We start from the raw sequence: 288,358 nt of genomic DNA, 5'->3' as shown, positions 1-288,358 counted from the left end.
AAAGGAAGCAGGGTGCAGAAATGTATATGTTTATATAGAAATTAAATATATATGCAATTGGGATAACAATATATTTGGAAGAACTTTCAACTTGTGGGAAGTTTAGAAAATGAAGTTCAGGGTTACCTGAGAATAAGGGGCTGGCTATTTTTACTCATCACTGCAATGCAGCCGTCAATATCTTTTCAAATAACCTTAAGTTCTCTGAACTCTTCTGGATTTAACTCAGATTTCTAATGCCATTTTAACATTTTACACAGTGGTTTAATAATACAGAGTCTTCAGCTCAAAAAAATTAGGAACAGATGGTGAGAATGGACTCATTCCCATTCCTGATGTGCACTTTATTATACTCCTTTCAAAGAGCGACTTAAAGCACATTCCAAAAACGTACAGTAGGTGTGTGGCTTGCGTCTCTTGAGAAATGAATATTTCCGTGCAGTATTCCTTTAACTATTGCTATTCCAAGCTCTGTTTTGGCATGCAATGGGACAATCTTAGAAAACGAAGCAAATTAATAACTAGTGATGCAGATTCCAACACAACAATTATTCTACAACCTATAAATGAATTTTAGTATTTAAATCTCTCTTTAAAATAAAAACTCTATTCCCTAATATTTAAAAAGGACTTTTTAACAATACTCAGTATCATCCACAATAGGATAGTTTCAATTAATTTTATTTTATTATTTATTTATTTGTTTTTGTGGTATAATTGGCATATAACATTATATTAGTTTCAGGTATACAACATAGTGGTTTGATATTTGTATATATTGCAAAATGAGCCTAACAATAAATAGGATATTTTTTAAATTCCTGATTTCAGAAATTAATTATGAAATGGTGACATAAAAATAATAACAGCAGTAGCTAATATTAAGTGAGTGCTTGTTATTTGCCAGTCATTATTTTAAGTGTTATATATTTTAAAATCTCATTTATTGTTCAAGATTACCCCAGTTTCAGGGAATACATTTTTAGGGATAAGTTTATCCCCAATTCATAGATGAGACAAATGAGATACGAAGAAATTAAGTATTTTGCCTTCCCAAGGTTCATAAATAACATACTCTGTTAGATGGCCATTAATAGTAACATTTAATCACCAGTAGAATAGAAAATATTTAAATGTACACCTACAGAGTAAGATAACAATTGATTTTTTTAATGTACTTACTACTAGATTACAGTACAGTTTGTTGTCTACCAGAAACATAGATAGCAATAAGTAAGTTTTCTCAAAGTATACCTCTGGCTCAATGTACTCCCACTATATCCCAACAAAGTCCCTAAAAGTGTGATTAAAATTTGATCCTCTGCTTCTTATGTCATAGATGTTTTACTAGAATTATAAACAGAGTGGAGAGGTTGGGAGAGGCTGATGCATTTCTACAGTGGTAACAACTTGCTATGAGCACTTGGCTTAGGAGTGAGCGAAGCTAGATATTGTAGAACATTAATAACAGAAATCTCAATTAAATAGGGTCAGGAGACCAGAAGGGGGAGCTCTCACACCCTATGAAGATAGCAGAGCCCAGCAGGAAGACTCCTTTCCTGGCAAGGTCTCAGTCAATGAAAAACCATGGACTTTTTGTTTACTGTAACCCTCCCAACCCTTTGTTTACCCTAAGGCCCCTCTGAAAAGGCATTCTCCTTTCTTTGCCATACTGGGACTTGCACGTGGCTCACCATGGTTGCAGACCCCAAATTGCAATTCTCTGCCAATCCTGAATCAACTCGTCTTTGCTAGAGAAATACCTGGCAGTCTATTTGTTTTAGGTCAACAATATATATGAAACAACAATGATCCAGATCTGATTCTATAAGGAAATTCCCCACAAACACTACTAAAGTGATCTGCTTGGAGTATACTTTGGTGTTCTGGAGTCACACATCCTCTTAGAGAGATTTTCAAAATAACACCTTGTCTTTGATCAGTAAATCTTTTCTTCATATGACTTCCCAAAGATCATGCTTGCTTGCCAATTATGACAGGAATAATGAAGCAAGAGATTCCTATCTTCATTTTATCAAGTGACCAAAGTTTGGCTTGTACTTCCTCTGGATTTACAAGTTAGGAAGACTGCACTGATTTCGGCTCTGAATTAGTTTTTGCCAATTTTGCATGCTGCATGAAGCAGTGGTTCTCAAACATTAGTGTCTATCAGAATCAACTGGAGGTTTGTAAAATTCATTTTATTGGGGACCCTGCCCCCAAGTTTTGGGTTCAATAGGCCTAGGATGGGGCTGAAGAATTTGCATCTCTAACACATTCCCAGGTGATGCTGATGCTGCCAGTTGGGAGATCACACTTTGAGAAGACAAATCTGTGTGTGCTACACGAGTCTTAAAACCAAGCATCGACCATTTTGACTTGCATTAGATTTTTAATGTCTTTGGTTATTTTTTCTGAGAGCTAATTGATATTATGTAATACTTTATAGTTGGTTGTTATGTTTAAATTTTATATCTTCCTTTTTTCAAGATGGTTGTTGCCCTATACATTTTCCTCTTCTGGGTACTTGAATTCTAAATCAAAAAAACAAAATGTGAAATTTTGTGAAGGCATACATTCATATATGTAAATCTTCCTTCTTATATTACCACTAGTTTTAGGTGGTGGTTTTGCTCAAATGAAAGGATTTTTTTTTTAAATTAAGAGAATGGTAATATGCTTCAAGTTGATCTTCTTTCTAAATGGATAATATTACAAATAATCATCGGTAGTTTTCCAAAGTATATACAAACCATATAAAGTAACTGAGGTACTGTGCTAGATTAGTCCCATTATTTTCTCTTTTATAAAATACTCATTTCTTTAATAGGCTTAGAATATTATAAATAAAGTTTTGCATAGCACAATTCCTATCAGGTTTCAAGAAAAACTTTTTGGTGCTACTTAGATATGCCATCCCTTTCCAAGGAAGATTACCCTATAAACCTAATCTTGGAATTGAAGATGTTTATTGGCTAATAGTATAAAAAGAAAACACTAAAAGCTGGTAAGAAATTATCTTGCTTATTAAATTTTAATTTACAGCCACTCACGTCTGTGGCTTAATGTGGAACTCATTTTACAGATTGTTGACATGTTATTTTTAATGTAACCAATGAGAGATTCTCTTTATCTGATAACTCTAAATACAGTTATGTTATTAAGGTACAGTATTTAAAGAAATGCTTACAAACTTAACAAAGTAAAGCCGAACATCTGTTTGCAAAGTAATTTTGCAGTCACTAAGAGTAAAACTATATTACTATTAGGAGACACAAAAGAAGACCAGAGGACTTGTATTTTCTCAGCTTGTTTGTATTGTGAAGCACTGTTAAACAAATAGCATCTCCCTTTCATGGCTCAGAACCCCAGCCAATAATACAGCTGAGGCTGAAACTATTTGAGAGGGAGACTTGGCTTTTGTTGAGATCTGGCTGGAAGGCATTGCTTAGTAGAAAGCCAAAGTGCTGTCGCTCTACCACAAATACTTTACAAGGCAAGGAACTTTAGAGACAACAGCAGAAACTATTAGAAGATTAATGAGGAACCCCCTGGCCTGTTCTTTTATGGATTGCCAGGAACTCTTTCATCAACCATATTTACTGGGCAAGTAAATCAACTGCAAAAATATGTATATATGATATGTATCTGTATCTACCTATCCATCCATCTATTTATATTTAAAAGGATTTCTACAAGTCTGCTTTCAGGTAAGAGATCCTAAACAAAAGGTTTAATAACATTTTATCAAAAATGAAAGACTCAAGGAGAAAAAATAAAAGGAAGGGGAAAAGCTAGGAAAACTTTCACTGTGCATGCCAATTAGACATTTTGCCCTTCAATGCCAACAAGCTTCTTTTGGATTTTCTCACAAACATAAAGAAAGTAATGCAGAATGAAAGTGAAACATACTAACAATGTATTAACGTATGTGTTAAATCATTTTAAAACTGCTTTACCAGTATTTGTTATTTCAACAATCAAATATAGACTTATGAATGAATTCATTACATAAAATTAACAAGAAAAATGGGGATGTTTTTTTAAAAATTGCAACAAATTTGATATTAAGTTTATATGCCACCCACATAAAACTTAAAAAAAATAAACAGACAACAGGTTTTAATCTGCTAATGGTTTAGAGGAGCAGAGTAAGTTTAAAACTTCAGATTCCAAGTAAAAATATCAGAACGATCCATGCAGTTCTGGATTAGTTTTAAAATAAACACCACGCCAGGAGAAAGAGCCCCCTTCTTTTGTAGCGCCTCCCCTTCCCTTCCTTACTGCCTCTTAACAGGGCAGCATGTAGAGCTCTGGCAGAAAATATGCAAGTTAACCTAAACAGAACATATGATAACTTTCTGCTAAAGAAGGGTGCTCTGTTCCATTGACAGGGACAATTATAACAAAAGCCGAACTACTTTTACGTAACTGTTTTTGGGAACCAGATTTTATAAAATTTAAATTTTAAATTTGGTATCATGTTGCCTCCAAACTATTTGGCATCACTTTACAACATTCCTAAACAAAATGGTATCCTAAATGTAGATGTATATAGACCCAGAACATAATTCACTTATGGAAAGAAACCAAATTAGAGTAATGGAGTGAGAGGAAATGAAGCAAGAATTATTAGTAGCACCATCAAATCTCACAATGTAACCTCAGCCACATACCCACAGTAAAGAATATCATAGTAAGAGGAATGTGCTGTATTATCATACATAGAAGACCATCACCAATGTCAACTATATAGACTTTGGAACAAAATTAAATACTTACATTTGAATATGAGTATGTTTGATCTTTTCAAAATTTATTTCATTTCAGAAATACTACTGCTTACAACTGTCACATGATATCCATTAGCCTCTGGTTCAACCAAATCCTAAGACCCTCCCATTAGGTGAATGAATAGTATTATTTACCAGATTAATGAAAAGTATAAACCAGCAAATCTGTCCTCTCCCTTTCTGAACCTATCCTTCTTCAAAACACAGTAATAAATAAAATGTTTAGACTCAAAGACTTTCCTTGTTAGGCAGCAGGCAAAACACAAAAGTAATCACATTTACTAAGAATAATTGAAAGGAAGGTATATCTCTAAAAAATAATAAAGATAAATTTATTTATGGAATTAGAGTCATTTTAAAGATAATTTCTAGTACTGTTTTGGCCTTCTATGTAATAACATACTATACAGTATTTTAGTAAAAATGATTTAACCCCAAAGAGTATATATTCTAATTTTACTGTTAAATTTATGATAAAATATTTTAATGATATGAAAAACTACTAAAATAAGTCCAAGAATTCAACACCTAGATTTAACAGTTTTCAGTTTGGTATATTTGCTTCAGATATCTTTCCTTTCCTCCCTCCCTCCCTTCCTTCCTTCTTTCCCATCTTCCTTCCTTCCTCTAGATTAGTAATAAAAATAGATATTAAATGTATCATTAATAAATTAAAATTGTGATTTGGGCTGTGAAGAAGCTCATTATAATAAATTTTACTAATGATTAAGCAAATAAATTTAAGGATTAAAAAGAGATCTTACAAATATGTAGTCTAACTTCCTCATTTTTACCCAACTCTCAGTTCCCTCTTACTTGTCAAAAATACCATGGAACAAATTTTTTAAACTGAAATGTGTTTGACATATAACATTGTGCAAACATAAGATGTACAACGTGTTAATTTGATACATTAATATACTGTAATATGGTTACCACTGCAGAAATAATTAGCACCTCTGTCACATTACATAATGATCCTTTCTTTTTAGTGGTTGAAATCAGTAAGTTCTAGTTTCTTAGCAATTTGATGATTATAATACAGTATTGTTTCTATATCCTCTATATTGTGCACTAGATCTCTAGGGCATATTTATTACTCATTGCAAGTTTGTACACTTAAACAACATCTATCCTATTCCCCCACCCCCAATCCCCTGGTAACCACTATGTTACTTTATGTTTTTATGAGTTTGGCATTTTTATATTCCACATATAAATGATACTATATAGTACTTTTTCTTCTGTGTCTGACTTATCTCACTTAGCATAATATGCTCAAGGTCTACCCATTGTCACAAATGGCAGGGGGTCCTTGTTTCTCATGGTTGAATAATATCATAGAACAAATTCTTAAACAGGTGGAGGAAAAAAATGCCTTCTAAGGTCACAATCAACATTAAATTCTATAATTCAAACTTAAATGTTCATAAGTTAGCTCTATTTTGGTGAATAGAAGCCATAATAGTTACCATGTTATACAACTGCACTGAAATGCAAAGCTAGGGATCATGTAAGGGAACTTGAAAACATTCATGTATGAACTGGTGGACACTGTTTTGTGTTTTTTTTTCTTACCACAATCTTTCCTGTACAACCAGAGTTCTTGGCATACTGTAGATTCTCAACAAGTATTTGCTGAACTAATAAAGAAAATAATAAAACTGTACATTGATTCTGTCTACCTTCTACTTAGTGGCCCATCCTGCATACATTATCCTTTAAATACTCAATGAACATCTTACGTCTTGTGTAAATGACACTAGTTGGTCCCCCAAAAGATCTGTCCACTTCCTAACCCTGGAAACCTTTGCATATGACCTGATTTGAAAAATGGTCTTTGCAGGCATAATTAAGGATCAAGACAAAATTATACGGATTGTCCAAGTGGGACCTAAATTCCATGACAAGTGTCCTTATCAGAAACACACAGAAGAGCCACATAAAGAGAGAACAGTATGTGGCCATGTAAAGACAGAGGCAGAGCTGAGAGTTATTTGGCCATAAGTCAAAGAATATATGAAGCTACTAGAAGCTGGAAGAGGCAAGGAAGGCTTGATTCTCCCTTAGAGCCTTCTGAAGGAGTGTGGACTCCTGATTTTGGACTGCTGGCCTCCAGACTTGGGAGTGAATGAATTTCTACTGTTTAAGCCACGTAGTTTGTGGTATTTGTTATGGCAGTCTTAGAAAATAATATAATACAGTGATGAAGCAGCAAGTTCAAGGCTGGAAAGATTTACATTCTAATCCTGCCTTCATTTTTTTATTGGTTCTATGACCTTGAACAAGTGACACAGACCAGTGAACATCAGTTTCCTCATCTCTAGGAGAGGATAACAACAATTACTCTATGCTATTCCCAAATGTCAATGAAATAAAGCATAGAAACAGTAAAACACTATACAAATAGAGGAGTGTTTTAATGTCTCTTATAATCTCCTCTCAAAGATAAATCTCTCTGGGACTTTTACCTTTTTATCATATGGCATAATTTCAAATCCTTCATCAAAATGGTTATCTTCTTTAAAGATAAAGAGAGGATTCTAAAGGCAGTAAGAGAAAAACAAATAGTTAATTACAAGGGAACTCCCATAAGGCTATTAGGTGATTTCTCCACAGAAACTATGCAGGCAAGAGGGGAGTGGCAAAATATATTCCAAGTCCTGAAAGGGAAAAATCTGCAAGCTAGGATACTCTACCCAGCAAGATTATCACTTAGAATAGAAAAAGAGAGAAAGAATTTCACAGACAAGCAAAAACTAAAAGAGTACAGCAACACTAAACCTATCCTAAAGGAAATATTGAAAGGTCTTCTCCAAATAGAAAAGTAGCAAGAATCTATAAGAAAGACAAAATCACAACTGGAAAGTAAATCACTTAAATAAGTCAGTACACAGATTAAAAAAAAAATTCTGTGAAAGAAATGATAACCACAATGAACAGCAAAAGGATAAACATGAAGATGTAAAAGAGGAAACCAAAATCATAAAATGTGGGGAGAAGAGTAAGAAAACGTAGATTTTTTTTTTTTTCAGAATGTGTTTGAGCCTACATGACTATCAGTGTAAAGTAAGTAGATATATGAAGGGGTTAACATACTTGAAAAACAGGTAATCACAAATCAAAAGCTTACAATAGAGTCACAAAAACCAAAAAGAAAAGAATACAAGCATACTGCAAAAGAAAATCATCAAACCACAAAAGGGAAAAAAAAAAGGAAAAAGAAACAAAGAAGAATACAAAATCAATGGGAAAACAAGATTTAAAATGGCAATAAAGACATATCTATCAATAATTACCTTAAATGTCAATAGACTAAATGCTCCAATCAAAAGACAAAGTGGCAGATTGGATTAAAAAAAAAAGCCTACACTATGCTGCCTACAAGAGACCCACTTTAGGGCAAAGGACACACTTAGACTGAAAGTGAGAGGATGGAAAAAGATATTTCATGCAAACAGAAATGACAAGAAAGCAGATGGCAATACTTATATCAGAAAAAATAGACTTTAAAACAAAGGCTATAAAGAAAGATAAAGGACACTATGTAATGATAAAAGAATCAATACAAGAAGAAGATATTACACTCATCAACAAATATGTACCCAATATAGGAGCACCTAAATACATAAAACAAATACTGACAGACATAAAGGGAGAAGTTGATGGGAATACAATAATAGTAGGAGACTTTAACACCCCACTCACACCAATGGACAGATCTTGTAGACAGAAAATCAATAAGGCAACAGAGATCCTAAATGATATAATAAAACAGTTAGACTTAATTGATATTTTCAGAACATTACAACCAAAAAACCCCCAGAATACACCTTCTTTTCAAGCACACATGGAACATTCTCTAGGATTGACCACATACTAGGGCACAAAACAAGCTTCAACAAAGTTAAGAGTAAAGAGATTATTTCAAGCATCTTTTCTGACAACAGCATGAAACTAGAAATCAACCACAGAAAAAGAAACAAGAAAACGATTACATGGAGACTAAACGACATGCTACTAAAAAAACCAATGGGTCAACGATGAAATCAAAGAGCAAATTTAAAAAATACCTTGAGACAAATGACAATGAAAATACAACCATACAAAATCTGTGGAATACAGCAAAACAGTTCTTAGAGGGAAGTTCATAGTGATACAGGCCTTTTTGAAGAAGCAAGAAAAATCTCAAGTAAACAACATTACCTATCACCTGAAAGAATTAGAAAAAGAAGGACAAACAAAACCTAAAGTCAGCAGAAGCAAGGAAATGATTAAGATCATACAGGAAATAAATAAACTAGAGACTTTTTAAAAAATGGAAAAAAGTCAGTAAAACCAAGAGCTGGTTCTTTGAAAGGGTAAACAAAATTGACAAACCTCTAGCCAGGCTCACAAAGAAGAAAAGAAAGAGGACCCAAGTGAACAAAACAAAAACTGAAAGAGGAGAAATCGCAACCGATACCACAGAAATACAAAAAACCCTAAGAGGATACTATGAACAATTATATGCCAACAAATTGGACAACCTAGAAGAAATGGACAAGTTTCTAGAAACATACAGCCCACCAAAACTGAATCAAGAAGATATAATTTGAACAGACCAATCACTAGAAGTGAAATAGAATCCGTAATTTAAAGAACTCCCTACAAACAAAAGTCCAGGACCAGATGGCTTCACAGGCGAATTCTACTAAACATACAAAGAAGAACTTTTACCAATCCTTCTCAAACTTCCAAAAGACTGAAGAGGAGGGAACACTCCCAAAGACATTCTATGAAGTCACCATCACACTGATACCAAAAACAGATAAAGACACTACCAAAAAAGAAAATTACAGGCCAATATCTTTGATAAATATAAATCCAAAAATTCTCAACAAAATATTAGCAAACTGAATCCAACAACACATACAAAAGATCACACATCATGACCAAATTGGACTCATCCCAGGTTCACAAGCATGGTTCAACAAACACAAATCAATGTGATACACCATATCAACAAAAGAAAAGACAAAAATGACATGATCATCTCAATAGATGCAGGAAAAGGATTTGATAAAAGTCAATATCCATTCATGATAAAAAACATTTGTGAAAGTGGGTATAGAGGGAACATATCTCAACATAATAAAAGCTATTTATGACAAAACCACTGCCAATATAATACTCAATGATGAAAAGCTGAAAACCTTCCTGCTAAAACCTAGAACAAAACAAGGATGCCCACTCTCACCTCTTCTATTCAACATAGTATTGGAAGTCCTAGCCACAGCAGTCAGACAAGAAAAAGAAATAAAGTGTATCCAAGTTGGTAAGGAGGAGGAAATAGTGTTTATATGCAGATGACATGATACTATACATATAGAAAACCCTAAAGACTCCACACAAAATCTACTAGAACTGATAAACAAATTCAGCAAGGTAGCAGGATACAATATTAACATAAAGAAATCAGTTGCATTTCTTTACACTAACAAATATCAGACAGGAAATGTTAAAAAAAAATCCCTTTTAAAATCACATCAAAAAACAAAATACTTGGGAATAAACCTGACCAAGGAGGTGAAAGACTTATATGCTGAGAACTATAAAACATTAATAAAGGAAACTGAAGATGATTCAAAGAAATGGAAAGATATCCTATGCTCTTGGATTTGAAGATATTGTTAAAATGGCCATACTACCCAAAGCAATATACAGATTTAATGTGATTCCTATCAAATTACCCATGACATTTTTCACAGAACTAGAACAAATAATCCTAAAATTTATATGGAACCATAAAAGACCGAGAGTTGCCAAAGTAATCCTGAGGAAAAAGGACAAAGTAGGAGGCATAGCCCTTCCAGACTTCAGACAATACTACAAAGGTACAGTAATCAAAACAGCAGGGCACAAAAACAGATATATGTATCAATGAAACAGAACAGAGAGCCCAGAAATAAACCCACACACCTACGGTCAATTAATCTTTGACAAAGGAGGCAAAAATATACAATGGGGAAAAGACAGCCTCTTCAGCAAGTGGTGCTGGGAAAGTTGGACAGCGACTTGTAAATCAATGAAGTTAGAACATCCCCTGACACCGACACAAAAATAAACTTAAAATGGCTTAAAGACTTAAATATAAGGCATGACACCATAAAACTCCTAGAAGAGAACATAGGCAAAACACCATCTGACATAAATTGTACCAATGTTTTCTTAGGTCAGTCCACTAAGGCAGTAGAAATAAAAGCAAAAATAAACAAATGGAACCTAATGAAACTTATAAGCTTTTGCACAACAAAGGAAACCATAAAAAAATGAAAAGACAACCTATGGACTGGGAGAAAATATTTGCAAATGATGTGACTGACAAGTGCTTAATTTCCAAAATACACATACAGCACATACAGCTCATACAACTCAATAACAAAAGAACAAACAACCCTATCAAAAAATGGGTGGAAGATCTAAAGAGACATTTCTCCAAAGAAGACATACAGATGGCCAATAGGCACATGAAAAGATGCTCATTATCACTAATTATTAGAGAAATGCAAATCAAAACTACAATGAGGTACCACCTCACACGGGTCAGAATGGCCATCATTAAAAAGTCTACAAATAATAAATGCTGGAGAGAGTGTGGAGAAAAGGGAACCCCCCTACACAGTTGGTGGGAATGTAAATTGGTACAGCCCCTGTGGAAAACAGTATGGAGGCTCCTCAAAAAAACTAAAAACAGAGTTTCCATATGATCCAGCAATCCCACTCCTGGGCATGTAACGAGACAAAACTATAGCTCTAAAAGACACATGCACCCCTATGTTCATAACAGCATTATTTACGATAGCCAAGGCATAGAATCAACCTAAATATCCATCAACAGATGAACAGATAAACAAGATGTGGTGTGTGTCTCTGTGTGTGTGTGTGTATACACACACACACACATATATACACACACACAATGGAATACTACTCAGCCACAGAAAAGAATGAAATAATGCCATTTGCACCAACATGGATGGACCTAGAGATTATCACACTAAATGAAGTCAGAAAGAGAAAGACATTTGCCATATGATATCACTTAAATGTGGAATCTAACACATGACACAAATGAACTTACCTAGGAAACAGAAACAGACTCACAGACATAGAGAACAGATTTGTGGTTACCTACCAAGGGAGGGGGTGTGTGAGGGAGGGATGGATTGGGAGTTTGGGACTAGCAGATGCAAACTACTATATATAGGATGGATAAACAACAAGGTCCTACTCTATAGCACAGGGAACTATATTCAATATCCTGTAATAAACCGTAACAGAAAAGAATATGAAAAAGAATATATACATATGTATAATTGAATCACTTTGCTTAACAGCAGAAATTAACACAACATTGTAAATCAACTATACTTCAATAAAATACATTTTTAAAAGCTTAAAAAATGGTTATATTCTTATAGAAGAATAAATTTGACTATTCTGAATATTAACTCTCTTTCTAATCATTAATTGAACAAACTTGGTCTCTTCCATTAGGATGCATAATCCATATTCTTGAATAATATACCTAAATGGCTACTCAGCATCTCTACTTGCATGACCAATATGCATCTCAAAATCAGTAAGTTCAAAACAGAAATCTTCACTCAACCTTGGCCTCAAACTTACCCTACCCCCAAGCCACTTCTCCTTTTAGATTTCCTCATTCATGGTCAATGGTTCCTAGATGAGCACACCTAGGCAATATAAAGTATAAAAGGCAAAATTAATTCCTCTCTTTGGTCACCTCTCACATCCAACCCACCAGAAAGACCTCGTGCCTGTACTTCTCACGTATATGCCAAATCTGACCATCTTCACTGAACACTAACCACCTTGTTCATGACCGTCTTCTCTCAACAGGAATATTGCAACAGCCTCCTAACTCATTTCCAAGTTTCCATCATGGGTTTACACGTGGCACATTTTCTACATGCTAGTTGGGCAAACTTTCAAAAATGTAAATCAAACCATGTTACTCCTCTGATTAAATCTCTCCAATGTCTTCCCACTGAAATTAGAATACAATTGAAATTTATTGTCTTAGCCCACAACACACGGCTGGATTTGGCCTCTCCCTGCTTGTCTAACCATTCACCACACTCCAACCAAACGGACCTTCCTTGCCAAGCTCATTCTCTCATCAGGGACTTTACATATTCTGCTTAAAATGTCTTTGTTCTAGTTCTTCAAAAACCTGGCCCTTTCTAACAATTAAGGTCCCAGCTCAAAGGTTACCTCCTGAAAGAGATCTTCCGTGGCTATCTCATATAAAGCAGCTCTCCCTCCTGTTTCTATCCTAGCCACCCCTGATCCCAAATTCCAGTTTTCTTATTACAGCACTTATTACCATACAAGAGTGTCTTGTTTAGTTATTTGCGTATGCATTTACATCTGCTCTCTTTTTTGGAAGGTGATACCCACAAGAGAAATTACCTTTTGTGACTTTGTATACCACCTGGTGTCAACTACCAGACATTTCGTGAACACTCAATGAATGTCATTAAATACTTCAAAAAAGCAGAGGGCAGCAATAAAACAACAAAAATATGTGACAACTGTGGGAAAATGTGCAAATAGTCACAAATATATTTAAGTGTTCTGACTGAAATAGAGAAAATAAAGTGAGATAATTACTTTAAAATTCTAAAACTGTGGAAGAAATGTTAGTATTTTGAAGTATTGATTTAATATCCCTATTTTCCTTTCTAAAATCCTCTTTTCTGCACATTGAAAAATAGTACAGAATCTAATTAGTAATAATGAAGATATAACATTAGGCAATGATAATGTAATTATTATGATTTGGTTTACAAAAGAAGAAATATAAGCAAAATAACATCCCCTAATAAAATTTTAACTCACATAAACATTTAAAGATCCAAACAACCATGCAGTAGGCTGATTCATATGAACAGTATGGAGTAATTCCAGCATTAATAAACTAATAATAGTCATTACCTTGAATGAAGGTCATACAATTTCCTTTTTCAAGTCAACATAATTTTGAAACTTTATAACTCAAGGAAAAATTATATGAGGGCTTGAAAACTATTCAAGCAAGTCATGAATAGCAAGGGTACACACTTTACTCCTGGAAACTTTATCAGTGTAAAATGAACATGATTATGATCTGATTTGTGCAGACTTGTATTTGTGATGACTCCAATGTCGCCTATTAATTCTTAGAATTTTATTAAATATACTCAAGGAAGATTGGTTAATATCTCTTGAGATTTCCATGAGAAATAAATGTCTTTTTCATTTGGCTAGTCAGGTGGGAAAATATGAAGACAAAGTCTATGCTAATTTACACCGTTTACTGTGTTGTTTCCAAAGGCTCAAGAATATGCATTTTTCCGGAGAGTAATAATCCCTTCCACTTCATAGTTTGCAAATCACACCACATACATTATTACATTTGAGCCTCATAAAAATAACAGTGTATTATTTCATTTTCGTATCAATAAATGAGAGAAAACATTTACATAACTTTTCCAAATGTCATGGCTAGAACACGGACAAACCAACAAGAGCCCAGGGTTGAAATTTTCATCCTACCATCCTCCCTTGTTAATTTCTTGATAGGTAGGGCATAAAGTAATTAAAGAAAAGTGCTTTCAGCTACTGCTACCCAAGAAAGTGTCATGACATCCACATTTCCCTGCAACAGGAGAACCAGTTCTGACTCCAAGCAGGAAGTAACTCTTAAAAACAAGGGGCTTAGGGCTTCCCTGGTGGCGCAGTGGTTGAGAGTCCGCCTGCCGATGCAGGGGACACGGGTTCGTGCCCCAGTCCGGGAGGATCCCACATGCCGCGGAGCGGCTGGGCCCGTGAGCCATGGCCGCTGAGCCTGCGCGTCCGGAGCCTGTGCTCCGCAACGAGAGAGGCCACAACAGTGAGAGGCCCGAGTACCGCAAAAAAACCAAACAAGGGGCTTAAAAACCCCTCTTGCATCACCAAAGTAAAGAAGAAAACAGTAATTTTACGAAGAGAAAGCAGCTGCCAGCTGACACAAAGGTCTTAGAATAGAAGGGCAGAGAACAGCTGGACACTACTCCTAGACAGCAGTTTCCAAAACATATTAAAGTGAAGCACCGCTTTCTGTAGAAATCAATTGATAAAAATCCAGTACTTAAAGATTATACTTTGAGGAAGAAAAACAGAAAAAGACTGACACTATTACATTAAGGAGGCTGAAGCTAGGTCAGGCAGATTTGGGCAAGAGAAACTTGAGAAAGATCAGAACCCAGATGGGACCGTATCACATTGTTGAATGAATATTACAAGTCTTATGTGAGTGGAATTTGGAAAAGTCAGAACCTCTGTTATGCCTATTATAGATCTTACCTTACCACACTGTAAATTGTATAACACTTTCCTTTGGCTTATGGGCTCAGTTACTCTAGACAAAGTTGCTACTGTCATTAAGTTTCAGTATGAAGAGACTTCTCTGGATATGTTTATATGAAGATACCTAGACAATGCAGTTCCTATTAGTGTTAAAATTCTGGAGCCCAGATTAGATTAGTCGGTGAACCAACTTTATACCTTTTTTAATGAGGTTATTTCTGTCTTAGGCTGTATTCATCCACAAATGGTCACTGCTTCTCTCTAGGACAAGATTATACATGACTGTATCCCTCAGGCTCCCCAAACTTCTTCCTCCCTTATTCCTCCTGGGCCTAAGTATGGTAATAGTTTGTTTGCTAATATACCCAAGATTACTGCAACAGTCTTTGTGATTACCATACACCCACACCTTTATAATTAGTATCTCTGTAAATAAATCATTCTAGAATTAACCTATTTCAGGTGTGCCATCCGTTTCCTGTTAGTACTCCAGAAGATACAGATTCACATAGTACAAGACTCTGTTACCTGGTTCTCATCACAACCATGACAGATAATGAATTCTAGTATTTCCTACTGACACCAGTGCAACTCGGGGTTATAAAGTAATTTACCTAATGTCACACAGATAGTAAGGTAGCACCAAAATCTTGAAATAGAATAATCTGAGCCAAAACCTCTGGTATTTCCACTGTACTGCATTGACTCTTGAGTTTATTATATATCTTTCCACATACGTATACCTGATTTCTAACAGAATTTGCTATAAGGTGACAGGATGTTTGAGTGAAACAGATAGTACAGATAACCTATCTTAAAAGCTTTATAAACAAATGAGGTAAGAAAACTGAGGAAAATGACGTAATTTGCTCAAATTCACAAAGGTACTGACTGCCAGCCAAATTTCCCACACATTCTTTAAATAAACAGATAAGTGCTATTCAATGACATACTGATACAGACAGGTGACATGACTTGCCAAAGGTGATATACTCAAAGGTTGAGACATGTTTCTTATTCTCAAGCATCTCTTATAACAGTTGTAGGGGACTTCCCTGGTGGTGCATGGTTAAGAATCTACCTGCCAATGCAGAGGACGCGGGTTCCAGCCCTGGTCCGGGAAGATCCCACATGCCGCGGAGCAGCTAAGCCCATGCGCCACAACTACTGAGCCTCCACTCTAGAGCCCGTGAGCCACAACTACTGAAGCCCGAGTGCCTGGAGCCCATGCTCCACAACAAAAGAGGCCACTGCAATGAGAAGCCCGCACACCGCAACAAAGAGTGGCCCTGCTGCCACAACTAGAGAAAGGCCCCACGCAGCAATGAAGACCCAACACAGCCAAAAATAATAAATTAAATAAATAAAATTTTAAAAAAAGAGTTGTAGGGCAGAGTAGGTGCTCATACCTATAATAGAGAGGAAATCAATATTTTTTAAACTGAAATTATCCATCAATTGCTTTATCTAACCATCTTACAGTTTTGATTAGAAATAACGAATCAATTTCTGAAGGAAATGGTAATCGGGGGAACATATTTGACATTTTGAAATGCTATTATTATTATTATTATCCTCATATAGTATTTAGAGAATCACTATCTGGTCAAGTGAGGAATAATTCTGATATTTTAGGCAATTTTGAGTAAACCTTATTACTAGCTTTAAAATATAAAATAAATTAGCTAAAGCATAGCAAAACACTAATAAAATCAGGGGTAAAAAAAGAATTTCTAGCAAAAATGTTATAATTTTCATGCTTTTGCAAGTTCTAACCAATACAACTTATCAAAAATAGAAGTTAAATAATAGAAGTGAAAGTATGGGAAAAGAAACAAAATTATCATTTTTATGGATAATACGATAGTATAGATAGGAATTTCAAAAGAATGAAGAGAAACTACTAAATTAACACGAAAATTCAATACGGTGGCTAGAAACAAAATGACATAGTTTTCTTGTATATCAGTATTAAATAATTAGAAGTATAATTTAAAAACGTATACTAGTATTCAAATATAAGGTACTCAGTAAGAAAATGAACGAAAAATATATGAGATCTACATGAAATCAACTACAAAATTCCTGAAAGCCATAAATACGTTAAAAGTCATGCACTATTTCTGGAACAAAATACAAATTATATAGATATCTAATTGTTTCCAAACTTCAGTAAACTTATAATACAATTTTAATAAAAACTCTGAAGAGATCTTGTCCTAATTAAAAAAAAATAATTATAATGTTCATGAACAGACAATCAGAAATCAAACAATTTTGGAGAGGAAATTTACACAAAGGAATTAGTTTACATAAAGGAATATATGATATGGAAAACAATGAGGAAATAATAGATTAATCGACCAATTATCTGGAACAAACGGTCGGCTAATTTAAAAATATCAGCTAAGATTCTATCTTTATAATACATGCAAAAATATAGTATAATTAAAAATTTAAATATAAAATATCAAGCCATAAAAAACAGAAAATATTAAAACTTTCTACTTTTAAAGTCATTGGAAGTAATCATGAAGGATACAGTTAATATACTGGCAAAATAAAAATATAAAACTGAATGTTGAAAGTACTGTAAACATTAAAAGATAAACTGAAAAAATATTTGCAATAGAGAAAGGGTTAGTGAATTTAATACATAGAGTTTAATCAAGCAATTAAGGAAAAATTTGAGACAATACATAAATGAAAAACGGATATGAGAGAATTCATGAAAAAGAAATTTTATGTAATAAAATATTTTAAAAAGGCTGACAGTCAAAAGTATGAAAGATATTTTACTTAAAATAAAAATCAATTTTTCGGGCTTCCCTGGTGGTGCAGTGGTTGAGAGTCTGCCTGCTGATGCAGGGGACACGGGTTCGTGCCCCAGTCTGGGAGGATCCCACATGCAGCAGAGCGGCTAGGCCCGTGGGCCATGGCCACTGAGCCTGCGCGTCCGGAGCCTGTGCTCCGCAACAGGAGAGGCCACAACAGTGAGAGGCCGGCGTACCGCAAAAAAAGAAAAAAAAAAATCAATTTTTCAACAAGTAGATTTGCAAAGATTTTTTTAAAAGTTAGTTTTACAAAGTTAAGTTATGTACATAGTACTATGTTTGAAAGTATAATGATATTGCCAGTAATTTCATCCTTGGTAATCCATAACAAGGATATACCCTGAAACACAAATATTTATGCACTAAATTCTTCTACACTGCATTAGAGTAAAAACAGCATTAATTTGCATATGGGATATGATATTAACTATGTTCTACCAGATAGGAAAATAGTAGGAAGTTTTGTAAATTGTATTTCATGTTGATTCTTTTTTCCCTATTTTATTGAGATATAATTGTCATACAGCACCGTACAAGTTTAAGGTGTAAAGCATAATGATTTGACTTACATACATCATACAATGATTACCACAATAAGTTTAGTGAAGATCAACCATCTTATATAGATATAAAATTAGAGGAAAAAATTTCTTTGTGATGAGAACTCCTAGGATTTCCTCTCTTAACAACTGTCATATATAACATACAGCAGTGTCAATTATATTAATCATTTTGTACATTATATCCCTAGTACTTATTTATTTTTTAACCAAAAATTTGTACCTTTTTTTTTTTTTTGCGGTACGCAGCCCTCTCACTATTGTGGCCTCTCCCGTTGTGGAGCACAGGCTCCGGATGTGCAGGCTCAGCAGCCATGGCTCATGGGCCTAGCCGCTCCGCAGCATTTGAGATCTTCCCGGACTGGGGCACGAATCCGTGTCCCCTGCATCGGCAGGTGGACTCTAAACCACTGCACCACCAGGGAAGTCCAAAAATTTGTACCTTTTGATCCCTGTCATCCAATTGCCTCTCCACCTAACCCCATCTGGTAACCACAAATCTGATCTCCTTTTATATGAGGTTGTCTGTTTGGTTTTTTTTTTTAAAGTATGATTGATCTATAACACCATGTAAGTTCCTGGTACACAACATAGTGATTCAATATTTCTATACATCGCAAAATGATCAACATGATGTCTAGTGTCCATATGTCACCATACAAAGCTATTACATTATTTTTGACTATATTTCCCACTCTGTACATTTCACTCCTGAGACTCATTTGGTAATTTAAAGTTTTCACCTCTTGATTTCCATCATCTATTTCACTCAATGATCTGTGCCCCTTTCCTCTGGCAACCACTTGTTTGTTCTCTGTATCTGTGACTGTTTCTGTTTTATGTTTGTTCATTTGTTTCATTTTTTTAGATTCTACATAAAAGTGAAATCATAGGGTTTTTGTCTTTCTCTGTCTGACTTATTTTACTTAGGATAATACCATCTAGGTTCATCCATGTTGTCTCAAAAAGCAAGATTTCATTCTTTTTTTTTTACAGCTCAGTAATATTCCATTGTGTGTGTGTGTGTGTGTGTGTGTGTCACATCTTCTTTATCTTTTAACCTACTGAAGGACACCTGAGTTGCTCTCATACTAAGGAAATTGTAAATAATGCTGCAACGAACATAAGGGTGCATATATCTTTTTGAATTAGTGTTTTTGTTGATTTCAGGAAAAAAAAAACCCAGTAGTGGAATTTCTGCATCTTATTGTATTCTATTTTTAATTTTTTGAGGAATCTCCACACTGTTTTCCATAGGGACTACACCAATTTACATTCCCACCAACAGTGCACAAGGGTTCCTTTTTCTTCATATCCTTGCCAACACTTGATATTTGTTGTCTATTTGATAATAGCCATTCTAACAGGAGTGAGGTAATATCTCATTGCGGTTTCAATTTGCACTCCCCTGATTATCAGTGATGCTGAGCATCTTTTCATGTGTCTGTTGATCATCTATATGCCTTCTTTCAAAAAGTGTCTACTCGGGTCCTCGGCCCATTTTTCTATTGGGTAGTTTAATTTTTTGATATTGAGTTATATGAGTTCTTTGTATATTTTGGATATTAACCTCTTATAGAACATGTCATTTGCAAATATCTTCTCCCATTTGGTAGGTTGCCTTTTTGTTTTGTGGATAGTTTCCTTTGCTATGTGAAATCTTTTAGTTTGTTGTAGTCCCCTTTATTCATTTTTGCTTTGTTTCTCTTGCCTGAGGAAACATTAGAAAAAAATATTGCTTAGGCCAATTTTAAAGAGCATATGGCCTATGCTTTCTTCTAGAAGTTTTATGGTTTGGGGTGTTACATTTAAGTCTTTAATCCATTTTGAGTTTATTTCTATATATGCTTAGAGAAAGTAGTCTATATTGATTCTTTTGTATATAGTTGTCCACTTTTCCCAACAGCATCAATTGAAGAGGCTTTTTCTGCATTAGTATATTCTTGTTTCCCTTGTCATAGATTAATTGCCCATATAAGTGTCAGTTTATTTCTGGGCTCTCTATTCTGTTCCATTGATCTATGTGTCTGTTTTTGTATCACTACCACACTGTTTTGATTAGAGTAGCTTTGTAGTATAGTTTAAAATCAGGGCATATGATACCTTCAGCTTTTTCTTTCTCAAGACTGCTTCATTTATTTGGGGGTATTTTGTGTTTCCATACTAACTTTAGATTTGTTATAGCTCTGTGGAAAATGCTATGTATACTTTGATAGGCATTTTACTGAATTTGTAGATTGCCTTGGGTAGTATGGTCTTTATAACAATACTAATTCTTTCAATCCATGAGCACAGTATATCTTTCCATTTGTTTGTGTCCTCTTCAATTTCTTTCATCAGTGTCTTATAGTTTCCCTAGTACAGGTCTTTTACACTCTTAGATTTATTGCTAGGTATTTTTTTGATGCAATTATAAATTTCTCTAATAGTTTGTTGTTAATGTACAAAAATGCAACAGATTTCTGCATGTTAATTTTGTATCCTGCCAATTTACTGAATTAATTTATTAGTTCTAATAGTTTTTTGGTGGTGTCTTTAGGATTTTCTATATATAGTATCATGTCATCTGCAAGCAGTGACAGTTTTACTTCTTCTTTTCCAATTTGGATTCCTTTTCTTTCTTTTTCTTGTCTGTTTGCTGTGGCTAGGACTTCCATACTATGTTGAATACAAGTTGTAGGAATGGTCATTATTATCTTATTCTTGGTCTTAGAGGAAATGTTTTAAGCTTTTAACTGTTGAGTATGATGTTGGCTATAGGTTTGTCACATATGGCCTTCATTATTTTGATGTATATTCCCTCTATACTCACTTTATGGACAATATTTTATCACAAATGATGGGTGAATTTTGCTCAAAGATTTTTCTGCATCTATTGAGATGATCATTGGATTTTTATTCTTCAGTCTGTTAGCATGGCGCATCACACTGACTGATTTGCAGACACTGAACCATCCTTGCATACGTGGAATAAATCTCACTTGATCCTGGTATATGGTCCTTTTAATGTATTGTTTAATTCAATTTGCTAATATTTTGTTGAGGATTTTTGTATCTGTGGTCAATAGTGATACTCTCCTGTAATTTTCTTTTCTGTGGTAACAAGAGATGAAGTGGAGTGACGGAGACACTCCAGGCTAGGACTCTGATATATGAATAAAAATATCTATAATAATTTGTATTTCCCTAATGTCTAATGATGCTGAGCATCATTTTGTGCACTTATTTGCCATCAGTATACCTTCTTTAGTGAAGTGTCTTTTCAAAACTTTTCCATGTTCCTATTGAATTATCTGCATTTTTATTACTGAAGTTTGAGTGTTTTATATACACTCTGAATTATAGGCATATAGTGAAGTACCATTCCACATCTATTAAAAGCTATAATTAAAAAAACTGACTGGGCTTCCCTGGTGGCGCAGTGGTTGAGAGTCCGCCTGCCAATGCAGGGGACACGGGTTCGTGCCCTGGTCCGGGAAGATCCCACATGCCGCAGAGCGGCTGGGCTCATGAGCCATGGCCGCTGAGCCTGCGCGTCCGGAGCCTGTGCTCCGCAACGGGAAGGCCACAACAGTGAGAGGCCCACGTACCGCAAAAAAAAAAAAAAAAAAAAAAAGAACTGACTGTACCAAGTATCCGGAAGATGTGAAGGAATTGGAACTCTCATACACTTTTTTTTTTTTTTTTTTTTACTTTCGGCTGCATTGGGTCTTCATTGCTGTGTGCGGGCTTTCTCTAGTTGCGGTGAGCGGGGGATACTCTTCATTGCGGTGCGTGGGCTTCTCATAGCGGTGCCTTCTTTTGTTGTGGAGCACGGGCTCCAGGCATGCAGGCTTCAGTAGTTGTGGCTCACAGGCTTCAGTAGTTGTGGCTCGTGGGTTCTAGAGTGCAGGCTCAGTAGTTGTGGTGCACGGGCTCAGTTGCCCCGTGGCATGTGGGATCTTCCCAGAGCAGGGTTCAAACCCGTGTCCCCTGCACTGGCAGGGGAACACCTAACCACTGTGCCACCAGCAAAGTCCTCTCAAACACTTCTGCTGGTAAGATGGTATAACCACTTTGAAAAGCAGCTTGGCAGTTTCTTAAAGTATCTACTATATAATCCATCCATACTACTCCAAGTATCTACCCGAAAGAAACAGAAGTATATGTCCATACAAAGACCTGAATATGACTGTTCATAGAAACTTTATTTGTAACATCCCCAAACTAGAAACAACCTAAACGTCCATCAACAGACCAATAGATAAACAAATTGTGGTAATTCCATACAATAAAATACTATTCAGCAAAAGATAGGAATGATACTACTTACTGATACATGCAACAATATGGATGAATCTCAAAATAATATGCTGAGGTGAAAGAAACCAGGCAAAAACTATGTATATTCTATAAATCCATTTCTATAAAACTCTAGAAGATTCAAGATAATCTATAGAGAAAGCAGATAAGTGGCATGTGAAAACTGGGAGAAAGAGAGTGAGAGGAGTGTGAAAAGGGTGCAAAACTGGAATTACAAAAAGTTATGAGATTAGTTTAGGGAATGAAACTTACCAAAATGTACATTTTGTATATGTAAAATTTAGTGTATGTCATTGTTACCACAATAAAAGCTGTTAAAAATTTACAGTGACCACGTGTTACTTTTCATATTTAAATTATTTTTATTATTGTGAATGCATTATTCAATATTCAGATTCTGATCACGTAGTAGTAACCTAGTGGGTGAAGAGTTTCCCTCAAGGGAAAGGTTTATGGAGGGAAGTCCTGTGTGGGCCAGTTAGGCAGGGAATGTTATACAGATATCTCTCTATGGTATAGGAGGGAAGACAGAGAAGCAGGAGGGAGGACAGGCCAGAGGATAAAGAAAGATGAACATGGCCTAGTGGGAGGAAATGGGTTTGAAAAGGTCCAGGAGGGCATGAGGCCAAGGTCAGCAGGTGAAGAGCCAAGAAATTTAGGTGACCAGGCTGGTCACCTAAAAGGTACAGTCTAGAGAGTCTACTTAGATTTGGGGGACGAGCCTAGCATATTTCATTAGACTAGGGTAAGACAAGTGACATATCTATTCTAAGCTGGGTAATGAATTCACTGGTTAAACAAAGAAGAGATCTCACAGTGATGCTCTTTCAAAAGAAGAGAAGTCTCCATATTTGACTAGGAAGAACACTTCACATTATGTAAAAAGGACTGTTGATGAAGTTGGATTGTGGCTGGAAAGGAAGATATGTGAACACTTTCATTTCCTACCGTGTATATAAAATAATTGCTCTTTGAAAAAGTAAAATCTCAATTTAGTGATAATGCTTAGGGATTAAGATGTCCTTGTTAATTGACTTTTTTATTTATACAATCATTGATGACAATCATAGAATTTCACAGCTGGAAAGGACCTTGGAGATCCTTTAGTCCAACCTCACTTTATAGATTAGGTAACAGAGGACCAAGAGGTTAAGTAAATGGCCCGAGGTGGCAGTCAATTAGTGACAACTGGGATTATAAGAGAAATTTAACTAGAACATGCTTTTGTTTCAATCCTTGTGATTGAAACGTTTTCTTCAAGAATGTGTTCATCTATTTAAATGTTTTAATATGGAAATACAGGAACTCTGAACCTACAAAGAGGTGTGCCTCCAATTTCTACTTTTATCAATTGGTTTAACTAATATTTATTAAATTCCTACTATGTTCTGGGCACTGATTAAGTTCTGAGACTAAAGAAATAAAATATAAATAAAAAGAGCTCATAGTCTAAGGTGCTGACAGAAAGTAAATGTGATTAATGCTATGACAGATGTAAGCATAGGGGCTCTCAAACCACACCAGAGGGATGTCTGCTGGGATGGAAAAGAGTTGTGACAAGTATTGCATTAATACAAACAATATATTAATTAGACACACAAAAAAACATAAGAAAAACAAGGAAATAATTATCACAAAATTTAGGATTGCAATTACCTCCAGGATGGGGTAAAGGGAGGCCATTACCAGAAGCCCATTCAATTATATTGGTTGTGATCTATTTCTTGAAATGGATGGGCACATGACATGTATGCTCATTCTAAGTGATTTTTCTAAGTAATAATATATAGTTGTTTGTACACAGGCTACGTTACATACAGAAAAAATCTTTTAAGCAACTGAGAGCTAGAGAGAACGAGAATAAGTGAAAACTACAGTCCCTCTAATGGTGAAAGGAAGAAAGGACTTTCTATAGGAGTTCAAGGGGTATGAGGGGGGAAGAAATAAAGTATTTCAGCTTTTCTGCTGGCCAACAAGAAACAGATTGAAAATTACAGAGGACTATATCAATACATATAATTATGAAAATTGGAGAACGTAAGTTTTGCTTGAGAAAAGTGGCAAGCACTTTCTTCTGTCAGAGGAAAGAAAAAGGAAAAATAGTTAACTGTGAGAAACATTAGGAGCAAATAAAGGCATTTCCTGAAGCTCCTCTTGAAGGCTCATGGTTTTCTTAGCAAAAGTTAAGGATCTTATTCCTTATTTGCCCAGAGAGTAAGGGCAAGAGGTGGTAAGGGAGGGATAGGGGAGTGGGAGGGGTAGAGACGGGGAAGAATTGTTCTTAGAAGCTGGAGGGAAATGAAAAAGTATGAAATGGCCTCTAATGAATACAGACATTACCACTCAAGTCTATCTGAGGAGTAAGAGTAAATCTGCAGTTGATTATATTGGCAGTCTTGTGACTTATTTTTTTTTTTTTTGCAATGATAAGCTGGCTGCAGAAGTAGAGAGCTCAGGTGGCTTAGAATAACATAAAGTGTTCTGTGGACTTGATTGAGGCAGCAAGGAAACATAGGGTGTTGGGACATGTCATACATTGGACTGGGTTATGAGATGTAGAGCTCCAAGCAGGCAAACAAAAGAGTGGAAAGGATGAAGCCATTTGGACCTTAATCTAACCCCACCAGGGCAGAACAGGTATGGAGATTATGCTTAAGATTTAATAGTTAAGGTTTATTGTGAGCCTAACTACAAAGTGCAGTTGAAAGGGGAAAGGGGTGTAGGAGGTTCTGAGCCATGTACAAAGAATGTGAAGAACTCAATTTGGATTCAGACAAAAGTCAAAAGGGGGTTTGCAAGAGCAGGTGTTAGGTCCCAGCAGGAAGGCAGAGCACAGCTATATAATCTGGTTGATGACCCAGGAAATTTAGGAAGAAAAAAAAGTCACTATTCAGAACCAGGTCTGTAGGTGGAAAATAAAGGCCCATTTAGTAGGTGGGTATTTAGAAGCAACACTTTTGTACTTCTAGAAGGGAGTAGAAAAGGAGACAGGCTAAAAGGAACTAAGTTACTAATTAGTCATGTTCTGGGAACTGGACCCCTAGAGATAAGGGTAAGTGTGACTCTGAAGTCTATATATCAGAGTCTTTGGCTGGAAGAAATGACCAAGGCTAAATGTCTGCTGGATTGGTGTCTTCAGCTGTTCAGTCGTTCTTTCATAAGTCAGTTGGTCTTGGAACTGGGGGAAAAGAAAGGTGTACTGAATGTATAAAAGTGGACACAGTTCCATTAGTGGAGCTTGGAACAGTAGAGTCAAGAGAACTGAGGTGGAAGGATTAATTAGGAGTTTGGCGTTAAAATATACACACTACTGTATATAAAATAGATAATCAACAAAGATCTACTGTATAGCACAGGGAACTATACTCAATAACTTGTAATAACCTATAATGGAAAAAAATCTAAAAAAGAATAGATTTGGGGGCTTCCCTGGTGGTGCAGTGGTTAAGAATCTGCCTGCCAGTGCAGGGGACACAGGTTCGAGCCTTGATCCGGGAATATCTCACATGCCGCGGAGGAACTAAGCCCGTGTGCCACAACTACTGAGCCTGCGCTCTAGAGCCCGTGAGCCACAACTGCTGAGCCCTCCGTGCTGCAACTACTGAAGCCCACATGCCTAGAACCCATGCTCCACAAGAGAAGCCACCACAATGAGAAGCCCGTGCACCGCAATGAAGAGTAGCCCCCGCTCGCTGCAACTAGAGAAAGCCCACACTCAGCAACGAAGGCCCAAGAGCCAAAAATAAATTTATAAAAAAATAAATAGATTTGTATATATGTATAATTGAATCACTTTGCTGTATACCTGAAACTAACACAACATTGTAAATCAACTATATTTCAATAAACTTTTTTAAAAAAGAGAACTGAGGTGGATACTGTCAAAGAGAGCATGGTAAAAAAAGGATTAACATCAGGTCTAGGAGACTGGCTGAATCTCGGCCCAGATGCTGATGAGATTTCTCTAGGTGTGATTAACACACTATGTTGGTGGACTTCAGGTTTCCTATTAATTCGTATCTGTACCCAGGCCGTACCAAATGATTTAGAGTCACCTGTGTTTCTTCTTATAGATGGACTTCAAGATCACATTCATCAGACTGTCAGAGCATGGGTTAGTGTTTTCAAAGACTCGCGTTATTCTTAGGAAGCTTGAAGTGTTGCCCAAAATACATGAGCACCAGTGCTGTCAAAACTTCCGCAGTATATGGAAGTGCCAAATATACCTATACAACACCCCTGACTTCACAAAAAATTTAATCAATTTCACCCATAAGCCATGCTTAACAGAAAAACGACAAGCCAGAGTTGCCACCCTTGAGATTGTGGAATGTGGTTAATCATTTGGGAAGGTTAAAAAGAGAAGGGTGGGCAGAGGGCAGTAATACTTGTGAAGACGATTCGACGTGAAAAACAAAAGGAATAATGCTAAAGAAACATAGGAACAAATACTCAAACAAAATAGAAAAGTGAAAGGTGTATTTTCACTTAAAAATTTTTTCCTTGTTAAAGGAAAGTTACTTTACTTTAAAGTTACTTTAAATATAAAATATTGAATCTTAAGGAGCTATGTATGGAAACTTCACTGTGTGACTCTTCACTTGGGAACTCTTCATTATAGAAGATTCAAGTCTATTTGGGTATCAACTGGAGAATGAGTATTCAATAAAATACCCAGAGGATCACAAAATTATTTCACTAAAGGCAGTCTCAAAACAGGAAACGAGTATAGTGTTTTAGCAAAGTTCCAGTATATATTTGTATTTTAACCCTTTGGAATAAAAACTAGAATAATTTTCTCAGGAATTAAAACATAGAACTCTTAAGAAAAACAGAAATAGACTCACAGACATAGAGAATAAACTTATGATACCAAAGGAGAAAGTGTGAGGAGGAAACTATATGTACTGTATGTATAGCACAGGGAACTATAGTCAAGATATTGTAACAACCTATAATGGGAAAAAAATCTGAAAAAGTATACATATATATATATATATGAATCACTTTGCAGTAGAAACACTGTAAATCAACTATACTTCAATTTAAAAAAAACCAAAAAACAAAATATAGTACTTTAAGAATCTATGATGAGAATGCTAAGAAGAAAAATCTCTATTTTATTTTCCTAAAAAATAAGGAATACTTTATATCACTATGAGTAATATTTTTAATCTTCATTTTAAAAACATACATACAAATATTTGAAAATTATCCAAACTTTTAATATCTCCCTTACTGTTGATTTTAATTGTTACCCACAGAAAGTTTAAAATTAGGTTTTCTGTGCTTAAAGCACAAAACTTTCATGAAAGCTTTTCTCAACCTTATTTACCCTGAGAAATATGTATCTTAATTTGATTTATGCTCTCGAATAAATAATCCACTTAATAGGGAATTTTTCTTAAAATGTAAATGCTATTCAACTTCAATACACAAACTTTTAAACTATTGTTCTGCAATAAAGATACATTTTGCAAAAACATGCCATGCTTATTTTTCAGTTCATTTTTAAATTAATCTTGCACACACACACACACACACACACTTGCTTAAGGGTGAACAAAACTTATGGTTGTACAATGTAGGGAAAAAACAAAAGGGAAAAAGTCATCCTTATTCACTTTGAATTTTATCTATAGAATAAGCAATCAGAGAAGTAGAAGAGAGTTATATCTGTCATGTTCCCAACAAGAAACAGATGTCACACTCAAATTAGGATAATTCAACAGACTACCTGGATATGGGGCTATTTACAGAGATGGGAGTGTAGGGGAACCACAAAGTAGATACAGCAGTGCGGGCTTAGTAGTAACTGTGGAGCTGAGGCCCCTGACCCAAGGGAGAAGGGAGGGAGCGGTTATTGGACCATTGAAGAGAGAGCCAAGAGAACACATACCTGCTTCATCCTCTACCTTCCCCAGTGACCAGACCCAACCCGAAGCCTCTGGGCACAAGAACTCCATGGCTGTAGGGCAAGTTGTTCCCTTTCCTCAGACAGAGAACAGGGTAGAGAAGGGAAGAGAACAGAAAATCCAAAGGAATGAACCAACAATGTCAAAGCCAAAAATATATAACCATAGCAAAAAACTCTTCTCCTAAACTAATAGATAAGATACGTAAATTATAATAATTATTGAATAGTATTAGTAATTACAACCAAGCAGCACATGGTTGAATTGCTTATAATTTCCATTACCATTAACGACTGAGTTCACAATCTGGCCTAACACAAATCCCATCACTAAATCATAGTTAGAGGAGACACGGAGACGCACGCACACACACGCACACACACAATGTAATATATTCAACAGCTAGGTTCATCATTCATTCTTTCAGTCATTAACATGTACTCTGCTAGGCACTAGGGATTAAAAAAGGAGATCTCTGCTCTCCAGAAATTCTCAGTGCAGTGAAAAAGACAAATTTAGCAAGTAATTAGGAGACAATAGAAGTGAAAGTGGTAAAGACCTCAGAACAGGGAAGCCTTCATAAAATGCTAACTTTTGACCTGAGACTTGAAGGAATAATTACTCTAGACAGGGGATAAAGCTTGTACAAAAGCATGGAGTGAGAGGGTTTGGTATGGTTGGGAAACCAGAAAAAAAAATTCAGAGTGATGGGGAACAGTGTGAGTGGGGATGCAAGATGCATATGAGATAGAAAAGATGAGTTAGGACCAAATTATTAAGGCCCTGTTTGCTATGAAAATAGCATAAATTTCATCCTAAGATAATACTTTTCAAACTTTTCACCATAAAAGTAACACAGAGAGAAGACAGTGAACTTATGCACCCATAGGTCCGTTGGCAACATCTGCAGCAGTTTCTACTTCAAGCAAAAGCATTTTTAAAGTCCTAAACATTACTGTGAAAACTAGTGAGAATTTTGCATTCTACTCTTCTGTTTGTAATAACACGAAAGGGATATTTTGACACACTTAAAAATGAGTAAAGTGGATACTACAGTAAGCTCAGCCATGGTTAGTTTGGGGCTTCTAAAACTCCCAGGAATAACCTAAGAAAACACCCTCTCCAGGAAGTTTGAAAAGCAGATTTGAAAAGTCTCATGAGGCAATAGAGAGGCAATGGAGATTTTATATATTATATATATATATATATATAATATATATAAAAATACAGACAGTGATACTACAGAAAAGAGAATGGATTCAAGAAATGCGGGCTCTAGCGTCTGGCAACACTAGGAGATGAAGAATGAGACAAGGATGATTTCAAGTTTTTCTATCTTGGGTAGCTGGTCTCAATGGTAATGATATCTTTGAAAATCACAAACAAAGAGAGGAAAGTTTGTCAGTGAATGTGGCGATTATAGCTTGGGAACATAGTGAGTTTCAAGAGGATGCCATACGGATAAGTAGAGCTTTCCAGAGGAATGATACAAAATAAGGTCTAGAGTTCTAAAAATGGAGGTTGAGATTAAACGTCAAATATTAGCCACCCTGAAACCAAATCTGGTCTATACAAGTGTTGTGTTTGACGTGCATAGTGTGAAAATATGTTTTTGAACTAACATTCAAATATTTGGAGACTAATTTCAACTATTCTCAAAATACTTCAAATTCAGGGAACCCTGGACCAAATTACCACATGACAAATCTCCCACTTACGAAGTAAAGGCTGCCCCTTTTGAAGAGGTCTGCACCCTCCTCTAATCAAGGAGGCATATACACTTACCTCCATCTGCCTCACTCATGTATAGTGTTACTTGTGAGACCCTGATGATGTTTATACTTGCAGTGTCTGGTCTAAGTGAAAGCTAAGCTTTTATAGTTAATGAAATCACTTGCATGAGAGAAGAGGAGGGAAAGAGAAAGGAGAAAGGAAAAGAGAAGAGAGACAACGAAAGGAAAGGAGAGAGGAGAGAAGGAGAATGTTTTCCCTGAGAAACAGTTGAACACTTGCAAAAAGAAGTGCCAGAAAAGGATTGTAAGGATGGTCAAGCCAATAAGAAAACTGAGACTGTGCTGTCGTGAGAGCCAAGTGAGTAGAGATCTCCAATAAAGAAATGAGAAGTCCCATGCGGTCGAAAGGTTCAATTCAAATGAATTTGGAATTGTGGAGGTCCTTGTTGTTTCAACACGAGTCAGACTGCAGTACATTTAGGGGAGTGGAAAGTGAGAAGAGAGATACAAGTAGCCCAAAACATCCTTTTAGTAAATGATTTTTTGTGTGTTCTTTGAAGTTTAATCCACATGACAAAGTGCATTCTAAAATGATTTCTGAGTTATTTTTTATATTTAACGGTTTGCAAAACAGATGAGAAATTAGTGTCCTAAATTATAAAATCTTTCCTAAACTTTAATTTAAATAAATTTTATTTTCAGATACACATATCACCAGAAAAAAAGGGATTATTGGTAAAGAGAACAATGACTTATACCGTATCTAGAACATTGCTTGAATATGAGGATAGATGAGACTTGAAGTAACCCAACTTCATGGCAAGGCTGTGGTGATTTTTTTTTTACTTGACCTTGATACTGACTCTTCTCTATTTTAGAGGAATGAAAAAATATTAATAAAATAATGTATAATGACCAAGATTTATGCAGATTATCCTCTCACTCAAACACTAACAAGTACATTTGTGGAACAGAAATAAATCCATTTACATCCAATGACCTGTCCTGCAGGTTATGGCAGAAAACCAAAGACACGTTCAAAAGGAGTCTGTGATTGAAGAGGATTTATGGAAGGGACTGTTTTACAAAGGCTTTCACACAGTTAAAGGACAGCAATAAAGAATGGTATCAGATCCAAGGGCTCGTGACAGTGGAAAGAAGGCCAGCCCCAGGCCTGAGTAAGTAAGGAGAGGCAATATTTACAAGAACCCAGGTAAACATGTAACTGTAGGAAAAAAAGGACAGGAGCTTCCAGAGAGCAACAGCTACAGCCAACCTGAATGATGCCTGACAGGAAGGGAGCTGGGGGAATAAATATCTCAAACCCATTGTCCTCCAGATCTCCAATTTCCGGCCATTGTCTCCCATTTTCTAAACCCAGTCAGAACATAAGGGAGACCAGTTGATGTGACCATTAACGCCAGCCTTCCCACTAGCAGAGAGAAGAGGAGAGAAGGGGCAAAAAGATATCTCTAGCATATCCTCCAGAAAGTAAATAGTTTTCCCTCAGGGAGTTGCCTAGACCCTACATTACAGCATTTTCTTCAACCAATGGCGAGTTGGTCCCCTTCTGCAATAATAGTGATGTTTCATTTTCTCATTGTTAGGAAAATTGCCATATAAGGCAGCGTAATGGTTAGCGTAGTGGTTTTTTGTTGTCCGCTTGTTTATTTATAGCATCCAACCCCCTTTCTTATTTCCAGAGAATTTGTCATTGTTGATTGTCTCTGTGGGGAGGTGGGGAAAGGTGCTCCTGCCTTTGACTAGGAAAGCTTGAGGGACAGCCCCTTCCTCTTCCTGCCCTCTGCCCACAAAGGCAAGTCCCTGGACCTAAGAGCACTGAATGAGATGTGTTCTCCCAAGACCCTAAATTCAGAGGAGGTAAGCAACATTAACTAGAGTTAGGATTTCTTCTAGGCAGAGGAAGCTGTGCTCATTTCCTTAGCAACAGCAGTAGCAGCCTGGCCAGGTTATTCCTGTTAAGAACACTTGTAGTACTTTCTGTACTTTGACTACTGGGAAGCACTTAGTTCAATCCATTCTGCTAACCTAGGCTTCCAGCTTCTGTGCAATTACCTAAGTTCCAAAGACCCTCCCAATAAACGCTCTTGTTGGCTTCTGTTATGTGTACTCAGAAACATCTTAACATGTATGATTACTGTTTGCAGCACTGAGTGGCCAGTTGGACGACACCAGGTTTTCCCCAGGAGCAGGTTTCCTTCACACCTCTGATGTGGACCTATCTGCATTTGTCCTATCCTCCTTACCCAGCCACTCAGTCCCCATCTCAGTACCTGACCTAGTCATTCCTTTGTCCTGACCCTGTCCTCAACTGGGGCCTTTCTCTCCCTTTATTTTAAAATTAGTACCATTTTTTAATCTTAATCCTCATCTTCAGAAATATGTTAATTCCAAGTCTTTTGATTCCGATATTTGAATTCATTTAGATGTGTATAACTGATAGAAGCTTGACAGGACAAGCAATAGATTTTCAGGTGTCAGAGGTCAGCTGTTAGTTGAGATATCTGAGGAACAGGTAGACTATCCCGGCAGTCCTAAAAAAATCTCAGCAGTTAGATGACTGACTACCCTGCTTAAAAATCTAAATGCAAGAGAAAAAGGGAAAATAACATTTTTTATTTGTCCACTAAGTCAACCGCACCGAGCTGGCCACTTTTGGACATTTTCTTTCATTCTCACAAGAGAGTTTAGGAAACTTCCCCAAATAACTGCTATTTAGTGACAGAGCTGAGATTTGAACCTGTAACTCCTCCCTCAGCCCCTGCCACAACACCACTCTGCCTAGAAATGACAGCCGCCCTTCAAAGATTCTGACACTCCGAGTGTGAGAAAATAGTGGCAGCAGTCAGTTCAGTGACGAAGGTACAAGAGACTACATGGCATCGTACATTTCAAGATGAATTTTTGACAGCACAGGAGGCGCTTTAGAAGAAGTCATGAATTTGATTGGGTTAAGCTTAGAACATCTACTAGAAAACCATTTCTTAAATTACTATTTTCTATGGTATTGATGGAAAGGAAACTGTATAATTTGCTCATGTGTCAGAGGTAGTCTGCTTGTTTACTGTTAATGATAATCAAATTATCTGACATGTAATAATGTTCGGGTAACACTTAAATCAACCTGATTATACTGGAAACCTAATAAATAATAACTACAGAGGGTTTTTTTGTTTAATATGCCTCTGGCTGCTGAAGTACTGCCAATCTGTAAAATATTTGAATTCCAAACCACAAATGGATGTGTATTCGATTGTATAATCAAAAGAGAGGAAATAAAAAACACAGCTTTGATGGAGTAGCCTTTTAACATGAAATTAAGGGAAAAAAACCTGAAAATCATAAAAGTACACTTCAATTTTGAATGTTAATTTTAGGGAATTAATAATATTTTGTGGCCAAGATGAGTTTCTTTAGCATAATTGAATTCTTTTTGGTAATCGGGTTTCATAGGTGTGACCAGAAGCAGCTGCAAAAGCAAACCAGGTTTTCTCAGAAAGAATATTAATGGCGTTCTGAAATTCCTCATTCCCAAGACGAGAGTAAAACTTTAAGCTAAATACTTGAAAGAATACGCATTTTACATGTTTCTTTTATTAGTGATGAGAGTTGCTTATTAATCAATGTTTAACAATGTAATTACAGCTGTTTTAGTCTCACCAGATAACACAGACTAATAAATGACCTGCAACTAGTGAAGTGTGCAGAAAGGGTAATGAATTCTTTCCATCAGCACACTAATATATTAGTAATAAACAAAGACCATGATGAATTAGGAGTATTGTAGAGTTTCTGAATATTGAAATCAAATTTCCAGATGAAAGCATTTAATCACTCAGTTTTCCTTCATTTACTTCTCTTCATGTCTGATAATGGGCTGGGATTTGCTTTTCTGGACTGCATTAAATAGTGCATCTAAAGCTCATCTCTTATACTATTTTTGCAAGTTTACATTGATCCAACTCTTATTATTTTATATTAGTTTTACCTAACACTGAAAGTAGTGTAACTCTGATATCAACTAATCGAATTATTACGTTTAGAAAGTTCCTTGTTCCAGCTCAACAAGGCACTACTGGATGAGCCCTGTTTTTCCAAAACTGGCTTTACCTATGCAGAATTCTACTTGAAAAATTTAGTTGACTCAAAGGAGAAAGACACAAACACATGTGTTTTATGATAAACATCACCAAAATATGATGGGGAAGGAAAGTTATTAGTCACACACACACCCAAAAGTAACACTGTACAATGTTTAAGAGTCATTTCAAACTATTTCTTTGTTTTAACTCTAGCCTTTCTTTGTTTTAACTTCTAGCCCTTGACGTTCTGGAGCACAGAGTTGTTCGAATATGAACTTTACCTGATGGCATACATTATACTATGTGTTCCTTCAATTACATCCAGTTACTACCAAATGCACCTTCCATATCATTTCTGGGGGGAAGACATTCTAAATCTGAGTTACTAAATTAGAAATGCAGTATTAAAAATATTTAGCAGCATAAGATGCCAAGCATTTTCTTAAACTATTTAAGACAAGAAATTATTATTCCTAAAATATATATATATATTTTTTCTGCTGAACTGTATTTTAAGATGTAGATTCTGAAAGAAAGGTATAAATCCCATTAAGACACAGGACAAAGAGTGAGCTACAAGTGGGAAAAGTCAAAGGATAAGAATTTGAAGCAAAGTAAATGTGTGCACTTTCTGCCCATAATGGAAATGAGTTTAGTAAGAAAATTATTCTCTCCTGCTGATAAAGGCTAAATCATAGGATTTTTCAAAAACCCTGAGGGTTGACACTGCTTCCTGTACCCACATATTGTTGGAGATACCCTCTCTTTTTCTATCTTGACTCTAGCCTGGTGGAACAGAAATCTTTTTCCTTCATGTAAAGGATGCAAGTAAGCAGAGGGAGAACTACTTATACATGAGCAGGAGGTAACAGTGCTTTTTCTCCATGAAAGCCTCTCAAGGAGGGTGTTAAAAGCTTCAACTTTAAGGCTGGAAAGTGTAGTGGACAATGGCTGGAGAAACTGGAACCATCCTACATTGCTAGAGGGGATATGAAATGGTTCAGGTACTGTTGAAAAGAGTTTGACAATTCCTCAAAAAAATTAAATATAATGTATACAACTGAGCAAATCCACTAAGTATATACCGAAGAGAAATGAAAACCGGTACTCAAATGAATACATATTCACGAATATTCATAGCAGCACTGTTCACAATAGCTGAACAGTGAAAACAACCCATCAAAGGATGAATGGATAGACAAATTATTACAATGGAATGTTATTCAGTAAGAAAAATAAATGAAGTACTGATACATGGTACAATTTGGATGAACCCTGAAAACATGCCGAGTGAAAGAAGTTAATAACAAAACACCACACACTGTATGACTGCATTTATGTGAAATATATGGGACAGGTAAAATCCATGGAGACAGAGCTGATTGATGTTTGTCAGCTGTAGGATGGGGAGTAACTGGTTGATGGGTTTCCTTTTGAGTGAGAAAAATGTTTTAGAACTAGATAAAGTTCATAGTTGCACACACTGTGAATGTACTAAATACCACTGAATTGACATTTAAAATCATCAATTTTATGTTATGGGAATTTCACGTCCATAAAATTAAAAACAAACCAAGAAATAGATAAAATAATAAACGATGGCTAAATAGTATTTATTCCAGAAAGAATGACCAAATCAGGATACCTACTTAAGTAAAAAATTCATATGATTATACGAAGACCAATAAAGTTTAATAGCCAATGTTAATTTAAAAAAACCTCTAAATAGAAATAGAAGGAAATGATATAATGTTGATAAACATTAATAACAGATATGTAACAAAAACTTACCATTATAGTGAATGGTGAAATGTTAAAATCGTAACACAAAAGTCAAGTACAAGACAAGAATGCCTATGCCAACTATTGTGATTATGAAAATTATTTTGGACAATTCAGTTAATGCAACTGGACTTTAAAAATGGGAATTTTTTTAAATATTGGAGGAATAAAAACATATTTATTTACAAAACAAATGATACATGCCCAGAAAATCCAAGAGATACCAAACTTCTAGAATTAAAAATAGAATTCAGTAAGTTGGGTGGTATCTGAAAAACATACAAAGTTCCATAAATAATTCCCAATAACAAGTTAGATAATAGGGTTGCAAAATAAATGTCCCTGTTACAACTTTAAAAAAACTACAAAATACAATGCATATTTTTTTAAGTATAGCACCTACATAAAGGAACTGGAACACGGGGCATTCTCACCACTCCAGCCACCAACACCATTTAGATAAGTTTGTGGTACCAGGTTCCTAGAACGTTGGGGCAGAATGGCACAGATCAACCCACTGTCCATTCCACAGAAACATTCAGGGATTGGGCTTCTCAAACCTACCACAGACACATGAGGGTTCCAGCATGGCAAAGATCTGTAACTGGTCCCAAGTGAGAAACCAGGGAGACTGGAGAGGATGAGGCTTTCACTGAGATGTTTGAGATGGAATCAGAACCTGGCAGAGGAAGCTGGGCCATGTAGCAAATTGTTCTCCATGTCAATTAGGCTGGTAAGTAATCCACAATAATAAGGAATATATATATATATATAATTTGTTAAAAGACTACTGACTTAAGTCTTTTCGCTATAAGACAACTTTTGTAAAATTTGACAAGGCACTGTGGTGAGTTATATTTATAATTTCAAATTGTTACAATTATTCTGGGAGATACAAATATTTAATCCTGTTAGATGAGGAAACTGATACTAAACAGCTGGAAGACACCTGCTCTAAATCACAAAATGGAAAAGAATGGGGACTGGGATTTGACCATAGTTGTGTGTGCATATATCATTATGTATCATTCAACAACATAGCCCAGAGTAAGACTGTAGTAATGTCTTTGATGGTGCTTCTTGAACAGTATTTATGTCCAAGATATATGCCTGGCACTAAGAGCTGGACTTACTACAAAGATCACATACAATTAGTGAAAAGGCACCATCAACTCTTCTCCTTTCATACAATTTTTCTAACAGTGCAGTCTTAGAACTTAGGCCTGAGTTATTGAACCTATACTTATGGAAAACTTTTGAGAAAAATGGATGAAAGCAAATGGTGAGATGTAACAGAAACTTCAATTATCAACTTCTATATGATGGAAACACAGGGAATAGAGCAGGTGCTCAGAAAATTTAATAAGCACGATTTAAGGTTATGTGATGATACAACACATCTGAAAAAGGGACAAAAAGAAAGAGTTATATGGAAGCATCCTTTGAATTGAAAGAACCATCAAACAAACATAGTACTAAGAAATTTACACCAAAAAACCATAAACCAGGAAAGACCCTCTGCTGGGGAACATCACCTTAAAACATACTTGCTTCCCCAGACTGTCCAGATAATACACATGGCAGATCATGAGTTGATTTAATAATTCCTTTTATCACAGGTGAAAGTCTCTGTCTTTAATAGACAATGATATATTGACAGCATTTTGAAACTTGCCCAGCTGAGTTCAGACAAGGCTATTACAAATAACTCAGAAGCTGTAGGATCTGCAACGTGTGGAGAGAAGCTGTTTATGGGTGGCTTTTTGGGTATAAAGAAGAGGATAACCTGTTACAGTCATGTAGAGTGTGTTTCTCTGGTCAACTGCAGATAGACTGGGGATGGGGATGGCTTCTGTCAAGGCATAAATCTCTGATAAGCTAAAAGAATCTTGCTCCATCAAGCTGTGACAGGAAACGCTACTGGGAACCTCAGCCTCACATTTGTCCTTTTGAGATACTTTCCTTGCAAGAAACTTCAGCCTTGTCATGGCAGATGCAAAGGGAGTTTATTAGTGGGATTTGACCATCTTACAACTCAAGAAGGGCTTAATTAGGACCTAGGACTTGAGCTTAATGCAATTTAGAATAACAATGTGTTTTTACTTCTGTACCTACTTTTTTTTTTAGTGGGCTGTCTTTTAGCTTCTTTTATTTTTTGATTTATTCTACTACATGTTGAGAAGAGTGATCAATGAATACATGCATAACACAGTCTATTATGAGAGTAATTGAGCATTAAAGAGTAAAGCCAGATTTACATCACAAAGATATGCAGTCTCCTGAAACAGGTCCCAAATTTGGGCCTTGAACATGTTGCTGTGATTGCTTCATATTAAAAAAAACATTGCCCAGTCCTTTTCAGAGGGAATTCAGGCATGTACTACAACAACCCTGCTATCTGTTTTTCAGAAACACTCAGCATTTCAAACAAAAAAAAATTTAAATGAAACTCCTATAAGACATCTAGGGAGACCTTCAAGATGACAGAGGAGTAAGATGTGGAGATCACCTTCCTCCCCACAAATACATCAGAAATTCATCTACATGTGGAACAACTCCTACAGAACACTGGCAGAAGACCTCAGCCTTCCCAAAAGGCAAGAAACTCCCCACGTACCTGGGTAGGGCAAAAGAAAAAAGAAAAATCAGAGACAAAAGAATAGGGATGGGACCTGCACCTCAGTGAGGAAGCTGTGAAGGAGGAAAGGTTTCCACACACTAGGAAGGCCTTTCGCGGGCAGAGATGATGGTGAGGGGGGACAGGCATGGGGGAAGCTTCGGAGCCATGGAGGACAGCGCAGCAACAGGGGCGAGGAGGGCAAAGCGGAGAGATTTCCGCACAGAGGATCGGTGCCAGCCAGCACTCACCAGCCTGAGAGGCTTATCTGCTCACCTGCTGGGGCGGGTGGGGGCTGGGAGCTGAGGCTCAGGCTTCGGAGGTCAGATCCCAGGTAGAGGACTGGGGTTGGGAACGTGAACACAGCCTGAAGGGGGCTAGTGCGCCACATTTAGCCGGGAGGGAGTCCAGGAAAATGTCTGGACCTGCCTAAGAGGCAAAAGACCATTGTTTCGGTGTTCACAAGGAAAGGGGATTCAGAGCACCACCTAAATGAGCTACAGAGATGGGCACAAGCCGTGGCAACCAGTGCGGACTCCAGAAACAGGCATGAGATGCTAAGGCTGCCACTGAAGCCACCAAGAAACCTGTGTGCGATCACAGGTCACTCTCCACACCTCCCCTCCCGGGAGCCTGTGTAGCCTGCCACTGCCAGGGTCCCATGACCCAGGGACAGCTTCCCCTAGAGAACACATGGCACACTTCAGACTGTTGCAACGTCACGCCGGCCTCTGCCACCACAGGCTCGCCCCGCACTCCATATCCCTCCATCCCCCCCACCTGAGTGAGCCAGAGCCCCCGAATCAGCTGCTCCTTTAACCCCGTCCTGTCTGAGCGAAGAACACATGACTTCAGAAGACCTACAAACAGAAACGGTGCCAAATCCAAAGCTGAACCCCAGGATCTGTGCGAACAAGAAAGAAAAAGGGAAATCTCTCCCAGCAGCCTCAGAGAGAGCAGATTAAATCCCCACAATCAACCTGATGTACCCTGCATCTCTGGAATACCTGAATAGACAACAAATCATCCCAAAATTGAGGTGGTGGACTTTGGGAGCAACTGTAGACTTGGGGTTTGCTTTCTGCATCTAATTTGTTTCTGGTTTTATGTTTATCTTAGTTTAATATTTAGAGTTTATTATCACTGGTAGATTTGTTTATTGATTTTGTTGCTCTCTTCCCTTTTTTTATGTATATATACATATATATTTTTTCCTTTTTCTGTGTTTGGGAGTGTGTATGTGTATGCTTCTTTGTGTAATTTTGACTGTATAGCTTCACTTTTACCATTTGTCCTAGGGTCCAGCTTGTCCTTTTTTTCTTTTTTTTGTATACTTTTAAGCGCTTGTTATCATTGCTGGATTTGTTTTTTGGTTTGGTTGCTATCTTCTTTCCTCTTTCTTCTTTTACTTTATTTTTTACTTTTTAATTTTTTTTAATAATTAAAAAAATTTTATTTTGATTATTTTATTTTATTTATTTTTTCTATCTTTTTTTCTCCCTTTTCTTCTGAGCTGTGTGGCTGACATGGTCTTGCTGATGTACCCAGATGTAAGCCCTGTGCATGTGACGTGGCAGAGCGGAGTTCAGGACATTGGTCCACCAGAGACCTCACAGATCCATGTAATATAAAAAGGCAAAAGCTCTCACAGAAATCTCCATCTCAATGTTAAGACCCAGCTCCACTCAGCGACCAGCAAGCTACGGTGCTGGACACCCTATGCCAAACAACTAGCGAGACAGGAGCACAACTCCAACCATTAGCAGAGAGGCTGCATAAAATCATAATAAGGTCACAAACACCTCAAAACACACCACCGGACATAGTCCTGCCCACCAGAAAGACAAGATCCAGCCTCATCCACCAGCACACAGGCACCAGTCCCTTCCACCAGGGAGCCTACACAACCCACTGAACCAACCTTAGCCACTGGGGGCAGACACCAAAAACAACAGGAACTACACACCTGAACCCTGCAAAAAGAAGACCCCAAACACAGTAAGTTAAGCAAAATGAGTAAACAGAGAAACATATAGCAGATGAAGGAATAAGGTAAAAACCCACCAGACCAAACAAATGAAGAGGAAATAGGCAGTCTACCTGAAAAAGAATTCAGAGTAATTTTCGTAAAGATGACCCAAAATCTTGCAAATAGAATGAATACAAGAAATGATTAACAAGGACCTAGAAGAACTAAAGAGGAAACAAACAATGATGAACAAAACACTTAATGAAATTAAAAATTCTCTAGAAGGAATCAAAAGCAGAATAACTGATGCAGAAGAACGGAGAAGTGACCTGGAAGATAAAATAGTGGAAATCACTACCGCAGTGCAGAATAAAGAAAAAAGAACGAAAAGAATTCACGACAGTCTCATAGACCTCTGGGACAACATTAAACACACCAACATTTGAATTATAGGGGTCCCAGAAGAAGAGAGAAAGGAAGGGACTGAGAAAATATTTGAAGAGATTATAGCTGAAAACTTCCCTAATAGGGGAAAGGAAAGAGTCAATCAAGTGCAGGAAGCACAGAGGGTCCCATACACGATAAATCCAAGGAGAAACATGCCAAAACACATATTAATCAAACTATCAAAAATTAAATACAAAGAAAAAATATTAAAAGCAGCAAGGGAAAAACAACAAATAACATACAAGGGAATCCCTGTAATGTTAATAGCTGGTCTTTCAGCAGAAACTCAGCAAGCCAGAAGGGAGTGGCAGGACATATTTAAAGTGATGAAAGGGAAAAACCTACAACCAAGAGTACTCTACCCAGCAAGGATCTCATTCAGATTTGACACAGAAACTAAAACCTTTACAGACAAGCAAAAGCTAAGAGAATTCAGCACCACCAAAGCAGCTCTACAACAAATGCTAAAGGATCTTCTCTAGGCAGGAAACACAAGAGAAGGAAAAGACCTACAATAACAAACCCAAAACAATTAAGAAAATGGTAATAGGAATATACATATCAATACCTACCTTAAATGTAAATGGATTAAATGCTCCAACCAAAAGACATAGACTGGCTGAATGGATACAAAAACAAAACCCGTATATATGCTGTCTACAAGAGACCCACTTCAGACCTAGGGACACATACAAACTGAAAGTGAGGGGATGGAAAAAGATATTCCATGCAAATGGAAATCAAAAAAAAGCTGGAGAAGCAATTCTCATATCAGACAAAAGAGACTTGAAAATAAAGACTATTACAAGAGACAAAGAAGGACACTACATAATGATCAGGGTTCAATCCAAGAAGATATAACAATTGAAAATATTTATGCACCCAACACAGGAGCACCTCAATACATAAGGCAAATGCTAACAGCCATAAAAGGGGAAATCGACAGTAACACAATCATAGTATGGGACTTTAACACCCCACATTCACCAATGGACAGATCATCCAAAATGAAAATAAATAAAGAACACATGCTTTAAATAATACATTAAACAAGATGGACTTAATTGATATTTATAGGACATTCCTTCCAAAAACAACAGAATACACTTTCTTCGCAAGTGCAAATGGAACATTCTCCAGGATAGATCATATCTTGGGTCACAAATCAAGCCTTGGTAAACTTAAGAAAACTGAAATCATATCAAGTACCTTTTCCAACCACAATGCTATGAGACTAGATATAAATTACAGGAAAAAAATTGTAAAAAATACAAACAAATGGAGGTTAAACAGTATGCTACTAAATAACCTAGAGATCACTGAACAAATCAAGGAGGAAATTAAAAAATACCTAGAAACAAATGACAATGAAAAAATGACGACCCAAAACCTATGGAATTCAGCAAAAGCCAATTCTAAGAGGAAAGTTTATAGCAATACAATCCTATCTCAAGCAACAAGAAACATCTCATATAAACAACCTAACCTTACACCTAAAGCAATTAGAAAAAGTAGGACAAAAAAGCGCCAAAGTTAGCAGAAGGAGAGAAATCATAACAATCAGATCAGAAATAAGTGAAAAAGAAATGAAGGAAACAATAGCAAAAAAAAAATCAATAAAACTAAAAGCTGGTTCTTTGAGAAGATAAACAAAATTGAAAACCATTAGCCAGACTCATCAAGTGAAAAAGGGAGAAGGCTCACATCAGTTGAATTAGAAATGAAAAAGGAGAAGTAACAACTGACACTGCAGAAATACAAAGGATCATGAGAGATTACAACAAGCAACTATACGCCAATAAAATGGACAACCTGGAAGAAATGGACAAATTCGTAGAAAAGCACAACCTTCTGAGACTGAAGCAAGAAGAAATAGAAAACTATAAACAGACCAATCACAAGCACTGAAATTGAAACTGTGATTAAAAACCTTCCAACAATCAAAAGCCCAGGACAAGATGGCTTCACAGGAGAATTCTAACAAACATTTAGAGAAGAGCTAACACCTATCCTTCTCAAACTCTTACAAAATATAGCAGAGGGAGGAACACTCCCAAACTCATTCTATGAGGCCAACCATCACCCTGATACAAAAACCAGACAAAAAGTCACAAAGAAAGAAAACCACAGGCCAGTATCACTGATGAACATAGATGGAAAAATCTTCAACAAAATACTAGCAAACAGAATCCAACAGCACAATAAAAGGATCATACACTATGATCAAGTGGGGTTTATCCCAGGAATGCAAGGATTCTTCAATATACACAAATCAATCAATGTGATAAACCACATTTACAAACTGAAGGAAAAAATGCATATGATCATCTCAAAAGATGCAGAAAAAGCTTTCGACAAAATTCAACACCCATTTATGATAAAAACCCTCCAGAAAGTAGGCATAGAGGGAATTTACCTCAACATGATAAAGGCCATACAAGACAAACTCACAGCCAACATTGTTCTCAATGGTGAAAAACTGAAACCATTTCCTCTAAGATCAGGAACAAGACACAGTTGCTCACTCTCACCACTATTATTCAACATAGTTTTGGAAGTTTTAGCCACAGCAATCAGAGAAGAAAAAGAAATAAAAGGAATCCAAATCGTAAAAGAAGAAGTAAAACTGTCACTGTTTGCAGATGACATGATACTATACATAGAGAATCCTAAAGATGCTACCAGAAAACGACTAGAGATAATCAATGAATTTGGTAAAGTTGCAGGATACAAAATTAATGCACAGAAATGTCTTGCATTGCTATACACTAATGATGAAAAGTCTGAAACAGAAATTAAGGAAACACTCCCATTTACCACTACAACAAAAAGAATGAAATACCTAGGAATAAACCTACCTTAGGAGACAAAAAACCTGTATGCAAAAACTATAAGACACTGATTAAAGAAATTAAAGATGATACAAACAGATGGAGAGATATACCATGTTCTTGGATTGGAAGAATCAACATTGTGAAAATGACTATACAACCCAAAGAAATCTACAGATTCAATGCAATCCCTATCAAACTACCAATGGCATTTTTCACAGAACTAGAACAAAAAATTTCAAAATTTGTATGGAAACACAAAAGACCCCAAATAGCCAAAGCAATCTTGAGAAAGAAAAACGGAGCTGGAGGAATAAGGTTTCCAGACTTCAGACTATACTAGAAAGCTACAGTAAACAAGACAGTATGGTACTGGCACAAAAACAGAAATATAGATCAATGGAAGAGGATAGAAAGCCGAGAGATAAAACCATGTACATATGGTCACCTTTTCATAAAGGAGGCAAGAATATACAATGGAGAAAAGACAGCCTCTTCAATAAGTGGTGCTGGGAAAACTGGACAGCTACCTGTAAAAGAATGAAATTAGAACACTCTCTAACACCATACACAAAAATAAACTCAGAATGCATTAAAGACCTAAATGTAAGGCCAGACACTATAAAACTCTTAGAGGAAAACATAGGCAGAACACTCCATGACATAAATCACAGCAAGATCCTTTTTGACCCACCTCCTAGAGAAATGGAAATAAAAACAAAAATCAACAAATGGGACCTAATGAAACTTAAAAGCTTTTGCACAGCAAAGGAAACCATAAACAAGATGAAATGACAACCCTCAGAATGGGAGAAAGTATTTGCAAATGAAGCAACTGACAAAGGATTAATCTTCAAAATTTACAAGCAGCTCATGCAGCTCAATATCAAAAAAACAAAGAACCCAATCCAAAAATGGGCAGAAGACCTAAATAGACATTTCTCCAAAGAAGATATACAGATTGCCAACAAACACATGAAAGGATGCTCAACATCACTAATCATTAGAGAAATGCAAATCAAAACTACAATGAAGTATCACCTCACACCAGTCAGAATGGCCATGATCAAAAAATCTACAAACAGTAAATGCTGGAAAGGGTATGGAGAAAAGGGAACCCTCTTGCACTGTTGGTGGGAATGTAAATTGATACAGCCCACTGTGGAGAACAGTATGGAGTTTCCTTTAAAAACTAAAAGTAGAACTACCATGTGACCCAGCAATCCCACTACTGGGCATATACCATGAGAAAACCATAATTCAAAAAGAGTCATGTACCACAATGTTCATTGCCACACTATTTACAATAGCCAGGACATGGAAGCAACTTAAGTGCCCATCGACAGATGAATGGATAAAGAAGATGTGGCACATATATACAATGGAATATTACTCAGCCATAAAAAGAAACGAAACTAAGTTATTTGCAGTGAGGTGGATGGACTTAGAGTCTGTCATACAGAGTGAAGTAAGTCAGAAAGAGAAAAAACAAATAACATATGCTAACACATATATATATATAATTTAAAAAACAAAAAATGGGTCTGAAGAACCTAGGGGCCGGACAGGAATAAAGATGCAGATGTAGGGGATGGACTTGAGGATTTGGGGAAGGGGAAGCTGGAACGAAGTGAGAGAGTGGCATGGACATATATACACTACCAAATGTAAAGTAGGTAGCTAGTGGGAAGCAGCCACATAGCACAGGGAGATCAGCTCCGTGCTTTGTGACCACCTAGAGGGGTGGGATAGGGAGGGTGGGAGGGAGATGCAAGAGGGAGGAGATATGGGGATATATGTATATGTATCGACGATTGACTTTGTTATAAAGCAGAAACTAACTCACCATTGTAAAGCAATTATACTCTAATAAAGGTGTTAAAAAAAAAGATATCTATTGTGTGTGCATGCACAAACTTTTTCATATGCCATAAACAGTGTTTGAGAGTACATATGAACATTTTTATGTACGTGATGAGGATACAGTCAACTCCCCAGTAATCTTTTCTATGGATGTACAGGGGGAATGACAGTTGACCCTTGAACAACACAGGGATTAGGGGTGCTGACGTTTCTTATGGTCAAAAATCCGAGCATAACTTTACAGTCATCCCTCTTTATTTGTGGTTCTGCATCCCTGGATTCAACCAACTGCAGATCGTGTAGTACTGTAGTACCTATTTATTGAAAAACAATCTGCCTATAAGTGGCAGAACTGCCCATGCAGTTCAAACTTCTGTCCAAGAGTAAACTGTAGTTTATATATGTCAGTCCCAATCTCCCAGTTCATCCCACCCACCCACTTCCCCGCTCAGTAACCGTAAGTTTATTCTCTACATCTGTGTCTCTATTTCTATACACACTACTATGTATAAAATAGATAACTAATGAGAACCTACTGAACAGCACTGGGAACTCTACTCAGTGCTCTTGGTGACCTAAATGGGAAGGAAATCCAAAAAACAGTGGATAAATGTATACGCATGACTGATTCACTTTGCTGTACAGCAAGAAGCTAACACAACATTGTAAAGCAACTATACTCCAATAAAAATTAATGTTAAAAAGAAGAGTGAACTGTAGTTGAAAATATACATTAGTTGAATTAATTGTTAACCCATATTATCCTGGTTATTATCTCCATCTACTCCTACAGAGTCCCCATCTACTCCAAACTTCCTGCAACCCCCTCTTCCCAGCTACATCCTAGAACCTCCAGAGAATGTGCCACTCTCAGAAATAAGTTCCATCCAACAAACAAGAGGGGTAAAGGAAAGACAGAGGCAGAAAGAAAGCCTTAGGAGTGACTGATTCCCTGGTTCCAGTTAGTCCTAAAACCATCCCCACTCTTCAATTCCTTATATGAGCCATATGTTTTTAGCTATTTAAGTTATGCTGCTGTTACTCCCAACCCTACAGATGCTACATTATTGCAAAACTTATCCTGGAGTCAACTTCTCATCTTCTGCTTCTACTCTTCCTTCAGATGCTAGGCTAAGAGACAGGAGAAATTTCTGCCCTCATATTTCTACTGGCATAAAGTGCCTGTGTGTAAAGCCCAGAGCACTTCTCTGTCTTATGCAAAATCTCATTCTGCTTCACCTCTTGTCAGCATTTGGCACAGCTGACCACTGCTTGAAACACATTGCCCTACTGTATTCTAGGACATCACACTCTCCTTTATGCCTTCTTTCTCACTGGTTCTTCTACTCCTTGACAACCCCTATATATTGGGAACACTGTATGTCCTCTCCTGTACCTATATTCTCTCCCGATGGGATTTCATCAAGTTCTAAGGCTTTAATTACTATATGACAAACGTGTGTGTTTATACCTGATCTTTCCCTTGATCTCCAGATTTGTATCTCCATTTGACTACTCAGCATTTCAACTTGGATGTATTGTAAGTATCTCGATATTAACAAGTATAAAACAAACACTGGATACTTAACACCTCCCAAATCTATTTTCCCCTAGTTTTACCCATCTCGTACAATTTCTCCTATCAACAAAGTTATATTTGATTCCTCCTCTCTGAGCTCACTCCATACATCTACTACATTTATAAGTCCTGTTAGCTCTACTCCAAACTGTAGTTGGAATTCGAGCTCTTCTCTTTATCTCCCCTGCTGTCACCCTCACCCTCATCACTATCATCTCTCACTGAGGGTTCTCCAAGAACCCTCTAGTTTGCGTCCTTCTCTTTGATTTCCCCACATGTGACTTTCTCCACATATTAGCCAATGTGGTCATTTAATAATGTGAATCACATTACTGCCCTGTTTAGAACCCACCAATGTGATCCCATGGAATGAAAATAAAAGGCAAACTTCTCATCTGAGCCTAGAAGAACCCACATGATCCGGCCTCTGCTGGCCAACCCCAAAATAGTACCAAACTATCCTGCCCAACATGAGCCACACTGACCTTCTATGTCTGATTCAAAAAGGATGTATCTCAATGACAACAAGGCCTTTGCATCACTGTTCCTTCAACATGGAACACTTTTGCCCCAGATTTTAGCTCAACTGCCTCCTTCTATCTCATTAATTCAGTATTCAAATTAAATAACACTTTCTGAAAAAGAACTTTGCTTACGTCTTGATTTAAATTTGTCTTCTCTCCTAATAAACTTGATCATAATATCAGCATTTACTAGTCTCCAAACACGTATTACTCTCTGAGCCTGTATGATTTTTAGTTGTTCACATTATTTGTCTCCCTCATGCAGAGTGTAAGTTCCGTGAAGGTAAGTATAATTTGCAATTGCTACATCCCCAGGTTCTACAACCAAGTCTTGCTAAAAAGGCGAAAGAACAGGAGAAATATAAGAAGAATGAAAGGAAGATGAGGAGGAAGAAAGAGACGAGGGATAGAGGTGAGGTGGAGAAGAAAGTCAAGAAATGTACTGATAAATCTGAACCTCAACTCAGAATACTCAAATTAGCCAAACTCCAAATGTGTCAGTAAGTCTGGTACCTGAGACTCTTGAAACGAACTTCCTAATGACTTGTAGAATGCACCAGAAGAGAGAGGTAGATGCAAGGGTATTAGTCTGCCAAAGTTTGCAGTGGTTTTTAAACTTGACTGGGAAGGTGTCAGCAATTTTTAAACCTTGCTGCAGAAGTGTTTTGAACAAATGGTGCTGGAGCAAGTGGAGCATAGTCTCCCCCCACCAAAATAAACCTTTACCTAAACCTCATACCTTATAAGAAAGCATTACTCAGAAGAATCACAGACTTAAATATAAAACTGTTAAACTTTTAGTTAAAAACATATGGAAGTGGGAAGCAGCCACACAGCACAGGGAGATCAGCTCGGTGCTTTGTGACCACCTAGAGGGGTGGGATAGGGAGGGTGGGAGGGAGATGCAAGAGGGAGGGGATATGGGGATATATGTATAGCTGACTCACTTTGTTATAAAGCAGAAACTAACACACCATTGTAAAGCAATTATACTCCAATAAAGATGTTAAAAAAAAAAGAAAATGTATCATCAATGTAAAGGGGTCAAATGAGAATATCTTAGGGAAAATAACTAGGTATAGACCCTTCATGAGATCTTTTATTCTCTAATAAGAGCAGAGCATAATCACATAGTTAAAACAACGGTAGGAAAAAATATATATATATGGAAAAGTTTTAAGTCTCCAGAACAAGCAAAGAGATTTTAGACTTGATAACAACAGCACAATTCATAAAAGAAGAAAAATGAAAATTTGAACCTCACCGAAATTAAAAACTTTTTCCTTGTGGAATACCTTGTGAAAAGGATGAAGAAACAAGCTACAGATTGAGAGATAATATTTGTAAACCACATATCTATAAAAGGTCTTACATCTAGAATATATAACACTCAAACTTCAACAGTACAAAAACAAAACAGTATAATTGGAAAATAGACAAAAGATACGAAGAGTCATTTCACCAGAGGAGATTTCCCCAGTTGGCAAATAAGCCTATGGTAAAATATTCAATATCATTAGATATTAGTGAAACGTAAATTAAAACCACAATGAGGTATCACTACATAACTAAATTAGTAGCTAATTTAAAAAAAATTGTGATAACATCAAATGCTGGCAAGGATGCAGAAAAATTAGATCACTCATGCATTACTGTTCAGAATGTAAAACAGTACATCCACTCTGAAAAAGAGTATAGCAGTTTCAGTTTCCCACAAAACTAAACTTGTGCTTACCATATGATCCAATAGTTGTACTCTTGGGCATTTATCACAAAGAAATGGAAACTTATTGTCATATGAAAACCTGTACATGAATGGTCAAAGCTTTATTTGTAATGGTCAAAATCTGGAAATAATCCAAATGTCCTTCAATGGATGAATGGGTAAATAAACTGTGGTATATTCATATAATAAAATGTTATATCAGCAAGCGTGAACTATTGATATACTCAAAAAACTTGGATGAACTTCATGGATATTATGTTGAGTGAAAACAGCCAATCTCAAAAGCTCACATACTGTATGATTCCATTTGTGTAACATTCCTGAAATAACTAGATGATAGAGATGGAGAAGTTATCAGTGGTTGCCAAGGGTTAGGAATGCTGGGGAGAGGGGTCGAGTGTAACTACAAAAGAGGAGCATGTAATATCTTAGTGATAATGTAACAATTCTGTATCTGGATTATGGTGGTAGCTACATGACTCTACACACAGGATAAAATCGCATAGAACCACACACACACAGACACGAGTGAGTATAAAACTGGTGACATCTGAATATGCTGTGGATCATACCATTGTCAATTTTATGGTTTTAATATTGTACAATAGCTTTGCAAAGATGTTAACATTGAAGGAAACTGGGTGAATGGTATGCAGTCCCTCTGTGCACTTTGTATACTTTGATTCCGTGAATCAATAATTCTTTAAAAATGAAAAGTTAAAAAATCAACTGAGAATCTTTTTAAAAACTCAAGCCCAGATTTCACCTCGAACCAGTTAAGTCAGAATCTCTAATTAAGCCAGGTGGTAGTATGTTAAAAGCCTCCCAGGTAATCCCAATTAACAGCCACATTAAAAACCAGTGTGCCAAAGTGTGGTTTTCGTGGTGTGATCCCAAAATGAGAAGCAAAAAAGTCATCTGGAAATCTGTTAGTCATGCACATTATCAGGCCCCACCCTAGACCTACCAGCTCAGAAACTGAGCAAGCTGTGTTTTAACAAAACTTCTAGTTAATTTTGATGTATACTATCCAATATGGTAGCCACTAGTCACATGAGCTACTGAGCAAGTTGAAATGTGACTAATGCTACATGTTGAATAATAATATTTTTGACGTGTTAGCTTAAATAAAATGTATTATTAAAATGAATTTCACTATTTATTTAAAAAATTTTCCAGCTCTATTGAGGTAAAATTGACATATAACATTGTACAAGTTTAAGGTGTACATGGTGATTTGACACACACATATATATTGCAAAATGATTACCACAATCAGGTTAGTTAACACATCCATCATCTCATAAAGCTATAATTTGTGTGTGTGTGGTGAGACCCTTTAAAATATACTCTCTTAACAACTTTCAAGTATATGATGAAGTATTGTTAACTATGGTCACCATCTTGTGCATTAGATCCCCAGAACATATTGATCTTATAACTGGAAATTTCTACTGTTTGACCAACATCTTCCCTCACCTATTTCTTTTAAATATTTTTAGGGTGGCTACTATAAATTTTAAGTTACATATGGCTTACTTTATATGTCTATTGAACAGCGGTGCTCTACAGCAATTATTCTCAACTCCTGTAAGTATTCAGTAGAATCACTCAAAGAGCTCAAAAAAAAAAAAAACCTAGTACCCCATCCCAGATTGATCTATATAAATCAAGTTGCCAATAATGAAAACCTGGGGTCAACCATTTTAGAAAGCTTCTTGGATGATTTTAATGTGTTGCCAGGTATGAGAATCACTGATCTAAAGCTGGGTTCTGAATTTTTGCCGCTTGGATTCCTTCAACAATTGGATTTGGGAAAGTTCACTCAGAAAATACACATTCACAGACAATTTACATATATTTTCAAGATACTTCTAGGCATCATATAAAGTCCCCGCTTTAGGACTTTCACATGGTTTACTTTTTTTTTTTAAGATGTTGGGGGGTAGGAGTTTATTAATTAATTTATTTTTGCTGTGTTGGGTCTTCGTTTCTGTGCGAGGGCTTTCTCTAGTTGTGGCAAGCGGGGGCCACTCTTCATCGCGGTGCGCGGGCCTCTCACTATCGCGGCCTCTCTTGTTGCGGAGCACAGGCTCCAGACGCTCAGGCTCAGTAGTTGTGGCTCACGGGCCCAGCTGCTCCGCGGCATGTGGGATCCTCCCAGACCAGCTCGAACCCATGTCCCCTGCATTAGCAGGCAGATTCTCAACCACTGCGCCACCAGGGAAGCCCCCACACATGGTTTACTTTTAAGAAATGGGTTTTAGAGAGTAACATTTTTTCATGTCCTTAGATCTAGACATTTGTTAGCACATTTTGTTTCTAAGTAGATAAACTGGAGTGAGGGTGAGCTATCCATCTTAATGTCAGAGATGATTTTTTTTTAATTAACTAAGCATGTGTAATGAAAACGTATCCTGCTTAATTCTGGTTTATTTCCCCAATAATTATCTGCTATATTTTATTATGTATAGCTGTCTTTAAAAATGAATAAACATCCTCCGACATATTGTTCCCTCTTTTGAATTTTATATATTAGCTACTCTAATGCTTTTCAAAGATTTGAATTGTTATCATTAATGGCACTGCCAAAAATCTCACCGCCAGAAACTCTAGACTATAAGAAATATCCTTGTAGAACATTTTTCTAGAAATAACTTTACAGAGCTGATTACAAAACACATGGTCAAGCTAACTGAAAACTATTCATTCACGTATTCAACAATCAAGTACCTAGTATGTATGTAAGCACTGTTCAAGGCACCATCGAAAGAAAATATTCCCTACCTTCAGGGGTCTTACATTCGAGTTTGGAATTCCAAAGATAATAAATAAGGTAAGTAAAGACATGATATATTGAGTGATGATAAGATCTGTAGAAAAAGAAAAATGGGCATAGAGAAGTCCAAGGAAAACCTTTGTGAGAAGAGACATGAGTAAACCTAAAGCAGGTGAAGGAATCATAGATATAAATGTCTAGAGGAATCACATTTCAGGCAGAGGGAATTTGAATGCCTTGATGCAGAAGCTTGCCTGGCCTGTTAGAAGAGCAAGAAATCAGTGTGATGGAAAAAAGTAAGAAAGGGGAAAAGAGGCAAGAGAGTGGCAGTCACAGGGGTCATAGTCTGCTGAGATTGCTTGGGTCATTAATGAGCTTGACTCTCATCACAAAGTGCGATGGGAGCCACTAGACAGTTTCCAGTGGAGGAGTGATGTGTTCTGATACACGTCGTAAAAGGATCACTCTAGCGGAGGGTTGAGAATGAACTGAGGGTATGAGCAATTCAAGTAGAGAGCCCAGGTTAACAGAATCATCCAAATGCTAGGGGGCAGGTGATATATTTTAAACTTAAATGCTGTATTTTATACCTGAAGTTCTCAGTTCCTACGATGACTTTATTTATAATCACTCTCAGCCTGTGCATGTCCCAGGGGGGATAAAGCAGGAAGGGGAAGAACAGGAAGCAGGAGGAATGCATGGCTCCGGGTCCTTTTCTCTCTCTCAGAAAAAAATGGACATGCCTTTAAAAGCTTCTTTATTTTGCCATAATTAATAACATCACTTGTGGCACTGCATGCTACTTCCTGTCCAGTGAAACAGGAAGAATTAAGGCAGATGAAACATCTGTGGGCTTGCCTTAAGTAAGCAATCTATTTTCCAAAGATCAGGGTAAACTTCAAATGGGCAATAACTAGATATTGTCTCAAAGGATAGAGAAAGGTTTTTGAAGTCCTATCAACAAAAATGAGATCTTTGTGAAGCCATGTGATGGCATAGAATTTTAAATAGCACATTTCCCCGCTACTCAGAAATAAATATGTAAATATTTATTCAGATTTCTAACATGGTTTCTTTGACAATAGAATTTCACAAAAACTGAGTAGAATCTTCCACACATATAGTCATCCACCAGATTACGATCAAAGCTCTATTGTACTACAATGCACAAAAGTAGGTCTTTCCAAGAAATGATGCTAGGCCTATTGTATACTCCATGGGAAAAAAATGCATCTTGACCTCTACCTGCCACCAAAAACAAAAACCAATTCTAGATGGATTACAGATCCCAATATGAAAGGGAAAACAATACAGACTGTAGAGGAACACATAAGGAAATATCTCTGTGGCCTTGAATTCGGCAAGGAATTCTTGAACAGAATACTAGTATTACTAATCTCAGAAGAAAATCATGATAAAATGCACCATACTAAAATCAAGAACTTCTTTTTATCAAAAGATTTCATTAACAGAGTAAAAAGGCAAGCCACAAAGTGTGACAAGACATGTATACCCGACAAAGGATGCATATCTAGATATATGAACTCCTATAATCTATAACAAAAAGACAACTCAGACAAAAAGGACAATATTCAACAGACGCTTAACAAATGATGATATTCAAATGGCCAGTAAACATACAAAGATGTATTCAAGTTCATTAGTCATCAGATAAATACTAAAACCACAATATGATATCACAGAACGGCAAAAATAAAAAAATAGGAAAAATATTAAGTATATGGAGCAACTGAACCCTCATACCTCAGTGCTCTGATAGGTGTATGAGGAAACATAAACTGGGCACTTTAAACTGAAGAAACTTAATTTGGAAATTAGATGCCCACAAAAATTTGTGAAAGTCCTTGTATTAATTTTGTACAACTGCATAACAAATTAGCCCCAAAGTCAGCGGCTTAACATAACAACCAACATTTATTATCCCAGTTTCTCTGGGTCGGGAATCTCATGTAACCCAGGTGGACCCTTTGGGCCAGCGTCTTCCACAGGCAGCAATCGAGGTGCTCATCTGCCCTACAACCATCTCAAGGCTCTACTCAGAGGCTTTGCTTCCTAACTCACACCTGAGGCTGTTGTTAGGCCTCATTCAGATCTACTTTCAAGATCGTTCAAATGAAATTTCTTCAGTTTAAAATGTCCAGGGAGTTTCTGTTTTTCCAGTAAAATATAACATATATGTACCCTGCTATGCCCTTTACATTTTATCTCTGCTCTCTGAAATCTCCATCCCCCCATCACCTTCATGTGGCCAGCTATTCCTTACAACTCAAGACCAATCTGAAACACCGGTTACCGCTAGGATGTTCTCCTCATTCTGACTTACTGCTCTGAATACATCTATCAAAGCACCTATCTCATTTAAAAATCTCCATCTGTTAATTATGTTAATTATGTGTATTGTGTATTTCTGTCACATACTAAAATTTTTTGGGTGATATTTTACATTATATAGAAATATTGAATCATGTTGTACATCTGAAACTAACATAATTTTTTATGTTAACTCTACCTCAAAATCATAAACTATGATATGCTAGGAAAAATACAATATCAAAACTAGTTGTAGCTTCTGAAAACAGTTAAAACTTCACACCATATTTCAATTCTCTCCTCCGCCGTCCCAATTTTTTTGTTTGTATCATGCCTACATTCTCAGAACATAAAGCTATCATGAGACAGGCTGGGACCTGGGACCCTTTACCTGAGTGCTTGCACCTGGACAAAGGTCTCCTTGAACAACAGAATACAAAGGGACTAAAAATAACTGCACCCGTGGGAAGGCCGGGCAATTACAAACAATAAGATACAAAAAGGCCACAAACCAACTGCCACTTCTGAGGTGCTAGGAGCAAAGGAGGGCACTGTGCATGACCCCTGCAGACAGCACCACCAAGGGGGTGGGCAGACCACCTAAGGCACCCCACTCACACCCTCAAGCCATTTAAGGAAACAGCCTGCTCTCCTTCAAGAGCGAGCAAGGGCACCTGTTACTTGTTTTCACTCCCTCGTGCTACACCAATCCCAATAAAGCCTTGCCTGAAATCCTCATCAGACTCCAAATGATTCAAGAGTCCAAGAACCCTAATTCGTATCAATTACCTACTATACTCTCTTCTGTTTAACCCTCATTTCATCTTCACACTAATCCTTACTGTAATGTCTCTAGTTATTTTGATTTCTGAAGCGGGTTCTTTAGTAGTCCTCAAGGAGGGCTCCTGGAACACTCTCCTGAAAACACTGTAATCAAGACAGGATCAGTACTACCGATTTTTCCTTTTGCCTAGGCTCCAGTATGGCTCAGCATCAGACTGTTAATGAGTCTGCCTTTAAAAGTTTGATATTTTTCTCATCAAGGATTTTTGGCATTAAATTTGCTTTTTGAAAAATTATTACATTAAAATCTCATTTATCTTGATTTCTGAGTTGTTTGATGCCCCTTAAATTCTGTGCCAGAGACCTGTGCCTGTTTTCTTTTTTTTTTGCTTCTCCTGGTTCTAGCCCTCAGTTGGAGCTTCTCTGGCTTTTGTCTTTACTGTTCCCATCCTACTTAATTTTGACTCCACTCCTTAGAGGTGATGTCCATTGTGGGGTCTCGTCCCAAGGGAGCCCTGGCAGCCCAGTGTGAGAATTCAAAGACTTTCATGCCTTACTTTAGACTTCTACCTCACTCGCTGGTGGAGTCAGCCAAGTTCCTCCGCGTCTCAACTGCAGGTGCTTGCCCGGCTCCTCCACCGCTCCGGCTCCTCCACGGCTCCGGCTCCTCCATGGCGCTGGTTCACAGCTCTGCGTCTGGTCCTCATTTGGCACCTCCACCCGCGCATGCGTGGGGCTCTGCCGCTAAAGGGGCGGGACAGGGGCGGGGGTGGGCGGGGGTCGGGGGCGGGGGTGGGCGGGGGGCAGGGGCGGGGGGCAAGGGCGGGGGCAGGGGCGGGGGGCAAGGGCGGGGGCAGGGGCGGGGGGCAAGGGCGGGGGCAGGGGCGGGGGGCAAGGGCGGGTTCACTCTGCTGCTGTACTGAGTGTGCTCAGGGCCCTCGGGCATCCAGTTACACTGTTGCTTCTTTCTGCTCTCCCCATACTTCTGACATTGGGCAGCTCTCATGGCTGTTGTCCACCCTTTGTATCTTGGGGTAACACGGGGATACCTTGTCATCTACTCTTGCTCTAAATATTGTCCGTGGGTTTTGGTTTTAATATCTTAATTGCTCTGTGTTATGTGGGAATTGTGGAAGACACAAATTCTACGACCACTGCCATCTTCCCAGAATTCTTAAACTTAATTTATTTTTAAAAGGATACTTTAAAAGAAAACAATGGAGAACCAAAATTATTTTTTATGTACAGAAAGCGTTAAAAAAAAAAAACCTACATTAAAAAAACCCCAAGACGATTTTTACCTCAAGGCCTAGCTACGTTCTCATTGTTAACAAGGGAGACTACAACTGCTAGGCACGTGACAGCTCCTGGTCCAGGCAGGATGTTGAGTAGACAGTCCAAACACCCTTGTGCTACAAACACCCAGGCATGAGATGGCCTGGCCAAGCTCAGAAGAGAGGAAGGGAAAGGCCTGGGGAGTGAAGAGGGAAGGGAAACCCAGGTGCAGGCTGTGATCCAAGGTTTCAGCTGCCAGGGTCAGGGTCCTGCTATTGGCCCATGGAGCCAGGTGAGTGAATGAGTTTCACTGCCTTTTGATGGGAGAGAAGGCAGGGATCAGGGATGGAGACACACACACACACACACACACACACGCACACGCATGCACACACACACACACACACACACACAGCCAGGTCTGCTGGTGGATTGTGCCCCTAATAGAAGGGAAAACATTCTACTCATTGAGGAGGCTTTGTTGGCTGGGCTCTGGTTGAGGAAGAAACAGACTCCCCTGAGGGGAAAAATTGCTAGGCATCTGCTAGGGACTGAATATTTATGTCCCCCCAAATTCATATCTTGCAATCATAACATCTAAGGTGATGATATTAGGAGGTGTGGCCTTTGGGAGGTGATTAGGTCACAAAGGCAGAACCCTTATGAATGAGATGAGTGCCCCTTGTAAAAGAAGCCTGAGAGAGCCCCCTGCCCCTTCTGACATGTGAGAACACAGAGAAAAGATGGCCATCTATGAACCAGAAAGTGGGCCTTCACCAGACAACGAATCTGCATGCTCCTTGATCTCAGACATCCCAGCGTCTAAAACTGTGAGAAATAAAGTTCTGTTGTTTATATGCCACTCAGTCCACGGTACTTGTTATAGCAGCCCAAACGGAATAAGACAGCCTGGGATTCAGGCAGCCAGTGTCTGATTATAAGTGCTATGGATATAAGTAAAATAGAGGAAGGGGTGGAGGTGGGGAATGGGAGACATTTTGTTTTAACTAGGGTGATAAGTGAAGTTTTGAGTCAGGACGAACATTAAGGAAATGATGTCTAAGGAGAACACTATTTGTCCATCTCTATAGGGCCTGAAAATGCATTTGAGAAATTCAATAGTTACACTGTTGTGTAACTGATTAAAAACCAAAACAACGCTTAAAAAAATGGGACCAAAAAAGCATATATATACATCAAAACCCCAAAGCCAGCAAGTATCCACTATCATCAAAACATGCCCTGATCTCACCATGAACAAGAGTCAGCAGATACTACAAATAGGTGGATTAGAACCTCAAGACCTTCATGAAGTAGAATAATTTGATAAAACTAAAAAAGAAATTCCTGTAAATTGCTTAAAGACCTAAAAGATCATATTGTAACCCTAAGTGAATAAGATACTATGAAAAAATAACAGGAAACTTAGAAAAACAAAACAAGATAAAAACAATTTCTAAAACCAAAAAAAGTTATGGAAATTAGAATTCTATTGAATGGATTAGATAGCAGATTAACCAAAATTGAGGAGAGAATTAGTGAACCAGAATGTTGCAGAGAGGTAAAGAGATGGAAAATAAAAAGAGGGCAAATACAATGAGACATTAAAGGGGTAAATATAGAGCAATTTTTAAAAACATATTTATTGTATTTTGAGATATCTGAATACATAGAACTCTAACATTGATCCTAAGCTTATCACTGCTTTTTTTTTTTTCCTTTTCATTCAGTATCCTTCACCATCCTGTTGTGTAGCCTTAGGAACAAGTATAACTGATTGAATCACAGCCGTTATTCTCTAAAATGTACATAACTACCATTTAAAATTGATGATCTACTGGACAGTTGCCCTAAAGTATCTGAGGACATGCATGTTATTATAGTATACCTTTATTCAAACTTGGAAGGTAGTTGTTCCCTCAAAAGTTTAACTCAAAGGTATATGTAAATATATGATAAATTGTTAAAATAAAGACAGAGATGTGATTGTATAGAAACATTAAATCCAAGTTGAGATCTGAAAGAACTCTAATGAGGAGTCTCGTCCTTCTTTATTGGAATGCAGGATAAATTTCCTTTCCCTGTACTTGTGAGGTAGGTAAAGTAGGTTTTGCCTTTTAGGGTTATCATCTATCCTTAAATGAGGCAAATTTCTGTCACGTTTTTCACTTCTTTAGTTTCACACACTTTACCACCAGAGCTTGCTGGATAAAAGACTGCCAAGAGAGTGACTATCAGACATTAAAATACTTAATTAAACTGAGATAGACCTCAGTCATTTCATCAATCTAAAATCAACTAGAGAATGTGCCAGGTTAACTTTGTAGCTTTAGCTAAATCAATGCATCTGTAAAACCAAACAATGACAATAATAACCTCACAGAATCTGAGATGGAGTATAAATTTTCATGAATTTTTTTTTTATCTGATCTAAGAGCAGAGAGGGGAAAAGAAAACACCCTTGGACAAGCCAGCTGATAAAATGCATATTGTACCTTGAATCATCTTGCAATTTATGGCCAAAAGTGTGACTATGAAGATATCATCATTGTTGAAGTGGCCGAAATCAACACTGAGTAAAACTGGCTAGCTACCTATTTCTCTAAACATATGATTTCTCTGTTTCTAAAAGGAAACATGAGTTACAAAGGAATCCTGATGGTGTTAGGTCTTCTGAATATCGGGCTATACCTTTATTCCTCTGAATATGCCCCCAGTGCCTTTCTAAATATTTAATAATACTCAAAAATACTATTTTTAATCAAGGTTTCTATCAGTATTCTTTTTCTGAAATATTATGCTATTTAGATTGTGAACCTGTAATCTATTTGATCCACATCATCGAGGAGAAGCATAGTCACTTGTCTCTTTCAATTTGACTAGTTTAACGTAAGGGGAAATCTAGTACCTCCTTCTTGAGGCTTTCTTTTCTCCATAATTGTCTAAGAATTCCTAGTGGTACAACCAGTCCAAAGGGATCAGATTTCTTCCCAATGATTCATATGTTTAGTCCACTAGCGACTTCATTTTCCTTACTGTCATACTGTATAACATTTGAAACCTACCTGTACACAGAATTGCTACAGTGAAACCTTGTTCTGTAGTGTCACTCAACATTTGAGCTATAACGGTATAGCTCTTTTAGTTCACACTTAGATAATTAGTACAAACACCATACCTGCGTTGCTGGGTTCAGAGGGCTTCTGAGCCTCAGGCATATGTGTTCACCCAGCAAATTTTAAGCCCAGAATTTTCATTCCCTCACAATAAGTACTTCTCTGAGGTACTTAGGCTTATTTACTTCTCAGAGCCCTTCTAATATTTTAGAGCTTCTAATATTGTTGAAATTCAAATGGGATTGCGTAAGGGACTTAAGATACCTTTCCTCCCAGGAAGGTCCTTGTCTCATATAAATGTGCCAACTTTCCCCACAGAACACACACTGCGGGCCAAGTTAAGGGGTAGTATAAGGCACCGCCTTTGGCAGTGTGCAGAATTCCACCCTTAGTCAGTGGAGAAAGTACCCACAACTTTATATTTTACAGCTAGGACACACTATTCATGAATTCTTTTCCCCATAACATAGAAACACTATTTCTAAATTACTTTGATGCATAAAATTACTATTGTTGAGACTTTTCTTAGACCTCCTTGAGAATAGCCAGGCAAATTTTGACAGAATTTCATTTTTAGTATTAACCATGGCAGAAGACCAGGGGGAGAAGAGGTCTATAAAATGTTCCTCAAGCTAGAGAGTCCTAGGAACATCACAGGATCCTTAAAAACTCAGAACTGTCAAGTTCAAGGGAATACTTAATCCCAGCCTGGCCCTGTTTCCAGGGTAAAAGACTTTGGGAGTAAAGTGGGTGGAAAGGAAGGAAGAGAATATCTGAGGTCTATCTGGAGACGGAGAGTTGCTCAGATGTTTGGTTTAAAAGAATTGAAGAGAGCTTTTCTGCAATATAATTCACCTTCTAAGGTGCCTTCAGAGTCTCTTCAGTTAAATATGGCCTGAATAGATTGAAATAGGTTATAAAACATCTCACAGATTTTTACAAAGGCCTTTAAGTAAGCTGGCATAGGTACAGAGTATAAGAAACTTAAAAGTGTCAAAGGAACAAATAGGTACCAATTATTATATATAAAGTTATATACAAATATATATACATACATATAATTATATATGTAGATAATTTCATAATTACCTCATTTTTATTCAGTGTGGGCTTCGTTGGCTAGGACACCCAGAGGTCCTGATGCCCCCTGGTGGTCACTGAATTATCACAGCTCTCCTTGACACCTGAAAATCCACTGGGTTTGAAGAGCTAAAAAATTGCAAGATGAGAAACCGTGAAAGCATGTAGAAGTAATTTGCATAATTTAAACTAGTTCTTCCTATCAGTGCTGGTGATTTATAGAAAAATGAAGTATAAGTAGTGGAAAAGAAGAGCCTCCCCGGGCAAAATCAAATTTGAAAAAAAAAAAAAAAATTCTTAAGCACAATTGGACATGTGTTAAGTGATTTTGAGTATAATGTGTCACATTTCTCTGCTATGTTTAGTAGTTCTCTTAATAATAGTCAAATAATAAAAGTTATTTGATTTAACACCTTTGAATATTTTAAGCGATCAGAAAATTTCAGAGTTACACCTTAGCAATATTCAATTGGACTCATAATCTTGATATAAATTGTATTTTTATTTGTTAAGCTCTTTTGAATTAATTCAGCAATTGCAGTTAAAGGATTATAATTTTAATTTTCTAAGCCTCACCAATTTATCTGACGATACAAAAGTGAATGAACTCTTACAGAGGCACAAAATATAGTCTTGACTTATGATTTGATTTCTGAACTCTGACTTCCTATACTGCTAGATAAATCTGAAATTTCGAAGAATAAGTAAAATTATTACTATGTTTTTTATGAGCTTAGTTTATGCACATTTTACATTGGACTGCAAGTACATATTTTATATACACTACATAAATCACGCTAATGTAAATATGTAAGTGATTTTCCTGCACAGCGGAAAGACTATTTACATTTTGACTGAAATCACAAATAGAATACCTAATTTTCTGTAATATCTATTAACTGAGACATAATGTTTCTTTTCTGTTTATAATCAGTTTCTTCTGTATGGTACCTTTTCTAATTCAGTTTAAATTACCCCCTTTTCTGTGATGAACTTGAATTTTCACATTTACCACCTGTGAATGTATTTAGATAGTAAGTTCAAAAGTAGTAGGTTCAGAGATAGCCCTTTGAGTTTGTTGTCGTTGTTAACTACTTAGTTTGGCAGCCTTGGATTTGTAACATATTGAAGTCTCAGGTTCTTCCTTTACCCTCTAAAGGCCTGTTTAACACATACACACAAAGGCTTTTATTTGAAAATGTATGGAGGTAATTCCCTGAAGTCATTAGAATTTACTCCTAAGTGACTATTTCTCTCTTAAAATCAGAAAATATCTCCCAGAGATAAACAGTGAGGTAAATATTAGTGTTGAAGCAAGTTAAATGAAGATAACAGCTATACCCTCATTTGGAATGTGTGTCTTGAATTTGTACATTTATTTTCATATATGTACAGTTCTGTGTGATTATTAGTAATTAGATAGATAAAAATAACATGGTTCATAAATATTGGGCATGTCTTCTTTGCATCTGAAAATAGGCATTTTTCATCTTTCTGCTATACAATTATGACAGATGTTTCAAAAGAGGGTCTATAAATGGTAATATTAAAGTTTTGGTCTCTTTTTTCCATTTATTTAAAATTACCTAAATATAAGTTGGGTATTATATCAACTGCATTTCACAATGAATACATAAAACTGAAAAAACAGTTTTTAAAATTTCTGCTTTGGCTTACACATGTTGGTTATATATACACCATTTGGTATTGTTCAGGAAAATGATTTCTAATTCATTTTATATACACACATACATTTACTTTTCTAAAATTTGCCTTAGAGATAATATGCACAAATCATAGATAAGAAGCTAAAATAAACCATTTTAAAAGTGATATAAAGAAATTACCTATTAAAAGTTATTTTAAAATATGAAAGTTTTGTGCACTGATTATTTTTCATTTCAGTGGCTTCATGTACAAAGAGGTTTACATGCTTTGCTGTTAGTCAAATACAGTCTAATGCCAATTTATATATTATATTTATATATTATACTATATAATACAGTATAATAAACATTCTTTTCTTGACTAGGTCATTCACTTTTTATTTAAATTCCATGACTTCTTCATCACTATACCTAGATCCAAAAAGAAAGAAGAAAAGGTTGGTAAACCTAAAAATGAGTATCACTGTGCAACTCTGCAGGAAAAACTGTCAGCAGTCTGGCACATGTGCATTTAATGTGAAGCCTCTTGTCTCTAAAAATAAAAGTGAAGCTGAACATGCCCCTATGTCTGATAGAGAGAGGGGACATAGTAAGGGGACTCCTTATACCACCTACACTCATCAGAGTGAAGGATGTTACTTCTTTAGTCTCCTGGTTTAATGGAAAGGTATTTGTATTCACATCACTGAGTATTAGTCATTCAATAGATGAAAGGAATATTTTAAACTTTAAAGGCTACCTTGGTGTCATTCTAAGAAGTGGGGATGAGACCCTGGGGAAAGTCTTGAAATCCTGGAGAATTATTTTAACTATTAGAAGTGGTTTAATATCTGTGAGTATGTGAGATTAACAATTTTATTGCCTATGAGTGGGGATCTATATTTTTAATTCTAATGTTTCACCTTACAATTTTTACTCCTTAAAGCATCTGTTTGTGTCAATACTGCTTGATCTCTGTAACAAGTGCACTCTACATCTTTTTGTCTATTTTCAAGGTTAATCTATTAAGCAGTTTACATTTTCTATTAATCCTCTAAAGGGCACTTAAGATGCTTTTAGATATAATTTGTAAAATATTTAATAGGGGTAATGGCTAGGAACAAGTAACGTTTAAGAAATAAACTACAGACCCAAAGAGAGGTTAGAGGGGAAGGAAATCTCATTTCTCTCTTCTTCGTAATTGCATTAGGCAAGTAAAAACTACAAGAGACAATTTTCCATAAGATAAAAATTTTTAAATTTGGGGATCTGTCATCTCTTTGCTATAAATACCAGAAACAACTCAATTTACTTTTCCAAATAGAAAAGATAGGAAAAGTTTGGAGTCTTAGGCAAAGTCAAACTTTTTGCCTCTCATAAATAGAGGCAAATCGTGAATGACAGATTTTTTTTTTTTAACGGAAGAAATATAGGACAGGAAGAAAATAAAGCTCGTCTTTGACATGTGATCAAGTTACTCTGCTTGACCTTTGAATTTGATGATTTGGCAATTAAGGTTTTTAAGTTCTTCCTCTTATTGTACTACCCACATCTTGAATTGCAAAGTGTCAGAAACTGCCTAACGATAAAGGTATTCCTCTAGGCAGTCGTCCTCAATATTTTAGTTAGACGAAATCAACTGTCGATATTGGTAACACTTTTTATTCTTAGTTTGCTTTTGAAAGATAATTATTGAATACTTATTGAAAAGTACTCAATATTTGCGAAAGAGGTCTTGATTTTAATTTTAATTAACTTAATGCATGGTAGCATTCTTTAAAATTAAATGTAATTTATGCAGCGAAATGGAAAACGATCAAAGTGTGGCAATTCCAGGAAAATCTCAGAAAATGACAAACATGTAGGAAAAACCATACTGAACCTTCAGAAGTTTCTCTTAATGTGCTACTTCGTCCAACCAACTATCGTTAAATGATAGGGCGGGAGTGAGAGGGCACATAAAACAAAAGACTTCCTTTCTCCACTCCCTTTTCCTCTGGTTCTTTTGCCAAAGCTTGTTTCAAACTCTTGGAAACATTGTTTGAACATAATACATTTGGTTACTTTTATTCTTCCAGGGATTGTGTTGGGTGGTGCCTAGAGCTAACTGCCTTTGGAGTTACAGAAAAAGAGAAGTAGTAACCCTTCAAGAAAGAAAAAGAACAAAGTTACCCGACCCGCGGAGGTTGTGACAACAAAAAAAAAAGTAAAAGGCACTTTACTTAAAGGCACAGCTCATTTCACTGTCCCGGCTCCGTGCTTGGTAGCTGAGAGATGGCTTGCATCCCCTCTGGTTTCTAAAGATCGCGAGGAGCACCGCTATAAACACGACTGTAAATTGGGAGCGTTATTTTAGGATTGATTCTGCTCCACGAAAGCTGCGGTTGCTAAAAGCAAAGCTCCCACAGCAGCACGCACCTCGCTTGCCCTCCACGTCCCCCTTCTCGGAGCATCCAGCGCCAGCCCGGAGCTCAAAACCTGGAGGCAATCCTGGACCTGCAACCTGACTCCGCTGGCCGCCGATTGGCCCACGCCCCGAACCCCGCCCCCAAGGCCGGGGCGGCCGTTTCGCCGGGACCCGCCCCCAAGCCCTGGGAATCGCCGCCTGGGAGGCCGGCTGCGCCTGCCACTCAGCCCGAGTGGCAGAGGCTCTCGGCTCGGAGCCCCGCCCCCCTCCCCCCTAATTGATATTATTGGAGTGTGGAGCAAGCGGCCGGTCTGCAGTCGGAGACTTGCAGGCAGCAAACACTGTGCGGACCAAAGGAGGGAAAAATTTTTTTTAAAAGCTAAACGTGGAGCAGCCGGCCGTAGATCGAGAAAGGGAATCGATGCGTGGAGCGCAATAATTTTTGTTTTTTAAAAAAGCCCCACATACTCCGGAGCAAACAGCATTTAAAAAGCTGCGACTCAACTGAAACCTAAGATAAAACCTGCTCATGCACCATGGTTTTTCAAACTCGGCACCCTTCATGGATTATTTTATGCTACATCTGGCTGCTCCGCTTTGCACACACCGTGGAAGCGCAGGCTGCAAAGGAAGGTAAGGTGATGGGAAAGCAAAGTTTGTTCTGACATTTATTTAGCTGTCTACCTGCAAGAGCCGGCTGGTCCGCGGGGTTGCCGGCCGCGCCTCCGGAGCCGGGCGAACCTCCCCCGCCGGCTCCCCGCCCCCTCAACGTTCGGGCCGCTCCTGGCGGGCGGGTGGCAAGCGGGCTGCTCCGAGACGCTTGCAGCCCCGCTCCCGGGGCCGTTCGCCCGACGGGAGCGGGATTTCTGGCGCAGACTGTACAGAGGGCGTGAGCAGCAACGGAGGGCGGGGGGCGGGGGTGTGGGAACGGCCGGCAAGCTCATTCTCCGGGACCCCGGGCCGGTCAGATCTCTTCCTCTAGCCCTCTCCTCTTCCTCCTCTCGCCGTTCGTCTCCCTGGGGGTAAGCTGCGGCCGGAGTTGGTCGGAGACTGGGGAGTGCAGCCTCTAGTATCCTGACCAGCCCGCCGGCGAGCGGCTGGAGTCCGGAGCCTTTCTAGAGGCGCCGTGACTTGGGTGAGCTCCGAATGCTCGGGTTACTAATGAAGTGCTCACTGTGTCCGAGGAGCCGGCGCGGGCCTGCGGCTGGCGCTCGGCCGCCTGCACGGAACAATAACGCCGCGGAGGTGAAGCAGCGGGCGGCGCGCGCTCCGCGCCCCGCGGTCCAGAGACATCTCCATTCAGCGCGCGCCGCGCGGGTCCCGGCGGCCGCAGGGACAGCGGCAGCCCAGAGGGCTCGGCCGGGCCGGGGAGGCAGGGGACGGGCTGGGTCAATGCAACTGATTACGAGATGCCTCCCGGGCGACCAGAGGCCCCCAAATCTCTGCCCCACAGTTCGGCAGTTAAGGAGTGCTAGTGGTCTAACCTTGAAAAAGACCTGGACCCCGAGGGCTAGCTAGCTCTGGTTGACTAGAGCCAGGATTCATTTGGGCAGCCAGATACGCCTGTATATGGCTATTCCCCCCACCCCCTTCTCCTTTGAACCATTAACAGAAAGTAAAATACCTTTCGGTGCCTGTAGTTGGAGCTGGGGAAAAATAAATCCTGTCAATGGAAAGGTCTTGCTTCTGAGCAGTGTCACAATCTACCCGCCCTCCTCCGTATCTTGCAGGCTGTAAGTCTAAGGTTGATTTCCTGATATTTAAAAGCAGACTACTAATAATTACTTGTTCCTAAAGTGTGGAGGATGGAGAAATCTGTTATCAGATTTAGGTCATGGTGGTCGGGAGTGGATACGTACCGGTACTCGCTCCATCTATCCCTGAAAACTGAGTTATTTTGTGCTGCTTTTTAAAATTCTCTTCGTGGACCCTTCTTCGGTCACTCAAAACACCCTCTCCCACAGCCAAACGCCATAGTCTGCTCCTTGATCCAGCCTGACCTTCTGACCCCAGTTTCCGCATCTGCAACCTGTATTGATGCTGAACCCATTCAGAGAAAACCTTAACTTCCAGCTGTTGGTTTCGCGTTTGCTGATGAACCCACATCTGCTAGAAACACACAGCCATACAAACCAAAGCCCACACTTCTACTCGCATGACATTAGCGATTAGGGACATTGAATCCTGGAAACTTGTATTGATGCCCCTGGAAGAGCGGGACCCGAGGAAAAGTTTGCACCGCCGGGGCGAAACCCCGCGCGCGAGCTCGCACAGACCCGGGCTGGAGTTTGAGCTATAAATAACTGCATCACTAGGGGGAGAGGTTCCTGCAGTCAGAATGGCTTGCTCGCCCGCGTTCCTCTTCTGGGTGCGAAATACGTGGAGAGGATTCTGATTCTAGGAGGCCGAATTCTTTACATGCAGAAGTGAGCTGTTTAAAAGGTGGGCGGGGGTGACGAATGCGCTCCGCTTCTCGGTGGCAACGCACCCGGCGCGCCACGGTGGCCCAGGGCTGCCGTTCTGGGAAGAGCAAGCCCCGAGACGGCGCCGCGGCACCCAGAGGCAAGCGCCGGGAAGCGCCTGGAACAGGTGCCTGGCTCTCCGGAGCGGATGGGGGGTAGTTACAGGAAGAAGGGGCACCCCCCCTTTCCCCTTTTCCCGCACACGTTCTATCGGGGAGGTCAGTTCGGCTACTGGGAGCGCGCGTGTAAGTCAGTCTGACGTTTGGAGGCGAAGTGCAGCCGCTGTTTTTCCTTTCATTAATGCCGTCGCCGCGCTCCCTCTGAGGAGACGCTTCCCGATAGCCCCTCTCCTCCTCCCGGTTCCTTCTGGAGCTCGGGCGCCACCGGCTCCCTGGAGTGCCCAAGTCTGGCGGAGGCGTAATGGATGCTTCGGCCGGCGGGCGCGCCAGTCTGGCATCCCCTCCCCGCCCCGCCCCGCCCCACCGGCGGCCCCGCCCCGGCTCCAGCCGCTGCCCGCCCGGCTCCGGGCTGGCTCCGCCGGGGGCGACCCGCATCTTGCTCCTCACCCTCGCCCCCACCCCCTGCATCCCCCACCCCGGCCCGCGAGGCAGAGCGCAGAGTCCCCGAACCCCGGCCCGCGTGCCCTGGGTCCTGGTTGGCTGCCGGGCTACGCCTCTGCGGGCGCGAAGGGCGGCTGGCGCTCGGTGCTCTGAGCGGGAAGGCAAAAGCGCGCACTTGAGGGCTGGCACAGAGAGCGGACGGCGGAAGGGAGACACGGTGAATCGTTCGAGCTGGTTAAACGCTCGGGGGCCGGTTTCCCTTTTGTTTTATTTGTTCATTTGTTCTCTCTTAACTTGTTTGCCATCATCACCGCCCCGCCGGGGTCCCTGGTTCCCACCCCAGGCTGTGCTGAGGGGTAACGGAAAAGGAGTAAACAATCATCACAGTGTTTTAATTCACCCTCAAAAACGACCCAAGAAAGTTTCCTGGGTTTAAAATTCACTTGTCTCTTGTCACTGCGGAAGACCGAAAAAAATAATAATAAGTAATCTCAAAAGGAAAGTACCTGGAATCCATGTTGTTTGTCCACGTTGAGGACAAAAACAAAATAAACTTTAAAAGTTACTTAATGTAAGTTCAGTAATCTAAACATTTATGGCTGTTCCTAGTTCGAAGTACAACTTGGTATTTTAAAAGTGTGGCTTTGAAATTATAATTATTATTTGAAAGGGAGTCAAGTGTTTGTAACCAAGGTTTGTGCTGTCATGGTCTCCCTGAGAGTCTTAAGTATAAAACATTTTGGGAAAAATGTGTTTCTATATCCATTTTCAGTTATAGGGAATAACCTTGACTAGCTTGAAGGAGTTGAACACATAACTGTTTCTTTTCTTAGCGTAACAAATTTTCGTTACCTTTAAAAACACATTTTTTTCCCTCTGTTGGTCACTGAAAAGTTTATTTAAGCATGTATTTAATTTAAGTTCAAATTTTAACATTTTGCTGAGGATGATGGTAAGCATATTTACATACTTGAAAATGTATTCACCATTATTTCTGGACAAATTGATACATTTGCTAAAATGCTATAGAATCATAGAAATATTTTTAAAGAATACAAACTCATGTAACTCTGCAACCGGTTTGAGCAAAGAGTGAATGCTTTAGGAGGGGAATCGTCCTAAAAACCAATAAAATATATTAAATTGGAAGTATGGTATATATTAATGTATGATATTTGCATGCATTATCTTATATTAATACCATCAGGAGCATTAATTACATTTATATAAATATTAAGTGTATTATGCTTTATGGTAGCATAAAAGCAGAATACAACTGTTTTTTAAAAGTCAAGTCAAAGTTTAAATATTCCATTTTGAGAATTACGTACTGCTTTGAAATATTAAGAAATTAAAAAAATAGAAATATTGAAAACAAATGTTTGACTAACCCAATAATATATCTTGTAAATGATAGGAAATTTATTTTTCTCATGATAACATTGCTTAATATAGTTTTTAATTGTATTCATTTTGGCTTAAGAGAAGACACTGTGTGTGGAAAGTTTAAAAAAAAAAAAGCTCCAATTCTCAAAAGGCACTAGGGAGTACTTTTGGAAGAATAATACAAATTAATGACTGGCTGAGGAGTAATAGGGAAGTATGCTTTATTATGTTAATGTTATTATATTTGACAAAGTTTAGAGCAGTCAGTGGTTTACAAAATTCTTTACAATATATTATTACTATAGAATCAGTATACTTCACATATCAATTTTTTTACCCTTGCTTTCATGGTACTTTTGAGTTTTTTAGTTAATTTTAATATTTTAATTAAAAACTATAATGCTAGTGTTTTAATATCTTTTTTCCCCTAAGAAAGTGGAATATATTTGTAAGAGGTAGGTATACATTTTGTCATTCATTAATGTAAATAACTCTTTATTTTAAATCATAAAATGGTAATTATTTTAAAAATTAGATCGACTTTAATAACTTTTACAAACATGTTTTCATTTTTCATCTGACATTTAGAAGTGCAACTTTCTTTTTCAGTACTACTGCTGGATTCTAAAGCACAACAAACAGAGCTGGAATGGATTTCCTCTCCACCCAATGGGGTAAGGGCTTCTCCTCATAAAATATCAACCTTTATTTTTTTTAAGTAAGAAATAAAACCTTTTCCTCCTCCCCCAGTGGAATTATTCACATTCTTCATATTTAAACTGTTTTGATCTCCAATATCTTGTTCAATATTTTGTTGTGCTTATAATGAGGCATTGAGTTCTTTGAGTAGACAAGGTATATTTAGAACATTGGAAAATGGATAAAAAATGAGTTCTTATTGTGAGTGGGACCATACCTCAGGTTCCAGGCTATAACTGTTAACTAATTACAGAGAACATGCTTTTCACGAACTCACTTAAACCTCTTTAGTTGCTTTATACTTCCTTAGTATCATCACCAAGTAGGTTGTATGTAGTTCTTTAAAACAGTAGTTCTTTAAAACTGTTTTCCTCTTTTGAAAAACGTTTTAGCATCATTCAAAATATACTTGAAAAGATAACTAAAACTGTAATATGCTCAATATTTTAACATAAAATTTGCTCTAAAATATGATTTGGATTTTCTTAAATTTATATGTTGTGCTGCTATCTGTTGTTATTAATCAGAAGTGATGGCACAGTACGCACATATCAGAGTAAAAATCTGTTATCATAAATGAGTGAAAGCTGTCCAATAAAATTCTATGAAAATATAAGTAGATTCTAAAAATATTCTGACCGTTATGTTTCATATATCTGATATATTACTTACTTAAGATATATTACTAATATATATAAGATATATTACTTATATTACTTAAGATATATTACTAATATATATAAGATATATTACTTACTTAAGTTTAGTTCAGTGTCTATGTCTTCAGGTCTTATTTTAATTGTGAGACAGGACACATACTTCATCCCTGACTAAGGAAGGGGGCTCCAAGAAAGGTAAATGTACCCCATTGTTACTTAAGTTAATCTTTGGTACAATAAAAAATCTGGAGTCAAAGAGCATGAAGTATAAGTGAGGATATAAAAAGTGTAAGAAACTTTGCAAAGACAAGAATGAAAGTCTGAAAGGGATTTTTGAGTATAAGAACATCATAAAATCAATGTGTCATAAGCTAGAAGTTAAAGAATGCAAAATGTGAACAATGCAAATCTGTTTAAAGTATTTAGGTTTTTTATTAAATTAATATTTGAGAAACGCTTAAGATCATATTGCAGCTATCTGTATTGGTCAGACAAAGCTATAAAAAATGACAAATATTTACAGATTAAATATAAAAAGTATGCTGTTTGAAGTATGAATGTCATACTTTTCTTGAAAGTGGAGTAGTTTCCATGAGTAAAATAATATACACTATAGGAAGACATTCGCAATAAAAAATGAAGCACCTTTCTTGCCAATGACAGATGTGGCCCATTTTGCACCATCCATCAATTAAAACAAATAGAGATACAACATGGTTTTTAATCTCTAAGGGGAAGTAAACTGATGTATTATTGTAATATTTCATCCATGTAATCCATAAAATGATAAATTATGACTGTCTGTGTTATCTTGGACTGAAATGGACATTTTATCAGTCCAAAGTATCTTGAGTTAACCGTTAACCCTACATATCTTTAGGAATCAGCAGATAATATTAGAAAATGACGACTGACAATATATTCCATATATGAAATGGATTGGCTTACATGTGGTTAAATATCTAACTGGAAATAAAATGTTATTAAGATATAAGTGTCTAGAAATAACTTTATAAGCATACTATAAAAGCAGGCTAGCCGAATTAAGACTTCTTTCCCAATGGTGGTGTTTGTAGAAATCACTGCGGTCTCTTAGAAAGTGAGATAATAAAACAAAAGTTACATTAAATGCATTTATTTCGTTTCACTCTTTGTTATTTATGCAACAGTTATCTTGAAATTTTCCCCGCAGGAGTAAATTTTTAATTAAACATTAAAATTAACTGAGTTTCATTGGTAGTAAAGTTGATTTTTCATACATTGAACAAAATAATATAATTGTTCTTGGAACTAGAAAAAGGAATTCTTGAGATATATTCCTTTCTCATAATTAGCCTTCGTTTCTTGTAACTAGGGAATTGTTCAAAAGAGCTCATTTATCCTTGGAGCTTTTCATTTTTTGGTAGATGCTACTACTAGTTTTACTTATTTTAATAATTTCAACCTAATTAAGAGACTAAAATCTGCTTGTCCAAATGGATGAATTTGGTTATATTTGGCTAAGGGCCATTCAAGCAAATTATAAGCAGCTAACTGAAACAGGAAACTATGTACTCCATCAACTAGTCACAAACTCCAGTTGTGTTGAGTAAAAGCTGAACATGATAATTGGTTGTTTGCTGCATTTGAGGACCTTTGATGATATGTATAATAAAATTGTAGCAAATATATAATATGTCATCATAAGAAATTTCTGAATTACAGTATATTACTAATTTGTCTTGTTAGTTTTCTAAGAACTACTTTTAAAGTTAGAAATTAATATTTCACAGAGCATTTAAGTAAATTGATTTTTCTGATCGAGTTTTACAAATAAAACTCATTACCACATGCTTATTAGTTTATTTTCCCATCTGCTTTTCTTGAAACGATAGTTTAAATATTTCATGCTATGTGACTTTGGATTAGAATACTAATATAATTTTATATTTGGCATTTCCTGTTTGGGAAATGAATATAAGTAGGTGACAATTTCACTATTAAGGTATCATAAATACAAACTTGGAAATTTTGTAATAATGGTAAGGAAGGACATAAATAACTGTTCTCTTAGGCTTTTAGGTGAAATGAATTTATTAACTAATGAGCAATATAGATAGATTATACAAGACTTAATCTTTAAATTGTTGCAAATTTGGCTAAGCTTATTGTTTTCCTTTTTTGTGAAAATATATGAGTTTGCTGTAGTGTACATTATATCAGCATATGAATGGACATTTTTAACCATCTGATATTTTTCCTGTCAGAAAGCTTATTACTGAAATATGATCCAGCATGCTGATTTGCCATGTACATTTGATTGTCTGTTGAAAGCAACTTATTTATAAAGATGTATCACACTTTTATAACTACTTATTTATAGTTATATGGCATTATGGATAGTATTGTATATAACACTGCAATAAATAAATAGCTCTGTAAAATGTTCCTCCCTTATATCTCATTTTGCAAAGATCGTAAAAGATTTCTCATTATGATTATCAACATGTTGTGGAATGCTTTTACATTTCAGAGTACTCTTGGCATTTTCTTCCCTGTGTTTTTAGGTACTCTCTAAGTTTAACATCAACACTTAAAATGTCAACGGAGTTATCAAGAATTCTGCCATGTATCTGTATGTATATGCATTAAATGGTAATTTAAGTAATTTTGTTATGTGCTTTAGTCTATAAAAATCCCAAGCTCAGTGGAGACATTGGCATAAGCAAACATGTAAAAAGCAACACTAATACACTTGCAAACAGATACTAAGCAAAATGAAAGATTTATTGTATGCATAAACAATACAAGCAACAAAAATGATGTTCTGACACCAGGATGAAGCTGAACTGAGACTCTGTTCTAAAGGTTACAGTGTTCGTCAGGGTAGGAATTCACCTAGCTCTTTGAAAGATATGCATTTGTGCTACACTAAAGATTCCTCATGCACTTGCAAAAGCCAAATGTTATTTTTTTTGCTGAATGACTGATGACCTTTTCTAAATTTTACAGTGGGAAGAAATTAGTGGTTTGGATGAGAACTATACCCCGATCCGAACATACCAGGTGTGCCAGGTCATGGAGCCCAACCAAAACAACTGGCTGCGGACTAACTGGATTTCGAAAGGCAATGCACAAAGGATTTTTGTAGAATTGAAATTCACCCTGAGGGATTGTAACAGTCTTCCTGGAGTCCTGGGAACTTGCAAGGAAACCTTTAATTTGTACTATTATGAAACAGACTACGACACTGGCAGGAATATAAGAGAAAACCTCTATGTAAAAATAGACACCATTGCTGCAGATGAAAGTTTTACCCAAGGTGACCTTGGTGAAAGAAAGATGAAGCTTAACACTGAGGTGAGAGAGATTGGACCTTTGTCCAAAAAGGGATTCTATCTTGCCTTTCAGGATGTAGGGGCTTGCATAGCTTTGGTTTCGGTCAAAGTGTACTACAAGAAGTGCTGGTCCATTATTGAGAACTTAGCTGTCTTTCCAGATACAGTGACTGGTTCAGAATTTTCCTCTTTAGTCGAGGTCCGAGGGACATGTGTCAGCAGTGCAGAGGAAGAGGCGGAAAACTCCCCCAGGATGCATTGCAGTGCAGAAGGAGAATGGTTAGTGCCCATTGGAAAATGTATCTGCAAAGCAGGCTACCAGCAAAAAGGGGACACTTGTGAACGTAAGTAATGTGTGCTATTAAAATTTCACTTTGCACTTTCTTCTATATCAGAGATTTTAAGTAATAATGACTATTAAGTAATAATGACTATTTGAACAAGTGAGTCTGCTGTGTACCAGCAGCCCAATTGAGTAGATCTTAAGTAAAGTCACTATTGAACTTATCAATGATTCCCCATAGTGATATCTGCACTAAGGATTCAGTAAATATTGCAATAAATATCGGCGATGATAATATTTGTTACTAAAATTTAATTGGCCCTATGCTTGACATAGAAGACAACAGTTGCACATTGGGCTACGAGATTTAAGAGAGGAGATTGGGAAGAGTGAGGTGAGATTAATCAGGATTTAATGACGTGTGATTCCTCCTGTCTTGAAACCCATATCGTCTGGCCTTGTGGATAACAGGAAAAGGATGTTAAGGGGTCTGCTAACAAGAGTTCTACTAATAGGCAAGACACATGCAAATAGATTTACAAACTTATAGAATTATTTTTTATAAGTACTAAAACTTTGATTAAAAAATCATCAAATTTCCCTTGCTAACTTTCTGAGGTTGCTTCTGCCAAAGCCATATTTCTTTCCTGGACTAAATAATTAAAGGAGTATTTCTCTGATAAGTCATATTATAGGTAGACCACATTTTTGTGGAAGTGGGCCAAAGTAAGTTTTAGTTATCGGAATACATCAGCTGGACGTTTTCTGTTTGTTTTGAAACAATAATAGCATATGAATTAGTGAACCTTTTCCTTTGTATAGTAAAACTGAATTTTCTCTTACATAGCTTTATGTGGTCATAATAATTGGCCAGTATTTTTCTATTTAAAAGTATGTCACAGGGACCTTCAAAATTAATAGATATTTTTCTGTTTGTGGATATCCTGAAAATATAATAAGGTTATATTACTTATGTCTCTTATAACTTAGAAAACATAATACGTTCCCCAAAATAACTTTCATGTATTCTTTGTACCCCTAAGCCAGCTGCATAATTTTAATATTTGTACATCCTAGTTAATTTAGAGGGAATTGTAGCTAACAATGATAATTGTAACTAAATGTTCTTGCTAATTTACTATGTGCAGATACTCTTCTGAGTGCTTTACACATACGAGTTCATTTAATAGATAGATAACATTATCATCTCTATTTTACAGAAAAAATAATGGGGCTGTCAAGGGTAAGTTGCTGATTGCAGCTACTTTAGTAAGTAGTATTTGTCCTAGCTTAGATTCAAGCTCAGGGTGTTCTGATTCCAGAGCCGGGACTTTCGCAAGAGTATCGCCCTGGTTTCCATCAGAAAGCAAGGAGAATCCTGGCAAATATTATTCTGTTTCATTGCTGAACTTAAATGCCTTGGTCCTAGTAGTTTGTTATGTAAATCACATTACTTCCCCATAAAATTCTCATTCTAGTAGAACATTTCAAGAAATAATTTAACAAATATTTAGATCTGTGTTGTCTAATAAGGTAGCCGGTGGCCACATGTGGCTCTGAGGTTCTAAAAAGTGGCGATTCTAAATTGATATGTGCTGCACGTATGAATTACATACTGAATTTCAAAGGCTTAGTACAAAAAAAATGCGACAAACATCATTAGTAATTTTCTATGTTACTTAGGTATTGAAAGAATCATACATTAGATATATTTGGTTAAATAAAATATTAAAATTATTTCAACTGTTTCTTTTTACTCTTTTTTGATGTGGCTACTAGAAATTTAAGAATTACATATGTGGCTCACATTATATTTCTACTGCACACATTATTTAGGTAGAGTAACTGAGCAAATATATTTTTTCTGTCCTGGTTGAAGAGTTAAATACTTCATGTGGATGGTTGCTAGCATATAAAATGCCTATGACCCAGCACTCAATTATCATTCCTGCCATAGCTGACATTGTAAAGTGAACTCTGAGCTAAACAAATAGAGATGCTATAGGTTCTGGTCCCATTGACCAATTTAGCAGCCTCCTTTGACACTCCCTGAAGGAATCAAACCTGTCTACCCACTGTCCTCTTCTCCTTTCCTTCACTAGTAGTATTTCTTAACAAGTAGAACATCCTGCAGGTTCCACATGTTTGGAAATCAAAAACTGATGGAGATTTATCACTACTAATAGGCAGAATGCTATTCCACTTGGTAAGTATAGAAATATTCTCAATGAACTAATTAATTCAATGAAAAGGAATGTTTTTATTGACTGGAAATGTTTTTCTTGACAAGTACTTGAAAATGACAGTGGATTCAACAATAACTATTATAAGAACATTTTAACAACACACTATTACACTTCAGCTGTGAAAGCAGCCGGTTTCAGTAGTATGGAGATTTTGATTGATGTGAAAGTGGAATTTTAAATGTTTGCACAATTAAAAATGGGACACATAAAAATGCATATAAAAGGCCTTATCCACAAGGCCTTTAGACAATTAAAAATGGTCTAAAAAGAAACTAGGAAATAATATTAAAAGTCCTGTTCTTTTAAGGTTTAAAAAATTTTAAAGCACGTTATAGTCTCTTTTGTTTCATTTTGTGGATTTAACTCAATTGATTTCTACATTTGTTAAGAAAAACAAACAGGAACTGTTTGAGTTCTACACTTCCTAAGTATAGAATTTAGTAAGAAAAGCAGTCTTTAACCGCAGTAAAGAGATATATTTACCATGACGACTCCAATTTCTTCCAAATGAACAAAATCATCTCATTAAATGTGGTACTATTAAGATTATTCACATTCATTTATTTTGGTTTCGAGAATTGGAACCACATTTGAGTACCAAAATTATTGTCGCCTGCAAACTGCACCAAGGTACTTAAAAATGAAGTAAAATTAGTTCACTGTCATCTACCTTAATCTGCATTGGAATAGGTAGAATTAGGTATTAATAGTGAGAGTTCATTAAAAATATGTGATTAAAGGACTCAAGATGCCTCCTTATGGTTCAGCCGAAAAAGGATGTGTGCACTAATTCAGGTAAATTGTCTATCGTGTAACGTTCTTAATTTTTAACCTTAGTGATGTTGACAAAGGAATTAAATACCTTATGCTTAACTGTGGCACTATGTTCATTTGCAAAAACACTTCCCTCCTGGGCATAATTCCAACGCATTGCTGTGAGAGTACTTGCCTCTGGAATGAGTTCAGGCCTGCCTTTATAAGTATTTCTCCTGTTTCCTTTCAGTGATCCTGTTAAGAGTTTGAAAATAAATTCCAGTCCCATATAGAGGAAAACTAAAGTGTTTGGGAGAGGATGTTAGTGAGCCCCTAGCCAAATGATGGTGGTTAGCCACTTAATGGCAAGTTTATCTGGGCACTTTCTAGAATGGCAGCCCATTGTGATGTGTTAAAGTATAGTTTGAAATATGAACAACTGTGAAAACTGAACACAGTTTTGATCAGTTGATGGAAAAGCTTTTACTTCTTTGTGACTTTGAAAAAATAACTCAATTTTGAAAACCACATGTTTGTCAAATCTAATATATAGAGAACTTCTGTCTAATTTTTTAATATAATGATTTTAAGAAAACATCTCTTGGGCTTCCCTGGTGGCACAATGGTTGAGAGTCCGCCTGCCGATGCAGGGGACACGGGTTCGTGCCCCAGTCCGGGAAGATCCCACATGCCGCAGAGCAACTAAGCCCGTGAGCCATGGCCACTGGGCCTGCGCATCCGGAGCCTGTGCTCCGCAACGGGAGAGGCCGCAACAGTGAGAGGCCCGCGTACCGCAAAAAAAAAAAAAAAAGAAAACATCTCTTTACAGTCATTTAAAAATATAATTCCAGATAGCATGCTTCGATTGTCAAACAGTCCTTTTGAAAATATTTAGCATATCAGTTACATCACAACTTCTATGCACAGTACCCAATATATTTAGATAAAAAGTGTAGTCATTTTAAAAAAATGAGAGCAGATTTTAGTTTACATATATAAATATTTTTAGACTAATAAATCGTATTCTGAAATATAATTTGAAATTTTTGGAACTTTTGTACAATTTTATTCCATTTTAAAAGTAGAATAGTATTTCTCAAAATGTGGAACTCGGTATTATAACTTGGATTTGTATAAGTGGTTTGTAGTTTACACTGAAAAATTATGTTCATTTTTTTCTCATTTAATCCTTACCACACCGCTATGAGGTAGAAAGTATTATTTTTTCTTTCTTTCAATTTAGGAAGAAACTGAAGCTCAGGGATATTAATAAGTAACAAAATTGGATGAGAATCCAGGATCCTGTTTATCAGTTCAAGTCTTTTTCCCCACTGCACCACACTGCTCCCTAAAATTTGTCCTGAACTTCAACCCGTGGATTTTAGTTACTGAAGAACTGATGAAACTTTATTCTGAGTAGTGTGACCATAAGTCTAGTTTGCTGGGGACAATTGTTTTGCTTATTACACTGTGTCTTCTTGCTTTCAAAAGTGTTCTGATTTGGATGATAGAATATATGGTCAACCTAACTGTAAAAAGTCCAAGGATGTAATGCAGTTTACATGCACATATATCAGAACATAGAGATGTGAGCTGCTTACATTATTTATATCACTTAATTTTAATTTTCTGGGTTAAAGATTTAGTAATTTTTTTGATGATTTCATGTAAAGGGGGACTCATAGATTTCTAGTTTTTATTATAAGGAATTTCCCTAATAGTTTCTTCTTAATATTTTCTATTATCAAGTTAGCAGATATATCATTACTTTAATAGTGTAAAACTTAGACATATAACATGTTATATGTTACTTCAATAATTAAAACATTCAACTTAATAGCATTAATAATATTGAAATCTGTGTGTTGATTAGATTTTTGAAAACCATGTGTTTTTTTCACAGAAAAGAAGCATATAATTTGTACCATTACTTTTCATGATAACAAATGAGTTTTTGTGATATATAGTATTTATAATCAAATATATACAGAAACGTAAGGTACACTATAGGGTTAATACCTCAGATGCTGGAGTCACAGAGTTTTTAAATTCTGGCTCAACAACATACCAGGTGCATAAACTAGGACAATCTCTCTAAGCCTTAGCTTCCTTAAGTATAACATGGGGCTAATAAAAATAGTACCTCCCTCATATAGAGTTCTTGTCAGAAGTGAATGAAATAATGCATGGAGAAACCCTAAGAATAGTATCTGGGACATAGCAAATAATCAATGAATGCTTGCTATTATCTTAGTATTAATAATGCAACAAGGAGTTGGCTAAGTAAAGAAATTTCATGGCAGTGAGTGAATGAACATAGATCTCAAAGGCCACAGATAGTTAAATATCCTTTAAGTCAGTAATTTCATCCCTTGTAATTTACCAGGGAAGATATTTCAGTGAAAGAGAAGAACTTTCTATATAACTTTTTTTCCCCTCCAGCAATGTATATAATTTGAAATATTGAAAATAACCTAAATATCCAAAGTTAAGTGCGTCATCTTGATTGAACTTAGTCCTTAAAGTATCAACAATGTGATATAGGAATTTTAAAACATCTTATTAATAATTTTGAATGAAAAATAAAGAATAAAATGTATACACTGATATTTAGAATTAAGCAAAGTATGCATAGGGAAAAGAATAGATGGGAACATAAATATCGTCACAATGAATGTGTCAGAATGGTGAAATAGTGGGTGATCTTCTTTCTCTGTGTTTTTAAACTTTCTTGAGCATTAACCTTTTTTAGCAATATAATTATAAGTTTTATGTAACCTGGTAGCTCATACAAAGACAACTTGAATTGTATCTCCAAAATATGGGTTTTTAAATTAAGTTAGCATCTGTATAAAATACAGGGCTCAGGCAATAGAACAGTAGTAAACGGCAGGTATAGTTTAAATGATTTAAAAGTGGGGAGAGTCAAGGCATTCAACAAAAACAGGTCATAGATTTTGTTTGTTTTTAAATTATTAATACATGGCGAGAGCTGTTTTAAGTGTTTCACATGTGTTAATTCATTTAGTCTTACAGAGAGGTAAGCACTGTTATTACCCAGTTTAAAGGAGAAAAACATACTTAAAAGTATGTAAAACATAAAAGTGTTACATTTTATATATTAAATCATATTTACATAAATGATATGTATACACATTTTTATGTAAGAAAACTAAAGCACAGAAAGGGATGGCTTAAGTACCCACAATCACCAAGAGCATAGAGTGGCCGACTGCTGTTTTATCAAGGCAGTCTGGCTCCAGAATCCCTGCCCCTAACCAATACAGTGGACCACATCTTTATAGATGAGCATATATCTATCACAAGGAATTTTAAAAAAATAAAGTTTCTTTCAGGATGTCTTCATGGTGATACAAATCTGAGCACTTTCTTTCATTTATAATAATTTCAAAATACTTATATCTCTGTCTTTCCCAACATTCTAAATATTTCATCTGCTTTGCCATTTTCTTTTCTATTCCGGTTCTTCTTTCATGGGGCGGTCAGGATGCACTTTGTAAAACACAACATAGACCCTGTTACTGTATTATTCAGAAAGCTTCAGGGTCCTGATGACCAATAAAAATTCTCTGTTTCTTAGGGTGGGATTTAAATACCTCCTACTTGACCCTAGTATTCTTTTCTAACTTTGAGTTACGTAATTTATCATCCTTGAGAGCCCTGTTCCCTCTGCTTGGTACTGACTGGTCTCTTGTTCTACCTGAAGCACATCCATAGATGTTTTTATGATGCCCTATCACTTAACCTTTGGTCCCAAATAAACAGAAAAACAAATAAACCATCATGACAAGTAAACCATCATAAACCATCACAATTACCTATTGTATTTTAATCTCTCACATCCCCAATTTCTTCAGTGACCTCTCTTCCAAATTCTGATGGTAGATACTGGCTGTACCGTTCTCCTAGTTTTTCCCTTGCCTTACCTTCTTCTACCAGCAATGCCACCTACCCTATCTCAGGCTGTTGAAATTTTGCCTTTCCTTACATTTCAAATTAAATGGCACTTATACCTTGTTAAAAGATCTCTGTGGGTTCTTAAAAATACTTTGCCCTTTCTCTCTGGGGATCTTCATATGTGATCTGATTTTTATCAATGTTTGTAATTTCCTTTTACAGCTTCTAAAGCTTCTTAACAACCAAAACTTACTTATAGTATTCTACCTGCCTACCATGGTACCTAGCACAGTTCCTTGCACCACCCAAGTCTTCCAAATAAATGTTTATCAAATTTCTTAAAGACTTTGAGAAATTTGGTTATACACTACCCACTCCCAAGGCAAATATTTTCTTATTTCAAATTCATATCACTAGTTAATTCCTTGTTGTGTAAGTCCAGTCTCTGTGATTAGTCTTAAACTTTGTAAGAGAACCCTATATTGTATTTCATTTTGCTCATAGCATATAGCAAGTTGATATGCTAAGAATTAGCAAACATGAACAGGAGTCTGCTCCAGATATGAGGAATTTATTTCTATGAGAATAATGTAAATATTTATATTTATTCATTATCATATTCCCATTTTCTATTTGTCCATTGTCTTTATGTGTCTTTCCTTTTAACTACTCCATCTGCCTCTTTTAATGAACAGAAAGCCATTTCCCCCTTTACTAATGTAATATTTATGTCTTGAGAAAGAGAGTTGCAAGAGCCTGATACATTTTCTAAAATAAGAAGGTATTAAAGCTTATTTATCTTATATGGGAAAGTAGCTTTTGTTTTAAGAGTATATTGGTCTTCTTCCAAATTATATATTGTAAATATTATCTTGGTTTGCAAAAAAAAAAAGAAAAATAAGAGAAAGAAACAAAACTGAGAAATCAGTCCCTAAACTAACATTACACTCTATTCTATAAATTGGAAATTATGTAAATTCAGTATCACATTCAACTATATTTCTGCTATTTCAGTTATAACTACATTACATTGCAATTTTTATACTCTTCTTTAAATTATTCACTTCAGAAGCTTATAATACTTGTTTTTTTAAGACTTTGTGAATAGGTAATGTGCATAGATCTGGAACAAATGCCATCGCTGTGTGCTGCAGTCTCAAATACCTTTTTCCAGGAACAGCTACTGTTAATCAGTTTCTTCTGTCCTTTGCGAGATATTTGCTCATAATTCCTTAAAAAATATGGAGGGCTTCCCTGGTGGCGCAGTGATTGAGAGTCCGCCTGCCGATGCAGGGGACATGGGTTCGTGCCCTGGTCCGGGAAGATCCCACATGCCCCGGAGCGGCTGGGCCCGTAAGCCATGGCCGCTGAGCCTGCGCATCCGGAGCCTGTGCTCCGCAGCGGGAGAGGCCACAACAGTGAGAGGCCCGCGTACCGCAAAAAAAAAAAAAATGGAGAAGGATAATTGTGATAATAAGAATCATAGCAAAATTTCCTTCTAGAACATTGTAGACTTCATTTAAAAATATACTGGTTTTTACTCATCTTCAATCAACATTGTATGTACCCATAGTACATTGAACATGATAACTATTCAAAAAATAAAGGACAGAAAGAAGGAAGACCTGATGAAAGTTAGGAAAAATGAGGAAAGAAGGAAGGCAATATGAAATTAATATGTGCAATTTAACTTCCTATGATTTAGAAACTCAGTACATGACTTCAGAACATTTCTAATTATCCTAACTTTGGCAAGTATATGGTTACCCTTTTATATTTCTAGTGGAAGTTTAAATTGGCATCAGTTTCTAGAAGATAATGTTAAAATATAAATCAGTGATACCTTAAAATGTTGCAATTCATTTGATTTTTTTTTTAATTGAGCTTCAAGGCATTTTCTCTAAGGTAATTATCACTAATCTACAAAAGCTTTTATTTATGATAATAGTATGTATAATGTAGTTATTTTGTGCAAATAATGTTATTATTTTAATGGGGGAAATTTAACCCAGCTGTGTATTTGATATTTTTCTCTATGGGCATAAAAATCTGATGCAAGAATCAGAGAGGAAAATTTCTGACAATCCTTTTATTCTAATTTTCCTCACATTTAAGTTAATTCAGGTTATCTCATCCTATGCAAATTATCACAAAAATTTACTTTTATGGAAGCATGTCTTCATTAGGTTATCCACATAGTATTAATATGTGTTAATTCCTATAGTATTAATACATGGGAAGTAGAAGGGCACATACACACATAAAACAAAAACAACTCAACATTGAGTTTAGGTCAAATTAATGAGCTAAAGACATTCTTTTTTGTTTTCTACCTATAATATCAACTTCATTAAAAAGTTATAATCTGTGTATACACATCAAATATTAATCCCTAATAATAGCATTTCACAGGAACCCAGAATAATACATACATCAGTTGAAATAAATGTACATTATTTTTCTCAAATTTTGTGGTCTTATAAAGAAGTATGGACGGTTTATTATTTAGTGTATTTTGTTTAGTCTGGGGTCAATGAATGACATAGAAAAGAGGGGAAAATACATTCGGGGCATAGTAGTTTGAAAAAATTTTAACAGTTTAGGTACTGTGGATTTTGAATTTTTTAGTTTGGTTCTTTCATTTAAATTATTTACTGTTGATAATTATGTTATCTCTTGCTTCCAATATATTAGAAAATTAGGAGGCTTTGAAAGGACACATACTGTGGTTTACTTTTTGTTTCATGTGTCACCCAGTTAACATCTAGTTTAGCCCCTCACCTACGGTGGTATCAGCCTCAGACCTGCACTGAAGCTATTAACACTGAATACAGAAACCTAGATCCGGGGAAGGGAAGGGAGCACTGTGATGCTTTTATTAATAAAATATAATATTGATCACATATAATTATTAGCTAGATATCTTGTATTTGTCATTTAGTAAAGTTGATTAACAATCTGTTATGTTAATATTACCTATTGTACTTTTTAAGAAGATCATTCTTTCTAAAAGAGAGAGATCAAGGGTGGGAGCAGAAAGATGTAGAATATATCTAAAGAATCACTAGATATAATAAAAGTTTATTCTGAGAAAAATAAATTGATTATTAGTAAGTTCACTATACTCATCTATGTTTTCCAATGATACATATGTTCTATGTTTATTTTAATAGTAGTTTATTATTTTAGCTAAACCAGTTCCCATATAGGCAATGACACTTAATGGCATTAACTTACCTATGACATTAATTAATGACATTAATTTAAACTAGTAGATAGGATAAATAAGTAAACTTGATGATTTCAAAAAGTGTTTCTTTATATCTTCTATTTTTAAAAGTTGAAATAATTATACTACATAGTGTTCCTATGTTAGTTGACATTTTCCAGTAAGTAGTTTTATCCTTGAAAAGAGATGTGAGATATGTATCTTACCCACTCAAATGTATAAATTCATTATAACATAAATGTTCTGTGGACATTCTTATACTCCTTGAGGGTATAATCTCTTCCTAGACAATTAGAATCATAAATTCTTGAAGGTTGAGTGTACCTTAAATTTTGTTGAAGATAAATTAGAAGGTCTTGGGGGGCTTGTAATAAATGGGACAACTAAGGACCTCATTTATAGTTCTAACAGTTTATTTAATGACAGATCCCAAAGTAAAATCAGAACTTAACTGTTTCCTGTTTTCTTTCCACTTCAACATCACACACACACAATACATATACGTATACACACATGTATGTGTATACACATATGCACACATACAGATATAGGTACACACACAGACACACTGCCCACCTCTACTCCCACCAAAAAGAAAACATGCAAGTGAACACAATGGAACAAAAAATTAAGTTTATTGTTCTCCTTGATCCATTTTTAGATTGCTAAATTGCTGTGCACTAATCTCTTAATATATAAGTGCAGAATAGTTAAGGTTTTTTTTCTCTGTGGAAATCTCAGGTGGCAATTATAAAGAGGCTGAATACTCATACAGGATATTCTTGGATTATTGCATATTTTAAAAAGAAAAAACAAGACAAAATAAAGCTCAGTAATGTCTTTAAATTTTGCTTCACAAAGCAAACAATTTATAAACAGATTTTTGCTTCCTTATTTTCAAGTAGATTGTTTATATTTCCTCTGCTATAAGGGAAGATGAAGTTCACTTTTTTTTAACTTACTTTCAATTCTTGTAGTATTTTACCAAATCCTAAGAAGGTAAATTTTTGCAATTAGTGTGTTTTGGATATTGTGACTATTGTAGGTAAATGTGTTTTGAAATGAGAACAGCGAACACCTCTTACATTATCAGAAACCTAGGATTTGGGAGGGAGCAGAAACTCCACTGTTTGACTTTGCAGTTTCAGTCTAGATCTCCCTCTGAGAAACATACAGACTTCAGCTTTTCAGTCTTTTCAAGGACAGAGGGACAGTCAGACTTCAGTAAAGTCTGTTTCTCAAACTTTTAATCGGAACTTTTGATCGGAACTTTTAAAAAATTTGCTCTTTGGGCCATGCTTCTTGCTGTGTCTAATGTTTATTCTGCACAAACATTATGTACTTGAGCACTGTGTTTTTCAAGGTTGAACATAATGGTTTGATCATTTTACCCCTTTGTAAATCTTTCCAATATGATGACATTGCTACTCACTTCAAATTCAGACAGCCGCCTCATTGATTTTCAAGATTATTCACGAGGCCATCACTGTACGTGTAGTCATCCTTCTTTCTAATATACTTCATTCATCCTTCAACATGGTAAAGTGGATGTTCTTTCCCATCCCAGCTCCCTCTGGTTTCTTCTTTTCTTTCCCCCCTGCATCATTTCCTGTAGCGGTATAGACTTGGCAATAGCTTTTCATTTACCTTTCAGAAAATTCTACAGTATTCCCAAGTTTAAAACTCTTTAGAACATATTTTCCCATCTATTAAGTGGACTAAAATAGTGAAAGTACATCTTTCTTCCCTACTCTGTGTCTTTATTGATGAAATATAGCTGGCAACGTTTTGCCCTTTTGCCTTTCAGACATGACAGTAATTCTATATAACTCAGTATTATGCATATTAATAGGCAGTTAATAAAAAGTTTGAACCTTATTAATAACTCTTTACTTGTTTTCATTGCAAAGTTTTGGTCTAATGATGGTATATCTTTCTGTTTTGAACTATTATCCATCCTTTCACATTGCCGGTAGAATTCTTCTTTTTTTAATATATTTATTTATTTTATTTTATTTTTTGGCTGTGTCAGGTCTTAGTTGCGGCGCACGGGATCTTCGTTGTGGCATGTAGGATCTTTCGCTGTGGCGTGTGGGCTTCTCTCTAGTTGCGGCGCATGGGCTCTGTAGTTGTGGCGCGAGGGCTTAGTTGCCCTGTGGCATGTGAGATCTTCCCAGACCAGGGATCAGACCCATGTCCCCTGCATTGGAAGGTGGATTCTTAACCACTGGACCACCAGGGAAGTCCCGCTGGTAGAATTCTTAATTAGGTGTAACAGGAAATCTAGTTTTTACCTCTTCTGTCATTGATGATGTTAATTATTTGCAAAAAATATAAAATTAAGCTTTTACTATTGACCAGAGAAGGAGTTTCATAATGGAAAGGTAAAGTGGTAAATTAAAAATTAAAACCACAAATCATAATATATGGCAAAACGTTCACAATTTGTATCCTAACTTGTTGAGTTAAGAACATAAACCACACTTTGATCAATGTTGAAGGTTATAGCCCCTCTTGTAATATTTAGACTGTGAGTATCTAATTCTAGAATTACCACTGACAGTACCAAAAAGGAACTCAGTCAAGATGTGTATATGAATGCCTAATCACTTAAAAGTTCTCAATCCTTATTTTTTTCAAAAAGCTGTAACAGTTTCTGTTATGGTATGTTTAAATCTGAGAGAGAGAGATGGAGACTTAACAGAGTGTGTAGTAATAATTTAAATAGTTTTTCCTGCCAGGAAGGCAGATTAAGGGTGAATAACAAAAGAGGAGCAAGGTTAGGATACTGACACAACTTCTTCTGATCTTTGGTTTTTTAAGGATTTTCTGTCCTATAATACTCTATTGTGGAGACAACAAACTACATGTTAGGTCTGTAAAAGGCAGCATAAATATTCAGGAGCCTGTGAATACAGCTCATTTAAGCTCATATGATACAAGCTGAGACAGGGTTGATTTGTCGAAAAGCAAAACGGTAATGTATACCAGAGATCACATTTAGCACATCTTTTATTGCAGCCACTTCTTTTTTTTTAACCAATTCCTAATATATGAGATGCAAAAACCAAGTCTGCTTTTGCATATAGGCTAATCTACACTGAAAACAGTATACATTTTATTCACATAAATCGAAAGGGCATGGTTATTTATTATTCATTAATGTCAACAGATAACTGACTATCACTTGCTGTCAGAGTGGAGTCTGATAGAATGCTGACACTGATTGATGGACATGGTCCTGAGAATCTGCATAGACAGACTGTTTAAGTCAGTTCAACATAAAACCCAGACTGGGCATGAGGAATCCTGTTAGTATTTTTATTTATTTTTTAAAAAGACGTTGCCTAGTATCCAGAGCTCATTTGATTTTTAAAATTAATTTTAGATTTTTAGCACCATCATTATAAAATAAGAGTAATAACTGATTTGATTTTAAAAATAATTCAGGTTCCTGGTGCTTCTGGCTCACATCTTGGTGGAATAATTTTGATTTTGTTCAGTCTGTCTTATAGAAAGAGAAATCAATAAATAAAAATTGATAGTTGCTTTGCATATGCATACCTGAAATTATTGGAATTTTGGGGAGGAGATACTATTTTCTTAAGACAATAAAAGTTTAGAGTCATCGATGTACCATGTATATGATATTAAAAATAAAAGGGAATGGTGTTCTTGAATTTCCCCTTGAATACCTGTCAGCTTATACATTTTAAAAGCGATTCCTCACCCTAATAGGTATACTTCCTATAGTGATAGCTGTTAATAATATATTTAGAACAAAATGGTTGGCTGCAGAGATTTTAATTGATGGTTATTTTTAAGTATATTTTCTCAACTTGAGTGAAAGCACTGACACTAAAAAATAATGTGCAGAATTAATAGTTTTTATTTTGAAGTATGGGAAAATGATCATATTATATTTTGTCTGCAATTTCACAGAAGGATTAACTTGAGTTTGAATTGGTACATCCTTATCTTCATTGTTGTGAAATTTTCTTTTATTCTAAGTTTTCTCTTTTAGTACTGAGATTGGTATATTTTATATATACATATATTTATTAGCTAACTGTACAATTCCAGATATGCAAATATGTTAAATTATATTTTGCATGGAATAATGTTGACAGTTATGTATAATAGTATTTTAGAGCCTCTGAGTTATAAATCCATACATACTCAAAACAGTTATTTTTCATAAAATGTGTTGCATGTAAATCTGCTTGTAAGAACTTTTCATCATTTATCATATATGTTTTGAACATTTGAATTTGAGGTAAGGTAATTTCTTTCAAATTATTCAAATATCAATAACAAATCTCCAACATATTAAAATAGCTCACAGGCAGGATCTCAAAGAAACATATAATCTATTACATCGTATAGCATCTTTGTTAGGTATCAAATATTTTAATGTGTTTTTTAGTCAGGGAAGGACATATTTCACAGTGTCAACCACTGGTAGAAGGCAAAATAGAGTTCTGAAAATTATGTAGAATATTTTCAGGTACATTTGTTCTAAAATATGGTTGCCAATAACTGCTTATATAAAATGACTGGGAAGGCCTTTTTTCCTACCCACTGAATAGTTCTGCGTAACATATATTACATACTAGTTAGTCATCAAAATGACAGAAGATTTTGATTTTCCATTTAGAAGTATACTATGAGATTATCTAAGGGTTAATTTCTTCAGACAAACGCCATATCACTTACATTAAAATGACTTTGGGAAACAGAGATAAATAGTTCAGCACTTTCTGTGCTGACATGAAGTTTGCCTGTCTGACTGCATCCTTTCCAATAGACAGCAGAGATGCAATTACAAAAAAAGACATCTGTGCCAAGGTTTAGCTAGCCAAAAAGGGCAAGCTCTTGTGCTTAAAAGGTAGAGAATCTAATCAATGAGAATGTCTGGACCTGTTATCACCAATAAAACTGAAGGCTACTGGGAAGCTCAGAGAGGGTCTTTTGTTGTAGAGCTAGAAAGAGACCCAAACTATGACACTTTAGGGGAGCAAGGTCAGCAAGGAAGATCATCCATCTTCTTCAGTGGCAGCTTTCTGTCAGATTCTAACCCTGTTCAGTGCAGGAACTAAGCCTCTACTGTTGACATCAACCAATTCTCAGCCAAGTGTAAATGAAGCTAATATTCACTGACCCTATACATAGCAAATGAAGCCCTGTGTGTCACTTAAGAAATAATGTTATCTGACACTTCAAAAAGTGAATGATGGACAGAGTGTGTGTGTGTGTGTGTGTGTGTGTGTGTGTGTGTGTGTGTGTGTGCTTGTTTGGTCAAGTAAACAAATGTATACCCCATAACCACTCCGTATTTTTAGTTGATTTTCACAGTAGCCACAGATTTGCCATTTTGACACTGATTTACCTTTGTACTATTTTCACTTACATGTCATGAAATTTTACATGCAGATATTCACTGTGCTGCAGAACAAACTCTTATTTGGCTTACTTTAGTTTCTGATACAGTACCTAGTCACAGAAAGAGAAGACTCAGTTTTCACTAATAAAAGATAAAATTTCAAAGAGAATTCTGAGTTACTAGTTCACATTCAAAACATGATGAAGTAGAATATATGTCTTCATGATTGTAAAAAATGGACTGGTCTCATTATAGTACAGCAAGACAAAATGGGTATACTTTGTTTATCATTTCTAAAGCATTGTCTAAAACCTTTTCTTTCGAGTTAGCAATATTTGTTACAACCTGATAGTCTTTCTTAGTCTATAAATCAAGATGTTCTTATATTATGCTTACTGAGGATTATATTTAAATTGCATTTTGTGCACTTCTCATTCTGAAAGATTTTTCATGGTACTTAAAAAAACATTCTCACAAAAGTGAGGGCTAAAATGTACCAGTGCTCATAAATACCCATTACATCAACAATATTATGTAGGCAGTGTGCTTTGTAAATAAAACAATACCACTGAAAAACTGAAAAAATAGTTGTGATAAATATAAAACAATAATTTTAAAGAATGTGCGGAATTCAAGGATTTAAGGGAAAGATGAGTTAAAGCATGGTGTTGAATTTTCAGAGTTCCATGCAAGGTGATTTATCTGACATGGATTTCATGAGAATCACCAGGACAGATCTGCATCTAATTGACTTCAATCATGTTCGAACTGAAAATAAACAGTTGTAAAATATCTGGGACCTGTGTATTGATTTTTGTTCACCTCATCAGTCTTGTTTATTTGTACTTATTAAAGGAGTGAACATGTTTTTTGTTCTACCAAACTTAAAAAATAGCATCTGATCAGTAAGGTATTTTTTTCTTCTTTTGTGACAAGGAACTAAAATCAGATGACATCATACACAAAGTTTTCTCCTGGCAGTGTTCCTGAATCTAATCACACAAAGACACTAAACATGTGTTTAGTCAATGCTTATTTCTTTTTCCCCACATTTATCTGAATCTGAGCACCCTTGTAAGTAAAATGAAAGACCAAAGAGAAAATACCCGTGTTGAGAGTAACTTCACTGAGTTAGAACAACTCTTTCTCTGTAATCAGTTGTTTATCTTCTGCAGGATTCAACAATGATGTACATATAAAACACAGGTATTAGAGTTGTAGCTTGTTTATGAATGATATGTGATAGCTGCACATATAGATGGTAAATTTGGTCAGTGACAATTATTTTCAAAGCAGTGCTCTGACAAAGAGTAGCTTCATAAGGTTTGTTGTTAGCTGTGTTGGGGGGTTGGGGGTGGGTTAGGGGTTAGAGTTAGGGTTAGGGTTAGGGAGTGGGCTAAACTGAGCTGATTTTCATATATTTTGAATTGTATGTGTTTGTACAAAGGGTCTTTAAGATAAATCCAGGGGCTGTAAATACATACACACTTACTCCAGAAAATGACAGGAGCCTCCTATTCTGGGTATGTTTGTCGGAAGCAATCTATAAAAATTTGTGAAAAGCTCTCTGGAGTACAAATATAATTTTGCTTAAACTTTCTACATTAGTTTGTTATAGATTTTCTTGATTTCTTCAGAAATGTCCTTCAAAGAATTTTCATAATAGAAGAAAGCAAGGGCGAACTTGTTAAAAGCCAGTACATTTTGCTTCATGGAATCGCTGTTTAATGGATTTAGCCAGGTGTTTGAATCTACGTTGAAAAGGCCAATTGTACTTTATGATCTGTAGAAGTCAGATTGGATTAGTAACACTGAAGTTTAGAAACCAAAGTGTCATTTCGTGCTGCAAAGTAAGTCTCAGCCCCTTTGCCCTGAGAGTTTACAAAGTTCAATTCAGTTCCATCCTGCTAGCCCAGTAGAGGGTTTTTTATACGCGGATCAGTGTATTATGGTATCATAAAGACTTCTGGTAACTTTCCAAAATGATTCCTTGTTGAATCATTTGAACTCGCAGTGTCATCTCACAGGACTGCTTGGCTGCTTCTTAGAGGCATTGTTTGAATTGGAAGCTGAGACAAAGAAGGTACTAAACATCTTTCCTGTACTAATTTAACAGTCATTGATGGAGCTACGTCACTCAGCATTATACTAGGTAGCATATTAACATACAATACTGATTTGTATTTCAGATTTTTAGGATCCAAACAATGCCTGAAATAATTGGGATCCCTGGTTTCCTGTCAGAAAGCTGTAATAGTTGAGCGCTGTGGTTTGAGAAAAGATGCCATAGAGGGTTATTAAAGATTCCTAAAAATATCACACTACTTCAGTATGATTTATAATTTGCTAGAGCAGGTCTTAAAATGAGTTTCAAAGATCTTTATATTCACTCAAACTGTAGAATCAAGGCAACCTTTTCCAGAGCTGATTATATTTATTGCCATTATTATTATTAAATGAAATGAGATATTTTATCCAACTAGTATTAATTTCATGATTTTCTCTAAAGTAAGGGTTGCTATAATTTATTTAATAAGTATGTTTGCTTAAATGTTAAACAATAATTCCCAATAAAATTTTTGTTTCTATTTATTTTCAAGGAAAAATTGAAATATATTTCAAGTAAATTAGTTCTTAATTTTACATTTTATGCTTTAGGACCTCACCTGGGAAATATATATATATATATATGTATATATATACACATATATATATAAATAAATAGGCATTATGTCTATTGTTTTAAAATAATAAATGGTGCTTTACTGTGTAAAGGACAAGCTTGACATGCTTATGTTTTTCAATAAGAAAGATATTACTCTGGATTCAAAATCCCCCCTCCCCCAAAGTCAGTCTTTTCCATGGTATTAATTTTATATGCTGTGTTAATATATATTAAATGTTTCTTTTTTTATCTTCAAGGAACAATTTATGGAGAAATCAGGTAAATGGATAGTATTCAGTTTTAAATGCTGTTTGTTTATTCTTCCTGTTTAAAAAGTGAAGGAAAAAAATGGGACGGGTTATTTGTAGTATAATCAGTTGGAGACTCATCACGTGAACAGTGACATCTCTGAGAGCTATGGAAGTTGTTTTTTCCTTTGTGTCAAACTGGAGGGAAAAATAAACAGGCAGTTCCAATACCGGGTCTCATATTTCCCATCTTTTCTTATTGAGGCAGCCGGGCAAAAGCACACACAGCAGCGGAAAAGGTAACTATCCCTTTGAGGACATGGTTGATTTTTCTTCTGATTCTTATTGTGCTATAGGGGTCAAGGATTTCTGGAGAAGCTTGACCTATGTTTGCTGTCAGGAAAAGTGGGTGATTTTCACTCTCTATACCTGCAGGTCTCTGAAGTTATGTGTAGATTGGACTTTGCACTGCTTTGTCAGCATAGCTGTGGCTTTTTTTTTTTTTTTTTTTGACAGTTGTAAGAGAATCCTGAGATGGAAGGAATTGAGTGTAAAAATTGCTTTCTTCTGTAGAGTGGGAGACTCCTATATAATTTATAGAAATTTAGATTGTAACATGTACATTTTTTTAAAATTTTAGATTGTGCCATTTTATATTTAAGAAAATTGTGTCTGATGCTGACTGATAATGCTCCAAAGTATAAACATTATAATGAGTGAAATCCAACTACAATTCAGTTCTTAGATTTTTTTGTCTTAGATTTTCTGTCTCCTAAACCATGAAGGGTTTAATTTTTATTCTGTTTTTAAGTAGCTGGAAGTTTAATGAGGAAGTAATAGGTTAGAAAAGTAGATTATTTTATTCCATCGTCCTTATCTTTTAGCTAGTTAACTAACTAACCATCGTCTTCCTTCATTTCTTCCACCCATCCTTCTTCCTTTCCTTCTGTTATTTATTTATAATCATAAATATAATATGGGTAGTTTATAATGACATAAATATATTCATAAATATATAGATAGGTTTCCCAGGTCAACAGGGTTTGCAGTAAATCCCTTCTCATCTACGTCTTTTCCTTTGTGACTGAGAAATTATTCCTTGAGTTTTTCCCTATTCATGCTAATTCCCTTAGGCCCTCCTTTGATTTGTTCAACCAAGACATAAGCGTCGACATGAGGCGGTCAAGGTGCTATATTTTCTTCTTGGTAACACCATATAATTATTTTGCACCATTTGAATATTCTGAAATGTTTTCTAGTTTTTTTTTTTTCTTTATTATCAGTTGTCTGTTTTTGTTTATTTCTTGGACAGTGGTATGTTTGTAGCTTATCAAGTGAAGATGATGCTGAAGTTTCCATTCACATTTTTACACCTATAATGACCTTTCTTGCTCTCAAGGTAGAGGTGCATGTTTTGGCATCTGTTTGAACCTCTGGAGGGCTAGTATGTAGCATAAAATTCCAGAGGGATTGCTTTCATTAGAATATACTCATAGTAAGGCTACAAGTACTAGTAGACTAGATTTAAATATGTGTTGACAATTTAAATTATTGCCAAAATTTAATTTTATTGGGGAGAATGAAACTGACAGGAATATAAGGAGGATTGGAGATTCTTCAGTGCTGCCTGGAGAGTAGAAGATCAAACAAAAGAAAAATATTGGCATTAACAGGAATTCAGTACTAAAAGGACGGCTGGGGAAAGATGTTTGGAATATAAAACCAATTCAGTTTAGTTCAACAAGTATTTCTTTTGTTTTCATTTATTTTTCTTCATTTTTTTTACATCTTTATTGGAGTATAATTGCTTTACAATGTTTTGTTAGTTTCTGCTTTATAACAGAGTGAATCAGCTGTATGTATATATATATATATATATATATATATATATCCCCATATCCCCTCCTTCTTGCTTCTCCCTCCCACCCTCCCTATCCCACCCCTCTAGGTGGTCACAAAGCACCAAGCTGATCTCCCTGTGCTATGCAGCTGCTTCCCACTAGCTATCTATTTTACATTTGGTAGTGTATATATGTCCATGCCACTCTCTCACTTCGTCCCAGCTTACCCTTCCTCTTCCCCGTGTCCTCAAGTCCATTCTCTACACGTGCGTCTTTATTCCTGTCCTGCCCCTAGGTGCTTCAGAACCATTTTTTTTTTAATTCCATATATATATGTGTTAGCATATGTTATTTGTTATTTCTCTTTCTGCCTTACTTCACTCTGTATGACAGGTTCTAGGTCCATCCACCTCACTACAAATAACTCAATTTCTTGAGTGCTTTCTGTTTATAGATAACTGATAACTTTGTTAGGCAGAGATAAACTTACATGAGTTTATAGATTGCCAAAAACACTCAAAATTAATAATGTTAACAATCCAGCAGTGAATATTTATCTCTTTAATTTCTACCTTATAATATTTTTCTTTTGAAAATGCCTAACCAATGGTAAAAGAAAGAATAGTATGATGCACACCTTAATGGTTTTCAATCTCTCCAATTTTTAAAATACTGCCACATTTGTATTTGTTTTCCCCTCCCCACCCCTATCTGAGTGTGTGTGTGTGTGTGTGTGTGTGTGTGTGTGTATGTGTGTGTGTGTGTAAGTTTTTTTGGGGTCTGAACCATTTGAAAATAAGTTGCTGTCATCATTATACTTAACTTCTAAGTATAAGAAGTTAACATACTTTAACATATTTCTCCAAAACAGAGACATTCTGCTACATAATGCTACATTTCAAACCCCCCAAATTTAACATTTATTTAAAAGTTTATCTGGTAAATAGTACATGTGCCAATTTCCCAGTTGCCTCAAACTGTTCTTTATACCTTAATTTTTTTAAATCCATGATTCAATTAAGGGTCCCATATATGTTTGGTTGTCATATTTCTTTTTTTTTCTTTTTAATCTGGAACTTTCCCTCAACACTTTGTTTTTTTCATTTTACTGACAGTTTTTTTTAAGACTCCAGACCCGTTACCTTTAGAATAATGCCACATTCTATATTTGCCTGGCTATCTCCTCATTATTAGATTCAAGTTAAATTTTTTGATAAGGATACAATATAGTTGTTTTGGTTTATTTTCCATTGCATCACATCATGTCACGTTGTCCCCTTATTTGTGATGCTGTTTGATGACTTGGTTCAGGTTATGTATACCATATCCTTCTATTGTAGTAGCCTGTTTTCCTTTCGTAATTAATCAGCCATCTATGCAGTAATACTTGGAGACACTATAATTTTCTAATTCCTTGACAATCTTTCACCCAGTGTTTTATCATCCATTGATAATGGCAAGTGGAACCATATATTACATTGGTAGTTGCAAAATGTCAGTTTTCTAATTTTCTTATTTCTTTTACATTTGGTAGTTTGTTTTATTCCATAAGAAAGAGTTGTTCCTTCTCTGGCCCCAATTTTATTTTTTGAATAGTGCTATGGACTCATAGAATCTAATAAAATAATACTTGTTTAAAGTGAGTTTTTACTTAAAGAAGAATGATTTCTATTTAATGAAGAAAGAAATTGAATATTAATAGTATTCACTTTAATGTCAGTTCATAATTTTTCAGACTGATATTCTAACCCACATCTTCCAGCCTTTGTTCTATTATTTTTTTACATGTTTTCCCTCTGAAGAGGAGTTTAATGCATGTTTATTGTTGTGCATCCTTTGTAACTGAGTGAATAAGTATTTCATTTTCAGAGACTTTTTGAGACATCTTTCAGAATGGGAGCATAACCCTATTAAAGTAATTAAATAATGGCTTAAAAATATCTCTTCTAGACTAAAGATACATAGAGGTGCCAGTCCAGAAACCAACACCAGCTAGCTGTATGAATGGGCAGGCTAGTTAATCTCTTAAGACCTTGGTCTCCTACATTCAGAGAGGGAAATACTAACACTATGTTATTTCAAGAGATTGTGTATGGACCAAATGATCTAATATACATAAAACGCTTACACAAGGAAAGTGGACAATAAATGTGCATAAAAATGAGGTGACGCTTGTAAAGCATTTAGCACACTAACACATGGTAAGCAATCCATACATGTTTAGCCACAATTGTTATTATTCTAAGAATTTCTGTCTGTGTTTCTATTTTGGTAAATTGGGCCTGGGAATGATCCAGAAGTCTTATTGATTCTACCGCCATAAAATCTCTCTGATCTATCCAATCGAGTTTTCCCCATCTTAATGCCACTATCTTAGTTTAAGTCCTTTCCATAGCTACCTTAGAGAATATCAGTAGCCTCTTAATTTATTTGTTCGCATTTGGTCTTACTCCCCGTCAGTATTTTTCTACTTATCCTCCGGAGTCATTTTTTAAAAATACAAATTCAGTCATGCCACAACTTCCTTCAGAAGGTATAATTGCCTCACGTAGTTTCCAAGTTATTCTTTAACATCCTATTCAAAATCCTTTTAACTTGCCTCTGCATATCTTTTTGCCCATTGCTCATCTATACTGAATAATTTGAGGTATCCTAAATATTGAATTTCTCCTTCTGATTTTCATATATTGTAATTTTCTGCCTAGATTGCCATCTCTTTTTGGAAGTCTTTTCTAATCTTATCATTCTCCACTCTCCTCCCTGCCCCCTTCCTCACAAATCCATAGCCATACTGGTCAGGCAGGCTTTCAATGTGCTTCAACTTTATTGTATGCTCCCCATTAGATTATAGGTTACTACAGAATAATGGCATTTCCTTATATTCTTCACAACTAGCACCCTACCTGAAGGCTTAAACATATAAATGAAGTTATTTAGTTAATTTATGTACTGCAGGACACAAAGATTACATATCATATCCAATATTCAGTTGTGCCAACAAGTAATTTTGGTGATAAGAATTATGTTGATAATAGGGATTCTCCTCCAAAGCAAGAAAAAGACCTTTGACTCTTGAAAAGGAAATACCAACCTAAATGTCCAAGAATAGGAGACCCAGGCTATTATGAAATATCCCCAAGTTGAGATATCATATAGAGTCTCAAATCATGTCATTGAATTATAATGTTTATATGGGAAAGTGTTCACAATATTAGGTTAAGTAAAAGAGCAGTGAGCAGTAGTGTGACATCATTGTTAGGAGATACTGGAAAAATATACACGAAGTTGCTAACATGGATCGTCTGCGGCCAGTGGAGATATAGGTTATATTTGGTTTTCTTTGGATTATTCTATGTTCTTTACGTTTCCTGCACTGATCATGTGTTACTATGTATGTATATATGTATGTGTGTGTATATGAATATATGTGTACATATATATGTATGCATTTATCAATCTATCTATGTAATCTGTCTATCTGTAATTTTACAAAGAAAAAAGGAGCAAGGAAGTAAAACATGACAAAATTAACCCATCCTTGCCTTGTTTTTCACTGTCATTAACATGTGCGGTGCAAATACGTTTTTTGATTGTTGTTTAAAAATATGGGACACCATTCTAGTTAATAAATATGGAGTCCCTTATTTTCAGAAATATTTTAGTATTAAAAAATACAATCTAGACCAATTTAGTAAATGCACCGCCATTAAATGTAGAAGGAAAACAGACTTTGGGGGGTTTAAAAAGTTATGAAGTGTTTAACTTTTATGATTCCTTTCTGATTACTGGATGACACAGAGTAGATTATTTAAGCACACTGTATATATAAAATACATAAAACTATCTCTGCCTCCCTATCTCTCTCTCTCACATGTATATATCTGTGTATATACATACACATACACACACACACACACATATATATATATACAATACACACGTATATTTTACTCTTATAGATTACTAGTCCTTGAGCTGTAGCTGTTACTAATAAGCTATTATACATTTACAGTCAATTGCATTGTTTTGTGGCATTAACTATCACTTATAGAATAAGGTGCAAATGGGTAAGATGAGTTCTAGTAGGTTTCATGTATTAATTCCCCAAAAGTAAATGTGTCTTTTTGTGTAAGGAAGAAATTGATGTATAACTGCATATTAATTCCAAAAAGGAAACCAAATTAATCATAAACTTAACTACTAAAAGGAAATAAATACACTGTAACAATCATTTTCAATAGCAAGTTGAATCTTGCCATATTCTGCATATTACACATACATTTGTATTTGTACTGCAACTAATTTTTTTGCCTCTCACTGTTGTGGCCTCTCTCATCGCGGAGCACAGGCTCCGGACGTGCAGGCTCAGTGGCCATGGCTCACGGGCCCAGCCGCTCCGCGGCATGTGGGATCTTCCCGGCGGGGCACGAAACCGTGTCCCCTGCATCGGCAGGCCAACTCTCAACCACTGCACCAGGGAAGCCCGCAACTAATTTTTGGTTGTCTGATATCATATCCAAAATTTCTGGGTTTCTTAGTTCAAACGAAAAATACAGTTTTTAATTTTCATGCCATTCAGTAGGTCTATTTTAAGGACGCTTCACTAATTTTCATATTAGACTACAGAAAATATTTTAGGGAGATAAATTATCTGGGAATCATATGATAGAGTATAATTTATAAGAGTTTTTTTAAAGATATATAAACTTGTGGCCTCTAGCTCTGCATAGTCCTATATATTTTTTGGTAGATCAGCCTTCTCCACTCAGATGTTTAGGAGATAGATATCATGTCAGGATCCCAATCTTAGAAGCTTCTGCAGCACCAGGAAACTTGATTTGTAGAGTAGGTGGAAAAGGCTGCCCACAGCTTGTGTTTTCCCATCACAGCAGCTGTTGCCCAGCCTAAGACTTACATCAGGAAAATTTTCATCCCTGCTGACAGTTTCCTCCCAAATTATCTCCCCATCCATTAGTTGAAAAAACAAGCCAGAAAAACAAACAAACAAAAATCTGTACTGAGTATCTATTCTGTGTACCATAGGTAAACTTTCTATTTTCATCAAAGTATGAAGGTTTAAATAACTAGTTACAATATAAGTCAGAAAATGGTAAATTATATATAAATTCTAATTAAGTGAGAAAATAAATTTCAACTTTATTAAAATAAAAGCTTTTAGGAGATGGTATGTACATTGAGATTTTTTTTTCATCATGAATACGCACAGAAACTTTATTTATTTATTTATTTATTTACATCTTTATTGGAGTATAATTGCTTTACAATGGTGTGTTAGTTTCTGCTTTATAACAAAGTGAATCAGTTATACATATACATATGTTCCCATATCTCTTCCCTCTTGCGTCTCCCTCCCTCCCACCCTCCCTATCCCACCCCTCTAGGTGGTCACAAAGCACCGAGCTGATCTCCCTGTGCCATGCGGCTGCTTCCCACTAGCTATCTATTTTACGTTTGGATTGAGTTTTAATAGACAGATGTGAAATCATATAAAGGCACTTCCAGGCGCCGTGAACATGATGAACAAAGGTGGGGCATGTATGAAATTGCAGGTCATATTTGTTGATCAGATAGCTGGGGTGTGTGTGTAAAGGATTATAGTGATAAAGCTAGGAAAATAGAAGATAAGTTGGATTAAGTCTTGGTGGGGGCTTTCTATGTTGTACTAAGGAATTTGTACTACGTTTGTAGCTATGGAGAAATCATCACAAATTTTTAAGTAGGGTATATAATCAAAGTTGTGCTGTGGTGATAACTTGAAGGGAAGTTGAAGACTGGATTAGAGATGAGAGAAACCAAAAGCAACAGCTTTTGGAGTGACTAGAAAAAAATCTCTGAACGAAGACCCTGTTACTGAGAATGGGAAGGAAGGGGTGTGTTAGGGACACATTAGGAAATAAAACTAATGCTCAGAAAAGGAACAAGATGTTAAGGGTGACACATGACATTAGAGTTTTGAGCTTATCTTTTACTACTGTCTTGTTTAAGCCCACTTCACTTCAGTCAAACTAACTTCGTTTGTCAATAGTTTCTAAATGCAGTCCTTAATTTTTGGTTTCAGTGTTTTCTATTGTGCTTGTTTCACTTTCCTGATACGCCTTTCCTCCACATCCACGTAAAATATGTATATATTGTGTATCCTTCAAAACTCAAGTGTTAACTCCTCCAGGTAGCCCTCTCTGATTTTCATGGTCAAAATGAATCTCTTCTCTCCTGAAGTCCCAGAATATTTTATTTGTATATTCTTTATGAAAAATATATTATTGCCTAAGATGCTATATTTCACTGGTAAAGAGCAAGAGCTTTGGAGTCAAATTCTTACTCTACTACTTACTAGTTGTGAACTTGCACATGTTACTTAATCTCACATAATCTGTTTCCTCATCTTAAATTATGGATTCATGGTAGAATCCATGGAATCTGAATGATAGCTGATATTATTATTAATACTAAATCGTATAATGCATATGTATTACTGAGTAACATCCCAGGGACAAAATAAGTGCTTAGTAAATTTAGTTTAGCTAAAGATAGCATGTGAGTTGATGGGAATTACCTAAAAGCTTTAAGGCAGTAGGGAATGAGGCTCTCCCATCAAATGATGGGCCAGTCAGATTGAGTACTCTTAATGCCATGCTCTTAAAATTGGATAAAGACTTTGGGTACAATGGACAAAGCAGGAAAGAATAGTTTTCCAATACCCAGTTTTGCTAAAGTCTCATCCTTGGTCAGGTCAGAAAACCAGGTAGTCTGGGCTTCTGCCTTAAAATGAATGTGGCTGTGGATGGTGGCTGCATGCAGTGTTAGAAGCCTCTTGCAAATGACTTGGATAAGCTAGGACCTTGTCAGAGATATTTGTGAAAATAGTAGTAGTAGTACCAAAAGCTGGGAAGACAAGCTAGATTAAATCCAAGTGGGAGAGTTCTTCAGGAAGAACCATATGGGGGTAAGTAACGTCTCATTCCATCATCTAGATAGTTGTGAGGGCAGAAACCAAATTCAAGTGAGCCGAGGAATGAATGGTCAAGTGAGAAAATGGCTGTTGTGCAGAAAAGAAAACCAAGACAAAGTAAGCTTGTTAGCAGAATGGATAAAAGTTTATCTGTTTAGTTACTTGGATGGTCCACGTTAAAAGGGTTCTTATTCTCTGCTGGAGAGTTAATGATATGAGACAAAAAGCTTTGAGAGGTTGGCATTAAAGACTTGTTCTATCCAAAGTTTCCTAAACTTATTTGATTGATCGAATGTGCAAAGCTGATTTTAAGATAAATCCTTTTTGTGTAATTCTTAGTAATGTTTGGAACAATGTTTCCAAATGCAGTGGGAAATGATTGTCTAGGGTCCTTGAAGGAGAAGGACATAGAAAGCAGGATTAATGTAGGAAAGGAAGAAGATTCAAGGCTGAGATCAAAGTGGGAAATATCAGAGTTAGGGACTGGGAAATGAAAAAATTCTGATTGATGATGATGGCTTAAGTATGGCTGTGCTTGTTGACAGATGGAGAGATGCTATCAGTTTATCTCTCCAAAAGATGGAGCAGAAGAATTGGGATGAGAGGGTCACAGGGTATAAGGAAAAAGGACAGGGATGGGGAGAGGGGAGGGGGAAGGGGTACAGAGTACCCTGTCTCAGAATTCCAGAATGTAATTATCTTTTCTCCTGACTTATTAGCTCATTGGTTCCAACAACCTTTGATATAAAGTTTCTAAGTTTTTTAATTTGTGATTTAATTTGTGATTAATTCAATTTAATTTGTAATTAATTTGCTAATATTTATTAATTAACCAGTTGTTAGAATTACTAAATACATGTGTTAATAATCACAGTACCAAAAGAAGCAGCTTTATTTGCCCTACAAAATAAATCAGACTGAAAGGTCTTACTTTTAAAGGACATATTTTGAAACGAAAAGGATTTTCTAAAATAAAAATCTTTAGTTTGTTTCAGAGAAGGTAGTAAAACACAATATGATCTTTTAAAGGCATGTTATATTAGGTCTTACCTGTGTTCCCCACCATTTATGTTCAGTTCTCGACTTGTGAAAAATGAGATATGTATCATTTAAGTATCTAATAACTTAAAATAGTAACTTGTTTTATTGCTTATTTTACTTTTAACTTAAAAGTTATCACCTTAGAATTTTCTCAATTTGTAATTATGTTGTCAAGGACAGTCATGCATGAAGCACTGAAAGTAGATGAATTTGTAAGTAATAAATATGATCCTTTGAAATGAATATACCTGTGACTAGAACAGTAAAAATTTTCAGAAAAATCGGCTGTTTTTGCTAAAGAGGATTTCATTATATTTAAGAGGATGCTCTGAAAATGTTCAGGAGGCAATGCTTTAATGTTAACCAAAACACATGAAAAGCAAATGGAAACAAGGCAGTCACCTTCCACAGAGCTTTTAATAGTTACAGTGAAAAATTAAGGACCACCTGCCACGTTGAATTTTATAAGTATGAATGATGTAGCAGTACTTGCCAATACATTCAGGAATAAGTGAAAAAAGAGGGGTTTTATATAGTAACACAAACCTTCAAATGGAGTTAATAAAAGACAAGGCTTTTCTTTACTGGGTGGAAAGTTATCTGCTATATAGAAAGGCCTACTGAATGAAACATTTGTCCTCAAATTCCTTTTAATCTGCTGTGAGGTTCTGCCTGTTACCTCACTTGGAATAATGTGCCAATTTTGTAAGGATAAAGAGAATTTTATCCTTTTTTCATTCCTTTAGCTTCTTGATGTAACATTTCCTTGAATTTCACAGTACCTACCTGTTTTTAGCAGCTCTAATTTCAGACTATCACTTTCCCGGACTAAAGTGTAAAAACTGATATTCTAATCTCCTTGACGGAGAATATTCAAGAAATGCAATCCCAGTGAGAATGCTGCTTACTAATGGATATTTCTTTCTCCAGCCATCTTTAAAAATTCAGTTTCTGTTTCAACTCTTTAATACCTCCTGTTCTTTGCAGAGATGGATTAAAATGTCTAGTATCTGTGGAGGAATGCTTTTGTGGTAGCATATTCCTTTTGTATTATATATTGTAAGTGGTTATTGTTCATAGCTCACACCTTAATAGTTCGAGTTAAAGTATTTTTCTTTGCTCCTACCAAAGTATTTGCTTTGTCCTGTGACAGTTTGGAACTGAAGTGCAAGAATTATGAGAAGGTATAATAGGGTTTGATTAGTTTGGCAACCAAGCTTCGCCTTTCAAAGTTAATTGGGTACTGTTCTTATAGATTGAAAAGACTTAAGTGGAAATGATAATAGATTTTAAAAATGTTATTGAAGATTGAAATCTGTTTGGTGACTGTGGCAGGATATTCAGGTTCTTAGCACTAAACAAGGGCGCTATAGTTAGTGTGCAGGAAAGTTAAACATGAACAGCAACAAAAACTTCTTACAGTTTTAAACTCAGTTTTAAGAAGGTTGTTATTGTGAAATACATTGATTCTAACTCACTTCTAAAAATATTGGTAGATATAAAATAAAATTTAAAAAAATAAAACATAGAATTTCTTTAAAAAAACATAAAATAAAAAATATTGGTAGAGGAGCTGATGGTTATAATTTCCAGAATCTCCAGGTTTCAGAACCTTGAAGTAAGTCTAGGTTATTTAGTTATTTTAGTTGCATACAAAAGTGAATTTTACTGAGCGTCTCATCATTGTAATTTCAGGAACTCTTAGAAAGGCCATTTCCCTTTGTTGTCATCTCATTCTAGTGATTAAGGTGACACTCATTCTGTTGTTATTAATAGCTCCCTTTTCACTCTTGAAAAGGTCCTGGATTGGATGATAAATAATATAGTCACCTTCCATATAAAGTGTTTGACTTCCTCCTTTTCACACATTTTATATGTTTCTAAAATAATCACTTTTTAAAATGTATTCTTTTATCTTTTAGATTTTTTAAAATATAAGGCTATTATTGCCTACCATATCCAAAGTAAAATTTATATATGTGTAACTGGTAGTTATATCCACTAAGAAAAGTAATTATAATGCCCTAACATTAAGTTATTAAACTATGACTCAAGTCTTCATATTTCATGATAGAAATTGACTAATTATAGTTTTTGGAGTTAAATTTAGGGCTGAAAATGTAGAGCATCTTATAGGATTACTTGTCAAATGCAACTAAATGGAAAGAAAAATCATGTTTTGAAGAAAGAGGCAATTCAACGTTTTTTGCTTCTCCGGAGTTAATGTGCGTTTAGAGTGAACTTGCATGAAGGAAAATTTGATTTTTATAATTCATTAAATATTTATGTTCCAATCATGCCAGCCAACCCGTGTGAAACATAATTTTAGCCTGGACAATGCTAATAGATATCGTCTTCCCATATTACTTATATTAATATAGATGTCGATTTATGATTTTATTCATCCAGTTGTGTTCAATATAATAAGAGTTTATGCTCTTATTTTCATTTCTGTTTGTAATGGTTAGTGAATATACATATACACTAATGAAATGACTAGAAAATTATACTTGACAGTAATCATATGCCAGAATGAGTAGTATACACCAAGCAGCACACGACTTTGGCAGAGGTCTAGATCCAGGAAAAACACTCTGCTAGAAACAGAACTGGATTCAGAAACTGATGGCTGTGTTCTAAGCCCACTTTTACTCTTTAGTAACATTATAAATTTGCACGTTACTTAATGTCTCTGAGCCTTCACTTTCATCTCCCGTCCAATGAGGGAGATTTGCTTGCCTACTTATTTCATACGATGTCGTGAGGACCCTTTTACCTCTTATAAATCAAATTGCATTTTAATTACCAACATTTTAATATTGAATCTGCTGGCATGTGCTAGACAGTTGGAAAGTGTAAGTGTAGAGAATGGGGACTATCTAGTAAAAATCTCTTGATTCTACCTCCCAAAGATCTACTGAATGTCCAGGTCTCTATAAACAAACTCGTGCATCCTCTTACAGGCCACCATTACCTTTCACCTGTTTTACTGCAGCAGCCTTCTCTCTGTTCTGTTTTTATGCCTCCTGCTAATCCATTGTAGTTAGAGTGATCTTTCTAAGTGCGAGCCTTGACAGAGCACTCTCTTCTTAAAATTCTTCAATGGCTTTCTATTCCTCTTAGAATAAAATAATAATTCTTAACTTTTACCCCTGCTTCTTTTTTCCAGCTTCATCTCTTGCTTCTCTTCTGCTTGTATTCTACGTTTCAGCCCATTGACATTCTGTCATTGCCTCAAATGTGCCATCATCTTTTCCCTCTCTGCTCTTTCTTTCCTTGTGAATAATCTCTTTCCACACTCCTTTGAATATTTCTTCCTGAGTCTGCAGGTTTCAGTTATACCAGAAGAACTGTCACTTATCTGTGTTCCTACAGTGATCCCCTTTCTGAACACATCATGAGTTGAGAGAATTGCTTCTTTAATTATTGGTCTTCTGCTGGACTGAGAGCTCTGTGAGGGCAGGGATTTGTCTGTCTTTCTTCCCACAATGTCTACTGTTCTTCGCATAAACAGTACATAAGAAGTATTGAAAATATTTGTTGAATGAATGAATAAGTGAATGGCTACACAGCAAGATAGTGCAGTAAACAAGATGTACCGTGATAAACATTTGACACAGGGTTGCTGTGATCAGAGTGTCGAAAGAATAGCAGACAGGAATTAACTTGATAAGAGAAGTAGCAGAAAGTAGAAACTCCAAGTTTCCTGCTACTGAAGGAATGACAAGTTCAGGGTTTGTTTTGTTTTGTTTTGTTTTTCCCTTTTGAATTTTAGGTTTGGGTAGGCTTTATAAGTGGAGACACTTATATGTAGCTGGAAATTTGAAATAGGGGGCACTGATATGATCGAAGAGATAAATAGTGGTAATAACAATAGTTCTGTCAACTGCAATCTATACAGCACTTTTTTTAGTTTTTTAAAAACTTTTTTTAACAGAAGTTTCAAATGAGGTTAATTTCTAAGCAAATCATCTAGAGCTGTAGCTGGAGAGCTTTGAAGAAAAATTAAGTTTATAAAAGGTAAAACTAACGTTTGTAACAAAATTATGTACTATTTTTGTATAAATATGAAAAAAAAATCTAGCCATGATCCTTTCTTTATTTTGCCGAGTTAGGACAGAGCTTCATTAACACGGAGATGCCTAGGACTCAGAGTGAAACTGACAGATACCTGTTTGTAGTAAAGCAAGGTTTCTCAACAGCAACACTATTGATGTTTTGTGCCAGATAATCCTCTGTTTTAGAGAGCCCTGTAGGAGATTTAGCAGCATCTCTGATGTCTGCCTACTAGATGCCAGCAACATCACCACCCCCTTATAGTTATAATAAAAAAATATCTGCAGACGTTGTGAAATGTTCCCCGGGGGCAAATTCCCCTCAGTTGAGAAGTATTGCACTGGAGAATTAAAAATTACATCCCTATGCCATAGGTAGGAAAACTTTGTAATATACTGGAGCCTTTTAATTCCCAAGTAAATTATTTCCAGATATTTATTTGGTGATTATTAGCAAAATGCAAAGGACTGATGTCACTACTCTCAGGTATTGCTAGGAATGTAGAAGTGGTGAGGACTCTGGGCTACTTTTCTCAGAAAGCAAAGACGTCTAAGGAATAAAGGATGGGAACATAAGAAAGGGAAGGATAATTAATTTGTGTTTTGAGCATCTGCCTCAAAGATGGAAGGAGAGAATGTATGAGTCTGCCTGAATCTTTCACTTTATCTTATAATGGAAGGACACGATTTTCCAGAAGATCAGCCACATATGTTCCTACAGGTGAGAAAAACATCTTAGGCCTTCTCTTCTCATACATCATGATAGGTTGTGTTTTCTCAAAGATCTCATGTCAGTTGTTTGGCTGCAGACTACCAGTGTTGTGTTATTATGTGAAAATGAAACCACAGTTTTTTACTTGATTACTGCTCCTGATGGTACGGCCTGCTTTCTGGAGTGTGTCCTCTCTCTCTTTGCCTTGTTATCATCAGACTTGTTGTTAATTATGAGGAGACCCCACCTCCTTCTCCCCAACTTGCCCTATATCCATAGATCACAAATCTCTTATAATGAAGGTTCTATTGGGCATATGGGCTAAGAGAATGAACAACAGAAGTTCTAAAACACTGTGTTTTTTTTCGTTTTGTAGTCGTGAAGGAAGAGAATGGTAGCTTTCATTTTTCTCAGTTTTAGAAAAACATTGGCAGATGTGGGTGGAAAGCAGACTGATATCAAGTTGTATATCGATACTTACATCACTGTTAACGGTAGCAAAGAAACCCCTTGAACTGACCTGAAAAATAAGTTGTGTGATTATAGCAATCTGTTTTTTCATTACGTTCCCCTTTCCTTCTCTTTCTCTTTTTTTACAATGAATGTTGCTTCTATGATAGCTGCCTATGAGATATCAGAACCTTTCAAATCTCAGTTTTTATCAGTCTGTCTTATGTTGTTTTCTTTTGGTATTACATGGCAAGTTACACAGATTGAACTGTGTGTTTGGTATATTTCCTTTCATTGTAGAGTATAGTGTAGAGTTGTATCTCCACCTAAATAACATACTAAACAAAGTGAGTTTATCTAGACCAAAACAACAGAAGGGGAAATAGGTTAATTTTCAAATGAAGAATTTTTTAGAATAATGTCATTTTAAAGAATCTAATATACCTGATTTCTTTAGTTGTTGAAACTATTAAAGGAATTGCTAAGTTGAAACTTTCACACATTAAGCTACTGGATTTATATAGTGATGCAGTTAAACAGATAGTTTGCAAAAATGTTGGAGAATATTCCAAAAGTTTTTATATGTTTTAGTGGAAGCAAAATTATCTTAATTAAAAAAAGACAGTTGTCTTTACTATGTTAACATAATGATAATTATATTAACTGATGTGTATAGAGTACTGAGTATGTACTAGATATTGTTATAAGTTCTTTAATTTAGCCCATACAGCATTCATATTAGGAAAAATCTATTACTATTCCTAGGCAGTTTTCTATTCAGTGGTCTAGTGGTAGATCTAGCATTTGAACCTCGGGTTTGAACTCAAGGTGTTTGGCTCCATAGCCTGCATTTTTAAAGACTGCCTTCTACTGTTCTGTAAACTTTTCCTTATCCATCAATACACATTCACATATACAAATATTTTCTATTTTGGCAAAGAAAATTACAATCTACATAAATATACATAAAACAGCAACATCCTGGGTGGTATTAGAGGCTTGCTTAGTGAGGCATGACGCTCAGAAGGAAAACTTCAAAGGACCAAACTGCTGTGAAATGTAAAGGAAATAAAGTTAACACTGTTACATTTATTTGGAAGAATATGATAACTATCTTGTAAGATTGTGGTGATGGTATAATAATACCCAGCATGAGATAGGTAGATAGATAGGTAGATAGATAGATAGATAGATAGATAAAAGATAGAGATTGAATCTACAGTGCTTAATTTTAGGAAGGGTAAGAGAGAGGAGGGGCTCGGTTGTCTAAACCAGAGGTCAAATATGGCTTCACTAATGAGGTGTGGGTTGAGATTTTAGCAAATATATTTGTAATGAATCTCCTTTAGGAGTTCAGCACCACAGAGCTTACTCCGTAGTATAAATATCTCTAAATATGAGTGTGAATCTAAGAAAAAAATAGTGCTGTATTTTAATACCTTTTGTGAGACTCCACGTTATTTTAGTGCTTTCTGTTGGTTGGGAGTTCAGTAGTCTACTATTTATTATTTCTTCTGATATTTGATAAAATCTTCTTTATTTATTGTTATGCTATTTCTCTCTGAAAGTTAATAATAGGAGTACTTATGAAACACCAAGGTGTGCTGTAAAAGGATTTATTCCTTCATATGTTAGTCTAATATGTAAAATGAGATTTGTAGTAACTTTTTTTATCTTTTGCAAAACCACACACAACAGTGTATTAATCCATAGTAAATGATGTGCTTATGTTAAGCTCATGATTCTTCAGAAGGGACTGCACCAGAAGAAAAGGGAGAGTAACAGATATAGCATAACCCTTTGTCATTCTAGAAAAATGACTTTGGAGACGTTGGCGAATACTGAGAGCTAAAAATACCTATAATTTTGATACTGCCATTCACGCTCACTAATTAAATTATCTCCGTAACACTGTGGGATAATGCTATGTGGTGGTAAACAGCTGACCAATCAGTGTTATATCAGATTCCAGAGAATCAAGAGTCAAGTATCCTTGATTAATTGTTGGCATGATTGAAAAACTATTCCATAGTATTTCACAAATTATATTGAATAAAAGAAATATGATTTTAAAGTACTTTACTGCATACAAGCTTTCCTGTCCTACTAAAGTATTGGTTGAAGAAATTTAACTGTAGGATTCAGCATTTCCAAAAAGTTAGGGCTTTTGTTTTCTACTTGATACAAATCTGTTTTCCACTTCACCAAATTCTTAAAAATCTAATATGGAGCATCTGGATTTTAAGAAAAGCTAAGGATTATTGCTTTTAGAATTTTCTGTTAAATTTGTTATTTTTGATTTTTGATATTTAAGCAACAAAGTAGAATTTTTGGATTATATTAATAAAATTAAATATGATATATAGAGAAAATATGTCTGTTATTTCATTTTGAATATAAATTATTATAAGTACTTATTGACTATGTCAAAATACATAGATATTGTTCATTTTATTATTATGTATCACAACTAAATACTTGAATGGAAACAAATATATAAACCCTAATCTAGACAGCTATTTTGACAATTCTTTTAAGAAACAGCACACTCTAAATTATAAGTCTGTATACTAAAATTTAGAAGAGAGTAGTATATTTTGAGAATTCTCTATTCCCTTTGGAAATATAACTTTATTTCAGAGTAATCAAAGAATTAATTTAATAAAAATTAATAAATTTGTGATACAGATATTAAGACAATGCCAACATATGAACTTACTCAACTATCATAATTACATGTAAAAAATAGAATGTATAAATAACCATATGAAATAGCACTCAAGTTGTTAGAACTACAAGCATAGTACTTTCAGTTAGGTGTTCAACACTTTTCATGAACAACAGAAAACTATTTACAAGTTTGGACAAACTGCATTCCATTTGGGGATATAACTTAAATGGAAAATTTGTAAAGCGGAGATACAATAAAGATAACAGGTAAAGAGCAATGTACCTTCTCTTAATAAAAAACTGTTTCCTCCAAATTCTAATTTTGCAAGATATTTTATAGCACTCAATACTGTCTATTTGTATGGTAAGAGAAGAATTTCATTTTGGGAAAATCCTAGAACTTTATTGGCACTGTGGCCAGACGTTATCCTTTAACATCTGCAGCTTGAAAAGCTTAACCTTTTAGCCCCTTACTTAAAGGACTACTAATTTAAACTACAAAATAACCATCTTCAAAAATTTCAAAAGGAATAGTCCTATTCTTACAAGGTTTGGACTTCCTCTTATAATTTTTGGCATTTGGTAAGGATCACCCTTGGTCTAATCATGCTATAGGTTTTATGTTCATTATGGTGACATGAAATAGAAGCACATGAAAATTTTCAACCATCAGATACCTCATTTTTCCATTGGCATACATCTACTCACAAAGGTTTTTATGTCATAAATTCTTATACAGTACTTGATTATCCCTAAATTACATAGGACTGAGTCAATAACACCTTAGCTTTTAGATATTCTGTTTATTTAAACATACATACAACTACTATTCTTATCAGTCTTTTGTTGAACATTTACCCAAAAGGTAATTCAACTTAAATATTGAAAAAAAAGTCTATTCTAAAAATATTGTCTGATCTATTCCACCTGGTTTCCATCTGTGACAGCGTGTCTTCACAATGTCATGTGCTTTTCTTTTGTATGTTCTTTGGCTTGGATGTAATCTTTGAACTGATGTTTTTTCTTCCTTATTTTCTGTATTCTGATTAGCATAAATTGAAACTTCCAAACCTTTATGTAGGTTTTGAGATGATTTGATTCTAATTAATTAGGAAGATTTAATGCATTATAAGCTCTCTGTATAAAATATTATATTATAATGCCATTAGTATAGCAACAGAATCAAGCATTATATTCTTTTTTATTCTTTTCTTTGTAAGAACTTTCAACAGATTTTTCATTTACATTATTATCCTTTTCTGTGAGAAAGCAGTATTTCACTTCTGAATTTCTCAGTTATTTCAAATTGACATATGTGGGCGTATATGTGTTGAGTTTGATACTTTGTAGTGTTGACATTACATTTCCTGAGATCACCATTAATGTTAAGGTACTTTATGTTTTTATCCAGTTTTTCTGTTAAATTTAAGTTTTGACTTGAAAACAGAGATATTATATGTGCATATAAACAGGCTTTAACCCTTAGTTTTGTCATGCCCCTCTTCCCATAGGTCATAGGCAAAACAAATTAATTTGAGACATATGAAACTGAATGGAATAATACAAATGTGCAGAAGTGTGTGTGGATATATGTGTGTGTTTGTGATCATAATAAAAGAAAACAAAAGATGTAATAGCCCATTGTATTTAAAGTAGTTCTTTTGTTTACTCTACAGTAATTGTTTTTAAAATTTAAAAGAGAGCCAGTTAGAAATAAATTGAAATCATTTTTCATAATGTAAGAAATATCAGTAATATTTCTGTGTTTTCCAATAGAAATGTTAATTACAAGAATTTATTTAAAAGGTGGCCTGTCTAGTTCCAAATTACTAACAGAAATGGAAGCATTTCTGTACTCTCTAGAATATGGCAATTCTAGATTACCTAAAACTAGAATATTCTTGGTTTTGAGTTTGGATAGATCATATATTTAAAGAAAAATGGTCTTGTTTAGGAATATGAGGAGGACTATTATTCTTTAGATTTTTGTCTTGGAAAAGAGCCCTACACTGAAAGTTTTGTTATGGTTTATAATTCACTACTTAGTAGTTTCTCTTTGTTGGACCTTCCTTCTCCCATGTTCAAAGAAAATGTTCTCAATTATACTCATAAAATATTTTACATCTCATTCATACACTTATTCATATTACTATGTTAAGGATTCTCATAGAATCATTTTAGAAATCATCTAGAGCATTAATCTAAACATGGCTGTGCAGTTATTTCCCTGTACAGCATAACAGGGAACTCCTTAGGAGTCTGAGCTCCTGAACTGTCTCTCCTTTAACTGTCAGTACTGTACCACATTCTACTAAGAACGTACCATGTCATTTCCGTTGATCTGATGACTATGAAAAATTTACTAAGTGGTGTCAGTGAATTAACCTTTGGTAAGTGGGATGGCTATTACCAGGTGCATACTGCTGTAGGATGAATAAATGTTCTTTCATTCAATAAATGTAGGTTAACCTCCTGCTGTATGCTAGACATTGTGCTGTGGTTTTGGGATCCATGGATAATATCATAATCCCTGTCCTTGAGGTGCTCACAGTGGGCTGGAGGAGACACACATGAAGAAATAATTATGGCAGTGTTAATGCCACAATTGTGACCAGTTTGTACTGCCTTCTACGTAGGAGTTAAGCTTCTGATTGATTGATTCACAAAGGATGAGTCAGTTATTCTCAAAAAAAGGAACTAAACTAGTTAAGATGTCTTTTTACATGTGTAACACAGCTTTTTCTAAAGCTAAAGACTTTATTAAGAAACATATTAAATAATATTCTGTTAGTACCAAGATTGTCTTTTTGCAAAATACTGTGGCTGCAAAGTAGATAGGATATGATAGAACTATATCAGATTATTGGCTTGGTGTGGAGATAAAAATTAACAACTAACTGGTTTTCTATTATTAAGAAGTGGAAAGTATGGGTATCCAGTTAGAGAATTCTTACTATTTTGTTTCTCTCTAACCATTCTGTTATCTAACAGTTCTGTTTATCTCACATATATATATATATGTATGTATCTATTCACTTTGTGTGTGTGTGTATGTCTGTTTTGAAAAAAAGATTGAGCTCAACAACATCATTTGTTGTAAGGACTTATTCTGCCTGTTATTTTCTTTTATTTCTGAGAATTAAGGATTGAGTGAATCTCCTCATTGTCCTGATGCGTCTTTTTAAGATGTCCTCCTTCCGGGAAAACTGATTTCTTTATGATCTTCAGAAAATTTTCCTCTAACATAACAGAAATGATTATTTATTTCCCCACATGTTCAAAATGCCTTCAACTGCTTTAGGGTAATTTGCTTCACAAGACTTAGTATTGATCCATATTTTATAACTGACTAAATAAGAAAAAAAGAGTCTCCACAAAATAGCTAGAAAGATTGCCTTAACTGATGATTTCGTTTTAATCATTTTTGAAATGATTGCAGAAAACTGGTGGTGAAAAGCCCATATCTTAGACCGCTTAAAATGGAAGGTCTGCCCTTTATTTTAAGAAATTAAGATGAAATTAATTCTTTTCTTTTTGGCTATGGATCTTGCAGACTTTTTCTATATATATGTAGTTTTAAATAGATTGTAGGAGAAAACCAATTATTGATGAGCCACAAAGTAATCTGATTTTAATTATTTGAATTTAACTAAAAACGTTCACTTTATTAAATATAACAAAATCTCTAACATTTTTATTTATATACATATTTCTTGTCCAGCTGAAGTCTTTTGAACTTGAAATAACCTGCCCTTACAGAGTATTCTGATATTGCCAGATCCACTATTAGTCTCATTGAAAAACAAGCCAATAACTGCCACAAATAGCTCTCCAGTTTAAATATAATTGGTCAATAATACGTACCTACACGCATTTCCTGCATGTCTACCTACACTGAGTAGTTTTTTCACTTCACATTGATGAAATGCTACAGCTTTGGCAGGAAAGGTGACTTCTGAGTCTATGTTCAACACTGAAATAGGAGATAATTAAGTGCATTGTAAAATATACAAATTAAGGTACAATATTTATAATTTATGTAAGTAATTTCTTATGAAAAATCAGAAATTTAATTAGCTTAAGCACATAATTATCCATACGATTTGATGCTAGGTCGAAAGGTAATATAGTATTGAGAGATCATCATATTTGTCTTTCAGCAGTTATAGCTTTGGTCTATTGCCTGGCACAATGCAAAGAGTTGGCAAACAATAATTACTTAGTCAGAGAATGAATGCATAATATGGCCATATTTGCCTAATAATTAATTTGTGTTTCTTATTTGCATACACCTCTGGTAATGGGGAAGTAGCTCAGTGTTTATCAGGGGTAGAAACCAGAGTGGGATCAAAACTTTGCATGGAAATTGACATTGTGAAATAATCATAATAGTTTACTATTTATTGAGTGCTTATTCTCCACCAGACATTGTGCTAAGTTCTTCACATGAATCATACACTTTAATTCACAATAATCCTTGGAAGTAGTCTTATTAGGTTTTTCTATTTTAGGTATGGAAAAACTAGGCTCAGAGAACTTAAGCAATTTTACAAAGGTCACACAGCTAGTACATGCTGGAGGGAAGTCAGATTCATAATTTATATAAAGGACAAGTTGTATTGTCTTTTTGAGATTGTTGGAGTGAGACCTTAGATGATGAAATTAACAATGTCTGTAATTCAGAATATGAACTTTATCTTTTAAGAACTATTGTTTTTAATATGATTATGTTAAAACAAGAATCTTAATCTTTCAAAACAGGAATTCTCACTAGTATATTTTACATTATGTTTTGAATATAGAGCTTATATTATCTGACCTTTCTTGCTGTTTTCAAAACTGTGAGGATAATTTAGCATAAGAAGAATGAATAATAAAAACAAATTACAGAAAGTATGTTATTATAATAACTATAAGGGAAATATTTGAAAATACACTTGACAGTGGCCTAAATGCTAGAGTAAATCGTATCCCCTGTCTGAAATCTTCCTAACACCAGTTACTGTTTAAGAACTTACTGCGTCCTCTTGTTCATAATGACATGCCCTCAAGGAAATCTTTTAGTAAAATAAAATAATACTCTGTCATAAATGTCACATTTTTTTAGTTACCACAAATAAATAATATAATATTCGAGTTTGGTTAGCTGGCTTCCCCTAATTTAAATGTTTTTCACCCATGGGAACCCCATAATTATGTTATTTTGCTATAGACATGAATTAAGGTTTAGGTTACTTTAGTTCATTTCCAGTGGGGTTACTAAATTCTGAGACTTCATAGTTAATTTATGTTTTTTATCTGTAGGTTGATCTCAAAGTAGACCTTTGAGGACAATATTGAATGAGATCCAGAAGGGTCTGATTTCATTTTGAATCTTTCCTTTTATGGGAGTTGACTATTAAGTAATTTACATAATTAAAATTTCCATTTCTGGATCCTTACCTGCATGAACCAAAATGGATATGCACATCTCTGAGAACACACACAGGGTTTGGCAACAATGGCACAGGGAGAGATCGAGGTGAATGGCTGAGCAGAGGAATCCTTGACACAGTGCCTGCCACTGCCAGTCAGGGATGCACGCAGAGACAGGATGGCCCTTCCAGAACCTGTCTTTCACACTCTTGCTGAGGCACCACTGAAAGACTAAGTGGGTGTGAGTTAGCATGTACCGTTTTGGGGTGGTGATGGTGATAGAAATATACGTGTTTTTACAGATAGCATTTCAACGAAAACAATCGTGCTAGAGTTTAACAGCTAGATAACCAGTTACTGTGTTGTTAAAACAACCTTTTGAAAATTGAAATAAAAAAAAACCTAGTGTCTCTAGCTCTTAGTAATTAATAACAAGGAAACAAGGACATCGAAGCCGAGAATGTGAAAAGGCTTTGTCCAAATTGCATACCAGTAAGTGGTGGCGTGGATTTGAACACAGTTCTTTGAGTTAAAATCCAGTTCTCTTTTGAGAATAAGAGAATAAGAGGAAAAAAGATTTTGAATATTCTAACTTGACATTTTTTTCCTCCTTTAATCATTTTGGTAATGAGGTCAGGCTTATGATGATGTTCTGGTACAGTAGAGAGTGTTTAAATGCCAGACTTCAGCAAAATTCCTAGCGTATTTCAAACTGATAATTTAACAAAGAAGAAAAATCTGTTGACACAGTGCTTTGTTTTATTTCCTTTTACAGTCTAAATCCTGAAAATAAAACTTTTAAATCCTTGTTATTTTACATGTTTCTTTTCCACTGTATAGTATCATAAAACATGAAGTACTCAATTAAATAACACAAATAAATAACATATATTTATAATGCCCCCAAATTAGTTTTTCTTTTTAGTTTTAAAAATCCCAAAATTATTTTCAGCACTTGAGCACCTTTATATTTCTGCATCATTTCTTTTCTAAACTCTTACAAGTTAGTTATGGGATAACATGGATGGTGCTTCACAAACTGTAATATACTCTTTACATCATGTTGTTTTTATCCTCCCTGCCCGCTGTTCATTCTCAATGTGAACAATCATAACATGTCAATGACAGGAGGTCTGGCTTTCAGGCCAACTTTTTAAATTATTCCCACTGAGGAACTGTCAATAGGATTAAAATACAGATTCTGGATCTGTCCATTCCAGATGAGGTCAGCACTCTGAGCAGTGGGAATACTATTTCTGCAATCTGTGTTTTCCCCTTTGCATGCAGAAGCATAGACATTAATATGACACAAATATTTGAAAGCTCCTATGGAAACAGGCTAGCTTTGCCTAAATTAAGTCAGTTGTCCATCTGCAATAAATAAAATAACAGCATTCATTAGAATCCGTAGCTATGTATGTGTGTAGATTCTACAATAATATTAAAGCCCAGAAAGTTTCAATTACAGAACAATTCACTTATAGTTCATAATTAATAAACTCTTTGCAGCTGTGTAACTGTGGCCGGAAACATCTGCAAAGCCTCATATTTTACACACAGACACATACACATAATTCCTTCAGAAAAAGTTTAATTGTGCTTAAAATCACAGGTCTGGAAACAGAGTAAGACCTGAGGAAGCTGAGTCTAGTTGTATTCAGTTAGCTCCTTGGAGGAGGAGTTGGGGGGGGAAAGGAAACCTGCCCTTGTCTGGCACAGGTGATGTAGGTAAAAAATAAGAATGTTTAAGGTCTATTCATATATTCACTGAAAACTAACTTTGTATATTATCTCCCCTACATATAACTTGGTATTGATAAGCATCTATTTAAGTTATAAAATTACTCAGTAAAATGCTAGTCCTTGGATAAAAGATAAATTATTATTTATAAAACTCTAAAATTAGAAATGGGTAAAAAGAATATATTGATTATATATTTTCCTTTGTTTTGGAATTTATAGTTAATTTTTTACACCTAAATGTAGCTTTATAAAAATAGATGAATATAGAGCATATGTGTTAGAAAGGCAAACCAACATATTTTCGACAGATAAAATTTGGTATTTTTTCTTAATGTTGGCTAACTTAAATGTGCAGTTTGAAGTTGCATCATCAATGGATTTTATTATACATGACAACTTTACTGAGGTAAAATTCACATACCATACAATTCACCCATGACAGTTAACAATCTAGTGTTTTGTTAGTATAGTTATAGAGTTGTACAACCATCACTACCAATCAATTTTTGAACATTTTCATCGCCCCAGAAAAAAACCCTGCACCCATTAACAGTCACTTGCTATTCCTCTCACTGCCCCAGCTCTTAGCAAGCACTAATCTACTTTCTGTCTCTATAGATTTGCCTATTCCGGATATTTCATATAAACAGAAGTATATAGTATGTGATCTTTTGTGACTGGATTCTTTCACATGGCACAATGTTTTCAGAATGTATCAGAATTTAACTTCTTTTGATTGCTGAATAGAATTCCATCGTGTGTATTCATTTATTAGTTGATGGACATTTTGGTTGTTTCTACACTTTGGGTTATTATGAATAATTCTGTTATAAACATTTAGTTATGTTCAAGTTTTTGTGTCAGTAAATGTTTTCATTTCTCCTGGGTACATACTGAGGAGTGGAATTGTTGGGTAACATGATAACTATGTTTAAACTTTTGAGGACTTGCCAGTTTTTTTCAAAGTGGCTGCACCATTTTACATTCCCAACAGCAGTGTATGAGAGTTCTAATTCCTCCATATTCTTATCAGACTTCTTTTATCTGTCTTTTTTAATAGTCTTCCTACTGGGTATAAGTGGTTTATCATTGTAGGTTTGAGTTTCATTTCCCTGATGACTAATGATCTTGAGCATCGTTTTGTGTGTTTATTGGCCATTTGTATATGTTCCATATAGAAATATCTATTCAGATTCTTTGCCTGTTTTTTGATTGGCTTATTAAGAAATTTTAATTTGTTGATTATTTTAAAATTCTAACTTATTATAATTCTCAATAATATCTAATCTTATCTCCCTCATCAATTTTATGGTGGACATATCTTTTATCATGCGTTCTTTACAGACTTTGATAGTCCAAGAAAAGACCTAGAACCTCCAGGATGATGATTCTAAACACCTGGAAAGCTTTTAAAATATAGATATATCCGAACCTTAATAATGACTCAGTTATCTTTAATAGGGCCAAGACAGTAGTCTCTTTTCAAAGCATCCTTCATGTGCAGTCATGGGGGACAGCCCACTAAGATATGGAGTTTCAGTGCCTTAATGTTCAGGATGGGTCAGTTATGTCTGAAAGTAAAGATGGAGTTTAAGATTTCTGAAAAAATGCGCCCATTATGGTTGAGGGAATCTTTCTTGGCTGTAGAGAAATTCTAGAAGTATGTGGATTTTCTGGGATAACCAGTTTGTGGGAGAAGGTCCTTAGAAGTATAATCAGATAGGATATCCCCCAAGCTTACCCTTGGAGGTCATAAACCTAAAGCACTAGGGTAAGTGTGAGTATCTACACCCTTGATCAGAAAAAAAAGAGGTAATTCCGCTTCATCCAGCTGCTTAGCCTAAAGAGTGGAAATTTGTCTGCGGATTTTACAGCGGCCTTTAGGATTGAGAACACAGAGTTGTTGCACCAGTACCCTGATTGTTCTACAGACTGCCTCACGCAAGTATATACTCAAAGGCCTGGCACCGCGTCGCTTAAACACTTGAAATCCACTGAAGACAGCTAGGGAATGCGCTAATGTTAGGAGAGTTTGAGAATCAGGATACAAGGCTTTTGTATCAACTCTCTTATGTATTTAAATATCTTTGTGTTCAGAATTTTGTTGCTCTTAAGTAATTTACTTATAAATGGGAAACCCTGTTGCACTTTGTGTGTGTGTGTGTGTGTGTGTGTGTGTGTGGTTTTAAGAATTTAAATCCCACATTTTATTTGAACCAATTTTGTTACATAAGACAATCTTCTTATTTAAAAATAGTTGAAATTAAATATAATATTACAGTTACTTCATTGCAGTAAACAATATAGCAGATCTTGGAATATAGTATATTTTGTAATATAATTTAGTAGGTATATTACAGTAGATAATCTTGTTACTGTCCAGTAAAAAGAAGGTTCATGTGCTTCCTAGATTTTCTTTTTCTTTGGTGCTTTTCCATTTAAACAACTGGCTAAGTGAAAACTTGCTCAGTGTATGAAATCTGACAAGATTATGGCTCTTAGCTCTAGGATAATGAACTTACGTTATTTTATTCATTAAGGCCCTGAGGGCTAGAAAAAAAGAGTCCAAAGAATCAGTCCCAGGCCTTTGTGGTAACACTGAAAAATACTGTTACTAAACTCATTGGTGAAATATTATTTTTACAAAAGTAAATATTGAAAACAAATTTTATACATATTCCCAGTCTTCATCAGTCCAGTGAAATATTACCTTAAAACAATGTTCAGTTAGAAAAACAAAGTCATCGAAAGGCAGGAGATTAAAATGGTATGTTTCTTGTTGTAACTAATTTTACCATAAGTGCATACAGTATATTAATTAAAGTTTGCTTTAAGTTCAAATGCTGTTGAACAAATTGAGAAATAAAGCAAAGGAAGAAAAAAGTTTTAAAACTGCTATTATTGCACGATTCCTAGAAAGTTATTCTTATATACTTCATCATTACGTATAAAGGGAATTTATCTTTGATTGAGGTTTCAGAAGGCATTTACCGTGAAAAACTTTTTTACTAGTACCTTTTTGGAAAACCAGCTGCATTTATAGAGAGAAGAAATTGCCCTTATTTCCATGTAGGCTTTTGGGAGCAGCTGGAGGGCTCATCTAAGTCTTCCTTAAGTGGTTAAATCTCAGGTTTATCACTTTACCCCAGCCTCTCTCCCTGAGTATTTTACTCAAGCTATTTCATCTAGATATCTCATCTAAAATTTTAATTTTATGAGCATCTGTTACTTCCTTCCTAAACATTTTACTACGCAATTGCTCACTGCTGTCCTGAGAGATACAGGTTATGTCTTCTCATGTTCTTGGCTTTACTCTTCACACCATAGCTCCCAAGATTTTGCACTTATTTTTAGTAAATCTAAATTAATAGCTTCCTTAGATGTTAAATGAAAACTCTCTTGTTACAACTTATTATTCTCAATATTAACTGAACTGAAACAGAATAGTACTTCAAAGAAAAAATGTTAAGGCCGTCAAGACTTTTATGACCACATTTTTTCGAGATTGCTTCTCATCATTGATGATGGCCATACATGTACTCCATCATTTTGCAGGCATCTACAATGCCAAAATTCATGGTGAAATTGAGGAGATCTATTTCATATCTCTTCTGTAAGGTGTACTAGGATATCATTTCACCGTTTTCTAAGTTAAAGTAATAGCTTTAAATTAGTCAAAGGATATAATAAAAGGCAATAGGGGCCCATTGAAAATTCATTTTGGGGGTTGCTAAAGCTTCGAGACCCACTGAACAGATGCCAGACTTTGGCTCATTCAGCAGTCAAGGCTGGTGCAATAGCATATGGTTGAGTCTCAGCAGTCCTGTGTTCTAAATCCAGTTTTAGCCTAGACAAACAGAATTATTTGAAGAACTCAGGTTAATTTTGCTTCAAATCTGCTTTCCCATCTGCTAAAATGGTAACAGAATTTAATGAAATTTGAAAGTTGAATGATAAGGGTTTTAAATTTCTCTACGGTAGGTACTGTTATACATTCTACAAATCATGTAAGTGGAGCAAGAAATGGACCTACTTATTTGTGGGAAAAGTGGAAGTAAGCCTTTGGTTAGAAGCCTTTATTTGCAACAGGAGGGTGAGAATTGCGAGAGATTCCACTAGGTAGTTTGCTGCCTACAGTTCTGGAAGCCTTACCTAGTGGATGTTAAATCATGTTGCCATTCCTCCCCCATTTCCTTGCTCTCCAACTCCTCTCCCTGTAAAAAGTGAGTAAATACACATAATATCATCAAAGACTCTCAGCATACACCTCTTCTCTCTGTCTCTCTCTCTCTCTTTTTCTTTGTTAATTCTCTGGGCCTTAATGTTATCAAGCTGCAGGTTGTGAGTAAAGCATTGCCTTCTCTGTGTTACGGATGTTCTATCTGATTACTGAATTACACATGATACATGGGGCAAGATACAGTGCATACTTAAAGAAAGGAATTTCCAGCCTGAGAAATCCATGCTAAATCCTTTATCCTACTAGTTAACCATTCTTTTATGTGGCAAGATTATATCTTTAGAAATATTTTAAAGTGTTATTTTGTTTCATATTATTTCAAAATCGAGGTCGTTTTTCTCTCTGTGTCTTAGATTTGTAGTAATTGCTACAAGAACATGTGAAGATGCATTAAGCTTCGTTGCCTAATATGTTTGTGAGTGCTTCCCTCTTGTATGAATTGAGGAGGCCAACTAAAGGCAGACTGGCTTCTGAGGGCAGCAGTGGATCATAATTTACAAAGAGATGATAGTAGTTCTGTTCACAAATCTATAACTTATCTATCACAATATGACCTATCTTTAAGTTTCTAACTTATCTAAAATACCTGTCTTGTTCATATAAAACACCCTTATATTCTTGAAGCTTAAAAGATAATTTGGAGTTCTCAGTTGTACCAGATTATGTGTTAAATATTCAGCATGTGAACAAAAGCACAGGATGACTTGACTCTTTTCTGGAGAATATACTATCTTAATAAGACAGGATTGTTTTTCCTACCCAAGAGTGAAAATGTGCTTACACTCCTGAATAATGCTCAAGTTGAGAACATTAAACAAACTTGAATCTAATACATTAAAAGTTATAATTGAATTTATGTTAAATATTCACTTATTTTTCTTTATAGATATGATTTATTAATTTCTATTAAATTTGAAGGTCACTAAAACTTAAATATTCACTTAATAAAGATGGAGGGTAAATTGAATCTATTTAATATATTCAATGTATAGTACCATCAATTAATTTAAAAATTGTTGAGATAATGAAAATTGAACTTGCTAAATTTTAGTTGAAGATAAATATGTAAAATGTCTGGGGATAGTAAATAGTTCCAGGTTACTTGATTTAATAACAAGTAGTCTCTAAGTGAGTTAGGGCAACTTCACTGGAAGGTGATAGAGATGTCTATTCATTGCTGAGAGCAGTTGCTGGGTTAGTGTGACTATCTTAACCTCTCCCAGCAGAGGAGAAACAGTTACCACCTGTTTGTAGTTGATGGCTTTCTCCTTATTTCTGGCAGAATAGGTTTCTTCTATCCATAGGATTTCATTATTTTTAGTAACAAGGAAGTTCGCTTAGTGGAAAGCAGCCTGCCTTGGAGCTTAAATTGGTTGAAATTATATCTTGAAGTTTTCTGAAAATTGCGGGGTGTGAGGGGGAATACATTTCTATCATTTTCAGATGACAGTTTTTACATCACTATTATTTCTAGTCAGGTAATAAAATTAGTTTAATATTTTTCACTATGAACCAAATTCACACATAAAAACTTAATTTATAGCTATACTAGATTAAGAAAACATAACTTTGAAGTGTGTTAATGCAAATCAACAAGAAAGTTAATTATTACTGAAATCAAAGTTCCCCTGAATTAACTCTCCTGAGACTTTATCTAAATAAATTATGCTTGTGTTTAGTTTTGGGTGCTAGACTTTGGACTGATGCCAACTACAGGTGCAAGTTTGCTGTATCATTTGGTTTTTATTATTTTGTTTTAAAATACAGTATTATAAAATTGGGTTATTGATATACACTAAACAGAATTTTACCATAAAGGGCATGTTTTTCCCTTCTTTTTTCATATAATTAGAGACTTATGGTTTATAATTAGTTCCCAGGAAACATGACAACAGATGTAAAAAGAATATGTTAGAAATTTCTTATTGGAATCTAGGTTTCTATTGAGTCTGGTGATAGCAAATTTGGAAAACAAAGTTCACATTTTATTCTTTGCTAAATATTACTAAAATTTAAAGAAGGTCTGTTTGTTCTCATGTTTCTATTTTCACTTTGTTCTGCATTCCCAGCCTGTGGCCGTGGGTTCTACAAATCCTCCTCTCAAGATCTTCAGTGCTCTCGTTGTCCAACCCACAGTTTTTCTGATAAAGAAGGCTCCTCAAGGTGTGACTGTGATGATGGGTATTACAGGGCTCCATCTGACCCACCGTATGTGGCGTGCACAAGTAAGTTCATAATTGTAAAATAAGGACTTCCAAATCCCTTCCATTTGTTTGTAGTATTGTGACATCATTGAGATAGGCATGAAATTTATGAGTACATTCCACAAACCGATGAGGCTAAACAGTAATATAAAAGAGATACATCTTACATCATCATCAGTGTAATTTTCATGTCTGCCAGATCAAAATGCATTTTAATCATATTTTACACATGTATTCAATAGGTATAATAAATAAAATGTAAAAGTTATTTGAGACTTGCATGGCTGTAAAATGTTATTAAAAAGTAATGGTTTCTGAATTAAAATTTTCCATCACTAAATAGGGCAAATCTTATATCTTGGTGCTTCAATTAACGAATGTTTGAGAGACTCAAATCCAAAGCCAATTCCAGACATTACTATAAATCATTCTTGAGCAGATTAAGAATGAATGGATGTATTCTCTGTTATACGGTTAAAAGGCAAAGTATTTTTAAACAAGTGCACAACTGTTTTTTTAGGTGCATTAACTGTTCTTTTTTAATAGCTTGGAAGAAAAATAGCTAAAGACCATGGCAAAAGGACAAAGACAGTTGTTATCCTGTTTTCATTTTGACATATTAAATAGAAAATAAATAAGGCCTCTTGCCAAGTGAATTCAAGAAGGCTTTTATTCAGTTTCTCTAGGAAAGGTAATGAAACGTTTATGTGCAAGAGAGCATTTCAAGTAGTTTTCTGTGCGGTGATTGAGCCACTAGCTTGATGCCCCACGTGGATCCTTTAGTTCATTTTTGTTTGTTTTTTGTCTATTTTTGTTTATTTGCTTATTTTTGGTTTCCAAAGGGCCTCCGTCTGCCCCACAGAACCTCATTTTCAATATCAACCAAACCACAGTGAGCTTGGAATGGAGTCCACCTGCAGACAATGGGGGAAGAAACGATGTGACCTACAGAATACTGTGTAAGCGGTGCAGCTGGGAGCAGGGCGAATGCGTTCCCTGTGGGAGTAGCATTGGCTACATGCCCCAGCAGACTGGATTAGAGGATAACTACGTCACTGTCATGGACCTGCTGGCCCACGCTAATTATACTTTTGAAGTTGAAGCTGTAAATGGAGTTTCTGACTTAAGTCGATCCCAGAGGCTCTTTGCGGCTGTCAGTGTCACCACAGGTCAAGCAGGTATGTTTTTGTGTTTGTCTTGACTAAGTGAAAAATGTGACTACATAAGTGAGGTCTCTCACTTAAATAGCTCGTTAACTTGGCTCTACAGAACTTGATTATTCCAGCTTGTTGATTATTCACACCTTTAGCTTTTCTTTGCTATTTCTTCTGTTGCCTGTTAAACCATTACTAGACTCATTAACATCTCCTCCAGAGATCTGGCAGGAGAAAGAAAAGGGGATAAATTGTAAACCAATTAAGACTGCTCTAAGAGGACCAACTCTATTAAGATCTAGGGGAGGAGAGGGAAAATATTGGACAAAATAAGATGTAGGATATTTCTTGCATTTTTTATTTACCTTTTTGTGTGCTACGTGCTTATGATTAAAATCTACAGGATAATTAGGAATGAAGGAGTTGGCTTCAGTGTCTCACATGGTGTTAACCAGTTTTTTACCACATAAAATGTTGTATTTGTAATAGATGGCAAGTCTGCCTTAAAATTTGCATGAGGGAATTTTACATTCCTCACTAGATTTGTGATCATATTGATGTCTATAGTATTGGAATAAGTACTTGAGAGATCTCATGAGGCTTTCAAAATAAATGAATTAAGAAATATAATAATCATGATGATTATGAACTGGTAGCTTAGCCTAAAAGCAGTTTTCGCTTATTTTCTTATTGGCATTTAAGATGCCCTGCTTGGTCATTCTTTGCTGTGGTAAGTAGGTTTTAGAAAATATAAATTGGGAAGGAAGCTTCAAAAATTGGAGACTTTCTAAACCTTTAGAGAAATATTATTATTGGGGGAAGTTCCAGAAATTGAGGGCTTTTTCAAACTTTTGAAAGTTCTTGCTTCTGAAGAATGATGCTATGTAGTCAGAGTAGCCAAGTGCTATGTCATCGTCATTAATAAAATTGGACCTGCACTGGAGTACTGAGTTGTGTAAGCATCATAATAAGCTTATAACAAGGTCTTCTTGATCTTTGTCTAGCTGTCAACAGTCAATATTATCCCAAATTCCTGGACATAGTCTAATCTATTCTTCATATCTATGCCAATTTTAATAAAATGTTACCTATTTAAATTATATCTGCACAATGAAGCCTATGCATATAGTCTCATGCTTACCATTTTGAACAGATTAGTGGGTTCCTATTCCAAAGGTTTTATTTTGATGTTTATTTAAAAGGCTATTGCAAATCAGATTTCTTACGTAAAAGCTGAAGTCTGGAGGTAAAACCACATAGAAACGTTTAGATCTTCAAAAACTGGACAAAAGAAGCAACTCATAACTGATATTTGGATTGATTCATTTTATTTAGCCTTACACCATTTGCCATTCTTTTATAATGCTGTTGTTAGTAGGTGTTTTTACTTGTTTTGCTTTATATTGAGATTTGTCATCGTAACGTTACAGTGAGTGGGTTTGAAACATTTTAGGTTCATGATTATGACACTAGAGCTATCTTTGGAGCCATTAATAAAAACTCTTGGGTCTGCTGAGCTAGAATAACTGCTTTATTCTTGCTGATAATAAGTAAAAGAAGGGATATTTTTATTTATTTTTTAATACAACCTAAAGATACTGAATTAATACCACAAATAGGGTTTGCCAGGTAGGCCACTTTGGGGATCTGTTTCCATGATCTTTAAATGTCCATTGTTTAATTGTTCAGGTTAATACTACACAGCCTAAATAGGTCATAGATATTCCATAAGTTCCTGAATCAACTATCTTATAGTAGTTACGTAAAATGGCTTTGTCCCCTTGATTCTCTTCCAGTTAAGAGCAAACCAGGTTTGTCTGGTTTTGGGGGGGAGGTAATTTAAATGTACAAAAATTAGATTGCTATGATTACACAACTATGTAAATATACCAAAAATTATTGAATTGTGTGCTTAAAATGAGTAAATTTTATGGTATGAAAATGATACCTCAGTAAAGCTATTAACATTTTTAAAAGAATAAATACAATAAAGTTAAAAAGCAAACTAGGTTTGTACTTTTATATTAAAATATTAATTCACAATTGCCTGGTCCCAACTACATCTCAAATACTAAAAACCCATGAATTTACACTCAGCTTTTTCTGCTTTCAAAAAGAAAAGCATTAATAAGGCAGCAAGCTGTGGTAATTTTTAAAATTTTAATTTATTTTTTAACAGAGGAAATTTAGAATATGTTAGTGACTATTGTTCAGTTAAATTTGTACCCATTTCCCCCACCCCATCGTCAATATTTTTGCTTTTTCTAAGGGGGGAATGATTTGAAACTGTCCATGTTTATGACTATCTGTGGAAACCTGCCATGATCCTTAAAATTCTCATTCTGTGTTAATCAAACAGCATCACCTCCCACCTAGTTTATGCTGCAGTCCCTTCAATAATGAATTTAAGGATCTCTGGTCAGTTGTCAGTTATCGCCCATCAGCAATCCACTGATGCCTAGTACAAAAAGAATCTGCAGATGTCTGGGCAAGAAGAGAGAGTAAGGATGGAAAATCATCAGGCAGTGTTTGAAAGGCAGTGTGTACTTTGTAGTTCCTTTTCTATTAAGTTTGGAGTCTGGAGCTCAGGACCCCCCATACCAGTGTTTGTGGAAATGGAAGTACATTGAAGACCCCCTTGTCCTTTCCTCAGGGTAGCAGTAGGGTTATTGGTGTTTAAGGACCTGTACCCCAACCCCTGTTGCCACTTATGAGGTATGTGCTGTTGGGTGGACCGCAAAAGTTCTACATGAGTAAGATGGAGATGAGATGGTATCTATCTTCCTGCATTATCCTGTTAAATGAGATACTGGAGAAAACTTAAAACCTTTTTATTGTCATAAAAATGTTATTGCAGTGAGTAGCGTAATGAATGCTGATTAATCCTCTTTTTATGTAACTATGAACCTGTCAAGGCAAAGCACACTAAAATCTTTACCTATTGCCATGTGTCCAGGGTGGGGTGTATAATCGAGGCAATTATGTATTATAACATTGCAGGAGGGAGAAATTAATTTTTTTTATCTAGTCACAAGTTATCTTAAGACTGAGGTTCTTATTTAAACCAATAATTAGCTTTAAGATGAGATGTTTATAGAGAAGCCTAATACGTGATACTCATATTTATATAGTTTTCGTATTTACTTATCGGGAACATATTACCTACACAAGCTGGCTGGAATGTATTCTTTTTGTTTTTGTTTTGTTAGGAATGATATTGACCTATTAAGGGTGAAGTCACACAGATCAAACTTAGGTACATTGGAGATATTAAATATATATATATATATATATATATATATATATATATATATGTAAGATGGAAAGCACATGCATTTGATTTATGGCATTATAGTCCTCATTCTTCCTTACAGTGGAAGGCTCCGGGTAATTACACAAGTGTTCTGAAGAGGTAACTATTTAAATTCTACTTTTCAAAACATTAACCCAGCCAACTGTACTGAGTAGTATATGTTAAGCACTGTGCAAGATGCTGAAGATAGGAAGGCAAAGAATGGTCCTATCCTTATGAGGAGCTGTTACTATAGCAGATATATATTAATTTATACAACTAATGATAGGACACTTGAATATAATGTGATGCATGCTATAGAACAAAATTAGGAACAAAATACAGAACCCCAAAGAAGGAATGATTCATTCCACCTGTGGAAAAAAGGGAAGTCCTCACAGAAAAGATGCCAATCAACCTAGAACTTTAGAATGGATATGGTTTTGCCAGAAGGAGGACAAGTAAGTCATATTCTAGGCCCTCAGGTGGACCTGTCCCATGAAAACATAATCATTGCCACTGCATTCCTTCCACAGATCAAGTGCATTAACACACCAAAATGGGCTGCAGAAAAGTTAGTAAAAACGGGTCACCCTAAAATTACTGTCTCTGTCTGTAATACCTTCTTTCACTGTGGGATCATTTAGACAACTAGATAATTTTTAACTTTTTTAGAAAACATAATATAAAATTATAATATGTGATCTTTCCCACAAACAGACTTAAAAGACTTAGTCATTATTCTTCAGGTCAGTGATCATGTTATGTTTTTGTCTTTACCATCTAACACAGTTCTTTCTCTGTTCCTAATGTCGTGTAATTAATTCCAGTAAGGAAACTGGTCACACACAAGAAAAGTTAAATGATTTTACGGGAGTGAAAACACTCAGACGTGAATGGAAAAGGCATAGGATTTGATATTTGATGACATGATAGCTTTGTGTTAGACAAATTATTTCACCTCTTTAACTTGAATTTTCTCCTGAAATAGGATCATGTTACTTGACTCCTCATATTGTGAAAAAAAACAAAACTGAGCTTTTAGCTTAATACCTGTTATACTTGTTAGAATAAAAACAAAGTGTTTTTGTTTTTGTAAGTGTGTTATTGTACTACAACAATGATAATAATAGAAGTAATGATAAGGGTGACAAGTGATTGAACACAATACAGTTTTGGTACTTTTTAAATGTACCAGGTACACGGAAGGTGTGTGAAGTTGAGTCACTTAATGTCTGTGGACTCATGTAGTCCTCCTAAATAACGGAGAGGTCTGGGACAGAAGACCTCTAAGAGCCCATCTTATGTCCATAATTAAATGGACAATCATAATACAGTACAAACTATACATTGCACAGTGCAGGGTTGACTGCAAATTATTGATAGCTGAGTAATATGTGTACAGATACTATCATTTTTGATGGGATCCATGACTTACAATGCTGTAGAAAGCACTGGGAAGGAATTAAGGATGAAAACTGGAACCTCTTGAAAGAGGATATGATTTTCCAAATTGGGCTCCCTAGAAAGCAGACACTTTGATGCAGATTCCATGCAGGAATTGTGTTAGGGCATGTACTTGGCATCAGCACCATCTGAAGGGAAAGGAAAGGAGCAGGACTGAGCAGAAGGGAAATTGAGCCATAATGCAGTCTCATTGGGGTTCTCTGCCAGCTCCATGACAAGCTCTCCACCCATAAGGGACCTTCAGATTGTCCCAAGTTGAAGAGATAGTGGCAGGCTTTTTTACCTCTTTGTCGTACAGACACTGGCTGCAGACTCCTCTAGCAGGCTCCTCTAGGAAGGTGTCATTTTTCAGACAAGGAAATTCTAAAGGGCAGCAGGGAACTGAGGTTTGCTTTTGCGCAGCTATCTCAGCAGCTAGCAAATATGTTCTTCATTCCTTCACCAAGGGTAATGGGGACCGTCCATCATAACATCCATTACATAGAGTTAAATCATGCCAAAGGATACAAGGGGCAAAGTTCAGAGTGTGTTTAGAGAATAAGTGGTAGCAACTGGATGAATAAAGATTTGTGGGAAGAACTAATGGGAAAGTTTACTTTTAGGAAAGAAGAACTTTCTAATGGAGGGAGGAGATAGTGGGAACTGGATGTTTTTGAACAGAAAAGTTACATAACTGACCCTGGTTTACATCTTAAACTTTTGTGTATCTTCCACAGAACATTTGATGTATTCCATATAGCAGTTTGTTTTAAAAAAAAATTCTCCTGCTTAGCCTTGATTCCTCTGGAAAACAGATATATAGAAAACATTTTCTGAAAATATGAGAAAGTATCAGTAAAGTTGCCATTTTGAGGCAAAATTTCTTAATTTCTCTACAAAGATATCATATAGAATCTCTCTCAAAAAGAACTATTTTCTTTTTCTCATCATCAATTTTGTTGTATATGGGTGAATGGTTTATATAGCACTTATATACATATTATATCATTAAAATTTGAAGTAAATTTATAAAGTTGGTAAAACAAGTATTAATACCATTTACAGGTAAAAAGTTGAAGCTTAAACTTACCAGTGTCATATGGTAAATTATAAAGTGGCGACCCAAATTATTGTAATCAAGTATACCCCTTACCTCAGAATTATTATGCTCTGTAATCTTCTCATGGACTGCTATCTTAAAGAATTTAGCTCTACAGTCCTTTACATGGGAATTTGCAGATTGATTTAATGGTCTGGTCATAAGTTACTCTTCAATGAAAAGGGGACCTCCTAAGAAGTTTTGTTTCCCGAGGATATTAATAACACATATAATCTCTGAGAGGGAGCATTGGTAACTATAGTATTTGCCTCCTGGCTATGATTTTATTACCCTTCTTTAAGAAACTTCAGAAACATCCCTTCATATCTTAATGGACTAATTTCCCTTATGTTTTCAAATCATATTTAAATCATATTTCAAATCTTATTTCTCTGTCAAAATTAAGATTGGCTTTCAGTATTCCCTTTACTTAGATTTATGATGTTTACATAATGTTCCAAATGAAATATAACCATAGAGTTATATGATATAACATTATACATAAGCAAAATTCTACAAAAAAAGAGACAATACCAAAAGTCATTTCCTGTATTTGTCTGAAATATCTTCACTCACATTTATTAATGTGACTCAACTGTGATGATTTTTCTCATAAGTTAACTCAGATCATCTCTTTTCAATGATTTTAAATAGTAGGCCATCAAATTATGTGTCATTTAAGAGAAACCAATTAATTCCATTTGAGTTTATATATTTTGAGATTTCTTAATTTTTAAGGGAATATAATGTTAAAATAATATTTTCTTGTTTGAGAGCATTTACTGAGTAATATTAAAAGCAGCTATTACCATAAGGTGAAACAAGATATAAATGCAAAAAAAACTCAACAATGACAAAAAATGTGTGGAAATAGTGTCAATGTTATTAAAACATGCATACATACGTACACACACTTACGCAGTCTGCAGCAGAAAAATCAACTGAATGTGATTCCTTTAACGGTAAACCATTCAAAAATGCATTTCTGTTTCTAGTTATTTTATAAATCTGATGTATCTGAATGGCATAGCAGAATTCAGTCATGCTAATTTATACCAGAGGGCATGACATTTTAGAAATTTTATGCTTTGCTTTGCAAGTAGGAGCTTTAGACTATGTTACTGAAATTTAATTCTTTATAAAATATTTTTGTGACACCACTAATTTAAAAATATACATGTAGATCCATTTACAGTTTTTCTTCAGTGATCAGTAATTAAAATATATATATAAAAGATTTTTTTGGATATTATTTTAATAAAATTTTCATTATAGGAAATGCAACCATGTGATATAAGTACTGATAACAAGTATTAGTGACTACTTGTTGACTATTTAGTATGTGCTGATCACTTTACGTGTAAAGACCCATATGCCTACACAGTACCTTCACATCCCAAATTCAAAATGAAAATTTGGGAGAAAATTATGTCTTTTTGTGATCTGATCTTACAGTAAGTAACTCATGCATTTTCTTATAATATTTTTCACATATTATGTGTGAAATGTTTGTCTTCCCTGTTAGAATTCACAGTGTAAAGAAACAGTGGCATCTTTGGTCTTATTCTCTAGCCTCTGTAACATATTGGGCCCAGGGTACATGCTTAGTAAACTTGTTGAATTAAATTCATTGCTTATTGTCATGTAAAGAGACTTTCTAAGATTATCAAGATTAATACATAAAGGATTAGTTAAATTCAAATGCATTATAATTTTATTTAAATTATGCAATGAATATATAAGATAATGATTTGAAGTATAAAAATTTTGTGATTTGTTCTTAAAGCTATAGATATACTTAAGATCTTAAACTGAGTTTTTATCCATAACTTGGTATTTAAGTAGAGATTTAGAAAAAAAGCTTCAAATAATCTTATTGTGAAATATTAAGATACAAGTCACATTTAATTTTGAAAACTTTTATAATTCTTCATATTTTGAAAACCTGCAGAAGGTCAATTTAATTTTTTTCTTTTTGGACTACTATTTTAAGCACATGACACCAGATTTTTATAGCTTATTTTAATAGTTCTTTCCTTTGTGTAGTTTTGTAACTGCTTAAGACTATAGCGCATCGCTGTTCTATGATTTTTCTTGATTAAAATATATGTAAGGAAATGCCTGTAAGCACCCATGTTCTCACCCCACACCTTCATCTTCATCCCTCCTTCTTGTTCTCCAGTCTCAGTATCTTTGTAAGTTGTCATATCCACCCTTTCCTGATTTTATAAATATTTGTAGTGAACTATCTATGCTTATGTTGTCAGGGTGACAAGTTGATCTGCATACTATTGAATGGAAAGACTCTGTTAACGTTTGAAAGAAATCTAGTATGTTTTAAGAGTCTCTTGTGTTTTCATTTCAATATATCTTAATCTTTTCTCAAACTCTTTGATCTCAAAATTGCTGTTTTGTGGGTAATGATATTTAAGTGGGAAGAAAGAGTTGATTTGTGCAATAACTCAGTTATAATACTGCTGTGGACTGAACTGTGTCTTTCCCCAAATTTTTATGTTGAAGCTTTAACCTCAGTGTGACTATATTTGAAGATAGGGACTAAAATGAGGTAGTTAAATGAGGTCATAAGTTTGGGGCCCTGATCCTACAGGATTAGTGTCCTTACAGTAAAAGACACCAGAGAACTGGCTCTCTCTCCATGCACATGCAGTGAGGAGAGGTCAGTGAGTGCATAGCCAGAAGGTGGCTATCTACAAGCCACAAAGAGAGGCCTCATCAGAACCTGAACCCTACTGGACCTTGATCTGGGACTTTCAGCTTCCAGAACTGTGAGAAAACTAATTTGTTTTTTTTTAAATACCAAACCTATGGTATCTTATTATAGAAGCCTGAGTAGAATAATACAAATACTCATCCCTGAGATAGTTTAGTTCCATCCTATTATTTTGAAGGAAAGTATTTATTTTCCATATGCATGAAGACAGCTAAGGCATGAACACGTTTTTGTGAATAGGTCAAGGAGTGGGAGTTGTAGGCATTTTATGCATTTCTGTGATTTTGCCCCATCAAAAAGTACTAAACTTATTTAGTGCAATGCATTAGTAAGTGCCAGAAAGACCAATAGTAATATTTTGCTTTTGACATTAAAAACACTGTGTTTTTTAAACCAGAGCCAATTCATTATCTCATAAATTGTAGAAGGTGCTACACTGATGGTAGTAGAACATTCAATACAAAATAAGTTATGAGTTTTGTTCCTGAATATTCAAGCTTGAGCAAGTTTGTCATATCCTTGGCAATTTTAAACTATCAATTTCTACATGATTAAGAAGTGACTGTAGTTTCAGGATTTTCTAGTGAAAAAAATTTTATAACTCTATGTTTTGGATATTTAAATTTGTAACTTGTTAAATTTAAGCTTCCTCTAAAGAGACTCTTCAAAAAATATGACTACCCATTAGGATCATTATCCTGGAATAGTCCATAATGATGGAATTATGTAAAGTAATTCTTATTATATATGCATTGTCCTTAATAGGAGATCCTTCATTTTGCTCCTGTCAGTTTGTAGAGATTATAGATAATTGAAAATATAGCCACTAGAATATTATTTATAAAGAAATAGCTACTTTACTTTTAAAGTCAAGAAGTTTGTTCAAGTGAGATATAGAAAATCTGTTTTAACTGAAATGTGACTAACCAGACCACCTGCTCTTTACTTTTAGGGAGAAAAAGATACAAAAAACAAGTTAACAGTATGGACTGATGTAAAACATGCAAAATTTTTTCAGGTTACAGTCCTGGGTCAATATATATTGAATCCATTCTCTTTTTCTGGAGGTATTACATAATCATAAATAATAAAACAGCAAAATATATGTAGTATAGTAAGATTACTCTGCTAAGAATACAAACTAACACGTTTGTGAAAGATTTTCAATATGAATTGAATCAAGAAGTGATTTTTGGTTGATCCTTAGTTGACCAAAACTGGTTACCTGATTTACTTGGTGGTGTTGCACAGTACAAAAAGGTTTTGATCTATGAGTTGTTTGCTTAGTTCTTATAGAGAAAACTGTCATAACCATTGTCCCAAAGGAATAGCATTATGAAGACAGGCACAGTTTCAGAAAAACTTCATTTAAGAGCAAGAAATCAATAAGCTGCATTTCGGAGAATGAAAAGTCAGTGGATGGTAATTTCATACATTATTCATGTATAGACGAGTATATATAACGTGAATTGGTAGTGGTGATGATGACGATGATATTGATGATAAACATTCAGTGAAACTAATATAACGTTGTATGTCAATTATACCTCGATTAAAAAAAAAAAACGGATTTGAAGTACATAAATAGGTTCCACCCAGTCCCATCTCCTACACTGTGCTACACCCGACTATACACATCATTTTAAGCCATGGATGAGCTGAAGGGCATAGCTTTGAGACAGGTAGGAGATAGTTTTTAAATTGACAAGCATTTAGTTCTGTTTTCAGTACCAGTGTTAAGAGAGAGTAAATGTTGATTATTTTATTCCTTGCTTCGCTGGTGATGAATTGAAGCAAATTTGATTCAGACAGGCAACCTGGTGGAATGATGCAGAACCATCCACAAAAACATCTGTACTAATCAACCAATGCAGTAAATTAGAGCTACAAGGAAAAGACATTGATCCAAGAGAATCATTAACAGTTTTAACCAGCCGGTCTAAGTTATAGGGTAAAGGAGAGAACACTATCAAGATCTTGCTTTTCACATCTGTCAATTACTACTGCAAAAACCTGATTGCTACTTGTTTCAATTCAAACTGTTTTATGACTCTGGTTCCCTTTATGCTATTGTAAGCAAGAAACAAGGATTAAGAGGTAAAAACCCAGGAAAAATTATCCAAATTTCCTGTACTCCATTTACAAAGGAGTCAGCCACAAAGGGAGAGATAATTGCTGCAACTTAACAAAATAATCAGGGAGAAGGCAGAATGGATGATATATGTTCTGTGACAAAGCACGGGGCAGAGATGTGCATGCAGTCCTGTGGTTGCTTGCCTTATTTTAAGACACAAGGACTCGAGAAGATCCGTGAAAAACAATTAGCGTAACTTTAACGCACACAGTTCTTAATTATCCACAGCATGTTGACATCAGATAATTATTGTCCCAAATTTTAATAATATTTGATCATAACCTCAGCATATAGAAAGATGAAGAACACTGAGCATAGCATTCATAATGGCAGTCATGTATTATAGGATAACAAATGCGAGGATACTGGTTAAGCCATATCCCTATTGTATAGTTTATTCAAATGTTGCTAATACTCTTAAACACAACACCCTTAGCTCCGGTTACATTAGGCTGTTACATGTGATCTGCTGTATCTACAGACATGTATATGGACAGTTATAACTATATGTATGTTTTAGCTTCATACATTTTATGAGCATATATACATTCCTAAATGAATGGATTTTAGGATGTTGGTGAGACTTAAAAGTTATAGGTTTGGGAATCATAATCATAGATGGCGAGTTAATGAATAGCCTTTTGGGGGAAAGAGGAGGTGGAGCTAGAATTTAAAAGTTTGAGAGAGAACTGGCAGAAAATCCAAAGCACATGACAAAAATCAAAAAGGAGTACCCAGACCATCTGGATAGGAGAGCTGTCACAGTAACCAAAGAAGGAAAATTTCCTGAGTCAGTTGATCATAGAATCAAATGTCACAGGAGGTCAATAGAATGGAGACAGAAGAAAGTCCATTGGATTTAACAGTTTCAAGCCATGAGACAATTTTGATAGACAACTTGGGGTAGAGAATGTCATGATCATATTTGTCATGGTTCAAAACAAAGCCTCACACTATGACATATGGGGCGTAAGTGCTCGGTGTTGGCTGAATTGAAATGTAATTACTTTTTATGCTGATTTCATACAACATTTATCAGACTGGTAAAGACTCTAAGATAGGGGCTTCCCTGGTGGCGCAGTGGTTGAGAGTCCGCCTGCCGATGCAAGGAACACGGGTTCGTGCCCCGGTTCGGGAAGATCCCACATACCGCGGAGCCTGTGCTCCGCAACGGGAGAGGCCACAGCAGTGAGAGGCTCACGTACCGCAAAAAAAAAAAAAAAAAAAAAGACTCTAAGATAGATTATAAGTCTGAATTTTGTTTGAAAAAAAGACTGCCTTTGTTCTTTTCTAATGCATTATTGTAACCTTGTTTTCTCCTTGTTTTGACATCTCATCCTGTTTTCACATATCCCTGACATCACTAAGAACCCAGATTTGGCCTCACATAAATTTCATTGTTGAGAACTCGATAATCTCAGAAATAGAGGTCATAAGAGAAAAGATGTTAATTCTGTTAAGATAAACTATGCATTTATCATTCTTAATATAAAATGTTGCTTAATTATTATACTAATATATATTTTCTTCATATAAAATAAAGTATATATAGGTATAGGTATAGTTACATTTTATGTTATGCTTTTTGTTTTCTTAGTTCTTTTTCTCCGTAGTTTCTTTGCTTTCCTCAGACATTTTAAATTATGCTCATCTATAAAAATGTAGAACTACCTAAAAGTTTGGAAACTTTATTCTTGCTATTTTTCTGTATGATAATACTAAGCCTTCACCTTTTATTTTGAGTCACATTTCCTTTATCTTTAAAAATTGCATAAACAACAAACAGAAAGCCATGATGCTATTTCACCAAACCTTGGGAATTATTATGATTTGTAAGTCACTTCTCATGCACCTGCTGCATTAAATACTGGTGTTATGTTTGAAAAGATACTAACTGACCTCCTTTAGGCTGCTGTCTGACTACTTTGATGTTTCATTATTTTCTTCAATCCAGGGATGAAATGGATGAATGGATCTTAATTATAGTGTCCTGGTGACTCTTTTTTCAGACCATTTTTCTGGACAAGCATCAGCTAATCTGACAAATCATGAACAGTTTACTTTATAGTTTGGCTGGGCTTAAGTTACTAACTGGAACCTGCAGGGAACATAAAGAACAGTGTCTCCTGATAAAATGCATTGGATGTTTACCATGCCTGTCTTCAATTTTAATCAGTAACCTTTAGGAATGGAGAGCTATAAACAGATAATTCTCTGACAGATGTATTTTTATATGTTCACCTATAACACTTCAAACAAAAACAGGCCCTGTGTATCAAATTTACATATCTAAAATCTTATTGTGTCTTTGCCTATGAAAGCTACATAATTATTTGAGGGTTTTTAATAGTAAATCAATATTTACATTATTATTTAAAGATTTTCTTACACCAAAAATCTTTCAACTTTTATGCTGTTTTTTATTTTTTCTGAGACAGTGATTGGTTGTTTTTGTGAATTTCATATGCAGTCTACTAGATGACATGGTTTTCTTGTTCAGCATTAAGTTTGTTTTTGTAGACAAGAAAACTATTATGCGTTTTCTTTATACAGGTCAGTAAAAGCAAGATGTGTTCATTAGTTAAACAAATGAGTAACATGTAAAACCATATTTTCCAATAACTATCATTTAACTGGACATTTTGCTTCATCTATCTTCTGTTAGGTGTGTAATAAACATACCTGAAAGAACTCAACATAGAAATTAGATGTAATATCCCTCTAAGTAACTGAAATTACCCTGATGTTGTTATAAAACAGTTTTTAAATTGTTCTTAGATTGTAAATAAATGTATTGACAGTAAAGAATTAACAACACATCCAGGAAGACTTTATATAATTATGATGTAAAATACGTCTTATGCCATTCAGTTTATCTAATTTATAACTCTGTTTGATTACCCCAGCAAGCCTTTCATCTATAGAATTGCACCCTGAGGGCTAGTCAGTTTATTAATTCATCACTTGTTCTTTTATGGTTGCATCCCTATTACAGTATGAACATAGGATGATATTCTTTTCTGAAAGCTGCCAGCCAACTGGTTCCAGTCTAGCTGACCTTTTGTTTGTAACTATGATCCTAATAGTTTTTCTGTTGGCTTCTGTTTCTAATAGGTTGCATTACAATCTACCTTTTTGTCTTATGGTATCATGATGAGGATAGGCCAGCAAGAGTGAATTCCACACCTGCAATTACACAGTTTTATAAAGAGGAAAGACCTGCTTCAAGTTAACCTGTAGTCTTTTTTAAAATGCCTTTTGATTTATCTGTCACCTGATCCATCAGCAATGAATAATTTTCATGGAAGGTGCACTTTAATTACATTCCCATTTGACTTGCATTATCAAGCCCTATCTAGGTAATTAATCTCACCAAGTATCCAATTTCGGCCTTTATTGCTGGCAGGCAGGCCTCTTGAATTATGTGTGCTTGAATGGGTCTTGGGTCATTTTAACCAGGCAGACCCTGAAAGAGATCTGGGGCCTTCCAAATCCTGGAACCGTGACTCAGAAAGTTTTTTTTTTTTCTTAGATATTGTGATTAAATTATATTTGACATCAAAAGTACACTTCCATCTTTAATGAGGCCCATAGATTACTGTAATCATGAAAGCCTTCACTTTTAGGTACAGCCAATCTGTACGTAATTTTATATGTGGGGAGCTGTGCTCAGTTGTTAACTGTAGCTAACATCTGTATCAACCTGCTGATATAAATTTGCCACAGTTCACCACCTACACTTAAGCGTGTTCCTTTAGTTCAGGATTTAAGATTTATATGAATTTAGGTGAATATTTGAGAGTTAAAATATGGTTAGATCAAAATTAGAATCACAATTATCCTGCTTTATATCTAGTCATATACTTTTCAAAAGTTTTCTTTGTTCTGAATTAACAAATAACTCACCTTTTATGTTTCCCCTATCTTTTGATGATTTTCATTAAGGAATTACTGATACCAATTAATGCCAAAGTTCAATGATCTTACCAAGTTAGCTTACACCCATACGTACCATAATTCTGAAATATATAACCTGCCTTTCTGTTATAGTGTTGTTTTAAATCTAGTGCAAAAATTTCAGTGTGCTTTGTGATTTTCTAATTTGGAAATCATGCTTATAAGGAATATAGTTTTTACTTCTCTACTCTGAAGACATTTCAAAAAACACTGGGAGCTTCTTGAAAATCAAGTTAAAATATAGTGTAAATAGATCAGTTGCCTGTGAAAGTGATCTTAATATCTGTCAATTTTGTAAGCCTTAGATTGCCTGATGAGTAGAAGAGAAGGCTGTCCAATCTTTTGTAGGCTAAATAGGCTATAATGTTTAAACAGTAAGATAATTTGGAAAATATGGACTGGTGATACTGAAAAAAAAGGATGAGTACTTCTCCACCTTCTACTATCACCCTTGCGTGGTTAATCGTGTACATCTCCGCCGCTTACTCTGACCCCTCTCACAAATTCATGCCGTGTATCTCCACAAGGCCATAGGTTATGATTGAATTTATTAGTATTCCGCCATCAAACCAAACGCTACACAGAAAAAAGTCTAACTAGTTTTTTTAAAATCTCTTAATATGTAACTTTAATTTTTGACCCTTTGTTTTTTAGACAAATAGTTCAACACATTTTAATGGGATACATATTATGGATTCCAAAAGCATTTAACACAAGTTTGTAAGAATCACATAGTATTTTTTTATCCAAGTATTAGTTTCTCTTGTCATTTAGAAATGAGTCTTCTACTTTTTTCACAGTGGTTTAATTGCAAGAATATATAGAAATGTTTTACCATTCATAATATTTCTAGAATGGAGATGCAATAATTCAATTTAATCTATTTTGACTAGATATGTTCATAATTATTGCTTACCAGCTACAAGATAGCTTAACTCAGAATTTAATTTGGCCAGGGATATTTGCTACTGAATGGTTCACTATTGTGAATTCCTCAGTAAAGTGTGTGTGCACACACATCTGTATATATACACACATGCACATCCAGATATGTACATACCATGTTGTATGAATATGTATGAATTCATATTAGACATTTTTTTTTTTTTTTTTTTTTTTTTTGTGGTACGTGGGTCTCTCACTGCTGTGGCCTCTCCCATTGCAGAGCACAGGCTCTGGGCATGCAGGCTCAGCGGCCATGGCTCACAGGCCCAGCCGCTCCGCGGAACGTGGGATCTTCCCGGACCGGGTCACGAACCCGCATCCCTGCATCGGCAGGTGGACTCTCAACCACTGCGCCACCAGGGAAGCCCCATATTAGACATTTTGAAAGGAATTATTTCCTTTATGAATACACTATTAACATATATGCCCCTGATAATTAGATATATAGTATCTCTTAGTTATATTTCCTCTTAAATGTTAATAGCCAAACAAGGAGCTTATGACTTTTCAACATCTGTCCCTACATTTAGCTTCTTTTTGACATTTCTGATTCATGATGGTTTGTATTTTTCAGTAATTGTTATTGTTCCCTGTAACATCATTTTGAATTGGAATATAACAAATATAATTAATGTTCACAGATAAAGGAATTGAGACTTAAATGAGAAAGACTGCTTATATAGCATCATATAGTAAATCAGTAGACTCTAGTTTAGAATTTAGGAATGGTTTGTTAACTAGAAACATTCTATCAGAGTTATTTTGCTTTTCTTCCATATATTCTTTGATGTTGATCTTTTTCAGTGTATTGACTTGCCAAAAATATTTATTGCTTAGGCTGTTTACAGAGCCCATAAATATATCAAAATAAAATCAGTTTCTACATAATAGTGCATGGAGAGATAGATAGACTTAAAAGACACATTAGATAAGTTTGACTTAGAATGCTGGATTTGGAATCAGTGTTTGAATCCATGCTATACAAGTTTTTTTTTGACCTTGGGCAATTAATGCAGTCTCTATATCTTACTAGTTAAGTAGGTATGACATAAAGCAATACATGAAAAAGTTTTATAAAATAAAAACACTTTGCAGTTGTCATTGGGTGGTGTTGATATACTAGAATGGAAATTTGAACAGCTGTGCTATAAATTTGACTGTAGCAAAAGCACTGTCTTGGAAAAATTAGCAAAATAATACTGATTATAGCAAAAATTAATATTGACCTCATTCTCCCAATATGTAGTCTTCTCAATAACCAGGCCTATGAAAGTAAAGGCATTTCTAAAAACCTATTTCTGGGTAAAACCATCATAATTCAGAGAATTCCAGGAATTAATAACAGGTGTATTAGATATAATCGATTTCATAAAATGAACTTTGAATTCTTAAGACCCTATCCCACAATAAATTAAAAACCTATTTTTATTGCCAGTTTTCATATTATTTTACTTTTAGAAAATGATGCTCAGTATCAATGTTAAAATTTAATATTTTTTAGGATTTAATTTAACATAAAGTTTAATTTTCTAGATATATGGAGATATTATAGCTATATACAATTTTCTTTACTACTCCATCAGAATATAGGGATCTTCCACTTTTAGGCTTGATCTATATTGTATTTTGAGGGTACGATAATATAAAATCTAGAAGAAAATGATTTTATAGAAACAAATTGGAAGTATTCTAAAGATCAATAATCTTTAGTTATGCTTTTAAAAGATATCCTAGTATCCATCTCCATTAAATGATAAGAGAATTAAAATGACCTATTTTTGTTTTGATTATTATTTAATATCCAGATATAGCTGAAAGCTTTGAAGAAATTTTAAATACCTGGGAACATCTATATTTGTAAGTTAAGCCCATTTATGGCAAACTGAGAGTAGGAGAAATATGGTTTATTGAAATAACGGTTTAGAGAGAAAGTTGAATTTCAGTGGTTCAGATATGGTATAGGATCACAAGCAGAGTATTCCATTTTGTAACTCTGTACAAGCTTACTTAGTACCTGGAAACTGTTCTCTTGTTTGGTATATTTGATTGGTTTCTACTTTTCCAGTGGTTTTTTTTTTTCTGTTGGCTAAAACATGAGCCACTGAATACACGTTCTTGCACACACACCCTGCTTAGATAACTTCAAACGATTGGGGGAAAAAATGCAAGAATTAGGAAGCCAAAAGATGTAAAAGAAGAAAGAGGGAGGAGAGCATGACTTTGCACATGCATTCTAGTTTTGGATGGAATAATATATGACAGCTGTTCCAGACTGACCTTTACCTCAGAAAGTCCTTGTCTGCCTTTTACATTTCTACCCCCAGGGGCTGTTGATGGGGACTTTTGGCAACATGACAATATTCTTGGGCCTCCTGTCCTGGAGTTTTATACTGTTTAACATGTCATCTCTTTCTCTTTTCTTTTCTTTTCTTTTCTTTCCTTCCTCCCTCCCTCCTCCCCCCGCCCAACCTTTTCTCTCTCCTTTCTGCCTTTCCTACCTTCCTGTTTGATTTGGTGGTGAGCAGCAACTAGGTACAGAAAATAAACATGCTACAATATGAAACCACTATTCCAGTGTCACAAGAGTCGTATAATGGTAAACAAAGAACAGGTTGTTCCCTGAGAATTCATTTCTTTGCCTCCAGTATGCTGCTGCTTTTTCCATCCTGTGATATTTACTTCTCTTTCTTAGGTACATCTGACCTGAGAGCTGCAGGTATGAGATCAGTGGTGAGAATAACAACAGATTTGTCTCTGATACTGTCCTGTTTGATATGGAAAAATATTGGAATATTTTCTTTTCCTGCTAGCTCTCTATGAGAGAAATTTCTCAACTATTGACTGAATGCATTTATACAAATCTGCATGAGTGGTTTTTAAAACTAGGTGTTTGAGACCTTTTGAAAACAGGATTTTCTTTCCTTTGGGTGCTTCAAAATTCTCTTCAGTAAAAAGCAGCACTATGTCTAGACTGATTTTATATTTGTAAAAGTAGCTTTTTCTAAGGGTAGACTTGGTCAGAGAACTACCCACAGAAAAGTAGGTCTCATTTCTAATCTGTATTCCAAAGAATAAAAATAGAGTCTTTTAGTACGGCCTTATTCAACCAGTGTGTAAATACATTCACTTACTACAAGATCTTGTGATTCTGACCTTTTAGAAATGGTGTGTGGTCACTGGAAGCTTGCTTTTGATCACAGGTAGTCTTTGACATTATTGAGCAATCTTATCCTTGAGGATCTTTCTCTAGTGTTCTGGGTCAGTCTCCCGTGGGAGAAAAGTGAGGTTTTTGTGGAGTTGAAAACAAAGCAGCAGTACACTCTTCTATTGTTTAAGGTACTTTTCTGTGAAGATTCTCACTGTAGTTAATGTGCCTTCAGCCAAATACAGCAAAACCATACCGTCAGTCACTTTTAATTACTCCTTTAAACTTCACTCATGCCTTTTTCTTAACCACTTCCAGCCCCCATCCCTAAGGATGCCGAACAAAAGGAACAAGTTAGCTGATATAAGCTTCTTTGTTTTTTTTTCTTCCTTTTATATAGTGTTTAATAAAGGAGATCCAATTTATATCACTCTAAGCACCATCCAAATTTACGGTAAAATTGTTAAATTGGAAGAAGGATGCCATGCAAACAAAGCAAGAGAGATTACTCTTGGCTGCTTGAGGGGTAGCTGCTGTTGGAGCTGGTCATGGGGAAAACTGCTTCTCCTGTTCTTAGAAGGTGTAAAAGGCGTTGTACACCTGTACATTTGACTCCCCATTAGGCTTTCAAAGTGGTGGGCTCACTATATCAAAACAGTTTGTAATAAACAGCATGTGAGTAGAATCTGAAACTTTATGTATGTTTTGCACTTGCACGGTTTACTGATGCTAAAGTCATTGAAGAGAGTACAAGGAATATTCCTCTGAGCCATCCTAAGAATCAAGAGCAATGTTGTAAATGAAGTTACACAATGGTTATACGTTATTTTTCTCTTATGTTAAAAAGCCTTATCGTAGTTGAAAGGCTTGAAGGTTTTGGTACTCAGTACTCTACATAAACTTTTTAAGTTTTTTCCCTTTTATGATACTATTTTAAGTGTGCTTTTAAAAATGTATAAATTACAAGTAGACCTTATCCAATTTATATTGTGTAACAAGGATAATACCTGTGCCTCTTTTCTAGAGAGAAAGCTGCATCATACATCTCTCATATCCTGTATAAATGTTTGGATCTCTATCCTACCAACTCTATAGACTATCAAGAGATGAATAAGGGAGTTCTTTATTAAATAGCTAAATAACTTCTTTCTCTCTAAGTTTTCACCAAATACAAAGGAAAATGATGTAATTTACAGTGACTCGTATTTCAGTAAGAAATTATTGTTATAAGAATTCAGAAACTATAACTAATTTCCAGGTCTCCATTTTACTTTTTATAGATAACATGGGATTTTAAATTAAAAAACAAAAACTGTGGATGATTATCATAATGTCACTAAATTATGGGTTAACTTATGGGTCCAATAGGTTTTTTGCCTTTTGCCCCTTTCTTTACCTTCGTACTCTGTATCTTTTCTGGTGGGCTCCTTCACAAAGCACAGGTGCTTTTTTAATTACAATTATTTCACTGCTTTTTGTTTAAGTAATTCCTTATGTCCCTAATGACAGCCAGAGCTTTAACTAATCCTTTGGAATTATAATGTAAATACCAATGAAATTGTAAAATTTTAAATAGAATTCATGTCCCAGGTTTGGTCAGGCCAAAAAGCTTATATTACAATCCTAGCCAGATAATTTATCACACATGTAGATGATTACGCTTTACATTGGATGAAAAGTCTCATTTCGTTCTAATACTAAAAACAGAAGTAGAGAGAATTTTTATATTACTTGAGTACCCCCTTATATTTTAAGAAACAGAAAAAGTAAGACTAAAAAGTAGTTAGTGATTCAGTCCTGCCTACTAACATTTTATTGACTCCCTAGTTTCGTGAGAAATATGTTATTATTAAGAACGCTGGGGAAAGTTAAGCAAATTGCCCCAGGTGATAAGTGTCTGGGTGAGCTGACCAGTGAGGTCAGACTGTGGCCCATCCGCTTATCTCCTAGGTTATATTACTTCTTCCTGTTCTTGATTTTTGTAGTTGTGTTGTCTTATTTCTGGAGAAAAAGTCCATCCTAATAAACATGTGATGCATACGCAAACTGGAATATTTCTAAATACAGTCTACACATCACAAATCTATACCACTTTTGGATTAAGTGTAAAAGTATAACATGCAATTATATTCATGGAATTCAGGGGATAAAACAGATTTGCATCACACTTTTAACCTTAATATTTGTGGATTTGATTCAGAATACCCCAGTTATAATGCATGGAAAACCCACAAGGATGTAGATTTCTACCCAGTGTATCAGCCATGGTAACATTTAACATACTTCTTTGGACATTTTTCCAACATTCTATGTTCAGTTTGCTCTCTAGTAATGGAAAGTATTTCAAATTGTAGGTGTTGTATATGCAGGTTAGAGAATTATCTCTAGAAATACCAAATTAATGTAATTAGAAATATAAAATTAGTTTCTATTATTTTGATAATTTTGAACCAGCATTTTTCATGTTTAAATTAAAACTTTACACAACTTGATTGCTTTAACTCTTTGTCAGACCACATTGTTCATCACATCAGTTTCTTTGAAAATTTGAAATTCAAAAACATCTTGAATAATATTTTCTACTTAACTGTATTGAAAATTTAAGGCATATTTCTAAAACATCTGTGGCTTTTGCCTTCAGGTGTATTAATAGGATGTGCACGTAACCAATATTAATGTTTATATGAACTTGCTTACTTTTGCCATGAACAAGAATATTATAATGTAGCACAGAAATTTAACTTCATTAAAGTTATAATTGAGTTCCTTTGTAAACATTGCATATAATAAAAATATAAGCCACTTAGCAAAGAAAGAAATGGAATTTGCAATGTTTATAAAAAGTTCATATCAGATTAAAGATTACAAATATACAAAGCTCACACTCTATAAATAACTGTTCGTTGTTTATAGTATGTTCTCTTCATAGTCAGAGCCAGTTAGCAGAAGTGAAACTTGCCAATGAAAATAAGAAGAGTTAAAATATCTGTTGTTGTATATATTTTATGAACACTGTTATTCATTTATTAACCTTCCACAAAGGCTTTTTATTCGTTTATTTTACTTTTTTGCTTGATTCAGTTCCACTCCTCAGCCCCCCCACCCCCAGGTCCATGGAGCTTCACTGTAAACATTCTGTGAATCCAGTTCTGTGAGAATATTCTTAAACAGGTGCTCTTATTCAACATGTTTTCTGTGGTCACGCACCTAAAAATGTAAGGTGCATAGTTAAGTGCAAAATACATACTTCTTGAGAAAGTAGATTTACTTTCTTCCAGTTTTATTGAGATATAATTGACATACAGCACTGTATAAGTTTAAGGTGTACAGCAGCTTAGTGATTTGACTTATAAACATCATGAAATGATTGCCACAGTCAGTTTAGTGAACATTCATCACCTCATATATATTCAAAAGAAAAAGAAAAAGAAAACAGTATTTCCCTGTGAAGAGCTCTTAAGATTTCCTCTCTTTACAACTGTCATATATAACATACAGCCATGTTAATTATATTTATCATGTTGTACATTACATCCCTAGTACTTATTTACCTTGTAGCCAGAAGTTTGTACCATTGGACAACCTTCATCACCATACAAAGATACCACATTATTATTAAATGTTTTCCCCACACTGTACACTTCATTCCTGTGACTCATTTATTTTGTAACTGGAAGTTTGTACCTCTTAATTTCCCTCACTATTTCACTAATAAAATATATTTTTCTATTTTATATATACATTAAAATAGATACTGCTAATTAATTAGATTATAATACATTATTTCTATTGAATTGAACTATGTGAGTAAATGTGACTTAGAGTTGTCTGTGTTCCCCTTAAGGCAGAGTTGATATAATGGACTCCTTTTCATTCAGTAGTGGCTTGTGGATACTTTGGGACAGACAGAAAGACATAGTGGTTTACACTAGCAGCTGAAAAGTGAAAAATACATACCACTGAAGAAATAATTGATAAACTAAACAATGTATAAAGAGTTGTTGATATTTGTCACGTATACACAAATAATACTGAGAAATTTATTAGGTGAAAAAGCACTGTTGCCTCAATTGTTTGTATATTTCAAATGAAAAAATTATTTGTCCTCAGTTATATAAATTATTTCTTTAACTCTTTGTGATCGTTTCTTTGAAAAAGTTTATGTGCGTACATAAACAAATCTAGTGTGCATTCTAGAAGGAATCTCTTTTTTGAAGTAAGTTCTAAAAGAAAAAAGAGACCTATGTCTGTGTTTGATTTGAGGGAGCTCCAGAGCATGCCCTTTATATTTTTTTTTTTGGATAAAGATGTAACTCATATTTCAGGAAGGCATGTATTCAAGAGTTGCAGAATTTGGAAAGGGTTTATGGGTGGAGAAAACTGAGAAAGACATTTGGATTTAGCTAGAAGGATATCAATGGAAACCTTAGAAAACATGGTTTTATTATAGTGGTGTGACTATATGAGAAATGAAACTGGAGGAGAAACTCCGTTTTTAGGCCATCTCTGTTTACTGCTTCTCCTAAAGTACAGTGATATTCCTTATTTATAGTATTCTGATTTATACATTCTTTGCCAAAAGTTATACCTAAAATCTTATAGTTTTACCACATTACCATGTTGCTAATTTATATTTCAACATTGCAAACTTTTCTTCAAATAGCCATGGTTTATTGAAATGTTTGATCACTCTTAAATGTGAATATGATCAGACAAATCTTCTACTGTAAAGCCATTTAAGAAATCCTCAATATTGTAGTTAAGTGTGTGTGTTCTCCATAAAGAAAAGTCCTAAGATCAGTTCCAGGGTAAGTCAATAAATGCTTGACACCTAATGCCCAAGCTAACAAGGAAGAGAGGGAATAATATTTTGGGGGGGGCTTTGAAGAAAATGCTGTTGATTGCCTTGGATAAACAGTTTATCCATGATTACCACTTTATGCATTATTTGGACAAATTTAATTACTGTGCTTACCATTGTATACAAGGACTATTCCAAGCTTCCCTTAGCCATCTCCTCCCCTTATCCCACTGATTGTGACATTTTTCTCCACTCCACCAAAAATGTAGTTTTTATTTTGACTGGTGTAAAATGATGGATCTGGTTATACTTTGGGTGAGAGTTTACATTGCTAATGATTTAATTCAACAATATCATTGCTCAGTATCTTCTACTCCAAGACTAGATCTTTGTTTTTGATTTCACTTCAGCTGTTGAGCATAGTAGAAAAAAGATGGAGCCCTCAAGCAAGAGAGACATGGTTTTACTTTCTAGTTCTGCCACATTACTATTATATGAAGTAAACAATATATAAAGCAAGATTATTTTATATATAACATTATCAAAAGTTCTTGAGAAAATGACAAAAAATATTTGAGAAAATCCAAGAAGTCCTAAATTTATTTAACCTCAGTCATGCTTTCTAAGGTATGGAATGTATACTTTGGGAAATGTCCCCTTATTTTCAATTCTACAGAGAACAACTATATTGGAAAAGTACTTGAAAAATCAAATATATCAGGATTCATAGTTCATGGTATAGCACTCATATTCTTTATCAGGTGTGGAGTAAAATTCTTGGAAGAGCTCTTGGACCAAATGCTGTTGCTGTGTTAGTGTGTCTAAAAATGACAATTTAATTTCATATATGTGTTAATATTGCTTATGATCTGGCTTGGACGTTAATTGATAAAACCTTTCAAACTTTTTGTCTGAAATAAAAACTGCTGATAATTGGCTATTAAAAAATTCAGTTATTTCTGCTTAGAAGGTAAATGGTAATTGTTTAGTGGCCAATGTCTCCTTTAGAACTTGAGGGGCAAGCTCTGTAGTTGTTTATCTTAGGCATATATTACTTATATCGTTACAATACAGATTTGGAGAAAGGTGATATTTGTTCAGTCTGACACTAAAATATGAAATTTCTAAAGGAGACAAAAGTTGAAAGTTAATGGTAATTTAAAAAACTAAATAACTTCATTAATCTCAGTTTCATGAGGAGTTCGTTATCTGCATGTATTTAAATGATGAGACTTTCACTGTTATGATGTCATCATTACAAACTGATTTTGATCATGAAAGGTGGTTTCGAACATGGATTTTATAATGCAGTTTTGGTGTTCTTTGTCTACAAAATATTTCCTTTCTTCTTTTCCTTTCTTAATTTTGTTATCTTTAAGAACTTAGAACTTTGCCTATTTTGTTTACTTTATTGTTAACTCAGAGTATTATTTTGTTCATGGTGTGTATGTAGTTTGCTTAAGGAGACCACGCCATCTTTCCCCCCTATGTCCCCCAGTGAATCTTTCTCCTATTATTTAAGTTTTGTGCTTTGAGGGGCACATTGATTACGTAGAGTTTTCATGGGCGTTCTCTAATGAGAATGTATTATTACCCAGAGTGAATAGTGACCCTATAATCCTTTTCAGTTGCTATAACTCAGGAACCAATGTCCTAGGAGAAATCTTGGTATCCAAAAATAATAAAGCTGGGTAAGACCAGCTTACCTCTATTTTGAGTTAGGAAAAAAATCAATAAAGTGTGATGTATGGTGCACTTCTAGGAAGGTGAGGATTGCATCACACCAGACCTCTTCCCAGCTGGCTGATTGTTGATAATTCACTGGTGACATGCTTTCCCTTAAAACTTTCATTCATGGAATTCCCTGGCCGTCCAGTATTTAGGATTCTGTGCTTTCACTGCCAGGACCCGGGTTCGATCCCTGGTCGAGGAACTAAGATCCTACAAGCCATGCGGCATGGCCAAAAATAACCCTTTTATTCATTCTTTTATTATGCAAAAATATTTATTCAGTATATCATAAATTTTATACATATTTCTAGGTGCTGGGAGAAAGAACTAGACAAAAAAAAATCCGCTCTTAAGATACTGCTAGTAGGAGTGAGATACAGGGTGGAACAGACAAAAGTCTATTAAATGTGTGACGTAATTAAAAACTAGATGATGTTGTCCAAATAGTGTAGGAAAGGCATGAACAGAGTGTCAGAGGGGTTGCAGTTTTTAAAACATTGTCAGAAAATATTTCTTGAGAAGATGACATTTGAATAAAAGCCTGAGTAAGATATGAAAGAAAACCAAGGGTAGGAAGAATGTTCCAGTCAGAGAGAACCCTCTGTGCGAGGTCCTGAGGAAGGAGCATGGTGGGCATGTTGGGCTGGGTGGAGGGGGTAGCTGGTGTAGGGAGATAGAAGAGAGAAGAGTGGGGGCCAGAGATTTAATGGGATTGGAGGATATTGTGTTGGTCCTTGTAGGTCATTGTAACCACTGGCTTTAGATGGAGATGGAAAGTTCCAACAGAGGAGTGACATCAGTCTACTTCCATTTTAACAATATAATTTGGCTGCTGTGTTAAAAATGGATAAGAGCTCAACGGTGGAAGTGGGAAATTAGTTCCGGAGGTTATTGCAATAATCTAGAAGGGAGATGAAGTTGGACTGTGTTCGACTACTGGCAATGGAATGGTAAGGAGTGGTGGTCAGAGTCTGGATACATTTTGAATATGGAGCCCACAAGATGAGTTGACTGTTGGAATGAGGGCTGTGAGAGAAAGAGCAATATCAAGGGTAATTCCGAGCATTTTAACCTGAGCAACTGAAAAGATGAAATTGCTAGTAACTCAGATGCAGGAGATTATGAGAGGGAAAGGTATGAAGGAGAAAATTAGGAACTCAGTTTTGGATATGCTAAGTTTAAGATGCCTATAGTTGGATATACAAATCTGGAATTCATGTGTGAGGTCTGTGATAGTGATATAAATCTGGAATTATCAGCAAAATATGGAATTTAAAGTAATGAAACTAAATGTGATCATACATGGAGTGAATATAGCTAAAATCACAAAGAGGGTTCAGATCGAAGTGCCAGGGCAATGGGAGATGAGGAACATTCAGAAAAAAATGACAGAGCATGAATGGCCAGTGAGATAGGAGGAAAATTCAGAGTTTAATGCTCTGAAAACAAAGAAAGTGTTTCAAGGAGAAGGCAGTGATCTGTGTCAAATGTTAAAAGCCCTGCAAGGTGAGCAGTGAGAACTGAACTTTGGATGCAGTCAACTCAGCATGAGTCTGCTGGCCATCGGAACATCTCATATGCCTTGGATTGCACTAATCTATCGTCTGAGGATGTCTGACATTCAGCTCTGCTCTACACTTGTCACCTCCAACTGGGAGTATTGTGTCCAGTTATGATGCAACTCACAATCCTGCCACATGAATACCAGTCAAAAGAATGGGTTTGGCTCACTTGGAGGAAACAGAGGACGATACCATAATAATCTTCAAAAAACTATGAAGCTTTATATCTAAGAAAATGTTTTCCTTATATTTGGTTATAATTTGTCTCTTTGTGGTTTCAGCCCATTCATTCATTTATTCATTAAATATTAAGTGCCTATGATATGTCAAACACTCTGCTGGCCACTGGAGACCAAGTAAGTGTGCAAGGAGGGCAAGATCCCTATGTTCGTGGAGTAGATTGTCTGAAGAATTTTAGTCCAAAACTGTGATATGCCTTGTTGAGATTCCAGCTCTGTGGGTATTCTGCATTAGCAGGAAACTCACTCACTGAAAGTGAAAAGGGAAGAGAAAGTATAATCTCACCTTAAAAATTCAAGGAACAAAATATTTCTGTTTTAAAAATTGCTTTTTTTTTTTCTTGTTTCTGCTTATAATTTCTAGTGAACTACTGAAAATCATCACACATAGTGGATTTAGATCACATGCTAGTCAGCCTTTCTTCTAAGGATGTTCTAGTTGTACTATTCATTAAACATTTAATACTCATATTAAATTCATTTAAAATCACTTCTTATACATGTTTAAATGACTCAGTGTTTTGTCAATGTTGTATTCTGACTTGGGTTGCGTTTTTACTCGTTTGTGAAACAAATATTTAGTGAGAGCTTACTGTATGTCAGGTAGTTTGCTGAGGGCTGGGAATTCTCTGGTAAAATGGGCATAGTGTCCCATGGAACCTAGACTATTGGGGGAGATAGGTATCAATCTCTTTTCCTTTTTGCTTCAACTTTCTGCGTAACATTATTCTTGAGTGTTCTTATGAGATTTTCATTAATAAGCTCTAGCCTATTAATAGGATTATCTGCTGTATGGCTGTTTGGTGAAGACATCAGGCAGTTTATAAGTCTAGAATTATTGTTCTTGAATAGTTGATGGATCTCACTGATGGCAAAGACAGGATGTTATGTCATTTTTTTCAGTAAGCGTAGGCATCAGCATTACATCTATCTTGAGCCAGCAAAGAAAACAGATAATTATTTAATCTCATGTGTTTGATGATAACCGTTTTTCTTGGCAAATGTTTGAATTAAGCAAGTTTTCTTCATTGGTATTTCTATGATTCAAAGTCCTTTTTTCAGCCAATTAAATATATTCAGAGTCTTCAAAGTGTATCTGAGTATATATAAAATATTAAAGGTACACCAGTATGTTCAAATCAATTTTTCTACTGCAAGCAAAATTGGTTCACTGTATACCTATTTTTAATATTAAAAAGGTGGTAGTTCGGCCTTCCCTAGTGGCGCAGTGGTTGAGAGTCCGCCTGCCGATGCAAGGGACACGGGTTCGTGCCCCGGTCCGGGAAGATCCCACATGCCGCAGAGCGGCTAGGCCCGTGAGCCATGGCCACTGAGCCTGCGCGTCCGGAGCCTGTGCTCCGCAGCGGGAGAGGCCACAACAGTGAGAGGCCCGCGTACCGCAAAAAAAAAAAAAAAAAAAAAAAAAAAATTTAAAAAAGGTGGTAGTTCATTTTGTTGGAATATTTTTAAAATTCCTTTTACTTATTTTATCTTATTTTTCTCCTGGGTGCCCTAGTACATGTATTTGGCAGGGATAGGAATAGGTGTGAAGGGTAGGAAGCAGTAGTAAATAGTAGGATGTTGTATCTTCACTTTTACCAATTTAACCCAAGCTTGAAATTATGGAAAATTTTAGACAATAGATCCTAACAGATGCTTGGATCTTGTGAGTCAGTTACACAGCACTGGTTTGGCCCATGTCATCGTGCAGCTGAATGGGCCTGGCAGTTGCTTTGATGAAGGGGCATACTATCTCTTTTAGAAGAATACGGTGAAGAGTTTTTTGGAATGCAGTCAAAGAAGAAGTAAGATAATGTTGACATTTCTATTAAATAAAAACCAGGCAGGACTAATTCTTTCTAAATTCCATTGGTCCTCTGCTTTGAACTGTATTTTATACAAGTATTTCCCAATGTTTATATATTGCTCTGGGCAAGTCTAATTTTTTTTTTCCTTTCCTTAAAAAACCTTTTGGTCTACACCATAGGTATTCATATGCATTGTGATTTGGATCTTTTTTTCTTTCCTGCACTTTCTTTTCACTTGGGGAGGTGCAGAGATGGAAGCTAACAGGTGTTTTTCTCATAAAGATATTTAACTGGGGAAAATCTCCCTCTTTATGTGCTCCCTCCCTTTCCATCTCACTGTCCTCCCACCCATTCCCATACTTTTAGCCTACATAAACCCCAGTCCTAGAAAAGGTGTATTTATGGGAAAGAATGCTTTTTTCAGGATCATTATTAATTAAGTAGAAAATAAGATAGTGAGTTTACATAAGTTTAAGGCGTACAGCATAATGATTTGACTTAACTGATACTGAGAAATGATTACCACAATAAGTGTAGTTAACACGGTTCGGTTCTCTCTTTTCTTGGCCCTGTTTCTCAGAGTCTAAGAGTGGGTCTTCCTATTTGCCACAGCATACTTGTAGACATATTTCTAAAGCACGACCATCAATGTTATCTAGAAGTAATGTACACGGTTCAGAGAATACGCAGTTTTCTGTTTCCAGACTTTTCCTTTTATTCACTAATATGTTGTATGAATTTTCTGATCCCATTTTTGCCTCAGTGACAATCCTGTTATATTTTTGTACTTCATACCTTTCATTTGCTCTTGGGTCTCCCAAAATCTAATAATGGTTTACAGATATTTCTTCCCCAAACTGAAAAACCTTCTAGCCGCTGAGGTTTATGGAATATTCTTTAACACCACCTGAAGTTAATCTCATTTTCAGGTAGAAACTTTAAAAAGTTACTTGAGGGCTTCCCTGGTGGTGTAGTGGTTGAGAGGCCGCCTGCCGAAGTAGGGTACATGGGTTCGTGCCCCGGTCCGGGAGGATCCCACATGCCGCGGAGCGGCTGGGCCCGTGAGCCATGGCCGCTGAGTCTGCGCGTCCGGACCCTGTACTCCACAGCACGAGAGGCCGCGGCAGTGAGAGGCCCGCGTACCGCAAAAAAAAAAAAAAAAAAAAAGTTACTTGAGATTTAATTGACCACTCTACATAACTGAGGCCCAAGAAAAAACATTCTCATAAATATTATAAGGATTCAATCATAAGAATATTTCTTGTTAGTTAATAAATTCATATGCAGGTAAAGAAAGTTATCCCAGGACAAACTTAATGCAGATTTGGAAAAAATCATATTGGTACTATCCATTAACATTAATGTTGTGGCTTTTTTTCTAAGCCAACAGATCAAAAGATAGTAGCAATACTCCTGTGAAAAATCTCCAAAATATTTCCTGTGCTCAAAAAGTCCATCTCCCCCTTCATGGATGGTTTAAGATAAATTTGGCAACGAAGAGCAGACCACTGATAATACTTGGAGGTAGTTTTGTATTTGTGATTAAATGCATGTGAAATGTATAAGTGGAAGGACTCCTGGAGTTAAGATGTTAATATTTCAGTGATAGATAACTCTCTTTGAAAACATAGCTTTTTATACAGATTTGGTGTGAAAATGTTTAGTCGAGCAGATGGAGATCCAGCTGGTGGAGTATATGTTTGTCAGGGTATCTGGCATTTAGCTACATCCAAAAATGATATCAAACCGAAAGATGCCAACAAGCAGCACTGTATGAAAGCCAGTACGATCAGTTAGGGGTAGCATTCCCTCAGTCTTGATTTTCTAACCTTGTAGGAAGATATTGTAATCCAGATGGAATTTTCCACTTCAAAAATAAAACCTGAGAAAATAGAAATAAAATTGTCAAACAGCTGCCTTTCCAAAATCATGATTATAGTAGGCCAGGAAACACATGCTGCTTCGTGTGTTGAAATTTGGTACCTAATGAATAGTATGTATCTGTAAGCATACAAAATCATACATATTTCCCGGAACTTTATATTCTATATACTTAAAGTCATTATTTTGGTTTCATGAGCTAAACTGTAAGAAGTGGCAGAGGATAATGAGTAGAATAGTGCAAGAAAGATGGAAAGCATTTGGGGAAGAATGACAGGAGCCCCAAGTATATTTGAAAACATTTTACCCTGTGGGATGCCAGTATGTAAGCCCACACTGAAGTGGATAAAAGGCCAGCCTAGTAAGGAATAATAGTATGTTTACTCCTAAGTTTTATAACATGTATATTTGGTTGCTTAATATAGTCAACTTATTCATTTCTTTCCCAAAAAGATGAATTATTAGAAATAAATTATTTTGTCAAAATGTACATGTACATCAAGAAGTCCTATAGTGCACATTTGAGATTGTTTGAATTGAAAGCAATAAACAAAAGTCGTAATTGTAGTTAATAAAAAATTTTACATTGTGCTTTTTGTTTGGATCCCCTTAGGATACTGTATTAGTAAAATAGAAATTCAAACTTTAAGTTCACTGAAAATGACCAATTTGATTGATGTTTTATATGAGACCTCCATAGCATCAATTAATATATTTATTCATAGAACCGTTAACACACACACACAAGCGTGCACGCACACAGAGTGGGGGATGGAATGTCCCCTGAATACTCGGAACCGCTTACCACAGTGAGTACAAGTATCTGCAGGTGACTTTTGGAAGGTTTACCCTAGAGATTTAAATGAATCACTAACTCCAAAGAGAATTTTCGATCCTAATTTGATTTAATGAACTCATGGATTTGGGATCCCTGTTTTATAAGTATAAATTCAGAATAAGGTAGTCACTAATATGCCTCCCTGATTCTGCCTCTGATATATCAAGAGCTAACTATACTCCTTTAAAATATCTCCTTACCAAACACTTGGGCAGGGAAAAGCATGTTTCCTACCATGATTTAGTTAGTTCAGATTTAGAAATTGTTTAAGGAAGTATGTGTATCTGCAAAACTCTAGTGTATTTATCAGAAAGCACACCTCTGTGAAATAAAAAATTCTTTGGCCTCTCCAGGGAGCTTCATATTTTATAAAACAAGACCAAAAAAAAAAAAAGAATTGCTATGAGTAGGCAATAAAAGATATTTGCTTTTTATTTCCATGTAGTTCTTTATTGCAGTATATCTTCCTAAATTTTAAAAAGAATGGTAATGAATACTATATTTCCTCTCTTCAAATATTCCTCTTAAACTTGTTTAAATCGCTTTCCTATAGTATAAATTATATATATGTATATAGTATATAACTTAGAGTATAAATTATGCGTGTATATATGTGTGTGTATATATGTATGTATCTACTATATATATAAATAAAATGTGTGAGTGTGTGCATCTGTGTGGTGTAAAAACCTGATTGCTTAATTTACTTTATACTGAGTCCTGTGTTAGGTTCTGTGCATACATCATTTCAGTGAATCCTCATAGTATCCTATAAGGCAATGTTAATTTCTCCATTTTACAGATGACAAAATACAGGTGTAGAAAGTTTGATAACCTGAAGTTGTACAGAGGCAGGAATCAAACCCCAGTTCATGCTCTTTATCACTATGCCTTAATGCCCTGTCCTAATTTTCTAGTCCTTTTAAGGACTAGAAATTAAGTCTTAAAGGGCATAGTTTAGATATTGACCTGAGTAACTGACCAATTCCTTTAAACAGATTCCTAAGCAATTAACCTATCAATGTTGAGGCAATTAATGTTGAGGTCCCCATGGAGCCACGTGGACCTTGGTGACCTGGAGAGGGGATGACTCCTTTCAGGTGGCAGTGCCTCCCACCTCTCACTGAAGATGGAGACATTCCCAGGGAGGCCAGGTCTGGCAATTCCAGTAGGCAAGCCAGAAACAGATTTTGTCAGTGAAATCTCAAGATTTTACAGTTCTTGTGGAATAATTCAATTTTAAAACAAACAATACCCACACTGGGTCAACAAAACAGAAAAATAGGAAGGAAAGAAGAAGTGCATTAATTTGTGAGCTCAGCAGGTGAGGCAGGTTGAATTCTAGGAGTAAACAGAGTCTGAGACAGAGATGTGCACACAGGAAGTTTCTTGGGGACTGCTCTTGAGATCAACACCTCTAGGGTGCAAAAGTAGCAGGACTGAGCAGAGAGACTCCCTGAGCTAAGATGCAACTGCAACAGTGGCCTCAGTCAATCCCACAGAGCACTTTGGCCCTGGGCAGGTATTACAGAGTTGTCCTGATTGGGGCAAGGAGCCAGGCCTTTATGCTGTCTGTCCTCCCTTTTACCATTAAGTAGTCATTGGATATGCACCCACTTGGGAGTATGAACTTGGGCCGTGTGGCTCTTATTAGCCTAGAAAAGTTTTCAGAGGGCCACTCAGCCAGTATGAACACAGTTAGTACTAGAGAGGAGGAGCTAGGGAGTCTGGGTGGTACACCACAGCAAGTATGGCAGCCTGTTATCCACAGTCTAGCCCCGGCCACTTTTACCGCCTAAGTCATCTAGTAACTGTTTTCTAACTATTCCCTAATAATCTAGCCATCTCACCAGAAACACCTACCTTCCACCTCTACACATTCAAATTCTATCCATCCTTAAAGAACTTCTCAAACCTCCCTTTTTCTATGACTCTTTATAGATCATATCATATATATATATAATCTGTGCCACTGTGAGATAGATATATAGATGTATGTAATCAACAAATAGTATATTGATGTTGCCCATTCTTTGATTCTCAAAATTTTATGTTCCCAAACTTCATGTCAGGTACTTGTTACAAATGCAGACAGTGGTACCTAAGCTCAGGAAGTCCTGATTCTGTAAGTGACTGGGTTGGAGCCCAGTTATGTGCATGTTTATGTGTATGCAGGTGATCCTTAATTTAAATGCATATGCCAGATGTTTATATAGCAGTTTGAGATATACTGATTTAAAAGATACATAAAAATAGAAGTTCATATATCTTCTTCAGGGCGTGGATTGTGTTTTTGTAAGCCTTCCTCATAGCACTTACGGTAAGTAAGTAAAAGTTACTGCTATTTTATTTATCTGTTATTAGATGAGAACAAAATACATAAAATATACAAATTCTTTTGTAAACATGAGACATATTATGAGTGAAATTATATTTTAACTAATCAAAATTATTCTGGAAAACTTCTGACTTGGTAAGCTCCCTACATTCCCATATTTCAGGATTTTAATGCTGCCTCAGAACTTGGCTAATTGTGTTGGGCCATCTTGTCTCTAAAGCATTAAATACTAGTAAAGCTGTGTAAGCTTTAAATATAATTTGCCAAATTATATTTTCTGACTAGTGCTTATGAAATTTCATTTATTATCAAAAATGCAACACATTTTTTATTGTAAAATGTATGCACTTCCCTCAGTTGTAATTGCAGATCTGACCTGTGTCTAATAGCATCTTTTTAAAACCATGGAAGAGAAAAGTAAGCATTATACTTCTACAGAACCTGGTTTTTCTAGCTACATTCTTAAATATATTTACTAACTATGAAAGGGAATTGTTTTTCTCCCAAGTGAAGCAAAATTGCGCTACAAATCATTTTGTGCTAATGATTGTAGTCTTTTAAAATGGCGAAGAATATTCAGTCTCTAATCACTTTACCTATCATGGCAATATAATGTTAATTTTAAAGAATTCTCTTTTGAAATGAAAGAACTAGTATACCGAATCTTTATTCGAATTTTCCTTATGTATCAAAATGCTTCGCTAAGCTTTTGTTAAATCTGCAGAATATTCCAACATGCTGAATCTTCTTAGTATTAAAATACAACATTTATTAAAGCACTTCTGAGTAAAATAAAACCAGGCATGAAAATATAGTATCAGATAAAATTTCTACAGTTTCACAAGGAGGTTAATTAATCAATGAAATGGATCAGTGATTTCTCTTCCTTAAATGAGTAACCCATTAATACTAGCACACGAGACATGCCATGGATTTTACCACTAGGTCACATCTTTAATTATCTAACATACTTATTGTAACATATTACCCAATTTAACACACAGTCCATTGTTCAAATATCTAGTAAATATGTACCAGTAAAGAGGGATCCTCAATATGGAAAATTTATTTTTCAGCTTACCACATAAATTGAAAAAATTTATAAAATGAACGATTTCATTGCCTTATAGATATTGTTTTCTATGTGAATTTAAAATGATCAGTTATTGGTTACTAAATAAAGATTATTATAATACTTGACTGTTAATATAGGCAGTCTCTCAGGAAATCCTGTTGACTTTATCCTCAACATATTTATATATTTACAAAATATCTATGTAGAATCTGACCACTTTTTTCACTTCCACGGCTATTTGGCTGTTTCAGGCCACCAGTAATTTCTTACCTGGATGACTGCAAAACTTCCTAACAGGTCTCTTGTTCTACCTTGAGCCCCTTATTGTCAGTTCTCAACACAGCAACTAGAGTCTTCTTAAAGCATATACAATTTTATTCCTCTGCCCGGAAAGCTGTTATAACACCCTGTCTCACTCAGAGCACGAGTAAAAGTACACTAGGCTTTCTGTGCTTCCTCCCTCACCTCCTTAACCTTTCTGGTCTCATCTCCTACCATTACCCCCCTCACTGACTTACCCCAGCCATATCAGTCTCTTTGCTGTTCCTAAAACACACCAGAAATGCTCCCACCTTTGGGCCTTTGTTCTTGGTATTCTCACTATCTTAGTGTTGTCTTCACCTGGGTATCAGTTTGGCTAACTCATCTCCCACAAATCCTTGTTCAGAGCCTACCTTCTCAATGCGGTCTATCCTGACAACCTGCTTAATGTGACAGCTTTTAAATTCTCAGTACCCTGACACTCTGACCCTGCTCTATTGTGTCTTTATGTCAGAGCACTTTTCACCTTCCACACTATATAATTTCTTTTTTTTTTTTTTTTTTTTTTTTTTTTTTTGCGGTACGCGGGCCTCTCACTGTTGTGGCCTCTCCCGCTGCGGAGCACAGGCTCCGGACGCGCAGGCTCAGCGGCCATGGCTCACGGGCCCAGCCGCTCCGCGGCATGTGGGATCTTCCCGGACCGGGGCACGAACCTGTGTCCCCTGCATCGGCAGGCGGACCCTCAACCACTGCGCCACCAGCAAAGCCCCAGACTATATAATTTTTTTAGTTGTTAAGTTTATTGTCTGTCTTTCTTCTGCAGAATATAAGCTGCAGTGGGGTAGAGATCTTTATTTTCTTTGATTTTATTTCCCTAACAGAAGAGTTGTGTGAACATAGTAAACCCTTAGTAAATATTTGTTAAATTGAGTTGAATTGTGACATTAGTAAGAAGGTGAACTATTAAACACATATTATGTGTTAAATGTGTTACGAGTTATTTGTGTTAAGAATTGAAATCTAAATTTAAATGCCTGCAAAGATTAAGTAGAAACACCAGAAAAATTAGTTATATTGGTCAGAAAAGACCACCATTTTTTTCTGTCAGCCGCAAATAATATTTTCCTGATTCTAGAATTTCAGGAAACTTTAAAATTAAGAAAAAAAAAATGAAAGGCTGACAGACAAGGAAGACTTCAGGAAGCTTTAGCAACTAATCGCATTATGGTGTCATCACCATAAGATAATGACATAGACTACAAAGCAAAAAGACAAAAAAAAAAAAAGACTGTATAACTTTATCTCCACTATTTCTTAAAAGCAATTGTGTTTAAAAACTGTATGAGCAAAACATAAAATTGCATGATCAATGGCATCTTTTAAATTTAATACATTTGTCTTTATTTAAAATGCACTGATTTTTAGTATTATCTGTCTTTTTCTCATTTCTAGTGAAAACTGCATAAGGGATAGCACTAGTCCACAAACCTGCACTTAGATACTGTGAACCAGTGAACTCATTGCCTTCAAAATGCCTGATTCCAAGTAGTTTCTTTCTATCGATACATGTATCTTTCTCTTTCTCACCAAGCAGATGGTAGCATAGTGGCAAGCTACAGAGACATGCAGGCCAATTTATTCTGCCATGCAGTGAAAACTAGAATTTGTGCTAGAATGTGTAGGCAAAATAAAAGCAAGAGAAAGAAACTAACATTTTTGAGAGCCATATTATATACCAAGCACTATGTTAGTGTTTTTGCATATATATATATATATATTATATATATATATATATATATATAATTTCATTTAAGAAATCCATGAATTAGCGAGAGAGAGATATTAACACATAGGAAAACAGTATGTCTTATAAGAACAACATTTTTCTTCTGGGAAGAGTAGTGCCATAATTGGATTAGCTCTTCATGCAGTGTAATATTTTGATCCGAAGGAAATGGTAGAGCATTCCAGATACAGAACATGATTATGAAGAAGGTATAGAGGTGAGAACAAGAGCTGTGGTTATTGGATGGCTGACTTGAAGGAGGATGAAGAGTTCCAACTCATATTGTAACCTCGTTAGATAAACTATTTCATCTCTTTCTGTAGCTAATGACTCTCCAAGGGGTTCTTAAGCCAGCTGTGATGGCAGCAGGAGCCAGCTTCACATATTGAGGTGCTAGACAGGGTCAAGGATTCCTGCTTTTATAACAGCTGAAGGGATTGGGTGGGAGGTGATGTGAAGGAAGGACATAACTTAGCTCTGTTTTATTCTTGCAAAGTTGGTTCTGCCCAAGCAGTCAATATTTGTACTTGTCATTCTGTATAACTCTGTGACAGAGTACAAATGCTGCTTAAAATTAAACCTTCATATGACAAGACCTTATTAAAGAAAGTTCATAGTTGGATTAATCACTTTGCTAGTGTTAAAACAGAATATCCTGAAAAATGTGTCAGGGAATCCACTGTGGTCCATGATTCATACATAAAAAGTATCAAAACCAGCACAAAACTGGGTCTTATATAAACATGCCCCCCCAAGTTAGCACCTTTCCTTTTTGAACACCTTTGTTTCTAGGCTGGTTCCTATTGCTGTTTATACCATACATTCCTAGGACATGCCTCCAAGTTTCATGCATGGAGAAATGTCAATTCATTTTCACATTAGCTTATTTAAAAAATATAATTAAGAGAGTAAATCGTCTTTAAAATCCCTATAATGAATTCCAAAGCCAGAAGGTTATGGGTTTTCTGTAAGACTGTTTTATAGCTACCCAGGCGAACATACAACTTACACAGTAGAGAATAAAGCCCTCAAGGGCTTCTGCCCTTAAGCTTGCTTTCATCCTAGCAGAAAGAAAAAGAAGGGAAGAGAGGAAATTCAAAGTGTCCAGCATGTTTGGCAAAGAGCAGCTAGGGAGGAATGACCCTAGTAAACGCGGGAGGTAGTGTTACTAAATGTGCAATATGAAATTACTACATTCCATCTCAAGAGTGTGGTTTAGTATTCTATTGTCAAGGCTAATTACTAGTTTCCTTCTGACTTCTAAACCTTTTCAATATTTGTTCTTATAGCTCTATCACTTACACATTTAGAATCCATACATATAAGGAAATATATCTGAGAACCTTGAAATGAGCACCATTTGTTTATATAATGTAGAAACTCAGTAATCAACAGGAAGTTCCTGAAAATATATAATTCTTCTATTTTAGAAGTGAAGTGAAAATCTATGCCTTAGGTTTACTTAGTCATTTTTACCAACTGATAAAGAAAGTAATTACTTATCTCAATTAGTAGTTTATGTGTAAATTATAAATTGCATATCAAAAAAAAAGCAACTTGGGACCTGATAGGTAGTCATTTAAAAGAGTAGGTATTGCTTAAAAAGTGTAGATGTTTGCAATGAACTTGTATTACACACAACCTAAAAATTCTGTAAATGTAATACATAATCAAATACAAACTATAGCTTTCTCTAAAAATATCTCTAGCTCCACAGGGAAAAACCCTAAATATTTTCAGGCCGATTCTGTAAGAGTAAATCCTAATGTTATAAGCTACTTGACATGTTCAAGAAATGAAAAACTTACAAGGATTTAGTTTTCACATTATTTAGGAAGCTAGAAAGGGGATGTTACACTCTCAGACTTAAACACAGAAAATCTGCTACATATTCATTATTAAATGGAAAAGATTTTTAGAAATCAACTCCTGCGCCTGCCATACCAATTGCGGTTTGAGAGAGTAGACTCATCTAATTATCTGTTGCCTTCCCTCTATTATTATCATAACTACGACAGTTCAGAACCTTCCTGTGATAGGATAACTCAGTCATATGCTTCCTTTTACATCGTGTCTTCTCACTGTAGCCTCTCAACACGTTCGAAAAAGGTAGGAGCTAGAAAGACAAATATATAATATCGCTTATATGTGGAATCTAAAAAAATGGTACAAATGAACTTATTTATAAAACAGGAATAGAATCACAGATGTAGAAAATAAACATGATTATTGGGGGCATAGGAGGGGAGGGATAAATTGGGAGATTGGGATTGACATGTATACACTACTATATATAAAATAGAACCTACTGTATAGCACAGGGGACTCTACTCAGTACTCTGTAATGGCCTACATGGGAAAAGAATCTGAAAAAGAGTTATATATGTATAACTAATTCACTTTGCTGTATACCTGAAACTAACACAACATTGTAAATCAATATACTCCAATAAAATTTTGTTTTTAAATAAATGCAATATGGGATCCTGGAACAGAAAAGGACATTAGTTGAAAAACAAATAAAATTTGAATGAAGCCTAAAATAAAAAGTAGGAACTTAGCCATTTCTTCTTTGACTCAGAGGAAGTTTAGGTCCAATGAAATCAACTTTTTCATAAAGCATTACAGGTATATTTTACGGTACCCATTCCAGGAGGCCTAGTCTTCCAGTAGGGCTCTTATAAGAAAACATAAACTGCTTCTTAGGGAGGATAAAACTGAGTGAATTATCAGCACTTTGTTTATCATAAGTAAAATAACACATTGAGAGAAACCTAAATAGCTTCATAGGCCATGAAATTGGTAAGACAAAAGCATGGTGCACTTCCCATGGTTCAACAAAAAGTTGAACAAGGGAAGATCAGCAGATACTCAAGGTGTTGCCTTTTAAAAGATTGGCACGTGTATTCTTCTGAGTAATGTTCACTAACGTGGTTTTCAGGTTGTGGTTCTAATTAATGCTTGGTCATGGTTGTGGGTCATGTCCGTAAGGTGGACTTGCTACTCTGTTGGTTGAATGAAGATCTCTAAATGCTCAGTAGATGCATGTTATAACTGATGATTGTGAAGTAGGTTAGGAGATATGATGGAACTGGGCGGGTCTGGGGAAGTGTCTCTGCCCTTTGCAGTCAGATGTCTTTATGCTACCTTGTTAAATCTTCCTCCAGGCCTAAAATTCTTCATCTTCGAAACTGAATCACCATAGCAGTTATTAGGATGGTTACCGTGCCAATTAAATAATAGATAATTAATATTAGACAACATAATAGGAGTAGTGGTAATTGGGTGTATTATATAGGATTTTTTCCCACGTAACACTTCTTAAAAATAAAGCAACTTACTCATTTAACGGAAACTTCTCAACTTTTATTTTTTTAAGATTTTTTTGATGTGGACTATTTTTAAAGTCTTTATTGAATTTGTTATAATATTGCTTCTGTTTTATGTTTTGGTTTTCTGGCCACAAGGCATGTGGGATCTCAGCTCCCCCCACCAGGGATCAAACCTGCACCCCCTGCATTGGAAGGTGAAGTCTTAACCCCTGGACTTCCAGGGAAGTCCCCTCAACATTTATCTTTTGATGTAATTTATTTTTATATATAGTTTTTTAAAAGTTAGATATTTCCCTCAATGAAAAGAAATATTTCCTATGGGATATGCTTGTTTAGCCTCAAGGGGAAAAATGTGAACCCAGTCAGATTGTCTCAGTATGACTATTTTTCAGAACACCCTAAATAGCCTCTGTCGTGCATGTTGAGACAGCTGTTGTCAAATGAAACTAACATCTTATAGAAACTAGACAATGGAATAAATAGATGAAGACAGGGATGAAGTGGTTGATGGAACAGAAAAATAATGGAGAAAAAAGTATAGACTACAATACAGAAGCAAAAGAATTGAAAAGAGAAGAGAGATAAAAGGACTGGGAATATAACATAGAACACAGGACGAATAGAAAAGATGAAAGAAAGGCCATCCCTAAACTCTTCATTTTCTGTAATGTATTTGCTACCCTCTGTGTCTGGCTGCCAATTAGCGCTAGGTATGGAACTGTTGCCTCAAATTTCCCTCTCTCCCAGCCTGAAACCATCCTCCTTAGTCTGGCCCTCTTCCTTATTACAGGGTAAGGAAATCTCTGCTTGAGTCTTTATGCTGCTTGTACCATCTCTTTAAGGAATACTTAACTCTGATGATTAATACATATTTTTTAAAATTTTGTCTCTTTAAAACTAGAAATCATGTGAGAAGTACCTTGGGTTTAATTTTGCAATCTTAAAATTTTCATATTTGGTAATTATTTAAAAAAGAAAATATGTCTTATTCTGCTTAGGTATGTATATTAAGTTTTGTTTGTACCTCTGATTATACCAAATAAGAATGTTTTGCTATATGAGGTTCTCTAATAATAACATTTATTGTCTCTGACTATAAAAGCAACATGTGTTTGTTATAGAAAATAGGAAGTCCAGATATGTACAGTGTTCAAACAGGAAAGAAAATGATCACCAACAGTTAAAATTTTCCCAGATTTTCATTAGTAGTGTTTATTTGATTCTATATGCTACTTTTTCCTCAATACCACATAGGATCATTTTATCTTGAAATGAAATATTTCTTGAAAACATTACTTTCAGTGGTTTTATAATATTAACATACGCAGGATATTTAGATTGTTTTCCAATCTTCACCACAATTGATAATCCCTTCCTATTTCTCTCAAGATATACCTTTTAGCATCTATTTAGGATACGTTTACAGAAATAAGATTGCCCAGTCAAAGATTTTGTGCTTATTGTTAAATTGCTTTACACAGGGTTTATTTCAGCGTACACGGTATCTAACAATATAGGAGAGAACTTGCCTTGAGTTTTTAGTTTTGTTTTGAACTTTTATGAGACTACAAAGTGAAACATTATGTAAAAAAATTGATGTCATCTACCGGGGGGCTTTCCATTGCTGATTTTCATTCAATTTTCAATGTCTTCCACAATGAAACTGAAAAGTTACTTGGGGGTTGGAGAGTATAACTTTCTCCATTGAGGCCATAACCAAAATTTATATGAACTTGACTCATGTCATATGCCAAGTAATTTATTTCAAAACTCAGCACCATGAAAATGCAAATTAACTATAATAATTCATCTTTATTGAGAGTATTCAAAAACATAGCCCTTTTTAGTCTTTTTAAATGTACTTGTTAGATGCCTGATAAAGTAATAAAACTGTCAAGGACTGTGAGCCAAGTATAAAGTGACTAAAATGGTTAAAATTCACCTCTAAACTTGCTTTCCATAACCCTGACTTCACTTTCTTTGTTTGCCTTTTAAAAAGTAAAAACTGAAGAATGTTATTTTCTGATGTAAGTGAGATTAACAGAACATCTATCTAAATTGTTTATTTAGTTGTGCAACAACTCATGTTCATTAATATCAGAAGTTATAAATATATATATATATATCAGAAGTTATGTTAATGCAAATTTTAGTTGCTAGTCTCTACATGAACATTTATTTTGTTCTTTACTTACATGTAACTCAAGAATAAAACATCTTAGTATACAATATTTTAATAGTATCATGATACTTGGGTAGGTATGTATTCATTTTCTCATATACTTATGTTTAATTAAACAAATTATATAAGACCATAATTTATGAAATTTGAAAAATGCATTTTATTTGAATAGCATATATAATAAAGACATCTCTGATTAACCTTATTGGGCAGCAGGAATTTTTGGCATTGTTTCAATAAAAGTGATAATTTCTTTATAAGCCATTATTTTTTAAATAAATACTAGCTTTTCAATTGATGTATTAATGTGGTGAATGCTGGAAAAAAGTTTTGACCAGAAAAATTTTATAACTTTGATGACTACAATGATTTCTTATTATCAGTATTTCATATTATAAAGTATTTAATACAGAATATTTTTAAAGTGGCCAGCATTTCAAGAGGAATTTCATAAGTTAAGGTTATTCCATTTGTACCCTTCAAGGAAAGATCTCTGAAATTAAAAGATAGTTGAATTCTTTATAAAAATTGTCATATTAATTGGGTTTTAAAAATCCACATGTAAGTATTCAACTATGAATTTTTAACTATTATCAGAATTGATAGTGCATTGATTATACTACTTATAACAGCAAAAAAAAAAAGAATAAGAGTATTTTTCCTCTTGTGTACTGAAATCTGTTACATGGTAGCCAGAGCAGGTGTTGAAGGGCCTGTGTGCTCAGCTCAGTGAGCCCCAGAGAAAAGATTCTAGTATCCTAAGCAAGAGGAATGGTCAGAGCCTGAGATAGAGTTCTCATGTAGCGTATCACTCATTAGTGATTAAACCTCAAAAGATTAAAAACGGGCAGCATACAAAGAATATGCTTCCTATTTGGACAGTGTCAGGTTTCTGTGACTCTGATACTGTTTGTCTGATACTGTTAGCTTATTCTGCTCAAACACATCTCTCCCACCCTACACCCTTCACCAGGGAACACTGCCAGCGGGAGAGCTCAGGATAATGTTCTCTCTTTATTCTGAGAGTGCTGACATCCGAACAAAAATGCTCACATCCATATTCATCGTAAAGAAATATTGATATTTGAGAACCAGGTAGAAACTGTTTACTACTTTCACTATTTTATAGTAACCATAGAAGGTATTTTTGTTATTAGTAAATCTTCCTGGTTTCATCTGGACTCAAAGCCTGGATGAGAGCTTTCCCCAGAAGGAGGAGGACAAGATGTGATCAAATAGTCGTCAGGGGATAAGTTATAAAGATTGGTCTGTATTAATACGTAGTATAAGTGCACACACATTTTACCATAATTGTCCTTATTTTTCCAGGGTCTGCTAACTGCTTGATCTGAATGCCTTGAAATTCTCTTTGCACTAATCAGCCTAATGGGAGTACAAATAAGCTTGATTCAAAAATTGTATACTTTACAGCATAAAATTTAAAAACAGTTTTTTAGCTTTCATTGAACAGATTCAGCTCCTTAAAGAAACATTTTATTATAGGAAGAAAAAAATGGGTGAGGTTAAAAACTCTTCTTTCCGTAATATCTATTTGCTAAGGTAGTGTGGGAATAATTTAGTCCAGAAAAAGCTGAAAATGGTAGCCAAAAAAACGGTTATTTAAAATTTGTTATCAGAGTCAGAACAACTCATTTCACTAGCTGAGTTCATTAAAGGTTTATTATCTGTGCTTTAATTCTGCTACATGGGATAGAGAGTGCCTTAACTAGAATTTTATGTTTATATTTGTCATCATGGTGAATTTTTTTCCTATACCACGTATTGTCACACTGGTTGGTTTTCTAACATAGAAAATACAGAGAAATATAACATTTGGTTGATACAATGATAGTATCATTAAGTATTTTCTTTGTAAGGAGATACAATTTAGGTAGGCTTGATAATTTATAGTCTGATTTCATTTTTCTAGCAGTTACATTAAAATCCTATGTTCAAATATAGTATTATTTGTAATTATACTTTTTTATATTAGATCATTCTGTTATAATTAAATTGAGATATGAACAATTCTAAGTGTATCAATCTACTCTGATATTTTCTGTTAAAATAAATAATAATTGCTATTAAAAGAATTAGGTTATTTGTTTTATTTTTATAGAGAGACTTTTTACTTGTTTAAGAGGGAATTTATTTCTCTCACCTGATGAACCAAAACATCAGTGAGAACCTAGCATTCCCACTGTAGGTCATAGAATTCAGTTCAAATCTATCCTAGCTGGAAATAAACTGAGGGCTGACATTCTCATGCTTTAGAGAATGTAGTTCGATTTTTAGAGGGTCTGTATTATTTACGTATTTCATGAGTATATGAAATGATTTGAGCTGCACATGAATTTAGCTTAGAAGTCAAGGAAAGAAAAAGCAACTTATTTACACTGAGTTTTGTTAAACATTGGAATTAATTTCACATAAAAAATGACTATTCAGTTCAGTATAACATAGGTTACATGAAATACTATCTAGCTTTAGGTCTCTGTTTTGATCTAATGACTCTGGTTTTATAATTTTTAAGTCCATAGATCTGTGCCATGCACACATTACTGGGTTGGGTATATCATCAGGAATTACTATTTAATTAAATCCAGTTGAGTAGTTGAAAAATATATTCCTAAAACTTCTTGGTACTTTGTAGGAACCTAATACTTGGCAGACTCCCTGAGGGCATTTTTTATATTTTCATTCCCACAGAAGCAAACATTTACGGTTTCCTTGTCCCATTAAATGAGATAAAATATAAAGTTTTCAATCTCTGGCATGTCAGCAAAACAAAGAGTCTTCCAACTGGGATTCCTGGAAGGATTTATGAGAGTAGAGAAGAATTGTAGGCTGCTTCCACAATTCTCCAGTCAAATCATATTTTTAAAAGTTCTTTTAAAGTAAGAGACATGTTTGGACTTGGTTGAGATAAGTATGATTCTAGCATAAATAGTGATGACCACACTAGATTTTCTTTTGGATATCTGTTAATGAGCATAATGGTGACTATTTTAAATATCATTACCTCTGTGAGAACATTCAGGATATATGGGGTCAATACATTTTTTTAAATCTTTCTACGAGTTTGCAAAGATGGCACTAATGGAGGTGTTGACAATGGGGGGGAAAGGATTTACTTAGTTCCCAGTATTTATTCCCATAAGTAATAGAATAAATTAATGACTTTGATTTTCATCTGCTTGGCAGTTTACAGTCTGTATTTTTCACCGTAACCTAAATATGTCTAATAAGTCTAAATTAGCATTAAAATTTATGAAGAATTAGAAGGAAAGCCACTTTCAGAATCAGTAGTTATTGGTCACTTAATTGCTTAGTATTATGTATTGTGTTTTGTTTGTGACCAGAGAAGTATTTCTCTCTTACATGGGCATTTTAGGTTGGAATTGCCCATGTGGTTTTTGGTGGTTAGAGAAAAATTGCAGGAGAAAATATTCCTTACAAAAATTGATTTGTAAACAACATAGAGCATATCAGGGCATTATTAGGAGATTTCAATCCACTAAATTCTGTAGAGCAGAACTGCTTCAACCTCTCATATGATTCCTTGGATATTTACTTGCATAATTTCTCTTTTCACTATCATCACCTTTTACTTTCCTTTTTCTCTGCTTAATCAAATCTTCTCCCATCTTTCAAGGTCCAGCTTATGCTTTTCTTTCACGAACTCTTTCAATTGTTCAGTGATTCCATACATATGTATTTTATATCAGGAAGCAACAGAAATAGTATAGAAATAGAAACTATAGAAATAGTTGTGAAAAAAACACAAAAACTGAAGCCCTCTTTGGAGCTTCAATGTATGTTCTAAATAACTTTTTAAAATAAAATCGTAGAATTTATTTTCAAATTCTAGAGAAATGAGGGGGATAACCAACAAAATTAATAAGCTATATGGTGATTTAGAAGGTCATAAATAGGAATAGGGAGTAGGAATGTGTAGTAAGGCAAAGGCTGATTGAACAAGTTTAAATAACAGGGTAACATTAATAGCATGGAGGAGGAAAGGGAGCAAACCATGTGCATATCTAAGGGAAGAATGTTCCAAACAGATGGAACACCATATGTGAAGCCATGAGGCTAGAGCATGGCTGGTGAGTTCTGGTCATGGCAAGACTATTACTAAAAAGCAAGGGAGAAAGTAGTGGTCAGTGAAGTTACGTAGCTACTCTGAGGACTTGGGCTTTTTCACTGATGTAGTTGGAAAGCCATTGGAGAGCTTCAGCAGAGGAGTGACATAACCTGACTTAGGGTTTTAAAGAATCCTCTTCCAGGGGCTTCTCTGGTGGCGCAGTGGTTGAGAGTCCGCCTCCCGATGCAGGGGACGTGGGTACGTGCCCTCGTCTGGGAAGATCCCACGTGCCGCGGAGTGGCTGGGCCCATGAGCCATGGCAGCTGAGCAGTGCGCGTCCGGAGCCTGTGCTCCGCAAAGGGAGTGGCCACAACAGTGAGAGGCCTGCGTACCGCAAAAAAAAAAAAAAAAAAAAAAAAAAGAATCCTCTTCTAAATCCACAGCATTCTTTAAGGCATATATCTTATTTTATGCACTTGCATCTTACTTTCTTAACCTGATTATATTCCCCTTTAAATCAAGGACATAAGGTATAATCAATCATTTTATACCCCCTGGAGCATTGGGGGTGAGGTATATGGTATAGTGGCATTAAGTAAATAATCGTTGATTCGGTTTGGAAGGCTGGAGTAGAATGGATAAAATAAGCATTACAGCCAGCATTGGCAGCCCTGGAAATCTTTTCTACACAGATTTGTTAGTTTACCTTTAAATACAAGCAGCCCGATAGAAACTGTTTTTCTATCTTCAATCTAGAACCAAGAACAAATCACAAACCCTTAGGTTGCCTCTATATTGCCTTTCAAAAGACGTAGTTTGGGCAAGTATCCAAAATTTAGGACTTAACGTGTTACAACCCCTCCATCCTAGAATGCCTTTTAGGTCTTTACACTTTTCTTTAGTGGATCCTGTGATTTAATCAGAAATTTCTCCAGTGTTCTTTTCATTTGCGGGCAATGAAGGCTGTCTTAAACGGTAAATGCACAACCATCTTCCTCCTATTCACTTCTCAGACATTTATATCTTGCAGCACGTGAGAAGAATATTAAGTGGCTGTTAGGTGAAAGTAGAAAGGTTTCCACAAATAATGCCTGACAATTCAATCAAAGAAAATCAGGAGGAACAATTCATGGAGAAAGGTGACATAGAAGATAGGTGGGGTTCCTGGGGACATTCACAGAATAGAGTGGTCCTTTGCCTTGCTTTTTCATACTCCAAAAATACAACTTCACCTCCCATTTTTACAGAATCAGAAATCACCTATCTACTGATAAAATTACAAAATTAAAAATCTCCAGTTCAAGCTTATTTAATTTCATTTTAAAATGCAGAATGTATACTATGCTGATTCATATGATTATGGGTACGATTTTGTCTCCATTTATTTCCGTTTTGTTTCTTAAAAAGGAATGAATGGTAAGGTTTTACTACTCAAGGAGGTGATCTGTATGCTAGATCTAAAATTGCAGCCATCAACAATATTTGCCACCTTTCTACCCTGCCTTATTTTTTCTTCTTAGCACCTCTCACTGTTATCATAGTATATATTTTACTTATTCATGTTATTTCCTGTATATCTGCTTCCCACCCCCTTTAGGATGTAAGCTCCTTGGAAATATACATATATACATACATAATCTATTTTATTCATTGCTTAATACCCTTAAGAGAGTGCCTAAAACATATTAAACACTAAAACATTTGTTGATTGAGTGAATGAAATAATTATGATTACAAATTTATATATAATTTGATATGTATTTTTATATATATGTCTGTATATACACACACCAAATGATTCCAGTCTTTTGTGTTTTAATTTTATATATGCCACTCTTTGACACAGAGAAGTTTACATTTTTATAAGTCTATCTTTTGCTTAATGGTTTATATCAGTATTAATTATGCTTTGAAAAACCTTACCCATAACAAATTTACAAAAATACTTATTCAACTCTTCTTCTTTTATTAAATGGCTTAGATTTTATATTAAGATTTTAAATTATCAAGAATATATCTCATATGCAATGTGATGTTTTTAACTTTCTCCTTTCACTAATCTTTTCAGTTGCTTTGATACTATTTACTGTAAAATTCATCCTTCTCATCTCATCCTTCTCCTTTAAAATTAGTATTTTAAAACACTAATATTTTATACCAAGGCCATGTAGAGACTAGATCCTGTTTCTGGACTTTTTAATCTTATTTAATTCTTCATTGTTTATTTTGTTGGCTAATATGACATTATTTTACTTAATACAGATTTAGATTTTTATATTTTGTAATTTGTGCCACCTAATTATAATTATCCTAATTTTATTCATTCTAAAGTATTTACTTGTCCAACCAAATATTAGTTTCTTTGTGTTGAGGTTTTTAAAAAGCCTCTTGGAATTTTCATTGAGTTGTCATTTTATTGAATTTTTGGATTAATTTGGATAAAATAGAGATCTCTCCAACATTGTGTCTTCCCATCTCACAACATATTCTATTCCTTTATTTAATTGCATTATGTGTCTGTGTAGCTGAGTAAAGGATTATTATTTTCTTCATGTAAGTCCTGTTGATTTCTTAGGTTTATTCCTAGGTGATTATTCTTAATGAATAAGTGATTATTCCTGAAGGAAAATAAAATCACTGTTGACTTTCAGAGCTGTAAGATTAAATCTACCATAAGAAAGCCAACTTTTCAATTCATAAAATTTACAGATATGTGCTGCATTTTAAAGGTTATGAAATAGTACACTATGAATGATAGACCGTGCGCTCTTTCTTAGTCAATTTACTCAACAGAGCATTTCTGGAAGGTGCTTCACACCATGCCCATTGGTCCACCTCTTTAAACTCTGTAGCAAAAGGTACCTAAAAGTGGGAATGTTTTTTGTTTGTCTTCTTTGTGGTTCTAATACATGGATCAGAGAAGTACGGTCTTGTGGCTGCCCAGTTAGTAACAATCTGACATACTGGAAAACCCACTGACCATAATACAAGAAACACTGAATTCTAATCTACTGATCTATTAAGTTACCATTTACCCTTGACAAGTCACTTCACTTCTTGGAGTCTCAGTGTCCTCAGCTATAAAATTCAAGATATTGAATTGGAAAAGATATTTTAATTTATTGACTCTGTTCCCACTGTGACCCTACTACTGTTCTGTTTGCTGGCTCTGTGTCAGTGAATAAGGCAAAGTCTGCGTCCCCATGGAAATTAGATTCTAGTGCACCTAGAACCGTTCTCAGTCTAATGTTCTCTGTGTCTGTATTACAAATTGTGATGGAGTCTGGGGGAGAACTAAGCCTTAAGTTATAATCAAGAAAGATATAGCCACTGGAATTCAAGTACAATTGGCCCTCTGTATCTGCAGATTCCACATCCACCAATTCAACTGGCAAAACTTGAATTTGCCACATGCAGGCAACTATTTACATGGCATTTACATTGTATTTACAACTATTTACATAGCATTTACATTGTATAAGGTTTTTATAGGTAAAGATGATTAAAAGTATGCACACCCACCCACCCAAAGGGCCAAAGAATAGTTCCTGTGACATTCCGCCTCCCTCCATTTAGTCCCTCTTGGAAATCCTTCATCAAGCTTGGGGACTTCACCCCAACAAAATTGTAAGCGTTGTTAGGTTTTCGTGTAAGACTCTTGCTGTAGTGTGGATAGCTGTGATTGGTGAATCAACTGTCTGTGGCTACCAGTTGCACTGAGATTGTAACAGCATTTTTACTTTCTGCACAACAAAGAAGTTTTGTAAATAAAATCTTAACATTTTGGGTCTGTATAAGAAGAAAAGTATATGATGTATGTAGGTTATATGTAAATACTACCCCATTTTATATAAATAGCATTGAAGATATTGGTATCATTGGGGATCCTGGAACCAGTCCCTCGTGGATACCAAGAAATGACTGTACAGTAAATTCTCTAGTGACTATCACTAAAACCAAGAAGCTCAGGAAATAGCATCAGGTAATATACCAGGCTTTATAACCTGCATATTTTTATATAAATTTAGTTCAACCAGCTCCTGCATGTGTCTGTAGATAAGCTTCCTTACCTTTAACTTTCTAAATTTCAAAATGCTCATTTGTACAAAGGCTACAATAATAGCCACCTCAATGGTTTATTTTGAGGAGTGAATGAAATAACATATGTGAACATTTTAGTATAAAGCCTTAGAAAACCTCTGCTTAATAAATCTTAATTTTCGTCCCTGTTCAACATACTCTGAAATTGGAACTTTTCTTCACCTGTGAATTATATTAGGTTGAGGTCAATGTAAAGATCACAGTAGGTCAAAAACAGAGGATGTGTAAGTCACAGAAGCAGCTTTTCTGTTTAACAACATGCTGATCTACCAAATGCCTCCTGGAAAGAGAATTTCTGAAATGACACAGATCTAAAAGCTAAAGCTAATTTTGTTCCCACCCAAACTGAGGATAATTCCAACTCTAATCAATGAGGAATTAGATATAAAATATCATCATGGAGATAAGGGTCAGCCAGGGTATTTTTGGCAGAGACATGCTGAAGTAGAAATTTTAGTGGCTTAAAAACCGTTTAGCTCAAACCTTTGTAGTATGTTTTGGTGCAGACCTGGAGATATAGTATATAGGGGCCTCCATTACTGAGTTTCTGCCCCGTAGGTCACTAAGTGCTATTGCTGACAAGGTTGTATATGAGAAAGCTTTTATTTTAATAACCAGTGACAACTTTATACTTATAAAGACGCTTCCATTTCTCAAAATCCTTTGGTTCAGGATAGCTAAACAGAATTGCAGTCACCTCTAGAATGGTAGACCTAAACTGAGTATTAACACAAGAATAAATGGGACATCAAAGAAAAGGAGATTTTTGAGTAGAAACAGAGCACCAAAACTAATTCTTATAAAATGTGGCTTGGAGTCTTTTTGGCCACGTTGAACAAAAATGCTTTTCTCAAGATCCATATGCAGTAACCTGCAAGTAATTAGGCTCACTTTCCTCAGAAAGAAAAAGTAAGTTAAACCTAGATCATGTAGACTCTACTTTGTAGTTGTCAGCTCTTGGTGTTGTAGGTTTAGTGACCTTGAGAAAGTTACTTAAATTCTCTTATCTACTTCCTATTTGTAAAATGGTGAAAATGCCTTATCCAAGGACTTTTGATGATTAAATTAGGTAATTGTATAGCACACCTTTTTCAGTGAACAACATACAGTAGTTGGAAAATTAATAAATAGTGGCCAATGAAAAAGCATAATTTTAAAAATGCAATTGGCAGTTGTAAAAACAAACACAAAAATCTGTAAGGGGCCATGTGTTATGCAAGATTTTATAGAAAAAACTACAAAACATTTTCAAATGACATAAAAACGACCCCAAGGTAGAGAAAAGCTGACAATATTTATTACTTGGAAGTCTTCATACCATAAATATATCAAGACTTCATAAATGAATTTTTATATTCAATATGATTATAATCAAATTTCCCATATAATGTGGGAACTTTTTAATACATCAGAATGGAGTTTGTTTTCTTACCTGTAATTGTCATTTGATTTAAAGTTAGCTTAATTTAGCATGTTGCCCCTGATGCATTGCCCATTTAAGAGGGTAAGGAAAATCTTATTACTACATGGAAAAAAATTTAGTATATTCTATTCAGAGTCCAAACTTAAAACCCAGGGTATATTGTCATCTCCACATTCAAAATCATAGTGTATTAAGACTTTTTCCACAGCTAACATCCTTGAGGTTGACACCTTCTTGTGACTGAGTAGATAGCAGTAAGAAATTCAATTACAGCAAGTCGGCTCTGTCATTGCACCTGTCTGCTTACGCAGGAAATGATTTGTAAATTGGGCTTTATCTTTCCCATCCCATAAATCTCCTGTCCATAATTGACACTTGTCACCATAGATGAATAGTGGGAGAAAGGAAACAGAAAGTAAATGAGTAGCCCACCTGGGAAAACAATGTCTTGTTGCCTTTGGGAGTCATTTACAAACAGCAGTACATACGGGCCAGAGTTTTTATCCGCAAGCAGGTGGCAAACATTTTGCAACTGAAAAACACAATGCCTGAGCTGAATCACAATGCAGACAAGAACAAAGGAACGATAATTAATATATAACATTTTTCCTGAACATATAAACATGTCTTCCAAGGAAATAGAAGCTTTTCTTTACTATTTGTGATGCTCGCTTATTGCTGCTGCACATTTGTAAGCATCGGGTTGATGTCGACCTGTCAAAATGCATTCATGAAGCAAGCATTTCGTCTGTCTTAGGAGTTGATATTGTCACTTGTTACACAACTCAACATCAGTTCAAAGTTGTTTGATACCAGTGTCGACAGATTGGTTTAAAAAAGACAAGAATGATGATGTTTTCTTTCAAATGTCAAAGAAAGAAGGGATTTCATAAAGATGACCTTGGGAGCAAGCACTAACCGTAAACGTATGACAGATAAGACTTATTTAATTTTGTGTTTCTTTCTGAAGCTTATCTCATATTGTGAAACACTCATATATTAAAACAAACGAAAAGGCATTTCAGAAATTATTAAGAATCTCTTGATACTAAAATAGCTGAGTATTCTAAAACAACATTCTTAAGTTGTCACCAAAATTTTGATTAATAAAATATAACCACACGGGCTTCCCTGGTGGCGCTGTGGTTGAGAGTCCGCCTGCCGATGCAGGGGACACGGGTTCGTGCCCCGGTCCGGGAAGATCCCACATGCCGCGGAACAGCTGGGCCCGTGAGCCATGGCCGCTGAGCCTGCGCGTCTGGAGCCCGTGCTCCGGAACGGGAGAGGCCACAACAGTGAGAGGCCCGCGTACCTAAAAAAAAAAAAAATATATATATATATATAAAACCACAAGTGCAAATAAATTTAAATAACAAATCAAATATTTTACAAACTAAATTGTGAATTACAAAAATCATTATTTATGAATCATGTATGGCTTGCATAGTCTTTTCTACATATTACCTGATTTTTTAATAATTCTTTAGTGTATAAAATTTTTATCAATAGTTTTAGAAATCTACAACTTATTATTAGGAAAACAGAAATTATCATTTCTTTTGAATATTTGCAAGATCCAGAATTATTTATTTCACTTTATGTTTTAAAAATGTATTCTAACTTAAAAGGATAAGAACGTCATCATTCTCTTTGCTCCCACAGATCAGCACGAATATAAAGAGTTATTTCCTCTAAAATAAGAGCAGAAGATTAGAAGTGGAGCAATGGCAGAAGCATAGACTTAACTTGAATACCTCTCCACTATTCGCTCCTATCATCTGTGGTTCAAAGGGTTGTTTGCCTATCTACCTAGCATTTAAAGAAGTTGTCAGCATCCTGTTATTTTTGTACTACAAAATGAAAGTTTGAGTGAGGAAGTTAAGTTGCTTCTCTGTAGGTTATTGTTAGTATAAAATAAATGATTTACTTATGCCAACTTTAGTATGCTGGGCTTGTAAACACAGTGGGGAATTTCTTGGATATTGATCTAAAGCGATAGGTGTTTATAGCGTAATACAGTGGTACTCCACAACTCTTTATCACGGTCAACTTTGTCACTTGGCAACTTAACCTAAGAACAAAGAAAAACCTTTTAACACAAGTTAAGAGTGCTCTCTTTTACCTGTCTTTTCTTAAATCATCAGTTTTCCAATAACAAGTATATGTGCTATTGTTTATCTAATGAGTGTATCAATCTGGCCATAGATATTTAAAATACTAAGGTAATATCAACAATATTAGGCAACATGGAAAACAGAGATGTGGATATTGTTGTAAATTTATTTTAAAGCATCTTTAAGTAGATGCATTGCTTGTCCAAATGTCAAAAAAACCTTTAAATTTGTTCCACAAACACGTATGAAGTACCTGCTTTGTGTTTGGTTCTGTGCAGTGTCTGGGGATGTAACCGGGAACACATACAGTCCCCACCCCAGTGGAGCTCATGTACTGTGAGGGAAGAAGGCATATAAACAGGTAATTCCCCTAGTTGAAATATACACCAAGCACAGAGAAGCTGAGCCTTCAGTTGTCTTGAAGTTGTGGGCCGGAGCTTACCAGCAGGCTAGGACATGGGTTTCCATATAGAAGAAATTAAGTAGCCATAACTATGGAGTCATGAAATAGCACGAACTGTTAAACCAGAGAGAGATTTCCCTGTTAAACAAATTTGAAGGCATTTTGCAATCCTGGCAGATAGGTGTGAGAAGGAAATGACAGGTAAGTGATGCTGGAGAAGTAAACAGAGACCAACCAGGACAGGCCTTGTATGCTGTGCTCATTTTATGACAGCTATCATTTATTCTATACTTAGTTTGCTAAGCACTTCTTATCTTTTCTCTTTTAATACTTTAGGTATCTCCTTAAAACTTGATATTATTACTTTGGAGAGATGAGAAAACCGAGGCACGATGAAATGAAATAATATGCCCAAAGTCACAGAGCTTAAGTACCCAGCACTATGATTCTTAATTGGGAGCGATTGAAAGCGCTTAGAAGCATCAGAATAATAAAATCAGAATGTTTTTCAAAGGTTATAATAGGTGTTATCAAGAAGTGTTAAGGCCATCCATTCACATAATTTAAAATAATAACAAATCAGTGTATTAGCAAAGACAATTCCCTCTTATCAGAAAATATTACAGTTTATAATTAATATTCAGAATTTAACATATAATAATTTATTTAGTAAATATCATCCTTACATTAGAATTTCTTTGCATGGATGATGTCACATTTTGTAGAGCATTTACCAAGTCATATTCTTTATTAACACACATAATAAAAAAAATGAAGTAAGATATAATAATCGAATAAGATAGCTGTGCATCTCTGCACCTGATGCCTGAATATAGTATATCCCCGTGGATCTAAAATAAAATACTCAAGGTTTCAAATATATTGTATTTAGAATATTTACATTAAATTATAAAATGACAGTTTGCACTAGAAGAAAATAATGTCAGTGAACCGAATAGAAATGTTTTTTGTTTTGCTGTTTTGTAAAGTCGATTTGGCATGCTTATTTCCTCTTTAATTTCTTTCTTTCATAATAATACTAACAGTTATTGAAAGATTGCTAATTGCTAAACGTGATGTATGTGACTCACATTTATTATCTTTTAAAATCTCTGCAGCACCCGTATCATTTCAATTTTGCAGATGAAAAATTATGTAGTTCAGAGCAGTTTAGCACCTTGAGCAAGATGACATAACTAATAAGTGGCAGAGCTGGGATCAAATATTTTCTGTGTGACTTCAAAGCTTGTGAAGTTCGGGGGTGGAGCATTTTTATCAATACAGTTTCTTTCCATTTACTCGAATTACTCATATATACATACAAAACGGTGCCCAGTCGTATGTTGTGTTGAGGGTGGAGGTTAATTTCAAGCATGAGAAATCAAATTTAGACTGATTTGAAAATACTTTTCCTTCTAACTCTGGGGCATAATGAAGTTACATGCCATGCATGTGTGTATGTATGCACACACGTGTATGTGTGTGTGTATGTGTGTCCTCAGTGGCCCAGTGTCCTTTTGCACTGTAGCTAAGGAATAATCTACAGTTCTTTTTAAATGGACCAATGGGCAGCTAACAAATGATTCTTGTTCGTTGCACATATAACCTGGTACTCTGGCACCAGAAAATTATTCCTTGTCTGTTATTTAGTGGTAAAATATTAATGTATTCTGAAACTTTTGTCAAATACTTTATTTGGTTATGTGGTTAGATGCTTAATGATAATTCTTTTTTGTCTTTGACTAAAAAAACAAACAAGCAAAAAAAACCCAAACCATAGAACACTAGAACTCTGTTAAACTCAAATGTTCTTATTTTAAAATACTGTAGAAGGAACCTTCCATTCAAAATAAATTCTTAATAAGCACAAACCACACAGAAGCTGTCTCTCACTCTTCATTGATATGTAACACAATATATGTTAGACAATTGCTTTTGTTTGTCATCCAAGACAATTTACAGCAGAAATAGGGATGTGTTCAGAAATATGATGGAGTTTTCCAGAGAGGTGTGCCACTGGACAAATTTTATTACTGGACAAAAGAGAAAATGCACTCATCTTAAAGAGCATTTAAGCATTTATTGGTCAGTGACTTGCAATTTTAAGTGAGTATCAGCAGGTTAATACTTGCAACATAGACAGTTAGAATACATTTCAATGTTACATTCTCTGCCTGCAGTTGTACTTTTTGTTTTCTTTTGTTTTATGATGGTGAAAAGTCAGATTTGTATTAACCAGGAATTAGAATTACCTTAAATGGATTATTCATGCGACTTTCTGCCAGGCTCCTAGTCATAAGATACCAGGTCACTGGGCATTCTGAAGAGCCTGGCTCTAGCATTGAGTGAGGAAAGATTGCTATGTGAACATGTAATGGAAGGTGCTCAGAACCCAGCATTGCTTCACTTCTCAGAAAACAGAAGTTGCTGTTGAGCCTTGGTGCTGGTTTGTAGGTAGTCTGTTGATTTAAGACAAAAGAGATCTACAACTGCATAACTAACCTAAAACTAAGAGAGAGAGAGAGTAGGGAGAGAGAAGAGAAGAAAGAAATTCTGTGTCAGAGGAAAATTTTAGATCAGAATTTTCTTTTCTTTTTTTTTTTTTTTTTTGCGGTACGCGGGCCTCTTACTGTTGTGGCCTCTCCCGTTGCGGAGCACAGGCTCTGGACGCGCAGGCTCAGCGGCCATGGCTCACGGGCCCAGCCGCTCCGCGGCATGTGGGATCTTCCCGGACCGGGGCACGAACCCGTGTCCCCTGCATCGGCAGGTGGACTCTCAACCACTGCGCCACCAGGGAAGCCCAGATCAGAATTTTCTTATCAGAATTTTGAAAGCAAAATGGACCATGATGACAGTAGGCCCTTGAAGTTAGACCCACAGAGTTGAGGAAAAGCCTAATGCTATTTCTCATGTACTGGCGATTGTTTGAATAGAAAGCTGAAGAGTTACAATTTCACACCTTTATTAAATATAGAGTTTATTTTTAGAGAATATGCACCAATAAAATTTCTGAGACTGCCTTATATCAATGAGAAATATCTTTAATGTACAAGTCATTTATTTCACAATACTCTTCTGTAATTACCACATTTGGAAATCAGTAGTGATAAAATTACCAAAATATGTTGGTCATAAAGTGCTTTTAATTACAGATATGAAAAGTTTGTATATGAGTATCATTATATACATATGTGTATATGTATGCACATTTTCATATATAGGATACATATGTATTTATATTTAGGTACTGTAGATCAAGAACTATAGTATTTTCTTACATGAAAAATTACTTCAAATAAATATTAAGAGGATATATTTTATATATGTATATAAATATAAAGTGTGTATCAATTTTTATAAAAATAATTTGTTCTTTTATAATTTTCGAACATTTTGCTTTTTTATCCCAAGCAGTTTTAAGGCCAAAAGACTAGGTATTAACTAACTAACTTAATGATGACCATTTAAATAAAAATTCAGGGAATTGAAACTAATATTTTGATGGGTTTTGTTTTATTAACAAGTATATTATATATAACCAATGTTTTTATGTCCTGTGATTTTATATATCTCCAAAATCCTGTGCAGACACACAGAACAAGATGTAATGAGAGAACTTGGTTGCATTTGGAAATTATTTTAATAAAATAAAATAACACCTCAGAATACCATAAGCAAAATTATGCTTATTTGAAAGAATAGTTTGAATTCATTGGTATCAGAATTTATCTTACTGATATTGATATATTGAAAATTATCAAAAATTAATAACTGACGTTTAAGTTACTCTAATATAGGATGGTTTCACTAGTTTGTTTGTCTTTTTTTTTTATCATTTGGCATTTTGTGATGGTTCTCCCTTAGAGAATTGCAATAGATATTGCAAGCAGTAGTCAAAAAAAAACCAGTCTGATCTTAATGTATGTATTCAACTTCGCAAAGTTCTGAAAGATACTTTCACACTTTAATTTGAGAGAATAATTATCCTGGAACAACAACAAAAAAAATTTGCATCCTAGAGGAAATTTTTAGATAATTGAGAGTTGTGCTTTATACGTTAAACCAGAATTTAATAGGTACCTAAAGGCTGGGAACTGTGATAAATAGTGAGGACATTTTGTTGTCAAAACCAAGCATGTCCCTCCAACCTTATGGAGCATACAGTGGGGGAGACAGACATTCATCAAATAATTATACTAACGCGTGTCAATTTCCACCTCTAAACTGCTGTAAATGGAAATTTTCTAATTCCATGAGAACACAAATAGATTGGGTTGTATTCAGTCAGAGAAGTTGGAAAAGATACTCTAAGAGGAAAAGTCAGAATGATGTTTCACCTCAGTGTGAACAGGAGTTTGTCACAGCTGAGGAACAAAAGGAATATAGGTTGCACAGAATGGGGGAATATTTATACATGGTGAGGCCGGAAAGATAGATGGAGGTCAAACAGTAAGTTATGTTAAGGTTTCGGTCCTTATTCTAAAGTCATGGAAAGCCAATTTTTAACAGCTGTCATTAGATATAATTTGCATACTATAAAATATACCCATTTCAAGTGTATAATTCAATAATTTTTGGTAAATTTAATGAGTTGTGTAATCATCACCACAATAAAATATTAAAATTTTAATATTAAAATATCACCATTACCCTAGTAAGATCCCTCCTGCCCATTTTCAGTCACTACCCATTCCTACCCCCAGACCTAGCCAGCTACTAATCTAATTTTCATCTCTATAGCAGTGGTTCCCAACCTTTGTGGCACCAGGGCCCAGTTTCATGGAAGACAATTTTTCCACCGACAGTAGGGGACGGGGATGGTTCTGGCAGTAATGTGAGCAATGGGGAGCGGCAAATGAAGCTTCCATTCACTAGCCTGCCGCTCACCTCCTGCTGTGCGGCCCAGTTCCTAACAGGCCTCGGACAGGTACTGGTCCTCGGCCCGGAGGTTGGGGACCACTGCTCTGTCTTTCTAAACATTTTATATAAATAGAGTCATACAATGTGGGTCTTATGCATCTGACGTCTTTCAGTTAGCACAATGTTTTTTGAGGTTCATTCATGTTGTACCATATAGCAAGTCCATTCATTTTTATGAATTGAATATATAATGAATATATACTGTTCCCTTGTATATATTCCATTTTGTTTGTTTACCAGTTGATGGATCTTTAGGTTGTTTCCACTTTTTGGCTATATGAATAACATTGCTATAAACTTTCATGTTAATGTCTTCGTGTGGACCTATGTTTTCATTTCTCCAGCATAGACAACTAAGAGTGGAATTGCAGGGTCATATGGTAACTTTATATCTAACTATTAAAAGAATTGCCGAACTGCTTATCGAAAGTGGCTATTTTACATTTCCACCAACAGTGTATGACAGTTCTAGATTTTCCCACATCCTTTTCAACACTTGTTATTATCTGTCTTGTTGACTGTAGCCATTCTAGTTGATATCAAGTATATTGTATCTTAATGTGTTTCTAATTTGCATTTCCTTAATGACTAATGAAAATGAGCATCTTTTTATACAACCTTCAGGAAATTTGACTTTTGAATGAGGAGAAGTGGCTTGCAAAAGGAAAGAGAAGAATTATCCAGACAGATAGAGAAAAACTAGAAGAATGTGTCATGCGAGCCAAGGATAAAATGAGGAAAAGTTAACAATATTAATGCTGTTGAGAATACAAAAAAGATGAGGATTGAGAAAAGTACTTCACTGTGGTTAGATGAGGGCATCAGTGGCTTATCCAACCAACTGGATGGAATGAGGTGGACTGAAGCCAGACTAGAGAAGGTTGGAGCATGAATGGGTTTTGAAGAAAGGGAGAAAAAGAATCTAGACAAGTTTTTTGGCATATTTGGCTGTAAAGGGAAGAAGAGTGATTCCCTGGCAGATGAAAGGGGATATAGGCTTGAGAAATAATTTTATTTGCACGGGAGAAATCTGTAAAGTCTATTAGGCAGAATCCAATGGAGAGGAAGAGATTGGTTACGTAAAAGAGAAAGGGTAATTTGTATGTAATAAATATATCCCTTTACTTAGCATGTACTAAGTGGCTAAAATATGCATGGTGGTGTGTTCCTTGCTAGTACTGTCAATCAATTTGAGACTCTCTATTTCACCTAGGAATTCCTCGTGTCAAATGGCTAAATGGAATAATGTCATTAAAAGGTGTTGTTATAAAAAGTTCTCTTTAGTTAACATGTTATTCATGCTGTCTAGTAAATGGCTTCTCTCCAGGAAAATCTGTTTAAATCACCTGATATGACCTTTTCAGACTTGACCATTGTACTGTTCAGGTTTTCTACAACTATCTGGTCCTATAAGAAAAAGCCTTACCTGGGCTCCCCTGGTGGCGCAGTGGTTGAGAGTCCACCTGCTGATGCAAGGGACACGGGTTCGTGCCCCGGTCCGGGAGGATCCCACATGCCGTGGAGCGTCTGGGCCCGTGAGCCATGGCTGCTGAGCCTGCGCATCCGGAGCCTGTGCTCCACAACGGGAGAGTCCCACGTACCCAAAAAAAAAAAAAAAAAAGGCTTACCTGAAATAGTTCCCCGATGTGACCAAACAAAGAAAAAAATTTTTCTCACTTCACTCTTAAACTTGCCAGATAAATATTTAGTGATATCATAAATATCTCTCAAGTCCCAGTTTACATAACCTTACTTTTTATCCATGATCTGGTGCCTTCACTTAGGAATCTGAATCACTTTCCTTCATCCTTTCTGTTCTATATTCAGAAGAGAAATTAATTGAGGAGGTTGGAAGTGTAGGAATCAAGTTAAGTGAATGATCTCCCTTTCTCTTGCTATTGGGAAGATGAGGGTGGCAGACACTGCCGGTTTCCTCCCTAATATCAAGTTCTTTCTTCTTATTTACTATCATTTTTTTAGGGCAGCAGTACACCCAGCTTAAATTTTAGAAATCCATGTCCAACCTAGGGAATAAGATGAATGAGACAAAAGCAAAAGACTGCTAGAGCTTGCTGGAATAGTTGGCTTTCCTTATTTAGACCCAGAGCATCCCACACTGCCTTTTCATTGCAAGCCTGCAACATAGATATGATTGCTGTAGCAGCGGCAATCGCAACGCATTGCAACCATGAGGGAAAGGCCAGGAGAATCATCTTTACATCCTTGAGCCACTGGACAAAATATAGCAACTGCTCACCTGTGAAGTATATTCCTTTTTGCATGAGAAAAGTAAAAGACAATTAAACCCTTGTTTATTGGGGTTTACTTACTTGCAACAAAACAAACTAACTTAGAAGTGAGCAAACTTTTTCTGAAAAGGACAAGATAATAAAAATTTCCTGCTTATAGGCCATATTTTCTCTGTTATAATTCCTCACCTCTGATATTTTACCACAAATAGCACCCATAAGCCATATGTAAACAAATGGATGCAGCTGTGTTCTAGTGAAATTTTATTTGCAAAAACAGGTAACTAGCCAGATTTGGCCCAAGGCCATAGGCCCCTGCTCTAACTGATAAAAGGTGAAACTAGGGATGTATTGTCCTTGTATTTATGTTCTAGTTAGTTATTGAGATGGTTATTTCCTGGTGGCTGGAGACTATTTAGGACTAAAGTCAAAATTCCCTATAAGGAAGATGAGGGCAGTGGCAGAAGCCTAGCAAATATTGATCAGTTTCTGTCTCTGGCTAAGAGACATCAGAATTTTGGCAGGATTCTGGAAGATTTTAATTCTTGTATTGAAGCACCTGTATTAAATAGTAATAGCAAAAACATTTTTTTCATCCTATTGGTTTTTCTGTTTTCCGTAGTTACTAGTATTGAAGCAGAATTGTTTTTAACTCATTTTCTGAACAAATGTACATATTTTAACAACATTCTGGGTCAAAATGTGTTTGTTGGCTAACCTGGCAATCTAAATGCTTTTTTTGATACTGATTCTATGGAAAATGAAGTCCAAGTTACAAACAACTAAACTACAAATTAACTTTTGAAACCAAACTTATTCATAAATTGGTAACTCTCCCTGTATATAACTATTTAATTATAAGCCAGATTTTCCCAATGTATAAAAGTGACTCTTTGGGTATTAATTGGCTACTTTAGGAAACTGCATTAATTTTCTCTTGGTACTAAAATATTATTTAGTAAATTAATGCCACGTGGCACCATCGGCATTATACAGGTTTAGGAAACTTAAGGCAGTTTTCATTTATGCCTGACTTCCTAGGCAATAGCAACAACTTTCAAATACAAGCTGCAAAGCTAGTTGAAATGTATTTAGGAGACTCTATTAAACTACGTACTTATTTTGTAGTAGGTTCTTGAAATAAAGTAATAAATCTTGACTGGTGTTGAGAACTTATTATTAAGCAATGTGAATCTCTTAAGTTTATGCACTTCAGAGATGAAATGTATTCAGAGTACCTGGAGCAATTGGGATGATAACATTTTTTTATTGCACATTTTAAGTGAGATAATTTTAGTGAGGTTTTTTTTTGTTTTTTTTGCGGTACGCGGGCCTCTCACTGTTGTGGCCTCTCCCGTTGTGGAGCACAGGCTCCGGACGCACAGGCTCAGCAGCCATGGCTCACGGGCTCAGCCGCTCCGCGGCATGTAGGGATTTCCCCAGACCGGGGCACGAACCCGTGTCCCTTGCATCGGCAGGAGGACTCTCAACCACTGCGCCACCAGGGAAGCCCTATTTTATTTAGTAAGCTTTGAGATATTTTAGGTTTCCTTCTTTTTCTGCTCCTCCACCTTCTCCTTCTTCTCCTCTTCCTCCTCGTTACATTCTTCTTCCTCCTTCTTTTCCTTCTTGAATAATCAAACTTATAATAGAACAGAGAATTAAAATCAAATTAGTTGCGAGGAGCACTAGAGTGATGATTTCTGCAAAAAATGTAAAAAAATAAGATAAAACCACTAATGAAGAACAATAGCTGCAAAACAATATTTTTAGATAATATTTAAGAAAATAGATTGATTTGGATACATACAAGTTTTAGGTAGGCCTAGAAAAAATACAGTCAAAAATAATTCATACCAGAGTAGAAGACACAAGCAGGAAAAGTAAAATAAAAAGAAACTGTAAAGTGGAAAAGGATGAGATTGATAGCAGCCAGAATATAATGAAATTGGCTGTTCTCTTCAACCGTTATCAAGAACTTGGGATAGAGTAAAAGAATGGTGTAACAGGGAACTGTCACACTTACTTTTGCTGTATTATGTTTTGTATTGTATCACTTTAAACACATTCATATCTCTTTGTAAACAGATATACCCTCAATTATATATCATGTAATAAAGTAGCTTTCAAAAAAATTTTAATGTGTTTATTAAAAGTAATTCATAGGGCTTCCCTGGTGGTGCAGTTGTTGAGAGTCCGCCTGCTGATGCAGGGGACACGGGTTTGTACCCGGTCCGGGAAGATCCCACATGCTGTGGAGCAGCTGGGCCCGCGAGTCATGGCCGCTGAGCCTGCGCGTCCGGAGCCTGTGCTCCGCAAAGGGAGAGGCCACAACAGTGAGAGGCCCGCGTACCGCAAAAAAAAAAAAAAAAAAAAGTAATTCATAGATGCACGTTGTATATCTGTACTTTGGTATATTTATACACAAACACACATGTGAAACCAACATTTTATGAAACCATATCACTATATGCAGTAAACTCAATTTTTACGGTTTCATTCATTTTTTTAAAAACTTTGGTTGTAACACATTATACTCATTTTATGATGATGAGAAATGGTGGTGTACTGGAAAAGGACTTGGGAGTTAAAAATGCAGTGTAGTCACATAGTAAGCACACAGCTGGCATTCAGTAACGTAAGTTTATTCTAATGGGAATTCTGAATATACATTATTAATGTCCTGCTTCAAGGCAAATCTCATGTCTCCTCTTTCTTTAATATTCTTTCTATTAACAATGTTCCTCTTAATAAACAACCTACATGTTATTTAAATAAATGCTATACTGCCTCTGAAAAGTAAATGGAATCTTTGGAATTCCAGAATGTTATAATATACAGAATAATATTTTAAACATTGTGTAGATATTTAGCAAGAGGAGCTAATGAGCTTACTTAGCCACATAGTTATATATGTAAATATTAGTATATGTTATTACATAATTTAAGAATCATTCATATGTGTTCATGATACATATAATAGTATATAAATTAAAATTATTTATCTAAATGAGGGACTACATTCATCTCATATTGTAAGGAAGTATAGTTACAGTATATTGAATTAAATATTTAGACAGTCTGTGTTTAATATAAATTAATGGAAAGAATATTCATGTTGTAAAGAATGTAAATAGATAACTATGAAAATTATAATTAAAGATAGCCATAACACAAGGATTTGGACTAAATCAACATTTCAAAAATTGTCGACTGGTATTACAATATTTTTGTGATTGAAATACAACATGATTCTCTATTTATAATAAAACATGTTCCAAGGTCAAAGAAAATGTTCACAACTGAAAAGCTTATTCTGATGACATGTAAAGGAGGTTTTGGTCATTAACAAATGTGTATACACACACATGTATATCTTATTCTTAATAAAGGTTTATTTTCATTATTGAAAAGGTCTGATTGTGGGCTATAGCTATCCCATACTTCCTTATAAATCATTTCTATAAATAGTTCATCATTAAAGTGAGACTATAGTCACATAGTTGACCTTATAAATAGGTAGCCTTTAGCTCTAGATTCATGGAAAATTAGAGATGGAGTCAGATTACTTGATAGACCACATGTGAAAGTATGTGTTTTTTTTCTAAAGCAATCAAAATATTAGTTTCCCCACCACCCAAAATAGAAGAGATTGCTTCATCTGTATTTTTCTCTCAACTTAATATGTAATATTTTTAAAAGAATGTGTGTTGTTGGACCTCTTCCCATTTTGGTAGTTATTTCATTTTTTTACAATGATACGTTCCTTCTAAATTACTTAACCTTAATGTCTTTCTGTTTAGCTGGTGTATATAAAATAGAGAGTATAAATTATGGAAATTGGTCATTTCTAAATGATTGAAATTGAATAAAACCTGTCAATATTTAAAAGCCTAACGTTTGCCAGCATTTATTATAGACAGCCCTGGAATTCCACATTGAAATGACAATTTATGTTCCTGCCAAAGCTTCAGAGGAATTGATCTCAGGCTAGCTGTACAGCAGCTTCATCTCAGGACCATTTGAAAAATAATGATGCCTGAATCTGATCTCAGGATCAGAGTATTCTGGAATGAGTCTCAGGCATCAGTAAGTCTAATACAGACAAACTAAGTATAGGATAATAATAAATATACATATATATATATATATATGTATTTCTTACCATGTCGCAGGAGTGGTTTTAAGTATTTAAATACTGATTTCCAGAACAATTCTATTTATGAAGTATGCACTCTGATTAAAGCTATTTTAAAGCTGAGAAAACTGATGCTCAAGAAGTTTGTTTCCTTGTTCAAGATTGCACAATTTGCAAATAAACGCTGGAACCTAGGTGCACACCCAGTAGACTAGCTCATGAGCCCATGCTCTTCAGTCCTTGGCTCTATTGCTTCTCCAAATGTCCTTCCTTCAAGGAGCATCAGAATAGCTGAGGAGATAAACAACTATGAAATAATTAAACATTACATTGTGTAGTACTGTCAGCAAGGGAAATAGGATTTGGGGGAAAAAATAATAAAATAATTCTGTATTAGCCGAAGCAGAGGAAGAATGATTCAGTGAGTTGTAACTTTTTTGTGGAGGCCACTAGAGAGAAAATAATGGATCCAATCTTGAACCTGGCTCTGTTATTATTTAAGATAATGGGAGAGGACTATAGTTATTTATAAACATCTGGTCAAATATATCAGTAGTACATCCACAGAATGGAATACAACACAGCTGATTAAAGAGTGATACAGATATGTATATGTTGAATGATACAAGTTATAAAATACAAGACAAATGAAAAAATCAGGGTTTTGAACTATTAGAATAATATCATCCCTGTTTTTAAAATATATATACTTTCATATATATCTAGACTATTTTTGTGAGGATACCAAAGAAACTACTAAAAGTAGTTGCTTTAGGGAAGGGTAACTTTGTGACATGGGAACCAGGTTCAGAGGAAGTCTCCCTTTTCATTATATTCTCTTTTGTACCTTTGAATTTTGTTGCATATAATATGCATTTGCCATTTTTAAAAAAGTAATTTTAAAAATCGCTGCTCAGATTGACCTCTTCTGGTATCTGCAGGTTCTAGAACTCCTACCTATTGAATAGATCCCTAAGGGTCTTTTCATCATTATGGCCCATCATGGATTCTCAACAAATGCTAAGTGTGTGACTTAGCTTTCCTGCTTCTAGTGCCTGCTCTCAAGAAGTGCCAGCACCTAGAATTATTGCAGCGTAGTTGACAAAAGATAGGGATTAGAATTTGAAAAACATGATTGAATCCAAAATCTGCCCCTTTCTGAGTGGATGCTACTTAATTTCTGTAACCCTTAGCTTTTCCACCAATGAATAGAACAACACTACCTACCTGCACGGTTGCAGTAGGGAAGAAAGGAGGTATTTATTTATTTATTTATTTATTTATTTATAGCAAACTGTAAGTTTCTATAGAAATGCCACCATGCCCTGCATCGAGTAAATGCCAAACAAACATTTGTTGAGTAGAACTGAGCTAGTAAAAAAGTATTAACTGTTGATTGAAAAGATAGGTGACATGTATGACTCAATATCAAGGGCTCCTTAACCCTGCTGGATTGTCATGTTCGATTATCATTTAGTTATTCCTCTGTGGGTAGGACTGGTGTGAATAGTACAGCTAGTTCTGGGCAGCTGCCTAATTTATACCTACTGTTTTTACAATATTCTATTCTATTTACATCAATAGTTACAATTACATTGTAATTCTATGAAAATGCAAATGCACCTGGAGTTACAAATTAACGGCCTCATCAATTCACATTTTAGTCAGTACTTAAGCAGAGTTGAGCAGAAGTCCAGATATGTTTTTAGAACCAATTGCCACAGTGGCTTTCTCCACAACCTTCAGCTCTTTGCTCTTTAAAGCTCTTTACATAGACTTTCCAGGAAGTGCGAACTCCTATAGTAATTAATTAAACATCCAAACAATTGGTTACTAATCATCTGATGATGACAGAGGAAACTTTATTTTCAGAAAGATGTATTAGCAGATCATTTTTGCAAAGATGTTGTGACTGTTGCTTTAAAGAACAGCGCTGTCCTTAGTTGATCAAGTAGCAGAGTAGTGACGTTTGTTGTTCTGTGAGGAGTGTTATTACCCTACTGAAACGATATTGACTTTACTCACAATATATACTTGACTTGGCACCCCAATCACGATGCTTTCTTTTTCCTGCTTTGTCAGTTCAATATCATTCATTTTTTGTTACAGATCTTTCAGATCTTATTTTTTAGCTCTTATTCAAGTTGTCTTTTCAGTAATTGTTCTTAAATATATTTAGAAATCCATTCTGTGATATGTCATGTATTATATTGTGTATTTTACATTTTTGAATAAAACATCATCATTCTAATTGGTAGGTCATAGCTGGCAATGCAAAGAGCATAATTTAATTTTGAGAAAGATCAATTCATTTCCCACTGATTTTTTCAACTGCTTATTATAGAATGAGATTTATGTTTGTTTTAGCCACAAACCATCTTTCTCTCCAAACAAAAAAAATTTGACAGGTACGTATTGCAAATGGATTGCTCATAATTCCTGCAGACTCAATTGCCCTTAATCCCTGTGCTTTAATTTTTAGATAAAATTTTATATTTATTGCTCATGATATTATTACTGACCCTTTTTTGTTCACAGCCAGTAAAGTGAAGTTTAGTGAAATCACGTTAGAATTTTTTACTTATTCCTAAATACCCTAAAAATTGAATTGATGTTACATGATACTCCACTGGATCATGTATACTTTTGGTCTACTCTTTTGTTATTGGAATAAATTTACATGTGTTTTTATACGTTTGTCCTGTAGTGCAAAAATGAAACACCTATGGGGAAGAGTAAGAAAGCTAAAAGTTGTGTATTATAAAATCCTAAACTCCTAATAATACACACATTTGTTATTTCAAAGGATGACAAAAATGAACTCCATACTATAAAGCAGCAAAAGTGTTCAGTAAAAGTCTATTATTCTATAATTGTCAGATTTGCATTTGATTGTGTTCTAAAGAGTTCTTCATTTTCACTTTTTGTATTTACCTAATGGAAACCTAACAAGTGTCAATAGATGTAACAATTTGAGGTGTGGTAAAAGGTCATTTCATACTTCTTGACCTATCTTTCCTGATTGTATTATTTAGAAATACAAATATTATTTTTCCACTCACCATTCTTTGTTGAAATTTAGTGGGAGAATTTGTGTAGTGAAAATAATGACTAGTATAAATAAATTACTTTTAAAATCCAAAATCAAGTTCATGAACTTCATTGAAGTATTACCACCAAAAAAAAAAAAAAATTCTTCCAGATGTATGATGGAGAGTTCTTTTTTATAAGGCATTGTGTTTTGAGTCTTAATCAAGATCAAAATTCCTTGATTCCATGTTATTTCAACATAAATTTCAACATATCACATTATTAAACTATCCTATCACTAACCTTTTTTCATAGACTTTGTTAAAATTCCAGTAAGTCTATTCTTTCTTTACTGTATGTATTAGTTTTCTATTGCTACCATGAATAGTTACCACAAAAACTTCAAAACAACACTAATTTCTTATCTCCCAGTTCTGTGGGTCAGAGGTCTGGGCATGGCGGGGCTCAGCTGGAGCCTCAATTGCCAGCCTCTTGGGCTGAAGTCAAGTTGTCAGATGGGCTGGGCTCTTATCTGGAGCCTCTGGGGAAGATCCACTTCCAACCTCATTGATGTCAGAATTCCAGGCCTTTGTGCTGGTAGCATTGAGGTCTCCATTTCTCTGCCTCTGTCACCTAGGGCATGTCTTTGATCCTTAAAAGCTGCCCCCATACCTTACGTTCCCCAAGTGACTCCTCCAGCAGTGGCGGGTTGATTCCTTCTCATGCTTCAGATCTCTCTGGCTTCACCTTTCGCAAAATCTGTCTAGCCCTGGCTGGAGAAATCTCTCTGCTCATAAGGACTGATGTGATTAGATTGGGCCCGCTTGAAAAAGTCCAAGATAATATCTTTATTGTAAGGTCTATCACCTTAATTACATCTGCAGTGTCCCTTTTGCCTTGTAATGTTGCATATTCATTCATACATTCCAGAGATTAGAGTATGGAGTTTGGAGGGCCATTTGCTTACTATATTATGTTTTAAAATTGTCTTTTCCTCACTTTGTGCTAGGAAATGTTTCCATACATATAGGTAAGCTTAACATTTTGGAGGGCATAGGGTGAGGGGGAATGGAGCCCTTATGAGTACATTTCATCTTGTAACTTAAATATAATTTTTGTACTTGGATTTTAATTAAAAATTGATTAAGATCAAAACTGATGCATGAGTGCTTGAAGCTCAAAATCTCGAAAATGTTGACTGGTTCAGGTCTGTACATAAACCCACCATTCTTACTGATTATTTTTTAGTTCAGAGCCTCATACTAAACGATCCTAGCCCAGAATTTACACTTTAGCCTGTTATTTGACTTTTGCTTTTCTGTTGCATCAACTTTGTTTTTATACTGTTGAGATTTACCACTTTAAACCACAGAAACCATTTCTGTATTTCCTAAGATCGTCTTTCACTGTCATTTGTATAGACTCCAGATATGTCCCCAATAATTCTTGAAAATATTTAAAGGCAAAACGTTCCATCTGTTTCTTCAGTTGAAATTAATTTTTATATCAGAATGTTTCTAGAAACTTAGGTGAGAAATTAATCTGTTAATCACTTTTTAGAAACCCTACTACAAATTCATGTTTAAAAGCTTGCCTCTCTGAATTTGTTTTCTTACATTTTCCAGTGCAGGGAATTTACTATTGTCGGTTACTATTTATTAGCTTCACATTAATTCCAATTACAAAAGATTTTATTTAACTTTGATAATTATGAAAATTATAAATGTCATAATACCTTATGGGTTGTTAAGTATGTATATGATTTAATTAGTTGTATGCATATTCTTTTCAAAATGAATTCAGATTGTAGCTAATTGAATATTTTGGTGTAAGAGCATATTCTTAGTGAAATTGTTACAGTGGGATTAATTTAGCAGATCAAATATATTAACCATAGAAATCAATGTTTTTTAATATTTCTTTCAATTTTACTTTTATGTATAACTTCATCTGCAAATCATGACTGTTAGAATCTGATTAGCTTTAGAGATATTTTTGTTTATAAACTGTATATCTTATGAATTATATATTCTCTATGCCTGAGATATTGAAACTCAAGGGAAAATATTATCAATTTTTATGTACCAAAGTGTTGTATTTGAAGGACATAGGTAGGGAAAGATTTTTCCTATCATGCAATTTATCTATTCTCAAGGGCCATGTGCTAGTACTTCTGTTTCTGACTGTTTTAAACGTGTGGCTTGATACAGTATTAGCAAGGGATAAATTTTTAAAAATAAGAAATACACAGGAAATCAGGAGTATAGTCACTGACAGATATGGCTCTTTGTACAAAAGAGGGAAAATACACTGTAGAGTACTGCACTGCTAGTGCTGTGTTACAGGCTTCAAAATACTGTACATTTCAAATGTGTTTTGTGGCATCTTTCCCCCCATTTCCCAATTACCATCATTTTATTGGTAAAAGTTCTTTTTCCAGTATGAGATAATGAGTTTAATGTTAACGTGTAACTTGCAGAAATCATGTCTCATTTTACACTTAGATCTTGCTGCAACATATTAGAACTAAATGAGGTACATTTATACCCCAAGTCTCTGCCATATTTTGGAGGATTCAGTGTCTCGTCTCTCTCATCTTGCTGTTTAGGGATAGGAACAAAGCAAAGTGTTTTATAGTTTGACTTACACTGAAAATCACATTAAGCTATGTGTGTTGTTTAAAGAAGACCTAGAGATTGGCACCTAATAGTGCTCCCACCTATTTCCATTTAACCTGTTTCCAAATGGCACACCTCATGCCGTAAACCCTGATCGGAGACCCAGCAGCCTTACTGAGTAATTTATGTATTGACTAGTGCAGTATTCTCACCTGTGCTGCATTCTGTTTTTTACTAATTAAAATTAAAATACAGATTTTATGAATGGCGTTAAGTAAATTAGACTATTAGAGATTCCTGGCTAAGTAGAATCTCATCTCACCATTAGCTGGAGAATGTGTTTCCCAAGGCTGTGGCTTGGGGATGCAGCTTCTTAAACCACACAGTTGGCTGAGATGCTAAAAATGTTATGGGTGGAGAGATAAATTACTTTAGAAACAAGTTCTTCTTCACTGCATATACCCAGGTTTTAAAAGTCGTGGCAAAAATAAGATTCCTTATTAGAAATTGGCTTCATTGGAAACATATCAGAAGCGCATTTAGTCTGTAAACACAGTCTGTTGAGTACTTCAGCTGCATGCCCCTAAAGGGAAAGTTGTTCCACTTAATCCGCCCTAGTTATGCTTTTGTTAGTAATCTGAGAGGAAATGGGAGTCATGCATCTTCCAGGTCCTTCCCTCAAAATCGTCAAGCTAGACAGCAGTGACAAATGTTTTTTCTAGATATTAATATAAGAAAATGTTAAGAAGTAGAAGAAACAAAATAAAGCCAAAGGGATAAACATCAGAAGCTTGCTTCAACAGCTTTAGACCCATAAAATTGCTTTTCTGTCTGCAGGATTATTAACAGTTTTGGACATCTGAAAGTTAAATTAACAGCCTGAAAACATTTTACAGAATGAGATAGAGCATGATACATGAAACATAATGACCCCACTGAAATTCAGCCAAGCCAATGCAGCTACTCATTTAGACAGAGAAGATAACTAGTTAATCGTCACTGAACAAATTAGACAGAGCAAATTAGTTTGCTACATTCCACAGTCTTAGCTACCAAAAAGAGTATATGCCACTAATTAGGATGAAAGAACTCTAGCATGTTATTATCTGTATAGAGAGAGAAAGCAAAACTGTAGCTTGAATTGCTTCTATCAAAGCTTGAAGCCTAGGTTACGTAGGTATAAATTACACGTGGAAGAGTCTGTGTGTGTATGTGTGATCACACACATATTTAAGTAACAGAAGCCTTAGCATTTTCTTGCACCTTAACCTAATGAAGTATGAAACACCCACACGCACACACATGCACAGACACACACGTGAAACATAAAAACATTTTTTTAAAGTTTGATTCCTTTAATTGAAAATGAAAGTAGCCATTTCATATACTTTATCTGGCACAGTATTAAGTTATTTGTTTCTTGTAAAAAGTGTATTGCTGTTGCATGTGAAATAAATATTTGGACTTAGAAATCATATTTTGTAGCCTTAATTAGCATTCCTTTGCTTAATTGTCATTCTCAGCCCCATCATTTCCATTTTTCACTAACTTGAACAATGCTATCTTCTGCTGTTTGCACTTTAATTTAAATTTCTATTAAGGTTTATGAACAGTAATAAGGTCCTGTTTGAATATTCATTAGCTTCTGAATTGTGAGCTATGAAAAGGTGCTTTCTTTTACCTTAATGAAACTGGCACAGCATGGGACTGATCAGTTGTGACATTTGATTTGAGGCATCCAGTGAATTTTCTCATTGTTTATTGACACATCTTGTCCAAACAGCTCCCTCGCAAGTGAGCGGAGTAATGAAGGAGAGAGTGCTGCAGCGGAGCGTGGAGCTTTCCTGGCAGGAACCGGAGCATCCCAATGGAGTCATCACCGAATATGAAATCAAGTATTACGAGAAAGTAAGTGCTAAGAACAGCTGAAATGTACAACCATGTACGACGCTCAGTGTGTCTTGTGTCATCCTACTGCACTGTCGACTAAAGCTGGCCATTGTAACAGCTATTTGGAGCTACTTCAAAATAGATAGTTAATTTTAGCCACTTTTAATAACCCTCTCCCTGAATCTCTGGTTCATTACTATAATGATAGTTTCTGTGTATTAAGTTTTTGTGTTACCCAGATGAAAATATTCCACTAGTAGTATGTTTAGGTATTCAAGTTTTGATGTCCTAATGATTAGATGTAGGATGTTTAGTACCACAGAAACCACAGAACCCAATGTGGTATTTTTTTTCCCTCTGTGTTTTTGAAAATGTTTCTTTTAGGGTGTCTGTCTGAGCCCTTGATGATTTATTTTATGTATGTGGTTTCGGTGATAATGACGTGGCCTCAAATAATTTTGTAATTTGAGAAAAAAAAGAATATTTTCTGTAATAAATGTGTAGTGTTCTCCAAACTTCAGAGTCAGGTGATAATATTTCACTCCTTTAAATTCCTCCTGAAATTTATTTCATATATGTTATACTAATTATGTCTACTACTTCTTTATACCCTTCTCTCCATGAAAAAAATAGCATGGCTAAAACTCAAGTACTGCCCCTTTAATCCCCTATAAGGGCTAAATTTTAGTAAATAATGACATATCTCAGTGTATGAGTGCATTTATTTCTGACCCGTCTAGAGAAAGATAGACAGACAGACAGACACAACCCTGTTCACAAATTATTTTCTAGGCTCTACCTCTCAGAAAGACCTGATTCAAGGTTTGAAACATGGAAACTATTATTATTACTAATAGTAATAATAATAATGTGTTACTATTATTGACTTAATTAGCTGAAGTACTCTAATATACATAACCATTTTAACCATTTAGACAGAATTTCAAAATGGAAACATAAAGCTTTGGAAATATTTGGGGACTGAATTGACTTGACTGAATCACTTAAATGCATACAGTGCCTTGGCAATAGACACTTTTTTTTCACTTTGATGGAAAAACAGATAGTTTAAGATTAGTTTCAACGTTCAGACTGAGTTTACAATATTTTTACTTATTATTTCCTTTATGAATGTGTAACTTCCATAGCCAAAGTTACATTGTAAATACCTCATTTTTGTACCAGAGAATACATTTCTTGTCTCATCAAATGTATTTCTAAGGGGATCCTTGTTTTTAGTGTTGGGTTTGTTATGTCTGTTTTCCAGTGAACTCTGACAGTTATAAGTCCTTTCTGAAATTTCATCAGATTTCAAAAGCAATGAAAAATACATTTTAAAAATATAAGTTAGGTGGTAAGTGAGAGTAAAGTTTCTTACAATGCAACACAATATTTTGCAAATCCTTGCTCTGGAATAAATTTGTTCAAATAGTTACTTTTCTATTTTACATGACAGAAACAGTGTATCTACATTCACTGAATTTTACAAATTACAAAAAAACTTACAAATAATACTATTGCTTTATAATGTATGTAAGCCTGTGATCTAATGTATATATCATTATGTCTTCTAATATCAGTTATGCCTAGTTCTTTTATTTGAGATAAATATATATTTATAATATCAACTCTCATTTTTATAAATGCTTATAATGAAGACAATTACAAGTCAGCTTCACTAAATCCAGTTTAAGTGTACATTTATTTACGCTTTTGCAAATATCATCATGAAGGTAAATCAACCAACCAAACCAACATTTTCAGATTTCACTGAATAGTTTTATTTCTAGACACAGTTGAGCACAGGTATTTATTATTGAACAAGTAAGAACCCGTCTAGAATTGTATATTTTGATGAGTAGTTTTTATAGCATTTTTCATAAACAACACATTAGAATCATATCATCTAAGCTTTAAATTTTTATTCATTTAACTATTGTTTTGATGGAGTGTTTTATATTCTTGATTTTTTAATTATTCCATTCTTAAGCTTATCATATGTAATATGATAAACACATTTTTAAACTCTACAAGCCTCAGTTTTCATATCTGAAAAATGGGGAAATTGAACTGAGATGTTTAAAATATTGCCAAATCATAAATTATATGACACTTTAAGTTTTATATTTAAGACATTAACTTTTATATTAATAGTTTTAACTTCAAATATTCCATCAAATGCTATTTTGTAAAAGTGGTTTTATTCTGCGAGAAATACATTTTTTTTTTAGCCACACTGTGCGGCATGCACAACCAGGGATCGAACCTGTGCCCCCTGCAGTGGAAGCACAGAGTCTTAACCACTGGACCGCCAGGGAAGTCCCCTGAAAAATGCAATTTTTAATGAAAACAATTGATATGTCACTATGCTGGTAGTATTAGCTAAGTTTCTTGATTTTATAGATTTCTTCATTTTTAGCCTGTGGCTTTTTGCTTGTTGAATAACATTCAGGAACAGTATTAAGAGAACCACATTATGAAGTGAAGACCTCTACTAAACTGTAGATTTTACAAGTGTACTTATGTTTTGGTCAAAAGAACATTTGATTATATTTATGGCTAAATAGTTCTTGCCACTGTGCCCTCTACCAACAAAGCAAAGGCTCAAAACATCATAAATGTTTTTAAAAAATTATTTCTCTTTGAAATTTATAGAACAAAGGCATGTGCCTTATATTATCTGAGAAACAACTCAGTGTTCCAATATTCCACAGGGTACAATGTAGCCTTTATGAAAACAATGCAGCAAATTGAAATAAATTGCAAGAATTGGCTGTCAAATTGCCTGGTTGCAATCACAATTAAATATTCCCTGTATTGTTTCTAGGATCAAAGGGAACGGACCTACTCGACATTAAAAACCAAGTCCACTTCGGCCTCCATTAACAACCTGAAGCCAGGAACAGTGTATGTTTTCCAGATTCGGGCTTTTACTGCTGCTGGTTATGGAAATTACAGTCCCAGACTTGACGTTGCTACACTAGAGGAAGCTACAGGTAAAATGTTTGAAGGTAATTACCATCTTTGGTTTGGATTCTTATTCTCTATAACTCTGGCATATTTTTTTTCAGTACTGGGGGCGATGATTTAGTTCAAGATGATTTTTACTTTTAAAGGTGAATGTATATGCATATGTATATATATATTCTTTGTAAAGGTTATTCAGAATAATAATTTAAAATTTGCAGTTTTGTTTTGTGATGTTATACCCTTGTGACTTAAATTCGTTTCTTTAATACAGACTGGGTTTATTTTGAAAAGATAAAGTCAGAAACAGAAGCAGGACTTGTTCAAATGTGTATTGATACAGACTGTTTTGATACACCCCAAAATGATCTTACTCTAGTTGTCAGTCAAAGCTGCCCCCAAAATGAAGCCAAATGAAGCCAGGAAAACCCCCAAATGAAGCCAGGATGTACACCAGGGTGGGCCAGAGAAAGGTGGTTTATAATAATCATGGTTAATTCAAGCTACTTACCTTTTAGCAATGATTTCAAAACTTGCCATTCAAGAAGAAGATCTTAGACCTTGTCATTCTTTTTATTTTTGTCATCTTTTTTCATTTTTATGAAATATTTCCAGCATACTAAATGCCATATTTAAAGTATATGTGAAATATTAATAGGAATAATTAATTGAATATCTCTGTATCTACCACTCAGCTTAAAAATAGAACATTAGCAATATCTCGAATCCCCTTTATCACTTTGTGTTTTATAAGGCAGCATAGGAACATAACAAAAATACATGTGTCTATAGTGTATCACAAATAAGCAGATGTATCTTAGGATGCACGTCCCAGTCTATTGTCAGAGTGCAAGTTTAGAATAGCTTGAGTACCACTGCTGGTTGTTATTCAGCTAGGTTGAAGCCTCAGGGTGTGTTTCTGTGTTTTGGAAGTTTTTGATTTCTCTTGATATTACTCAGACTCAAGGTTCACCCAGCTGTTACCTCTTCCTCTCCTTACCAATCTAGTGTTCCTGTGGAATTCTACACAAATATTAGCTAAAAACTATTATAAGATTTTCTTTTCTCAATTTTTAATAGAAAATTTTTAAATAAATTAAATCAATACAATTTTGATCAAAGAGTTATTTTGACTTCGGGAGAATATTTTTCTAGCTCTTTTAAAAGGTAGAATAAATTGGTAAATTTTTTTGCATTAGCTAATGCTTATTAAGTCTGCTAACAGTAGTCTTTTTTCAAAATATTTTGTTATATTTTTAAATTAAGCAGTAACTCTCAGAGCCTCAAATAATAAAACATATGTTGAAATAAATTTGAAATATAAATTGTTTATATAGAATTATTGACACAAAAGTCATCAATTGAAAAAGATTTCACATAATATGATGTGATAAACTTATTATCATTATTCTTTGTCATCTTTTTAAAATGGAGTGTGTAAGATTAAAACTGAGAATATCTAAGTTCAATGGCCCCAAAAAATTAGTGTTTTACACTAATATTTCAACATTTAAACATTTGAGTGGTCTTCTGTTAAATGTGTTGCAGTAGTTTTTCATTTAGACTGATCTCTTGATATTTTACTTTGTAATTTCTAATATAATAAAACAATTCAAAATATATTTTCTTTCATATTCTAATGAATAGTTCAAACTTAAAGAACCATCAATCAGCTATACTTACCCAAGCATTCATTATCAGTTAAAAGTTTAGGTTTGAAAACTTTCCAAAATGAGTTTGTACATTTTCCTGACTTCGTAAATTAAGAATATTGGGTCAAACTATTATTTATTAGTGCTGAGGTTCATAGATGTTATTTTCATTATTTAAAAATGAAGTAACTAACCCTCAGAGAAATTGAGATGAAGTAGTAGAACATGAATGAGCACATGAAATTCATGTTAAAAATGAATTTTGCATTAGAAAGGATTTGGTGATTTTTTTTTTTATCATCAGAATATTCTCCCCACTGGAAGGTAAAGTTGATGAAAGAACAATCCATATCTCTTTTTCTTACTTTAGTCTTGCCAGTGCCTAATATAGTGCTTGATGCATAGAAGGCAGTCAGTAAGTAAGCAAGAAATGAATACCTCACAGCCATCAAAAAAACAGATTATCAGGATCAGTTGGAGCTAGTAGACATATTCCTGGTTTCATATTTCAGCTCTGCCATGTCCATTTGTGTGACTTTGGATGAGCTACTTCTCTGTGCAAAAGTTGCTAGGATACCAGTACCCAACTCTCAGAGTAGTTTGAGGATTAAATAAGTTGATGTACACAAAGTGCCAAGTACAGTGCCTAGCACACAGACAGTCTTGAATGTCAGCTTTTCTTATTTAGGACAGCCATTCTCAAGCCTTTTGGTCACAGGAACCCTTACAAGCTATTAAAAACTATTGAAGGGCTTCCCTGGTGGCGCAGTGGTTGAGAGTCCGCCTGCCGATGCAGGGGACACGGGTTCGTGCCCTGGTCCGGGAAGATCCCACATGTCGCGGAGCGGCTGGGCCCGTGAGCCATGGCCGCTGAGCCTGCGCGTCCAGAGCCTGTGCTCCGCAACGGGAGAGGCCACAACAGTGAGAGGCCCAGGTACCAAAAAAAAAAAAAAAAAAAAAAAAAAAGGAAAAAAAAAAAACTATTGAAGATCCCCAAGAAATTTTTAAAACACAAGTATACACAACACACATTTCATTAGCCATCAGAGTGATATTATCACCTGTCATGTAAGTTCTTGGGAAACTCAACTGTGCACTTGTAAGCATGTGAGAGTGAAAAAGGCAAATAACATTAAATGAAAATAGTGTTGACCTTGCAGATTCCCTGGAATGTTCCTGAGGAACCCTTAGGGTTTCCCAGACACCTTTTAAGAACTACTGATTTAGCACACATTACTGTGCTAAGAATCTGGGATGTACAGAAACACATGACACATTTGATGCTCTCAGTTAGTGAAAGAGAGAAACTCGTACACAAGTTCTGACCGTACAATTGAGCACTGGTAGAGTGCATGGCCCAGTGCTATCAGAGTGTCAGGAAACAGTGATCCTCTGTGCTAGGAAGGAGGGCAAGAAGGAAGATGCCACCAAAGAGAAGTTACCTGAGCACTGTTTGGAAAGAGAACTCAGATTATTCCATTGCACATACATCCAAAGATCCACTTCTGCGCAGAGCCAACGCTACTGTTTTCACAATTTTTAAATCATGATGTAGTGATTATGACACATATAAATTACTTTTAAAATGTATTATCCATGAATTAGATGAAAATATGAACCATAAATTTTGACTATGTTAAGATAAAAGTGTGACCCTGAATATATATAAAAACATGTAAGTAAATATTCACATACTCTAATTCATCATTCACCTGAGTTCAGTTTTCTCATTGGAGATCTGTTTCTGAAGCTATGGGCAGAACAGAGCCTAAGACAAGCAAAAAATTAGACCCATGGGACAGACTGAATGAAAACAATTTCTACACATAACATGTTTAATTTTTTTCTTTCTCATGAACAAAACTACTCCATTCTTTTTCCTCTCTTAATATATATTAAAAGACAGATAAAAACAAAAACAACCAAACCAAGAAAAATACTTGAAGGCATCTTTTCTCTGTTTGATCATAATAGGCTGTAATTCAGAAATTAAAGCTGTAAAGTTGCTTTCTTTTTCTTCTTTTTCTTTTTCCCTTGTTTCATTCCCTCAGGGAGCAAATCAGCAGGTGCTGAATTACGGAGTGTGTATGATACCTCTTTTCAGAAACCAATACACCAGAGCTATTTTTACTGTTTTTCAACGTAAGAACTATCTATAGTTAGCGTAGGTATACAAAATTAAGAGATGAGTTGTCAAAGGAGGGAGACGTAGATAAAGTAGAGAAAGGCCAATCAGAAAAATTTATGCTTCCTGTTGGGGCAAGACACACTCTGCCTACATAAAATTTACTGCTCTGGAGACTGAATCCCTTGCCACACCAAGAAGGAGTAGTATTTTCCATCCTACCTTAAAGATTACAGCTGTTGATTTTTTCAGAAATAAGCAAACTATATTAGTTTGATATTATATAATTATCAATTTGCAACTGGATCAGCGATTGGAATATATATTTTCACTGTGTTGCATTCTTTTGATTATTTTATGAAGTCTATACTGGTATTGAAAATATAATGCTCTGGGGAAAATGTGACACTTGTGAATTGCCAGATAAGTAAAACTTCACTAATTTGGAAAAATCCAAGTGAGAAGGCCGTGTGACTCAATGAAGAATCAGAATCAGAGGCTGCTTTAAAGGACAAGTAAACATACACTGTTCCCAAAGAGACTCTCAGGAAGGTTCAGCTGGGCTTGCCTTAATGAGCGTAGAAGAATCACTTAGCATTGTACAGGAAGCGACTACAATTAGATAATACAAAGATGTTTTTTACAGTGCTTGCAGAAAGTTGGCTCTTTCATAAATAGCCTAGCTCTTAAACTCTCAAATGTGTATATTACCTACTTTGTCAAATTAATACCAGTAATTCTGTTCGTTTTCCTTAATTAAGGTGGATTATAAATTCATAATGATTTACTATGATTACATGATGATTTTTATTCTATATTGATGATATGAGAGATAAATCATTTAAGGTGCTTTGAAAAATGCTGAGAGTATGTATTTGGGTTCCTTTTTTACACACCAGGAAAACAGACACAGAGGGATCAAATACCTCACTGAGGGAAAAATAGGGATTTAATAGCAATTGTAGATGAAAGATCTTTATCTCTTGATTTATAACTAAGTTTCCAACAATTAAGCAGGGGATAGCCATTCAATAAGGCATTTTGTAGGGATCTTTTCTAGCTGAAGAATATAAAACAGATGAAAGTATTGTCCTTACCACTTATTTAAAATGCAAAAATAAATGTTTATTTAAATTCGTTACAATAGAATGCATTTAAATTAAAGGTGAATTTAATAGCATAGCTGTCTTGTTTATAAGATTTTGTTTAACCTCAAGTGCTTGCAAGATATTGAGTGTTTTATTGAGCCTTTTTTTTTTTTTTTTTCTGTTTATAGCTACGGCAGTCTCCAGTGAACAGAACCCTGTTATTATAATTGCTGTGGTTGCAGTGGCCGGGACCATCATTTTGGTGTTCATGGTCTTTGGATTCATCATTGGAAGAAGGTAGAAGACAAAATTTGTTCTAATCTCTAACATAAAATGTGTTGATTTTTCAGAATTATGTCAGCCTATTACTTATTGTTTAGTTTAGAATGTTAAATAGTAAATGCAGACATTTGTTGTCTCATATGAAACATTGAAGGTCAATAAATTTCCATTCTCCCAAGGTCAGAATGTAGTGTGAGCTTGATCACTGGCTTTAGTTTAAGAGGAATGAGTATTGTAATTTCTATTGGGTGACTTTTTATTAGCTATTTTCAGAGTTAGATTTTTGTAATAAATAGAGAAGACACCTGGGGAAAGATTTACTCTTTTAGTTAATGGTTTGTGGAAACCATTTAAAATCTGTTGTTGTTGTTGTTTTTTCAGGAAAAAATATAAGCAAATATTCACTCATTGATAAATCTAAATCTATGAAATATGTCCCTTCCACAATGTCTCACACAAAGACTTTATATTCTCTGCTTTTTTTAAATCATGTGAATTGCTATATTATTATTGAGTTCAGAACTATGGACAGAAAGTTTATGTATTTTGTTTATAGCTCTAACTAGCATGTTGTTAAGTAATTAAGGTATATGGTACTGGATTTTAAATATATAAAGTGAGATTATTGGTTGAGAATAATCATCAAAAATCTGATTGTTTTCCAGGCACTGTGGTTATAGCAAAGCTGACCAAGAAGGGGATGAAGAGCTTTACTTTCATTGTAAGTGTTTGGCTTTTCTTTATTATTATTTACCCCAATTAATACAGAAACCTGAAAAAAAAATACAGAAACCTGGTTGTTAATATTGGCATGAATAAATTCCTAATGCATCAGGCTTGAAAATATATCATGAGCTCAAAATGTTACTTTAAAACATTTGAACAAGGTATGCAGAATGAAGATCATATGATGTGAATTTTTTAAAAAATATATTCAGACGTGTAATCTCTCATAAGAAATTTTAATATAACTGCAAGGATATTCAGTAGCTTTTATGTCACAATTGTTCTTTTTGCAAACTTTGCCCAAGTGTTTCATATCATTCTAATAATTATTCATTAAATGTTGCATGTGCCCATGTTGTAGCTCAGGAATTCATTTCAAGTTAGAAGGTAGGCCCTTTTTTTTCTACCCAATGAGTGATGATATAATGAAAGACTAAGCTAAGGAGCCTCTTTCTCTCCATCTACTGTAAAATGTCCATCACAGATGATATTTCAAGGGACGTAAATAGTATAATAATAGGATTCAATCCTCTGATGTTTTCCTGTGGATCTGGGCTACCTGATTCTTAAAAGTTCATTTTAGAAATAATATCAGAAGAAAGCTCAGGGAACCAAAGAAAATAGATGCCCGACTGCATTAATCTTATCATTGTTGCATGTGGATGGCAAGTGAAAAACTGAGAGCCATGCAAGTAAATGTTGACTTCTTGCAGTCAAAGTAAAATCCTAACAGGGAAATGATTTTAGCTCTGATAATTGATGATGCTCTTATCCAAACCCATTATTCCTATTTTTAATCCTTGAAAATACTGAAAAATAATTTTATTTATTATTATTCTTAGTAACTGTAATCTTTATGAAAATTTCTCATGGGGAGATAAATTTCCTGTAAATGGCATAAGAATTACATCTATTTTTGTGTTATGTATCAAACTCTTATGTCAGTTTCTAAGAAGATATTGTCATATACCCCTTCTAAAGTCACAGGAATATGGAAGCATCAATCAGGGAAATGTGTGGTTGAAAGAACACAAATTGTGAACACCATTATTATCATTCCTAAGTTTCTTCAGTGTGTTATTAATTGTTGAACCAATAGTTCCCTTAACTTTAGTTTCGAAAAGAAAAGTGGCTTTACATTACATATCTAAATTGATGATGAAACTCTGTAAAATTTCAACCACTGATGGGACACTAGAAATTATAGTGAAAGGTATGACCAAAGGGCACTTTATCATGAAGTTTAAGTTTCAAGGCTCCTCACTTTCACAGACTCCTTTCAAGGCCCTGGAAGAGCCCTAGCAAGTTAGTGTGTAGAATATTTTTTCTTAAAGAAAGTATCCCAAATTGTAGAAGGTTCAAGCCCCACAAAACTTAAATCTGCCCCTGATTATGACTGAATACCTGTGATTCTGCCCCCTCCCCCCGGGATGATTTGATATGCTCCCAATGTCGGTGCGTCCTTTTGCTAATCTGGCAGTGATTTTGTGACAAGTCCCAGTAATGAGAGTACCATAGGCCGTTTACACCTAGAGGATATACAGAAAAAGTGGAAGTTACATTTTTTTTCTCTTTCATGACATGAGAGAATACTTTTAACACTTCCCCAGACAGAAAGGAGAGGATCAAAACTTGAATGCATTAATTTTTGTATCTAGTTTAAAATGTATATAGAAGAGTGACATAAGACTATAGTTGCTGGAATCCTTGACTCTATCTATATGTGAATAATTGGATGGCAAAATCATTTAATAACACCTTAATCAGTATGTCACTTTTCTTTTCTTTATTGAGGGTATCTGAGACATCCCCAAATGATCAAATGCTGCCTCTTAGTTTTTTTACTTTTAGCGTGAAGGTTAATGCTGAAGGTAAATGAAAACATGGCTTACCTAAAACATGATGTATAGCCTAATGCTTAATTGTCATCACTCAGTTTTGATATTTTGATGCCATTCCCTTTTTTTACATTTGACATCCAGTTTGTAATTAGAAAAAAATAAAGCTGCATGTGTTACCTGCTAACATAGAAAAGATAAACTTGAGGTATATATAAACAATTTTCATCTCTAGAGCAAAATATCAGTGGTGGTTTTAAGATGTTTAACATTCATGAGAAATGTAAATGAGATATTAAAACACAGAAAAGCTCCTACTCTTAAGTCAGGAAAAACAATAGACCAAAATATTCAGAAATTACATCAAAATTTTTCTTATTTTAAAGCATCCATTTTGAAACGAGTAATGAAAAAAAAAAGTACACTTAAGATATCCTATCTTGGTAAATCCTTGATATTTTCGAATTACCCTTTTTACAAGGATATCTTTTCTTGTCATTTGTTAAGAACCAGGCATTTTATTTGATTTTATGACTGTATTTACAATACGTAAAGCACAAAACTGTGGTCACCAGCTATTTACAAGTTGGTGTCCTTTTATTCCTTTAGTATACAAACAATTTCCTTAGGTGCTAAGACACCAGATTGAATTTTTACAGAAACATGAAAGCAACCATTTTACTAGCTTTTAGAGCACTGAATTTAATAGAATGTCCAGTCATTTGTATCAGGCGCCCTCCACTCTCCATGGCCCCAAGTGTTACATTTAAAGATATAAACACGATGGAGGAGTTTAGTGAAGCAATTCCAATTTACATTTTGTTTCCTCCTACCATTTCTTCTAACAATGTCTTTGAATCCAAGCCGGGCAGTATTTCATGTTTTTATGCCAAAATTGCTCTGGCCTGTCAAAATGTTTTATGACAGCTTGAATAAAGAACCATCAGAGACCCGTTTGAGATGCAGAAGGCTACCTCCAATCCAGCTCCCTTATCACAAAACCAAACCAAAAAGAAAGAAAAAAAAAAACAAACAATGAAAGAAAGGAAGAGAATAAAAAGGGAGAAGATGGCTCATTCTCCATCTGCCTACCAATCTAGGAGGTTAACCTATTGTTTTCTTCCCTTCTCTCTTTTTCTCTTCCCCCCTTTCCCTGTACTCCTTTTTCTCTCTTTTCTCTTTCTATCCCCTCTCTCTTTTCTTCTTGTGTTTTTTTTTCATGTTCAGCTTTAGTAACAAATGAGCATCTGTCAGTTTTATAGACTGCAACAGTAATTGTTTAAGACAATCAATTTTGGATAAACAATCAACTACAGCAGAATAATTCAAGATTTTTAAATCCCATTTTTCCTTTATACATTCTGCTTCTTTTTGTTTGTTATATGCTTATTTTAAAAATATAATTTCAATTTGATGTGATGACATAAGCACAGTTAGGCTGCAGTGTAATACATAAAGAAATATATTGTTCTCCAAATAGTAAGATTTAATGAAAAGATTGTTCAGTGGCTTTGTTAAAAACAATAAAGTTTTTTTGAGGATATAGTGTATCTTTTCATTGCATTAATATAACCAAATATATGCCTATCTATCTTATCTTTGTCTTTAACCAAATGACTAGATTTGGAATACATTATTGTAATTGATTTAAAGTTGACATAGCATTATCTGTTACCTGCATGCTTCTGGGTGCATTTTAAGAAGATTTTAACTTTTAAGATGATTCTATGTTGTTTGAATTTTGACTACCTTTTCTGAGGCATATTGGCTACCTCCTCATAGCAGTTAAGATCTTCCAGAGCCTTATAATTGAAAGTTCATATAAACCATTCCTCTTTCAAATTACTGTCATACATGGTTAGCAGATCCCAGGAATATTGTAAATTTTCTAACTTTACTCTGCACTTTGTACATCTGGCCTCTATTGCCCTTCAAGATGAAGAAGAAACTGTGTCATAGTAGATTTCTCTCTGGTTCTGTGATAGCAGTCCCTCACATCTTGTATTAATTTATATGTCTATGTCAATGGTGGTTGGTCTTTAAAAAAATAAATCAAAAGAATAAGTAACATGTCTAACTGTTTTTAATATTGCTGTCAGTGTAGTAGGCTACCTGTAAATGAAATGTCTTCTTTTCCCAGTGTATTAATTTGATTGATTGACTGAATGATAGATTTACAAATGTGTTTCCAAGTCCATTACAAACCTGAGTATGGCTTGAACTATGCCATGATAGCAGTGAATTTAATTAAACCTCCAGTCTGATAAGAGTCATGTCAGAGAATTTCGGTGATGTCTTTTGTTGATTTACTGGAAAAGCAATTCAGTTAGTAAACTATGAACTGGATCCTATGTTACCTATAGAAGCTTGCAGATAATACCTATACGCCCGCAGACTGAAGTAGTCTGTTAAAACTGCTGTGAATCAGGTGATGTGGAAGCAAGTTCACTGTTCCAAGGAGCACTCTGCATAATGAAATTCCTGGGCTGACTGCACAATAAGTGCTTTGCTTCATCACAGTCATGCTTTCTTACATCATTACAGTTAAATTTCCAGGCACCAAAACCTACATTGACCCTGAAACCTATGAGGACCCAAATAGAGCTGTCCATCAATTCGCCAAGGAGCTAGATGCCTCCTGTATTAAAATTGAGCGTGTGATTGGAGCAGGTAAGGCTGTTGTAGCTTCCTTGTTCAGCTGTTCCATTTAGCCAAGATCGAAAGTCATACATCATAATGACAGGCAAATAATTATAACTCAAGTATAGAACCTTTGCATTTACCTGAACTGTTAGAAGCAATGAGCCTGTACTTGTTTATGAAATCTTAAGAAAAAAGTGAAAAAGAAGCATGTGGTGCAGAGAATCGTGTCTCTTTTGTCTTCTGTTGGATTTTTACGATATCGTTCTGTTATAAGCTATTTCATAATAGTTCTGGCCTGTCCAAGAAATGACTTCGTATTTAAAATAATTAGAATGTCCCGAATTTTGCTGGAATATACATCTCCTCTGACTTGATTTACCATCTTCCTGCTAAGCTTTAGGTATTAGCCGTTGTGCTGTGTAATTCCATGTAGAAAATTAATATGTATGAATTATTTAAAAGGAGCATTATTTTCTATGGATACAATGTATCTTCAGAATAATTATACATTTTTGGATCAAGTCCATTCAATCTAGCAGACATAAGTAGATATGAATTCCAGATTTTTAAATCTTTGAGAAGTATTTGCTTCTCGAGCTGTGAAAACAACAGCAATGTTTAGAATTTGCTAATGTGCCCTTATACTCTAGTAAGCAGTGTACGTTATGCAGCATATTTCAAACCTGAATGTTGTTTATGAAAGAGCTTTTGTTAACCCAGTTAAAAAAAATAATAGTTTGTGTAACAGATAGTTTAGGAAAGTTTAAAAGTGCTTTTAAAGAATTTAATGCATTTACTTTGAGAGAGGAAATATTTCTGAAATTAAAATACACCTGCCTGTTCTGTTACTTCAGGAGAATTTGGAGAAGTCTGCAGTGGTCGTTTGAAACTTCCAGGGAAAAGAGATGTTGCGGTAGCCATAAAAACCCTGAAAGTTGGTTACACAGAAAAACAAAGGAGAGACTTTTTATGTGAAGCCAGCATCATGGGGCAGTTTGACCACCCAAATGTTGTCCATTTGGAAGGGGTTGTTACAAGAGGTAGATATTGATTATATATTTCATTTATCCAACGAACTGTCAGAAATTAGTGTTATTTCATAGATACTAAAAAATCAAATTGTAAATACATTGCATATTCTTAATGAATTTTTTTTCTTGATATGTAACTGACTAAATTTTCTTTTGTGTTACCATCTCAGAAAAAAAATCAGGACAAATGAATGCAGGTTTAGAGCTAAAGAATATATCTGATAGATAGATGGAGTGACAGATATTTTCATTTAGCTTCAAAGCCACAAAAGTAATACAGTTTAGTCTTCACATTTTCTGTAAAGTGTCATTTTCTCTGAGCTTTGTTCACAAGGCAGGAGTCAGAAGAACACATTGACTTTTACTGTTTAATTTTGTGAATCATGACCACATTCCAAACAGACAGTTAATGACTCTTTGCACTTAGCAGCACTAAAAGCGTTAGAAATACTCACCACTCACCCAGTCAGTCTTTCAAAAGAGCACCATGTGTTTTATCTGGAGTGAGAAAGAGGATAAATACGAAGTTTAGATTACAGTTTTGGAAGCAACACTGTTTTTTCTTATGTATATATTTTTGTAATTTTAGGGAAACCGGTCATGATTGTAATAGAATTCATGGAAAATGGAGCCCTAGATGCATTTCTCAGGGTAAGTAACAAAGTTATTCTCCCATTCTAAATATACATGCTACCAATGTAATTTTCTGAACCTTTCTTTGCAGTGTAAAATGTGAACAGTGTAAACTTTAACAGGTCACAAAATTGTCTTTGAAAAGCAGATTAAAAGAGTCTTAGACTGGATTGAACTAGAATATTTTTGAGCATTTAAGTGATACAATGTAGTTAAAAAATAGTTTCCATTGACATATTACCACAAGTATGGAGGATACCTGAAGCCCTGTAATTTGAATACCTGTTGTAGTGTAGCATTTTACTTTTTCAGTACAATTATAAATGAAATACAGACGTAATACAGAGAAGACTGAGAAGCGAGATAGCCATTCAATGTTAGTAGGATGATCCCAGCTCTGCTCTGTGGAACCATTTCTGTTATATTGTTATGTGAACACCAAGCCTAAAATAAAGAATTATGAACCTTTTTAGAGTTACAAGTGTGTTATTTTTATAAATAATAAATTCTAAATGTAAAAACATACGTATTTTTACATTCAGAGACTTTCCACCTAAGAACGTGAACACATGTTAACATTTTTTCAAATGGCAAAGAGAAAATAATGAGAACATACATGATCTAGAATGATAAGTTCAACCCATTTTAATAAGGATTCAGAGGATTTCGAGAGGTCTTTATTGCTGCATCTTGATGATATGCAAGATGCAACTGTCATCTTGCATATGACATGCAAGATGATATGCATAACTGTCAACTCTCTGGAAGAAAGCGTCACCTAGCAAGCTCATCTGCTCAATCCACGGTCCTCGTGCACCATATCTGCAATTCAGTTGGAGAAATCTGTGGGTTAAAAATATATGGTGGCCAGTTGGTTGCAAAGAGTGCTCAATTCTACTTGCTAGTACATGTATTTTAGAGAATCTTGGTTATAAGTAATGTACCTACGGATAGCAATGAAAAGTATAAAGTGAAAACCAACTCAGCCAGTATAATCCTTTTCTACCTCTTAGTTTCTCTTCATCTTTACTCAAAAGTTTTTTCACCTTTACATTTTTTACCATTTGGAGAAAGAAAGCTAATATATGTATCTTTATCCCTTTTATATTTTTAGATTATTTGTGTAATTTTTGGCAAGTGAGGAAAACAGTTAGCTGTCAGGGATCATTTTTTTTATATTCCATTCCCTAACTTCGATTTAAAAATTAGCATATACTTTTGGATTTGCACAATCTGAAATTATTATTAGTTAATGTTAACAACACATCCATATAAATAACTAAATGATTATCAGAACTCTATTTTATATTACCTGACTATCAAGTTAAATCAGCACCTGTTATGTTTTTCACAAGTGTCTACACTACGTAGAAAATTAACTGGTGATTCCTAGTATACAATAGAAAATGACTAGGGTGCAGACATTTTTCATGGTGATTTTTTTTCCCTTTCAAAGTATAGCTAACTGGACTTTCATTTTTGTCTTCCTGTAGAAACACGATGGGCAATTTACAGTCATTCAGTTAGTAGGAATGCTGAGAGGAATTGCTGCTGGAATGAGATATTTGGCCGATATGGGATACGTTCACAGGGACCTTGCAGCTCGTAATATTCTTGTCAACAGCAATCTTGTTTGTAAAGTGTCAGATTTCGGGCTGTCCCGGGTTATAGAGGATGATCCAGAAGCTGTCTATACAACGACTGTAAGAAAAAGTCTATTACTGCACCTTTTCATATTCCTGCGATTTTCCTACCAAGAAAGCAGGGCCTAATAATACAAAGCTAAATGGGAGAAAAGAGGCAAATTGATCTCAGCTTTTTGTTGTTGCTATTTTTTTCCTTTTGGAAGAATCTTTGTTGCTTTTACGATCTACATATAGGCTAAGACGAGAAGTAATGATAAAAATGAGAACAGCTCATTTTATATTGGTATGTTCATATAAATAATATACACATACAACATTTGGTTACTAGCAGTCATAATTGTAGCAGAAAAATATAATCCCGTTTTAATAAAGGTTTTAATAAAAGATTAACTATGCTAATTCTTATAACTTTTGTAAGATTAGAAAAAGGGAAGATATGAGGATTTACTTATATACTATTAATATTATTCCAATATTTCATTCCATTTTAGTAGCTGTTTTGTCTAATTTGTCATTGTCCTCTCGACTAGACTCTTGCCCTACAACCACATAGGTCCATTATTGATTTGCCTTAAAAATGAAACTTTAACTGTGACATTTTAAAAAACAGATTAGTAACTTTAAATGCACTTAGAGAAATTCAAGATGAATAGACCTGATACTGCTGAATTGCCAACTAAATACAAAAGTGTTTAACTGTAGCTTAATGGTTCTGCTATAAATGTTTTATACATTATTATAAATACTTAAAATGTCAATTTCTTTTTATACAGGGTGGAAAAATTCCAGTGAGGTGGACAGCACCTGAAGCCATCCAATACCGGAAATTCACATCAGCCAGTGACGTATGGAGCTATGGAATAGTCATGTGGGAAGTTATGTCTTATGGAGAAAGACCTTACTGGGACATGTCAAATCAAGATGTAGGTATTACACTACTTAAACAAAAAGGATTTATTTAATACATTAGTATTCATATTATGGGAACGTGTAGGTAATGGCTCATATGAAGAAACTTTTATAGAATCATAAAAAGATGATTGTTGAGTTTTCACAATTATTACCACAAATTACCACAATAATTACCATAAATTAATGGTTCAGTTAATTTCATTTTGTCTTCATTTTGAAGAATTGCTTTTTCTTTTTTAATTTAAATTCTCTGGACACAATAGAAGCCTACAAAGGATATTTCTCCTTAATAAAGGTAATCATGCTGAGCTTGCACACCTGTAGTGGGAGAGTCACACGAATAAAAGAATCGTCTGCAGAGGGGAGGGTTAGGAAGGTTGTGTTTGATTTTGTTGTTACAGCTTGTCTTTCTTTTTTTTAATTTCCTGATAAAATCTGTTTAAATTATCTATTGTTGATTGACTTACTTAAATTTTAATTTCATGAGATAACCTAGATTTTATGATCAATATTGGTGTTTCATAGTGATATTTTAGAATGTAATCACAATGGGACTATCTTTGGAAATTTCTTCTAGAAATACAACTTATTAAATGTGTATCTTGTTACTAAGGCATAAGATACGTTGTTATCCTTTAAGAAACTGATGATAGTTCTTGAGCGTATACATCTCACACCAAGAAACCATTTATAAAACAATATATCATAAGTGCAAGTAAATATTTGCTTCTCTAAGTTGAATTTTACGAAATTAACATTTTTGTAAGCCAGAAGCTTTCAAGTACTGGCAGATTCATGTGGCTTAATTTATTGAAAATATGAGTGAAATTTAGATAAAAGTAGAGCAAATGTAAAGTCTAGGAAGGTACCCTGGATTTGAACTAGAAATATGGAGAAGACCTTGGTTCGTAGTTGATTAGAGAATTTGCCAAGGGAGCCTTTTGGAAAGTCCAGAAATAAAGGCTTAGTGAAGTGTTTGGGGACCAACCAAATAGACTCCTATGCATCTCCTATAAGGGAGATGCATACATCGTTAGTGATTTGAAACGAAGGTTAGGTTGGGGCAAATTGACGAAAGCCTTTTTTTGAAGGAATTTGGAAATGGTAAAAATGCACGCTCTTGAAGAATAGAGTAAAAAACTAAGTGCTGCTTGAAGAAATTCTATATTACCATTGAAAAGAAGGATGTGACAAGCAAACCGGTTTGGAGTAGTCAATTCTCGAGGTACTACAAACATGGACAGCAATAGATGCTGACTAACATTAAAGTTGGGTTATTTTTCAAAAACAGATCATGATCATTGTTATATAAAATTAGTATCCTTTTTTATTTTAGAATTTTCCACATCAAGTTCCTCTGGTTCTTAAAACTTATAAATAGCTATTTTTAGACAACTAAAATGAGACAGCTTGTTGGTAAGGTAATTTTCAATACATTTTTTAACAAATTTTTGAATTGGCTGAAAAATTCACAGCCTAAAGAGGGGGAGCTTTGAAATCAGTGAAATCTTTTGCTATTTTGAATTGAATGATGACATAAAATTTTTTTATTTGGGGTTTTTTTTTTTGGTTTTGGTTTTTCAAAGATAAAAGTCTGAATGATGAGTCCGTTTGGCAGAGGCAAAGTTGTTAATATTTGACAGGTCTCAGTGTCAAAGATTTCATGGACTGTCAAAATGTGGGCAAACAAATCATTGGGGCAGAGAAAGAGAAATATTTACATTTCCCTAGACACTCGGTACAGTTTCATTTCTTTTGACACCTTCCTTCTGTACTAGATTCAAACATAAAGGGAATGACAGGAATATAAGATGACTTAAATTCAAAGTTCCCTTAACTTCTAAAAATAAATAATAGAAATGGTTAAGAAGAAAAAAATAAATATCTTCAATTTAATTTTTAGTATTCCCTATTGTTTTTCTTGAAAATTAAATATCATAAATGTATATTTAGACTATCAAGCATTAATAAATATTTTTACTGATCAAATGAAATTTTTATAGGCACAATGAAGTTTACTTCTGACCTAGAATATTTTAGCACCATCTTTCTTCTTTTTTTAATCACAAAGGTAGGAATTATTAAATTATTAAATTCAAACACAAGAAATTACCTATGCAGTTCAATTTTTATAGTGAAATTGATATTAATATTCTTCTTAAAGCATAATATTCATTATTTTATACTTATGTTAAACTGGTATTTGAGCAATTATATGTTTAATCTTCAATATACAAATGGTGGGGAAAACTGGATAATTTAAAATAATGAATTCCATTCTAGCAAAAAAATTCTCTAGAGAAAAGCTTTTTTCTTGGAGTCTCTGGGTAGGAGACCATGGAGAGACTTAAGTGACCTGCCAACTCCCTGATGCATATGGAAATCCTCTGTATATGTGAATATATGTTATTTTTCTGGGAATGTTGCTTTCATCAGATATTCAGAGACATTAATGTTTTAAAAATCAGTCTAGATTGATCGAGAGAATCACCCTTGATTGAATCAACTCACTTTATATTGTTTAAATTTAGTTGCTAGAAATTTGTTAGGGATTTTAGAAAGCCCTCAAATTTCAATACCTTGGATTACAGGAGGCTTTTCTTAAGTCACCATTAGAACAAGATCTAAGTTGATAGTTAATATTTGTCAGGAACTCCACAGAATTCTAGGCTGAAAGCTAAATAAAGTGAGGTTTCTGTGATCACTCTGAAGAAATAAAAAAGAGGTACACTAGTCCCTTAGTATCCATGGGACATTGGTTCCAGGACTTTGGCAGATACCAAAATCTGAGGATGCTCAAGTCCCTTATACAAAATGACATTGTATTTGCACTAAACTTGTGCCCATCCTCCTGTATACTTTAAATTATCTCTAGACTACTTATGATACCTAATACAATATAAATACTATGTAAATAGATATGAATACAATGTAAATGCAGTGCAAATAATTACTGGTGTGTGGTAAATTCAGGTTTTGCTTTTTGGAATTTTCTGGTTTTCCTTTTACTTTTGAAATGTTTTCATCCATGGCTGCTGAATCTGAAGATGTAGAATCCTCCCAGGATATGGAGGGCTGACTGTATTGTAAAATCAATGAGGTAGATAGTGCCAGGAGGCTTTAGTTGCACTCTAAAGCAGGGAATAAGCAAGAAAATCTTGGGAAAAGATAATATGCATATGTATGAAGTTCCCCACACCCAAATAGGTTTATCACAGGATTACTCCTCACTGTTTTTCATGTGCCCATAAATTTCCTGAGTTTTAACTGCAATGGAATCAGTTAGAATCTAGGTATTTGCAGTTAAAACCAAAAGGGTAGGCTTTCCCAATAAATTTCCAACTTTCATTCTTCTGTAAAATCTGTAGGTGTTAAAAAAAAACAAAAAATCTGTAGGTGTTTAGCCCTTTCCATTAATGACCTTTCAAAGACAGAACTTATATGTATAAATGCAGTCAAATATAATACATAATACACAAATTGGAAATACTTATATTTGGCATTCACAGCAGCTGTCTTTTAATTGAATTTATGTCTTAATTAGTCCAAATATAATTTTCATAGTCAAATTATGAAATTTTAAAATTCTTCATTATATGGATTACTTTTTTCCTGTTTATAGTACTCAACAAAGTCATTTCTTCTTACCTTAAGGTAGGCCAATAAATCATCCAATTTACTGGTAGGTAGTCACAAGGATAGTAAAAAATTAAGCACCCATAAAGATAGGAGACATAAAGATAATTCTTTAAAGTGGTCCATGAAAAGACATTTAAGAGCTTTGAAAATATAATATGCTTGTAACTAAGTTTATCCTCAGCTAAACTGTGAGCCCTCAACTTTTCCTTTTAAAAGTCACCACTGATTTATTACTTTTTTTATATTAAGATATAAAAAATTGTGGATTTTTTGGTAAAACTTTGCTGTAATCCTGTAGGTGGGGTCCAAAATATTTAATTGCCTAAAATGTGGGTCATGTTATTGTGAGGTTAATGAGATGAAAATGGGCATAAGTGGAGAACAGAAGCCAATCATGTTATCTCCCATTTTGAGGTATTATAGGCCCATTATCATGGGGTCTGTCTGTGCTCCTTTTTCTCTTAACTAGTGTCATACTGTAGTAATACTGAAATACATCTCGGCAAGCAAATGTGTGTTTTCCAAGTATTTCTCTGCAGTCTAAGAAGTGTCCCCTGTTGGATCCCAGTGTTCTTTTAAAATGTCATTTACCCTAGTCACTTCCTATCCCTCTGGGAATGATCTAGAATTAGAAATTGCTATGAATATTTTCCTTTTTTTCTTTGACTTTTATTATAATGCTAAGGCCATACCTCGACAGGCAAATCCAAGGGGTTTCTAGTAATTTCACAAAAAGATGTTTTAAATGAATTCCATGGATAATTACGTAATGCTTTTAGAAGCGTAGGATCAGTCATCTTACTGTGTGTTTTGTTGTTTCTGAGAACGTGTAACTATTTGCACAGCACACTTTTGTTTTCCCAGTTGGAAATATAACGCAGCTCTCAACAGCATGGGCTCTGGTCAGACAGCCTCCATCAAATTCTGTCTCTTCTACTGACAGCTATGTGATGTTTTCCCGGTGCTTAACTTCTCAGCACCTCCGATTCTTTGTCTCTAGAATCAATATAAAAATACCTGCCTAATAAGGTTTTTGTAAAGATTAAATGAGATAATTAAAACAATGCTAATCGTATAGTAAGTATTCAATAAATATTTACTATGATTATTGTATCCTTAAAAGATAACTTGTTTCTCTGGCAGGCTAACCAGATAAAACCTGCGGAACCTCAAGTCTCAGTTCCTGGCTGAATCATCCCTTGAGGGCGGGTTTATCCTCAACAGGCTTGCCTTGAATTATGCCAAACTATGTCCTATAGAGACCAAGGTTCGCAGCACGTTATCTCTGGTGCCCCTGTAGGTAGGAGCGTGATTGTTAATGGCAGCTTTGGAGTCCCAAAGTCCATTCCCAGTCCAGAGCGTCTCTTATTTTAATTATACTTTGCTGCTGCTCCTTTAAAAATTTGTAAACCACTGTGTTTTTTGTTTTTGGTTTTTTTTGCGGTACGCGGGCCTCTCACTGTTGGGGCCTCTCCCTTTGCGGAGCACAGGCTCCGGACGCGCAGGCTCAGCGGCCATGGCTCACGGGCCCAGCCGCTCCGCAGCACGTGGGATCTTCCCGGACCGGGGCACGAACCCGTGTCCCCTGCATCAGCAGGCGGACTCTCAACCACTGCGCCACCAGGGAAGCCCAACCACTGTGTTTTTGAGAGCTAGAAGTTTCATTTTGTGTTGATAAATGTTCTCTGTTCTAATACTAGGAATCGTCAAATTTCTGTAGTGCAATAGGATAACTACAGAAGTTTACTAACTCTTTCCTTCCTGTAAGAGTTATTTCATGTTACTTTATTCATTGGCACAAAGATTTAAGAATATATTGTGCTCAAAGCCAAAGAATTCTAATTGGAGAGCTGTTGAAGGGTATTTTGTCAAGAGGATCATGATAAGGTTTAGATGTACGTTTCAAAGATTATTTAGAGGGAAATAAAAAAGGAAAGATTTCTCTACCTGCATTGTTCCTTTCAGAACTTCTGAGAAAAAGGTACAAGTGGGGAAATAGGAGGTGGTAGAAAATAGTAAGCATTGCCCCAATCTTATGAGCATGGGGGTGGAGTCCCATCAATTCAGAAAAATACTGCATATGTTCAGATACAGGCAACCTCAAGATAGAGGAAAGCCACTCTTTTCCCCGTAAAAATAAATGTTTACTATTTGGTCATTTTGAATATATAAAGTTTTACCAGTTATTAATTTACTTATTCACAACTTGAGCCACTGTTTAAATAACTTAATCCAGCTTTCCAAAGCACATTATTTTTAGTTTTATCTAACTTAACATAGAGCACTTTTGAATCCTAAAATAGCGCTGTCCCTGGAGTGTTATACAAAGCCACATGAAATTCTTTGCATTTAAAAGTTTTTTTTTTAATTTAATTCCTCCTGTAGTTATATGTTGATGATCTTTACAGAGGTCCCATTTGTGTATGTTTTCTTGTGTGCTTTTTAAAGGGATATTATAGAGGAATGTTTACAATGATATCCAACATTTGTAGTTACAGAGTCATAAACAGGAAAATTTTAAAACTCTCATACGACTTTCACTAGCATTCAATACCAACACTGATTAAAGTCACTTAACGCTAAAGTGTTTTCTCCCTAGCTGTTATTCAAAATAAAGTACTGAAGGAAAGATCCCATAGTGTGAGACTTGGTAAAGACATAACTACATAACTATGGGATAATGGCTCCATTACTGCAAAAATAAATATATATTTATGTGTTGTATTTTAATCTATTATGTTCATGGTATTTTCTACCACACTTCCCCCCACCCCATACCAATTTAATAAAACAAATATAAAGGTAACATTTTAAAAATTGTTGTATTCAAAATTAATAATAAACTTTAGGGTAAATAAGCTTTAAAACAAAAGTACATAAGCAAAAATAAATAATTTTCACCAATCCACTAACCTAATTTTCAGAGTAAAGCCATTTCCAATTACAGCACTGTGTATGTATATATATATATATATATATATATATATATATACACACACACACACAGATAGAGAGATATCCATATACATATACGAAAAAATATTTCTACCATTTGAGTATATTGTATTTAGGAAGTAGTATCATCAGAAAGTGGCGACTAATTGTCTGTGCATGTAAGAGAGTCTAGATTGTTCTCATTTCAGCTCTCTGGATGGGATGACTGGAAGTGTCATTAAATGAAAGAGTAAGAGCTTTGGGGAAAGGTAAAAAAATTCAATTTTAAATAAAGTATGAAGTTCCTATGGAAAATCCAGGGGAAGATATCTAGTAAACTAATGGACTTACAGACTAGTGATCAGGGGAGATTTTGGGCTGAAGATTTTATACTTATGAAATTTTTCAAAAATTATTCTATTTATCTCTTTACCTTTTAAACTTTATCAATTTGCATATATAAATTTTCCTTAAAGAAAAGTGGACACAGTTTTTCTTATACAGAGGATTTTGTCTAAAAATTGTTGATGCTAGCTACTTTATTTATTCCATCCTACAACCTTTCACATTTTAATGTGCTATTCTTGAATGTCAGCAAGCATCTTAAGGATATGTTTCCCTACAAATATTAAGTTCATTGACGTTTCTTAAAGCCAGCTTTTGTCTGCCTACTTTAGTCCTCTTTTCTTCAAAACTCAAGGTTACCTCTTTTTTCTTCCAGAGAGCCATTTTTTCCTACATTTCTATTACTATTATGTTAGTATCAAAGGATTTGTTAATCCCTCTTGAATAATATTTTGATGTTTTACAAGTCCTTCTTATTTGTGTTTTTTTGCTTTCCTATTATTTTCCCTGTGCTGCTCAGATTTGTAACAATGTCTGATTTTAAAATCTTTTTTTGCTTTCCATATAAATAAAAAACCCAAGTCTAAATAAGTAATTTTTGGACTTTCTGATTGCCATGTACAAATGTTTATGGAGGCTTAGTGTGCATTAACATTCAAAGATTGATACAAATAGCCTCTTAGGCTGTCAATAGATATAAATGGGTAGTGATGTGCTGATAAAAGTTTAACAGCCAGCACTCTGAGTGGGAAACTGATTTGTAACCTTTCCCAATTTCCTGGTATAACACTTTCCTCCCTCCAGCCCCCAAGGCTGGTTTCAGTCTGCCTGTGTGAGGTCACGGGACTTGGAGTTGGGAAGTGATCCAATCACCTTTATGAACAGTACAAATTGGTTCTAACACAATACTGTATCTTGTAACACTATACAGTTCATCAGTATATAAGCTTCATATTGTTTAAAATAATAGTGTGCTTGGTAACATTTTCTGTCATAGTACATTCACATATTTGGATATCTTGTTGAAAAGTATCATTTGAACTCTTCAAAAAGTGAAACTTTGTGGTAGGGGCTAATTCTGGGTAACTCAGACCTTCTTTTTACAACTTGAGGAATTCATACATAAATGTATGGGAAGATATGTACATGCACAGCTATATACAATAAAATGGTTCCGTTAACATCTTCCCTTTTGAAAACCTCTGGGATGACATTAAAAAAGTTTCCATCTGTTGTGCCCTGGGTGAGCTTAATTGCTGCTCCCTATTGCTGAATTAGCTAGGAAATGTCATCATACCCTGCGCTTCACGCACCCCTTAACAGCACGCTTAATATCCATGGATGTTTTGGAAAAAATAAGTAAGTCTTTTGTATAGCAGTGTACTTTACTCTTATCTGGATAAATCACTTTGCCTCCTGGGCAATTCATTTGATTATAATTGAATCTCAGTCAGTAATATTTTAATGTCCTTTTGGCTATTAGGTTATAAAAGCAATAGAAGAAGGTTATCGCTTACCAGCACCCATGGACTGCCCAGCTGGGCTGCACCAGCTGATGCTGGATTGTTGGCAGAAGGAACGTGCGGAAAGGCCAAAGTTTGAACAGATAGTTGGAATTCTAGACAAAATGATTCGAAACCCAAATAGTCTGAAGACACCCCTGGGAACGTGTAGTAGGTAAGAAATAGCTAAAGAAATGAAGTCTGGGAGAAATTCAAACTTCATATGAACCATTTATCTCCTCAGCCCCACTCCAATGGCAAATCGACATTTGTGTTAAATTATTAAAGTCCATATTAAATTTCTTATCTTTATAAGTTTTTTTTTCTTTTCAGATGGCTTGCCTTAGTTAAATCAGTGTTTAAAGAGATCTAGTCATTGTTATTGCCTTAAATAAAATTTATGATCAATATCACTCTGTCATTTTAGAAAAATTTCTCAAGTGGATTTGTGTGATTAGGTGGCATTTCACATTTTCAAATTATCAATATTACATGGATTTTTATTGCTGTTGCCCTAGTTTTTTATTATATCCATATTATCTATTGGATTGTTTTGCTTTGAGTTTCATAGTAAAATGATTCCATGAAGTTAAAGATTATTAAGGTAATTCAATATATGATTTAAGAGGTATACCCATTATAAAGAACCTAACCGTCCCATGCATGCTTCATGGTGATGGTAATGTAGATTAGTAGTTATTCAGCTTCAGCTGCCAGGTAGACCTATTGCTCTGTTGTCTGTACTGTAGTCAGGCCCTTGCGGAGGTGTATGAACTCACAAGGCGCACAAGGGGTGCCATTAGTACAGTGGGCGCATTATGTTCTCAAAAGCACCCTCTGAACAAGTTAGTCCACAGCCAGATGTGCTTTCTGTACTCCCAGTTACTTTCAGAGAAGCAAATGAACAAATATTTACTGATTACAAATATTGTTGGCCATACTCTGAAAAGTATATGGAAGATGCAATCTGCTGGTCATCATATCTAAATAAAATAGAAATTTTGTAGTTAGTAGGGTTTTGGTTTTTTTTGTTTTTTGTTTGTTTGTTTGTTTTTGCGGTACTCAGGCCTCTCACTGTTGTGGCCTCTCCCGTTGCGGAGCACAGGCTCCGGACGCGCAGGCTCAGCGGCCATGGCTCATGGGCCCAGCCGCTCCGCGGCATGTGGGATCTTCCCGGACCGGGGCACGAACCAGCGTCCCCTGCATCGGCAGGCGGACTCTCAACCACTGCGCCACCAGGGAAGCCCTAGGTGTTTTTCTTAAACTTGTTTTATTGAGGCATGGGTGATTTACAATGTGTTAATTTCTGCTGTACAACAAAGTGATTCAGTTATCCGTATATATACATTCTTTTTCATATTCTTTTCCACTTATGGTTTATCACAGGATATTGAATATAGTTCTCTGTGCTCTACAGTAGGACCTTGTTGTTTATGCATTTGGAATTTGTAATTATTGGGCAAACTTTACACATTAGATTTTTATTAGCATATCTGTTTATTTGTTATTACAATATCAATTAAATACGTAATTTTATTTTTTATATCCTTATTTTTGTGGGGTAAGGCATGCTTTCTTTCGTAATTCATGAAAAAATTTGCTTTTCTGTATTATTCTCACCCAGGCCAATAAGCCCTCTTTTGGATCAAAACACTCCTGACTTCACTGCCTTTTGTTCAGTTGGAGAATGGCTACAAGCTATTAAGATGGAAAGATATAAGGATAACTTCACAGCAGCCGGCTACAACTCCCTTGAATCAGTCGCCAGGATGACTATCGAGTAAGCTTAAACCTGCAAAATTATATTGAAGAATGTATCAGGTGCAATCCAAACGTTAGACTTTAGGTCATCTTCCATATATTAAAGAGGTATGAGCCCTAAAATCAGGGAGAAAATTGTCTCTTTAATAAGTGCCTACTATGTCCCAGGCATTTTGCTAAACAGACTTCTGAACATACAATATCTTTTTTAACCTTCATGGCAACAATTTTATTAAGTCAGTAGTTTTACATATGACAAGGCTAAGGCTCAGAGAATTTAAATATTTGCCCTAAACTGACTCAATCGTAAGTGGTAGCTAATTTGTCTCCATAGCCAGAGTTCAAAACACCACCCAGTGAGACTTCCTCTTTCATTAACCGCTGTATTATCTATCTTTTAAATTTTTTATTTTATACTGGAGTAGAATTGATTAACAATGTTGTGTTAGTTTCAGGTGTACAGCAAAGTAATTCAGTTATACATGTATAACTATTCTTTTTCAAATTCTTTTCACATTTAGGTTATTACAGAGTATTGAGCAGAGTTCCCTGTGCTATACAGTAGGTCCTTGTTGGTTATCTATTTTAAATATAGCAGTATATTCATATCAATCCCAAACTCCTGCTGTATTATTTAGATTCCTAGTCACTGGGGAAACTTTCTCCATTGCAAAAGAGGATTTCTTTCACCATGTTTGTATCAGACATTAAAAATCTCGAAATTTTAATACCAAAATGCATTATGAAATCCAGTATGAGCACTTTCTGAAGAGGTCAAAGGACGCCTAATTCAATTAACCGTAATAAGAATTTAACTTAAGTTTTGGAAGGTTTGTGATTGATTGATTTTTTTTTTAATTGAAGAATGACCTGATAAAACGGTTTTTGAAATTGCTCTGAACTGGAGGTAAAAAGAAGTAAATATTTCTTTCCGGCTCTATAACTGATTATGTGGTCTTAGGAAATAAATTTAGTATCTCTGGACCTCAGCTTCCTTGGCTGCAGCATAACTCTTACAGGCAATGCAGTTCCTCTCAGTCAGTGTGTTTGAAAATGGGAAACAATTATCAAGGTTCTATTAGTGGGATGCTATTTATGTACTGTTGCGAGAAGTGTTTCACATTTTTCAGATGAGAAGAAAGCCAGCAATCACATACTCTTTCCTGGCATGTCAGGAAATGGCATATACATGAATTTCGGCATGTGCATGCGCTCTCGTTTGGTTTTCTGCTAGACACTACGTGGGTAGAGCTGATGTAATTACACCTGTCTCTGCAAAGTAATCTACTCCCCTGAAAAACCGTGCTTCTCAAGGTCTCATTAGACCACGGCTATGAAATACCGCAGTACTCTACTGTGGCTATATTTTAGCTACTTGTAAATACCTAAGCTCAGTCTTTTTGGCTAATAGATACAGCTGGCGTATGGCAAATTTAGGCTATTAAACATAGGTATTGCACACTTTAAGGAATTTTTTTTTTCCAAAATGTGGTCAAATGATTGTACTAAACTGAAGTATACAACCAGTAATATGCTCAGGATTACCACACGTTGATTAAACTCAGTGAAATACTTTGTATGATCCTTGATGATTCTTGATCTACTAGAGCCACGCAATGTTTCCATTCATACTATATCCCATTTAAACAATGAAATATTTTTAACTTTCCTTAGATTCAAGAATACTACATTTCAAGTAACGTTTCCTAGCTGTACCTTAAGTTAATAATAATTTTAAGGCTTTGATAATTTCTTAAATAAAATGTCAAATCAAAGAATTCCCTGGTGGTCCAGTGGTTAGGACTCAGTGCCTTCACTGCCTAGGGCCCGGGTTTGATCCCTGGTCTCGGGGAGCAACCCCACAAGTCGCGCATAGCGGCCAAAAAATAAAGTCACCTCACCCTGTTAAAAAAAAAAGGTCAAATAGTTTAAAAATAACTGATCATGACAAACTGAGATCCTGAGTAGCAGGGTTTTACAAAGGATAATGTTGATGCAGGTTGCCAGTCCGACCCACTGTGGGAATAGGATCTTAATATCCAAGAACACCAAGATAAGATCTGTGTGCCTAAGATAAACAGATTAATTAAAGAGTTGATGACAGTTTAGTACCAAATAAAATTTTTGTAAGGTAACTAATAAAAACTGTATTTGTCTTTTTCAGGGATGTGATGAGTTTAGGGATCACACTGGTGGGCCATCAAAAGAAAATCATGAGCAGCATTCAGACTATGAGAGCACAAATGCTCCATTTACATGGAACCGGCATTCAAGTGTGATAAGCGTTTCTCCCTTATGAGGGAGACTATGGACCACGAGAGAACAGTACTGGCCTTCAGTATATGCGTAGAATGCTGCTAGCAGACAGTTGATATCCTGGGTCCTTCCTACAGTGAAGAGAAGATTTAAGAAGCACCTATAGACTTGAACTCCTAAGTGCCACCAGAATATATAAAAAGGGAATTTAGGATCCACCACTGGTGGCCAGGAAAACAGCAGTGACAATAAACAAAGTACTACCTGAAAAAACATCCAAACACCTTGAGCTCTCTAACCTCCTTTTTATCTGATAGACTTTTTAAAATGTACATAAAGAATTTAAGAAAGAATATATTTGTCAAATAAAATCATGATCTTATTGTTAAAATCAATGAAATATTTTCCTTAAATATGTGATTTCAGACTATTCCTTTTTAAAATCATTTGTGTTTATTCTTCATAAGGACTTTGTTTTAGAAAGTTGTTTATAGCTTTGGACCTTTGTAGTGTTAATCTATGACACATTACTACACTGGGTACCTTTGAAAGAATCTCCAATTAAAAAAAAAGCATAGCATGATTGAAGATATATCTCTGTCAGAACATTGGTATCCCTTTTGTGCCATTTAATTTTGTTTAATCAGTGCTGTTTTGATATTGTTTGCTAATTGGCAGGTAGTCAAGAAAATGCAAGTTGCCAAGCGCTCTGATATTTTTTAAAACGAAAGTTTTTTTGTAAAGATCTGACAACACACTATCTTTTCAAAGAAAAAAGCAATAATGATCCATAAATACTATAAGGCACTTTTAACAGTTTGTTTATAGAGTGATTTTACTAGACAGAACTTAATAAAAACTCAAATTGTAGGTTTATGATTATAAAAAGAAAGATGAGGCACTTCATCTAAAGAATGTTGGTGGAGGCAAGTCTCTGAAAGCAAGACTATCCAGTGTTATCTAAAATTTAATCTGAGCACATCACGATTTTTTCAATATCGAGACATTAGGAGATTTAGGAGAAATAGTTGACATATATTTTATATCCTATTCTGTTTAATGCAGTCCAAACATGAAAGGAAAGAGTTAAGTTTTATATTAGAACTCTGAAGCATGATAAAAGGGGCAGTTCACAATTTTCACCTTCCAAAACAAATTTGCTGCACAGAATATCACCACAGCAGTTTTTAAAAAACAAAGTCTTTTTATATGTGAACGCTGATGTGAGAAGCTTTTTAAATGAAAGAACGCTTTTTACCATGTAAGGAAGAGGTGAAGGGTCTGGCTTTTTCTTTAAGCTTTATTAAACAAGATTATTTGATTACTGTGTTAGAATTTCATAAGCAATAATTAAATGTGTCTTTATAGCTATTTCAGGAATGTATACATATTGTGAGTAATGCTTTCAAAAGTAACGAAAATCATGAACTACCCCAGAATTGAACTGTTGTATTTCCAAAGAGAATTGGGCTGTTTATAATGATTTTAATAGAGAAAGATCCCAGGGATCGGTCCTAATTGGTCTTGTATGATAATGTGGGCACCCACAAACAAACGATCAAATAACAGAAACAAAACCTGTAAATGTTCCTTTGTAAAACTTGTAAATTTTATTTATACTGTCTTGTTTTGTACACACATTTCTCTGTAGTGGGCTCTGAATACATTGAAAATGCACTATATTTTTCTATTTTACTTGCAGAGCATCACAAAAGAACAGGTATTTTCAGTGCTACATAATGTGTTTTCCCACATTTAGGACCAAAGATGGCTATAGAAAAACTCAAAAGGATTGCGTCCCAACCCCTCCCCACCCCTTTTTTTTCTTTTAAATCACTGTACAGTGTTGTTTGATATTTTAATTTATTTTTTGATTGACTAGAAAAATCATTTTAATTTCACTAAAATGTTTTTTTGTCCCTAAGGAGAAATAATCTGTAAAATAATTTTAATTAGCATAATATAGTCACCTAGACACTTCCATTTGTAATCTTTGTAATAGACTGTAAATATATTTTTGGAACTATAACACAATGTGCTGGAGGGTTATTTTTCAGTGTCTGCAGTGTATACAAGTGTTTATACTAAGTACAGCACTTTACAATTCTGATCAGTAGCGTTGGCCTTTGTGAGAATGAGTGAAAGAGTTTGAGTGAGTGTTCTTAATTCCGTTTGGATTCTAGACTCACTAAGAATGAAGTTCTTTTCTTGTTCATAGCTTAAGGTGCTTATTTTTTCTATTAAAATTAAATTAACAAAAAGCCATTCTAGAAATAGAAGACATAGTAGGGTACATGCAAACGGTGTCTTTCCTGCTTTTTTCTAGCACTAGATTTATAGTTGAGTAGTCTTTCTTGAGTAGAAGGGCAGAATAAAAGTTTTTTTGAGTTTTTTTTCAAAAATAACTTTTTCCTTCAGCAATATACCTCATCTGCCTTAAATTTTTTACAGCTCTTTACAGGGAAAGGGAGAAGGGATGGGAAAGACACAGCACAATAGGAAGGGTATTGACGCATCACTCTCTCGTTGGTAGGTTTCTTTTCCCAATCAACATTATGATTTTGAAATACATGTATGTGAAACAGATATTCAGAGAAAAATAATTAACCTTGTAATGCTGATTGTAATACTGTCTTCCAGAAAGAGATGAAACGGTATAACGATAAGAATGTACAACTTGCACCTTGAAATCCTTTTTAGTTTTTTTTTGTTTTTTGTTTTTTTGATAAATTAGTGCTCAGGGGAGGAAGGGTAGAGAAAGCAAATGTCAGAAAGAGAATTCAAACGTAATAAAAATGCAGAAGGAATCGGCCTCCTTGCTTAAACAGAGCCACCTTTTTTAGAATGCTGTCTTCACACATGACTTGTGTTTTGCATTCAGGACTGAAATAAAGGTAACTTTTGTTACATCTGAATCTAACATTTTCTCGGCAGTTGATCTGGGCCTTGTTTCCTAGGGCTGGTGGCTTATGCTTGTCAGAGCACTCTGAGTTGAATCATATTGTATACTTATGTAATCTACATTAGCTAGTACTATTTAGGATGCTATTTTAATTGCTCCTCTTATCCGTGTTTTTAAGACAATTAAAATGGTGTAAGTCACCTCTCTTTTTTATTTAGGTAATGCTGATATTCTCCCTTTTGTTTCCTGAGTAGCCTGGAACTGTGCTACTCACTGATGTGCATGTTCAAATAAATTACTGATGTGTATTTTTTTGCTATATGTGGAGAAATCATGGGGAACTCGGGGCGAGATGTGCTTTTTGTTGGTTGAATTTGTCCCTCCTTGCCTAAGAATTACTACAGGGGTCATCCTTTTATAAGGACAAAATGCTTTTGAACAGTGTCTTCAATGTATCAAGCACAAATAACTCTTTCTTCAACACGAAGCATAAGTCTCTTTTTACCAGCTTACAATAATAAACGAGTCTATTAGACAATGTAAAGAAAATCCTGTCTCCAATCATTGGCGGATTCCTTTATGTCCCTTACTCGTTCTTTATTTTCTTACACAATATCATGAAAGGAGATGTTTAGAGTAAAGGTTTTATTTAAATATTTCAGGGAGCCAATCAGAATATGAAGAAAATTATCATCCTTTTCATCTCCTCCTTCTGCACACAGACTTAATTCCACTCTAATTATTACAGAATAACAAGTTAAGACTATGTCTTCAAAGAGCTGGACTGTCAAATATTTTAATTAAAACCTCTTTTGTTCTTTTTTGAATCTACAACTACATGGTACTAACAAGAATATTTGCATGGGAAAGGTAATACTTTGTCATGAGACCCTGACAAATATTTCTTACATTTAGTATAATACAGGAACTTGGAGAGTCTCTGTGTTTAAGATGCTGCAGGATGCAAACAGAGTCCAGAGAAAATGGGAAAAGTGATAAATCTGGTTATCTGATTGTTTATCAATGACACTGACTTAGATCAGATCAACTTGCACCTGAAATAAACTAAACACTCCCTTTTCTCCAGCATCACCATTGTAAGCTCTACAAACTCTGAACAAATATCCAAACATGTTTCAAAAAATGAGACTAGGCAGATACCAGGTGACATGCTATCACTAGTTATCACACTCCTGATGCTGAGGCTCAGGGTAGGCTGAACTGAAGTTGAAAGATAATCTTGAAGTCTTGGCTGTCCCTGACTCTTCCACAAGCAATGCCCTCCCGAAGTTCACACAGTGATTATTACATAGCCCGAAACACTGACGCACAGTCAAATGGTCTCTTAAAGTACTGGATTTATAAGTGGTACAAAAATACACTATTCTACCAGCACTCGTTTTCCTCCAAAAGTATAAAGCTGTTATGAAGGATATACAAGTTCTATCACTAAGTAAAAATTAGATTTTAATACTTTCAGTGATCATCAGTAACAAGTTTTTGCTGAAGTATTTTTATCTTCTACTGTTACCCTTTGTTTTATGTTGTTAGCTACAGTAAAAACTATCAATTTTGAGAGAAGCTTCTGAGAGGATCAAAGAGGTGATCAAATTCCTAAATTCAATTCAAAAGATTGTAACTACTGATATTAACAAATGATAAAAGATAGTGCATGGTGATCGGCAAACCTGCAATCTGCTCTGAAGGGAAAAGCATGCTCTTGGCTTTGTGGCAGTGGCCCTTCAATAGCCCCTACCCAGCTGCTCTACTGTTCTGTCTAATGCATCTCAGCGTAGCTTGAAGAATACGAACAAGAGAATAAAATATTTCAATAGGATGCTTCTGTGAGCCTCATTAGAGTTAAGTGCTGTAGGGGGGTATTTTTTTCAAGTTCAGTGATTGAATGTAATTAACTCTATTATTAAACAATAAAAGACCTCTTCTGATTGACCTTGAGGTTAAAATAAATGTAATTAATTGATTTAATTTAATTGGACCTCTCTCCCTAAGTTTGGTAAGTAGCAATAAGTAGATCTAGTCTAGTGTTCCATGGGTCTGTGACAGCACTAGAAATCCCTTAGGTATGTAACAGTAGCAGGGATTCTCAAATTGCTGGCATTTGATGATTTGGGCACAGTAACAAGTGAGGTGTTGTCTATTCTAAACCTCCATGAATAACAAGCAAAGCTCCATAAGAAATAACCTGCAACATGTATTTCATTATTTCAGATATCCCAGGTTTCCACTACTGAAGGTTATCTTTGTTTCCCTTTTGAAATTCATAGACTTTAATTAAGTATATTTGTAGTTTTATATATAACTTAAGAATGCACAGGGGCTTCCCTGGTGGCGCAGTGGTTGAGAGTCCGCCTGCCAATGCAGGGGACACAGGTTCATGCCCCGGTCCAGGAGGATCCCACATGCCGCGGAGCGGCTGGGCCCGTGAGCCATGGCCGCTGAGCCTGCGCGTCCGGAGCCTGTGCTCCGCAACAGGAGAGGCCACAACAGTGAGAGGCCACGACAGTGAGAGGCCCGCGTACCGCAAAAAAAAAAAAAAAGAATGCACAGTATATTTTTAATGAATGATTAATCATAGATCTTAAAGATGCTCAGAGGAAGAAACAACAGGCACATTTGTTTTAGGTAATGTTGGTTCTAGTTTAGCAGAAGACAAACACATACTGTTCAAGTCTCACCATTTCATTATGGAACTAAAATTAAATAAAATGAATGACTGGACAGCTAACTCGAGAAAAACAAATAGAGAAAATTAAGCTACATATGCAGAACTGTGTTCATATAAATCACATTTCTAAAATATTTCACAATTCACAGAAAGGAGGCAAACAACTCACACATACTTTTTAAAAGTGACATGAGTTTGCAGACACTTATTACACAGATGGTTAGACCTATAGTAAAATACAAGAGAAAGTTCTAGATTTAACCTGGTGTCCCTCTGTCAGTTAGCTAGAGATAAGCACTGTTAAGATTGAAAGCCAGACAGAATATGTGGCTAAAATGTTCTTTTTCTAAATGAAAGAGACCCACAGCTTTCTTCAGCTCTGACATTTGCACGAGTGTTTTAGGGATCTACTGGGCAGGGGATCTGCTGGTCATATGTTATTGTAATTCCATGTTTCCACTTAGATCGTCACCCCTTGCACGCTGAGCTCCAAGTGTATTCAACGGAACCCAACTTAACAGAAACCACACGAATCTGACTTTACAAACATACGTGCTGAGCTTGACCTGAGAAATAGACAGGAGTTAATGCATGGGCTCCTGCTGCTATTTCGATGGCTCTGCTTCTCATAAAGGAATACCTGTTAGCTTAGTTGTGGTGCAGGGCCAGCAGACACGGAGCAATTAAACCTCTTCTGATCTACCTGAAAAACAAAACCAGCAAACACCAAAGAATGCCATCCTTCAGATTTGCAAAGGAGCAAGTAATACTGTTTATTAAAGTGTATACAAAAGAGTATATAAAAGGAGCAAGTGATATTATATATTAAAGTGTATATAAAAGGCAGGGATGAATTGCAGGAAATCTGGAGGGTCCGCTAGGAGAAGCTGAGTGTAATGGAAGAGGCCATAAAGAGCTACTGGCAATTCTGACCAGAAAAAAAAGGATGTGGTGGGAATAGAGTTTACAGAACCAAGGTCTGGCCCTGATGCTTGAAGAATGAATTAATTACTCTCCATTTCTGGATCAGAGCAATAGAATCACCTTCTGTGCTTCCACTGCATTGCTCTCTGTTCTCACATTCTCTCTCACTTTTCTACACGAGGGAAATCCCCGTCTTCAATACACAACTCACAGTTGTTTCCTCCAAGCCTTCACTGACACTCAGGAGGTAGACTTCTCTCTTCTGTGCTTTGCTTCTGCTGCTGGTGCTGTGATTCCCCTATTGTGTTCTGTCAGATTATGTGTGTGTGTGTGTCTCTCCCACTAGATCAAGGGCTCTTGGAGGGCAGAAGCCAAATGGAAATGTTTGCTTTATGTCCTTTGGGATTTAGCTGTTTCTGGCATTCGGTAGGCACTCTATAAATATTTTAGAATGCTTGAAGTGCAAATTAATTCAAATTGGTTTTTTTTTTTTCTTAAAGGATAGTGTAGATCAGGTGCTCTGAAGGATAAATGGGGTACAGTGAAGGTGGTAGTAAAACGGGTGTTGAGGGAGAAACTAATTGCAGAGAAAGGATGGATGCTTCTGTGATAGGCTGGGGCAGCTGGAAAGCCCGGGAGACTGAGCCAATGAACACAGTGATGGGGCCCCCGGGGTAAAAGGGAGGTGGGGAGGAGATAATTCGTAAACAAGGCCAAATAGCAGCATCTTCCTGATGTTGAAAAAAGTAGGAGGTATCACTGGTTGTAAATAACAGAGCAAGATTAAAGAAGAACTTGAAATCAAGTAGAAGAAACTGGACTTGATGAGAGAGACAACGAAGAGCTATTTACCAATATCTTGTCTGACAAGGCAAAGACATGGTGAGAATGTTTTGGGGTTTTTTTGTGGTACACGGGCCTCTCACTGCTGTAGCCTCTCCCGTTGCGGAGCACAGGCTCCGGACGCGCTAGGCTCAGCGGCCATGGCTCACGGGCCCAGCCGCTCTGCGGCATGTGGGATCCTCCCGGACCGGGGCACGAACCCGCGTCCCCTGCATCGGCAGGCGGACCCTCAACCACTACGCCACCAGGGAAGCCCGAGAATGTTTTTTAAGGAAGAGTAATCTGCAGAAAGATGTGAGCTGTGATTGTGAATATTTTAAAATTAAACCTAGGCAAGGGAAAAGAATATTTTTCTTCTTCTGGAATGAAAAAGTCTCTCACTCCAGCTCTCAATCACAGGATTGTATCAGTAATTCTATAGTTAAGTAAGAATAGAATAAAGTAGCATTTTGTGGGCTTGCTTGTGAGTCTAGTTACCATTTACATCTTGAAGAGGCGGCAGGGTGTGGTGGGTGATGGCAGAGGGTTTGAATACAGACCATGTGGGACTAATACAGAGGAGACAACTTAATTTCCCTGTATCCTTTCTCCTGTCTTACCTGTAAAATGGGACTAAATAGTACCCACTTCAAGAGTTGTTAAATTTGTTAATTGATGCTTGGAAAGTTACTTAAAACAGTAGTAAGTGCCCAGTACAAGTTAACTCTTATTATTTCCCTGGGAAATATTTTTGTCTACATTTCTTTCTAACTATCTATTTGACAAACACTTATAAACACACCTTTGTGAATTCTGAAATAACTCACTTACAAATACATTTTAGAATATTAATTATACATTTTCCTCCTAAATTTCAACCTTATCTTTTTCTCAGTTTTTAAAAAATCACTACTGATCATATCTCTCAAAAACGATGGTTCACTATGTCCAACTGATTTTAGCTTTTCGTTATCACTGGAATCTAGCACCTTTTTCACAGCCACTGCCCTAAACTACGTTTTCATCATCTCTCACCTAGACTAATGTTACATCCTCCAGTGTGTTTGTCTTTCTCTAATCCTTTTTAATTATGACCTTCAGAGTCATTTCTCTAACACGTATCTGATCTGGGTTTCCCCCAGTTTAAAGGACTTTGATGGCCCCTCACTGATCAGAGAACTGCACTCAACATAGCAACAACAGTTGGGATCCTGCCTTTCTGATATTCACCATTATCCGCACCTGCTGGACTAAACCACTTGTGATTTTGGAATACAAAGTTCTTTCATGCTCCCTGTCGTTATGAGTTTTCTGAGAGAAGCAAGTGAGTCTATTTTATTCCTCCTAGTATCTATGGAGCCCAGCACAGATTTAAAGGCTAGTGGTAGCTTCTATGCCTATACCATGAAGCAAGAATATGGAATTATCTTTAAAACAAATACTGGATAAAAATTTAACAAATACTGGATAAAAATTTAAATTTGAGGAAAAATACACAATGCCCCTCAATTCATAACTGGTATCACAATGTCATTATTTCACTTTCTAAGCATCTTCTTTACTGACTTGGACACACCTCTAGGAACTATACAACAAAACAGATCATTTGTTAATAAGCATAGCATTCTGAGTTATAATAGAAAATTATATCTACATGCTTATGTGCAAATTTACATTTTCTCTCATCTAAATAGAGGTTTTAAATTTTATCTTTCATTGCTACTTATTGGAGAAGTGGTGGAGAGAATTCTGCATGACTTTATTCTGCCATCCAATCAAGGAATCAGAAAATCTCTAATTTTCCATTACCCAGTAATGTTATATAATATTTTATATTATTTCTTTATCAGTCAATTACTTCACCTCACAGATAGGAAGCAGAATTGTTGTGCAACACACATTTCTATTCCAAAGCATGGCACAGTTCCTAGCACCCTGCAGATTCCTAATTGGTGTGTGTTGAGCGATTGAGAGTCATGTGACCCTCAAGCTCTTCACTGCCTCAAAGACTCTGATACAGCAGCAGTAGGTCCTAACCTAATGCATGAAGACCATTCTCCAAAACTGAGCCTCTTAACCACTCTCCTTCTATTGAAGTGTCTCTTTTCAATGTCACAGAAGTTTCCCAGATGCTGCACTATGCCATGCTTCACATGGTCCTCATCTTCATTGACCTGAGAGATATGCATAAACCCATCTGAAGCCTCCAGAACACAGCATCACAAAGATCTACACATCTTTTTTTTTTTTTTTTTTTTTTTTTTTGCGGTACGCGGGCCTCTCACTGTTGTGGCCTCTCCCGCTGCAGAGCACAGGCTCTGGACGCGTAGGCTCAGCGGCCATGGCTCACGGGCCCAGCCGCTTCGCGGCATGTGGGATCTTCCCGGACCGGGGCACGAACCCGTGTTCCCTGCATCGGCAGGCAGACTCTCAACCACTGCGCCACCAGGGAAGCCCAAGATCTACACATCTTGTCCAAACATATACTCCAAATGACATCAGCAACTTATGATCACATCTTAATTTCTGACTGGATAAAATCATCATATTTATATGCAATTAGCTGCTCACAAACTCTTTTGAATGAAAAACAAACATGGAATTATAACTTCATCCTTCCAAAATACCATTCTGACTAGTTAAAATATCACCACTGCCATGACATATATTCTTCCCCCCATCTTTTTCCAAATAATCAAGCTAACAACTTTACGTATTCTCCTAACCTTATAGCTACTCCTCTCCTTTAGTAAGAGGTCTATATGGCCTTAGCACAGGTGATGTCACATTTAGTATTTAGCCTGTTATCTTGACTTTAACATTCTTAAAATGCATACCTTCATGCTTTATCATGTGGGTATGCCGGGTTAAATAAGCAAAACACCTGCTTCTGTAATTCTCACTCTACCTCTATTCTCTGCTCCCAAAGCAGCAGCAGACCCTGCTCCCTGCCTGTGTAACATGTTTGGGAAGAGGGCTGAAGAGGCTTCCCATCTACTGCTGCAACAGAGCAGCACGCTGTGGTCCTTGTCCCCCGCCACCACGTCTTCCACCTGCCTCGTGTCTGTGGAAAAACTTTAGCCAAAGAATAAGTTTAATCAGAGAAGTGAGAAAATGCAGAAACAAAGGAAAACAGTCAAAGGAGACCAAATAATAATAGTTTAGTATTAAGCATAGTCCAGGACCTTTAGTTCCTTCTCAAGGGCTATAGATAATATTCTGAGCCATATCCTGTGAGCTGTCTTGTAGATACTGAAACCCCAGCATGTGGAAGAAGTTAACTACATGATGACCCAACTGTAGCCATGACAAAAGCTGCCACAACTCCGAGAACTGGCCTCAAGGAAATGGGACAAAACCAGCCCTGGAACTGAAGATTAATTGTACTCAGTACAATCAAGATGACGCTGGTCAGACCACCAATGACGAACTTCAAGATGACGGTCAGAGTTGACTGTGCTCTTTCCGCATGGAGCCCCTCCCTTCACCTATAAAAGCTCTTGCCCACTGGTTGTCAGCTGGGTTGGGGTCGGGGGGAGTGAGACTTTGGACAGAAGTCCACCCTCCCCTCCTCCCTGCCTAGTTGCCAGCACTGAAATAAAGCAAACTTTCCTTTCCACCAACCTGGCCTCTTTATTGGCTTTTGAGCGGCGAGCAGCCAGACCCCACTTTTGGTTACACTGCCATCACACATTCCATGTGTTAATGATAAGAGCCAACATCTGCTGTTAGAGATATGCATTTTGCCATCTTTCAGGAGTAAATATATCATCATGGCTTTTACTTTCTTTCCTTTTATAAGTAAAGATTTCATTTTCCATTATAGTAGTACAAATGTCCTCTATGCATGAGCTGTGGCCATGGAGTTATTGCAAGGAATTTTTCTTTCCATGTATTCACCTAGCACTGCATTTGGGCTGTCTTGCACATGGTAGGTTCATAATCTATCATTTTGACTGAACAACTGTGTCACCACAACTGAAGCTAAATAAATACATTTCACATATAACTAAAATACAATCTTTCGCTTACAAGGTAGACTCTCAACTTTGAGTGCTAAATTTTAACAACTATCATGGGTATCTCCATATACATTTACTATCATAGAAAAATCTTTACACTTAGAGAGAATACAAATAACTAAGGTAGAGGAAAAAGTTAGAAGCTCTCAGTATTAGAAGTTCCCAGCTATAGAAGTATTAGTCCTGGTTCCACCATTTACTAATTCCTTGACATTGGGAGAACAATTTAACTCTATAAAACTCAGTTTTCTGGTCTATCATATTGGAGATATCTGCCTTGCTTTTTTTAAACAGTAACTTTATGAAGAACACATGAAATTAAAGACAAATGAACTTTAAAAAATATAGAGCAAATTTAAAGTAACATCATGATGACTATTTTTCTTTGAAATGGAATTTCAGATGTTATCTTCTTGCCAATTGCTTTTCCATAGTTTCAGTTGAACCTGGTAAAATTCAAATATATTGTAGGGAAGGATTTGATGCTTTCTTATTTTCAGTGATTATGGTATATGTGCTTCTGATCTGGGTTGGTATTTCCTAACTTCCTTGTGGCCTTTCAAGCTTCATGGCTTGGATGGCCCCTAGTCCAAGAATTTCCCTGCTTTCCTTTCTTTCACTTTGGTGGTCTCCAGTCAAGCACAGTCTCAAATTCAAGGTTTTTCTTTGTAGCTGCTAAAGCTTCCTACAATCTTGCAGCATGTAACCTGCAAGGTCTCTTAATCCCATAAACTCTAAATCACATCCCGTATTCTTCAAACTACATACGATTTATCTGCTCTTACAGCCCCACCTGGAAAGAGCCCCACCTGGAAAGATCCCCACCTGGAGTTTCGAGGCCGTTGTGAATTCTCTGTGTCGGCCCCTAGGTTACAAGCGGCGGGTGTTGCTCAGCACATGAGTAAGCTGTCTGAATTAAAGACCTGAAACTTCTGCATAGATAAATGCTGTTTGCTCTTTCTGTAGTGCTCCAGGGTATAGTATATTTTGATTTCTTTATTTTAATCTTGTTTGTACGCATATCTAATTATGCTTGTTGGTTTAGCGCTGTGTAGAGAGTGTTATGTAATGTTACTATCCATCTTGAAATGCCAGCTAGAGGACTAGGGTTGAAACAACATGACTAAGGTTGGATCAGCATTGCTGTTAGGGTCTGTATAATTTTAGAGATTTATACGTTGGATGTAAATATTCACATCGGACTCAAGAAGGACAGACATTTTCTCACCAGGTTTCAGATGATTTGAAAATCAGATAAGAAGATGTCTGGCATTTCTGAAGACTTTTTTTTTTTATTCTTAGGATTTTTAAAATTTTAGTGAAGTATAATTGATTTACAATGTTGGGTTAGTTTCAGCTGTGCAAAAATTCTTTGGATTTTTAAATGACTCACCCCCTTTAAAATAAAATAGATTGCATTAGTATTTTTTGATTTTAATATATTTCAGACAGGTAGAAATATGTATGCAGATGTAGAAATAGCAATGCTTTAAAGCTAACCACTTCAAAACTATTATGACTGAATAAATTAATACATAAATGTTATTGAGACTAAAGAAATACATTTCAAAGAGTTACTGAAATAAACTCTGACTTGCTTGGTAGTTTCTCCACCTTTGACTATAAAATGATAGCTATTATCATGTGCAAATGCATATAATTTTTGATAATATATGGCACATTGTATCTTGATTTGCATTTTACTGTTTCCCAAATCTCCCGCAATTCTGGTTCTCCAAACTCACTCTTTTTGTTATCAAGTTTGCAGCATCTTTTCTCAATTTAATTTTCAAAATCCGATGGCAAAAGGTGAGAGTAGTCCCTGTTTCCATTTCAGAAGTAGATGTGTAAAATTGTAAATTTACACAATTTACAATTGTGTAAAATTGTTACCTTCGTGGGATTCCGAGGTATGACAATTAAGACTCTTCCGTCCTCAGGAAAACTACAAGTGTGAGCAAGGTAGGCATCTACAAATACTTGAACTTGGCTGGAGGAAAAGGTGAGTAATGTTTGTTTCTTCCTTCAAATCCCAGTTCTACCAATTACAGGTGGCGTGACCTTGGGCAAGTTACAAAAATGCATTTTGCCTCATTTTCTCCTCTGTTAAATGGGAATGATAAATACGACCTGTTTTATAAGGTTGCTCTTAGAATTAAATAACTTAATATATATAAAGATCTTAGAAGAGCCCCTGGCTATTATTATTTCAATCATTAAGCTCTGTGACGAAGGACCCCTCAGTGTAAGTTAAGTGGCAGTAACCCATTGGAGGATGGTATGCCTCATTTTAAACTTCCAAAAAGATTTGCTGAAAGCAACTTAAACATCAAGCATTTTGCTAGACCTCTGAGCCCTATGATTATTCAAGAGTAAATGATAAAAAATGTAGAGAACTCAGAAAATAGCTTTAGAGAAGTTTTGAAAGAAAGATCTATACCTGAACATGCAGATTTCCAGAGCAAAGCAAGGAATCCAGAAAGAATGGAAGAAAACCTGCTTAGGCTCTGCCTTAGGGCACAAATGTGAACTGTGGATTTCTTAAACCTCTTTCTAAGCAGCTGCAGATGAGACAATTGCACAGACATGGAAGAAAGACAGGCTTGGCTTATAGTACTGATTGGGCCCCTCACTAATCATGACACTGAGGAAAACACTCAACTTTTTTAACCTGTTTCATCACCAGTCAAATGACGCTAAAATAATTGCTTCATATCTGTGAGTCTGTTTCCGTTTTGTTATATTTATTCATTTTTTGTATTTTTTAGATTCCACTCATAAGTGATATCATGCAGTATTTGTCTTTCTCTGACTTATTTCACTTAGCATAATACTCCCTAGGTCTAATGGTTACCAGTGGGGAGAATGGAGGGAGGAGGGGCAAGATAGGGGTATGGGATTAAGAGACAAAAACTACTATGTTTAAAATAAGTAAGCAACAGGATATATTGTACAGCACAGGAAAATATAGCCATTACTTTGTAACACCTTAAGTGGAGTATAATCTATAAAAACATTGAATCACTATGTTGTACACCTGAAACTAATATAATATTGTAAATCACCTATACTTCAAGAAAAAATAAAATAAAATAGAATACTTGCTTCAAAGTGCTGTTTTGAGAAAAAAGAGAGAGAGAGAGAAAACACAGGACGCTATCTGCTCATATAAGACAATGTTTACTTCCCTCCACTTGACCACACCAAGGGCGCACCAGGACACACTGAGATAGTGTGCCTTTCCCTTGGTATTCCAGGATCTGTCCCCAAGGACAGAAATGCTAGCAACCCAGGCAAGCGTAGTAGTGACTTATCTCCACAGTGTATATAGAAACCCTGGCTACTCTCTTTTTCCCAAGAAAATTGAGGGATCAAATCTTTTCAATCTGTCTCCACCCATATTAGCCTTCCTAGTAAGGAGCAGACAAGGTGTGACACAGGCAAAATCTCTTACCATTATTACCATGTCTAACTTTCGCTATGGTTAACAGAAATCTTTACGGAGAGAAGTGGAAACAAAACATCCAGTCTCCACCAATAGCCCCCAAACCCAAGGTATAATCAGGCTACCAAAATTTTAAAGATGTAGCAAAAATATTTGAATTAGCCAGAATTAACACTTAGTATATTTTAAAACTCAGCTGACACCACAAACCACAAATGTATGGAATCTATGTAGAAAAAGAGAAAAAAAGTCAAGGTGAGATTAAAGAGCTAATTGGTTGTTGAAGCAGAGGTATACACACACACACACACACACACACACTCACAAGAAATACCCTCATTGAATGGAGCATTTATGAGTACATATGATAGCCCGATGCTTATAACCATAAGCCAATCTGCTATCACAGGTAGGATAGATAAGATAGTTTAACTCTCAAAACTTGATGGTATTTAATAGTGAAGAAATGCAAGCCAAAGAAAGAGAAATACCTAATTCGTATTTTTATAACTTAATTTCCTTTTTTTCCCAAATTCCCTTTCCTTCCACTACCACAACCTACTGAAAGTTAATTTTTTTGAGAAAGTATACCAGCAGCCTACCTTTCTAAAACTGCGCAGGTTTACAAAACCCATTTCTTTCCTATTTTCTAAATAGCTGTAGGCAGAATCATAAAAATTACAGAAAAACACAATCTTCTTCTACTTTATCTTGATATGCATTTTATACTGTGTCACCAGTGGGAGAAATAATATCTCACCTTCATGCACAGTTCAGCATATAAAAGGCAATCTATTTGAATAACTATGCAAAGAGCTTCAGCTAAGCAACAAAATGCAAGTCAAGAAAGTATCTTACACCCCATCCTTTTACGAATGTTTTAAAAGGGGAACATGTAGACTTCTAGTTTGATCGCAGGCAATCATTAAAGTTACAGTCCTAGCTAGGCTCATGTGCTGGGCAAAATCCGCTTTTGAAATATTGGGAAAAAGCTTAAAAGTTGTCTTTCAACTTCCAATAGTTGACCTTCTCAGCTGTACTAAGTAATATGATACAAAGTGTTGTCATGACTTCTATATTGTAGAATTCCAAAGGTGAGTTCCTATTTATTTGGAAGCATTTCCACCTATTTATCAAACTTTCATTACTGCGTGTTATCTAACTCCTTTCTTTCATTTGTAGGGTAGGGGTTGAGGTTGGCTTGAAACGTTTTTATAAAGCTGTTAGTGTCTTAAATAATTCTCAGGGAATATCCATTTCCATGCTAATTTAGCTGTAGGGATCTTAAAGATGAAAAATAAAGGAAAGCTAGTCTTGTGTTTTTAATAAACGAAAATAGTCACACAAAACAAAGAAATTACATAGTATTAGATAACCTAAGATTATCTTGAGAGAAGAACAAAATTTTAATGGCACTCTCAAGAAGCATTTACAAATTGCTTATCAGTCTTTAGAAATAAATAGAAACATGATTGGTCCAAACTTCTCTGATAAGTAGCACTTTCTCCCACCCTCATCAGATTAGGAATCATTTGTCAAAAGCCTTGAGGCACCGTGGAATGTAAAACACGAAACAATTTTACTTCAGAAGAAATCTAAGTAGGAGAATAGCTTTTTGGATATATTTGGAAACAGAGTTCCCATCGCTTAATAAGCTGTAAGTTAGAAATATTTTATATGACTATCAATGTAAGGCCTACTTTTCCCAGGCACAATCTGAACCCACTCATTCTAATTCTCTTTTTATTTGTTATTATTTATTTATTATTTTAGGCTGCGCCCTGTGGCATATGGGATCTTAGTTCCCTGACCAGGGATCAAACCCATGCCCCCTGCATTGGGAACACAGAGTCTTAACCACTGGACTGCCAGGGAAGTCTCTAATTCTCTTTTTAATCCCATAACTGCTGACATCCCAACCCCTCTGTAGCAGCACTGCTTGTCTTACTCGCAAAGTTTGAAATCTTGCCAGATATACTGGTATCTTTTTTTTTTTAATTTCCCACTTTACTTAAGTATTACTTCACAGAAAAGCCAAAATTCATGGACCTGAGCCAACCCCAAATCGTTTTGCCTAAGTATTTGCTTTAGTGTAAAACTCTTTAGTTAGCAAAGTGATGTTCTACGTAAGAAAAGAGAGCAGAGTCTACGGCAGAGGTCTCCAAGCTCACATTTAAATCACTGATTGGTTTAAACTCAGACACACAGAGGAATGCATTGGGAGTCTTTTAGAAATACTGATGCTTTGCTCCCACCTGCAGCATTTTGATATACTTAGTCTGGGGTGCAATCTGTACATCAGGACTTTTATTTTCTTAAATCCAGGTGATTTAATTGTGCAGCAACTTTGGGGAACCACTAACTTGGCCCATGGATTTACAGGCTTTGGGATCGACCCAAATAACACTCTTCTAGCTCTTTCCTCGCTTAAAGAAATTTTATAAAAGAGGATTCCTTGCAAGTCTGCTTTCCACCCCCAGCCCTCATAACCTCAGGAAAAATGAAACAGTTGCCTCTGTCTCATGATTTTTCATAAAGCTTCAGACATGTCTACAATAGGGAAATGTACAGGGAAGGATATTCATCTTAATTATGTTAATCCTCCTTAGCCAAGAAATGGGAAGTTGAGATCATCCCTCTGGATCAACAGAGATATGTTTATCATTGCCTTAAAATTGTTTGGGGGTAATTTGAATACATCCTTCGGGTTTGTAAAAGATCCATGAAATAGCACTATATTTCCCTGTGGGTCACTCTATACCATCTAGAATACCAAAGGCTATGACTTTGTTATTTATTTTTCCAAATGCTATTATTTCAGAGTTCTCAGTGTTTCAGTATGAGTGCACCAATTTAACTCTATAATAATCATCATGGTTTTCTGCCTCCTCCTGGAAAATGTTTTCGGCTGTATCTCTTCAGCAAGACTTTGAAATAAATGGTAATTTTCAAACACGTAATAATAGTGCTTTGTAACATCTTCACAAGAAAAACTTAGAAAATGCTTATGAAGTTTGATTGATTTTTATTGGACACCTGTGATGTAAATAAATATGTTCGGGGCCATTTTGCATGGGCTAAAATGAGGCAAGAGATATTTCCAGAGATTTCATGTCTTTTGATGAGAGAATAAAAAGGCATATAAGTCTGATACCTAAACTTTGATGCATGTTTACTGCTGTCAGTGCATTATAGCCATTGATATGAATGACATTGTTAGAATCAATATGTGGTGTCTTTTTATTCATCATGATAATTCTTTGAAGTGGATATTATTATCATCCTCCATCCACAAATGGGAAAGCCAAGTTCAAGAGCAGTTGAGCAATATATCCAATGTTTTACAGCCTTGATGGCTATGTTTGACTCTGAAACACCAGATGCTTCCCTACATACCACATTAACTAAAATTAGTTGCCTTTTTTTTTTCTTTCCTGGTTTTAAATGTTCTCCTGCCTGAACAGTGGAGAAATACAGGTATATATCTCTAGACTCTTGTCATAAAAGCTTTCCAGAACCATAGAAAATGACTATCTTACATCCTCTGTTATATGGTTGAAAAAAATGGTAAGTTAAGAAATTATCTTATTCAAAATGACCTTTATTTCATGTTTGTTTAGTGATGGGTACATTTTTTTTCAATAACTTCCAATTATAAATAAAGGTAAGTAGCTTGCAGTTCTCAAATTAGAATTATAGCTTTAAAATACTGAAAGAAAACTTCAATAAAATTCAATAAGAGGCATAAAAATATTTTGAAAAGTGAATAATCAATAAAAATGACTCTATCTTCTCAGTATATGTTGCAAAAACCTTCGAGGCAGTCTTTCAGGTGCTGGGAGGCATGATGCTTTATTACATTTGGGGAAAAAAAGCATAAGTGGCATAAAATATGAGAAAAATTACAAGCAACTTAAAAGTTTAGAGAGTAGAAAAGATGATAACAATTTTATAATCATGAATTACAAACAGCTAACGTTAATTTTATTGTTGCCCTAATGCTGTAACAGAATGCTGGGTCTGTAAGATCCTCATAATGATTCCAGGCTGAAACCCTAAAGAAAAACACGATCCCGAGACTGTGGTTCTGCCTCTCTGCTTCCGCCCTGAAGGCTTGTCATGCCCCTTTTTTAAAAAAAAAATTATTTATTTTATTTTACTTTTGGCTGTGTTGGGTCTTCGTTGCTGCACGCAGGCTTTCTCTAGTTGTGGCGAGCGGGATCTACTCTTCGTTTCTGTGCGAGGGCTTCTCATTTCGGTGGCTTCTCTTGTTGCAGAGCACAGGCTCTAGAGCACAGGCTCTAGAGCACAGGCTCAGTAGTTGTAGTGTATGGGCTCAGTAGTTGTGGCCCATGGGCTCTAGAGTGCAGGCTCAGTAGTTGTGGCGCACGGGCTTAGTTGCTCCGCGGCATGTGGGATCTTCCTGGCCCAGGGATCGAACCCGTGTCCCCTGTATTGGCAGGTGGATTCTTAACCACTGCGCCCCCAGGGAAGCCCCTTGTCACACCTCTTTAAGTTTTCACTGCTTTTCCTTAAAGAAAATGATTGCTTAATTCATAATTTAGGTTCAGATTTTAAGTAAATGCTTAGAGATGAAAGAGATAGATAGCACTAGCAAAAGAAACTTGGTTTCTAATCTCACCTTGTGACCAGTAATGACTCTGGTAACTCTCTGAGCCTTAGTTTCCTCATTGGCCAAGTCAAGACCTTGAATGAGATCAGCGGGTCTCAAACTCTAGTGGGTGTCACAATCACCAGGCGGGCTTGTCAATCACACACTGCTAGACTCCACCCTGTGTTTCTGATTCTCTGAGTTTGAGGTCAGGTGGGGACATTTACATGTCTCCCAAGTTTCCAAAGGAGCCTGATGCTGCTGGTCTAGGACCCACACTGTGGGAACTACTGAATTGGATGACCTCTAAGGTCCCTATTATGTCTAACATTTTGATTTTTCTATGTGAAGATTTCAAAATATTTTCCCCAAATTTCCTGCAACAATATTGTAATACTGACCTCTTCACATTTCTATACACAAATAATAGAATAAACGTATCCTTACACTGGACACTTATAGCTAGGCTTCAGCATTTTCTAAGATTTTTTTAAGGAGAATGAAACCTACATTGTACCTAACCTATTGTCTTTTTGTCTATCGTTCTTATTATTGACATTTTAACAGATACGAAGACAGAGAAGTTAACTTTCTCAAAAGATTGCTAGTGAAGAAAACCTCAAGTTTAACTCAAGTTCTTTTCTCCTGGGTCACTAAATTCTGCTTTAGTTCAACCTTGCTTTAGAGATGTGCCTGATATTATATCTTCTACTGAGGAAGGATATTGAAATTATTTTGGTATCTCTCTACGCTCTAGATATGAACAGATTAAAATCTGAATCGACACAACAATCGCAAGGTGCAATGTTTCTGGGTAATAGTGTGGACACAGTGATACCAATGGTTAGAATAATTATTATCACAGTCCAGCACAGTAGTTTGAATGTGTATCTGATATGTCAGCTTTGATATGAGTTCTGGGTATACATATCAGTTCCATAATGCTTTTTTTTTTTTCTTTCAGAAAGACAAGTTCAACAAGAGCTCTTTAGCAGTCATGAGGCTGGGACAAGGTTATATAGTTGCCTGATATTTCAGCCGCTCTCCTGTCACCCGGCCCTTGCTGCAATACTTAGCAAATAATTGTCAGCAAGGAGCCAGAGGGGGAATCCAAGGGCAGACCTATATACCAGGAGTGTTATTCTCTCACCACAGCTACAGAGCTCAGGATGCTCTGGTCACAGCAGATCCAAATTAGTTTTTCCACATAGGTCAGTATGAAAAGATTGCAATGCATTTTGCCCCTTTTATAATCAATCCACACAAATTATTGATGTCTAAATTTAGACCATGTCTTTTCTACATGGGGAACACAGGTGTAATTTAAGACACCTTCTCATCAGGGCAAGCGTCTTTCTTATCTCCTAGTTTCCTGAGGCAGCTGTGAGACTTAGCTTGTCCGGCCCTACATCCTGGGCTGGCCTCACATTCTGAGTTGGCCCTGCCGAGAGGGCTGAGTGGTGAGGGGTGACACCCTCCCAGGAAGTCAGAAAGTAAGAAAGCCTTGTTCTCTCAACCAGTCTTCATGTTGCCCTTGTACTTGATTTGACATTCCTGAGTACTCCTGAGTACTGGCTTGGACCTTTATTCTTACGGTTTGGTGTCCATGGTTTTCCATCTGGCCTTTGCCATAATTATCTGCTTCTGGGCAATTTGGTAGAATTCCTTATTATAAATAATGCTCTAATGAATAATGAAAACTGAAAAGTAAGAAGTGTCTGATTGCTGGCAATTTCAGACACACTAGGATAGAGTTTAGGAGGGGGGACATGTAGGTCTCTAAATGTCTCTCAGTAACCAATAAATAGGTCCTGGCCTCAGAATGGTGGCACAAATTGCAAAGAGCCAAGGGTAATGACAGTTCCACTCATGTTGCTCAGTGTCAGGATATACTCCTATTAGATTATCATCACATGAGTAAAAACACACTAATTGTCTGGCATGGAGCAAATGTTTAATAAGTGAGGCCAAGTACCATGCTCTCCAATTAGGTATATAAACTTATTTGTGATGAAAGTCCTCTATAATCAGGCTAAATATCACCTCAGGGCACAGCCCATGCTTCAGCCAATCGTGTTTCCTGCAAAGAGCCCCTAGACTAGAATGCTCCCTTTCCCTTTGTGGTTGTCATATGCATCCTGCACACTCTGGTCCTGCAAAAATGCTTCCTACTCCTTAACTGGACAGCTCTCTTCCTCCTGTCATACCCCCACGACATTTTGTTCTTCTCTTACAGGTGTTTAAATAGGGTTTTTTGGAGCTGACTAGTTCAAATCTCAACTCTACCACAAACTAGCTACGTGACTTTGAGAAATTCATTTAGCACTTCTGAGTCGAAGTTTTCTTATCTAAAAAATGGGACAGTAATACCTGCCTCACAAAGTGGTTGAGAGGAATTAAAATTAAGGTTTATAAAGGCAGAGATCACAATAAATAGACATCTTTTATTATTAAGAAAAACACAGTAAGGCTTGATTATAAAGGTTATCATAGAGATTGTTAATACTATATAGAGTACAGAATTGGTTGGGTGAATCTCCTAATTTAAAACCCTTTGCAGATTCTCCTTCATGTCTGGACTGGACTAGTTAGAGAATTATCATTGTAGTCGGTATATCAAAGGTAAATCTAGTCACATGTGCATGTGTATGTGTACATACATATGTTTTTATGATTTTTATTGTACTAGGGAAAAATTCATATCTGAAAAGTTCCCCACTTACATTTTCATGAATATTCTAACAGTTACTTTAAGAGGGGTAGACATTCAGTCTACAACTTCAAATAAGGTTTACGATTCCAAGCACTTTGGGGAGGTAACACTGAGCTAACAAGCACATACGTACCTGTGGTCCATCGTTAGAGCCTTTCCCTGAGCAGCTTTTCACAGAGAGATGGCTGAGGGAGAAAGCATGATGACAGAGTACATGTAGGCTTGGGACAAAGGAGTCAATGGTCCAACATTAACACACTTCAAGTTTTGTCCTTAAATGCTCCAATTTCCCTTGTGAGGATAATATCCTGCCATGTTGAGTATTTGCCAATTGCTTCATCCTCCTGGCACTCAGTTTCCAAGAGAAAAGCCCTATTTTCTTAAACTTTTCAATTTTATTTTATTATTTGAACTTTAGGTACACAGGTTTGGCTTAATGGCCCTTGACTTTTGATGCGCTAGTTTCATCGGTCTAAGCATGGTCCACATTTATATATTTAGTTAGTTAAATAGCCTAATACCATAATAAGAACCCGTGAACCCCAAATCTCAAAAGTCTAATTATGCACCTGTTATAATGTTGGTCGCTATCACCTATATTGATTTTCCCAAAGGTTAAATAAATATAGGTATTATACCATGACCACCTGATAAAATAGGTGACAGTGGACAAAATGGCTTATGTTTTCCTACTGCCCACAGCCCTCCTTTGGGGAACTGACCCCTGTCTGCTTCCTGTGATTCTGGGGTCTGCCAATCCGAAGACCCCACCTTGGTTCTCAGTGACCTCAAACCATGCACTGATATTTTCCCTGGCTGTCACTTATCCACCTTTTCACTTTGGCTGCACTCCGACCACCTACTGAAACATGTATCCAGGAGCGGGATGATGGTGGCTTGGAGCAGGTTGCAGTGGTGGAGCTGGTAGGTAGAATTAGATTATGGATATATTTTGAAGGTAGAGACAACACAGTTTACACTGACTGGAGGAAGGAAGTGAGCTAAAGAGGCAGAAAGGTAAAGGGTGATTCGAAGCACTGAGCAATTAAAAAGGAGGAATGCCCTATTAACAGATGGAGATAATAATACTGGAAGAGGAGCCTGTTTGGGGTAGGTGGAAATCGGTTGGTTTTTGGAGATGTTAACTTTGGGGGCTATTAGATATCCAAATGGAGGTGGCAAGTCGTTGATCAATGGGTCTGTGGTTTAGAGCACACAGAGGCTGGGATATAAGTTCAGAGGTGTCAGCATGTAGATGGCAGCCTAAGCCATGAAGCTGGATGAGGTCACAGGAATGAATGGAGTTAGAGAAGTGGACCAAGGACAAACGTGGGGCACTCCTGAGTCCAGAGAGAGAAAGAGGAGCCACTGAAGGAGATCAGAGTAGGAAGAAGAGGGTGTTGTCCTAGGGGACAGGGGAAGAAGGGGCTTCATGCAGGAAGGAGCGAACAACTATCCAATGTCACTGATGAGTCAAATAACATGAGAACTGGGAATCGACCAAGGGTGACCTTGACAGTAGCTGTTTGACAAAATCAACATAAGTAATAATGACCAACATTGTACATAGTTAGATTGTACATTGTTTCATACTTAGATCTTTGAGAGTTGGGGTTCATGGGTGATGGGGTGAAATATTTACTGGCGTAGATTCAAGGGAGAATGAGAGAAGAGAAATTGATGATAGCGAGTATTGATGTTAGGTTTTCCCCTTGAAATGTACATCTTAATCTTTTGCAAAGATTTACTTGCTGTGAGACATTTTACTAAATGTAAAACTTACATAGCAATTAATTTAATAAATTCCTTCTTAACATCTAATAAAACATCTGTGCCTTTTTGTCCACTGTGATGACTGAGATGTATGGCATGCAATAAAATTATTAATAATGTTATCCTTTCAAGTGAGAATCTAATCCTTGATTCACACCATTAAATAACTTTCTAATCTTTGAGACAAAATGTCAACCAATACCTTGGACTGGGTCCTAAGGATATTGGTGGGTAAAGAAGAACACTTCTTATCTGGTTTATTTTTCTTTAGTATTAGTGCTAGCTTGACTCATTTCAACGTCTGTAGTAAATTGCTGTTTACCGAGGAATTTGAAAATAATTTAGCCGGAGCATTTCTAACCAGATGTATATATATATTTCTTATTAAATTCTGGTTTGAATCCATCAGCTCTGGAGCTGTATTGTTTTATAGATTTCGTGACTGTTTTGTCACAGAGAGTAGAACAAAATCCAATCTTTTTCTTTGTTTCTGGGTATCCGTTTCTCTTGGCAATGCTAGTATTTCACTAGCATCTACAAGATGCCTGATGTTGGGTCATGGCTGAGGCTGAGGCATTGTGATAACACACATTCATGAGCCTGAACCCAGTGTATCACCAGACAAACCAGAAAAGGTCAGCTTTTCTGAGCAATATGTCCCTAGCAATCTACTTTGTTTCAACGTCCATACAAACAGATAGATTTCAATAACATACACAAAACAAACCTACAACTTGGGGATGAATATTTACTTTTTTCCCTAAACTGTTCTGGTTGAGCATTAATTTTTTCCACTTAAAATGATTAGTAAGGATAGACAAATTTATAATTACATAGGTTGTAAGAATTTTAACACAGCTATTTTAAATATGTGTATCTGGTGATGTCAAACTATATGATAACTCCATTATTTATTTCTAGGGATTTCTAGATGCAGGCATAGATAATTTAAATAAAAGTAACATTCATATGGTATATAATTTTTAAAATATCAGATTTTAGGTATTTATAACTTATAAGTATAGTTATAAAAAAGGGAAATCAATGACTATTAAAAACTAAGGACACATTTATGTAGAATTGTACAGAAATCTGTATAATCTTCTATATTAGTTTGCTAGGGTTGCCATAACAAATGCCACAGACTAAGTGGCTTAAACAACAGAAATTTATTTCCTCACACTCCTGGAGGCCAGAAGTCTGAGATCAAGGTGTTGGCAGGTTGGTTTCTTCAGTGGTCTTTCTCCTCAGCTTGTAGATAATCATCTTCTCCCTATGTCTTCACACAGTCTTCCCTCTATGTTTTAGTTTTCTCCTCTTTAAGAACACCAGTCATACTTAATTATTTTAACTTAATTACCTCTTTAAAAACCATATTGCTGAATACAGTCATATTCTGAGGTACTGGAGGTTAATAATTCAACATATCAATAGGGTAGGGGGGAGATTCAATTTAGCACTTAATATTTTCTATCATATTAAACAATTTAAAATTTATTTCTAGAGCAGTGGTCACCAACAGGGGTTCTCAACACATACCCCCTGCGTATATGTGTACACACACACACACACATACACATACACGTTATATATATATATATATATATATATTTTTTTTTTTTTTTTTGCGGTACACGGGCCTCTCACTGTTGTGGCCTCTCCCGGTGCAGAGCACAGGCTCCGGACGCACAGGCTCAGCGGCCATGGCTCACGGGCCCAGCCGCTCCGCGGCATGTGGGATCTTCCCGGACCGGGGCACGAACCCGTGTCCCCTGCATCGGCAGGCGGACTCCCAACCACTGCGCCACCAGGGAAGCCCAGCGTTATATATTTATATACATATTATGTATTTTATACATGTTATATAATATGTTTATTTATTTATAAATTGAGACATCCAAACATAACAAATATGGACAGTTTTAAAAAGTATCTGACGTTGCAATTTATTAAATGTTTTCTCTTTTTCATAGCTTCATACTATCATTATCTAATTTCTCAAAGAGTAATATGCATTTAGGAGGAGGTCTATCATGTCAATAATGAATATAATTTTATATTTCAAATAACCTTGTTTCTTTAATTCTAGGGGAGAGAAACAAATTGTCATTGTTTTCCCATCATAATGTGGATGGAGACGAGCCCAGCTCTAGGGGAAATTCACTGCTCTAGTAACTGGCAATTCAGACAAAACCTCTGGCTTCATGAATCCTACCTTCTAGCAGGAAAACAGACAAAACAATAAACAAATCCATATACAGTCGACCCTTGAACAGTGTGAGGGTTAGGGGCGCTGACCCTCAGCAGAGTCGAAAATCCGAGTATAACTTGTAGTCAGTGGGCCCCATGCATTCGCGATTTCTCAGTATCCGCGGTTCTGCATCCGCGGATTTAACCAACCCCAGGTTGTGTGGTACTGTAGTATTTACTATTGAAATAAACCCGTGTATAAGTAGACCCATGCAGTTCAAACCTGTGTTGTTCAAGGATCAATTGTAATTTTTTAAGCAATACGTATAACGAAGAAAGACTCAGCGAGATCAAGCGAAAGAGCTGTTTGCCTTGGGATATGCTTGGAGGGCCTCTATAAAATGACGTTAGACCAGAGTATAAAGTGAAGGACAAAGCTTGGGGAAGGTTGGAGCAGTGCTCCAGCATGGCAGTTGGTTTGCTTGTTGTCTGTCTCCCTCAGGAAAATGTAAGCATCACAAATGCAGGACATCTTGGCTGTCAGGCTCAATGCAGATACCTCAGTACCTTAGCAGTGCCTGGTACAGAGTAAAAGTTCAATACATAGTTGATTAAATAACTCCACTTTATTTATCTTTTGAAAAATAGTTTAGTTTGATAGTAAGTTAGGGAAGAATTGTAAAAATGCCGTGGACAAATGTGTTTCAATAATAAACCTGCCAAGATTCTATGTGAGCAATGATGTGAAAACAAGTCCAATATAAGCCATGAGAAGTATGCAGAAAATGGTATGTGGAATGTTGATGATTAAAGGTACAAGGAAACAAAAAGTAGGCAACTAAATAAGCAAAAAAAAAAAAAAAAAAAAAACAACGGGGGGGGGGGAACAGATACCCTATTCATTCAGTTTCTATGGAAACCTAATTTCCAGGTCCCAGGTTTCAGTTTTTAATCATTTTCCAGAGATACCCTCTATGTCATTTGAGTTCTCCAGGAAGCAGAAGCTGAGCTGGAGTTAGGGGTTCACAAGCTTTATTGGGAGGTAAGTCCTGTGAAAGGTAAAGAAGAATGAAGCAAGACAGCGAAGAAAGCCTTCAGACCTCAGTGCCTCAGTGCCAGGCTGAGTTCTGGGACAGGGAAGGCAGAGGTTGGGGGACAGAGGTGGGGAGAAGCAGGATTGTGCAGGAGTGTCTCTGGCTGAGTTGCACATCTGGAGGTGTCTCCACCACCCCACAGGGTGCTCCAGAGCAAAGATCACCCTCGGAGGGGTCCTATATTGGGCAGAAATGGCCAGGCCCTCTCCTCCGGCTGTGCTCGGTCATTGCTGGGGGCCCCAGGGGAGAGCAGAGGCAGACAGCTCGTTGCAGCCCCACTGTCAAGCTCTTCCTCGAGGGGAGATCAGAGATGTGCCCCATGCCTGCCACTCTGACAGAAGTAGCAGCAGCCACACTGGCACATTGGGGGGCCTTCCAGGGGACTCACATTAGAGGTCTCATTCCCATCATTTTTGTTGTTCTCTTGCGCTGGCCTTATTAATTTTATTAAAAGTTAGACTTCTTTGTCAGACATCTTTTTTTTTTTTTGTCAGACATCTTTTTAAGCTCTCTATTTTGTGAGTGTTATTTTGTTAAATTCAAAAATTCATGCAGTTGTTCACAGGTAAGCTGCAAATACTACAAGCGGCTAAAAGCAAGAGGACTAGTGGCTAGTGACGGTGTCACATCCCACCTTACCCTTTTCTCAAATTCCTCATAGAATCTCCATTACGTGTGCTCCTCCTATTACTGAAACAAACTTGGGTCCACTTGCCCACGTGCAGTAAAACCAATCTACTGACACCAGGTTGTGGTGAAAGAAAGTGCAGCACTTATTGCAGGGCGCCAAGCAAGGAGTCCAGGGAACTAGCGCTTAAAAGGCCCAAATTCCCCAAAGGATTTCAGGGAAAGGTTTTTAAAGACAGGGTGAAGGGGAGGGTTGTGGGGTGTGTGATCAGCTTGTGACATTCTTCTGATTGGTTGGTGGTGAGGTAATCAGGAGTCAACATCACCAAACTTCTGGTTCCAACTGGTCTGGGGTCTACAAGCTTGTGGGCAGCATACCGTTGATTTCTTCCACTTGGTAAGGTTTTGGTATCTGCAAAACAGCTCAAAGGATATGTCTCAGAATATTATCTATAGCCCTTGAGGACGAATTAAAAGTCCATGACTTTGTTTAATGGCTAAACTATTATTATTTTGTCTTGCTTGACTGTTTTCCTTTCCTTCTGCATTTTCTTGCTTCTCTAATTAAATATACTCTGTGGAAATCAGAGAAGGCCTAGGAGGCTAAAGTTTTTCTATAGACAAGAGGCAGGAGGAGGATGTGGGATGCGGGGTCATTTCAGGAAGGCCCCATAGGGCCCTGCTAGGTTACACTTTCAAATTAGTGAGGGGGCCAGTTCAAGACTGTATGGATATTAGCAGAGCCTACTTTCTTTTGTTTTTTCTTTTCTTTCTTTTTTTTATACATCTTTATTGGAGTATAATTGCTTCACAATGCTGTGTTAGTTTGTTGTACAACAAAATGAATCAGCTGTATACATACATGTATCCTCATGTCCCCTCCCTCTTCAGCCTCCCTCCCACCCTCCCTATCCCACCCCTCTAGGTGGACACAAAGCACCAAGCTGATCTCCCTGTGCTATGTGGCTGCTTCCCACTAGCTATCTGTTTTACATTTGGTAGTGTATATATGTCCATGCCACTCTCTCACTTTGCCCCAGCTTCCCCCTCCCCCCACCCCATGTCCTCAAGATCATTATCTATGTCTGCGTCTTTATTCCTGCCCTGCCACTAAGTACATCAGTACCATTTTTTTTTTAGATTCCATATATATGTGTTAGCATACAGTATTTGTTTTTCTCTTTCTGACTTACTTCACTCTGTATGATAGACTCTAGGTACTTCCACCTCACTACAAATAACTCAATTTTGTTTCTTTTTATGGCTGAGTACTATTCCATTGTATATATGTGCCACATCTTCTTTATTCCCCCTCCCAGGCACCCCTCAGGGGCACCGGTCCTGTCTGGCCTCCACTTCTCCTCCCCTCTCAATACCCCCACATCCTACCAGTTCACTTGGAAGTTCCTCCCATCTCCTTGGGCGTTGAGGTCCCCCACCAGCATCCAGCAGGCACCCTAGTTGTGGGGAGACGCGAACTCCATTTCTTCCCATGCCACCATCTTCTTGTAGAGATCCTGCTTCCTTCGTCTTTGTCTTATTCATTAAGATGTACACACATGCAACTGGAAATTTTATTTCCTCTCGGTGCCCATTTGGAGAGTGGGAACTATCTATGACATGTAATGAGGAGATGCAGGAGATACAGAAGAGAGTGAACAGGTCTTTCAAAGACAGGATTCTGTGAGGGGTTTTGTTTCCTGCACACACCGACTGCTGATATCAAGGGGAATCCACACAGTTCAGAAGCTACCCTTACCACTGGCTCAGGTAACTCTTTATATGGCAACTTAACTACCAGTTTTTCAGGGCTTAGTGTATATCGGAAGCTTCTTATGTATTATTTTTTTGGCCTGAAGTATAGTAATAACATTTCTTCCATTTTGTAGATGGTAAAATTGAGATAGAAAAAGTGATTAAATGTCTCCTGCAAATTCATGCAGCTAGCATGTGAAAGAGGTGAGATACAAATCAAGGGTGGATTCCAAATTTCAAATTCTACCCACTAATTATTTCTCAGATGAGAAATTACATGGCTTACTAAACTATTATGTTAAAAAAAATAGAAAGAAGAGTATTACATTTTGTGCATAGACAGCATATGAGGAAATATGCATGTATTTTTCTTTGTTTGGAGTTTTTTTCTACCTCATTACTTCAGTTCTTGCTTGCTATGGGCAGCTCCCCTCTCTAGGTCCTATTTATATTTCAAAACCTCTCGATTGCTGTGATACTGAGAACATGTTTCTCATTAGTATTCAGGTGACAACGAGAGGAAGCTACCAAACAATGCACATGATGGAGGCAAAGCTCTCATTATAAACTGAGCTTACGAGAAATGGCAGTCAGTGCTGGTTGCTTGTAGGTTTTTCATTCTTTCTTTCTTTTTTTTAAACAAGGGCATCGTTTAGAAGCAGCCTCTGCCTACATGGCAACATGCTGTGAGCAATGGTAGTATCTGGGTGGGTTGAAACCAGAGTAGAGAGCTTAAAAGAGATTCAGGGAGCGTGCCAGGTCCACAGAGCCAGCCTCTGAATCAGGTGGGGGTACAGTTGACCTTTCATGGAGGGCAACAAGTTCTGGTCTCTTTGTTCTTGGCAAAATTACTCAGCATGCCAGGTTCATGTCAAAAATGCGTGGAGAAAGTTCTGCTTTGACACCCTAATAAGAGCAGCCATCTCTAACCAGCTCAACATTCACTGAGGGGGCAGGACCCAGAGCAGCAGTAGCTCCCCGCTGGGTGGTGGGGATCCTCTTGTGTTGAGGTGTGTGATTTCCCAACGCTGTGCAGTGAGCACTCTCCCGGAGCGGGGATCTTGTGTTGGCTTCCACCGGCTCCTTGGTGTGCTCCTACAGTGGGCGAGGATTCCTTTGCCATCCATTTAGAAACTATTGAGTGGTCATCTCGAGATGAGACAAAGGCGGGTGGAATGGCCCCCTGAATTGGGGGCAACTGTCACAGCCCCAGAAGAACTCTCTTTGCCCACCCTCGAGCATCTGTGTAACCCTGCGTGGCTGGTGATAGGCACACAACTCAGTACTTCTGCCCTAGAACGTAAGTTCTGTGAAGGGAATAACTGGGTCAGTCTAGGTATGTCTATATCCCCAACACCCTGGCACTGAGTTCATCATAGGCAGGTGATAGATACTTCTTTTTATGAATAGATGGACTGAGGGAAGCCCTTTCTATCTGTGTTGGCTGATGAACTGGCATTACCCACATGACAGACTACTTCCAGACCTGCCCAGGAACTCCTGCAGATCCATCTGAGGTTCTCCACCGCTAGCTTGGCTTTCACCACCCTCCTGGCTTGTTTCCTGTCCACATATTACTGGTTCTCTGTCACTATTTAAGTCTCCTCTGGCTCTGCCTGACCCTCCAGGCTCTGTCTTCCTGCTTCCTCTAAACTGTCAGTCCTGCACGTTTCTCAGCAATCTGACCACTGCTTCCATGATCTTCACTGTCTAGGGCCTCCCAGGCCTTTTCATGACATCTTGTGACTTTAAAGCTGAGTGACCAAACCCATCTTTCCCTTGAACAACGACCTTCCTGTCACTTCTCCTTCCCTAACCTTCATTCGTGTCCTTTAGGTGGAATGATGTCATGGACACCGGGAATTTTCTTTGAAAGCAGTGACGCTTGCTAAAGTGCCATGCTTCTCCAGGAACAGAGACTAACAGGTAAGCACAAGTAAAGAACCCTTGCCCAAGGTAGAAATAAAATGCAGTGTGACTTTCCATTCTCTGTACTTTGAAGATATGCTCTTGTTCAGCTGACATCTGAACAGCTATTTTGAGTGCATCACTAGGCCAAGTTCTGGGAGGAATACAAAGAAGCAGGTTCCTCGTCGTTCAGTGGTTTGCAGGAAGAGCTGTGTAGTTGGGCATACACGACTAATGCTGGGAAAAATAACAGGATGTGGCGTGCATGTGAGCACTACCAGTGTAGCAGGAGTTTTAGGAGCAAGAGGATTGCTAAGAATCACAAAGACCACAAATAAATGCTTTGCCACGGGCTGGTCTGGTTTCACTCCTAAAGAGCTGCAATCGTCCTGGGAGAGTTTTCATAAGCTGGAAACCTCCAGTGGGACAAATCCTAAAACCTTTTATCTATCGTATTTCAAAAGGAGATAATGGAAAGCGTTTCTTTTAAAATGTGTGCATCGCTGCATAGCACAGGGAGATCAGCTTGGTGCTTTGTGACCACCTGGAGGGGTGGGATAGGGAGGGTGGGAGGGAGGGAGACGCAAGAGGGAAGAGATATGGGATATATGTATATGTATAACTGATTCACTTTGTTGTAGAGCAGAGGCTAACACACCATTGTAAAGCAATTATACTCCAATAAAGATGCTAAAAATACCACAAAGTGTTATCCATCAGTAACTAAAATTCAAAATTTTTATTAAAACTGGTAAACAGGTCTATTAAAATGTTAAAAATACAATTTTTAAATTTTGTAACTATTGTATAATGAGTTGGTTTGTTGGCAGATGAATCATTTGGTGATTTTGCTTGCTTCCGTGGAAAGGAAGATAAAGAGAAATACAAGATCTGAGCCATATTTAGAAGATACATTGGATAGGAATCTGTGATTGACTAAAATGTGAAGGTTAAGGGATAAGAGATGTTATGGATTACACCTAAGTTTCTGTTTTAGACAACTGAATGAACTGGCAATGCCATTCATTTCATTAAAGCAGGAGGAGGTGTGTACATGCAATAGGACAGGACCTCAGGGTTTAGGCAGAGGACTGTCAGGGAAAATGATAAGTTTATGGAATCTGAGAAGTCTGAGATGTTTTGTAGGCATTTGCATAAATGGGGCTAAACTTCATGTAGAAGATCTGGGTTGAAGACATTGATTTTGGGGTGCTATGCTTGACGTTATTTATTAACCATCCACCAACCATACCCTCCCATCTTCCTTGCTAACAGAACTCCAATTTCATTCAGGCAGTGATGTACCCAGTTCAAAAAAGAATGAATAAAAATTGGTTAAGTCAAAAACATAGGTAAAATAAAATTTTTTTAAGTAAATAAAATGTGTGCATTCAAATATTTGCCTTTCCAACAACTTATCCCGAAAATATTTTCCCCATGTGTTTTCCATACGTATCTCACTTTAAAATAAAAATTGAGGAAAGTGACCTTCAAATATATTATTGTTATTTTTAGGAATATTGAATATGCAAATATTTGCCCAACCCAGACCACAAGTCATGTGAATTATTCACAATTTTTCTTCTTCTTCTTTTTTTTTTTGCATCCCGAGAGAGTGTTGTCTTCCACACTCTAAGTAGCAAAGGATTTGGCTCCTTAGTCAATGATGTTATGCAAAGGGAATGGAGGAACGTGGGGTGATCTCCAGGGTCTATGATAATTTGAGAGGTGGACATCTCTGAAGTAACAATTCCTTTCTTCAGACAAAACAAAAACCTTTTTGTATAGGCTACCTACTGTTGTGTGAGAAAATAGCCCAAACCTCAGCGACTTAAAACAATGTATTCTCATCTCTCACTCAGAGTCTCTCATGTCGCAGGCAGATGGGGACTGAAGCTACAGTCATCTGAAGTCCCAACTGGGTTGCATATCCAAGATGGCTCCCTCACGTCTCCCAGGACTGGCGGTTTAGGCTGGCTGTCGGCAGAGGGCTCCTCCAGGGTCTTGACGGGAACACATACACGTGGATTTTGGATGTGGCTTTGGGGTTCCCAATAGCATGGCTCCTAGGTTCTGGGGAGGATTATAACCATTACATATATGATTATTATATATATGATGTATATTATATGTATTATATTATATAGTATATTGTAACCACCATTGTCCTTTGCTCCCAACTTTGTACATCAGGAGCTTAGGAAGAGCTTGGGTGGGAGGTTTGTCTCTGATCCATGTGATGCCATGTGGGGCTGATTCCAAGAGGCTCAAGTAGCACTGAAAAGCTTCTTCTGTTCTAGCCTCAGGAGCCCCAGAATGTCATTTCCACTATCCTCTATTAGTCAATTAAGCCACTGGGATTAGGCTATCGTATTCAAAGAGTGGGGCATTAGACTCCACCTCGTGATATGAGAAGCAGCCTGCATTTAGGGAGAGAGACTACCTACCAGTCTGCCCCTGGCCATTACACTTCACGCCTCTCCCACGTGCAAAATACACCCCTGCCCATCTCAAGGCCCATATGTTCTCATTCTAGCATGACAGTAGCTCAGAGTCCAGGAGCTCCCCATCTAAATCAGGTCCAGGTGTGGTAGAGGTTTCTCAAGTGTAATTACTCTCAATTTGAGACCTGTGAACCAAGGAGCAAGTTATCTGCCTTCCTCACACCCAACATACAATGCCGATGTAAGAGTAGGATAAAGTAATGAATGGTCCAGCGCCCAAAGTGGGGGAGCGTGAGATGACATGTGTGTAGCATCATTGTCCTAAAGCATTTCTGAGATCTAGCCAGGCACATGTTGGCTTTTCCCTGACACAGGCTCTGATTCCGCTCCCTTGGAGACATTCTCTGTGTATCTAGACTCTGCTCTCTGGGCTTTTGCTCTACGTTTGCAGTTGTGTTGTTTTCTCAGCCTGCTTCCAGCCCTGGAAGACTGGGGACCCAGAGGTCTTTTTTTATACTGAACTGTCCTTTTCAATCCAAGCTAACAAGTAAAATTCTCTTACAAACTATGAGTTGCCTATAAACTACATTGGCGTTTACTCTATTAGACAAAAGCCAGATCTGTCCATCTCTTAGATGCAGGTTCCTTTATCTCGAGAGTCAGGGTGCTGTTGGACAACACACTTAGGATCCATAGAAATCCTTTCATCTAGCTGAGTATCTAAAAGCCTTATCCTCAAGATTCTTAGAAGCCTCATTGTTTATTTCCTAGAGAATCTTTGAGGAGACTCTTAAATCTTCCTGAATTCTCAACAAAGGCTCTTACTGTTGTACCTTTTTTTCAAGGCCTAAGCATTTTATTTTATTTTTGTTTTTATAATTGAAGTATAGTTGATCTACAATGTTGTGTTAGTTTCAGGTGTACAGCAAACTGATTCAGTCATACATATACCTGTATCTATTCTTTTTCAAATTCTTCTCCCATTTAGGTTATTACAGAATATTGAGCAGAGTTCCCAGTGCTATACAGTAGGTCCTTGTTGGTATCTATTTTAAATATAGTAGGAGTACATGTCAATCCCAAACTCCCAATCTGTCTCTCCCCTCAACGCTTTCCCCCGGTAACTATGTTTGTTCTCTTAAGTCTGTGACTCTGTTTCTGTTTTGTAAATAAGTTCCTTTGTATCATTCTTTTTAAGATTTCGCATGTAAGTGATACCATGATATTCATCTTTCTCTGTCTGACTTACTTCACTTAGTATAATAATCTCTAGGTCCATCCATGTTGCTGCAAATGACATTATTTCATTCTTTTTAATGGCTGAGTAATATTCCATCGTATATATGTACCACAACTTCTTTATCCATTCATCTGTTGATGGACATTTAGGTTGCTTCTATGTCTTGGCTATTATAAATAGTGCTGCAATGGACATTGGGGTGCGTGAATTCTTGGGAACCATGTTTTTCTCTGGATATGTGCCTAGGAGTGGGATTGCTGGATCATATGGTAGCTCTATTTTTAGTTTTTTAAGGAACCTCCATACTGTTCTCCATAGCGGCTGTACCAATTTACATTCCCATCAACAGTGTAGGAGGGTTCCTTTCTTTCCACACCCTCACCAAACAGCATTTACTGTTTGTAGATCTTTTGGTGATGGCCATTCTGACTGGTGTGAGGTGATATCTCATTGTAGTTTTGATTTGCATTTCTCTAATAATTAGCGATATTGAACATCTTTTCATGTGCCTCTTGGCCATCTGTATGTCTTCTTTGGAGAAATGTCTATTTAGGTCTTCTGCCCATTTTTTGATTGAGTTTTTGGTTTTTTGATATTGAGCCGCATGAGCTATTTATAAATTTTGGAGACTAATCCCTTTTTGGTCTCATTATCTGCAAATATTTTCTCCCATTCTGTGGGTTGTCTGACTTGGGCTTTTCATAGCATGGTGCTCTTTGGTAGTGCCACTTGTTACATGGCACATGGCTTCCAAGAGAAAAGAAACAGAAGCTCCCAGGCCAGATAAGGTCAAAGCCTGGAACTGGCACGTCATTATTTCTACAATTATTTCTATCTGTCAAAGAAGTCACAGGACCCACCATGTTCTATGAAGTGGAGAAATAGACTCCACTCTTTGATGGGCAGTGTCAAGGTGGCATTGCATGAGAGCATGTGGGTTGGGAAATAGAGCTGTGAGCATACCTGAAAGTACAGTCTGCCACTTTCTTTGGTGCTCCTGCCAAAACTTCACTCCATAGCACCTCGTGGCCATATTCTTCCACTGTCTACCCCTCTCGATGCCATACAGAAAAATTGATGTTATCTTACCCCTATTTGCATGGAAGCTAGCCTTTAATGTCAAATTGACACTTTATTGTACTTAAAATCGTATTTTTAAGAATAAAATTTAGATGTTAAAAGTAGGTTCTGTACTCCATCAAATACTTGCTCATCTGTAATTCTTCCCAAATGTGATGAAACTTCAGGAAAGCCCAAGGATTTTCAGGTTAAATGAGATGAGATCAGGTTCTTCCTTGACCTTAGATGTATACAGTGTTATTGTGAGATGTAAAACAGTATTTACAGACTTTTGTATGAAAGAGAAATTTACAAATTCTTTGATAAAATTTGGCCATCTACATTTATTTCTGAAGAAATTTTAACATCAGAAGATTGCCAAGGAATCTGTGAAATGCACAGTATTCAGCATATATCTACATATTTTATTGTAACTTCACATCATGGTTTTTAATTTTTCTCAACTTGTGAACTTAATAATAATTTCTTTAAACAATGATACAAACTTGTCATAGAAACAAAATACAATTTTGGGTTTGAAGAGGATGTTACTATGAAGTGGACACAAATAAACTAACTTCCCTCTGTTTAAACTATAATATTTTGATAACATCTCATAGCAACCAAAGAATGAAAGAAAATGTGTTTAAGCTTTTGTCTTTTGTCCATTGATCAGGATTCATTTACACTTGCACCAATGTCTAAATAGTATATATGGTTTTCCTTATTTTATATTTGCTATTCCCATAACTTAATATTCTTCTGGGCCACTTTCTTCTGAGAACTGCATTTTTGATGTTATCTAAAGAAAATCAGAATGTGTAAGGTATGTTGATTGGAATTTGCTCCTTTATCATAGCCCCCATTTGTAAGAATAATTTATATACAAAAATGCTAGAATAATGTGCACCATCTAGACCAGGCTGTTATAATTAGAAGACCAGGCTATTATAATTTTAGGGAGTAAAACTTCATAGAAGATTTAGTAGCTTGCAGGACCTACTAACATTATGGGAGTGAGGGATCAGATAGCTCTGTGTGTAGCAAAAGTGAAGACCATCTGGGATTTGGAAAACATAATGCCAGACATTCTACCCTTTATCTTACTGAGTTAGGAGTATTTTTTAAGGTCTTTTCTCCTCCTTCTCTTCTTCTTCCTCCTTCTTCTTTTAAAATTTAAAAAATTTTGTTTAAAAGCAGTTGAATTAGTGCATAATTTGCATACAATAAATTGTACCTATAGAAATAATAAACACTGCATTACTCCAAACTTTTCCCCATGTACCTTTGTAATCCCTCCAAAATCCCACCTATCCTCCCATCCCAGGCAACTACTGATCTGATGTTACTATGATTAATTTGCATTTTCTAGAATTTCATTAAAATGGAAACACATAAAGGTGGCCAAGATGTTAGAGTACAAAGACCCTGAGCTCACCTCATCCCAGGGCACACCAAAATTGTAACTATTTACAGAGCAACTATCAATGAGAACAATGTGAAGACTAGCAGAAAAGATCTTCTATGACTAAAGATATAAAGAAGGAACCACAACGGGATGGGTATGGGGGGGGGGGAGACGTGGTATAGTCAAAATACATACTGTTAGGTAGATGGCCCCCAAAGAGGAGGATAATTACAATCGCAGATGTTCTCCGCAAGGAGTGAAGGGTCTGAGCCCCACATTGGGCTCCCCAGCCCAGGAGTCCTGCACCAGGAAGGTGAAAGCCTAGAACGCTTGGTTCTGAAGGCCAGCGGTGCTTACTTTGGGGGAGACAGAGAGCTGTGGGAAATAGAGGCTTCACTTCTAAAGGGCTCACACAAAATCTCACACTTTCCAGGACCCAGGGCAGAAGAGTAATCTGAGCAAAGCCTGGGTCAGACCCACTTGGCTGATCTTGGAATGTTTCCCTGAGAAGCGGGAGGCAGTTAGGACTCACCCTGAGGACATAGACACTGGAAGCAGCCATTTCAGGGAGTTCATCCTACCGTGGGGACACTGATGCTAGCAAGTGCCATTTTGGAATCCTCCCTCTAGGTTATTAAGGCCTGGACCCTGCCCTGTTCACCAGCCAGTCTACACCAGTCCTGGGACATCCCAGGTCAAGTGGCCACCTGGGCAGGCACAGAGGCCCATCCACCAGCGGGTTGGAGGTCACAGAATCCCCTGACCCCCAGCCACCCTGAGATGCAGCCCCACCCACCAGAGGTTCCAGGACCTGGCCCCAGCACCCAGTGTGCAAACACTAGCCCCAAGACCTCTGGAGTCTTGCAGCCGGTCATCAGACTCAGCCATCAAGTGTACAAATATTTACATTATAGGCTCCCAGAAAGAGAAGAGAGAAAGGGTCAGAGAACAAATTTAAATAATAACAGCTGAAAACTTCCCTAACTTGGGAAAGGAAACAGACATCCAGGTCCAGGCAGCACAGAGAGTTCAGGAAAGGATCAATCGAAAGAGTACCACCCCAAAACACACTGTAATTAAAATGGCAAAAATTAAAAATAAAGAGCGAATATTAAAAGCAGCAAAGGAAAAGCAACAAGCTGCACACAAGGGAACTCCCATAAGATTGTCAGGTGACTTTTCAGCAGAAACTTTGCAGGCCAGAAGTGAGTGGCGTGATCATTTTAAAGTGATGAAAGGGAAAAACCTACAACCAAGAATACTCTACCTGGCAAGGCTCTCATTCAGATTTGAAGGAGAGATCAAAAGTTTTACAGACGAGGAAAAGCTCAAAGAGTTCAGCACCACTAAACCAGCTTTACAAGAAATGTTAAAGGGACTTCTCTAAGTGGAAAAGAAAACTCTACAACTAGAAATATGAAAATTGCAAAAGGAAAAATCTCATAGGTAAAGGCAAATATACAGTAAAGGTAGTAGATCAACCACTTATAAAGCTAGTAGGAAGATTAAAAGACAAAACCAAGTTTGTATGAGCATCGGGTACTGTGCTCTCTAATCTTTTTGTGTGTTTCTTTCTCTGGTATTGGGGAGTTTCCTTACTCAGGTGTATTAATACTGTATTGAGTAATCAAGAATGCCTCTGTTTAGATCTCCAGAATTCTCTTCTGTGCAGCACTCTCTTATCCACCAACTCTGTCTGGCTCCATGGTCTGCAGACTTTCAGCTTGGTCTCTTCAACTCAGGGAGTCTGCCAGGGTCTGCCTGCATTCCCCTCCCTGAACGGCAACCTGGAACTTTCTAAAGCAGAAAACTGGGGTAATTGTAGGGTTCACCTCACTTATTTCCATCTCTCAGAGATCACTGTTCCTTTGTAGCCTGATGGCCAGTGTCTCGAAATCCATTGTTTCATGTATTTTCCATTTTGGGGGTTTGCTTCAGTAGAAACATAAATCTGTTCCCTGCTGTTCTATTTCGGCTGGAGTGGAAGTCTTCGCTTTTTCTTTTATAAGTTAGACAACAACACCCACCTCTATCTAGCCCAGGCAGATTGTCATGTACTGTTTTAGATTAAGAAAACAAATCTATATAAACCTTAATATTATCCCATGTTTAAAGGAGTTTGGAAACATTCTGAGCATTTTGCAGAGAGATGTAGGAGGTACCAGACAAGAATTCCATTCATGACTGACTTATCTCCTTGAAGTCTCCCTTCAGCTGGACCCCAACCCCCACCCCAGCACTGGTTCTGCCTTGGAACCATCTGCTGACCCAACCTGAGCAGGATCTTCTCTTTCTCTCCCCACCTAGCTGTTTGATGTATCTGTCTTTCTAATGTAAAATCAATGAAGACTTTCCAGTCTTCTTTCAAAATTCTCTCTACCACCTCATTGATATAGATTAAAAAGACCTGCCTCCAGAAGAGGTAAAAACAGAAATCTCCTGATAAAGTGCTGTGTGTCTATGTCTGTATGTTCATGAGTTTGTGAGAGAAATGTTATTAATATATCTTCTCTCATTTTTTTTAATATATCACATAACTTAAGCTTGGAAGAGTGATAGGCTTAATTAATCACTCTTGTAATTAGACAAATAAAAGGTCTGTCTGGTCCTAGTTTCCTGACTGCTAAGATTCTCCCAGATTTAAACTTTTTTTTTCCCCCCATTGGATCTCTTCCAATCCTTCTGTGTGGTTCTGAAGGCATTTTTCAAGGACTGGAAATCTGGAGTGACAGGAAGTATTTCTGTGGGGCATGACAGGAAGGCAGGAGTCCTGAAAGACCACTGCATATTTTCCCCTAGGATCACCTTACCTGGGAGAGGTGCACCTGTGTTCATGGCCGCAGGAACTCTCTAGTTTAAAGGTAAGGCAAGAGTCAGCAGGGGAAGTGTAACTTTGCACTTTCCTGACAGTCTGTGAAATAAATGGCCCTGGCCTGTTCTCTGACACTGAACTCAGCAGGGAGAAAAACCTACTTAGAATAAACAGCCACATGCAGCTATGGAGTCGAGAAACCTTTCCTGGGAGGAACACCTAAGAAGGCAAACAGGGTTGTCATCCTGAAAGCTCTCACATGATTTCATTTTTGTCTTAATGTCTGTGTCACGTCTTTTCTACAAAAGAGAATCTTCAAACGTGAAAGAGTAAAACAGACAGTGTTAAGAGTAAATTTAAATTCAGAACAGGAAAGAAAACTATTATGCATGATAGTAAGACAGCACTTAAATATTTTAAATTCATGTCTTTAGGCAGAAACAAATTAAATTCCAGTTTAGTTGTAACAATTCATTCATTGATTCAGGAAACAGTTATTGAGTGCCTACCAAGTACCAGCCCTGTTCTATGCATATGTTCATGCAGCTGGGAGAAAAAGAGATAAAGATCCTGCCCTCTCAGTGCTTTTATTTGTAACTGTGATTGCAAAAACCTTTCCTCCACTCTTTGAAATGTCATAGGGAACAAGAAACTGCCAGTTGAGAGGAGATGCCAAATTCCTTCTTAATTTTCAAAGAAACAGCAGAAGCAGAATTCAGAAACTGTGCCACTGATAACCTTAGGTAAAATTAGAAAATAAAGTTGAGTCCCTAAGACAAGAAAAAGGAATTACCACGTGCCCGGTTATACAAAGTCATGTGAAAGAGCCTTGCTTCACTTTGTCATTGAGTTTTTAGACAGGTAAGTCAGGAGAATTCTATGTGCAAAGTATACCTTGATTTCCATAAGACATTTCTTAGCTGTTTCATATCACTTTGCAGATTGGTTAGAAGGGTATGGACCGGCTGAGTAAACACTCTCTAAGAATCTAGATTTAATGGATTGATATAAAGTTGGAAGGAGATTTAAAATTTCAGCTGATATAAATATACTTACTTTCCTGTAATACAACAGGGACTCTTGACATTAAAAAAATAAAAAGAATATTAGAATATTTAATTGTGAACCATGGGCACAGGTATGAAGTGAAATAAAAACATCTACTTCAAAAGTTTATATGAAGATTAAGAATTCATGGTCTTGCCACATAATAGGAACTCCATAAATATCACTCTGATCCCCCTCACTCCCTGGCTCAAAACGTAGTGTTTACTTTTCGTCCTGTTCCTGAAGATATGCTTAGATATCACCATTTCTAAAACAAAATATATGCATACTATGATTCGAACTTTGGTAATATCTGGTGTTCTGTTACCTTAAAAATGACCTAAAACCACTCTCCATATATTATACTATATAATATTATTTACATTTTGAATGTTGGATATAAACTTATTTTGAAACACAAATAACTTAGTAACTTTTAATAATTAATATTTAGGCTTTTTGATGAGTTAAAATACATAAACTACTCACTCTTTTAAGTATCTACATTTTCTCATAAAATGAAAATAGAAAGCATACTTGACCATGTTCTCATCAAAATCTATGTCCTTGGTTTCTTTTCCTGTTAATGTTAACAGCAGAATGATGGCCCCATAACGATAAATGTACAAGAATGCTTTTTACAGCACTATTTGAAATTGGAAAAATAAAATAAAATTGTCCTTTTAGGGGAGTGGTCATATAAGTTATAATACATCTATACCATGGCGTTAATTATATGCAATGATAAACAATAAGGAGGTGGACCTATAAATATTGACTTGGAGAGATCTCAAGACAACTAAGAAAATAAATAAAGCCTTAGTACAGTATACTTCCAACAATGTAAGCAAAAGGACAATGGATGTGTGTGAGTGTGTGTGTGAGTGTGAATGCATAGGAATAAGGGTTAGAAGATGGTACTTAACCTTTGTAAAATTTTATTTTACTTTTTAAAATTTTTACTGAAGTATAGTTGATTTACAATGTTGTGTTAGCTTCTGGTGTACAGCAAAGTGATTCCACTATATATATATTCTTTTCCATTATGGTTTATTACAGGATATTGAATATAGTTCCCTGTGCTACACAGAAGTACCCTGTTGTTTATTTTATATACAGTAGTTTGTATCTGCTAATCACAAACTCTTAATTTATCCGTCTCCCCACTTTCCCCTTTGGTAACCATAAATTTATCTTCTATGTCTGTGAGTCTGTTTCTGTTTTGTAAATTAGTTCATTCAGTACTTAATCTTTTGATAGCAGCGATCTCTGATGAGGGAATAGGGAATCAGTACAAATGAAATGAATGGGACGTTTATATTTTATTCTCGTTATTCCTGTATTGATCAAGACTTTTAAACAAAAATGCATGAATATGTTTCTAGTATAAAAATAATAAATAATGAAAAATAACACTGATATTATTTATGAGGATTTAAAGTAAAAGATTGACAAACACTCAGTCATTGGTCAAGAGAAGGATTTTTCTTTAAGCCAGGTCTCAAAGAGCACAATAATAACCAGAAGAAAAATTAAGGACTCAAATCCAATTTGCAATTTGTTTGTTTAAAGAGAATAATGAAATAATATTCTGATGATTAAAATTTTCTTTAAAAGTCTAATTTGCCTGTACAGAAAAGCAATTTTACCATTTGCAATTAGTCTTCTTTAAACACTAAGAGCAAATATAATTACCATACTTTCTTTTTTTGCAACTATTCACATGAAAAGATCTAAACCTACAATATAAAAGAGGGAGATTCATTAGCTAGATTTTATTCTATATTATCATTTTAATCAATTTGTCTAGATTGACCCCCAAAACAGTAAGAGCTCATCTCCTACTTTTGATATTCACAAGAGGGATTCAGATGCCCTAACATTCATTGTGATCAAGATGCTCTCCTCCTCCACCTCCAGTCCCTCTTCTGCTTTTTCCCTTTGTCCTCCTCCTTCTCTTCCTCCCCCTCCACTTCCTCCTGCTTCACTTTCTTCCCCTTCCTCCTTTTCAAATGGCACTTCTTTCATTCATTTAGTTACCAAATCAGAACGTGTAGAATGGATTTGCCTGTTACCTGTATTAAATGAATCCGCATCAATGAAAACATTTCTAAACATTCTTTCAAAGAAATCTTTGGAGAGACCATCCTCAAGCCCAGTGTCCCCAGCAATACCTCAACCACATAGTCCAACATTTACTTTTTCCATTTTTGACCCATACAATTTCAGAGATGTAAAATAAGATGTAAAACAAGAGGTCTGGTGCCAATCAGTCATTGTGCTTGTATTTAGGTATGTTCCAGAGAACTAAAACTAATTGGTCTTTTTTTAGGGCAATGCCTTTGATGTTGTTTGTGTCAAAAACGTCATCCCCTCCTGCTAGAGACCTGTATGCTTCTGAACAGGTCGTAACTTTTCTGTCTATCTTGGCAAGTTATATCTGCTTTTAAAGAGGCTGTCAGTTTGGTCATAGGTCACTTAAAGCACTTATTTTGTAAATTGTGGCTGTTTGATTCTCTCAGAGGTGTCAGAGCACTTTGTTCTTATTCCTTTCTAAATTTTGCCATGAAGAAAAAGAGCTGTCATAAATCACCTTCTTTGACTTTCACTGGGCAAGAACTGTGTCCTTCAACTTCAAGAAACAGTTACTGCTACATAGATTTCTTTGTCCTGCCTATTATAAAGAAATAGACAAATATTTGTAAAATCATATGTAAACATCTGTGTGATAAGTGCATAGTACAGTAATTGTGTAGCCATCCACGCCAGCCTACATGGAGAAGGCCACCCTGCCCCATTCAATGGGGGTGGGAACAAGGCTTCTCCATTTTCAACATGCCATCCGTGAAGGCTCCACCAAGGTTCTTAATCTGTTTGCAACACTTTTCCCATGAACCCAAAAGTAGAGTGGAGGGAGAGAGATTCTAGATTTGAACTTGACATGTATTCATCTTTAGTTGGGTTCCATGGTATACACGTGCATGTCTAAAAATTGTTCTTATGTTAGTTCAGCCAAAAATCCATACCTTGGCTCAGCATAGATCTTTATGCCTAGAATTTGTCTGGATTCCAGCCCCTTGACACAAATGCAGTGAAAGAGAAAGCATGATGGAGGCTAAATTTTCAGCCATCTCATTTGAAATCAGAATTTAGTGAAGTTAGAGAAGATAAACTGATGCTTTACGCACTCAACAAATATTTATTGAGTGTCTCCTCTGTTGCAAGCACTTTTCAAAGCTTTTGAGAAACCAGATAGAACTTTTGTGCATGGTTCCTGAGAACTAGCTGCCATAGCAAAGGAATTCCAGTATCCTAGGCAGTGGGTGTGCTCCTTCATGTGCCATTTATGTGTTGGCCAAAGGTCAGGATAAGATTAGGCTGAACATTAGCCCATAACCAAGAATCATCAACCTCACAAAGAAGGTCAATATCATGAAAAAGACATTAAAATTCCATGGAATGCCCCATGAAGCAGAGTTAATATGCTAAGCACCCCATTAAACAGACCTAATAGACCAAATATTGAATAAAAAGGAGAAATAACCTTAGGTAAAACACAAAAATATTATGTAGAATTACATGTCAATAAAATTGAAAATATGGGTAAATTTGGGAGAAATAATAAAATGTTCAAGTTGGTGCAAGGAAAAATAATAAACATGAATAGATTGATAACCGATAAAGAAATTTGAATGTAATAAAAAGGCATCCTCCTCAAATAGTTCTAGGCCTAGAGAGTATTACAGGTAAATATTGTCAAAATATCAGTGAGCTGGGACTTCCCTGGTGGTCCAGTGGTTAAGACTCCACGCTCCCAATGCAGGGGACCCGGGTTGGATCCCTGATCAGGGAACTGGATCTCACATGCTGCAACTAAGACCTAGCGCAGCCAAATAAATAAATATTTAAAAAATGTCAATCAGCAGATTCTATTTCTTTCTCAACATGCTCCTGTAAATTAAATCCATATATTGTTGCACAAAGTATCCAATTCATTTAATTATGTATGTATAACCTTGATACTAAACTATCTATGAAAACAAAATTATAGACAAATTTCAAAATATAGATGCAAAAGTTCTAAATTAACATTAGGTGATCTACATTATAATTGAGTATATTTTTTCTTGGAAATGCAAGGGTAATTAAATAGCCGAGTATTTCCCAGTATTTTTCACCACATTAATGGGAAAAAAATCACATACTTTTTCATACATGCAGAAGAGTCATTTGAAACATTTCTGCACTTGTTTATGCTTATAGAAATTAGGCTTATAGAAAGCAGGAATAGACAAGAAATTCTTTAACTTAATAAATGTTGTCTCCACAAAACCCAAAGCAAATGACAAGGAATTTTAGAAATATTATCTAAGGTTTGGAAGAAGGCATGGATTCTTGGTATTGCCACTATTGTACAATGTATTATGGAAGGTCTGGCAAAGGTAGTATGAAAACCAGTATGGAATAGAAAAGATTGTATTGTCATTATTTCCAGAAAATTTGGTAGTTTACCGAGAAACCAAAGGGAATAAACAGAAAAGCTATTAAAACCAATAAAATACTTCAGCAAGATTGTTGGATTCAAAAAAGTAGCCCAAAGTCAGCAGTATACCCCTACACCAGCAATAATCAAAGATAATATAATAGAAAAGGTACAATAAACATGTGGCAATCAATCAAACAAAATTCTATTAAAACACACCATATAAGGCCTGAATAAACGGAGAATTACATTATGTTCATAAACTGGCCAATTTAACATCATGAAGAAGTGAATTTTTTTGGAAGTAGGGAAGTTTTTTAAAACAAGTCCCAAGAGTACAAGCAATGAAAAATCTACATTTATTCTACAATACCAAACAAAATGCCCCACTTAAAGAAAAAAATCTAAAGATAAGTGACAGCTAGAAAATGTCTGTAACATAGATGACACACAAAGAGTCAATATCAATAAAATATAAAAATTCTAATAAATAAATAAGTAAAATAAAGCAACCCATTAGAAATCTGGTCATGTGATACAAAGAGGCAACTGCAGAAGTCATTATAATGCCAATAAACATGAAACTATGGTAAACCTCACTAATAATTAGAGATACTAATTTTAAAAACACCTATGATTTTTTCACCTATCAGATCACTAAAAATTGTAAATTCTGACATTATTAATGTGTTGGCAAAGCTATAGGGCACTGATTCTCAAACATTGCTGTACATTGTAATCACCTGTGGATCTTTGAAACATTCTAATGCCTGGTTCCCACCCCAGTATTCTGATTTAATTTGAATAGACGTTCAAAATCATGCCTATGATTTTAGAAAAATATCATGTGGGATGTGCTATAAAATTTCAAATATTCAAAGGATGTTAAAAGATTGGATTGCCTAATGTGAGTCTAATAGGAAGAACAATTATTCATAAATGGTGTTTGCAGAAATACATTAGGAAAAACTTTTAGCAATAGTGTCCAAAGAATGAAGGATCTGCCTCATGAAATAGAAAGCTATATGTCAGTGGAAGTATTAAAGCACATGTTGGACAATAACTTGGTAGGGTTTGTAGAGAAAAATTCAGGGTATTAGATTGGTAGGTGGAATAGATGACCTTAAAATGACCTATAAAATGTGATAGTAGAAAAGCTGGTAAGAGTCCAACCTGAATCTTCCTTTTTACCTTTTTTTTTTTTTCTTTTTACCTCCAAGAATTCCTGACTCAAGGCTTTCTCCTGGGGGGGAAAAAAAAAAAAAGCATAACCCAGAACGTGGCTGTGATTTCAATTCTTGTTCCTCCATGGTTTTATTGGTCTCTCCAAGTATGGAGTTAGATGGAGAATAGGAATATCACACCGTTCAGGGTACATTTAACAAAATACTTCCCATCTTGGAAGTGAGTGAAGATTTTCCTCCACTTTGTAGATTATGCTTTAGAGCTTCTGCTTTAGAACCCAGGCATTTAGTGATTCCTCTGCTGTTCAGATGCTTTGGAACACTGAGGCACGTCCTCATACAAGACATGAGGTTTGGCAATATGAAGCTAAAAAAGCCCCACATTTCTGATGCTTCAATTGTTTACTAAGAACAAAGGTGACTAAATCCTCTGATGCTATATGCTGAAACTTTTACTTAGGGTCTGGCAAGAACAGAGGTTTCAAGGTAAATAAGCATATACCACCATTCAAACAACCCCTTGTATTATATATATAATATATTGTATGTATATATATATTTCAATGATTATATAAATAATGATTTTCTTGCTAAGGACAAGGAAAATTCCTTATAATATTTAGTGAAAAAAAAGACTACATTTGGTCCACATATGTGCATGTATATTAACATATGTATAATACTCTGTACACATACCTTTCCTTCTGATAATTTACTCCAGGTGGTTATAAATATAATTACAGGCATCAGAAAGAAAATAAGATATCTGTGACTACCAAAAGAAAAGTACTCAAGCTTCTGAAATAGGTTATGAATCGGTACACTGTGAAGTTGAGTTGATTTGTGACTTTTGACTATCATCTTGACTTCTTCATCTATTTGATCATTTTTACTAAATTTCCCAGTGTCCTTGTTTTTAAAGAAATTAACCTCAAGTTCTTGGCTAGGTGAAGAAGTGAAGCAGGCAGAAGAAGAGAAGGACAAATTGGAGAGTTAGCATTCAGTGTGAATTATGGCGTGGGGGGCATTTACAAAAAACTTCCCACCAATATTTTATTGGAGCCTCACAACTCCTCCGTCAAGTGTTACTATTATCTTCCTTTTACATGAGGAAAATGAAGCTTAGAGAGATTAAATAATTTGCCCAAGATCACATGGGGTGTGACAGAACTGTGGCTTGAATCCAAAAGATCTGACTTTGCCGTGAATCTATTAGTCTGTAGGAACTTGTTAAACACTGGTAGGAGAGAACTTCCAAAAAACTCCATATTGCATATAAAAAGAGATAGAACCAGGTATTTTTCAAATCAATTCAGTTTTATGTGAAAATATTTTATAAAGGAACTTTTATTGAATTTTATAAAATACTCAGCAGTGACATAAACCTGAACTCAAATGCTGAAAGATATCACAGATTTTTAATACCTTAATTCAGAATTTGTAATTAATTATACCTAAGCTAGATAAAATTTACCTGTGCACATTTTTAAGAAAAGAGCACTGTATGTAAAATAACTATAAGTGATATTTTAAACAAAGTTAAAGAATAAATTCTTCCTGTGTGTTTTAACATATTCATTTGCCACTAAACGGCATTGCTAAATTTAACGCATCTTATTAAATTTAAGCCTGATATGATCTTCTTGTAGAAATATATAACAACTAGTTCAAATTAGGCTATGTACTTTAAAGTAAAAAAATATATAATTCATTCAAAAATATTTAATAGTTCAGACATTTTTCAAAATCAAACGAAAGTTCCATTCAGTAATTTCAGATTAATGAAGTTTTATTGTCTATTTGAATGAATGCCTATGATGTCTATTACTTTTGAAGAGATACTGGAGTTGTTAGGATGTTTCAATTGTAGGATACAGTAAATGTTCATTTTCCTTTTAATAAGCATTTGCTTTTATTAGTTAAAGATAATGTTACAGTATTTCTTCATTTTCCGTTTTATATTCAAATTGGTTTTACGTCCAAACACCTGAGACCAAAGTTACCTAGTATTCTTGAACTCCAAATTATACAGAAGTTTCTAAATTTAGAAGGTGTTGTTCTCCCTCCCATTTGGGGGATTCTGTTTTATAGATAAGTAATAACTTGTCACAGCGCTTGAACAAAATTACTGATGCCATACCCAGTGATGTTCTTATTATGTTATACCCCTGACACCAAAAGTAAGGGCTAAAGCGCAGCATAGGTGCTTGTTCTCAGCCTGATCAAACAAGCTTAATTATGACCTCCAGATAAAGGTACTGCCATAAAGCCATTGAATTATCACAGATAAGGCTGAGTCTCTGTTACTGTCTGATGATAAATCACAGCTCCCAACAGTAAAGGAGTCAGAGCTCACATAGCTAATCATTCAAGGGCTTGGATGGACTGGTTCTCCTACTGTTTTGCATCTATTTATATTGTACTCAGATCCCCCAAATGGCCTCTGCTTATCTGCAGCTTTAGATAATTTATGTTTTTTGGTGTGTCACCTCACCGCTGAAGCTGTTATCAGGAATGAGGAGGTTTAGGAAATCGGATCCAGTAAAATACTAATCCTCCTGCCAATTGCTACACAAAAACAAGTTTTCTTTGCTGATTTGCTTTTGTTTATTTGATACTGCAAATGTGGATTTTATGATTACAGTTTAGGACAATTGTTTAGCTCCAAAACAAGCGTTTAATTTGTCTAGCTTCCTCTTTTCACAAGAGTGGTTGGGCAATTTACACTGATTCAAATGGCCAGATGGTTTCCTCTCTGTCACTGACTAAATAGATGTGTAAATATTTTTATTTTCATAGAGGGCTGGTCTTGAGAAGAGAATTTGTTGAAGCCCCTCTCAATGGTGGGCTTCTGGTCCAAGATGCACTCGCCCTAATTTAGATTCTTCCATGTAAAGTGTCTTCTATGTGAAACTATTTCATATAGAAATATGATGCCTGTCTTGGAATTGCAGTAAGATGAAATTTTTTCATCCCTTACTGCTGTCCAAGTTTTATGAAATCTTATCTCTGAGAATTTTATGAGGTTGTTTGACTAGTAGTTAAATGTATTACTTTCAGTGATAGGAAGCATTCCTAAATGAGTAACTACCAAGCCCATAAAATTATCATGTGCTTATTAGCATAGTATAATGAAAATTTGAAATGCAAGGTTAGCCTGTACTTTCAAACAGGCGAATTAAATTCATACCTAACATAGCTATGTTTTTCTATTTACTCTTTTCTAAACAAGCTCTCTAAGGTTTTAAGATTTGGGAAGGATGAGGTCACCCAGTTGTCCTGATTGATCACCAATTATTCAAGTCTTCTTGTGTTGACTATTGATGCCAGTTATTGAGATAGTAATCTTTGGAGTGATAAGGGAAGCTACAAAATTAATTCAACCTTGAGATTCCATTACACTTAATGTCGCCTAATAGAACATTTGATATTTTTAATCCTAGTTAAAGGCTTTCTCCCTAAGCTATTGCCGACGGCAGAAATGATGGAAAAGAAAAATATCTGACTTTATAACTTCTGTAATTCTTTTTCCTCTGGGTAGATTTCAGTGTAGAGCATGTATGTAGGTGGCTTCTCAAATGGCTCCTTGATTCTTCTACAGAAATGTGAGGTGGGTGTCTGTATTTTAAGTTAAAAATGAAATGTTCATATTCTCTCATATATGAAAGTCACTTCTCTTAAAGGACTTGTTTCTGCAAGGTATTCTAATGTTAATTTAGAAACTTTCTTACCTTTTTTCTTCTAAATTATCGGAATTTAAAAAAAAAATCTGGGCTAGTAGATCCATGCCATTCCAGAAACTTAGTAGTTTTGACTTTAATAAATCACATTTTAGGTGAGATTTAATTTATTAGCATATACCTTGAAGATAAAGTCACCAGCCAAATAGTACACTTCATTGCTTGTTTTATATTTGTCAGCTGTCACAGTCCTTTTGAAATAGTCATTTTTGGGGTTTTATTTTGTTTATTTCTCTCCTATTTAACCATGTTTTTGGATATCAAGTTCAAATTCCTCAGGTACCAACATACTCCACTATGAACTTTCATACACATTTTACTGGAATCTATGGTCCTATAACTCATTGCTCGTTATGGAAACACATAACAATAGTTAAACAGAGCTGCCACACCATTTGCTTCTCTATACTTGAAATTAAGTTCAAGGACAAGAGCAAAAGCCCTCTCCATTTTGTGGCACGAGTAATGATGCTGTGAGTGGAAAGTTGGTATTACTTTGATTTTAGAAATAACAATATCTTTTGCCTTATTTGGCTGTGATGCAAAACATAGAAATTAGGTAGCATTAAGGAATGTATGTGTGTGTTTATTCATCTCACTCCATTCAACTCTTCTCTAACATTACAACACAAAGTTAGCAAGCTCACGTGTCACAGGGTCCTGATGGATAGGATTTCTCTCACTGACTATAAAAACACAACACAAACAAAATACAAAACACGTGAAAACAGAATAATTTGCTTTCTAGCTGGTGATAGTGATTATTTTTACAAAAATGGAGAACAAATATGATATAATAAAATAAGCATGAAGGAGCTATAAAGTCCCATTTTGCACAACGTAGAAGACCGTTCTGAGTTTTTTACTGGTCTGTTTGTTTTTAAAGGATCGCTTGCCTATATCACCTCTACTCCCAATCACCACCTTTTCTCTCCTCTGTCTCTTTTCTCTAAGAAAAGCTCAGCTTTTTTTGGCATAAACTTTCCTAACTCTGCTACAGGAGGAGCTCATCTTTTAAGATACACATTTTCTTCTTATCTCAAACATTTATTTTCCTCTCTCTCTGATACCTTTTCCCTGCCTTTCTATTTCCAGCCATTCAGCTTTTCAAATAGCCCTGCTTGGCTCACATGTCACACGTGGACCTCACAGTAGTGATGCCTCAAACGGTTTTACTATGAAAGTTGTCCTCTTTGTGATAGTAAAGCCTTAAGCAAATGAAAGAAAAATTCTGACCTTAATATGAAAAGAGTTAAGCATTCAAGTTTTTAAAATTATGTTTCTGAAAAGATGTACTAGCCTTATGACCCAACCTAGCACACATCATTTAAATATCCCTAGGCAAATCTCTGTAAGATGAGAGTGACAGAGAGAAAGAGAGAGACAGGGAGAGAGAGGAGAAGGGCTGAGAGGAAAAGAGAGGTGAGATTGATGTGAAGAGGAAAGCATGGAATTTGAATATTCTATTTCACATGACCTAGATAGTAAGTCAGACAGGGATGTACCCTTAAATAATACATACAACTACCAACATTGCAACTTTTCTCTACCTCGGACTTGGCTCCCTTGGGATCAAGGAAAAGATTATTAAAGGCTCTTTATTGATCTCTCACGATTTCAAATTTTTAGCATATTTATTGTCTGAACTACCTGATTTAGGATTGGTTATAAGCTGTCTCATAGCAGTCCTTAGTTGTTCCATATATGTGAATTTTTTTCTTCCCCCAAAGCTTCTGCTATCCTTGAGAGTAGGAATGCATCTTCTTATTCTTCTATACCTTCCTAGCACTTAGAATAGCGCTTGGCCCATAGACATGGGCTATCAATATATATATGGGGATGGATCGAGATGGAGAGATCAGAGCTGAAGATCAGTGGACAGCTGCTCAAAGGTGATGTTCTCAGGGTATTCTGAGGTCTTGGGCTCAAGAATGATGCATGTCTTTGCAAGAGGAGTTTAAAGGAGATGGCAATAAAAAGCATACATTTTGATGTTTCTGATAGACCAAGTGACTAGACAGCAGAGAGTTGGAAAGCCACTGGAGGATTGTTTAGGATACATGACTCCCTTTGTAGCCTGCACAATTTAAACTCACAGCCGCAGGTACCTGAGATAATACAAAGAATTCTACTTGGACACTTCCTTAGTATTTCCCCCTAGATATTTTTGGCCATTCAAAATAGAGCTGTTCTGTGTTATGCAAAAATACATAACTATGAGAGTAGAGACCTTGAAAACTATATTTAAACCAAGAGTAATGTGAGCACAAATTTTGGCACTGGCCACAGGGAGTGAGGATTTTTGTCATACATGTTTGTTCCCAGGTCTATAGAGTTGCAAAGATCATAAAGTCAAACAAAACCAAATGACCACATGTTGTGGTTTGAGTTAAGCAAACAAGTAAGGAAAACATGGAAATCACCAGATATCTGTGTCCGCTTGCAGTTTGTTCTCTGTTTTATGTACATGCATTCATGTGAGGTGTTGACTCTGTTTTATGAAAGACTGCTGAGAAAAAAATATTGGCTTTAGGATTTTATGAGATTATTTTTTCAGAGGAAAGAAGTCCAAACCTTTTATAAATTCTACCAGCCTCTCTAAATCTGTGAAAAATATTAGAATACTCTAGAGCAAAGATGAAAGTACTTGCGTTTCTTTTTTCCCCCTGTTTTTCAACAGGGAAATCTCAAAGGCAAAGACATTTCTGTGCCTCTCATGTTAGTGTTTGGTACATTGGTATGGAGACAGGGCTGTTTCTCTGGAGACTGTGTTTCCCTTTTCCAATCTCTCCCACGTTTATTTCCGGGAGATATCAATTTAAAGAACAACCTTGAGTGGAGGAAAGGACAAAAAAAAATAGACACCAAAAGGCAAGCAGAGTGAAATGGGGACAGGAAGAGGCAGCCAGCTTGATGGAAGGCTGGAGTTGGAAGATACTTTAGCAATCTGATACCATGGCTCTACAATGAAAGAATCTGAGGTCCAGAGTCTGTAAGTAACTTAAACACGCTCACACACACAGTCATTTAGTGGCCAATATGAAACTGGATCTCCTTTTCCTAGCTCGTACTTCTAAGCTTTTCCCCCTAAATCAGATTATCTTTCTGGTTGTAACTGATGTTACACAGTTTAGAGCATCTTCTAGGTTTTTAAACTGTTTGTTCTCAGAAACCGGAGCTTTGCCTCTTCTTGTCACTGCTGAGAACAAATCTCCAGCCTAATGGTCAAGCTCCATAATTGACTCTAACCTAAAGAAAGTTTGGACCACAGGCTAAATAAGGAATATTTGTAACCGATGGAGTGACTACGGATTGGTTTGGAAAGTAAACTTATGTTTGCTCATCCCATGTGAAATAGGAAACAGACGGTGATGTGTTGTGTAAACAGTTCAGGACCTGTGAGCAGGTGTTTAGATCTGTTTTGAGGCAGCTGAGAGAAGGCAGTGTCGGGAGGGGAGGGTGGTGCTTGCAGCCAAGGCTTGACTGACATCAAGGCATAGGGAGTTGAATGAGCTAGTTCCTCACGCTTTTGTATTCCGAAAAATGGCAGTGAACAGGAAAGATGAAAGTTTTTGAGATAAACAGTGAGGAGAACGTGTAAAAAACTGCACTGACAAGGTTGTGTGATAGCTTGGAAAGAGACATAGAGTCAAATCTTTGCACAGCGTGGCTAGTCAATTTCTGAAGAGGTGGGATGCTATAATGAGTGTTCATCCCCTTGTGAACTGAGTGAGGGATAGCTGACCGAGTCACTAATATTTTAAACATTTACTATCTTGGGTGCATGGTCTCAAAAGCAATAGAAAGCCCAAAGCTCATAATCGCTTATCTTTGTGCCATTAATGCGTGATATGCTGCATGCGTCTTTTTGATCTTTAAAGCAAGTGAAGAGGAATGTTCTGCCTTTCCTAGCCTCGTGAGCACTCCGGAGCGAGCCCCTGGGTCCTGCTGCACCTGATGTTAGCTGTGTGCCTGCAAGTGCCGCTGGGATGTAACCAGATCAAACTACCCACAGGAGAAAGAAACACCAGTGCTCTTAACGTGCTGCTTTACTTTGGTGGCTATGTTATTGTTGTTCATGGTTATTTGTTTTACTATTTTTTATAGTTTTTATTTCAAACATTGTGAAATGTACATAATAAATCATGAACGCTTTTTCTAATCCTGCCCCAAACATCACTGTTTGATATATACACATTTAGCCTTTTAACTATCATATAGTTAGCAAAAAGTGAGACATAAACTTTTGTTTGTAACATGTTTTCCCTTGCAATATTATGGATATCTTTCTAGATCCATACATACCAATTTGCTTTACTGTTTTTTATTCTTTTCTCTTTTTATTGGTTGAAATACTACTGAGAACCAAAAGAAAAAAGTTACTCATAATTCCACCACTCTTTAAAAAAAAAAAAGTTAAAAAAAAAAACAGGTAAACATCACGTGAAAGTCTGCTCTCCACTCATCTGATCACCCACACTTATGCTGTGATAGTAAATACTATTACAGTTGGGAGAATATTCTTCCAGATTTTGATCATACTGATACTGACATATCTATATACACATCTGCATATATTGTATTTTTAAATAAAAATAAAACAGTGCTAAAATAGTGGTTTTACTTTGGTTTTAAGTTTGCAAAAGAATTTGGTTAACTGTCAACACGAAGGAAACCTAAACATACCCCAAACAAAAGAACAGCATGTAAAAAAGGAAGTTCCCTTTTAGTGTCTGCCTAAAAAAATTTTCAGACTAATGGAAATTAAACATAGAAGCTACATGGGACCAACAGGAAAGTATTTCCTCAGTCACTCATTCATTTATTCATCTGTGTTACTATCTATTTGATGAGCCACACGTTAGATCTCATTCTAAAATGAGATCTGATAGGTGTCTCACATCAGTATTAATAAATATGTAAAATGAGTTCCTGTGTTTTCCGTTCCTTGCAAAAAACACAAATGTAAAATAATGGGGACATAGGTTATGTTTCCTCTCAAAAGCACATTTCCTCTCTCTCTCTTAAAAGAACCCCTAATCATTGTTTCATCATGGGTCACTGAAAATGACACTGGGGGCTGGGGAGGAGGAAAAGATATTCAGTGAGCATCTGTAATGGATTTTGACTCCATTTTTGATGTTTGGCCGCTGATAGCTTTCAAAATCCTGTCTTTTTCTTTCTTGCCTCACTTCTGGGAAAATCAATAAGAAGGCTCTAGAGCTGCCTGTCTTGTACCAGTGGGAATTTCAAACTAGCAAACTACCTGCCTGTGCCCGGGACCCCTCAGTCAAGACCCACCCACCAAGTCAATTGCCTCTCTTTGCTCCCTAAGCCCTTTTCAAACTTGCTTGGGAGCACCAGTCCTCCCTGGAAGCCCTCATTACGTGACCAATAAACTTTGGCAGACCCCTCTCGGTGCAGGCATGATGTCATCTGTTTCAATAACTGAACAAAATTTGGGGTGACAGGTTGAGCCGCTCACCCCATGGGGCAACAACAAAGGTAACATTTAATACATGCAGGCCTCCATGGGGTTTTATATAAACTATCAAATGTAACCTTTATCACAAACCAATGAAGTAGACGAAAGGGCAGACAATGTGATCAAATAAGTTGAAGAGATTCCATTTAAATTTAGATCTGATCCAGTGTCCATATTCTTTTTTACAACATGTGTTAGAGAGATTGTTTTTAGCTGCAAGGGTTGGAAGATCCATACAAATGTTCAAATAATTAAGAGATAGCTCACAAAAGAAGAAGGGAACCAAAATTGGTAAATTCAGGAAGTAGTTGCAGGAGGCATAATGATATCTAACGAATAAGATGGGACATTTCTCATCCTATATCTATTTTTATCAATGAGGAAGACTTTTCCAGAAGCCATTCAACAGATTTTGTCCCCCAGGACTGGAGTCACATTTGCAAGCCTCAACCAGACACTGGCAAACCTTGACTAGCCCATACAGGTCATGGTCACCCTGGGAGGAGAAGGGGTTCTCTACACCGAGCATATGCCAGGGTGGCCATCTGAGAAAAATTGGGGCTTTGGCACCGAGAAGGAAAAAGAAGTGCCTGTTAAGCAAGCAACCAACTGTATCCACTATTCTGTTTTATTCTGCCATGTATGTGTCACGCTCATGTGAAATCTGATACTCTAGTTTATTATATATTTACTATATTTTTGGTTTCTTTTACATGGTAGTTTTTACTAGCTCATATGTCCCTAAGTTAAACAATAATAACAGCAAGGAAGCAGCCTAAAGATCCCCCCTTTCCTCATGCTCTCAGTTGTGAGCCGTTTATCATTTTGAGCCTGGTAACTCCTGAGGTTTGTAGGCGACCAGGGCTGAATGGACCCCTGGCTCTGTGTGGGTCCGTCTCCTGTGCGCTACTGCATTGACTGAAGAATGGCAGCAAAGCCCAGAGGATGGGCAGGTGAGTGGGGGGCCCTAAGAAGACCTTGGTGTGTGGGAATGTGTGGACTCTGTCACCAAAGGAAGTGACGTGATTACTCTTTTAAGTGACCCTGGTCACCTTGACCCCTAAAGGCCAGAAGTAGAGTTTTGGCTGATTCTTTCCTGATCCAGTCCCTGTGAGAATGCAGGGAAAACAGAAAACAGAGGGACCACTTTGTGCATTTCAGGAAGAGGCTGATAGCCTGACATTAAAAATATGACAAGATAAAAATAAAAAAGATAACCCTCTGGCCTTTTGTCCTTTGAGAATCCCTGTCCTAAATAAGTTCCAGCCACCAGAACTGAGCTCTGGTGAGCTACCTGAGAAAATAACTACCCATTTAAAGGGCCAGAGCAGCCAGAGAGAAGAGTGTCAGGTTGAAATTCAGAATACACGCCCAGTGACATATGAGCAAATGAGCAACTGAATTTCTTTTAAAAAGGAAAGGAAGGAAGGAAGGGAAGGAGGGAAGGAGGGAGGGAGAGAAGAAGATAGGGGAAAATGCATTGAAAGACATACAGATGCAACACACACACACACACGCACACACACACACACACACACACAGAAACTAAATTCCTGATTTTGGAACTAATAAATCAAGTGTATTAAAGAAGAGAATAGCTACTATTGAGACTGGATGATTTAAGTACAAGAAATATCTCAAAACATGGAAAAGAAAGATAAAGAAAAAAAAATACGTGAGAATAGCTGTAAGAACAAGAACAGCCAGAAATGATTTAGAGGAGGAAAAAGGAGTGGATGGGAGTGAGGTAATTATGAAACAACTTCTAGAAATAAATTTTCCTGAACTGAGAATAAATTCTAGTCTAGAAATTAAAAGGGCTGAGAAATTTACAGGCTGATTTAATAAGACATACAAAACCAAGTAAATCCTTGCAAAACGTGTGAACTCCAGGGATAAAGGGAAAAAAAAAAATGTATGTTTTCAACTTAAGAGAACAAGTTACCAAAAAGGAAAAATAACCACATTGGCATAGGCCTTATTATTTGACATTGGGAGATAATAAGCAGTAGGGTTTCTATTTCAAGAGAAATAAAAACCAGCATGCCAAGAATCCTATACTCAGTCAGCCATTTTCTTGTAATGACTGAAATATCCATTATTTACTGATATTTGGCTCAGGCCACTGGGAAAGATTGTAGTTTGAAGTTAGGCATGGCAACTGGCTCTTTTGGCCAGTGAAATGTGACAACTGGTAACACGCATGGAGGAAGCATTTATCGCTAGTGTGTGTGAATTTCTATCTCTTCTCTGCCGTGGCAATTGTGGAAACGTGTTTAAATGTCACCATCGTTAAGATGATGGAGCCTGGGGGCAAGGTCAGTGGTAAGACACCTGGGCAAACCCATCTTTTTTTTTTTTTTTTGCGGTACGCGGGCCTCTCACTGCTGTGGCCCCTCCCGTTGCGAAGCACAGGCTCGGGACGCGCAGGCTCAGCGGCCATGGCTCACGGGCCCAGCCGCTCCGCGGCATGCGGGATCTTCCCGGACGAGGGCACGAACCCGTATCCCCTGCATCGGCAGGCGGACGCTCAACCACTGTGCCACCAGGGAAGTCCTGAGGTCAGCTATCTTTATTGTCCATTTCAGTGCTACTCAAATTGTGGTCTATGAACTGTTGTGCCTAATTGCTGGTAACATATTTACAAAAATTGAGAGTAAGTGTTTAGAAACTTTCATGTTTGGCATTGCTCATGACATACAAACACAAGATCAGTGGACTCGTTTCACTGAACAAGGAATAAATTAGTTTCTG

The 288,358-nt window shown here is 35.8% G+C and overlaps 1 protein-coding gene across 1 annotated transcript; it reads left to right on the top strand.

Moving 5' to 3' along the window:
• The first annotated feature begins 65,754 nt into the window (after window positions 1–65,754).
• On the top strand, window positions 65,755–229,693 carry EPHA7 (EPH receptor A7). The gene is made up of 17 exons (XM_022552770.3): window positions 65,755–66,023; window positions 70,408–70,472; window positions 74,148–74,817; window positions 124,405–124,560; window positions 125,382–125,717; window positions 199,143–199,267; window positions 202,077–202,260; window positions 207,270–207,378; window positions 208,029–208,084; window positions 212,472–212,597; window positions 213,425–213,610; window positions 214,191–214,252; window positions 215,728–215,937; window positions 216,654–216,803; window positions 225,194–225,387; window positions 226,837–226,992; window positions 229,138–229,693. Exons 1-17 carry the CDS (start codon window positions 65,927–65,929, stop codon window positions 229,250–229,252), a joined length of 2,997 nt encoding a protein of 998 aa, XP_022408478.1. The 5' UTR covers window positions 65,755–65,926; the 3' UTR covers window positions 229,253–229,693.
• Window positions 229,694–288,358: the final 58,665 nt, after the last annotated feature.

This window comes from Delphinapterus leucas, chromosome 12 (assembly GCF_059928025.1).
Source record: "Delphinapterus leucas isolate spDelLeu-1000000601 "Yukka" chromosome 12, BTC_Dleu_Yukka2, whole genome shotgun sequence".
Taxonomy (NCBI): Eukaryota; Metazoa; Chordata; class Mammalia; order Artiodactyla; family Monodontidae; genus Delphinapterus; species Delphinapterus leucas.
Note: the sequence above shows the minus strand (reverse complement) of the source record. Positions and strands in the feature narration are given on the sequence as shown.

Coding starts and splice junctions, on each gene's coding strand:
- EPHA7 (XM_022552770.3), top strand. CDS start 65,927: ATGGTTTTTCAAACTCGGCACCCTTCATGGATTATTTTATGCTACATC. Junction 212,598..213,424: donor TGAGCGTGTGATTGGAGCAG/GTAAGGCTGTTG, acceptor CTGTTACTTCAG/GAGAATTTGGAGAAGTCTGC. Junction 216,804..225,193: donor GGGACATGTCAAATCAAGAT/GTAGGTATTACA, acceptor TTTGGCTATTAG/GTTATAAAAGCAATAGAAGA.